Here is a 273,463-nt window from a genome sequence, read left to right as displayed (position 1 = left end):
GAGACCACCTCCTAAGAGCCAACGTCAGAGTGGACTAGTTTGCCAGGAGTCGTCAAACGGTAGGATGATCGAGATTTGAAGGATTTCCGGTGCATCTTTGCTTGAACACAGGTTGGACACTTTTGAACCGTGATCTCGTTCATAACTGAAGGAATAATGCGGTTCTTTTTTAGTACTGATTTCAGCGGTTTGAGTCCAATGTGTGAGAAACAAAGATGGTAGCCGAAGAGAGAGGTGTCAACGGGATTGGGGGAGTAGGTATAAGTGGAAGACAAGCTCACAGGCTCAGAGGGAAGATAGAAGAGGTTTCCTCTCCTGTACCCTTTTCCCGCTATTTCTCCTTTGAGTTTGAGATTGGAGAACTTGTAGAAGTCGCAGGAAGATTTGCTGAAGACAACCGTGAAGCCCACATCGCAAATGCCTGCCACTGATAGGAGAGGTTCATGGAGTGAGGGAACCACTAGCGTTTTTAGAGTGGGGCCGCCTTTGATGGGGAGCCTTGCAAGTCCTTTGTGAGTGGCTTCGACCACGGAGTGGTCGGCAAGACAAACAGGAGTATGGTCGCTTTGAAGGCTGGTGAGAGCGGTGGTATTCGGGGTCATGGAAAGGGAGCACCCGGAGTCTATGTTGGCGTCTCCGGAATCGGTCGAGTCGAAGCTGGCGGAGACAGAAGCAACAGCATTGCCTGCAGTGACCTCTAGCTCGGAGCCTGAATAGTCCGATTGATTGTCCTCTTCATGGGAATCACTACCAAGATGGATGAATTTGTGATGTCGTATATTGATCAATATAGCGTATATTGATCAATTTATATTGATCATTTGTTTTTATGTTTTTATTCCTGTTGATACCTTTGTCTGTGTTCAATGTCTCCTTAATACTCTTCTATAATCTCCCTCCTTCCCCCTGTGTTGGCTTCAAGCCACAGGAATATTTTTTTTTTTTGCCTGATAAGATTCATGAATTTCTACATACACCATTCAATTCTTCCTGAAAATGCAAGTTTTAGGATTAATCCAGGGTAGCTGAGGGGTCTCAATTTTTCTTCTTTTTTTACATCAACAATTGATGTTATCAGAAGTCTCCAAATCTACTTTTTTTCAAAAAAGGAAAAACATTTACCCCTGACCTCTCTCATGATACCATCCTGCACTCATTCTTAACTTGTTTGATTGAACTTCCTGAAGATATTGCATATCATACTTGGAGTACTACATGCATAAAAGGCCTTTTTGAAATTAGTTTACCATGGTTTAGCATATTTTTGTCAGGTTCCTTTTTTTATCTACTTTTGTTATCAACCATAGATTGATGAGGAATATTTCCTCAGAAAATTTCATTGGGAAATTTTTCTGCATATAAAACCCAGAAATATTATATTTGGGGTCACATCCCTTATGCAGCAGCTATAATCTGATCAGTTCCCAAATAGCACTACTTTGGTTGTTTCTTGGTGTTTCTGCGACTATATCTCATCCCAGCCTGGTAATTCTTCCAAAATATTGGTACCAAAATGTTTACAAGCACACAAAGTTTCATAATTTACCTTTGCTGACCACAAAACCCCCAAATGTAGCACCTACAGTCTGATCAGTTTCCAAATATCACTACTTTGGTAGCTTCTTTGTTTTTCTGCCACTATATCTCATCCCAGCGTTGGAATTCTTCTGTCATATTGTAACAAAAATATTTACAAGCCTCAAAAGTTTCATTATGTGCAGAAACACCCAGAAACTACCAAAGTAGTGATATTTTGAAACTGATCGGACTGTAGCTGCTACATTTGGGGGTTTTGTGGTCAGTAAAGGTACATAATGGAGATTTCGCCGCTCGTAAACATTTTGGTAACACCCTGGCAGAAGAATTCCCACGCTGGGATGAGATATAGTGGCAGAAACACCCCAAAACCACCAAAGTAGTGATATTAGGAAACTGATCAGACTGTACCTGCTACATGTGGGGGTTTTGTGGTCAGTAAAGGAACGTAATGGAACTGTGGGGGCTTGTAAACATTTGGGTAACCATATGGCAGAAGAATTCCCACGCTGGGATGAGATATAGTGGCAGAAACACCCAGAAACTGCCAAAGTAGTGATATTTGGAAACTGATCAGACTGTAGCTGCTACATTTGGGGGTTTTGTGGTCAGTAAAGGTACATAATGGAGATTTCGCCGCTTGTAAACATTTTGGTAACCATACGGCAGAAGAATTCCCACGCTGGGATGAGATATAGTGGCAGAAACACCCAGAAACTGCCAAAGTAGTGATATTTGGAAACTGATCAGACTGTAGCTGCTACATTTGGGGGTTTTGTGGTCAGCAAAGGTACGTAATGAAACTTTGGGGGCTTTTAAATATTTTTGTTACAATATGACAGAAGAATACCCACGCTGGGATGGGATATAGCGGCAGAAAAACCAAGAAGCTACCAAAGTAGTGATATTTGGAAACTGATCAGACTGTAGCTTCTACATTGGGGGTTTTTGTGGTGAGCAAAGGTACATAATGAAACTTTGGCCGCTTTTAAACATTTTGGTAACCATATGGCAGAAGACTTCCCACGCTGGGATGAGATATAGCAACAGAAACACCCAGAAACTACCAAAGTAGTGATATTTGGAAACTGATCAGACTTTAGCCGCTAAACTTGGGGGTTTTGTGGTCAGTAAAGGTACATAATGAAACTTTGGAGGCTTGTAAATATTTTTGTTACAATATGACAGACGAATCCCACGCTGGGATGAGATATAGTGGCAGAAAAACCAAGAAGCTACCAAAGTAGTGATATTTGGAAACTGATCAGACTGTAGGTGCTACATTTGGGGGTTTTGTGGTCAGCAAAGGTACATTATGAAACTTTGTGTGCTTGGCAACATTTTGGTACCAATATTTTGGAAAAATTCCCAGGCTGGGATGAGATATAGTTGCAGAAACACCAAGAAACGACCAAAGTAGTGTTATTTGGCAACTGATCAAATTATAGCTGCTGCGTAATGGATGTGACCCCAAATATAATATTTCTGGGTTTATATGCAGAAAAATTTCCCAATGAAATTTCCTGAGGAAATATTCCTCATCAATCTGTGGTTGATAACAAAAGTAGATAAAAAAAAGAACGTGACAAAAACATGCTAAACTGGTAAACTAATTTCAAACAGGCCTTCTATGCATGTAGTAATTCAAGTATGATATGCAATATCTTCAGGAAGTTCAACCAACCAAGTTAAGAATGAGTGCAGGATGGTATCATGAGAGAGGTCAGGGGTCAATGCTTTTCCTTTTTTGCAAAAAAATAGATTTGGAGACTTCTGATAACATCAATTGTTGATGTAAAAAAAAGAAAAAAATTTGAGACCCCTCAGCTACCCTGGATTAATCCTAAAACTTGCATTTTCAGGAAGAATTGAATGGTGTATGTAGAAATTCATGAATTTTATCAGGCAAAAAAAAAAAGATTCCTGTGGCTTGAAGCTAACACAGGGGGAAGGAGAGAGATTATAGAAGAGTATTAAGGAGACATGGAACACAGACAAAGGTATCAACAGGAATAAAAAAAAAAAAAAAATTGATCAATATAAATTGATCAATATATGCTGTATTGATCAATATACGACATCGCAAATTCATCCATCTTGGTAGTGAATGGGCAGATCGTCCCAAAGTGGCTGCCGAGGTTCGGCCTGCTTGAGCCGCTGGTTGATTTAACCGACCTTTAATTGTGTCGTCGTCCTTTTGAGACACGCAAGGCTTTTGATTGGCTTTGTGTTCAGCCAGGATCCTGCGGGTGTTGTTGCAGCGGTTGAGATCATGACCGTCTGCGTTGCAGAAATCGCAGTGAAGGGGTTTCCGATTGCGATCGCCTGGCCGTTTGTCAGATCGAGGTCTGGCTTTAGCCGATGAGGCAGAGGGAACCACCTCGGCTTGAGAGTGTCGCCGGGTGTGTTTGTTTTTCAGAGCCAAGACGATTGTCTCGGACTGCACTCCATCTTGATTCATCAGATGGGAGACGCACGCCATCCAGTCGTCCGGGATCAAACTGAGGAGCGCAGCGGCGTGTACACGGATGGAGTGAGGGGTTTATCCGGGGTGATGAGAGCGTTGAGGCGATCGTATGCCTTCGCCATAGTGTTGAGATGCGAGAGAAGGTCATCGCCTTCCATTTTTTGCGAGAAGGAGCTTGCGGAGCCAGTAGACTCTGCCACCTGTCGACGAGTCTAGGTGAGAGCGAACAAGCGCCTGCCACATGCCATACGCGTTCTTCTTGTAGGTTTGGACAGTGAGTAAGTTCGAGCCTATGATCGTTTGTGTAAGGATGGTGCAAATAGTTTTGTTGTCTGCCGCCCATGAGGCTGGCGGTTGCGCGGGCATCGGCTTTTCGATGACATAGTCCATGTTGACGGTGTCGGAGTAGGAGTTCATCACGAGGTCCCAGTCCGGGAAGTTGGAATCTGGGCCGGGTTCCGTGAGAATGGGGAGACGAGCGGCAGCTGATTTCTGAGAGAGAACTGCCGATGAGTTAGTGTTGATGTGCACAGTTGCATCGACGGAGGATGCGGGGGCTTTGCCCGAGGTTGAGGGTTGTTTATTGTTGGCCATTTCAAAGAGCAAGGCGACGAGATTCTTTTGATCCTTTATAGTAGTCCACTGGTAGAATGTCACTCAAAGAAGACCGATATTTAACGTGCCTGGTCAATTGCGGAGCTGGAGCCTAGCGCGGGCTCATAACCTGATAAGATGAACTAGGCCTGAGAGCAACGGGCACGAGGTGAGGTGAGTGAGCGTGAAGTGTGGAAGGATTATTCATTACACACAAGCAGAAGAGAAAAGAGAAACAAAGGAAAAGATGATAAGTGAGAGAAAGAAACTACTGTACCTGAGAGCAACGGGCACGAGGTGAGGTGAGTGAGCGTGAAGTGTGGAAGGATGAGGAAAGGAGCCTTCCACGCCCGCAGTCTCAGGTACACTACATACATTAGGTGAAATGTGTGTGAAATGAAAGAAACATGTGTGTAGCACAGAAAAGAAAAAAAGAGAGACTAAGCGTAGACTATCCTAACACAACAAGTTCGACTCCATTGCCTGGGAAAGCACAATGATTGGATACGCGAATGATTTCTCCGCCTACCGGATCCTACGTCATGAGGACCAAGCAATCATAGTCACCAGACAAGTCAGATTTGAAGAAAATGTTTTTCTGGTATGTCAAGCAGTGAATCGCAGCCACGACACGCTTGAAAGTCTCAAATTGTCTCTCCCAATCTTCAATGAAGACCCGATTCTACCATTTGATGAAACTTCAAACGTTGAGCACAATGACGTGCAAGAGTCCAGAGAAAAAGACGAAAATCTTGAGAACTCTCCTGTTGATTCGCATCCGGTCAGTCCTGAAACTGGAAAACGTTGGCTTTACGTCAAGGATTTTGCTCCGGCGGAGAACATTGATAGCTCGGTGAATCAAGGCAATATCATCAAAGGGAAACAAGCGCGGAAACCAGTCTGCTACGTAGCCATTTCAACAGACCCCAAGTCACATCATCACGCCATGAAGTGTCAAGACAAACAGCAATGGATTGAAGCCGAATTAAAGGAAATCAACAATATGTGAAAACATCAAGTCTGGATTGAAAGGAAAAGAAGACCTACCAACAACCCGATTGCCTCGACTTGGGCGTACCAAAAAAAGCTTGGACCCAACAACCAAGTCGTCGAGTACAAGGCCAGGATCTGTGCTCAGGGCTTTCGTCAAATGTTTGGGGTGAACTTTGAACTCAAGTATGCTCCAACAGGAAAGCCAGCCTCTCTCCGCCTAATCCTATTGTTTGCCGTAAACAACAACCTGCAAATCCATCAACTCAATGTGAGAAGCGCATTCCTCACTTGCCCACTTGAAGACACGGTCACCTTAACCCCACCTCAAGGATACAAATGCCCAACGGGAACAGTTTTTGAATTAAAGAAGGCCATCTACGGTCTTAAGCAGGCCTCCTTGGTGTGGTACAAGAGACTCAGAAATTATCTCAAGACCATTGGATTCTTGACCTTGGTTTCTGATCCATGTGTGTTTTATCGGACATCCAGCACTCCAACTTGGCTGTACTGCCATGTTGACAACATTGTCATTGTCAGCAGCAACCTGGCGGTCTTCAAAGACAAAATGGAACAAGAATTTGACATCAAGTACCTAGGGGAGGCCTCCTTCCTGCTTGGTATGAACATTGATTGGACCAAGAATCACCTTCATATTCATCAGACGCAGTACATTGAGAGAAAGTTAAACAAATTTAGTCTTGATTCAGCAATTCCAGCAACCTGTCCAATGAACCCAAAGACTCACCTCAAGGCAGCAACTCCCAGTGAAATTGAAGAACTATCAAGGCTCAATGTGAACTACCGTGCGCTAATTGGCTCGCTCAACTACTTGAGTATACTCACTCGCCGTGACATCTCATACGCCGTGAGCGTTCTCTCTCAGCACCTCAAGAAGCCAGGTATTCAGCACTTCTATTCCGCTCAGCAGGTGTTCCATTACCTACTCGGCACAAAACACGTGGGGCTTGTCTTCACGAAGTCACCCAACCTAGAAATCCAAGCCCATGTCAACTCGGATTGGGGCAACTGTCCCGACACAAGAAGATCAGCGACTGGATATGCAGTCTTAAATAGATCACAGCTCATATCTTGGAAGGCATCTCTTCAATCAACAGTATCACTTTCATCGACAGAAGCTGAGTACAAGGCACTATCAGACCTAGGCTGAGAAATAGCATGGTTAGAAAGCTTAATCAATGAAATAAATCTAGACTACACATGGCACCAACTATTCGTGGGTGTTGACAATCAAGGCGCAATAGATCTAGCAAGAAGCGAGATTTCTCAAAACGGATTCCGCACCAAGCACATGGACATAAGGCTTCACTTTGTCCGCAAGCTTGTCACATCAAAGTTGATTGTTCTCCACTACATCCAAACCATCAATAACTTTGCCAACTTCCTAACCAAGCCAACAGGAAGATGTTCAATCAGAAGGTCACTTCAAGCAATAGGAGTCATCGCAGCTCCCTCATCTGCCTTGAGCATAGCTGCTCAAGGCAACCCAGCCTGTCGGAATACAGTTTCCGCTGCGCAAGGCGCCAAGAGGCGCAGGGGAGATACAAGCTTTGATGCACTGCAACGTAAGCCGCCTGTTTCATCCCTCTAGACACAAGCGACAGTCAATTGACTGACATGTCTCACATCCGCTACTGCAGATCAGATGAGCAACAAGAACCCAAGGGCGCAATACCCGAGCTCAGAACTCAGCAACGTCAGGGCAGCCGCAGGTCTCAGAGATTCAAAACTGTGAGTATTTAAGAGAGTTGTTCGAGCCAGGAGTTGAGGCATCCAGACTAACCATCGCCTAACTCACTCGGCTCGCTCTCCACCAGAATAACCACCAGCCCTTCAAGCCTAACCACTCGCATAAGTTCACCAAACAACGAGTGAGTCTTTCTATTAGTATCATTCACCGCAATGTGCATAGATATCTAACACAGGTGTTGCCACATCAATCAGTCCTAAACAGGCAGCTCCATTGTTGGTCTAACGGATAACCGTCAAGATGAGTGTGCAGACTACAAGAGGTACTTCCTCTTCATCTTAGCTAAGAAGCAACCAGGCGACATGCTGATACCTTGCATGCTTTTGCCCCAGAACTCTTAACTCTCCTGTCTCTAGCCAATCCCTTCCAGTTCCCAAAACTTGTGCTCCTTCCCCGTATTTCCATACACCAGCTCAGTAGCAAGGTTTCTTCACCTACTCTTAGGTGAATATTGCTTAATCTTTTCATCTCACCAATGTTTCACTGGTTACTCTCAGTTTCATACCATTTCATGTATATACTTCTTAAGTGGCTAGTTTCTAACATAGAAATAAATCTTAGTTGTCTCAAATCTTACACTCAATGAAATCTACATTTAGTTTTTTTTCAACTTACAGTTTGTTTTCATACCATACACCAGCATACACCCCACTCAATGACGGGTCATCAGATGGAGTGTGCTACAATTGAGTAGAGTCCAAACTCCATCCAATGACGTGGCTCCACTCAACAACTGGTCATTGGATGAAGCCCCACTCCACTCAACAACCACTTATTGGATGGGGATCACGGGTCATCAAGTTGAGTGGTGCTCCCTCCAATAACCGTGAAGTGGCACTCCACCCAATGACTGGCAGGGTGGGGTATACACCCCACTCCATGACCGGTCATTGGAATGGATGAAGTGTGAACTCTGCACACTGTAGTGGAGTGGGGTGTGCAAACTCCACAATTGTAGTGTGGAGTGGTCAAGAGGAGGGGGAGGCGGAGCAATTCATATTCATTGTTTTTTCCAGACTACAACAGATTAAGAGTCTTTGATCTACCAACAAGCTAGCTTTTATAAATTGACTTCCGGCAACATTCAACCCGTTTTATGGTAAAAACCTGTCGAGATCAACTTGAACTATTGGGACCTCTACCTCCACCGACAAGAGCAAAGCATCTGAAACAGACAAAGTCGTACAGAACACTTTTCAAACTACCCCTGCTACCTCCATCCCTGATCAAGGAAAAAACAAATCCCTTTGACATTGAGCATCCTTCATCCCCATTCATATCGGCAATATCCTACGTCTTCTCCAAAACAGTAACTTGACACATCAACAAAGGCTTATCGTTTTTGGCTCCGGCTCCGCCCAAATATTGCATAGTCCAAAACTTTTTTGGATTACCAATAACGACTCTCATCCCTATACCTGAATATTGACCAAAGACAAACGTACCGCAAGGTCCCTCACCATCTTATTCACCCTCCAATACATCGTCAACGGAAAATCTATCAAACGTCTCTGAGTTCTTGCTGAATCCCAATTCTCCAAGTCTATCCATGTCACAATCAACATCCGAAATATCTCCAAAAGCTAAGTTCCGACAACAACCGAGTCTATACAAGCAAGACGTCAAACCCCTGGCTGCAGATGGGTCCAATTTCACCAAGTGGAAGCAAAGCCTTAATTGGGTTTTACTACTCACGCTCAACATCCCAAATCTCCTTGATGACCCGGTCAACTACACAAAAGTCAAATCTCAAGAAAATTCCAGCATCTTGTACCTCATTCAAATCACAATACACGATGAACTCCAATCAATTACCAATTGATTCACCACAGGCACTGAGGCTTTTGATGCCCTTCAAACCAATTTCCAAGGCACCATTTGGTTCCGACAAATGGAACTCATTGACAAACTACTTGAATTCTGCATCACAGGTCCAACAACCAAACCGCCTCAAGTCCAAGGCTTCTTCAACAAGCTTTTCAACACTTTTGCTGATCTCAAGAAGGTGGGAGATAACTTGCCACCGTTGGTTGAGAGCCTCATACTCTAGGCCGTTTCTCCCGTCCCACTGTCTATGTCTAGGTTGCAAATGTTCCAGAATATTTTTTTACAGCTTGGATCCAAAGAAGGTGACACTGCCTGCGATGTCCAGAAAATCATAACATCAGCATATGGCAAGAGTGTTTATTTTGACTCCAGACAACCATTGACTGTCTTGGTATTCCGATCATACCAAAATCAAGCCGGATCAAATAACCAACATTGGGGAACCCAAAGACAACCAACATGGACCACACCACCACAATCTAACAACCGTTTTGTTCCACGCGGCAGATATGCGGGACAACCACGACAACCTCCAACCAACAATCAACAAACACAACACTACCCAAACACTACCAAGATGGATGAATTTGCAATGTCATATATTGATCAATATAGCGTATATTGATCAATTTATATTGATCAATTTTTTTTTATTCCTCTTGATACCTTTTTCTGTACTCCATTTCTCCTTAATAATCTTCTATAATCTCTCTCCTTCCCCCTGTATTTGCTTCAAGCCACAGGAATTTTTTTTTTTGTCTGATAACATTCAAAAATTTCTACATACACCTTTCAATTCTTCATGAAAAAGAGACATTGCAAGTTTTAGGATTAATCCAGAGTGGCTGAGGGGTCTCAATTTTTTTTTTCTTTTTTTTTTTACTTCAACATTTGATGTTATCAGAAGTCTCCAAATCTACTTTTTTTTCAAAAAGGAAAAACATTGACCCCTGACCTCTCTCATGATACCATCCTGCACACATTATTAATTTGGTTGGTCAAACTTCCTGAAGATATTGCACATCATACTTGAAGTGCTACATGCATAGAAGGCCTTTTTGAAATTAGTTTACCATGGTTTAGCATATTTTTGTCAGGTTCTTTTTTTTATCTACTTTTGTTGTCAACCACAGATTAATGAGGAATATTTCCACATAAAATTTCTTGAGACACTTGTTCTTCATATAAAACCCAGAACTATTGTGTTTGGGGTCACATCCATTATGCAGCAGCTACAATCTGATCAGTTGCCAAATATCACTACTTTGGTAGTTTCTTGGTGTTTCTGTCACTATATCTCATCCCAGCGTGGGAATCCTTCTGCCATATGGTTACCAAAATGTTTAGAGGCCCCCAAAGATTCATTATGTTCCTTTACTGACCACAAAACCCCCAAATGTAGCAGCTACATTCTGATCAGTTCCCAAATATCACTACTTTGGTAGTTCCTTGGTGTCTCTGCCACTATATCTCATCCCAGCGTGGGAATACATCTGCCATATGGTTACCAAAATGTTTAGAAGCCCCCAAAGTCTCATTAGGTACCTTTAATGACCACAAAAGCCCCAAATGTAGAAGCTACAGTCTGATCAGTTCCCAAATGTCACTACTTTGGTAGTTTCTTGGTGTTTCTGCCGCTATATCTCATCCCAGCGTGGGAATAATTCTGCCATATGGTTACCAAAATGCTTACAGGCCCCCAAAGATTCATTATGGACCTTTAATGACCACAAAACCCCCAAATGTAGAAGCTACAGTCTGATCAGTTCCCAAATATCACTAATTTGATAGTTTCTTGGTGTTTCTGCCACTATATCATATCCCAGCCTGGGGATCCTTCTGACATATTGTTACCAAAATGTTAAAAAGCTCCCAAAGACTCATTATATTCCTTTAATGACCACAAAACCCCCAAATGTAGCAGCTACAGTCTTATCAGTTCCCAAATATCACTACTTTGGTAGTTTCTTGGTGTTTCTGTCACTATATGTCATCCCAGCATGGTAATCCTTCTGCCATATGGTTTCCAAAATGTTTAAAAGCCCCCAAAGATTCATTATGTACCCTTAATTACCACAAAACCCCCAAATGTAGCAGCTACAATCTGATCAGTTCCCAAATATCACTACTTTGGTAGCTTCTTGGTGTTTCTGCCACTATATCTCATCCAGGTGTGGGAATACTTCTGCCATATGGTTATAAAATTTTTTACAAGCCCCAAAAAGTTCATTATGTAACTTTACTGACCACAAAACACCCAAATGTAGGACCTACAGTCTGGTCAGTTCCCAAATGTCACTACTTTGGTAGTTTCTTGGTGTTTGCGCCACTGTATCTCATCCCAGGGTGGGAATTCTTCTGCCATATAGTTACCAAAATGTTAACAAGCCCCCAAATTTTCACTATGTATCTTTAATGACCGCAAAACCCCCAAATGTAATATTGCAGACTTTGGGGGCTTGTCAATATTTTGGTGACCACATGGTAGAAGGATTCCCACGCTGGGTTGAGATATAGTGGCAGAAACACCAAGAAACTACCAAAGTAGTGATATTTGCAAACTGATCAAACTGTAGCTTCTACATTTGGGGGATTCGTGGTCAGTAAAGGTGCATAATGAAGCTTTGGGGCCTTTTAAACATTTTGGTAACCATATGGCAGAACAATTCCCATGCTGGGATGAGGTATACTGGCAGAAACACCAAGAAACTACCAAAGTAGTGATATTTGGGAACTGATTAGATTGTAGCTGCTCCATAACGGATGTGACCCCAAACACAATATTTCTGGGTTTTATATGCAGAACAGTTGTCCCATGAAACTTTATGTGGATTATTCCTCATTAATCTGTGGTTGATAACAAAAGTAGATAAAAAAAAAGAACCTGACAAAAATATGCTAAACCATGGTAAACTAATTTCAAAAAGGCTTTCTATGCGTGTAGCACTTCAAGTATGATGTGCAATATCTTCAGGAAGTTCAACCAACCAAATTAACAATGTTTGCAGGATGGTATCATGAGAGAGGTCAGGGGTCAATGTTTTTCCTTTTTTGAAAAAAAGTAGATTTGGAGAATTCTGATAACATCAAATGTTGAAGTAAAAAAATAAAGAAAAAAAATTTGAGACCCCTCAGCCACTCTGGATTAATCCTAAAACTTGCAATGTCTTTTTTTCATGAAGAATTGGATAACTTCCCGTCACCATTTAGAGAGCTCTAGATGCCTCTCTAAATCCTAAATTAAGACACCTATCAAAAACTCAACCAGTGCACATGAAAGTAATGAACTGTAGGGCTAGGAAAAAATTTCCCTTTTTGTCAAAAATTAAGAATTTGGGTGTGTAAATTGAGATCTGGGAGGCTCTCAGACTTGACGGGAAGTCCTCCATTGAAAGGTGTATGTAGAAATTTATGAATGTTATCAGCCAAAAAAAAAGATTCCTGTGGCTTGAAGCAAATACAGGGGGAAGGAGATGAAAGAACTCAAAAGACTAAGAGTTTTATTTCTGTTCATCAGAACCTCAACTTTAAGACTAAATACATCTTTAATAGAGTAAAAATCAAATGAGGATTTTTACCTAAAAGCAGGCAAATAGGCTGCTTTGTGATGTAGATAGGAAAGTAGAAGAGGGAAGAACTTTGTTCTTCTTCCTGTGAATTAAGTACGGTCTGCACAATTTCATTTGTTAGCCGATTGTCTTCCAGTTGTTCAGAGACCTCTGGTCCTTACTTGGATGAAGCTATTGCTGTTCCTTATCCGGTTACTTGGCGTAAGAGAAACGATCTATGAGAGCTGTGACGTTATCTGGAACAGAGTCGAGTTATCCAGCTCTCAGTTAGACCTTCATGTTTCACGCTGTGGGACAAGACTACTAACCGATTCGCTCCAGCTCTTTGAGTGGAATCGGTTTGGTCCGTCTTATTCTGTTTCGCAGAATCTGGGGGAATGCGGCATTAGCTCTACATCTTAATCTTCTCCTCGAACATTATAGCCAGCCGCTTACCTGTGGTGCTTGCTTCGGCTATTCTGTCCGCAAGAGATCAGTGGGCAGGATTTGCCTTGAGGTTGTTTTTGCTGCTTGCTAAGGTCGGACCTGCATACATCAACTCGATGTGTCAGTTTTACGACTCCGCAGCTTTTATCTTTGGACTGCGGAAGTGGTTTGCTTAGCTCACCATAATCCGCAGCTGATTGAGATTGCGCCGCTTTCTCAATTTATGAGTGCGCTGCCGTTCACCTAGGCGTGTATTCTCACAGGAGAGAGATTATAGAAGATTATTAAGGAGAAATGGAGCACAGACAAAGTTATCAAGAGGAATAAAAAAACATTGATCAATATATGCTATATTGATCACTATACGCTATATTGATCAATATACGCTATATTGATCAATATACGCTATATTGATCAATATACGCTATATTGATCAATATATGACATCGCAAATTCATCCATCTTGGTAGTGAAATGTGGGCAATCCGGGAAATCCAACCATCAACGACGTTGCGGCAGCACTCAACAACATTTGTAAAGGAAACCACAGCCCAAGCAACCCAAACGTTTACATCGGCAAACCCTGTGCATACTGTAAGGTGCTGGGGCACTGGAGGTTGTTGTTCCCAACCCTCTGCAGTGATGCCAAACTGCCACCCCCAACACCCAACTCGGTCGCCCCGCTTCTGGTGTGGTAGACGAAAAAGTGAAAAATCAAAAGTTTTTTCTATACTACATATTTACTCACAATAAGCCTCAAGATACCATCAAATGGAACCCAGAAATGGATTCTACGGCCAATTTCACCCCTAGTCACCACTGGAAGCGTCACTGGAGCCCCTCTGGATTGAAACCTACACTTCTTTGGACACTGGACACCCATCACACGTTCAACATACCAAATCACCAACCTGTCACAAGCCTCAAGTCAAAGATCACAGCATTATGCTTATACACATCACAGGATACAAGCATAAATCTCCCCATCAGACTACAGTCATTACATATTATCAAGTACTCTTCCATTTCCATATTATGATGTCATCACGCACTGACTCTGCAGCCTCAGACACATTTATGCACCCCCTGCATCCACCTGTCAACTCATGCAGTCTACTGTCACTTTAAGCAGCCTTCATGCAGCCCTACTGTATTCTTATGACATCATTTATGTACCCCTGACACATTATGACATCATTTGTATCTACTCCAACCAGCTAAAATCCCTCACACTGTTGTCCAGATCAGCTGAAACCCTAACCCACAAGCCCCTCTGGGGCTCCACTTTTTTCTATATAAGGTGCTCTCTCCTCCCCAGTTGTCAGCTCCTCAGCTCAGTACTCACCAGTTATTTACATACCACCCTTCATACTTGCCATCACCACCACACATCACTACAACCCTTATATTTGCAAATAACTACTGAACTCAATCTCAAATCTCACATACCTGTCATCAAACAACTTCATCTGGAACTAGACCAGACCTATCATTTGATTAAAACTTGCCAAGCATACTGATGCAGGCCCATCCAAAAAAGCCTCCCCAACAATGTGCCCCTAGGGTTTTTACTTGGGTTGACACATTTTTGCTTCTTAGCTGAGCATAGGCAATCTTGACCAAGGCTACTCTTTCAATGGGCCCAGTGGGCTTTGTGAGGGCCATGTGGGCCTCATTCAGGCCCGTCCAAAAAATCTCCCCAAAAATGTACCCCCATTTTTTTTATTCAGTTTGACCCATTTCACATTTTAGCAGAGCATCGGAATTCCAAACAAATACTACTTTTTCAATGGGCCCAACGGGCCTGTCAGTGGCCCATGCGGGCCTTGTGCAGGCCCTTCCAAAAAATCATCCCAAAAATGTGCCCCATTGTTTTTTACTCAGTCTGACACATTTTTATTTTTTTGGCTGAGCACGCTCAGTTTGCATTTTTTTTCAGTACAGAGTGATTTTTTTTCAATGATTTTCCCAACCTCAAACTTTGAGTATTTTTTTTGGGAAATTTAATTATCCTTGAAGTGTCACTTTCTTCAAGGTTGAGGACAACCTGCTAAGTTGGGGGAGGGGGCTTTCAATTCCGTCTTGGATTCATTTTACTTTAGTTTATTTTTATTTTATTTATTTATTTATTTTTAGCAAAAGGGCACTTTACAACGGCTAGATCAATACTATCTACCAGAACTATGCACTTTACTCGAGCTGGATGAACTGCTTGGCGTCAGTCGGATTGATCACAAAAGCGCTGGTCGGTATCTGGGCGTTGGCGGCAAGCACGACGGGCCCGCAAATCAGCGGATTGTTCAAAGAGATCGAGCCAATCAGTACCCAGTAGTTACGGGGCGGATATCCGGATCAACCTGGACCCGACATGGTCGGATAGAAAAGGAGAAACTTACTTGTTTATCCTGATCGACGGCGGACGGATCAATTAGTATCCGACGGTTGGTGCAGACACGAAGAGCACGACAGGCTCTCAAATTCGCGGATCGATCGATGGCGTTGAGCTGGGCTTGACTCCAATGAATCCAAGAAGATTAAAGACAGAGACATGAACGGCCGGTAATGGAACACAAAAACTAGTAGCTATGATAAAGAGACATACTCAGGACGTGGCCAAGCGGTGGACGCTCTGTTCAAATAGGATATGAATTAGCACGAGGCGAGTATGGTACTGGTGGGATGAGGAGTGAGTGAGGAGAAGGGGCTGGGAAGAGGCCTCTTTTATAGCTTACCAGTCCCTCAGGGGATACACATTTACCTGAAGTACCCAACGCGAAAAGCAAGACCCATGGCTCCAACACCATAAAACAGCTGAGCTCAGATTGGGTCAAGAGGAAAGCGGTCCAAGCTTGAACAATATTGGCATTTGTGGCCGCGAAGGTTAATCTGACAGCTACACATTTACACACAACATGATCAAGACTACTGCCTACTCAGCCGGAAAAAAAATAAGAGGAACCAGCTCGCTCGACAGGCGACGACAGGTGGCGCTGGTGGGGTGTTAAGGCTGCAGATCAAGGATCGAGTTGGTCGAGGTTGGCGGGATCGGAAGGTGGTCAAAGACGTTGGCTTATACCCATACCCCCTATGGGGTACACCATATCCATACCGGGACAGGAACAAAACCCACGGACAGGACCGGCCGCTATGTACATTGCAGGCTGGAAACAAACCTTGTCGGCGAAAGAAACCCCACCAGAATCCCAAAGACCTGTCAAACTTGGTGGTGCGGGTGGTAGCGGTAATTAATCGGACAGCTGCATATCAAAAATCAACCAACATGGTCGCCCAGTTATCGAGGAATGACGCAAAGGACTCACCTCAAAAATGAACTCTGCTCACCAGCAGGGTTCAGGCTAGTTGTTGGTATGGTTGGGGCAAGAACTCAAGGGCGCCAGCGGTCAACCATCGGCGACGGTGACGTATATATTGGAAGATCGGTGAAGTTGTGTATGGGCCTTGAACCCAAAACCCATACGCACTCAAACCCCTGAAAAACCATACCCTCCGAAGAAGGTACGGCCATATCTATACACATACCCCCCCCCCCCCGTACCGGGGTAGGGGCATACACACTACTCGGACCCCGGACGAGCTTCATGTGAAGCCCCCGCGCGCCGCTAGGTTTCACAAGAGGTATCACAGGAACCCCATCCGGCCACGTATATCTTGTAGCTCTCATTTCCCCCTCCTAGCCGGCAGAGATCACCGCGACCATATCTCTCCCGGCTAGGTAAGCCGTTTCTTTCCTTTTCCCTTCCTCTTTACTTGTTTTCTGTCTCTTCCCATTTTTGTTCATGTACTTACGTAGAGATCACCGCGACCATATCTCTCCCGGCTAGATTTGTCCCCTCCTATCAGCAATACAGACCCGTGAACTGGAATCTTGCCTCGAGGTTCTCCTCTGTGTCCCCCACTCGACGGACAGTGAAGGACTCCCCTAATTGGAGTCCTTACACTTTTTTTTTCTAGTTCCACCCTTTCGTCGACTCCTTGATTTGGCAAGCGAAAAAACTTTTTTCAAACTACGACTGCTTCCCCACACTGCTTCCCCACTGCTTCCCCACTGCTCACTGCCCACTGCCCCTCACCCGACTGCCCACTGCCCAACCTCCACTGCCACCAAATACTGAACGACCGACTGAACCACTCACTGCCCCACTGAACCACTCACTGCCCCACTGAATCCCCACTGCCTCCACTGAATACTTGCTGCCTAAACGGTCCTATCCCCCGCCAACGCCTCGACGAGCTCTCGACTGTATGAGCACCCGTCAATCAAACACCGACCCACTTCTCCCGCTCCAAGACCCGGAACAACTCGCCCGGGAGATCAGACGTCGGGCCCGCATAGAAGCCGCCCTAGCCGCACCCACCGCCATCAACGTCCCCTCACCCGACAACCCCAGCACTAACACAATGCAGAACCAACCATCCAACCCGCAAGGCTCCGCCGGCGAGCAAACAGAACCGGCCGAGATGTCGAATAACGACCTCATCCAGGCCATTCTGGTCCTCCAACAGAACACCGCCAAGCAACTTCTCGCGGCCCAGGAGGCGGCGCAAGCCGCGCAAGCACAGGCCCGAGCCGAACTGAAAGCGATCCAAGCCCAGGCCCGAGCCGATGTGAAGGCCGCACTTGACGCCTGGAGTAGGAACACTGGTCCAAAACTCGAAGGCTCTCCATCCCCGCAAACTGCGCCAGGCCGAATTGACTTACAACGGTTCAAAATCTCGGATGGCCCTTCGTTCAAGGGGCCGTTCCAAGACGTTGAGGTATTCCTTCGTTGGATCCAAGGCGTACAAATCTTTTTCACCACTAAAGCGGTGACACACGCGGACGACAAGCGGATCATCATTGGTGGACTCATTGTAGAAACAAACCTTCTCTCTTTTTATGCAAACGAAGCCGCCAAGTTCGAAGGGAAGTCCTGGGAGGAATTCAGAAAACGGCTCTTCGAATTTGCACTCCCGGTCGAATGGAAGACCGCCCTTAAACGTAATATCGCCCAACTGAAGATGTCAGAATCGGAAACGTTCCTGGAATTCAGTACTCGAGCATGCACGTTACAAAGCCTGGTAAATTTCGACGCTCACACTCAAGACGACCACGCACTGGCCGAAGCGGTCACCTTTGGCCTTCCAGAGGCTCTTCAAGCGAAAATCGACGACCATCAGGTCCTCCAGTCAGCCAACTTCAAGTACGGCAAGTTCGAAAGCCGTACCAGCGGATTCTACACAAACCTGGTAAAAACATCCGTCCTACGCCTCCGTCGAACAGCACACACTGCCAATGGGACCAACCGCACGATTGACACGGTCTGGCGCCTCCACGCGTACCTGGACAGCCTTGGCCTCTGCCATTTCTGCAAGAAGCATTGTGGCAGCGCGCCGAGATCTTGCCCGAACACAATGGAAAAGAGTCGGGTGGAGATCCCAGCGTCTTTTGTCACCCCCCCGAAACCAGCAGACTACGTTCCACCGGTAGCGTGGTCGTCGAAGAACCAGCCGTCCACAAAAACCAGACAACAAACTGCAGGCCGACCAACCGGCCGACCCGCTGGCGTTGCCGGCCTCTCAAACGAAGCACCCGACCTAGACAAGCTCTCAGCGGCCTGCCTCACCCTAGTCGACGGTGAAGTACAGGCCTTGTCTCTGAACTACACCGACACGCAAGAAGTGATCACTGCCAACGCCCAAGCCGCCGCAATGGCGGGCGACCCAGACGCCATCGTTCAGTTAACCTGTTCGGCAGCTACGCGGGATGACGAATTCATCCCTGAAGACCCCCACTTTAACGAGGCTTCCCTCTTAGACTTCTGCCACAATCTGCCCGAACCAAGGGACGCCGAGTACGTACCCTCCCCCGCTCGCAATGTCCATTGATTGCACAAAGGGCGTTGCTTACGGGGACCCCCACTTGCAGTGCCGACATTGAAAGCTCAGGCCATTCTGCCCAAGAAGATCTTCTTTCCCTCTGAAAACCTCGTCAAGACTGTCACTCCTACCGCACCACCGCTGCCAGTTTATCCTCCCCGACCAAGAATCGATTCTGTCTTCTCCCCACGACCAATCCCACTGACCATCCTGAACCCGACTTCCTCTGAACCTCATCTTGTTCTTCCACATCCTCACCTTGTTCTTCCACATCACTCGCGAAACGCGGTACTTGCTCACCGACCTTCCACCAGGGGAGACTTTGACGCACTCTCCAGAGAGTGCCATACCATACCCTTTTTTTGTAACTGTGCTGGATGCCTTGAGTATTCATAGTATGAAATATGAGGATAAATTCTGGAACTGTTGTGGAACTTATTTGGAACTTTGGCCAAAATCCTCCAGAAATTACCCAAAATCCATGTGGAACTCAACATGAAATCCTCCAGAACTCCTCTGGAATTCATTTGGATATCAACTGGGATCCACCAAAACACAATTGGAGCTACTCTTGAATTACTTCTGAGCTGATCCACAACTTATAGCAATAGTGTTATAAGATTATTGCAGAAGTAAACTAGAACCTAAACTGATCAAGAATCACAAATTGGCTGCAATTGAAATATAAGTAGAATTTAAGAGAAAAATAAAATTCAGATGATACATAAAGACTACAGTCATATAATTTTATTTGGAATGATTCAGTATGTGCAACAGGCCATAAAAAAGAAGCTGTGTAAAATGCTCCAATCAAACTTCAATCCCAATTATTTGGGAGCGCAATTCACAAGTGGCCAATTCAACCAAAAATGATTTTGGTTGAAATAGATATATCGCTGAAACACTGTCAGAATCTGCTGCATGGCCCAGTGAGAAAAAAATACCACCAATTTTTGGCAGTTTCCTTTTTCAAATTTCCATACAAAACATAAATTCAGGAAAGCATCTTCAACAGACTGGATTAAAACTGAAAAACTATTTGATTGGTGTTAAAACTACCCAATGTACCCCCAAACTCAAAATTACAATGATTTAATTATGATTTCAACACAAAATGAGAGAAGGTTTTTGGCACAATGAGTTTCTCAGATTTGATTTGATTCTGAAATTTAAATAGCAATGGGAAATTTCCATGGCAGCACATTTCAAGCAAAAGGCTTGATGATTTTCATGTAAATTAGTCACTGTCATGTTCTGGCAACCAAGGATCCATTTCCAATGTGAAATATAATAAAGATTAAAATTGCAACCAACAGGAAAAGGAGCACTGTGGTATGAATTGGATGTACCAGTGCCTCAGAATTGTAATTCTTATAAATATCAGGCTTTTGCTACGTATAACTTTGTAATTTCCCATTTACCTACACAGAATTTTAGTTTGGGGGAAATAGAGGAATTTTAGGGATAATTAGATACTTCAACACACCATGAGTGAGAATAACATATCAGGTCTTTCTCCAATGAAGTGAATTTTAGTTGAATGGAACAAAATGAATAATCTTTTTCACTGCAAGAGATAAACAACTGAGTTTAATGGTTGGTGATTCTGGTAGATAAAGAGAAAAGAGCCACAAGAAGAAAACATGCCAACTAAATACAACTAGGTCTTTCTTTTTTTGGGAGGAGCATTTGCTTCTTCAATTTGATCATTCAGACCACCGATTTTTAATTTTTTTTCATAATGCCCTTGAATATAAGCAGTGATAGCTTTTGCCATTCTTTCGTTTATTTGACAAGAAAATCCAAGTCTGGTGTACATGCCAGACGGGGAACAGCCAGAGAGAGTTTGGTGACGATAATCTTGGGAGCGGAACACACAGAGGGTAACACCCAGTGTCTTATTCAAGTCCAAACACACTTGAAAATCACGAAAATTAAACTGCCCACCAATCATATCAAACCCTTCATTGGCTAAGATTTGAGGATTGTCGCCGTTTTGAGGATTGAAGATTGGGATCCAACCCACCAAGGTCCAGTCGTTGACGTCATTGCCGTTGTGTGGGAGATTGTAGAAGTCATACATAGTGAAAGTGAGGAAAGAGGCAAAGTCGGAAGATGTGTAAGGTTCGCCAAATTCTGTGTGATTCATCGAAGGATATTGGTTGATTGTTAGGGTTTTGTGATAGTTTTCGTGCACAGTGGGTGCAAAGGCTTTCAAGTGGTCTGAGAGCCATTTGCCAGCTTCGAGTAAACGGGCCTTCTGGTCATCGGGGTCAAATCTGAGCAGGCGCATTTGTTTCCGCAGCATTTCAACAGCACAAAACCTTCCAAAGTGCTCAGTGTTCTTGGAGCACTTACGCCAACCATCACCCCACAAGGTTCCACCTTTCTGTGGGCCATTTGTTTTGACTTCGGCTACATAGTCGATTTGGCTGAGAAGGTGCAAGACAAATCTTTCCCACCCTTTCTTCTCATCAGCGGCCATTGTCTCGAAAGGATACCAGGCGGCCATGCAGAATGGGGGGAGGTCCTTGGGCACAACGATGCAAACACCATGTGTGAGCGAGTAGTATTCTTCCTTGATGGTCTTCTGGCTTGTGAAAAGTTCGGAAGGGCACGGATCATGTTGACAAAATTTTTCAATAACACAATGGTAGATGTGGTGATGCTGGTTAGGAAGACAAAGCGGTGCTTCTCGTTTTTCTCGCGCTTTCTCATGGTGTTTCATTTGTTTCTGCGGTCGAATTCGGCGGTGGGGCCTATGAATAGGAGGCAAATAGGAAAAATCAGTAGTGAACCACACTTAATTTCAGTGTTGAGAGTGGTGCGATGGGGGTGCAGCCAGCAGCATGAGCGCGGCCAAAATGATGGTTTGGCCAACACTCTTCTGCTTGCACCCAAATAACTTTCCCTCAATCAGATAGCATATTGTAGGAGTAGCCGTGGAGAAAATGATGGTTTCACCAACTGCACTACTCCTACGCAATACCACTGACAAGGGAGGAAGGAAATGCACGAAGGGAAGAAAGGACATACACAAATGGATTGGTTGGATATTCCTCTTTTGCAAGCAAGGAGAATATTGGCGAGAGAGGTTGACTGGCGGAGGTAGGATTCACGGGGATGTTGAGAGTGTGGTAAAGTGAAGTATTGCTGAGCTTTCCCAGATTCGTTGCCTGACCACCCCAAACGTAGATGGATTCGTTCCAAGAAGCTAAGAGCTGGCCACAATTGATGATTTGCTCAAGGCCACCGACCGGCAAAGCATACCAAACATGAGCTGAAAAATTTGTTGGAAGTGAGTCATAAAAAAAGATCAATTGGAGAGAGAAGCAAGGAAATAAACACGAACATTTTAGGTTTAGAGCATACATGTCGTGGAGTATGGCACCATCATTGCCAGTACCACCAAGAACATACATGTAGTCTTCAATTCGGGTTGCCAAATGCAGTTTGCGAGGAGCTGGGATTAAACCAGAGCAAGAGATTGTTGAGCTGTCTGTTAGTCTGCTACCATGATGTATCACCACAGTATGGAGGGCTGTCGGATTGACCCATGAGCACTACCAACCAACCACCCAGCTGGCAGCCACAAGCTTCTGTAGCCTAGTTGGTAAAGGCAGCACTCTAGTATGTGTCTCAGCATAGCTGAGGTCGTGAGTTTGACTCTCACCAGACACATCTTCATTTTACAGTCTCTACAGGTTATGAGCCCAGAGCTACCTGAGCGCTACTCGCTTACAATAGAGACTTGATGAATTTGTGAATGCTTACTTGTAAGACCACACAAACCCCTATAAGCCTACATCTAGATCACGGGTTCAATCCCTACACTGATCATCTTTCCTGGGTCTCATTCCCACTCTCTCTTGGGGTCAATCCCCACTTCCCATCATGTAGCAAGGGGGGGTGTTGAGTTGTCTGTTAGTCTGCTACCATGATGTATCACCACAGTATGGAGGGCTGTCGGATTGACCCATGAGCACTACCAACCAACCACCCAGCTGGCAGCCACAAGCGTCTGTAGCCTAGTTGGTAAAGGCAGCACTCTAGTATGTGTCTCAGCATAGCTGAGGTCGTGAGTTCGACTCTCACCAGACACATCTTCATTTTACAGTCTCTACAGAGATAGGCTTCCACTCTTGATTTTCAAGAGAGTACTCCCAGAGATCGTTGAGTAGATCCATACTGCTTGTGCCGCCAAAGATGATCCAGGATTTCCTGTACTGTACTGCTGAGTGCCTGGTACGAGCAGGAGGTAGTTTCAGGTCCTGTGCAAACGAGTAACGATGCCAGTAAAGAGGTGATGGAGCTGGGTTGTTGTACATATAAATCAAATTGCAAAAATCAACTCTACTGGGTACCAGGCGCATGATTATAGACAGATGATGGCTTACATGTATCCCAATCCACACCTATTCGCCAAAGGTCGCCATTGATGGAGCCATCAAGGTTTTCACCAGCGAAGAGGTAAAGAAAATCCTTGAATAGTGTAGCAGTTGAGCCAGCCACAGCATGGGGAGAGGGGCCCGACGTTTCTGAGCGAGTCCAGGAATGTGTCGACAGCTTAAGTACATAGAGATTCGTGTCTTGCTTGGCGACACCCTCTGAGGAGAGCTGGCCACCCCAAAGAAAAAGCTGGCCATCGTTTGCAGCCAAAACGGCATCAGAGCGAGGTGCCGGGTTTGAGCCGCGTGTGTTGAGAACAGAGACTGTGAGGTGCAATTCGGGACATTGAGGATCAGGAGAAAAAGAGAAGAGATCTTGCTGCAAACAACCATTGAAAGAACCACCAAAGGAAAACATTGTAGGTGGAGCCATGAGAGAAAAGTGAGTGGTGGTGGCCGAGCCAACACGGGGGAATGGTGGCTTCACGGAAACCTTCTCGTTCCAAATTGTCTGTCTGGTTGCCCAGGTGTATCGCAGGGGATGATGGATCAATTGGCGATGATCCTTGCAGGCAATGTATTTTTCAATCCAACTTTGTTCCGTTGATGCTGTTGAGCCAGCATATACATAACCAAAAAAAATTGGTCAGAAAATGACTGGTATGTTGTTTGTTTACTACTTGGCAGGACTCACTACCCTCAGGCCGATCTTGAACAGCATTTTGAGCATCCTGACCCATTGATATCTATTCATAAAATTGAAAGGAGTGGCGATGAGTAATTGCTGATTCAGGTAGCAAAGAGTTGGAATTAATGAACTGACCGAGGTAGATTGGTCTGTCTGATCCAAGCGGACAATATCCACCGAGCTGGATTGATTGGTTGATTCTGGGGGAGCTATCGCTAACACAGGCAGGAACGGGGTTTAATCAGATCAGTCTGCACTTTCTGCTGAAGTTGGTCGCGCCAGAGCTCACGGTTGTTGATCCAAGACTCAACACACGATCGATTGTCCTATAAAAAGATTCATTGATCCAAATGGAGTGGACGAACAATGACCAATCAGTTATTCATCAAGAACAGATCGCTTCAACAACATAGATAGAGGTACTTGCCATTGAATCGCGCGATCGAGCGGAGAAATCAGCATTGAGCGAGATGGAGACAGCTGCGGGGCTTGTGCTGGCATTCGCTCCTATTGAGTTATCGCTGCTGCTGGCAAGTTGCGATTCGGGCATGCTGGTTTTTTTCAGGGGAGATTGGCGAGGTGATGGCGAGTGTATGTTCAGGGGCAATTGGCGAGGTGATGGCGAGTGTTTGTCCAGGGGCGATTGGCGAGGTGATGGCGAGTGGATAGAAACTGAGTGGCAAGGTGTGTGCAAGTCTTGATGAATGGAGTCTTGGAGTTGGTCTCAAGGGCAACGGGTGAGGGTTTCACAGTGAAACAGCAAGCCCGGACTTTCAAACACAAAGCAAGACAGCTGGGTCCGACCGGACATGGTGGGCAGGAACACACATCAATTCCCACATGTGCCAGTCTGAAACAAGCACACAAAAACGTTGAAAGAATCTCAGCACACAAACCATATTTTGTTCAAATGTGGACAGCTGCCTGTACTCCCTACGTGTGTGAATTTTTTTGCTTATTTTGACGCAAAATGTATCAACACATTGAAATACATACATGACAAGATTTGGCACATCCCATGATGAGCACAGCGCTCTCATCAATAACAGGCCAAATTAAACTGAAATAGCAACTAGAATTGAATACATGCAAGGCAGTGCAGCCAGTTCAGCATTCAATGAGACGAGGGAATTCTCAATAAGCCTGAGTGATGCATATAGGTCTGAGTGATATGTACGGGAGAAAAAAACTAAACAACCACTTGAACAGGAAATCCAGCTTCATTTAATGATTATCATCGACATCAGAGTGTTCTGATTGATGAAATGAGGTCTAGAAGCGGTATGTTATGAGTGGTGGAAAGTTCAATTTACTCTGGCATGAGAGAAGACGTGAATACCCAAGTGGTGAGAGATTGATTAAAGGTGAAGTTATAACAAAAATTAAGTTGGTTTAAAAGTTGAAATCAAAGCTTCAAGCTATATATACTATGGATAATTCAAAAGAGAAATACACCGGAGTAAACTTAATTAATACATATATGTAGCAAAACGTCATGTGATGGGTGTATTCATTCAGAAGCTCAGCAGAAGGGCAACGTGTTATCTCTGCATCAACTGCTTTCAATCTGATAACCTTTCTAAAAATAAACTTTGTGAGTGTGGGGGCAAGTGGATTTGGGGAGCAGAACAGCGGTACAAATATTCAATGACATCAATGGAGATGTGGGAAAAAGGATGAGTATTGTCACCACTATGTACGCGTGTACAACACAGTGACATCAAAACAGACATCTCAAGACAAAACTAGGTTGCCTTCACATGAATCTGAGATCAGCCTTGGAGGTAAAATGCCATATGAACGCCATGGGAGGACAAGTGGTTGATGATTTGAATGATAGAAATGGATCATGCTTCTGAGGAGCCATGGATGAGCGGTGTATGAGGGGGAGAGCTGTTCACGCAGTATTTGAGAAGCCATCTGTGTATGTATAACAAGTGTTACCAAGGGACGACTTGTGATTTGAGTATGATATGAGACAATGCAAAGAATTAACAACAATAAAGACATGAACTCAAGATTTGGGTAGATGGCTCCTGAGCCAGGTTTTCACACTAGCCATGAGTTATTTTTCACCCAGATGACCCATTCAAAAACAAAACGGAAAAACAAATCATGCTTTCCCTTTTGAAAAACTGCTTTTTCAAACTTAACCAACCTGATAGTAACTTTGATGTGATTGGCTTCTGGAGTCAGATTTTGTCTTGTTGTGCTCAGTTTCTCTTTTATCCTCTGGAAATGTGACATATGTTTGAAATAAGCCTTTTTAACATACCCTGAGGGTTTGTCTTTACGCCTGCTACAACACAAACGTGCTTGCAAGGAACTCTTCTCCTCACCCGCAAAAATGACTTCACAATGTTATTTTCTGGATGCAGACAGTGGATTCCACAGTCTGGAGAGCTTTTTCCGGGTCTTCAAAAAAGAAAGAGATGAAAGTGTATTCATAGCCGGGACAGTACCAATCACAAGCCATCTTTTTTGGATTGGGACAACTCATCTGACAGATTTCTTGTGGCTGTTGATCTGGGGCGAAAACATGTGTGCTATCTTTCTGGGTATTAAAATCAACAGCCAAAGTTAAAAGAGTAATGACTAATGCCAAGCAATTGCCTATTTCTCATCAGCCCCCCCCCCCAATGCGCATAATTAGTGAACCTGGGCTAGATGATTTCAACTGTGGAGGGTTCGGACCAGGAGATGAGGTGGAATTGGGTGGATACATTGAGCCTTGAGACATAACCATGGTGATAAAATTCAACGTAATTTGAAGGCCAGTTTAGTTGTTCTAATGTGGGGGAGATGATAATATTAACAATTTCTGCTGGCTGCGGATTATTTTTGGTCAGGTGCACCACATGTAAAAAGTCTCACGGGATCGGAATGCAGGACACAACTAGGATCTGCGGGAAAGACCTACATCGCACTTTACATTGAACAAATGCAACCACTAATAAAATGGGTTGATAAATATCTTGAAATATTGTAAGTGTTGTGGATGCATCAAAGATAGGTGATTTCCATCCAAATTTCTATTTGTATGCCTTCAGAGAAGCATTCAGAAAACAAATAATCTAATTTTACTTCCAAGATTTAGTTTGAACACTTGTGAAATTTTCTTTGAGATGCAACTTAATTACAAGGTTGGAATTTTGTCAACACAATTTTCAGAAGATAATGAATTATGGAGAAGTTTTTTTACTATAGATTGAATGTTTGGATCAGAGCTTGGCAGAAGCCAGGGACTGGGGTCTCCAACGGGATTGGGACCAATGCCATTGACAACAAAAACATTTGGTACTGTTGCCTTTTTTGTTGGGCCAGATACAATGCATAAATTTATACAATTTGGTTAGTCTTTATTATAGGGCATTGGTCCCATGTCTGTGGTCAGAGGAGGGGACAAGAAGCAGAAGACTACTCATGTCACTACCATGTACGCGCGTACATCGCAGTGACACTGGCATGTTGTCAGGCCTGAAAGGGACCAAGTGTGTCCAAATAAAAGAGTGAAAGGGAATAAATTCACAAGGGGATTGCTGAAAACGAATTCAAACAAACAAACAAACAGACAAACAAACAAACACCCTCAGGACCAAACCCACGGTGATTGTAAGGGGTGGTCCAACTACCAACGGTGAAGGACAAAGGCACCTGTGAATACCACTAAACTAACTACCGTATGTAATGGTGTCCCCACAATTAATCTTTAAAGTTAAAAAATTCATGAAGGCCTGAGAAGAAGTGTTGCCTTTGTTGGATCAAACCACCAAAAAAGGATCACTGCCAGACCCATCACACATGTGGGCCATAAGATGAATCAACCCTTGAGGTGGTTGGGTCTGTTTTTTCTCATACCTCCCTTGCTCTTGGTGTCCCCGAGCACTTCACTAGCTCTCATATTAATCAGCTCAATTTATCAACAGAATGATTGAAATCGCAGCAAATGTACTTCTTTCAAACAAGCGTAGTATACACAGTGATGGGCTAGAGATTCATATGCAAACCCCTATAGCCTTATTTCATCTTCCCTACCGCAACAATAGCTATCAAGAATATCACATTGTTCTCAAGTCGTTGGATGCAGCTAATCATCCCATCCTCAATGATAGTTCTAGCCAGGTATTCTTTTGCGGAAAATTAACCATATGTCCTGATTCAGACCAACCAACAATTAAAGTAGAGATGTTAGACTGGTATGTACACCAGGGGCAACTTCCCGGATTATACGAATATGAAAATGCAGAAGTATTTGGGACGGCTCGAGTGGCAAAGGTGGAGTGGCATCCAATTCGGGAGTGTGTGACTCACATTAAGGTAGTTGATGGGACCATGAAACAGGTATGAATTTCCCTCTAGAATTAATAAATAGTTTCAGAGGAGAAATTATACGCTTAAAAAATGTCTATTCAATGTCCTTTTTCAGTCCCAATCTGGCTGTATCAAACTGGCTTCACTCAGTCGTGATCAGGCACTTCAAACTTTTCAGACAATTAGCGCTGGCGATTCCATTCGGTTTGGGGGCATGGCATCGCGAGTCCCAAGTCTTGGTGGTTTACTTGCTGTAGGTGTACGTGTGGTTCAATATCATTATTTTTCAGGTGACACATATGACATTTCCTGATAGATTTTTGGAGCTTTTGTTAGGTCGAGTGTGCGGTGAAACTTGGTCGATCTGAAATATCAAAATATGGCTTAAGGGGTGCTCCAAAGAAGAGGTTCCAGCTGAAAGTGAAGGATTGGAGGCTCCCTGTTGCCTTAAGAAGAAAGAAAAACAAAAAAAATTGACACAAGCGGACCTAACTCAATTTTACACCACTTCTTTTTTGTCTCACACAATAAATGTATCAAAAATTCCAACGGGCATGTCAATGGATAGTATGACTCATGAAATCTTATCCTGATTTTCATCTCTTCATTCCTCAATTCATGTGTTCTATGCGTGCCAAAGCTGGCTCTGCAGTGTGTTTGCATATGATCCACATTTCACCGTGTTAGAAAGTATATCTGAATTTTGGTGTGAATGGGTGAGAAGCTCAATACTCCCCCCATGTACAAATCACAAGAAGATAAACACGTAAAATTTGGGAAAAAGGCAGTCAAGAGTATTGATTTGTCTAGCATAAAGAGATAAGCTCTTGTCTATGTACACGCTTTGAGAATCAACTTTTTTGAATTTGATGTGATGAATGAGGAATAAGAAACGGGGAAGTGGGCTGGATTTCACGCCAGTGATTGAGAAAATCCATAGTGATTGCTTCAGCAATCTGATCATATCGAGTTGGTGTCTTTTCAAGGTGGGATATTTTGTTTGGCAAGCGAAAGACAGGTGCAAAGATTTTGACGATATAAGCTGAGAGGTTCTTCCATATGGGTTCCTCAGGCGTGTGTGACGCAGTTGAGTGTTGTTTAATTACCGTAATTGCCTGATTGAATGACATGCAATCAATTGTGGAAGCATGGCGATGGTTTCTGGACGCTAGAAAAAGGCCCCGAACTCCAGCAAGCACAAAGAAAATCAATGGCTGGTAGTTCTGGCGGTGCTGGTATGATTGGAGTTGACGGTTTGATTCAGCTCGAATGTTTGCCAAGTCCAACGATTTGTTTTCAGAGGTAATAACAGTGCCAGATGGGTTCCGAGTGGTCGTGCAAAGGTTGCGTGAATTGGTCTTCTTCTGCGCATCTGTCAATGGTGGTTCGCTCAGTGCATGGGTTTGGAATATAACATATGCTGATAAGACATCAAGAATTGAATTTCGAAATTCGTGAAGAACATCAACGGAATGAGAACGTTGAGTAGGTTGAGAGTCTTCGCCAGGGTTGTCTTCCACAGTGTCAAAGCTCGAGGAAGAATTTTTGATGGCCTCGATATGTTGAAGTACTTGCACGCCTTGAATGAGTTGGTCTTCATCGTGTACGGCGGTGGGTGCAGGTGGGACATAAAGACTATCGGCCATGAGTTCAACAGAGGCTGCAACCAGCTTGGCCCAATCAGAGATTGAAGTTTGAGCAGGGTGTAGAAGGCGATAGAGAAAGCGGACTAGGGTTGACTCCGGATGAGGGGTTTTGGCAGCTGTTGATATATAGGATTGGGGAGGGATATCTTTGTTTCCGAAGGTAGAAAGCAGGGGAAAGTCGATAACATCAGGGCAGTACCATTGTTCGTTGGAAGATGGTGACAAGAACTCTGTTGCTACATAAAATAAATGGTTATAAAGTTAGTCGTAGAATGATTTCTAAGAGGAATTATGATATAATGATGGAGTACTTGCACAAAGAGCTTATGGTTTTGATCCACGAAGCATATGAGCAGGAGGTGCGTTGGAAGCGGAATTCAGGGTTGGATGGAACTGATGTCTGCATTGACTGTGCTCGGAATTGGACCAGGAGAGTAAGGGACGCCCAGGTTGTTTGGTACTTTTGCCAGGAAGGCTTGGCTCCATCAAACTTGCGGTGGATGCGAACCACTTCAATTCGCACATCGTCAGACTTGAGAATGGTAAGTAGCCGAGCAGGCGATTTTGAGGGGGGGTTGGTGGAAAATCGGTTCTGTGGGCCGATGCCAGTTTGATTTGGTTGACCTGAAGAGGTCGTTGGGCCAGGGTTTTGGTTAGAAGGGATTGATTTGGTTGACTTTTGAGTTTCTGAGGTGGAGCTATTTTGGTGAGGGTGGGAAGCAGCAGGTTGATCGTTTTTGGAAAGGGCTGGTTGTTGATCATTGTTCTCCGTGGCATTCGATGGGGAAATACTGGGGGGATCTTTGGCAGTTGATTTTGGTGCAGGGTTTTGGTCAATAGGAGCAAGTTCTAGGGGATTGGAAGTTGTTACAGGAGCCGGAGAAGCTCCTGGATCGATTGAGTTGACCACGTTGCCTGAATCGGTGGTGGTGCTCTGGATGGGAAGATCTGGGGAATGAGGATCTTTGGGAGGACAATGTTCAACTCGAGAATCTTTGCAGACCGGAATTTGGGATGGGTTTGGCGAGTTTGAAGGTGGTATTGGTTGCAATGGGGTGGTGAGTGTTGATGTGTTATTTTTTTTGACCAACAAATCGACTGGCTTGGAGGAGTTTGCTTTCCTGGCGCGTTTCTTGGGGGGCTTGCTGGATCCTTTCGATGTTTTTGGTGAGTTGGAACTGGATTTACCGGTTTGTATCTTAATGGCTTCGTCATCTGGAATTTCACCAGTTTCCTCCCATGCTATAAAATGATGTCAGTAAGAAATTCACCACGAAGTTGTTTCGGGAGGGGGAAATCTGGAAATAGATGACTTACTGCGCTTGGTGCTGTTGATGGAATGAGAAAGTTCGTCCACCTGTTTCTTCCAACTTCGGGGGAGCTTGAGTTTGGCAAGATGTTTAGCAGCCTCCTCGGCGGCTTGGATCGTGTAGCCAAATTCTTCTGCTGTAATTTGCTGGATTTCATTGTCAAGGATGGGTTCATCGGGATTCAGTGGGAGAGTTGCACCAGGGTCGTCTTTTCTGATTGCAAACTCTTTGAACGTGGGGGCCGGTAGAGTCTTGGATGGAAAGTTTGCTTCAATGACATTTTGACCTATGAAAAGAAGCAAGTGAATTAGATGTACATAGAGAGCGGGTGATTATCTGAAACCTAGCAATAATATACTTGGGGGGAGAGTCAAAGCACCCGGTGGAAAAGATGGGTCCAAAGAGGATGAGGTGTTGGAAGGCGCATTCGAAATAACAGGCTGATTGTTTTCCATGTTGATGTGAAATTTTAGAATGATATCAGGAGGATTTTGAACGATGAAGGATAGGATGTTGAGATTTTTGATTGATGTGGGGTGAATGGGCTGGGAAGGAGGCTCTTATGTAGTCTTCGTGCACGGTTCTAGAATACTCCCATTGTGTGAAAAACCTTTAACCTAACCTTTGTTCACCCACAATCCACCTTTGTTATAAACTACAAAGACGTATTTGTTTGGCATGGCCAAACCCTTCCCAATCTTATGTACTCATTAGCCTAAAACGGATCAGCCTGAAATATGCATGCTTATTCAAAGAGGAGGTCAGAACTGGAATATCACGTGACTTTCTGTTTACAGAGTAGTGGATTATCTCGTGATCATTAGCCAACCATGAAACTGTTGTACTCTCAAAAGATACAGCAAATCATGGAATTCCAAACGTAAGCACATACTTACAAAGAGATTTCTCAGGAAAGCATGTGGTACTGACAACAATATATGTGGGTTTAGAAGAGGAAATGGGTGATATGTGTACTGGAAGTCCATCTGAAGTGTGTATGAACTTGAGTCACCCTTTTGTACGCGCGTACATCAGGGTGACATCATGCAAATGTAACATGAAATTTCACCCGCTACATGAAGATCTACATGCAGACTGCCTCGCATATCATTTTTTTGCTATGATTGCATTAGAGGGCTATGTCACTGCTATGTACACGCGTACATGAGAGTGACAAATAAGGACAATCCTCTTTTTGGCCCTACTCCAGCAGAGTGGAACTCAAACATACAATCCGGTTGGCACACAGGAGAGTATGATTTCATATTGGCACAAAGTACCCCAACTATCTCCAATTTCGACTAAGGGAAAATGGATAGTCAAAAGCATATGGAAAATAAGCATAAAGAGAAGTCAATCTAATCCACATTCATCCCTCTCCCTCCCTTTTCACCCGAACCTTCCCCAGACGTCGTACTTGGACCAGCATTCCCAGAATCGTCTTCCAATCGTCGCTTGTTCTTGGTCTGAGTGGGACTTTGAGATGCCGCATTAGAATCGCTTGTTATAGTTGTACCATGACAGTGTGTTTCAAGGTTCTTCGTAATATCCTTGAGGCCAAATGATTTGACTGTTGAGATGGTTTCCCGCTCGAATGGACTCAACTTTTCCCACCAGGCGTCATCATAGCAATCTTGAGGCAAATCTCTGGGCACCCCCCTCGCGCCTTTGAAAGTCTTGAAAATTGTCTTAGAGCGGCCGTAGATCTTCTCGTTGGTTTCGATGGTTTTGTGGTGCTGCACCTGTGCCTTCACCATTTTGTCAAGGCAGTGGAGTACCGAAGTGAGATCGCCACTACGCCAATTCGGACACATTCTTACTGGTAACATGTTCAGCTCGCCATCTTCAATGTCGGAGCCACAGTCCTTGTTTTCAACAATGTGCGCCAGCTGGACATTCTTTTGGAAGACTTTGTCGACCATTGTGCAGCTGTTTTCCCTTATCTTGAACATCCATCCGCCAATGCAAAATTTGTAATTCATCAGACAGGGACACAAAACAAAATTTAGCAATAAAAAATGGTGACTTACCTTCTTTTTCCATCTTTGGTACTGCACCTTTTTTGCCTTTTCGTCCTTCATCTTACTATAAGTGTCGCTGCTCATGTTCTTGAATTGTTGAATCTCGAGGGACTTGGTACGGACCCATCGTTGGATTATTGCTGGCGCCTGGGCTGCCTGTTCATCGGTGACTGGCATAGATCGTCGAAGCCATTCAACAGACTTGCCTCCCAACACCTATAAGATGGTTGAGTTCCAGGTTGATACAACGCCGTGGCTAATTTCCCATTCAAAAGTGAGCCTTGAGATGCCGGCCAAAGCAAGAGCTCTCTCCACATCACCCTTAGTTTGCGAGCTGACAGGTTGACCTTTATGATTACCCTTCTGAGCGGCGGGAATGAAAGAAGGCAACTGGATGTTCTTTTGGATTTCCTTCTCTGCCAGAGATGCGAAGTAGTCTAACTCTGCAGGAGTCTTCCCTTGGAGCCTCTGGCGTAATCGATCGAGTTCCCTTTTGATTGAAGCCGTCCGTTGGTCCACCCAGTACTGGGCCTTGATTTCTTCACGCGTCGGCGCAGGCGGATAATCTTGAGGTTTGTCAGGATTTCCAAGAAAGAACTTTACAAAGCTTTGGATACCACGAGATAGTTTGTCGCAATGTTCTGCCAGAGCCTGTTTTCCCGCAATACCCCTCAACCTCTTTTCAGCTCGATGGTGGTCTTCATTTGCTTCTGCCTCCTCCCTTGCACGCCGGGCATTCTCCACCACAAACTTTGGATCCAATCGAGAAGTCTCTGGCAGTTTTGATGGCTGGTTTGGCTCCTGGGCATCACTTCCTGCTAGTAAGTGCACCCATCTATCAGCAAGCAGAAAACCAATCAAATTTAACTATACACTGACCACCAACACCGGTTTCCATTGTAGAAGCGCTTCCATTGACTCCAAACTTGGGAATTAATCCATCTACAACCGCCGAAATCCAACTATCATCCGGACCCACACCAGAAGAGGCATCATTCCTGTTGTCTTCATTCCCAGCCCCGTCTTGTTCGTTGAATTCTGAAGGCATGACACACAGAAGTTTGTCTCGAACACTTGATGAAAGCAGATCTCAGAAGAATGACAGTATATGGTTGAAAGAGTATTTTATGCAGTAGTTCAAGAGAAAAAGCGCTTTGAGCAGAGTTTGACGGTTGAAAAGGAGAAAGTAGAGTAATAAAGGATAAACTGGCTAAAGTGCATCAAATTCGGTGAAATATTCAGCAATTGAGGCTGATGGGGATTTGTATCACTATTGCAAATCAAGGGAAACAACACCAAATATGTGGAAAATGCGTTTCTGAATTTTACAACAAAGAAAAGGGGGTCTGGCAGATAATCAGTTATCCCTTTTTCTTCCTTCAATTTTCAATCAATTCACAAGGCCCTCCCACCCCTTCATACGTAAAAAAAAACAAAACAAAACAAACCCAAAATTCAGATAAGTATGTACACAAATGTTGTATCAAAATTGAATGAGACTCACAGCTGTACCCAATCCAACAGCACTGATGGTGTTTGTCGAAATTCCAAAGGTTGAGATCGGATTTGCCAGGATTGCAACATGACCAATAACCCTTCCACTGTCAATCACCTCACTAACCTCCTGATCGGATTGAACTAGACGGCAGTTGAGATCCGCGTAATCCCTGTATGGATCTTCTTGTTGTGCTACTTCCTTGAATGGTTTGACTATCAACCAAGTTTTCCCAGGTGGTTCTTCTGATCGGAATATTTGTTCCACCTCTCCAAATCGTTGATCCCTCCCTAAGTAGAACTCCACTAAGCAATTTCCTGGGTGATGGCTTTTTGTGGTGAACTTCTTCTCATTGATATTGATGTATTCAACAACCTCAACAGTCAAGGAAAGTTGAAGTTCTTCTACACTTTGACCCAGCCTTCCCCTTGAACCCTCCTTACCAGCCACAGCTCGCTTCCATTTCTTCATCAAAGTTCCATTCAACTGAGTTTGAGTTGTTTCCTTCTCGTCGTTTTTCCCTATGATAACAATGTTTTTTTTATTGTGGTATTTGAAAATCAGCTGGAACGTTGAGTTGATGTGCCACTCCTTCATCAGTGTTTTAGGTATCTCATCTGAAATAGACCCGATTTATTGTCAGCTTAAAAATTCTACAAATTGAGTACAAACACACTAATATAAAACTCACCCATGTGATGGTTTGTAGGGAGTTTCTGCAACATTCCATTGACTCTTTCCTGTGCCCAAGCGGCAGTTGATTGAGGGGGTCCAAAACGGCGAATAACATCAGAGTAATGTTGTGTTAGATGTAGATTTGGCTTGCTTGGTTTTGTTGGCCAACCTTCCTGAAGGCACCTTCGGTATTCCAAAACCAAGCCATCAAGCTCACTAAGATCCTGTAGTTTGATCTTTGGAAGAGTGAGAAAGTGTGAGATTTTTGATAGTAGGGTGGTTGATTCCAGGAGTGAAGATATTCTTTGTTTGCTTTCGGCTGTTGCACAATCTTTGTACAATTTGGTCCATAGTGGAATTAACGCAATGGGATAGTAAACTTTGTACAGTATCAACCATTCTGCTGCTTTTAAAGATCCATGGCTTGCCAATCCCAAGTTGCGTGGAACACAATCAATCCAAGAGGGGACAATTGTATGTAAGATTGTTCTCCGCACTATTTCCAGCTCCTCCGGCAAGAGTTTAGGTTCATTAACGTCCAGTATTGGTGATGGAGCAGCTCTGCGGGCTCTATGTCGAGCTCGAGTGGCAGTGTGATCACTGGCACTATCATCTTCTGAGTTGGTGGTTACCTCCTCATCCGCATCACATAAAGCCTTCTTCCGAATCCGAAGCCGATATGAATGTGATGATGACCCATCTGAAGTTGTCTCAGAGCCACTGCAGAGCACACTGTCAACGATATCTTGCTTTGCTGTGGTACTTTTTTGCTTTGTTACAGCTGCACAAGCTCGCTTGTTTGGTTTGTCGGATTTTGCATTTGGATTTTCAAGATCATCTAGTTTACGTTTCCCCTTGTTTATGGAGCTAGGGCCAGAATACGTTGCAAAAGGATGCTCGGTGTGTGACTTGTCGTTCTGCCATTCTGCATCTTTCTCTTGAATAATCTTGAGCTTGGACGCAACCGATGGCAAGGACATGAAGCGCATTGTGTGATCCTTTAAGTCGCCCAAAATCAATGCATGCATTAACTCAATAGAGCAGAACTCTATTGGCCTCCAGTATGGAAGCTCGTTGAGTACACTCCACCTTGCGCCGTGTTCCTTGACAAAATGTTTACGTTCAGTTGCATTTTGGAGTTGGAGCCATGCATTTGCTTGTTTCCGTTGTTCATCATTTGTGCGCAAGGGGAATTTTGTTTTGTCCCTTTACTCAATTTCATTCTTGCTCAACATACAAAAAGAGCAAAATCGAATTGAGGCATGACTTCCAAATCCAGCAACCTTGCGGAGAGCAGGAAGATCTGCAATGAGAGGAAAAATTGCCGCACGGATAGTTCTTCCTTGTGCATGAGAAGCTGTTGATTCAAAGAATATTCCTTTCCAAAATTCCTTCAATTCATTCACTAGCGGCCGTAAAAGATGGTTGACTTCGTCTAGACTAGGCTCGTTTGGCCCTGGAATAATTCCGAAGAGGAAGATGTTTTCCTGCTTGTAACACTGAGCTGGAGGAAGATTCAAGCAGATCAAGATGATTGCTCCAATAGAGTTATGCTTTCCAAGATTTGAAGTTCCTTCAGCATTGAACCAGTCAAGATACAGGCTAAACACAAGGTTTCCGGAATTCTGTGTGTAAACGCCCGTCCCATTGTCTAAGTTTGGAAATTCTCGCCAGACACTTCCATGCCACACGTCTTCCATTTCATTGTGTGATTCCCAACTAGTTGCTGAAAGACTTACATCTAGAAGCCCCTCGAAGGAAGGTTGGGAAAGCCGATCTTTCAACCAGGACTTGAGAGTCAGATAAGAGTATGTTCAAATCAGCTTGCGTGATTGATGCTTGTCGAGCTTCATGAGTTCTTGATCACACACAGGCACAAGTTCTTGTGACTTTGCCCACTTACAATATCCCTGATATTGGGAAAAAAAAGACTGAGTACATTTAGTCGAAGGTTCTCGATTATCCTTTTTCAGGGGGTAAAGCGCAAAGCATTTTTTACAACATATCTGTGTTGTAAGATTCGGAAGAAGTCCAAGCCGATGGAAAACCGCCTCCTGAGTCTTAGGGATCTGTTGAATCATAGATTTTGTATTGATGATCCGATCTTCAGTGCTCCACAAGTCTCCTAGAAATGAGACGTTCTGCCTTGCTGCCTCAAGGAAAGCAGCAGAACACTCCTTGCTTAGCCGGTTTTTTAAAACAAATTCAGCCATCTGCATCATGACCTGTTTACAAAAATCCTCCTCCAAGTGTGGCACCTTCCCTGTGGTGGAGGCACTTTGATTTGAGTTGGAGGTGGTCGGAACAGTCTGAACCACACATCCATCAGCCCCAAGAAATAAATTTTATGATTGTAAACCAAACTTCGCTCACTTCAATTTGGTTGTAGTTGATGGGGCCAGTTTGCAAAAGGGTGGTCGCATTCTTCTCCAGTTGCAGTTTTTCTTTCCTCTGGTGCATATGGTACGTTTTGCCTATCAAGACCCTCCCCGAAGCAACCCTACCACCCGCGTCTTCATGCTGGGCCTTATTGCACCCATAGAATTCACAATGGCAAATCAAATTGGGTGGTCAGGACATGATGTGTTGGCTTTAACTCAAATTATGTAGGCAGAGCAGATGACTTTGGACTTTTTCAGGAAGGAAGAATAAAATAGCGGTAATCAAGCTTCACACTTCACGTGAGAAAACTTGATCCAACCCAAGCCTTAAATCATCACCACCAATAGATAAAATCACACTGCTCTTCTGTTGTTGAGTAAAGATATGTGTACACAGCAAAATAACCAGCTTTGCACGTGATTGGCTGCAAGAATTCCAGACAAAGAATCTTTTGGAGAGTATATTCAAGTCATGTGCTACCCTCATGCAGGAGATAGAGTCATCATAACACATGCACTCAGGTATCATGTGATTCGGAATCGGAGGAGATAAAAAAGTCTACATTGGTGTTTGAGAAAAGCTGCACTGCATCCTCATATAATTCCTTGTACATTCTGAACTTCTCAAAAATACCACCACCTTATGCCCGCAAATTTCATATTCAGCAGCACTCCTGTCCGACCGGGGTAGATGATTCTTGAATCCGTAAAGAATTTTGTGATTATGTTCCACATAATTAGTGGTGGGTCCCACTGTCTTTCCCACCAGAATTGAGCAAGAAAATCATCACATCCCAAACCAATTTCTCGTTGTTCTGAGTTATATGTCATGCCGTATTATGGTGATGAACCACCTTCCTACCATCAATCATCTCCCGTTTGTGGTACCCTTTCTCCCATCCAAGTAAGATGGCTCCAAGACATGCAGATCTCGATTGACAATGCACTCAAGATCTGGGAGCCAGAAAATGAGGATCACGAGTCCACCACATCCAACACAAACCAACGAGAGTGTGAATTGGAGGCCTGGAAATGGCATATTGTCTGTCAGGGTAAAATGACTTCGGGGGCACATGATATGGGTATTCCCAAATGGGCAGTTCCAAATGTCAAGGCAATTTGGGATGCCAAGAGGAACCGTCTTGGAAAAGGTACGTTTGTTTTGAGTGTAATTTTTTAGCGTATTATCCAGCTGATTCCTGTGTTCCTTGACCCATGTTTTGAAAAAGGGCCACTGATGTTTATTAGTCCAGGCACAGTCCCACCAAATGTTGTTCAGTGAGATGGAATTTGTTAGGATCACTGTTGTGGCAAGATCGAGTGCTGATAGATAGTGAGTAAAGTTGCGAAGTCAAGAATTTCTCATTCAATGATTGCTGAGTTCTCTCTCCATAATGCCTCAAATTTCAGATTGGCTTCCTATTCCAAAAAAAACCTTCTCCTTATTGCCTCTGCATTCATGATATGGCCTTCTGTCACACCATTATTTTTAGTTGTTTTTCTCAGCCGAGATTTAAACAGAAAAATGATAGTATAGGGAACATGTCACACACACACCACATTTCCTGTGGTGTTTTGCATGTTCCCATAAAGTCAAAAATGAAATGTCCAGTTACTACCTCAAAGAATATTGTGGTTCTCATTTTGTCAACTTTTTGACTATTGTTAATCAGGTGGTGAGGAAAATTTGATATGTATTGAGCGTGAAGCCCAGGGAAATTAGATTTGTACTTTGGTATTGAGTTCAGAAAAGGTGTTGGTTTGTCTTTTTGAATGCCTTGCAAGACTGCATTGTATGAGTTTGGGGATGGGAGGGTGTCCCGGCAAGATAATATTGCAACATGACACTGTTATAAAGTTGTAGTTGAGTGAAGGTCACTCTTATGTTCGCGCGTACATTGCGGTGACATGTACCTGTAGACAAGCCTTCTTCTTCTGTGTGTCGTTGAAAAAATACAACTCCACACAATTTCAGTTTTGCTGACCAATTTCCCTCCCAGCCAATTTATTTGACAAAAGTCACCCGCATGTACGCGCGTACATAAAGGTGACATTCAATTTATGAAAATTCAACCCTTTCACTGTAACCAAATAACAATCAACATTTCAAAGCACCCTTTGTAGTTTACATAACATATGAACCCCTTTTACCTGAAAGCTACATAATTCTGACCATACTCATCCCCTTGTTTATTGTGAAATACCATTGCTCAATGTTACGATATATAATCTGACCCTTCTCCCTCCTGCCCCATGCTCAATTGCACATTTCTCTTCTCGACTTTCCTCACTTTGCAATGCCTCCATCCCAGACTCACTTCTGTGATGTCAAACCTCCAGCTGGTGCTGCACAAGTTAATCTTGCTTATTCCACAATCTTGCCCAACTCCAATTCACCATTTTCTCGTTGTATGTCTGCATTCATTCGAGCTCTCCTAGATATAGAATATAACCACAAGAAAAAACCTTCAGATTCTTGGATGCTCTCTCCCTCTGCCCACAATTTTCACATTGGCTCCAACCTTCCAGACTCCATTCTAATGCGTCCCATAGATCCCATTCCAATCAATCCAGCATTGCCAACATCTCAAAAGATATCACCAGCATTCCGAATACTATTCTTACAAGACCTCTCAGAATCCAATTTCACTGGTGTAACGTTTGCCTGGTCTCATCCCTGGGATTCTCACTGGAATCAGCTCTTTGCAAAATTTGTCTTGAAGCATTGGAGGAATGCCTACACTTCGGGAGCTTTCACCCACTTTTTCATGGATCCGGTTCAGGCTTCAAACACCTCCTTGCAGCTTGGTATTCTTCATAGATGGTTCATGGGAAGGCAGAAAGGAATATGATTAGGTCATTTTTCCCATGCGTTTAAATCGAAGAAGAGCAAATCAGAGAGTAGATCCAAAGTGCGAATGCAGGTATGCAAATTTCATCATTTCTTCCCTGATCCCTCTTTTGTTGAATTCCTGGATTTTAGATTTCCCAGCATCGTCAAGAAACACTCTCCACACTCCCATTCAACTCCAACATCAAAGCGCTATTTGACAACATCAAGGCTACCTCTGACACCGAAATCAATCCTCCCCAAAATCTTGTCAAAATACCCTTACGTTGGAGATCAACAGAATTTGGAACCTTCTCTCAAGAACTGGACAACATATTCATTCAGAAAAAGACATGTACCAAAGGACGTCAATTTGTACACGATTACATTTTGGAAGCTCGTAGGGAGACTTTGGCCGTATCGTCTCGAGATTCTTTCAAAGATGTCCCTCGCAATCTCCCGTTAAACTGTTATGCACCCGAATACCTGTCCACACTTTCCGAGTCGCAGAAAATTCTACTTAATCCTCATGATCCAATCAATATGTCTGAATTGCTAACAGTTGGATAGGTTTTAATACAGTAAGTAATGAGTGCTTACTTTTCAACCCATCATATTTCTCATCAGTAACTGAGCACATTCGTAATTCTCATTTCCCCCCGATGGTACACTGAGCCTATTCCACCACCAATTCTACTTTCAGTGAATGCAAACACAAAATATAAATTCATAGTCACTTACAGTGCAAGCTCCCCTTTCCTCTTCTGTACCTGGTAGATATTCATTTCCAGACTTCCTCTCAGATAGTATCGATAGACATGAACTGGATGTGCCTGTCCCAAGCGGTAAAGTCGATCAATGGCTTGGTTTTCTGCTGCGGGGTTCCAACCTGGCTCCTAAATAATGTATTATTATCAGATTTGTCCTTTATACACGTAACACAATGCCTATGACTTACCATCATGTACACATTCTGTACACAACGTAAATCAATTCCTACCCCATGAGCAGCTTGGATTGAGGCCAAAAGAACATTGCATTCTTTGTTGATTCGAAATTTTTTCAGATTTTCATGGCGCCTTTTAATAGTCTGTTCCCCAGTAAGCCAGGTTGATTGAATATCATTCTCCTCAAGTGCACGTTCAATACTTCAAGGTGAGATCAGCATCTGCAGCTTTCTACTGTAATTTTGTGAAATTAAAATTCACTTACATTCCTAGAAAACCAGTAAAGCTGGAAAAAACCACCGCCTTTGCCCTTTCAACTCCTTGAACTCCTCGCAAAAACAACTTGAGATTCTCAACTAGGTGGATGATCTTTCCCGAATCTTGCCATCGCCATTCAGGTTGGAAGTGTATCTCTGATCGTGCAAATAACGGATGATTGCAAAATTGGCGAAGCATTGTTAACTGTTTGAAAAACTCCGAAGAATCCCATCTCTCCCCCGCCGCTCGTAACCTTCCAAAAAGTTGGATAAAAGACTGGTGCAAATTTTTCAACATATCCTCCCATTCTGAGCTGATGTTCACTACAACACATTTCTCAACTTTTTCTGGTAGATTCAACAAAACGTCCTTGGTTCTTCTCAAACAAATTGCTTCCATCAGTCTATTCAAGCTTTTGATTGCCTCTCGAGATCCAACATTCATTTGAGGAACCAGACAGCTCTTCCAGACCCATTATTCGCTCCAAGGATATATTTTCAATAGTGTGATCAAGCTTTGCAAGTCAGTCAATCTGTTTTGGACAGGTGTCCCCGTTAAGCAAAGAACAAACTGGTACTGAAGGTTATGGATGCTTTGGGTTTGGTTGGTTTCTGGATTCCTTATCAAACTATCATCATGCAGAAATATGAATCAGAACCAAGTCCAATGCTCATTCACATGAATTATTTCACTTACTGTGCTTCGTCCAAGACAATCCTGAACCAAAATATGTCCAGAGATTCAATGTTAATCTGGTTGGTATGTTTCTTGTTACCGCTTGTCCCAATCATTTCGTAAGTTGTCAAGACAAGCATTGCAGACTGCAGGTCTTCTTTCGATAATTTTTTCCGATCATCTCCGTGGAATACCTTGTAATTTATTGCGTGATCTCTGAAATGAAGACTGATTTCGTTTTGCCAATTTGACAGGGTTGCTAGAGGGCAGATGACTAGAGTAGCAGCTGATCGTGTGTTGGTATTACCGTCTCAAAAGCTCTTTCCTTTGTTAATTGTCGCCAGAATGAATGCAAGTGTTGTCAACGTCTTTCCTAATCCCATATCGTCAGCTAGTATTGATCCTCGGGACCTTTGGTGATTGTGGGAATTCGTCTCGCTAGAATTAGACTCGACATCGAAGCGATCGCGAAGCCAGGCATTATCATTGTGGTACCACAAGGCTTCTGGCTCGTGATTTTCTGGGTCCTCATTCTTCAGGAGGAATTCTAGGGCGGATAGCTGATGTGTTTTCATATCTGTTTGGCACTGTTGAAGTGATGCCAAAAGCCAAGGGGGTAGTCTGGAGTTCGAGCCATCTGGAGTGGTTTGAGACGTTAATTGTGGAATTTCAAAGAAAACAGCTGGGTTGTAGTTCCAGATTGGGATGAGATCCACGTTTGCAGTTTTGAAGGCTAATTCTACTTGAGCTATGTTTTCCAAACGGCTGAAGACGCAGCCCCTGAGCTGAGGCTCTATGCAATTCTTTTTCACAAGAAAGGCACACAAATTAACAAGGGAAACATTGTTGGGGGGGATATCTCGATTTGTTACTGGAGTTGAACAGCTTGAAACTGGTCCTAACAGGGGACCTAGATGGCGACTTTGGTTTTCACTGAGATCACCAAACCTATTCTGCGGTGCACAATATACATGAACTCGATGGTGTCCACGTTGAAGGAAGGCTACCTGAGGGACATCAGAGGTCAGGCCAAAAGGACTAGAAGAAGATAAAGATATGATAAATTGGCCGAGGCAGAAAGTTGAAGACATGCTTGGAGAGCAATGGATAATTCAATTGTTTTTTGTGGTAAAGACGGGAACTGAGAAAAAAATGCAAGGAGGTTGTCTCCTTTCCATATATTGGGGCAATCCAACCCCAAGAATATTATTGACCATGATGATATCCTAAAATCTATCGTTAGCTTTGTTTGGTCCTTGTATTTGGGCTCCTCACCATCACATACTGGAACAATGTGTGGTGAAATGCTATTAGAAGACATTGATTGGATCTGCAAAAAACATGCTTCAAGGTAAAGATATCAAAACACTGAAATCATTAGCCCTGTCCCTTAGACGAATATCAAATCTCTCAGAGACCTATGCGCAATCATGTCTTTCTGAATTATTTGTAAATTGGTAAGATTATGTTGTAAAAATATGTACGTTACACACATTTTTTTGCTTGATGTGATATGCTGAGTACCAATTCATAAGATTGGGGCCAAAAGCACAATTATTTCATATGGTAGAAACTATAATTTCAGTTAAACTTGTCTAGCCATCAAGTAATTGTAGTTAGCTTTGTAATTTTGAAAATGTGTATCCAAATGTCAAAACAAACGCTTTGCCAGAAGGGATTTTAACTCTGCCTGTTGTTTTGCAAAGTAAACATGTTGAAAGGTACTTTAAGGCATTTTTTTGAGTTTATTGGATAAGATTATTTATGATTGAGTTGAACTAGAATCTAACATTATTTCAACATAAGCTCTTGCTGAATTAGCTTTCAATATAATTTGACCCTTTTTCCATTTGGCCTAAACTTCCACTTAGGAACTGAATGAGTTATGTTTATTAACTCCCACTCAACTTCTGGCACAATTCACACTCACTTACAACTCAATTCTGGTAAAAGTTCCAACCCACTTCTGAATCACTTCCCGTCCACTTCTGAATCACTTCCACATAACTCCCAACACAATTCTCATTCACTTCTGAATCATTTACTAATCACTTCCTAATGCACATGTGACTAACATCAGACCTGAATCAACATAAAATTACACTCTGGCACTCTCCGGAGAGTGCGTCAAAGTCTCCCCTGGTGTTCCCCCACGCGATCGACTACAACTTGGAGAGATCCCCCCCCTCATTTTTTTATAGGGGGGAAGACTGTGAAGCCCCCGCGCGCCGCTAGGTTTCACAAGAGGTATCACAGGAACCCCATCCGGCCATGTATATCTTGTAGCTCTCATTTCCCCCTCCTAGCCGGCAGAGATCACCGCGACCATATCTCTCCCGGCTAGGTAAGCCGTTTCTTTCCTTTTCCCTTCCTCTTTACTTGTTTTCTGTCTCTTCCCATTTTTGTTCATGTACTTACGTAGAGATCACCGCAACCATATCTCTCCCGGCTAGATTTGTCCCCTCCTATCAGCAATACAGACCCGTGAACTAGAATCTCGCCTCGAGGTTCTCCTCTGTGTCCCCCACTCGACGGACAGTGAAGGACTCCCCTAATTGGAGTCCTTACACTTCATAGACATGAACGGGCGGGTGTGATCAGTACAGCACACCCGGGCCCACAAGCTTGTCTAGCTATTGGTCAGGGACGGTCCACGGGTCCCCGATCACTACTCAATAAGCGGGACTCGCGGCTCCAAGCGCGCGCACTCTAGAGCTCCTGCGCAGACACTGCGGACGCCACGACTTCGCGACGTCAACTACTGTGGAACTGCGCGACTGCGCAGCTGCGGACTCTGCGCAGCACTTTGACTCCCAGAACAGACAAAAAGTTCTTGTCAAGAAAAATCCCAAAATTGACAAAAATCAAATTTTTGGCCAATTTTCACCCTGCGCAGCCTCTCAAGCCACGTGGCCCAGAAGACGTCAAAATGGCCAATTTTCCAAGGATCCTGCAAATCACCACGTAAATTCACCATTTCACAGGTTCAAAAGTTGACAGAAAGCACTTTTCACATCAAAATTGTCTGGGGACAGACAATAAGTTGGGGGAGGATGTGGCAGACGGAAAAGTGAAAAATCAAAGGTTTTTTCTATACTACATATTTACTCAAAATACGCCTCAAGGTACCATCAAATGGACCCCAGAAATGGATTCTACGGCCAATTTTACCCCTAGACACCACTGGAAGCATCACTGGAGCCCCTCTGGATTGGAACCCACACTTCTTTGGACACTGGACACCCATCACACGTTCAACATACCAAATCACCAACCTGTCACAAGCCTCAAGTCAAAGATCACAGCATTATGCTTATACACATCACAGGATACAAGCATACATCTCCCCATCAGACTAAAGTCATTACATATTATCGAGTACTCTTCTATTTCCATATTATGATTTCATCACGCACTGACTCTGCAGCCTCAGACACATTTATGCACCCCCTGCATCCACCTGTCAACTCATGCAGTCTACTGTCACTTTACGCAGCCTTCATGCGGCCCTACTGTATTCTTATGAAATCATTTATGTACCCCTGACACATTATGACATCATTTGTATCTACTCCAACCAGCTAAAATCCCTCACACTGTTGTCCAGATCAGCTGAAACCCTAACCCACAAGCCCCTCTGGGGCCCCACTTTTGTCTATATAAGGTGCTCTCTCCTCCCCAGTTGTCAGCTCCTCAGCTCAGTACTCACCAGTTATTTACATACCACCCTTCATACTTACCATCACCACCACACATCACTACAACCCTTATATTTGCAAATAACTACTGAACTCACTCTCAAATCTCACATACCTGTCATCAAACAACTTCATCTGGAACTAGACCAGACCTATCATTTGATTAAAACTTGCCAAGCATAGCTTGGTGGGTCTTGTTGACTGATAGTATAGAAGGGCAGAGTTTGCACCTCCATCATCCCCTTCTCCATTCAGCAAAAGGTTCTCAGGAACACTTTTGAGTCTTACACTGGTTACGCCTGTCAGGCCGCACCACCAAACAACCCACCCACCGGCATTGATCAGAATGCGGCAGTTCAATCAGCAGTGGGCGCGGATGCAAATGGTGCTGCCGGCGCAGACATTGTTTTGGATTCTGGGGCGACCCACCACGTGAGCGGCTCTTTCCCTACGTTTTCTTCTATCTGTCCTCTCCATCCGGCCATAAAACTGAATCTTGCTTTGTCTACGGGATCAATGATGGCGACTCACAGTGGGCACCTGAAGATGGCCAATGGGGCTGGTACCCTAATGATTCCAAGGGCACTCTACAGCCCGGAAATGACGGGAACGCTGCTTAGCCTTGGCCAACTCATTGAATCCGGCTTTCGACCTTTTTTCCTACCAAAAAACAAAATCATCCTTTCTTCATCCTTTGCCTCAATCACTGCTCAATACCGGAACCAATTGTGGATCGTGACTCCTGATTCATTTCATTTTTTTAGTCCTTCGGCATTGCAAGTATCAACTCAATCCTCTTCTCAAATTACTTCTCTGGCCTACAATTGGCATTGCCGATTAGGCCACGTTTCCAACACTATAGCAGAGGACTTTCTCAAATGTTTCTTCCCCTCTTTTGACATCAAATCATGGATGCCCTTCATATGCAAAACTTGCAAGCAAACAAAGAGTGAAAGATGTCAAAATTCTTTACCGGAAGTAATCCCACAAGAAAAACGACTCGACCTTCTTGTCACTGACGTCCTGGGACCTTTTGACCCTGACATTTACGGCCATTGGTTTCTCCTGACTATCCGCGATCATGCTACAACTTATTTGTTTGTTTATCCTATGAAATCTTGTACCGAGGTTCTTCACATCATTATGGCCTTGGGAAAAAAGTTGGTAAATCATTTCGACATGGCTCCGAAGTTCATAAGATCCAACAACACAAAGGAGTACACTATCAAACCACTCTCAGATTATGTTGACTCAGTGGGATGTCAGTTGATATTCACGTCACCTTACACTCCTGAACAAAACGGTGAAGCCAAAAGACTCAACCAAACATTGGGGGACATAGCCCGCACCACTCTGGCACATTCAGAGCTCCCGTCCAAATTATGGTTGTATGTGTATTGTTGCGCCTGCTACCTTGTCAACCGTCTATCTAATCAACGGATCAAGTCAACCCCTCTGGAGGAATGGTCTGGTCGACAGCCGTGCACACAAGTTTTTTATACCTTTGGATGTTGGGCCAGCGTTCACGTACCAAAGGACAGACGTTGAAAACTGGATCAACGGGGATGGACTGGATATCTTGTTGGTTATCAAGACGATGAGCAGGGTTGGTTTTTCTGGAACCCGTTGACTCAGAAAGTGATAAACTCTGAGTGTGCTTAGTTCCTTGATTTTCAGGGGAAACCCATTTTCTCTGCTCCTGATTCTCTTACTAACAACCTGGTTGTCCGTAGATTTCTGACACTGGGAAAGGAGAAAACTAAGGAGGTTTGCAATGAACAGGACTCGCACATTGACAACATCCAGCCTTTATCAGACGCTGAAATTCCGGCAACTTTGAAACAAGCGCTTCGATCACCTGATTTGGAACATTGGAGAAGAGCGTGCATCACTGAATGGAATCAATTGACCGACATTGATACATTTGACATTATGGATAAAGAAGACAAACACTCAATCGGAACAAGATTTGTTTTTGACATCAAGCGCAACACTGACAATTTGATCAACAAACTAAAGGCACGTTTTGTTGTTCGTGGTTTCAAAAAACGTGTAAGAAAGAATGTCAGATCTACCTTTGCTCCAACAACATCACTATCAACCCTTTGGATTCTGTTGACTTTAGCAATCAGAAACAAATGGATCATCAACTCATTCAATATCACGGGCGCTTTTGTACATAGTCCAATTGAAGAAACAATCTATGTCAATCCCCCGTTGGAATTATTTCCACATCTAGCTGGAAAGGTTCTCAAGTTGAAGAAGGAATTGTACGGGACTCGTAAGGCCAGCAGATGTTGGTGGAAACATTTCAAGGGCCTACTTCACGGCTGGGGATTCGAGTGTGATGAGGTAGAAGAATGCCTATACTGTTACCAAAAGGCCGACTCTGTGATCATTGTGTGGATTCATGTTGACGACGGCATAGTGTTCAGCAACAATCAAAATGATCTCAATCTCCTACGACGGAAGATGGACCAAAGTCTACGACTTGAATGGGATTTCCGACCCAACAAGCTGGTGGGTATTCAACTTGAATATGAGGACGATGCAATATTCCTGAGTCAACATTTAATCATTGATAAACTTGTTGCCAAGTACAAAAAAGAAGTCAATCCCGTCATAATTCCAACACACACACCACTGACTGGTGACAATCAGATCACTTCATGGGGAGACCCGATATCAGCAACAACTTATCAATCCCTTATTGGCTCCATAAACTACTTGGCTCTGGGGACCCGTCCCAACATCAGCTATGCCGTAAACCACTTGGCTTGTTTCAGCACGAACCCAAATGAAACACATTTGAATGCACTCTCTAATCTCATCCAGTATATTCATACGACAAAGTCAAAACGGCTGAGATTGTTGGCTACGGGAAACGACCTGGTTACATGGGTTGACGCCAATTGGGGAGGCAAATTCCAAAGGTATACTTCCGGGTTCATCATGACATTCCTGGGTGCGCCAGTGGCGTGGGGGTCAAGACGACAGAAAGTGGTGGCAACTTCGACCTGCGCAGCTGAATTCATCTCTCTCGGTCAATTGGTTGACATTCTCTTATTCCTATTACCAATTCTAAAGTCTCTTGATTCAAAGCTGAAACTATCAATCAAGTGCAACAATAGGGCGGCAGTTCTGATCTCGGACGACAACGCTTTGAAGGGAAGAATGAAAAGTCTAGAACAAAACTTCTTTTTTGTGAATGACGCCGTTTGAGATCACCAGATCAATCTGGATTGGGTGGCCACCGACACCAACATCACCGATTTCTTAACCAAATCTGTCAAAGCAACCATCCACTCGACAACAATGAAAAAATTGTTTTCTTAAGCTGTTTTCTTGAATATTTTCCTACTTGCTATTATTTTTGTTGTTTTTTTTCAATTTTTTTCCTTCACCTGTGTTCTTCATCAACATTTATTTCCTGTTTTCCTTCATTCTCTCTCTCATATTTCTTAAAATTGTTTTGTAGTTTGAGGGGGGGTGTAGTGGAGTGGGGTGTGCAAACTCCACAATTGGAGTATGGAGTGGTCAAGAGGAGGGGGAGGCGGAGCAATTCATATTCATTGGTTTTTCCAGACTACAACACACACCCCACTCAATGACTGGTCATTGAGTGGGGTTTATACCCCACCTGACCGGTCATTGGGTGGAGTGCCACGTTGGATCTGATCATTGGATGGAGTGCCACTCCACTCAATAACCCGTCATCAAGTGGAGTGTACACCTAATGGCCGGTTGGTTGGGGATCCCATAATGAACCAGCCATTGAATTTTTGCGTTGTCCAGCTACATCGCCACTTATGAGCACGGTCCTCAAATGAGGGTCCGTGCTCTAATCTCACAATGAATGTCTGCAAATCTGGGTTACAGAGTCAGTAACGTTCATGAGGTTTTTTTCTCTTCTATAATTTCTCAGGATACATATGATCCAGTACAAAAAGAAAAAAAAAAAAAAAAAAAAAAAAAAAAAAAAAACAGAATCAGTGATAGCATGTTGGGCTGATCTGGAGCAAAAAATAAGGGTCAGCCTTTAGGCACTCCAAAAATTTACTATTTGCACTCCACATTTTTGGCTTTGGGGGGACCTTACTCCAAAAAACTTGGAGTACTGGGACTTTGTACTCCCAAAACATGGAGTCTCTGGATGGGCACTCCATGTTTGTTGGCGTACAGACCCTGTTAATCCAAAATTCTCCAAAATAGGGGAGTGCAGCTAGATGCACTCCAAAAAACAAGGAGTGCATGCCCAAGCACTCCACCTTTTCAGCAAAGGAAGCTGGCTTTGCACTCCAGTAGCTGCAATATTCATTGGAGTGGATTGGAGTGCACTCCAAAACTCATCTTTTCTGGAGTGCCCGGAGTATGCACATACCCAAATAGAGCAGAGCACACAGGCCACTCAATGATCAATTATCAAGAGTCTCCATTCCGGGGTGCCACTGGTACTCCGCTCAATGGCCGGCACAGACCGTGTGACCTCGCGCCCTGTGGACTCACAGATTGTGACTCCGCGCTCCACAAGTTCACAGGAACAATCACAAGGAAGTCACGGAACCACGCCCGGCAGGACTCTTAGGCCTCGACTCCCCGCGCCCTCCTAGCTCAGTAGGGAAGTACTGACCACTTCCTCTGAGCTAGGTGAGCATTCAACCATTCTCTCCCCTCTTTCCCTTTCTCATATCAGTTGTATGTAGAGGGAAGTACTGACCACTTCCTCTGAGCTAGTCTTTTGCAATAAAGAAACAGTGGTTCTAGAAACTCCCTCCAAGAATCCCTGAGCCTGTCCCTGACACCTGAACGCCTGACCCTGAAGCCTGAGACCTGTCCTGAAGTGAGAGTCTATCTGAGACTCTTACAGACCGGTCATCAAGAGATGCCACTCCACTCAATGACCTGCATGGACCAGTCATTGAGAGGAGTGACATCTCCACTTGATGTCCGGTCTGTGCCAGTCATTGAGTGGGGATGTCACTCCACTTGATCACCGGCATATTGAGTGGGGCCGTCACTCCCCTTGATGAGCAACAATGGAAAGGTCACTGAGTCTGAGTGGAGTGACATCTCCCCTCAATGACCATTCCATGCTGGTCATCAAGTGGAGATCTCACTCCCCTTGATGTATACCGGTCATCAAGTGGAGATCTGACTCCCCTCAGACCGGTCCATGCCGGTCAGCAAGGGGAGATCTCACTCCACTCAATGACCAAGCAGACCATTCATCGAGTGGAGTGACATCTTGCTCCACTCAATGACCGGTATATGTAGAGCGTTCATTGAGTGGGGTGTGTACCCCGACCCGGCTGGATGACCAGTCATCAAGTGTGGTGTGTACCCAGCTTCATGAGTGCGGTGTGTATACTCGAGGGGTCATCAAGTGTGGTATAGACCCAGCTCGCTGGCCGGTCATTGAGTGGCCGGGTGTTGCACCGCTTGATGGCCGGCGGCAGTGATGCCAGTCGCATATCAGAAATTCTGAGTAATGCACTCCCCTTGCAGGCTCTTTCAGGGAGATGAACCATTATAAATGGAGTGCTGGCACCATGCACTCCAAGCTAGTGGAGTGAACCATCTAGGCACTCCTTAAATTTGGCGGCCTTTTGAGTGCACAGTAGCTCACTCCAATTGCTCTGGCCTACTGGGGTCCCCACTCCAACTGACCTTGGAGTGTGCTTGACTGTACTCCAAAAGTATTTGGAGTGCACACTTCATGAACTCACTTCTGGAGTGCACTTAGTAAAAAAGTGGAGTGCCTTAAGGCTGACCCAAAAATAATAACAAAAAGTTGTGGTATGCGAGATGTACAACGAAGAAAAGGAAAAAAGACCTGAAAACCCCTTTCTCTGTGCGCAAGAATGGGGAGGTGCGGTATAAATCCCTTCTGACGGAGGCTTGCTTCGCGAGTTCAGCCTACCCCCAGGGCCTGGAGTCTCAAGGGACTTTGCTAAGTTCGTTGCTACGTATTCTTTTTGCCTCGTCACAGCTTTCTGCACCTTTTTCCAATCCAATGAGCCTCATAGGCTTTTTTTTCTTTTGAAACTGCTTTCTACTATGCAGCTACAAAATTAGATTGGTTCAGCTTTTATGCACACCAAAAATTTAACACATGCACACCAATCTTGGTGTGCAATGTGTGAATATTGATTTGAGCTCCGTACCCGTGCCAAAGCGGCAAAGAGGGTTTGGTTCCAAACCTAGACCAACAAGTGAGAAGAGTCAGTGACCACCCCTCTAGACTATGCACAATGGTGAAAGGCTTTTGCTACGTGCAGCGCAGCGCTTTTTGGACCGGCTGCGCTGCGCTACTTTGCAGCTTTTTAGGGCTACAGCTTGCGCTTTTTTGGCTGGGCGTGTAGCTTCTGGTTTTTTGTAGCCGCTATTTGTAGCCATAATGTAGCGCAAAAGTGCTGCGCTTCCGCTATAAAAAGCGCGCTGCGCGATTTTGTAGTGCTTTTTTGCGCTTTTTTTTCTAGGGAGGACAATCTAGTACAAAAAAAGTGTGGTGTGCTATTTTGTAGTGCAGCGCTCAATTTTTTTGGGGGGGAAGGATGAGTAAGGTAGATAGACTAGAATTTCCAAATGAAATGAAATGTATATATTACTCAAACAATATACATTTTTAGCAGTCTCATCACTCTTTTTCTTGTTTGCAACCTGGAATTTAGGGCTTCCACAAGCCCCATCAATTAGCTTCTAACAGTTTGAGAAGTTCTCTTCCATCCTAATCTTTTTGCGCAGCCACATATGGCTGCTGATGCAGCGCTCAATTGTTCCGATTGCCAGGTTGGACCGACCTGCTGAGCAAACGTTGGCTGCTCCTGAAAATGTTCACTCGACAGAAGCCAAGCTTGCAGGACAGGCAGGATAATCCCTTGCCAAGGAAGCCATAACAAGGAAATGCTGGGAGTGTTTCTGGGGATTAGAAGGCAAAACGGGTATATCAGCAACTCATGGTGAAGAATTCAAGCTAAATCCGGGGCAAGAGCTTGGGGTACGCATACACATTGATTCTTGGCAGGTTGACTGGGTTTGATAATATAGATTGCTGGTTGTATTTGGAGGGGTGGAAGGGGCATCTTCAGGGTGTATGCAAGTCATATTTGAGGATTTGATGGTGGTGGTGATTCAACAACGGTTGGCTTGACAGTCAAAGAAGAGAAAACAAATGCTGGTCGATCACGCTGTTGTGGCTGGATGGATGTATATTCCCAGATGGGTACACTTTGACTTATGTATGCTCAACCGGTGGGGTGCCTTTGCCCGGGAGCCTCCTTTAGCGCAGTGGGGCTTCTGCGGCGCTACGCTTTTGTCGCTGAAAAGCGCCCGTAGCGCTCAGATATAGCACAAAAGAAGCGTTTTTGCGCTGCGCTGCACTATTTTGCAGCAAAAGCGCGGCTTTTTGTGCTGCGCTTGCACTTTTTCTCCTAGGGAAAAAGCTCATGTGAGCTACGCGTAGCCGTAGCGCAGCGCATAACCCGCTGCGCTAAAGCTTTTTGGGCCAGGCACGTAGCGCATACCTGCTGCGCTGCGCTAAAACAGGCGCTTTTTGTAGCGCAGCGCAGCCTTTCACCGTTGCTATGCATATGCATTTGTTCCAGGCCAAACAAAAAGCTCTAAGCTGACTTCTCCACTCCAAACAGCCTTGTCAGCAATCAATGCAGAGCCACCTCAGATCACGCACAACAAAGAACCTTCAAGGTTAGTGTTGGTTGATCACAATTTACAGTCACTGGACAGATACATTAGTACACCCAAAAGCTCATTCCAGAAGGCCAACCCACAAACTTGAATTCATGAGGATTTGAGAATGAGTGTGTAAAATGACTACCAAAGAATGAATATAACAAAATAAAAAGTATTTGGAACATCAAAAAAATCACAAAATTCCTTGGATTAAATGATGATAATTTAGAGAATAAGGCGGCTCTGCCGCTGCAAGGAAAATATCCTTGAAGCAGAAAATCCTGAATATGGACCCACAAGGCCACCCCCACCCCCCTCAGCCCTGGAAACCTGCCTCATGATCATAGCTGTTTGCATCAGACCCACCTGTGCCTCACTTGTCAAGGCCCACCAGTACAACATCAATTGCTTAATCTACCTAGGGAATCAATTTGCCCATACCCTGGTATCTTAATCCCTCAAACTTAACATCTCCATAATGTGGTGCAACACACCTTACATTTCAAAGATGCTAATCTCTTTATCAATTTCTCCAATCTCAACCCAAACACCTTTTACAAAAACCAGAACCAAAAACCCATCCAGTCCAATCTTCTGGCATAATTCAAATCCCAGAATTAGATCAATAGAAGTTCTAGAACCCTTGCCACCAGTCTCATCAAGGATGTTGACAAGGTGGCTCTATTGCTTGTAATGATGTTGAATTGAAACTACATGAGAGTTGATCTGTCTGGATCTGGATTTTCACTGATGCCACAAGACTTGCATCAGGCAAAATCAAGCTATCCAAGTATATTAAATCTTCAGGTTTGTAGCAAAAAAATTCAAGGGTTTCCCCTACAATGAGGGGGTTCAAAGTTGACTCCTGCACTGTTTCAGGAGCTAAATTCAGGAAAAAAAAGTCCCAGCCAAAAATCTCCAGAACTTTCTGCAACTTTGAATCCCCCATTGTGTGGGATTCAATTCAGGACCCACACAAGCAGGAAAAAAGGTAAGTCCAAAACTTGCCCATCTCACCAATGGCTGGCCCAGAGTCCAGACCGGCCATCAATTGCATTGGATGGCCAGTCAACACTGTCCATTTGTACATAAACCCCACTTGATGACCCGGTCGGGTCGTCAATTCACAAGTGGCTAACCAATAATCCACCACTCAATGACCTGACCCGGTCATTGAGTGATCGATGGCCCGGTCACCCAGTCTTTGGTTTAATACAGACTCCACTTGATGACCGGGTTGATCATCGAGTGGAGTGTGTACCATCCACTTGATTGCCCGGTCACCCGGTCATCGAGTGGAGCGTGTACCAACCACTCGATGGCCCAGTTACCCGGTCATCGAGTGGATACACACCCAACTCGATGGCCCGGTCACCCGGTCATCGAGTGGATGGTACACACTCCACTCGATGGCCCGGTCACCCGGTCGTCGAGCGGATACACCCCCAACTTGATGGCCCGGGCACCCGGTCATCGAGTGGAGTTGTTGACCGGATGACCGGGCCATCGAGTTGGGTGTCTATCCGCTCGACAACTGGGTGACCGGGCCATCGAGTGGAGTGTGTACCATCCACTCGATGACCGACCGGACCATTGAGCGCATACATACCCAACTCGATGACCGGGTGACCGGGCCATCGAGTGGATGGTACACACTCCACTCGATGACCGGGTGACCGGGCCATCGAGTTGGGTGTGTACCCGCTTGATGGCCCGGTCATCCGGTCATCAAGTGGAGTCTGTATCCACTCGATGACCGGACTGGGTCATCAAGTGGATACACACCCACTTGATGATTGACTTGGTCATCGAGTGGATACCCACTTCACTTGATGGCCGAGCCTATTGTTGAGTGGAGCGGGTGTCCACTTGCTGACCGGGTCCGGCCATTGAGTAACCGGGAATGTTAATTTTGTGGCCGGCCGAATGGTTGTTGGAGCCGTTCAAAGCATCATTATAATTTTCCGCGGTTTTCATCGTATAAGAGTTGAAAGAAGATGAATGCATAATGAAATAACTTTAAGGTAGCGCCAAGGAGCTATCCAATTAGACTCCTGACGCTGGCCAATCGATTGAAAAAGGTTGCAGGCGGAAAGAATGACGTGAAAGCGTTCCACGAATTAATTAAACTGGGTCGAACACCAGAGTCAATATTAAAGAAATGAAAGAATAACCGCGCCAACCAATTCTGAAAGGTGAATGCGTCCATAGTGACGTCATGAAGTGAGGAAGGAATAAATTCTATAAGGCCTAGGTCATTGGTCAACGGAAAAGTTCCCGTTATCGCCGTTTGTTATCCGTAATGTTTTCCTCCAGCGCCACTTCCACGCCCTCGTCACCGAAAGAGAACCTTGATAACTCATTAGATTATTCGTCAAACACATCCATAAATTCATCTCAACTTGACAAAGAGGCCGCTAGCAGGCCTTCCTACGAAATCCCATTCTCCATTTGCAGAGCGCACTCGTTCGTCGACAACGTTCACGCGTACAACGCCGGTATGAGAGACTCTTTTAAGCCCGAAGAAGTCGATGCCTTGCGCCACTATATCCAAAAAAGACTCCTCCCCTTCGCTCGTGAGGACCTCGACGACCCGGTTGCCGCACGAAACGTACGCCTTAAATTGTATAGCCGGTTCCACGACGCTTTTACACATGTATGTCGAGTGGATTCTGTATGTATATGAATAAGAATTTGAAAAAAAAGAAGATTGATTATAATACTGATATTTTTTCCTGTTTCTATAGATGGATACCCATTCAATCATAGATGCCATGATAGCGGAAACTGAAGAAAGGAATGCCCTGGAGTTGTTAAGGGTGAGGGACCAAGTGGAAGAGGAGGAAGATGGTTGGAGGGTAGAAGCAGAAATGGAGAGGATAAGAGCTGAGGGTAAGTTCTATTTTTTTTTTTTTTTATTCTACTAAGGTTATGCTTAAATTTTCTTTGTTTGTCTTTTGATTTTTTTTTTTTTTAGATAAGGAGAAGGGAAAAGAGGAGGAGAAGGAGGAAAGTGAAATGGAAGAAGGTGATGTAGTGATAAAAGAAGAAGAGGTGAGCTTTTTTGATTTTTATATTTAGTTATTTTATTTGAGAGTGTTAGAAACTGATTTTTATTGATTTATTTCTGATTTGTTTATAGATTTGATTTTTATTTTGTTTTTATGTTATTTGTGTAAGAGGATGAGAAAGAGAAAAGAGAAGAGAAATGAATTGATTATTCCTTATTTATTGTTTTTACCTAGAGTGGTATTCCTTGACATGAGTTGCAGCAAACCTTCTGGCCAATTCTGTGCCATCTAATTCTTCCAAGATGTAAGATCCTCCTGGATTTTTAGCCTTGATTCTGTAAGGGCCATTCCATTTATTTTCAAAGAGCTTGCCAAACTGAGAGTCCAAAGATTTGTTATACACTACTACTAATTGACCTTTCTTTAGTGGCTGCCTTGATGTTTTCTTCTTGTTCCAATAGTCCACAGAGTTCTTCCTGGAATCCATGAGCTGCTGGTGTGCTTGCTGCAAGATGGTATCCCTGTTTTCAAGCTGCTGAGTCCTAGCCAATAAAAGATCCTGAGTTGATTCTACCTTTGACCAATCCACTCCAAAGAAGGTTTCCAATTCTAGGTCAATGGGTAAGATGGGGGGCTGTCCAAGAACTAGTTCATAAGGTGAGTATCCAGTTGATCTTTTGGTGGAAATTCTGTCTGCAAATAAAACCAAAGGTAAATAATTCCTCCATTTCTTGCCTTCCTTTCCACAGAGCTTGACCAAGGTATCCTTAATTGCCTGATGTCCTCTTTCTACCATACCATTTGCTTCAGGATAATAAGGAGTGGTGACTTTGATTTTGATTCCAGATTCCAGAAGGGATTTTTGAAATTGCTGTCCAAACTCAGAGCCTCCATCCACTGTGACTGACCAAGGGGCTCCATATCTGTAGATCCAGTTTTCCAAGAACCACTGAGAGATTTTCTTTGCCTGAATCTTTTCTAGTCCAACTGCCTCTACCCATCCAGAAAGGTCATCTCTTGCAATTACCAGGTACTTCCATTTGCCAGCTTTGATGTGAACTGTATCCAAACTGACTCTTCCAAAGATGGTTGCTGCTCCTGTAGGTTTCTTGGGTTCCATTGGCAATTTTGAACTCCTCTTCTGGCAAGTTTCACAAGACTGGACCCACTTGGTAACACCTCTCTTGAGACCTGGCCACCAAAATCTGAGTTTAATCCTTCTGTAGGTTTCAGCAATACTTCTGTGGCCTAAGGATTCATGAAGGGAATTGAGGATGGATTTCTGAGCTGAAGGAGAGGTGACTACTATCTGAGAGAATGGTTTGTTGATCCTGTGCAAGACTCCATTGGAAAGGAAGAAGTTGGCTGATTTATGCAAAATTTGCTTGAATTCCAGGCTGCTGCATCCTGGAGGTTTGTTCATGGTTGAAAGGTATTCCTGGAGGTGCTTCCAAATTCCTTGCTGCAAGTTACTTACCCCCTCCCCCAACTTAGCTGATGTCCCCAGAAGCAGGCCAAAAGAAGAATGTTTAGTTCCAAATCCAGGGTGAGGTTTGATCCAGGTTTCATCTTCATCAAAGCTAGGACAATCATCTTCATCAGAATCAGGGGGTCTTCTTGAAAGTCCATCAGGTAAGGTGAAAGTTTTTCCAGGAGTGTGAACAAGGTCATAGGAGAATAACTGAATAAATCCAATCCATCTGTTCATAGGGGCATTGGGAAGTGAAGGGTTGTTGATCATTCCAATAAGGCACTGGGCATCCACTCTGAGTTGAAAATGTTGGCCCCACAGTTTGGTTTGAAGTTTCTTGAGGATCTTGGCAACACCACAGAGTTCTAATTTGGATTGTGAGTACTTTGATTCCCTGGGTGAAAAGACTACTGACTCATATAACACAGGCCTATCCAATCCATCAGAATCCTGTTGAGTAAGAACGGCACCTGCAGCAATAACACTGGAGTCCACTGAGAGTTTGATTAAGCCAGCATCAGGTCCATAGTCCAATTTCTTTAGGGTGATATCAGTTCCAACAATCCTTTTAAGGTCCTCAAAGGCATCCTGGCAATCTTCAGTCCAACCCCAAGAGGAGTCCTTCCTGGTGAGTCTTCTGAGTGGAGCAGTGAGGGTTGAGTAATTTTTAATGAACATTCTAACATATACACAGATACCTAGGAATCCTCTGACATCTGAAGGAGTGGTGGGAGTTGGCCAGGTTTCAATTTTGTTGAGCTTCTTGATGGATATCCTTCTGCCTTCCTTACAAACCACATGGCCAACCAGATCCAGAGCAGGTACACAGCAAGCAAATTTCTTCCCAGAGATGGTGAGTCCAGCTTCTTCAATCCTGAAAAGAATCCTTTCCAGAGTAATGGCATATTCATAGATAAATCTTCTAATCTGGGGGTTGTCCTTTAGAGTTTCTTCATTGTAGTCAGAGGTTGGTCCTTTTATACCTCCATCATCCACAAAGATTCCCATATGTTGAGGTAGTTCATCCTGGAGTATCCACATCATTTGGGCCTGGTAAACTGCAACTGAATTGGTGGCTCCTTGGGGTAATCTGGTAAGTTGAAATCTTCCAAGGGGTGTTTCAAAGGTGGTCAAAGGTCTGGATTCTGGAGCTAATTCTCTTTCATCATATCCTCCCATAATATCACCTAGTCCATAGCAAGCCCTTCCAGTAAATGATTCAATGAGTTCCTCTGTCTTTGGTGGTAGTCCAGCGTCCTTAATGGTGACTTTGTTGAGTTTCTGAAGGTCATGTACAATTCTGAGCTTACCATCCTGCTTCTTTACACAAAATATAGGGCTGGAATAACTGGAAAAGGATTGTTCATAGAGGCCAGTGCTGAGTCTTTCCCTTACCAATTCTATAACCTGGTCCTTGATGGGTGCAGGAATTGGAATTGGTTTCTGTTGCCAAGGTTCATGGGGAATGACTGGAATAATATAAGGCTGTACATAGGTGTGTTTAAGAAGGCCTCTTTCTGTTTCCACAAAAGCCAAAGCACCTTGTCTAATCACAATTACCCATACCAGCAGGAGATATTCTTGAGGAGAAAGCCATCCAGGAGGTCCAAAATTGATGAGGTCCAGCCTTTCTTGAGTAAGCTTAGAGGTAGGAGTGAATGGTGGAGGAAAAGGGCTTAAAGGAGTGAGGTAAGGATCTCTTGAGAGTGGTGGCCTTGATAATGGGGGATTGAGAGATAATGGCATTGGTTGGTTTACTGGTTTTATTTTTTTTAGAGTTGATTTATACTTTGCTGAATGAGTGTCTACAGTTTGTTGCTTTTGGTTGTTTTCCAGGGTTGCAGTTGTAAGGGAAGGGAACTGAAAACCTGGTCTCAATCTAAAAAATTTAACAGTCCAGAATTGGAAGGTATATTGCTGGTTTCCCACTTCTGATTACTGGGGAGTATAATTGGAACCAAAAAAGTCTGACCAGCTGAATCCATGATTGAAAGTGCTTCTCCTCTGGCTCCATTGTAGTTGATGTTAGCTGAGACATCCATCAAGAAAGGCTTTCCAATAATCATCTGAACTGGTCCTTTGGCTACCCAGAAATGAACTGTCCTGACTACTTTCCCAATGGTTACCTCCACATCTTCAGCAATTCCAGGTATATCAGTAAGGTGACCTCCAATTCCTTTGAGCTTCATAGATTTAGCAGTGAGTACTAATCCAAGTTTATGTGCAAGAGTTTCAGGAATAATGTTGACCATAGAGCCAGTATCCAAGAGTGCTTGATGTTTCTCTCCTCCAATAGTGATGGTGATGTATCCAAGGGGGCAGGAGTAGTGAGTAGTGGGTTGCTCCTGTGCTGGTTCTTCTCCATCCTCCATGTCTGTGAAGTTTGCTGATTTGACACCATCCAATGGGACCCTTCTGTTGGTTATCTTCTTCCTAATACAATCAGTAACTCCTGGTGATATAGCAAAGATTTCTCCAAAAGCCAACTCCATCTTTCCTGCAGTCAACATCCTACTAGCCACTTCCTCTTCAATTCCTGGGTACTCCTTGGCCAAAGTCTTTTCCAAATAGGTTTTCTTAACTGGTTTGTCCTTAGGTGCAGTGGTTGAATCCTTGTCCTTATCCTGGAATCTGACCTGAGGGGAGCCTTTTGAAGTAGGGGATTTGGAAGCACTAGGAGTAGGGGGCTGTGTCATGTGAAGTAAGTCCTCTGTATCCATGTCCATTAGGTCCTGTTTCTCCTTCCTGATCCTTTTGTCTGACTTGGCTGATTCCTCTTCATCCTGATCCTTAGAGTTTTTTCTGGTCCTCTTTCCAAGGTCTGCTTCATAACTATGGGTTTGATAATAGACTGGGTCCTCCTTTAGTTGGCCAAAAGAAGATGTGAGCTTAGTTTTAGAGTACTCTTCCACTGGGGTTCTGATTGGTCTGCTTGGAATCCAGGGAATAACTGATTTGTCTGGAAGTCTGTAATCTCTGCCATCCTTGATAACAGCACCACTAGACATGTCCTGGGCAAGTTGAGAGCAGCTGTTGGTTCCATGGGTTTCCTGATGACAATGATAGCATTTGAATGGCCAGGTCCTAGCAGGTTTGTCCATGTGGGGGGGTAGTCCTTTGCCAGCAGTGAGAGATGCAAGTTGTTTGGTAAGGAGTTCCACTTGTTTGTCCAGAGAAGTAGAAGCAGTAGGGGCAGCTCCCTGAGTAGCAGGTGTGGGTTTGGAGGTCCTAGGTGAGTTGTCCAAAGTGAATTTCTCTTCTGCCCTCCATTCAGTCCTTCTGTTGACCACTGATCTTGAGTAGACTCCCTGGTGAATGTAGGTAAGAAGAGTTTCAGTGTCTGGCAAGATATCACCTCCATCCTTTGAGGCTAGCATTTGATTGTCCTTCATCAAGCTCCTAGTAACCCTTTGATCCAGATCCTTGTGAAGAGTTTCCAAAAGAAGGTGTCTGAATTCCTCCAGGCTGGTACTGTACCCCATTCTTACCAAGTAGTGAGTGATGGTTTCAAACTTGTTTCTGAATGTGTTGAAGGTTTCCAAGGTGCTGATTCCTCCATCCTGAGCTGATTTGTAGACTAGTTTCCTGAGATCCTCCCTGGTATATCTGACCAATGGCTGAGAGGTTCCAAATCTGGTGAGTAACTGTTTCTTCAGGGTTTCCCAATCCAAGTTTTCATGGCCTGACATGTCTTCCACTTCATCCTTAAGGTCCAACCCTTTGATAAAAGCAATGATTTGTCCAGCCAGTTCCTTAGAGTTAGCACCATCATCTCTTCCAGCACTTTCATACCTTCTAATGAATTTCTCCACAGGCATGTTGGTTCCATCAAAGAAGAGCTCCTTGTCCATGGGTTTGATCTTTACTCCTCTGCTGACAGGATCCTGATACCTAGGCATAGCTGGTTCCTTATTTAAAAAGTGAGTGTTGGACCTGGTGGAGTGTGTTGAGTCGTCCCTTTGGCTCTGGAACCTGGGAAAGCGGGGTGGAGGTGCCTCTAAATCTTCTGAATCTTCTGAAGGCTGATTGGTATCTCTATATCCTGTGTGTCTAGGAATACCAGAAGTCTGAGGTCCAAATGGAGGTCTGTAAGAACTGGAGTTGACTTGTGGAGTAGAAGAAACCTGAGGATCTGGAGCATTGGAAGAAGCCTGTGGACCTGGACCAGTAGAAGAAGGTTGGTAACTTGGACCAGTAGGAGGAACCTGAGTCTGACCAGCATTGGAAGTGGTGGAGTCCTGAACTGCAGCATTACTGGATGGATCCACTGGAGGGTAAAGACTGGGAGCAACATTGGTGTTGGGAGATCCTTGGGCAGACATGATTGAAGCAGGTAAGTTGAATCTAAACCTGAAGAGTGTTGAAGGTTGATAATGGAGATGCTGATAGTGTTATTGTTGGTTGAAGTTGATTCTAAAAGCAGGAGGTTGATTTTTAAAGAAAGGAGTATGAGGATGTGTAGGTAAAAGTAGTATGTAGCTGATGGTAAGAGTGTTACTAGAGCTGAAGATATCTGAAGTATAGAAAGGCCACTGTTGGGACACCACTTGTGGAACTACTCAAAGGGGAGAATAGAGCTTGGAAGGGAAATGGATAGCAACACTAGTACTAATGTAAGCTATGCAAGGGTGCTGATGAGGCTGCCTTCCTGACTAATGCTGAGGGGATGAGAGTAACACTAAGAAAAAGAAGAAAAGGTGTGGCTGATTTCTGCTTGATCTTAGGAGCTAGTACTATGAGCTTAACTACTGACTACTGAGGGTAAGAGAGTTGGAGTAATGGTTGAAAGGGGGGGGAAAGCAATGGGCAATGGTTCAATGGCAATGGTTTGATGAGAATGGGCACTTCTAATTTCTGTATCTAAAATTATATATAAATTCTGCATGAGGTGCAAGTGAGGGGGGAAAGACAGTTCTTATATGAAGGAAGGATGAGCACAGACAATGAGGAGTTCTGGCTATGAGAATGAAGGTTGTACAAATGAGGAAAAGTGATGTGAACATAGTAACAGTATGTAATGATGAGCAATGCTGAAAGGGGAATGCTGGTTATGGGAATAAAAGAATGTACTAATGGGGAAGAGTGATGAGAACATAGTAACTACTTGTAATGATGAGCACTACTGAAAGAGGTAAGCACAGATCCAATGATGTAAGGTGTACAATAGGCATAGTACATAATAAGAAATGTATGTCAAGAGTTTAGTATGTGAGAATAAATATGTAAAAGGAATTTACTGTAATGATTCAAGTAGGTTACTAATGAAATGAATATTGTAACTAATGAAGAATGTAGGTTGTCTGTAAGTCTTATATCCTTTATAACTACTGAACCATTGAAGATAAGGGGGTACTATGTATGAGTGACTATAGGTAAAATTTGGCGTAGAATCTGAATATGCAATAATAATGAGGTTTTTGTGAAGGGTTATGGGGAAATGGGCAATGTAATGATGAATATATGTAAAGAAAAGCAATAAAATACTACTTATGGTTTGGAATGGAGCACCACACCGGTCGGGTCATTGGGTCATTGAGTGGTGGGGATTGGTTAAAGTGAGCTGTGGTCATTGAGTGGGGTGTACGTGGGAGTATTCTGTGGACTGCATCTGTTATTGACTCGATGACCGGTCAGTTGAGGCCATGGATCTGATGAGGTGTGTTCAAAAGAGATTTTTCTCTATTGGAGGCCATGGATTCAGGAATTTGGGGTGTTTCCTGATTCAGGAAGGCCCCTCTGCATCCCCTCCTCGTGAAGGAAATTGGGTTTGCAGGAAGGAATTCAGGTCCATTTTTTTTCCTGAATTTTGGTCCTGAAACAGTGCAGGAGTCAACTTTGAACCCCCCCCAATTAAGCAAATCACAAAAAAAAAAAAAATCAAAGGTTCCCCCATTTACAAAAAAAGCAATCACAGGGCCACATTCATCCTACAATTCCAGCAATACACAAAAAAAAAGCAGGCCATACAACAAAAATGACCAAAAAAAATTGTCCCGCACCCAGCCACCCAGCGCAGCAAGCTGACACACCGTGGCCCAACACCCATTCCTGTCTAGCAGGGTTAAAAAGCGTTGGGAAGAAGACCCCAAGCCCTAAAGCACAGGGGGGTCCCCAAATATCCCTTGCCAGACTGCGCAAATGCAACAGCGGACAAGGGTGAGACGACCCCCGGACTGGAATTACAGCCGGTGAGTTGCCTGGGGATTCAACATCCAACACTGGCCGCTTTTTATAGACCTCCCCTGCTCACCCACACCATTGACAAACACACGACTAAGCACACCTACCCCCCCCCCCCCACCCCGGCCCTGACAACAAACCAGCCCACCCAGGCAAAGACACAACCATTATTGTGGTTACTACCCACAAGCAGCGCCACCGCCTTCGCCACGCCACCTCAACGCCTTTGCCGGTGTTGGTGGTCCTCTTGAGCTCAAGAGGACCACCAACACCTTCTGACCTGCCTCTTCTAGACACCCGGCTCTGGCCCAGCAGCGCAATGATAAACAGGCCCCCGACTCTGCTGATTGCTCCCCTGCTGGCCTCGATACCCTGAGTTGCTCCACCGTCCTCCACCCTTGAGTCCGTTGTTCGACCGAATACCGCCACCGACCCTTGCAAGGGTCAGTACTGCATGGGCCTTGATCTTTCTGGCTATGAAAAGGTCCGCTGTCTCTCTCCCTCTCTCTCTCCCGTTTGTGCACAGCAGCAAGATGGTCTGACAATCTGCATTTCTCCTTCTCCAGCAGCAGGCCCAGGGGTCGACTGCAAGCCAGCCAGACAAGTTTGATCTATTCAGCTTGACGTTGTCTCCGAGCGATCCGAACCAGGAAGGCAAGTTCAAGTACAGGTTCCAGGCCTCTTGGTTCACCTTGACTTCGAGCTCCTCCGACGAGCTTGCCCCTGCAGCAGCAGCAGCACACCTTCTTTGCCCCGGAGTTTCCCTCGCTCGTCGACCGCATCACGCCCCCCGACATCCTCAGCGCGATGGTTCAAACTTTGAGATCTGGGAGAAGGGGATCAATTGGAAGCTGCAAAACGTCTTCCATATCGATAAGTTCACATCGGCAGAAAGCAACTTCACCAGCCGCCTCGTCGACAAGCAGAACTCGATTTCCTGGCTCCCTCGGTCCACCGTCCATTTGGATATCCTTGCCGTCATCGACAGCAACAATGAAGAGGACCCCTACTCAATTTTCGCGCTGCTCGAACAGAAATACAGCCCATCCGTCCGTCGACGCAAGTTATCCCTGGCCAAGCAAATGATTGCCCTCGTTGGGAACAAGGGCCCAGGCTCGGAGGCCACCTTCGCCGAATCAATCCGGGTCACAGTCAAGCTCAAGCAACTTAAAGTCACCGTTGACGAGCTGGTGGGATTGTTGCTCCAGACCTCCTTTGTTGCGCCCATTGGTGTCGATGCTGAAACGTTTGCATCCTCCGTGGAACAAAGCCTCAAAGGGAAAGAAGCTCCTTCATTCAACGACGTTTTCACGAGTATCCAAAAAGCAACAGTGAACCCAGAGCACAAGGCCTCTTCGGTCGCTGATGGATATTCTCCCATCGATCGAGATGCAGTACATGCCCGGGCATCCACCCCCGTTGCCGCCGCACCTGTCATTCCATCGCCATCTCCACCCAGGACCCTCCCAGAGACGCTCTCAACAGCAGATGAAGCCCTAGATGCGCTCGCGTTTATTCCTATGTCGGCATCCCACCGGCAGTACTTGGATGAGCTCGTTCGTCGCGTAAGTCTTCTTTTTGTACGATTGTCTACTTTAAGAACTGGTTTTTAACCCGTCCTCATGCCGATAGATAATCCAGCTCGACCACTTCGATGGCACCCCCATGGCCCACTCTGCCCGCGACCAGTGGCTCCAGGACGGTGTTGCCCCCGCCGCCGTCCAGCCGGACGTCTTGGAGACTAAGCCCTCGACGAGCGTGGCGGTGTCGAGTCCCAGCAGCACGAGCAGCTCCAGCAAGGCCTCGTCGACCCGTGTCACCGCCGCCGCCGCCCCTGCTACCCAAGACCACACTAACTCTGCTGCTGCTGCTAGTGCGACATTGGGGGAGAAAAAGGAGCGCGAGGATATCCATTCCAAGATCTCATTCAGAGGCGGCCCGTCCTGCCTGCCTAGCTCGATTGCCGAGGCCCGCAAACGCTCCAAACAGATGCCCTACTTGGCTCCCACTGACTCAGAAAACCCCGGCGGCCTTAACAACAACAGCAACAGCAACAGTGCCGCTGCTGCCGCCGGAGGCGCCGGCGTTGGTGGTGGTGGTGGCGGCGTACAAGTGGGCAATGCTATGCAGTGTCTTAATTGCCAAACTACGGTAAATATACCTTCCTCCTCCTTTTTTTTTGTGTGGATAGTTTTTTTTGATGTTCAGGACCCATGTGATTGGGACAAAAACATAATAATCAATGAATGTTGAACATGAGCTATAACATAATTAATTCAACCTTCTTCTAGGCTACTCAGGATTGCCTTGTTAGTGCTGCTACGTGGTGATGCCACTGTTCAAGTAGCATGATCACGTCTTGTTGAATAATCAAAATCAAGTTTGAAACCCAAATGTGTTTTTTGACCTCATTAAACTCAGTGCCTTGTCAAACAAGTAAGATGAGATAATAAATGTTTAATTACACAGCTAACTTGCTGGACGTCTTGCTTTAAGGCTATTGGGTGCTGAGATCAACAACTGAGGTTGGCTGGATGGCATTGCCCTCCTGAACTGTAAACTTTCAGCAATGAATGAGATGAGCATGGTCACAATCTTGATATTTCTGACTGCCTTTGGAGTGAGAAATTGAAGTTGGGTAGCATTGATGTCAGGATGGTTTTTTGTGTAATATGACTTGCCATTGTGGTTCAATCTGAGAACCCATCAAGTTAGGGCATAGTTGTGGAAATATTTCACTTGTTGAGGACCCAAGGTAAAAGTGGTAAAATGTTGCTACTTGGTGTGTTTGGGACGGCATCAAGCCACAGTGCGTGATTGTGGAGCAGGCTTAGTTTCAACGTTGGGAGTCTGTAAAAAAAAGACCTGTAATCAAATCCAAGTACTGAGTACCTAGGTAACAGGCAACACAAATAGTTTACAAATGAAGGAATCTTCTCCTTTAAGCTGCAAGAGACAGTGCAAGCATGCAGTGATGGCTGTGAGTACTGGGACAATAATTACTTATCTCAAGCACTCTCTGAGGAAAGAAGCCTTTATCAATTGAGTCTATCAATGCAAGTGGACTTTAGAAATGTAGATTTGCTCTGGTTAATGTTGAGTGTTTGTTTGCAAGTGTTTGTCAAAGCTCTTTTCTGCATAAGCTCATTTACTGTCAAAGTGTTTCTCAAATGTTTTAACTTTTAAGTAGCCCATGGGTTCTAAAACCAAGTTATGGCTAGGTGTGATAAATTAAAACTAATCATTTCATGAAGTTTTATTGCAAATTAAGTCAAATATCAGAGGGAAACATGATTCTAGAAGAATTGGGGCATGGTGAAATGTCTTAATTCAAATAGTGATAAAAATGATTTAATTGCAGCTTAAGGACAAGAGAGAGCTTGTCTGATTAAGAATGCCAATATACTACTTCAAGTTAGATGTAGCCCAATTGATCCTTAAGCAGGGGATTCTCAACTCAGGGCGCCCAGTGGCATCAAGGCACTGCAGCGGCGCAGCCGCCTTGGTCTCTAGTCTTCATGTAACATCTCAAATTCCCAAGCATTATTTCCATCTCTCTTCCTAACTGATCAAATTTTGGTCCAAAATTTCCCAGATCTAACCATAAATATTTTCCCAACCTTCAACACAGTAAACATTAAGCAAACAGAAAATTGACTAATAAGGCATGGCATGCAAATAACAATGCAAGTGAAGGAACAAAAGATAGATGAGCTGACTGGTGAGCACAGAGAACAGCCAAAACTTAACCAGCTGACCTTATATACAAATGCAAAAAAAAGACAAGAGAAAACAGAAAACAATGATTGAATAAAGAGAGATCAAGAAGAGCCAGCCCACTGACACAGGACTCACCCTGTCCCCAATGGCGGGCCATGCTGCTGCTTGAGCTGGAGATCATAGTGTCTGAAGTTTTTTTGAGAAGTGCATTGTAAAATACTTGGCTGAGCTTCCCCCACCTCTTCAGCCGCCCTCTGTGGTGTTCTGTGCCTGTTTCAATGCCAAAAAAGGATACAACAGAGGGTGGAGACAGTACAGTCATCATACAAGAGAAGGAGATAGTATCACATCAACAGTTAAGGCACATACAAACCAAGGAAGGATTTGTAGTAAGGAATAGTCTCAACCAGGAACGGAAGGAAGGAGCGCAAAGGAAGAAGGAAGGGAGGAAGGAACAGGAGGAACAGGAGGAGAGGCCCAGACCCCCAGAATCCAGAATGGTCAAGGATACTTGCATTCTATACACCTGCTTGCTCAAGGAAGATTCTATCAGGAGGCTGTGTTGTTTGGGAGGTGGAGTTAGAAGGTATCTAACACAGGCTGCACAGCATCTTTGGCTGGAGTCTTTGTATTTGTTTGTTCAGGGAAGATTCTATCAGGAGGCTGTGTTGTTTGGAGGTGGAGTTAGAAAGTATCTATCAGGAGGCTGTGTTGTTTGGAGGTGGAGTTAGAAGGTATGTATCAGGAGGCTGCGTTGTTTGGAGGTGGAGTTGGAAGGTATCTATCTGAAGGCTGTGTATTTGTTTGTTAGTTTGTATATCATAGATGTTTGGCTGTGGATTTAAAGTGTATCTAGCACAGTAAAGCTGTGTTGATTGTACTTGTGGCTGTGTAGAAAGGCTGTGTAGGTGAGAACCTCTGCAGCAGAAATCCATCACGAAGAGCTTCCTGCAGCAGAAATCCCTCATCCTCCAACATAAAAGGAGGGCCTCTCCACACTATAATTTTCTTTTTTCCATCATCAGCCTATAGAGGTTTGGTCACAGTGGTTAGCTTAGTTACATTGGTAGTTTAGTGGTAGTGGTAGTTTAGTGGTAGTGGTAGTGGTAGTGGTAGTGTTAAGTTAGAGTCAGTAGTAGTAGTAGTAGTCAGGAGCTCTAGTAGTAATTAAAGTGCCTTATCAAGAGATTGTTAAGGAAGAGATTATTACCAACTTCATCAACAACAATCATAACAAGTAGTAGTAGTAGTAGTGTAGTAGCAACCAGGAGCTCTAGTATTGATTAAAGTGCCTTATCAAGAGATTGTTTAAGGCACTGCAAGAAAAACTCTAGAAACTGCTTGCTGTTGAGATGCAGCAAGCTTGAATCAAGCCTCAGCTCAAGCTGGAGTCAAGCACCCAAATTCCATGCTGGTGCACCTTCAGTGTGTACCTTGTTTGGGCCCGGCATCTCAATGCTTAATTGCATGCTGTAGTGCTCATGCGGTAGGCTGAGACAAATGTTCAACCTTGCAAATGAGCATCCCCCTGAGCACCCTTTCATTTGCTTTTAGAAAACACTCAATGTGCCATTGAATCCAGCCAGAATAACATAAAAAGGGTATGTACACATGAAAGGGATATGTACATATGAGAGGAATATGTACGCATGAAAGGGGAATGTGAAAAGGTGTATTAACACATAGAAGGGATCCCAACCAGAGATTTCCCACTTTCTGGAAAAATTTCTGCAGCATTTCCCCCCACTGAAGGCTTCCATAGCAAGTCTGAAACTCCGGAGCCTTGCTCAATTTCCTCACATCAAGAGCCTCTATTTATACCTTTCAGAATCCGCCGCTGCTGCACAGGCTATTGTTCTCCTGACCCCTATTGTGTACTCCTCAGGCTTCCTCAGGCCATTGTTCCTGTTTATTGTTCTCTACTCACCTTATTGTTTACTTATTGTTTACCTTCACGATGCGTTGATCTGATTCGAACGCATAATTCTATCGCTATCATACATTTTGCTTGATTTATAGTTTTGTGAGTCCTTCTCTAATCGCTATTCCCTGATCCAACAATTACTTGACCTCCAAAAATCTATTCAGTTCCATTACCGGATTCCAAAGGTATTTTGTGCCGTCTTATCGCGAACAATAAGAATCCTACAAATGCCCAAAAACGACCGCCGCCCGCTTTGCCCAATAACACATCACACTACGAGTCGGATATGGTCAATTCCAAATCCACGTGAAGCTAATGCACACTTGCAGAAAGTTCCTTCCAGCTAATTCCCAAATCCAGCGGCACAACATCCTCATCGCCAACCCAAAATGTAGTATAGTTCTTCATACCCTCCGCTTGCCAAACATCTGCCGCTTCAATTGCACGCTCACTACAATTTGCATGGCCGGATTAGTCAAAACCTGCTCTCAATTCGAGCTTGGTCTAGCTTTTCATACGCTTTGAATCCCTTCCATTGCCAAACACCGCTGCTTCGATTGCACGCTCACTGCACCGCTTTGATTGCACCTTCACTGCATTTCTCATTGTACGCATTCCACCACCGCACACCCGGCTTGTATGTAATTGGCAGTTCAATATACTCTTTGTTGATGTTCAGTTTCCAATGCCAATGTCCTCTCTTCATCAGTCCGTTTTCTTTTCTTTGCCAAGGCCGCCACCTCCCGGGCGTGGAATTTTGACGACTTGACATAACCTAATCTGCGCAAGCGGTTGGGCCCACGCCAACAACATGCCAAAAGCCAACGCCCATAACCGGCATCACTTGACATTTCGACTCTTCATGGTGACAATCACATTCTCCTAATTACTAATTCCCCACCGCTCAAGCAATATGTTGTTTAACAAAACCGGCAATTGCCCGTACACAGAGGCTGTTCAATCTCCGGATACCTCCAATCTCGGAAGGTACTTAAACTATTGTGACCGCCTGTCCTCGTCCCACACCCACACCCCTCCCCCACCATTCCCGCTACTATTCAATCAAATCAACACGATGGCCCCGGCACTGTCAACTTTGAGGTGCCCAAGCCACCCTATGTTCACCCGTTCCCCATTTGACATCACCAAGACGGTGAGGGTTTCTGCTTTTTCTGTACCGCCTCCATCTGACTTCTCTCTTTAGCTCCCGCCCGCAATCAGCCCCGGTTCAACATATGGACAGCTCATGTTCGAATCAACGTTAGCATTCGTCGACAACCAGACTGGTGAGGATGTAAACATGAAAATCAAACTTCAGGGATATGGATCCACTACCTCTTCTCTTTTAGAAGACAAAATCTATTTCCTATCTGGCCGGCTGATTTCACCAAATTCAAAAACCCCCCTGGTCCTTTACTACGACCAGGAAATGACTTTTCCTATCGCTAATTCAGAAGGCTACAGTGTTTCACTTGCTAACAAAGCAGGGTGTTACGGATTTGGGGTCGTTGTTTCCAAGGTAGAAGCAAAGGATGAATCATCATCTGTGACTCAGTTCAACAATCTGTTTGTGAAGATCCGTCACACTGACTACGATGTTCAAGTAAGTCGACTCTTCTAATCGTGATCCAAGAGCCCTTTACAACGGTCTTGATAGTTGTCATGTTTACTCACACATAACGCTTTGTCATAGACTTGAACCTCTGTTAGTTTTGTTGTCCAATACAAGATTGCGGGCAACCGGAACCTCGCTAAACCTTTTGGCCTATTCCAAGTTGGTCGAGAGGTGGTCATCTCAGGCTACATTGCCAGGTACAGTGTTGAGAATCGTATGCTTGAAGTTAATGTATGTTGTAATTGGTAACCGTCATCAAAAGTGAATTTGGACTGACTCTGAAATATTAGGCATTGTCTGTGTCTGTATCAGCCGGGAAAAATCTACCAACGTAACCAACCTACAGGATGCAGGGCCTCTTAATGTCAAGACGCGCCGGCCAATCCAGTGAGCTTACTGTCTTGAAAAGCCAATCCATCTCCTGAGAAGCTAATTTGGACTGTGTCTCTCATAACAGGATTAATTTCAAGAGCAACAACAAAGGATCTGCCCAAGTTCCACTCCCAAATTCACAGCACAGTGGCCCTGATGAGGGTTTCTCAAAGTGCAAAGCCGGAAAATCCTCTGGCCGAGCCATTACCACCACTCCCCCAAAGAAACGCAAGTACAAAAAGCGTTCTGCGCTGTGGTCGACACTCTTGTATAGGAAGGAAAAATTCAAAATTTTTAGCTTACACACAAGTTTCACAGTTACATAGTTCAGTTACATATACATAGCAAGTCTACATAGTAATTTTTACATATACATGCATATTTACAGTCATTTCTTGTTGCATACTCCTAATGTATGCAGTGTTACAAACCATCTTTTACACTATATTTGAATAACCAGAGATCAGGAGTTAATTATTGGAGGGATGAAAGTCCAAGTCCAAGTAGAGGCTTTGACCCTCAAAACCTGATAAGAAGTATGTACAGGTCCTTATCTTGTTGCTATTGGGGCACTTCTTTGAACATGACAACTATTTTTCTCTAGAATATTCCAATACTTCTTGTTGCTAAGGCAAAACTTCCATTACAGTTGATAGACCATTTTGGAACATTCTATTTCTTCTTGGTTTCATGTATTGTTGCACAGCCTCTGCTGTATTGTTGCACAGCCTCTGCTGTATTCACAGTTACTAGAATATTCCATACTTGTATTGCTGTGCTACCTGCACTTTTTGCAGGGAAATTGTAATCCTCCAGGGGGCAAAAATCCCTCACTCTTGTCTATAAAAGGAGGCTCTCCTCCACTGTTTTTCTGTTTCCTCATGCAAAAGTACACAGAGTACCTAGCCAACAAATAATTGTAAACACGACAGCACATATTTACTACGCAATATATATACCAGTTACACCCTACAAATAACCAATACTTCGCCAGAAGAGTCCCAAATAATCCCTTGCAAGGCTATTAACAACTACACTGTCCACATCTTCTTCTTCCAAGCTTAGCTTGGGGGGTGTTGTCAGTCTGATTTTCAGAGAGGCAGGGGTTTCCCCACACATACTTCTCTAAATTCAGCCAAAAGGGGTGCAACCCACTTTTGGAGTCTCACAACTGGTGTCCCAACAGTGGCCCAGTTAGTTGGAAGTAGTTTTAAAAAGAATTATTAGGAGGCCTGAAGTTTTTTTTTGAGGACCACTGCAAATTCGAATCTAGCAAGTAACAGAATTCATCGGTCAATTGATAACCTTCAACATTACGGAAAACAGAAACCAAAATCAGCCATAAAATAATTGTGAAAGATTTAACAACCTCAGATAGAAATTTTTATAGTTAATCTTATTCATCCGGAATCCGAGTTTGGGTTGGTGAATAAGAATAGTAAGTAAAGTATCAAGAATTGATAAAGCCCTGGTCACAGAATACCAGAGAACTCATATTATAGGATCAATAGGATCCAACCTGTTTTTTGAAAGAGGAATAAACTAACACAGCTTTTATTTTTAGTACTGATCACAGTTTTTTGTTTAAGTTTGTAGGAAAGAGATCACTTAGCTGTCATGTCTTTCAATTTACCTGGGGATTTGGAAGCAGGAACGGAACAAGGAAACAGCGGCATGAACCTGGACAATCCACTCCTTCCACAAGTCAGACCAAACCTACCGTTACAAAATACAGCTTCAACAAGCAAGACAAGAGCCCTAGGCCAAACTGGGCAAATAACTGCAAGTGGATTAGGAGTAGCTTCAGGTTCTGGAGCACCCCCAACTGCTGGAGCACCTTCAACTTCTGCAGCCGACCAAGCTGAAAAACTCTTCAAGACAATAACACCCACAAAGCACCGGAAAGAAGCATCGCAATCCACATATCCAAGAAACCTTGATATGGGTCAAAGCACCCCAATACGTGAAGTAAGACAGAAGGTTGTGAAGATTGAAAACGATACTCTCAAATTTGAAGGTGAAAGGTTGAAAACATTTTTATTGAGATATGAACGGGCAGCAGAGGCATGTGGAGCCAGCGACTGGGACATGGTTATGCAAATCGACAGGTTTGTGATTGGCGAAGACTTGAAAGAAGAACTTGAAACATTAGAAGGATACGAAGAACGGGACTGGGATCTTTTGAAAGAGAGTATGACGGAAGTTTGGGGAGATTACTATACCCAGATAAAGTATACAGTTCAAGACTTACGTGATTTGGCTGAGGGAATTGCAAAGAAGGGTGGATTAAAAGACATCCACGATTATAGGGAATTTGTCTCAAAGTTCATGATGATTGTCAAATATCTAGTGACAAATGAGCATATCACCTCTCAACAGGATGTAGTCTACTTGTTTTTGGCAGCATTCTCCAAGGAATCACAAAGGAATATCAAACGTGAACTGATAAAAGGAGAGAAGATCAAATATGGAAAGGACGGATACTGCAAACCACCGGAAATCAAGGATCTCATCAATTATGCGGAAATGGAGATGAAGGCTGGTTCAGAAGACACCTTTGGATACGGAAGGGCTTTTGCTGAGTCAAACAAAATCATGCAGAAGCTGTTGGATGTAAAAAAAGGGAGTGATAAAGGTAAAGTATTAAGGGAGAAAATGCTAGATGAGAACCCTGTAGGTAAACTGGAAGGAAAAGTGGATGAACTTACCAAATTCATGCAAAATCTCCAGAATCAAATGGCACAAACAAACTCCAAGGAAGAAAATGCTCAAGGAAGACCAGAAACTCGGAGGAAACTATATGAGCCACGAGAAAGGATCTGCTATTACTGTCAAAAGGAAGGCCACAGCACTCTCAACTGCTTTGCATTGGAAAATGATGAAAAGGAGGGATTAGTGAGACGCATGGGAAAGGAGTATTATTTACCTAATGGAGAGAAGATACCTTTTGACCGCTCAAGACCTATTCGAACCGTTGTAGCAGGGGCCTCAGCAGATCCTAAAATGAAGAAATTATCAACTCAACTAGCTTTTGCAGAGCCACCATCAACATATCCTAACAACATTCCTTTAGAATCCGGGAAAATCAAGACAGAACCAATCAGCATCATGAAGAAGGCAAGTCCTGATGTAGTGTCATCAGTAGGAATAGTAAATTGGAATGCACCAGGGCCTCAAGCGGAAAATTTTCTGAAGCAACTTCCTCTAGAGACGTACGGTTTGCAAGCACGAAAGGGTGGATTTTCAGGAAGAAAGGAGAAAACTGAGACAAAGGAAGATCTTAAAACCGGAACATCAATGGATATTGATCAAATATATGTCAAGGAACCAGTTATACCCCCAATAAGGCGACCAGTGAAAGCAAAATCTGAATCTCAAAGCATAGAGTTGGAATTGGTAAATGAGGTTCAAAAGTCAGTCATCCCATTAACCCTTTCTCAACTTTCAAAAGCTTGTCCGCAGTTCACAGAAGAAATGATTAAGCAACTTACCAAAAAACTGCCACAAGTTCAACAAGAATCAGCTCCCACCTTTATAGCCTCCAGTCCAAGGTCCCCAGAAGAGGAACAGATTCTTTCAGCATCAATGAAAATAAATGAGCAAAAGAAAGCATTAGAAGGAACAGCTTATTATAGTTGCGCACTGGGATTTGTGAAAACATTCATGGAAGGCCAAGAAGTGAATTTCCTGGTTGACTCTGGTTCAATGGTAAATGTAATCCCTGAAGGGTTAGCCTTTCACCTGGGATTGGAAATAACCCACATTGAAATACCTCTTTCAGGAGTAGGAGGGGAGCAGTGCAACATCACAGGAGTGGTTGAGTTTTGCCCTCTAACAATTGGAAGCTTCACAGGACCAATTCATCTATTTACCGCGATAAAAGCAACATTGCCTATACTAGGACGACCATTTTTATTTGACAACCAGTGTATGCTGGAATACTTCCGCCGGGGAGAAATACTAACGTTTCAGGGCCATAATGAAAGAAGAGTTCAAGTCACATTAGCTAGGGCATATGAAGGATACGGTTGGGAAAGGACAAAACAGTGTTTGGAAGAACCACTCACCACTGGATGTCTTACAAAGTCAGCTAGCTCCCAAGTCAAAGGAGAAATCATACAAAATGGAAGAAAAGGTGTGTCTAGCTGTTTAGAAAGGTTGCGTGAACTGATGAATTTTTTTCCTATAAAAAAGAAATCATACAAGCAAAGGAACCCCAGCTTGGGATTGGAGTGTCATACCATTCAATTCTCAAGTTCAGCAAGGGTTACAGATTTTTCAGCAGAAGGCAATATGAGCTCCAACCCAGAACGGCAAATGAAGAACTTACTTGCAGATGGAATTGGATCTAGAACTCAGGCAGATATGTGCAAGCGCTGGACAAATGGAGATCTGTGGTGCTTCACCAAGTATAAGCCTGTGGGAAAGAAGGTAAAACCAGTCAATGAACCTATGCCTCAGAAAATCAATCCACCTTTGCAGAGGCCACCACTTTCAAGAGATCCTTATCAAACTCCACTTACACCATCACCCCCTGAATTTCAACCAACATTAAAAGTCACTGAAGAAAGATTGAAAGTTGTAAATTTTGGACCCCCAGGATGGCTACTAACAGAAGAACTCAAATTGTTTAAGCATGTCATTGTTCTGCGGGAAAAAGCATTTGCTTTCTGTCCGCAAGAAAGAGGGCTTCTTAAACACTCATATGGCTTACCTTATGTCATCCCAGTAGTAGAACACCAGCCATGGCAGAAAAAACCAATTCCGATTCCAGCAGCCATTAGAGAAGAATTTACGGAGCTTGTCAGGGAACGAATCAACACCGGTTTATATGAACAGTCTACATCAAGCTATTCCAGTCCAGTATTTTGTGTGGCAAAACATGATGGTAAATTAAGGATAGTTCACGATCTTCAAGAAATGAACAAAGTTACAATTCGAGATGCCGGATTGCCGCCTGCAACAGAGGAGTTTGTTGAATCTTTTTCCGGAAGGGCTTGCTATGGCTTAGGCGACATTATGGGTGGATATGACGAAAGAGAATTAGCTCACGAATCAAGACCAATGACTACTTTTGACACACCAATAGGAAGATTTCAGCTCACTCGATTACCACAAGGTGCAACTAACTCAGTGGCAGTTTATCAAGCTCAAATGCTGTGGATACTCCAAGATGAGATTCCGGAACATGTTGGAGTATTCATTGACGATGGCGGAATCAAGGGACCTAGGACAGATTACAACGGCGAATTTTTAGAACAGAACCCCGGAATACGACGGTTCATTTGGGAGTATGCAATATTATTGGAACGAGTCTTATTTCGTATTGAGGAGGCAGGACTGACAGTTTCAGGCAAGAAGTTTGCATGCTGCGTTCCTTCATTGGATATCGTTGGGCATGTGGTCTGCAAAGAAGGAAGAAAGATTTCTCAGCAAAAGAAGAACAAGGTTTTGACCTGGCCAACACCAAGTAATGTTACAGACCTGAGAGGATTTTTGGGAATAATCACTTATGTTAGAATGTTTATTAAGAATTTATCAGAAATTGCAGCACCACTTAGGAAACTCACTCGGAAGGATGAAGAATGGATATGGACTGAAGGGTGCCAGATTGCCTTTGAAGACCTCAAGCAAAAAGTAGGTGAGGATATTGTTCTGAAGAAGCTGGAATATTCAGCAGATGCCGGGCGAATAATATTAGCAGTGGATTCAAGTTTTATAGCTGCAGGTGCGGTGCTCAGTCAAGAAGAGTTGGATACTGGAATGAACAGGCCAGTCCTTTATGAATCTATAGTATTTTCACCAGTTGAATCTCGATACTCTCAGCCAAAATTAGAATTATGTGGAGTCGCAAGAGTTCTCAAGAAGCTTCAAACAATTCTGTGGGGTCAACTTTTTGAGCTTCAGGTTGATGCCAAGTCGCTAATTCAAATGATAAACTCGCCATCATTACCCAATGCCCCGATGACAAGATGGGTAGCTTTTATTCAGTTGTTTTCATTTGATTTGGTTCATAAGCCTGGAAAAACATTCACAATGCCGGATGGATTATCACGAAGACCAATTGGTGAAGATGAAGAAGAATATTATGAGGATACACCAGATTTTGATGAGGATGAACCACCAATTCAACCCTGCTTTCAGATATACTCAAGTCAAATCAGTACGGAACAGTTGAAGGAATGGGAGAGCCCAGGATATTGGATGGATATGAAGCATTACCTGCAAACATTGAAGAAACCTGATTCCATGGAGCCTGAAGAGTTTCAAAAATTAAAAAGGAAGTCAATAAATTATTTTGTCAAGAATTCAAAACTCATGAGAAGGCATACCCCAACAGCACAATTAGTTATCTCCAATCCTGAATTCCACGAAAAACTCCTTCAGATGGTTCACGAAGATCTAGGCCACCGCGGAGTGGAAGAAACATATCAGCGCTTAGTATGTAGATTTTGGTGGCCAAGTTTGAAGAAACATGTACGTAACTGGGTCAAAAGCTGTGTTGCCTGCCAAAAGCGTGATCCAACCATACCACGTGAAGTACGCAACCCAACAGGAGAAAGTTTTCTTTTTGGGAGAGTAGCATTAGATGCCTGTCATATTAAAGCAGGGAAATTCAAATATTTGATAGTGGCCCGGGACGATCTTTCAGGATGGGTAGAAGCAGCTGCTTTAGTAAACCTCACTTCAGCATCTGTAGGTAAGTTTCTTTTGGAAAATTGGGCTTACAAGTTTGGATCAATCAAAACAATAACCACAGACAATGGTGCGGAATTCAAGGACGAGTTTATTCAAGCAGTTCAGAAAATTGGAGCAACTTTACGACCGACTACACCATACTATCCGGAAGGAAACGGGATGATTGAGAGGGGTCACAAACCCATCAAAGATGCTCTTGTCAAAATGTGTGGAGAATCTGGGGGTAAATGGAAGGATTTGTTACCATTAGTTTTATTCGCAGACAGGATTTCAACAAAACGATCAACTGGGTACTCACCATATGAGATGGTATTTGGACAGAAGGCTGTTTTACCTGTTGACTTGGAAGCAGAAACATATCTTGCTATAGATTGGATGGAGGTGAAAACCACTGATGAATTGTTGGTAGCAAGAACCAGACAATTGGAACAGCGAGACGAGATGCTAGAAGAAGCTCACCAGAAGTTACTCAAATCAAGAGAAAATTCAGTTAGATATTGGGATCGGAAGCTGGCGTCAAAATTGAGGGATCCGCTGGAACCTGGAACATTAGTTCTTACCTACAATAAAAGTCTTGAAGATCAGTGGGGAAAACTCTTCTCACATCGGTGGAATGGTCCATTCAGAATCAAGAGGCAAGTTGAGAAAGGTGCTTACATTTTAGAAGAGTTGGATGGTGTTGAACTCAAAAGAAAGTACGCGGCTTCTCATATCAAAAGATATTTTGTGAGAGGCAAACCTCTTAAAGATTTAATGTCAGATGAAATGGATATTGATGATCAAGAGGGTGTCTTAGAAGAGGAAAACTAGATTTTTGTCTAGCTCCTGAGTAGGAGGGTAAACTGCTTATATTTTTTCTTGCCCTGTATATTAGTTGGTGATTTTTTTAAGGTATGATATATGTAGTGGTACTTTTTTTTTTAGTTTTTATGATAGTTTTAGACAAAAAAAAAAAAAAAAAAAAGTTGGGGGAGGAGTCCCTCAAGAGTTGAGTTTCCTGAGAATTTTGATGAGTTTGGTTTTTTCTTGTAGCATCATGTCTTTTTTTTCATCAGATGAGTCACATTGTATTATTTTTTTTCTAGGAAGAGATATCTCTTCAGTTCAGTAAAACATTTAATTATGTTTTCTGAGGGTATGGGTGGGCACTTTGGTTATATTGACTCTTTTTTTCTATGCACTGTTTTGTTATATTCACTATTTGGATTATTCACTTTTTCTGTGCTACATAGGGGATTAGGCACTATGTTTTCCAATATGATCTTGTTTTGTAGTCATTTTTTTCTATTATTGAGTTGTGAGTGGTTGTTGATGAAGTGTTGTTTCTGACTGATTTTTTCTCACACTTAGAATTGGTTGAGGACAACCAATAAGTTGGGGGAGAGGGTTGTCTCAAATAGCTGATCATTTGTTTAGATAGGGAGGTTTAAAATTTCAAAATTTTAGATACAGGTTTTTTTTAGGAATCAGTCGAGTATAGGATAAGTGTGGATTGTTTTTTTTTTTTTGCAGTCTTACTCGACGAGGTGAACGCATGGGACGCGCGAGCTTTGCGACGATAAGGTTGTAGTAACGAGGGAAGCGAGTGTACTGAAGCAGGTACAGAGCCAGGTCGAGCTGAACAGGTTGTAGATGGAACAACCGTGTACAAGAGTTTCTTCGAGAAGGAGAGCGTACGGAGCGAGGTTCGAGTAGCCTGATGGGCTCGTAGTGTGTATGGAGCGAGGGAGTGCTCCGACTGGATTGGTTTTTTTTTTTGAGGGACGACTCGGTCTCTCTTCTCAATCAGTTGGAATAGCGAGGTCGTGTTCAAAAGGAGGACAACACTCTCAAAATCTCACAGACAAAACCAAGAAGAATCACAGCCAAAATGGACAACTGGAAGATGCTGATCATTGGAGGCAAGGATACTTAACGCGATAGACTATATACAGCTATACAACAGATAAGAGAAATAGAGGTCGTAACAGTCATGTTTTTTTTTCGGATCGATCGTTAGAAGGAAGACAGTAGATGACGATAAGGACTTCGTGTATCAATCAAACAGAGTGGTCGTGAAGGGATCAGATAAAAGAGACTATGTACAACAAAGAGATCAGGAGAAGGACCGAGCACAAACAACGGCGGACTAGTGACGAGAGGCTTCGAGGAAAACATTGAAGTGCTTTTGAATACGAGTAATGATATAGATCCGAGCGGAGGCCTCTTGAGGAGAACTGGGGGCATAAAAATTGAAGTAATCAAAAACATCGAGCAGGACACAGTGTGCAATCTCCTTGAGTTGTTCGGCGTTGTACACAAACCGGGTGGGAAACTCTCTGCCACGACGAAGGAGAGCTGCGACTTGATCCGGAGACATCTCCAGGTAGCTGACACCATCAAACGGCGAAGCAGACTCCACAGATTCCGAACGAATTCTCTTGAAGGCGGGCGGAGCATCCGAGCTTCGAGTTGATGAAGGATAGACCGTGCTGGACGCCGCTTCCGAGCTGCCCTTGTAGGGACTTTCATAGAGTGGACCAGGCTGAGACTTGATGTAGGGGATCGAACAGCCTGCCGATCTTCTTCCTTCGGAGCTGGGCGCTTGAAATAGAGCCTACATGAGTAAGAAGTAAAGATAAAAAAAAATAAAATAGAAGCGAGGTAAGTATGGAGTTCAAATAGAAGGAGGAAAGAAATCAGTACATACATTTTTTTGGGGAGCAGTTTCAAAGACCGGAACAGGAATATCGGGCGCAATATCGACCGCTTTGCCTTTGGGATCGATGGGCGAGATGAATTCAGGAGATGGCATGAAGTCGGGGAGGCTTCTGAAGTAGCCCGGCGGAGCCTGTAAAAAACTGTGGATCGCATTTCTTTTCATGCGCATCCAGGGATTCTCGACCTCAGCGGCCGACGCTTCGGATGGACCTTCAAGGATTTCTGGGTTGGTTCGAAGGGTGCTACAACCCGGTACGGAGGCAAAGGTAGGAGCCCGAGGCTCACTCGGAGAGTTTGCAAGCATGTCCTGCAGGGAGAACGGATGGAATAATTGAGTTAGACAAATATTCATTGGATTCTCGGATGGCGAAGGGATACATACCTCCTCGGAAAGGTTGGATGGACGAACGGACTTCTTCAAGGATATAGGACAAGACATGACTAGCGGACACACACACTGGGTACCGACAAAAGATTGGAACACAGGGGAGGAATGTTCAAAACCTCGAGGAACAGGAGCTGATGAGGAGGGAAGAGACTCACCAAAGGGTCTTCTTTTATACCCATCAGGGATCCATCTCACATTTTTTGAGGGAGGGACGAACTGGGACGTTGAGAGAGCCTGAGACCCCCAACTTCCAGGTAGTTTGGCTGACACGTACCCACTTTGAGTGCCGAGGCTGCCGGACCAAATAGTTACCACCAAAACTCCGCCAGCAGCACGGAGCAACTTCCGTCTCTATTTGGATCTTCAGATTAAAAAAAAAGCTGTACTCAACACATCAGCCTACGACATTTGTGTTAAGAGAACAGAAAGGAAGAAAGTATATTGACCAGGCTTGCAGATCTGCTACTACCTGTATCAGAGCTCGAAGATGGCAAGAACAAAGTTTGAAACACCTGCAAGTAGGGGTAGCACTGCCCAACTCCACAGTACAGGGTCAGCCACAGAAGACACATCACTTCCAGGAATACAGGAGGTTACATGAAACTCGAGCAGCAGAGGATGATCAGCAAGTTACACTATACATTGTTACAAAAATTCTGAATTGTTGACACACATTCTCATCACAAATCACCCGGAGAGGATTCCTCAAAGTAAGAGAAGGAACACCTCAACACAACTTATGCAAACAAAAACATCCAAACACCCAGTAATTCAAGACACAGGCATGCCATTCAAGACACATGGACAAAAAGTAAGAACAATCTGGAAAATACACTAAGTGAAAACATGGATTGAGAGTCGATGTCTGTTCATCAACAGAGGTAAGTAATTCTGAAGGATGTGCTGATGCACTCTTTTCTCACAGACGTACTGGAGATATAGTTTTTCTTAGATTGAAAAATGCCACATTTGAGTGGGAAAACCACAAGCTTGTTCTTTTGTAGGATTGGGTTTGTTGCTAAACAACTTTATTGAATGTTTTGAGGACTGGATCACTGAAAAAAGATTCCACAAAGGGAATATCAGGGGTCAATCTAAAGGTCCAATATCAAGCATTAAAAATGTTTCAATGATTTTATTATCATCCAAGTTGGGGGTTGACTTACCCAGATAACCCTATTTTATATGGTGCAAAGGCACAAATTTTGCTAGACAATTGATTTTTTTTAGCCCTGATCATTGAAGATCAGAGAGCAACAAATCTTCATTCTGCAAAGAGGATAACTTGTGGAATACCTATTCAAATGACACATAATCATGACAGAAAATTTCTATTTTCAAAAGAACATCTGTTGAGAGGAAATTGAACCAGTACATTCTTTTGGATGTCTCAACCAATGTTGAGGGAGAGATACACACTTAATTCAGCATTCAAATTCAGCAATTGTCTGGGGACAGACAATAAGTTGGGGGAGGATGTGGTCGACACTCTTGTATAGGAAGGAAAAATTCAAAATTTTTAGCTTACACACAAGTTTCACAGTTACATAGTTCAGTTACATATACATAGCAAGTCTACATAGTAATTTTTACATATACATGCATATTTACAGTCATTTCTTGTTGCATACTCCTAATGTATGCAGTGTTACAAACCATCTTTTACACTATATTTGAATAACCAGAGATCAGGAGTTAATTATTGGAGGGATGAAAGTCCAAGTCCAAGTAGAGGCTTTGACCCTCAAAACCTGATAAGAAGTATGTACAGGTCCTTATCTTGTTGCTATTGGGGCACTTCTTTGAACATGACAACTATTTTTCTCTAGAATATTCCAATACTTCTTGTTGCTAAGGCAAAACTTCCATTACAGTTGATAGACCATTTTGGAACATTCTATTTCTTCTTGGTTTCATGTATTGTTGCACAGCCTCTGCTGTATTGTTGCACAGCCTCTGCTGTATTCACAGTTACTAGAATATTCCATACTTGTATTGCTGTGCTACCTGCACTTTTTGCAGGGAAATTGTAATCCTCCAGGGGGCAAAAATCCCTCACTCTTGTCTATAAAAGGAGGCTCTCCTCCACTGTTTTTCTGTTTCCTCATGCAAAAGTACACAGAGTACCTAGCCAACAAATAATTGTAAACACGACAGCACATATTTACTACGCAATATATATACCAGTTACACCCTACAAATAACCAATACTTCGCCAGAAGAGTCCCAAATAATCCCTTGCAAGGCTATTAACAACTACACTGTCCACATCTTCTTCTTCCAAGCTTAGCTTGGGGGGTGTTGTCAGTCTGATTTTCAGAGAGGCAGGGGTTTCCCCACACATACTTCTCTAAATTCAGCCAAAAGGGGTGCAACCCACTTTTGGAGTCTCACAGCGCCGGCTGTGCAAGATGAGGCTGATCAACTGGTTCCTGAAGCTTTATAATTAAGTTCTGCCGCAGTCTACAGCCTCATATTTGGGTCCAATCTGAAACCCTGTGGTATTGTTAGAGATCACTTGCTTTGTCCACAACACCGTGGCCATGTCCATATTCTTCTTTGTAGAGTTCCTTGTTTCTATTTTATAATCATAGTCCTCCGCAAACTTTCATTTTTATATTTTTACTTCAAATCAGTCAATAGAATATATTAAATATCAAGTTTCCAGTTACCCTGTACAAAACCTAAGAGCTGCTGGTTCCTAGGTCACAATTCGGAAGTGGCAACATGACTTAGTCCGCTGCTCCTTCTTTAAATTGCATTTCCGGACGCGGAACTTGCGCTCAGTGACGTCACCAACTCAATCCCAGAAGTAGAGATTTTGCCGTCCTATAGAACTTTTCTCGTGCAAGCCGGTGTGGCTGTACCGTATCCAAGGCTTTGTGTAACATATGTTGCACCCATTCCAGCATATGATTGGGGGAAGTGCGTGGGGGCATTCAGGAATACTCCCCGGCATTGTATATGACAAGTTCCATCGCGGTATCGTAGCCTATGCCGGTGTTTGTGTCTATGTTGAATGTGGGAGAGCCATGCAGTTAATACCATCTTAAGAAACTTGGCAGTGTCGGGAACTGTGGCAATGACTATTCCGGAGAAGCGATCTCACATTTCGGAACAAGTGGTATGAGAGGACCAGTTTTGATTCCGCGGCCACCGCTGGTTTATCATTGTCGGTTCCGGTGGACAATGAATTAACATGGCTCTGTTTATTGCCTTGATTGTGAGTGAGGGTAGTGCAATTGTCACGACTCACTGTGATATGTCTTGTTTGTAGCCAGGTTTGTCATGGCCAGTTCCGGTGAACAATCAGTATGCTCGGTGCTCACTTTGTGGTCTCGGTCTACATACATAAATATAGGGCTGTCATGCCTTGGCGGCCACGTTCCCCCACAGTCATTTAACTTTTACCATCTTCGTGGATTCTCAACATCCATCATGATACAGATTTATTTTTTTGGTGTCATGTTTTTGTTGCCGCTACTATTGTATTGTGCGCAAATTAACTGCATGGACTTATGTTTCTGCAAGACTATTTCTGCTGGGTTTGCGAAACGGTGGGTTGCTGTATTGGAGTATGTACTTGCATGTATGTTTGCGGATACAATGATGATTGATTATGAGCACTGGGTCCGTGCGTAATAGTGACAGTGACAGTCTGTTTGGAGATGAAGGGGTGTGGGCGTAAGCCAAGATTATATTTTGTGCGTGGGGCCTGTTTGATTTGCTTCAGTTCGCGCGGCGCAGCCGCAATTTCCCTAGTATGTAATGAATGCATGAAAGGGGTATGTAATCATGAAAGGGGTATGTATGCATGAAAGGGGTATGTGCAGTAAGGGGTATTTGCACATGAAAGGGATATGTAAACATCAAAGGGGTATGTAAACCTGAATGATGAAAGGGTTGAAAAGGATGTAAAAAACTCAAAGGGGACATGTAAACATGAAATGGTCATGAAAGCATGATGAAAGGGGTATGTACACATTGTGAAAGGGAATAGACATTCACATGAAAGGGATACATACACATGAAAGGGATGCACAAACATGAAAGGGATACATGTGCATGAAAGGGATACATGCACATGAAAGGGATACACACACATGAAAGGGATACACGCACATGAAAGGGGTATGTGCACATGAAGGGATATGTACACATTATGAAAGGGGTGAATACATAAAAAAGGGATATGTGCACATGAAAGGGGTATGTGCACATGAAGGGTATGTGCACATGAAAGGGGTATGTGCACATGAAAGGGGAATTTTCACATGAAAGGGGAATTTTCACATGAAAGGGGAATTTTCACAAGAAAGGGAAATTTGCACAGGTATCAACTCAGTATTTTGGATCCTGTACTCAGTTTTTTGTACCTTAGACTCACTCTTGCATAAATTATGCAATGTGCAGGGAAATTGAATCAACCAGTGCATGATTCTTGCATGAGGCAACGGTGGGTCGCTACTTTACGGTTATTGTTATTGTAACGTTATCGCAGTGATTTTTGGTACCTCTACGCTAACCAGACCGGTGGAAATGGGGAAATGTGGTGCGATATTGATATTGCACCGGGCGGGGGTTTTTTTTTCAAGGCCACTACGATATCTATGGGCAGAGCAGCAGGTATTTATCCACATATTGAGCAAGAAAAGGCCATTTCAGGGCTGATTTGGCCTTTCACTGCTCAATAAAGTGTTGCTCTGCTTGATGATGGCCAATTTGACCCTTAATTTCTTAATAACATGTTAACTTTCTCGATAACACATTACTTTACTAGTAACAGCTGTACAAAAAAAGGCCAGTTATGATAACCGTGACGCGGCTATCCGCGCGCTAGCGTTAACAATAACTGTAAAAATGTTGGGTGCAGCTCGCTACTTTACTCTACAGCCCCGGTTATCGTAGAGTAAAGTAGCGACCCACCGTTGCATGAGGCACAGCTTGCCTTGAGATCTTGCATCTCAACTGCAAGCAGTTTCTAGAGTTTTTCTTGCAGTGAGGAAGAGATCATTACCAACTTTCTCATCAACAACCCATCATCAACAACAATTTAATCTTACATAATTAATCCCACTGGATTACATTATCCCCCAATCATCAGAAGTTGTAACAGATCTGCAAGATTAGTGATTTGAGGTATCTAGGTCTGATAGAGATTACTATACAAAAGTAAGATCTATCTTGGAATCAGCCACATCTTTATAAATATTGATTACAAGACTCTTAGTTATTTGCATAGTACCATTAGAGGGGCAGGTCTTTCAAACCTCCCGTAAGTTGTAATAGCCTTTCAACCTATTAGCAATTTATTTCCCCCTCAGAGGATATTTTCACCAAATAAACATTTAGTGTCCCACAAGAGTCCCCTACACCGCACTCACTTTGTTCTTTTTCCTCCCTTCCAGGAGTGTTGGTTGCTGACAAATATTATGGATGATAGAGCTGTAAGTGATGATTTTGAATTTGACACCAGCGTGGTCCATCAGTGTGAGCACTTTATCCATGGTGTGCTGACCGCAGCCAAGATTGAGAAAGATGGTGAGAAGGATTGTGAAGATGAAGAGGTTGGTATTGACGTGGATGGCCTCAAAGTGTTAGAGATGGGTGAGGACCGGGTCAAAGATGTTGAGTTGTCTGTTAGTCTGCTACGATGATGTATCACCACAGTATGGAGGGCTGTCCAATTGACGCATGAGCACTACCAACCAACCACCCAGCTGGCAGCTACAAGCGTCTGTAGCCTAGTTGGTAAAGGCAGCACTCTAGTATGTTTCTCAGCATAGCTGAGGTTGTGAGTTTGATTCTCACCAGGCACATCTTCATTTTACAGTCTCTACAAAAGATGGTGTGCTAGAGGCAGGAGTTTGAGTTGAGGATTAAGTGGCTGAGGGTAGTGGTTTTCGGGACAAGGCAGTTGGTGAGGGACTCAAGCAAGCTGTGGGCATGCTTGAGAATCTGATCGCGGAGGAGGGCAGATACAAGGGAGTTGATGCTAATCTTCCTGCAACTAAGTTCTGCCACTCCCAAAGATTGGACAAGAAGCTTGTCAATTAGTGCCAGTCTCACTGTGAAAAAAAAAACTCAAGAAACTGCTGCCAGTTGACATGCAATATTACAAAGGCACCTTTGTAATATTGCATGTCAACTGATAGCAGTTTCTTGAGTTTTTTTCACAGTGTCACCTATCCAGGTTGCTCCCAATACAGCTGCTGATCTGGACTGTCATATTTTTCACCTTTAATTAGTCTCACGCTCCCAAAAAATAGTTTGAAAAGAGGAAATATATCTAGTGATGCTGAAGAATCCCAAGACATGGCATTCTTAGTCTGATCCTCAACCATGAGATTGGAAAATAGAACTTTGTTAAGTCAAATGCAAGAAGGTTTGGCTGCCTGTTTGTAAATTGGAGGTCAAATTTCATCATGATTCTGTGGACTTTTATCAAGAGCAGGGTGTTGAGCTTGGGCAGTGTGGCCAAAATAAGCTGTGGGTAAAGCACCTCAACAGTTGTAGCTCCCAAAAGTAAGTATACAGGACTTTGCCCAAGACCCACAACCTGACACACATGTTCATGAGGTTTTAGTTGTCTGCAGGCCATTGATGTTGTTTCAATTTGTCCTCTTTTAAGCAAACTCATGGGGGATGGGTGATTGCTTACCAGTTACCAGTCAGATACACCTCATATGCTTCAGTACCCTGCTTGCATATATAAGGTAGGATGAACTTGTGGTTGTAGGGGTTGATTTGGAGAGCCTCAGAATATTGGAAAGCTTATGAATTAGTATCAGTCTGGGAAGGAGAATCAGGATGGTTTTGGTGGAATTTCACATCCCTGTCACTCACTTCTTTCCTGTCTCTTCCCTGTCACTCCCTTTCTCCTGCCAGTTGCATATGCAAATCCCATCTTCTTCCCACATCTTGTTCCCCCCAACGTAATGGCTTAAATATCCGCTCAGATAGATACAAATAGAAACATCAGTTCCTGCGCTTGTTCCCTGAGACCTGAGAGTCTCTTGTAGTGAGGGGCCTTTTTCCCCTTCACAGCTAAGCAGCTTGGCCCCTTCTTGGGCTTCCTTGTTTTGTTCCCGGCCGCAAGCTTTCCTCCTCAGAGCATCCGCATTGGTGCGGGTGTAACTCGAGGAGTAACAGATCTGCTTACTCCCGGATTAGCGCTAATCCCGGCCGGCAACCGCATTGGTGCGGGATAAAAAGCTGTGTAAGTATGTGGTATGCACCTACAGCTTATGTAAGCTGTGTTTGGTGCATACTTTTGGGTGCGGAGCAGTGTCTGCATGCAGCGCTTACTCCCAGGATTAGCAAGGAGTAACTTTACTCCCGCTTACTCCAAATCGTACTCCCGGGAGGAGTTTAGTCCGATTAAATCGGACCCGATGCGGTTGCCGAGGAGGATTAGTTACGCTAATCCTCCCTTAATCCGCAACCAATGCAGATGCTCTCAGGCCTGTTTGTTGAAATTCCAGTGTTGCCGGTCTCTCTTTCCTCATCTTTCCCTTCCTTGTCACACTTTTCCTCTCCCTGTCACTCCTTCACTCCCTCCAGATGCATATACAATGTTCACCTTCTGTCCCACAATCCAGCCCCAATATTGTAAGAGCATCCGCATTGGTCGCGGATTAAGGACGGATTAGCATAACTAATCCCACTTGGCAACCACATAGGGTCCGATTAAGTCGGACTCAACTCCTCCCGGGAGTACGATTTGGAGTAAGCGGGAGTAACTTTACTCCTCACTAATACTAGGAGTAAACCAAATTGAATATTCAAAATTCACTGGATCAAGCTGAAGAGTAACTCTACAGCCATCTCGACAGCGGTCATCTTCACCACGGACACAGCCACATCAGCCTACCGTCTACGCGATGCCCGATGCAATTGCTCCGAACGGTTCAGCCCCACCCCCAGCACCTGCCTCTCCCACCACTCCCGCAGGCGTGACTACTAGTAACAAGAAACAAGGTCGCAATTTCACCCCAGAGGAAGACGAGCAGCTTGCGAAAAGCTGGGTTTGGGTTTCTGAAGACCCTATCAGATCTAATAATCAGAAGGCGAGCGATTTTTGGGCTCGTGTCCTTAAAGACTTCACCCAGTTCAGCCCGGGACCTCGCCGTGATACTACTGGTCTAACGAGCAGGTAAGCAGTCTGGCACATATTGGCCGGTTGATAAAATAAGCTAATTTTTTTTTCTGATTTATTAAACAGGTGAAAATTGTTGCAAAAAGCTGTCCTCAAGTTCTGCGCGCTCCACGATCGCATAGAGAAAAACCCCGCCTCAGGCTCTTCCCCCGAGGATTGGATTACGCATGCACGCCAGCAGTACTACGATCAAGAAAACAAGCATTTTGTTTTTGATTGGCCATGGCACCTCTTGAGGCATGTGCGCAAGTTCGTGGCCCTTGCCGAGAAACCAAAGACTGGCCGAGCTCCCCAAAGTCAATCTTCCCAATCGATCCAGCCGGGCATAAACCAATCTCCAATGGGGTCTCAACACAATGACCAAAATGGTGATTCTTCTCGACCCAATTGTCAAGATTCAGCCAATGAAAGCCCCGTGAAATCAAAGGGTTGGGATCGACCCATGGGCGTTAAAACCGCCAAACGCTTAGAGGCTGAAGAACTGTATAAACGGAAAAAAATTAAACTGCTTGAATTAGCTCACAATGACTCGGTAAAACGGTTGGCAGAAGCAAAACGTGGAAATGACATACAAGCCGAGCTAATCGAGGTTGACCGACGCAAAACCAATCTTACCTGCATGCTTCAGAATGTTGATGACTGCCCGGACGAAGTCTCCCAAGAGTATCTCTTGTCTGAGAAGGAAATGATCATGGAAGAAAGACGAAAGGCTATTGCGGCTGCCAACAAGCGACCACCAGTCCCAGCTCCTCATCAGTCTGCATCCTCTTACGAAACTCCATCGAGATGTCCCGTGGCAGATGTTCAAAACAATGAACAAGATGAGGACCGAACTAGCGATGACGACTCCTCCGATGGAGAAGGCCTTGCAAAACCAACTCAAACTCAAGACAGTAACCCCTTCCAACTTCTCCCACTTGATCCCCTCCTGAAATAACTTGATGCCCCCAATTTGACAGGGTTTTTTTCTCCACTTTTTTCCCTGTCCTGATCTGTTGGCTTTCTCTTTTTCCTATTTCATTTTTTTTGGATAGATATTTTCTATCTCATGTTTGTTAAATGAATATTTATATATCGCATTTTGAATCAGAGTGCTCTGCATTTGCGGGCTCAGGAGGTGGGCAAGCCCGGAAATGGACTCAGTTTGATGTAAGTTTTATCAAGCTTTTTGCACTTCAAATTGCAAATATCGCCCACCCAAATTGCCTGTTAAAGCTGTTGTTGCCCAAAAAGTATTCTTCATTGCCCAAAAGCACAGGCATCACAAAATAAAACAAAAAATACACAGGAAGAACAAAATCAGGAAGCTAGAATGTCGTCCCAATCAATGAAGCCTTCCTTCCGAGATGAGTCCCACAAGTTACTAATGAGATCATGGGTCAGGTTGTGATGTATCAACTCCGATCGCATTTCAATGCCGCGTATACATTGATCCTGTATTGAGTAAGGCGCAGGTCGTGGAGGAAGAATTTTTGTTGACACCGGGAGTGGAGGGTATGATTTCGGCACTGAACAAGATTCAACAATCATGTTGTGAAGAATCACACATGTTGTCATGATTGAATTTAAATCGTTCAGGTCCCAGCCCATAGCTGGGGCACTCAGAATCTGGAACTGGCCTTGAAGCGCCGCAAACGTCCTCTCAATATCTTTTCGAACCGATTCTTGCCGTTTTGTGAAAAGTTTAGTTGCTCGATCTTGCGTGACTAGAGATTTAGACTGAATTAAAGTAGCCCATGGGTAGTAGATGCCATTGACAAGGTAGTAAGGCATGTTATAGACATTGCCATTGACTTCAAATTCAACACCCCAAGATGTGCCCACTAGCACCAATTTGAAGAGGGGTGATTGGTCCAACACATTTTTGTCATTCAGAGCTCCGCACGTCCCAAAAAAAGAGTGCCAGATCCAGGTATTGGCGGTTGCAACCGCTTCTAGAACCACAGTTGGGGCCTTCTCTTTTCCTGTGAACTGACCACTAACAATTCTTCCATTCCCAATGCATGCAATCTAGGCTGCCGATACATCCAGGGAAACCTCTAGCAGCGTTCTCGGCCAGTATTCTCTTGAGATCTTCTTCGTTTGGAGCGCGTAAGTAGGTCGGTCCATATGTCTCTTGAATTGCAGTACAAAACTCTACCATATTTTGTCGGGCTGTTGTCTCTCCAAGTCTGCAGTACTCATCGGTCGCATTGAGCGGAATTCCATAAGCCAACTGTCGAATGACTGCTGTTAGTTTTTGATGAGGACTCAAGCCTAGTTTCCCGGTGCAATCCTGCAGACAGAGATTGAAGGGCAAGAACCTTCAGTATTGCCTCTGTTTTTCAGTTTAGAAAGTGAAAAACGGGCCCACCAGCTTTTGAACAAAGTAACGGTATCGTGCAGTAAGGTCTGTTAGAATACGCAAAAATAGTTCCTTCTCAATGCGGTAACGACGAGAAAAATCCCGAGGGCCGTAGCGCGAGTCCTCATTGAAATAGTCGTTCATGAGATTTTTGTGATGTTCAAGATGACCCCGGTCCTTATTGGGCTGACGAGTGATCTTCATCTTGGTTGATGCTTGGGCTTCGTCCTCGGAGTCGCTAGAGTTCAAATAATCCACATCGCCTTCGTTCAGGAGCTCTTGGGTTGTTTGGCGGGTATGAAGGATGTGTCGTCGTGTATTGAAGTCTTCATCGTTGAACAAGAGTCTTGGCGGCATTGTTGTGGAGTAAAATTGAGCCGATGCGGGTGAGCAGAGTAGCTCAAGGAGTAACCACTTATTATTGATTTTACACCGTACCAATGCGGGTGACGGGTAGGATTAGCACTAATCTGGTATTAAGCTAATCTACTCCGACCCTAGTTACTCCCGCACCGATGCGGATGCTCTAATAGCTTAAAGATCCCCAGCTTAGACAAGAAATAAACTCATCTGCTTCTGTGCGCATTTCCCTGAGGTCTCTACAGGATACAACCTCTTGTAGCGTGTGTGCTTTTCCGCCACGCAAGCTAGCAGTTTTTTCGCCCTCCCAGAGGGCTCCCTTGGCCCCTTTTTGTTGTCTCACTCAGAGCTTCTCTGAGCTTGTTGTTCCTCAGGCCACTCTGCCCTTCCTCTCAGCCTCGACCTCCGGTCATAGCTTCAACACTTTTTTTCCTTCTTGTTTCCCCAGCTTCGGCTGAAAATTCATCAGGTTTGGACAGCGGAGCACCATTAAACTTGGTGTTTAGAAGCCCAAGGGTTCCTGTTACGTTTATGTAGAAAAGCCTTGCCCGCCTCGTGCTGCAACTTGTCCCAGACTTCTAGTGGGTAATATATCGCCACTGTTTGTTGGCATACCGGTTCTCAACCTCAGAAGTGTGAAACATATTCTTGAGAGAATTTCCTTTTCAGCTGAGGGAACTGAAACTACTGGCATTGATGTTTTGGGAATTGGGAATTCGACGTTTAGAGGGGGGTGCAGTCCTTGTCGTACCCCGAATCCTGATCAAGGAGTTGATCCCTCCGACGCTTTGTTAATCAGGCCTCCCCCAGCGTGCATTCGAGCATCTTTAACCCTTGCCTCCAACCACACATTGTACTACACTATGTTAAGGCTCTGCGCGATAACGCTCTTATACTATTACTTCATACCAAGTTATGTCATGGCCACCCCCGTTCGTGATCTTGCTCCCCTCGCAACATCAGGGATAGCACCTTCTCCCCTACATGGGACGACCCCAGAGAACTCGTATTTACACCTCCAACTGCACGCCGGACAAGCACCGGATGGTAATCCTTATGCGTATCTGACCAAATACGATCCTCTCAAATATTCAAACGAAAACAAGGAACCGTACCCCGCCCCCAGCCCGATCGAGTCGGGAACGGAAAAAATGGGAAGACACTTCGAAGATAGGATGATGGCTGTACCCAAAACACAGAAAATGAAAGCACGAGCAGACATCAAAAAAACTGAAAAAGAGGAGGAGCTCATCAACTACATTCTGAATGATCTAGAACCGGGGGGAGCTTACGTGATTATAGTCAACCCGAATGGTGAAAATATCATCATCAAGATGCCGATAGCTTACTGTGATCATCAATACGATTGCGGAAGGGTCGAGGTCTATCGCATGGATGGTACTCTGTTGGAAAGAACGGGGTGCTGTCATGTAAACTGTCCGTGCATAGCAAGAGACGTCTGTTTAATTGTCGGGGATTTTTTGCTCGCCCTTCTCGAAGCTTGTCTCGACAGCAGAACCAACCGCCGGGCCCTCGCAACTGGACCTCCTCACAATATCACTCCTCACAATATGAAAGAGGTTGTTGGACAATGGCTGGCGATCCGGGGTAAACCCAGCAGAATTTCACAAAAAGAAAATGCTGAGTTGTATAAGCAGTACGTCAATGAGATGGCCCCCAACTTGCAAGCGGATGTAAAATCAAGGGCCTCGGCATCGGCACCTGCCCCCAGCCCCCAATCTTGGTCGTCGTATTAAAGCCGCTTCAACCCTTGAACTTGAAAATCCGCATCGACATACATCATCCCTTGTCTCACTCCTCCGACTCCGTTCACTTCGTTACCGCCAACCGAGCATGTGTCAGAACTCTTCAAAACTCCAGATGAAGCTTTGGCGACGCGAAGTCAGGTTAAAATGTCCGTCTGACGATTGAATCACTTTGATTGAAGGACGCGCGATCGACCCGGTCGTTTCTGGTTTTCATTTTTTTGCCGGCTCCTTGCTTTACATCTTCAATGTCGGCCTCGCCACAATACACAGCACCTATCGGATCATTTTGTGCTCGTTTGATATTCTAACCTTTCTCCAGTACATATTCCATCAGTTTTACTTATTGCTATCCTTTTCGCCTCATTGCCAATCCAACAGATCACACGGCCTTGATTCTTTTCCAACTCCCCTTTACTATTCCGCTGCGCAGTTTGAATTTAAGACCTGAGAGCTCTTCGAAATTTGCTAAGTGCCAGCTGGCAAGCTTTGCAAGTATGGGTGAACTCGCGCGAGCAAGGCGTGCTCCGCTAGAGTAGCACGTGGCGATGCGAGCATCTGTCCTCAGGCTCTCTGCGCGAGGGGCGCTTGGTGCGGCACATCAAACATGAATGCTTGAATGTCAGTACCACTACAATGGTGGCAGCTCGACCGTTTCCACCACGCAGACTGCGAAGATGCTCGAGTCTGAGGATGGAAAGTCTGGATAGATGTTGAAACAGGTTGTGCGAGAAATGCATTCCAAGTTTAGAGACTACATATGTTGTTTGCAAGATTTCAACCTTCTAAGAGCCAAGAGGGATTAGGTGGAATCATTTTCAGGGAGACGGCAGCTCTTGACCAGAAGACACTTTGGAGGGGAATGATTTGTGTCACAGAGCCAGTCCAGATCATGTACTTTGGATAACAACAAACCATATATAAAATATCAAGAAAACCCAAGAAAGATTTACTGATTTATCTTTGAAGCAGAAATAGATACATTCTCTTTTTTTTTTGAAAAACAAAAAACTCTCCTGGATGTTGTTTGGGTGTAAATGTGCGTGTGTCAATACATATCGAGTACTAATACAAAGATGAGCCAGTGAGAAGATAATAAAAAGAGTGTGAGGCGACATGACCGGAGAATATGCCGGATCATGAAAATTGAATGACCAATCAACAGGTAAAATGAAAAAGGTGTATGGAAGAGCGGGCAGAGTTAGGAAGAAGAAACACGATGGGACACGGCTTTGGTGCCGACGTTTTTCAAGCTAGACCTCCTACTTTTGCGGAGGATGAGAATTTTCCGCTTAGGGATGTCAGAGGCTGGGTTGCTACGATCTTTGTGGGGCAAGGCGCGAGAAGGATGGGAGCTGCTTTTGCGGGCGAGGGGCGGGCGGGAGCCGATGGTGGTGGTGCGTCGGAGGGCGGCGCCAGGTCTGGTCTGGGTGGAGATCGGCTTGGTAGACTGGACGGGCTGGCTGAGCTTCTTAGGCACAGTTTTGGCCGAGAGGCCGATGCGGACGACCGAGCGGGTCGAGCTCGCATTCGTCGATGTCGACGTCATCATCGCCTTTCTGCTTGTCTCCTCGCCACTCTTCACGGTTGGCCGGATGATCGTTTGGCCGTGGCCATGGGTCGACATCTTCGGGATTCGGGACCGGGTGGTCATCGTGGTCGTCGGACCTGCCGAGCCCGCGTTGAAGTTCTTACTCGGACTGCTGACTTGAGTAATTTGGCGAGTCCTGGGCGGATTTATGCGACTGCTCGGCCCGCTCATCATCTTAAGATTTCCACCGGGTGGTTTAGGCAACGTTTTGGGTTGCCAGGTGGACTTTTGATATTGATTTATTTTGGAAGAAAAGTCAGGACTCATGGTTCTAGCCGTTCCAAAAAGAACAAAAAAAGAGGCCGACCTTGGAGAAAGCGGTTGGCTGGGTCGCCGCACTAGCCTGCGCTCGAGTAGTTGCGCCCCGTGGTGGTATTTTACTAGCTCCGGGAGGATTGGATGATGCGGCTGTAGGCACAGACACTACTCTTCGACGGGCGGCCTCAGACTGGGAGTTTGAAGTCGAGGAAGTGGCGGAAAGCAATCTGTGATGACCGGCCGGAGGGAGACGATTCAGTGGAGGTTTAGAGACCATACGCGTTGGTGGCCCGATGACTCTTTTGGTTTGCGGGGCCCCTGCGGTGGGCACCTTGGCCGGACCTACACCGAGGCCGGCTGGAACTCCAAAGCCCACTCCATCTACCTTCGCTGGTGGTTTTTGGGAAGCCTTGAACGCTCCGGCCACCGTTTTGACGGCTGATTTCAATAGTCTCGTGCCAAACGAACTGAATCCACTCGGTACGGGTTTAGAATTGCCAGCTAAGATCGATCTTGTCAGATAATTCATCCCCATTTACTTTTTTTTTTGTCTTTCTTTGCACTAACCTTTCGGCCCGATGTTTGAAGTCCGACCACCAGTCCTTCGACGTGATCGAGCCAATTCTAGCTGCCTCTTGACAATCTCTTTCTTCTTTTCGGCCTGTTCGGCGTCCGTCTCTTGCTGAGACACCAGACGTTTCGGATATCCAAAGTCAGAGACCTTGGCTCTCTTTGAGGGATTGGTAACGCTCCGGCCATTCATTGTTGGCGCGTCATTCTTCCGTTTGGCTGCATAATGATTCGTGATACTGTCATACTGTTGTAAGAAGGGTTCTGGAAGCTCAGATCTTGGGATCGAAAAAGAACAAATGAGAAAATGACAATCAAGATCTGACCTTGGCGAACTGTTTTCCATGGGCGTCAGTAAATCTACCGGTAGTCGGTTTAGTTACCTGAGAGTTTTGTTGATCTTGAAAAGTGATTTTGGTGATCCGTGGTCCTGCTTCAGTCCTATTTTCGAGTTCAGCCATGACTTGGTCGATGGTCGTTGCGCTTGGGACGATGGGCTGGTCTTGCTTTTTGAAAATGTCTGAGATGGCGGCAGATGGGGTTGGGAAATTGACTTTTGGAGGAGAGGCAATTTTCCGTCTTGATGGAGAGATGAATTCTTCGGAATGAGCAAGATTTTTTCGATCTGCAGGAGAGGCTACTGCTTTAGACAAGGCTGCTTCGTGGGGAGATTGAGACGAGGTTGCTTCTTGAGGAGCGGTTGGCTCTTTAGTCGAGGTGGCTGCTTTAGTAGAGGTTACATCTTTAGCTGTGATGAGTATGTTAGTTGGTTTGTTGACGAGAGGGGATCGGGCGTGCTGGCTAATGGGTGATTGAAATTGGTGGTGTTCGACTTGCGGTGCTGATTGAGGCAATGGGGATGGCTGAGGTTTGAATAATTTGAAGGGAGTTTGGGCCCGACTCGGCAGAGCAGAGATCCTGCGAGCTGGGGTTGGGTTGGGCTGGATTTCGGAGTCGAAGAGAGTGTTGTGGGTGGTGATTGATGATAGATCTGGGTTAGGGTATGGTAGGGTGATCATTGAGGATTGGTCGGCGGACGGTTGGTCGATCAATCTGAGGGTAGAAGGGGCTAGCTGGTTGTTGGCTTGAAGTTCTGGTTCCTGTTGTTCTGGTTGCTGGTGAGCTCGTTTGAGCGATGGACTGGAGGCCGTTTGAGAGATGAAATTCGATAAGAAGTTGATCTCCGACTGGCGCTGGGCTTGCTTGAGTGAGCTTAGCGAGACAGTCTTCGGGAATGATGGGATTGGTGTGGCCGAGGAGAGGAAGTTGATGTTTGGATGGTGGTTGAGCAAAATATTCTCGGGCTGGGGTTCTGTGTATCATCATGGTAGCTGGGTCAGTAGAAGTTGCAATCTATCTATCTGGGAGATGCACTGACCCGGGTGAGATGGTTGTGGTTGGCTGCCACTGGCAGTCTGGGCTTGGGTTTGCGGGGTGGATGCTTGGGCGGGCTGCTGTCGGAGTGCTTTCAGTGGGGTCGAGAACCACATGGCGGTTGTGGTTGGGGTTTGGTGGATGAGCTGAGCCTGAAGGCGGATGGAAGAGCAAGTTGGCTGAACGACTCGCGTCGCGACACGTGGTGGAGGCTGTGACATGTCGGCGGACATCTCGCTCTATCCATGAATACAATCGCCACAGATCGCCACTGGATGACTTCCCGTCATATCTGGGACCCTTCCAGTTGATGATATAGACCCAAAAAGTTTAGATTTTTGCAGAGAAATCTAGCTTTTTGAGCTTCAGATCACTTCTGGGAGGCCCTCAGATCTCGAAGGGAAGTCTCTCTTGGCTTTTTGCCAGGAAGCGGGCCTGGTAGGATTTTCTAATATTGCGTCAAAGTTTTAGTACTAATCTGTTTCATTCAAGCCTTCACAAATTGAGCCAACACGGGATCACAATTTGAACATCCACATCACAATTTGAACATCCACATCACAATTTGAACATCCACATCACAATTTGAACATCCACATCACAATTTGAACATCCACATATTGTAAACTTCTCAGTGACCTTGTGAGCTTCTTCCCAGAGATAGTTCAAATCATTGCAATCCATCAGTATGTAGCCATGCCTACAACCATATCAATCAACAATAAGTGTACCATATAAGTGAAATATTATGCTAATCAAATTGACTCAATTGCTAAGGCTATGCGTATGCAGACCGGTGTGACGGCAAGGGCACCCATTTGCTGGCTTGTTGGCCTTCTTGATTGCCTCGGGAGTATTCAAAACAAACTTTAGGTTTAACTTGACAAAAAGGATGGCTAATCCCAGCTTGCCGTCGCGCCTGCAACATCCAATCATCTGAGCTATACACAAGGGATCCCTGCGGCCCATGTGGATCACCCTTTGAACTCACTTCCAATTCTGGCCCAACCCTAAGACCATGGTACACAAGATACATGAGAAATCCACCCACTCATAGCCAGTGATTGTATCCTCCTTGTCAATGTTGCTGGTGATGGCATGATATCTTTGAATCAAGGAGCTATTGGGATTGTTTTCTTTGCCCGCAGTATTGTGAACCTTGTTTGCCATCTTCATCACTTGAAGTGTTGCGTTTCTGGTGCCGGAGTAGATCAGTGTGGGTACCATTTCACTACTTTCAACTTCTTCTTTTCCTGGGAGCATCTCCAGGAGGTCTTTGGCTGATTTGAGTGAATACTCCATGGGGAATTGGAGTATTTGAATCTCAGGCCGGGTCAGTTCAGCTTGGGAAAATGCTATGTTGTCGTCTGGGATCTCAGTGACGGCATTTGGGCAACAGGTTGCTGAGAGGAACAGAACTGGTGTGTTCTCAGTGGCCATTATCTGACGTCCAAGATCTTTTTACACTGGGAAAAATACTGCTTGATCTTGATGGTGTTTGTGTGCAGACGACTTCTTGGCTTCCTTTTTGCCAACAAGACCCCAGCTGTAAATCATGTTAGCTTTGTCAATTACAATCAAGGCAAGGCAATCTTGGCAAGTTGGAAGGCTGAATCATGGTAAATCTTTGTAAACATATTGTTGTTCAAGAAAACCTCTGGACTGAGGTAAACAAAAGTATAGCATCCTTTTTGAACATCAGCCGCCACCTTGTGAGTGAAGTTCTGATTCTTCAGATTGTCAGTGGTGTACCCTGCGGCGGTTTTATCTAGTACCTCATCATCTCCCAAAACATCAAGTGGATTCAAAACCAGGATGACAGCCTTCTTCAATTTGGCAAATAGGTTGCATTACATCTCTGAGACCCAAGATTTCCCGCAACCCATCCTGGCCATGACAAAGGTGTGCCATCCACTACAAACATTATGTACAGTGGGCTATCAAATGTTTTTGGCTCCACATTTTTGAATGCATAAGCTCAGGCCACAGCCTTTAAGTCATGAGATTGGCTGCAGGGGTGGAAAATAAATTCCTAATTAGAATGATTATGAAATAAAAAAATGGACCTACTTTGCGCAGCAGCAAAAAACTCTTTGCGCACAGAATCAACTGTCCCCTGACATCAAGCCCGCTGTGTGTGCAAGCCAAAAAATGCTTTGCGCACAGCGACTTCCCCCGAAAGAAGGAGGGGATTTTTCTCAAAAAAATTTTGATTAATCAAAAGAGGGGGTCTTAAATGCCCTCTCCAAAAAATATTGGATTTTTTGGAGGTGTCCTTGTCATGTAAAAAAAACATAATTAATATCCAAAAAAAAGGCACCCGCTACCACGATAGCCCACCCCGGGGACTTTTCACCTGCTAAGACTTAAGCGGTTGGGTACCCAGCCCCTCAAAAAGAAAGTTCGAGGGGCAGCAGCTCCGGGCCCGGCTATCCCCCAGCCGCCGTGCCGTTGGCCGGCACAGGCCATCGAGCGGAGTTGCACACTCCCCCAATGACCGGCCGGCCAGCACACATGTGTGCATCTAGCACTATTTACCGGTCATCGAGGGGATTGTGTACTCCTCTCGATGGCCACTCTGTTCCGGTCATTGAGTGGAGTACATACTTCCCTCGATGACTGGGTCCGTTCCGGTCATCAAGGGGAGTGTTCACTCCTCTTGATGACCGGAGCAATCTGGTCATCGAGGGGAGTATGTACTCTTCTTGATGACCGGGTCCATGCCGGTCATCGAGAGGAGTACATCCTTCCCTCGATGACCGGGTCCATTCCGGTCATCGAGAGGAGTACATCCTTCCCTCAATGACCGGGTCCATTCCGGTCATCGAGAGGAATATTCACTCCTCTCGACGACCGGAGCTTGGTGACCTGGTTGCTCCGGTTGGCGAGAGGAGTGAACACTCCCCTCGATGACCGGAACGGACCCGGTCATCAAGGGAAGTATGTACTCCACTTGATGACCGGGGTAGATTGGCCATCGAGAGGAGTACACAATCCCCTTGATGACCGGTAAATAGTGCTAGATGCACACATGTGTGCTGACCGGCCGGTCATTGGGGGAGTGTGCAACTCCGCTCGATGGCCTGTGCCGGCCAACGGCACGGCGGCTGGGGGATAGCCGGGCCCAGAGCTGCTGCCCCTCGAACTTTCTTTTCGAGGGGCTGGGTACCCGACCGCTTAAGTCTTAGCAGGTGAAAAGTCCCCGGGGTGGGCTATTGGGGTAGCGGGTGCCTTTTTTTTGGATATTAATTATGTTTTTTTTACATGACAAGGACACCTCCAAAAAATCCAATATTTCTTGGAGAGGGCAGTTAAGACCCAATCAAATTTTTTTTGAGAAAAATCCCCTCTTTCTTTTGGGGGAAGTCGCTGTGCGCAAAGTATTTTTTGGCTTGCACGCACAGCGGGCTTGACGTCAGGGGACGGTCAATTCTGTGTGCAAAGAGTTTTTTGCTGCTGTGCAAAGTAGGTCCGTTTTTTTTGCATCACAAGGACATCTTCAAAAAATCCAATATTGGGGGCAAGTAAGACCCCCTCTTTTGATCCATTGAAAAAAAATCCAGAAAAATCACCTCCTTCTTTCGGGGGAAGTCACTGTGCGCAAAGTATTTTTCGGCTTGCGCGCACAGCGGGCTCGACGTCGGGGGACGGTCAATTCTGTGCGCGAAGAGTTTTCCGCTGCTGCGCGAAGTAGGTCCGTAAAAAAAAGTAAAAATAAAAAAATGAAAAATGTGGAAATTTTCTAATTTCTTGCAAATTTCTCAGAATGTTCATTACTGTTCAAACCAAGGAGGGAAAATTAGAGAGCAAAGTATGACATGCAAAAAGAATGATAAAAAATGAAAAATTTTGAACCCATTTTCAATGATTTTTTGGGTGGATGGGTTATCCACCAATTTCAAATTGAACTCAGGGACTGTAGCCCAAATCACCACTAATTTGACTGAATTTATTTGATCCAACAAAAATCATTGGCAATGGTTTCAAAAATTTTCATTTTTTATCATTCTTGTTGCATGCCATACTTTGCTCTCCAATTATCCCTCCTTGGTTTGACCAGTAATGAACATTCTGGGAAATTTGCAAGAAACTAGAGGCCAAGGTGGCTTCGCCGCTGCAAATTTTAGGTTTTACAGTCCTTTGTTTGATCCTCCTGTCTAGCAAGACTTCACAGCTCAAATTCTGGCCCATGCATCCCTAAACTCTGTCACAATGACTTCCCATTCTTCCTTGAGAAAGATATTATGGGTTTCCCTCTTTGGGGCAGGCAGACCAAATGCACCACCCTGCAATCAAGTTCAATAAAAGTCAAAACTTCTTTTCTTAGCATCTGTATGTCTTTCAACCTTTTCATATTATTCCCTGGTAGCTTCCTATTATCATCAACTTTCTGATCATCTGAGAGTGCTTGTGATCATTACATCAATGACATGAGAGCTTCTGAAGACTGATTTATGTGTTGGTAGCTTAGTCTTCCTGACTGAAATATGTACATTGCAACTTCACATGGAGTTTGACTGGTTTGCATAAAATCCATGCTTGATCCCAACTGCAATGCTCTTGAGAAAGTGGTGTTAAATTAAACAACAGACTTAGGCCCCGTTTGGAGCCAATATAATTGCGCGATATAATCTGTAATTTTGTGACATCTGATCAAGTTTTGGCGGACCTGATCAGATGTCACATAGGATGTCAGGCAAAAAACTCATATATCACCCAGATTATATCGGCTCCAAACGGGGCCTTCGTTATTCAACCACCAAAAAAGCTGCAATTTTTCTCTTTGATTGACAGGCAGCTGGTTTGTATTTATTTCCATTTCTTAGTTTGGTTGTGGCTATGCCCAGCTAGCTATTGATGTGGACATAAAAATTACATAAGACAATGAAAACAAACAATGATATAAGACATGAAAATCCACCCAGCTGGAGGTTTTTTGTTGACCTACTTTAAATGAAAAACACCCTGAACTTAAGCAATGATAGATGACCCAGGCATTCAAATATAAAATCCAAAATTGGTAGCAGATATCTGAATCTTAGACACAGGATGCAAGGGTAAGGTGTTGAAGCTATGACTGAGTGGGGAGAAGTTTGAGATCAGGAATGTGAAAAAAAAAGAAAACTGTCACAATTGACAGAGAGAAGGATGGCTTGTGAGATGTAGTCTCACCGGATGCAGTTCTGGGATGGGCGCAGCGGAAAAAGATGAGAAGAACCAATGGTTTGCTCACCAGTGCTTTGGAGGCGGAAAACTTGATTGAAGTGCCAAGAGCCTCGTATGCCAAAGTGCATTGAATTGGATCATCAGAAAGACTGCAGGCATCAAGAAGCCAGAATGATATTGTTGTTGGACCGGCAAAAGATTTGGAGGAGTTTGATCAAATGGCTTACCAATTGTAGAAGGCAATCAATGAGTTGGTGATCCCTTCATAGAAACTGCTCAAAACAGAAGCGGTCTTGCTAGGATTGCAGTCAGATCCAAGACTCATGCACATCTGATGGATTCAATCCTAAGTTGGCCATACCTTCAGTCAAATTTACACCACCACCGCCTTTGTCTGTCCAAAACCTTGAGCTTGGGTACGCCGACGCGATGACCTACATCTCAAAGAACCCAAAGGATTCAAGCTTCTTTAATCACCAATTGTATTCAACAGATTTTTAGCCAAAGAAAATCTGTGAATGAGCCAATGAATGGTTTAGCTTGGTGTTTGGGAGGGGGTAGGAAAGAGAAACGACTAACCTTTGGACTTCCCGGTCATCAGCATGGACAAGACCTCTGAGGACTGAGCTTTGGTTGACCTGCTGGATGAGCTAAAACAGATGGAGTAGAGCAACCCATTGATGGAGGCAGCTCTGGAAGGTGTTCGCTGGAGCTGGTTGGCGGGAATGGGATTGATGAGGGCAACTGGGGGCTTGAACATGCAGATGACTGCGCGCATTCCAAACTTGGCAAGGTCTGAGGGGAACAGTTGGGTTAGCATTGTAGTAGTGATGAGGTTAGTTGAGGTGTGCAAGGCCTTGGAATTAGCAGATCCACCCAAACTGGGTAAACGGTCCCAAGGTCAGCTGGTTGTTTAGAAGCGTCACTATAGCATCAACTTTGCCCAGGATATTGGCTGTCAAGGTGGCGCAGGTCTTGACAACCATTACTTAGCAGGTTATGCCTAGCAGTTGTCTTGGCGAAGGGGTGGTTGGCTGGGGAATGTGACAAGCTCAATGAGGCGTGCAAATCATATTGGTGATTAGAGGAGGGGTCTTGTTGGTAACGCCGAGCCGGTTAACGCTTGCTGCGCAGGTCAGAGGTATGGGAGGGGTGTGGCGGTGGCTTGGTTGTCAAGGCAGGATGAATGGTTGAGTGTGCTGGTGGATCTTGAGGGCTGTGTCAGGTGGTGCCAAGTTGAATATAAAAAGAGGCATTGGCTTTCTTGCTTGTGTCCCCCAGGGCGTCCTCTGCTGCTGTACTTCCAGCGTGCGGTTCGTCCTCAACCCCCTCCGCTGTTGCACTTGCGCAGTTTGAGGGGCTAAACTCGTTGGCCCCCCTTTGCATAATTCCTTCAATGCAGCGCGCTGGGGGCCATCCACCCACTATTTTAAACCCTGCTAGAGAGGGATGGATAGTGGGTCCAGTTTGTGGTGTTTGTATTTGGTCTTAAGAAGGCTTATTTTTGTGATTTGCTTTTTTTTGAGAGGGGGAACCCTTGCATTTTTTTTTGTGATTTGGTTAATTTGTAGGGGGAATGCTTGATCTTTGTTTCTGTGTTTCTCTGTCTTTAATAAACTTGGATAAGTAAGGTAATCAGGTTTGTATGTGTAATAATCTGGGGGGAAGGATCTCTCCAGGGGAAAGACCCCCCTTTTTATATTACAGGGATCAGCTCCCTCCTTCAAGTCAAGGTCCTGAGGGATTCTCAACTCCAAGGAGAGGAGTAGTCCACAGAATTCAGATGAGGGATTTACATAAATAATTATGTAATCTCTCCATTTGTATATAAATTGGTCTTAATCAGGATAAATACATAGAGAGATAAGATTATCTCTCTCTGTCTAGACAGTATGTAATAAATGTGAAATAAAGTTAATTACATACTCAAAAGAGTGTGAAGTATGTAGTTCAATACACAATAATTGTACATGGAAATAAAAGGTACATTAGTAATGTAATGTCAGGGAATTGAACTCATGACTTCATGTGCATGAGTCAATTACTAATGGAGTCTTTAGCCATTCGGTACACAGCCCGCAGCAACACCCCAGTAAAGGGGGTCCCCTTGGCTTGGGTGTTGCTGCGGGCTGCGTGCAACATCCAATTGCCCACTGTGTTATAAGACATATACTTTTCAGTTGTAGATACATGGACTTAGTGTCTCAGTGTCTGAAACTTGTTGTGTAATCCCTACATGCTGGGCTGGCCATGGGGGCAGGGGGAGTGTGAGCCTGTGTCTCTTATGTGACAACAGGACACAAATAAAATGGGGGGACTGATTGAATTTCTTGGGATAAAGAAATACAAGCAGTAGAGATAAGAGAAATATAGAGAAACAGATAAGAGAGAAATTGATCTATTGATGTTATGATTTAATATGGGCCAAGCTCTACCTGGAAAAGTAGGCTGCCAACTGTGCTAGGAGAGTGCAACAGTCTCCACTCACATCAAGGAAACGGTGGTGGGAATCAGAAGTAGGGTGACTACTCTGCTCTGGTTTATAAGGTCTTAACAAGAGATAACCTATAGATCTTTTGATGCAGAAGAGAGAAAGAGTAACAGGGAGAGAGCAGTCAAGAGCAACAGAGTTTCCTCTGAGATAAACAAGGTCAGTGGAAGAGGGTACTTACTGTCAAATATCCTGTGGTGATACTGGGATAGAGATGGTGTTTGGGTACCCCGTACCGCCTGGCGGGTGCGGTGGGTGCCTGTGGGGTACCCGCCAAGCGGTACCGGGTGCGGTACCAGGCATGTGGTTCTGGTTGGAGAAGCAATGCGGTACCCGGGTACCACCTGCCCGCACCCGCCCTAAGCCACCTATTACCAGATTGCTGCACTGCATCAACTATCCGCGCAGACAAAGTTGTCCAACAAGTAGTTGGACAAACTTTGTCTGACAAGCCCAGTAGCCCAGGCTCAACCATTGTGCAACTCATTGGACAAAGTCTGTCCAAAAACTGCTCCAACAATCTTGTCCAAGTGGTCAATTGCTGCAGTGCCAAGACACGCTGGACTTGGACCAGCTCTCCAAGAGGAATAAATCCCTTGGTGAGCTGGGCCATGACCCGCTCCCTGGGAAGCTTACCCTTGGCGAGCTAGTGTAAAAATTCAGCTCACTGAGAGGCAAGTATTCCTTTTGGCAAACTGGTCAAAATCCAGCTTGCCACAAGGAATACTTACCTCTTGGCAAGCTGGTCAAAGTCCAGCTTGCCACAAGGAATACTTACCTCTCGGCGAGCTGGTCAAAGTCCAGCTTGCCAAAAGGAATACTTACCTCTGAGTCTCGGCGAGCTGGTCAAAGTCCAGCTTGCCAAGAGGTATGTATTCCTCTTGGCACACTGGGCTTTGGGATGTTTTGGAGAGCAAGTATCACGGGTATAAGGCAGTACCGGTTGCCATCTTTTGGTCAAAAATTCACCCAGTACCCAGACCCGCGACAGGTACCTGGGTCCCAAACACCATCCTTATACTGGGAGTGAAGTGGCCTCTGGTTAGTGATCCTGGGTGTCTCTGGGGTGCGGTTCTGGTATGCTGAAGTCTGTAGATCCTCCTCAGGCAAGGGGGATCCTGACGTCAAAAATTTTCACAGTTTGCTTATGCAATTACATATGTACATGTGGTTTGGCGCGCCTGGTAGCGCTTACACGTCACAACTGCGTAGGCGCGCCACAACTCAAGAACTCAGGGAAGGAGTAGAGTTACAAAGAAATGGTAAGTTGTAACCTGGGTTAAAGTTGCGTGGGAAAACAGAACATGAAGTCAAAACAAGGTTATCTCTTAAGATGAAAAAGATATGAAGGAATTCATATGTAAAAAGGTAGAAAAGGCAGACTTTAGGTCAGCTGTGTTGACTCTAAGGCTGACAAGTCGGGCCTACCCAACCACAAGCTTTTCTGCATTTGCTGTAAAAGATTCTCTCAGGCAAGCTTCTGGTCCTTAGTCATAAGCCCCACCTGCACCTCACGCCTCTCGGTGGTGCTTGCGGGCTTTGTTATGGTGTTGTAAGCCTGTCTGGGCACTCACCAAAGTTTGGCCAAAAAAAGGCCAAGCGCACGTGGCCAACCCTAAAGCCCACTTGGCCAATCCTCAAGCCTGCCTTGCCCACTCCCAACCCCCGCTTGGCATCTTGCAAACTGGGCAGGGTTTGGCACAAAGCCCCGCTGGGCGGATTTCAAGCAAGGGTGCAAATGCTGTGCCGGCCATCAAGGAGAGAAGTTTCCCTCCTTGATGGTCGGTCTATAAACTGGTCATTGAGAAGGGAAGACTCCCTTCTTGATGATTGATACAAGTATTGCCCACCCTAAAGGGAGTATTTCCTCTCCAATGACCAGCCTACAGACCGGCCATTGAGAAGGAAAAGCTCCCTTGTCAATGTCCGATGTGCGATGTCGAGAAGGTAGAACATTTCCCCTCCTGGAGGGTACATTGTTCTTGCCTTTCGAGGCAGAGACAAGGGCCGGCGTCTGATGACTGGCATATTGCATGCCAAGTCACAGATCCCATTGGCCCAGAGCTTGATCTCGGCCAAGCGGGACTTGGCTGTGTGCCAAGCTCTGCCCCCCGCGCAACCTGCCCAATCAAGCCCGCTGGGCACATACCCAACCCCTGGAGGCACTCGGCCAAGCAGGAGTTGGGTATGTGCCCAGACGCGCATGCAACACCATACGCTCGCCCTGCAGTGCGCGACAAGTTTTTCGCGGACAAATCTGTCTGCTCAGATTTTTGATGGCTTTTACTTGAGTCGAGATATCAAGAGTTGAAGATTTTGAAAATTTTCCCCAGCCAAATGGGATTTCTGCTGCCTACTGTTTTGCAAGGTAGGGCGCAAGTCCCTCCTTCGGAGGGTTGCTTCGCGACAGCGCTCGCGCGCCTCCGATTGAGGGACTTAGCTAAGTTCGTATACACCTTCCGCAACCACTATACATACATATACGGGGAGGTACATTCTGTTGTGATGATTGGACATGTCGGGAAGTCTTTGGTCACTTGGGATAATTCCACTACTACATAAAATAGTAATTATGTGTACAACTTCATGGGTATGAAAGTCCCATACGGCGATGTGATCGATCCAGTATGTAGCTGACTGTGCAATGCTCTTTTTATGATGACCGACGCATACAACAACTCGGATCGCCACCTCTAACCATAAACCTATCATTTCAACAACTTTCAAGTTGCCAAGGGAAATATACATCAGGGAATCCAGCCTGTGATTGGTGGTATCAAGGCTTTGGGCTTTGAATCAGCGACATTTTTTCAGCTGGCAGATTGGCTAACGGTTTCGAATTTTCCCACTTGAGACATACGGGTAGTGGTTGCGCTTCGAACATTTCGTCGAAGGGTGTCGTATATTCAAACGGATGGATACGAACGACTGGGACTGCCGGCCACATGGGTATCATGCAGATTTCCTAGGCGAAGAGGTTTGTCAGTAAGAGCGAGCTACACTTATTTGGCCAATTGAGATGGCAAGTGTTCATATGTATTCAACCTACATTTGCTGAGCATTGCGGCTCACAACGCAGTCCATCAGGCCATCCCAACCAAGCCAGAAGGTGCTGCAGCTTCCTTTTCCACATCACTACGTCGACCTTGGCCTTTTCCTCTAGCAAGGAATCGTCCATGGGATTACGGTTTAAGTTGTAGTAAGAGTTTGGTAAATCCAGCTTGACAGTCTCCGTGAACATGCTGGCAACTGTTCTACACAACCTTTCCAAAGTTCCTTCAATCGCCCCCATCAAGACTCGGCTCGATTCCGTCAGATTCTCTCGCGCTCTTTCAGTGGTTGTAAAGGCCATTGTACAATTTGTAATAGCCACGTCCATCCATGAGGTATCGATCCGGCTGAAGTTAGAGAAGCTAACGTATCGCATGAGCATAGCGTAAGTCAATCTTCTGACATCCATTGCTTTCATCGTCGCGTTTCGTTCGCCATCTCTCAGCAAATGGTCTAAATCCGTTAACCGAGAACTGTAGACGTGGATGATCTTTTGAACGATTGCCTGCCAATCGGGATCATTCTGGTTCACTTCCCAGCCTTCAGAGTTTTTGCGGGCGATAACGTTTTCCAGCCGATCAAGGACATTCGCAAAATCTTCTTGACTGATGCCATGCAGTCGATGCATCGATCGCTTGTACTGTTGGTTCATGGCTATCCTTTTTTCAGAAAGACTATCCACTCTGTCATAAAAACTTATAAAGGAGTTTGCATCCAGTTTGACACGCGTTTCTCCAGGATCATGATATTGCAGCGTTGCCACTCGTGTTTGCTCCCAAGGAGCTTCGGAAGGCAAGGGAGACGATTTAACATGAAAGACCGGGTTATGTTGGGCTGGATTATCACCTTGAGTTTGGAAGGGATCGGTAGTGTTTGTTTCTCCGATCAAGCTAGGAAAGTGCATAACCATCAGCTTCCACCCTTACATTCTCACCAAAAGTATCGAAAACTTACTCTAATCCGTTTCCAAAGTCACACCATATCAATTCAAATCCAGTGTTCATGCGCACAATTCCTTCGAAGCCAAGCCTCTTTCCAACGTCACAAAGTCCTTCAGCTCGACGATATTCACCGCGCAGGACATTGAGTGGTCCGAATTCTTGCACTTCTTTGGGAACCGACCCATTGACTAGAAGACTTTGACTATCCATGTATCCAGCTGTTCCAACAGAAGCACTCTGACCGTCAAGATATATAATTTTCAACGGGCGCTGAGTAGAATACGTGTATAAAGCCGTCTCTCCCTCTCTCACCGCGTGCACCGAGTAAGCCATTTCTGGATCAAACGAAAGCCATTCCATGCCACTAGGAGGGCTTTTTCGGTTGTTGGCGCCATGATACAAGAGTGTACCGCGAGGAATCACTCCAGCTACAATCGAATGCCCACCGGGGAAGATGCTGTTTGGCCATTGTTGAAGGAGGGCCGAGAACGAGGCAAAAATTAGATTTGAAGTATCTGGTCTTGAAGTTATTGGTCCTCGCGTGGCTTGTTCTGGTGATTGGAAGAAGAGCTGCCCTCGAGGAATGTCGGACAGTAGGTTTGAACAAAAGGCGATAGAGAGCAGAAAACTGGCAAGTTTGCTCATAATTCGGCGGTTTGAAAATGTCATGTCGCTGGCGAGGAAGGGAGGAGCGAGGAAGGGAGGAGCGAGGAAGGGAGGAGGAAGGGGCAAGGGAAGAAGAGGAGGGAGGGAGGGAAGGAGGACCTCCCTGCGAGGGAGGGAATGAGGACCTCCCTCGCTCCTCTTCTTCCCTCGTTCCTTCCTCCTCCCTTTCTCGCTCCTCCCTCCATCGATCCTCCCTTCCTCGCTCCTCCCTCCATCAATCCTCCCTCCATCCCTCCTCCCTCCCTCGCTCCTGCCTATGTTGTCGGCTCCACATTTGGAATAGTGCGCGCCCGTGGGCGCGCACTTTGGCGCCAAAACGTGGCGCCTTTGGCGGGGGGCGCCCGGGCGCGCTGGGGCGCCAGTTCCGGTGTGTTTTTTAGAGAGAAGAGATGATATTGTTGTTTTCATACCACTATTCTAAGTAGGTAAATGCAACAAAAGGGAGAAAAAATAGTAGGGAATTAGAGTAAGAGACCCAGATATCTTGTGGATCCCAGTTGGATTCATCAGCTTCATCGTCAGACATCAATTGCATCAATGTTCTTCATGCTGTTACTGAATTAAGTTGAATTTTGCTCAGCGGAAATAGTCGGGCAGGCGTCTTTGATGTGGCAGAATAGGAGTTGAGGCTTTCATTGGTTGAAGACTTTTTGTCAATAAGTACACTTAGCACGCTGTTGCCTGGATTCATCGTTCCACAAATTTGACATTAAGAATCCTTCCCACCGCGGGACATGAGATTTAGAAGGCTTCATCCATTCCTGACACAATGTTCTAGTTGGTGGCATAATGATAGCTAAGAAGAAAAAAATGGAGGGAAGGAGAACTGGGATCCAGATCAGGTACTTGAGATCTCTTGACTTCAATCTCGGTGGACCGGCTGAGTAGGGCTGATTCTTGATGTGAACAGCAAACTGCACAATTTTTTTTTTGATAATCTCAATGATTCTTGCATCCCCCCCGTCAGTAAAATTACTCCACACAGAGCTTTCGGGAGTGGTTAATCAAATTTATTCAACGCGTAGCTGACCCACTGTTGTTAAAAGTGCCGCAGGCACTCTTAAAAGTGCCACAGGCACTCTTAACCCGCGCCACTGTTAAGAGTGCGTGCGGCACTGTTAAGAGTGCGTGCGGCACTGTTAAGAGTGCCTGCAGCACTGTTAAGAGCTCCCGTGGCACCGTTAAGAGTTCCTAGAGTGCCTGCGGCACTGTTAAGAGTGCCCGCAGCACTGTTAACAGTGCCGCACAAAAACTGATTGCCAACATCAACTTTTCCAACATGAAGAAGATGAGCAAGGCTGAGCTAGATGAATTGAAATTTTTGTGCAAGTTTCTTCACAAAGCCAAGATGTTTGTGTACCCAGTTGCCTCTCCTGGTTTGTTCCAAGGAGGAGATTTTATTTTTTGTGATTGTAAATTGTTGTTATCCAATTTCAAGCTTTGAGTTGAGTCAAAAAATGGCAAATTGGAATTTTACCATCAGGTTTACAGAAAACTGACAGCACACCCAGTGATGCTTATGGAGAGAACCAAGTCAGGCTCCCTGTAATTGGCTGTGTGGGATTTTGCTGTACTCTTGATAGTGCCTCTGGCACTGTTAATTGGTGCATCCGGTGTGGAACTACTCAAATGGGAGAATAGAGCTGGGAAGGGAAATGTATAACTACACTAGTACTAATGTAAGCTATGCCAAGGATGCTGATATAAGAGCTGCCTTCCTGACTAATACTACTGGGGATGAGTGTAACACTAAGAAAAAGAAGAAAGGTGTGGCTTTTCTACTATGATCTTAGACTGACTAATACTATGAGCTGACTACTTGTACCTGTAGGGTATGAGGAGGAGAGGAGGAGTAGTGGGGAAAAAGATGAAAGGTGGTGTGCAAATGTGAATGATATATGCAGGGGGATATATTTCTGGTATGTGTGAAAGTGTATAAGATGTGTGAATTGCAATGTTATCTAATGGTGTGGTGAAATGTGTACTGATGAAGGTGTATCTAATGGTGTGGTGAAAAGGTCATACAGGGTGTATGGGGTAGAAAGTGCATGTGCATGTGCATGTGCCTGTCTGGAGATACAACATCTAGAGGGGAGTATATATGTGAGGAAACACAACAAGGGGAAATCATGATGAGCACAATGTGTCAAGGTCTGAAGATGAGCAATGATGAAATGTAATGATGAAGTGAAGTAATGATGAGCACTTTGTAATGTAATGATGAAGTGAAGTAATGATGAGCACTATGTAATGTAATGATGAAGAGAAGTAATGATGAGCACTATGTAATGTGTAATATATGTAGCTATGGTGATGATGACTGGAATATGTAATGTAGATGAAATGTGAGAAGCAGGAAAATACCAATGAAACTGTATATGCTAATAACTTCTGATCCAAAGGGAATTTCAGTGTGGTATGAGTGAGTGACTAGGGGTAAAATGAAGTGTAGAATCTGAATCTGGAATAATAATGATGGATATGTGAGGGATATGTATGATATGAGAATGGTGATATGAGTGGGAACAGGGTTACCACACCGGCACATTCAATAGTGCCTAATTTTGAAAGTTTCTCCAACACCTCCAGCACAGTTTAGATGTGGCACTGTTAAGAGTGCCTGCGGCACTGTGAGGATCTCTTAAAACAGTCAGTCAAATATTCAAATACTTCAGCTGATCCTACTTTCCGCAGCTGTATTTGGGATGGGTCTATCTGGTCCACATTTAAGGGTCCTGATGACGAATTATTTCATTGACGCTTGGGAAATCTTTCCTTTGGAATTTACATTGATTGGTTCAATCCTCAAGGCAACAAGGCCGCCAGGAGGCACAAGATTATCGGAGTAAGCATCTTGTTCTGTCTCTCAATTCCTGCTAGTCATTGATACAAGCTCCAGAACCTTTTCTTTGCCGGCGTAACCCCTGGTCCTAAGGAGCCAACTGTATTGCAGATGAACAACATCTTGTATTCCCTAGTCGACAAGCTCAAGGATCTGTGGTCTCCTGGCATTACAATACCAACTCAGACACATACTGATGGACTCCTTGTTCAAGGGGCTTCAATCGCTGCTGTCTGCAACCTCCCAGCTATCCGCGAGTTGATTGGCTATGCATCACACAGTGCTGAAATGTTTTGTTCTTTTCGCTATCTAACTCAAACTATGAATCAAGACCTCAACCATACGAAATGGCCCTTGAGAACAATCGAAGGTCATAAATCCGAATCAAAAGTCTGGAAATCAGCAACACCACACGCACAACGGGAGGAACTCTTCAAGGCTTATGGAGTCCGATGGTTGATCTTGAATGAACTTAGTTACTGGGATCCACAATATTACCTATGCATCTTTTGTCAGGAATGCTTCATTGGCAATAAAATTCTGGTGTCTGAAGGAAATTGCAGAAGAGTTCAAGGACAAGAAGCCAATTGAATACGATAAGCCTGCCGCTGAAGATTACTACAACGAGAACCACTATGAACAATTACAACACAATGAAAGGTACTCTCCTCCCAATAACACCTCTGGAATCAACTTGATTTCATTGCAAGATGCTCTCATGGATATCAATGACATCCATGAAGGCAATAGCAACTCATCTCAGGATCCCTGCTTCTTTTTGCCTCAAGATCTTTCCAAGATCCGCTGGGTTATAGAAAATACTGAAATCCCATCATGGCTCAATCAACCCTCACCAATATTTGAAGATTCTTCTGCTGGCAAGGTTTGCTTGGCGGATTGGATTTCATTATTTACTATCACCAGGGGGGAATCTGTGGCACTCTCTGGAGAGTGCCATACCATGATTTCTTTACGGAACTCTTGTTGAACTCAACTATGGAGGCATGTATCATAAAAGCTTGATTTCTGTTGATTCTATCTCAAATCAATCTCTTGTCAACTCTAACTAGTGACTTGGAGTAACCTTGTGTTATTTACAAGTAAGGCGTACAAAAATGATGGCTGCATTTAGATCCATTTGAATTGCTGAGACAGAAGTTAGAAATGGTCAGAAGCAAGGGTGAAGCGCTGCGCTTCGCTACAGAAAGCGCATGGTTTAGCGAAGCGCAGCGGGCCCGCGCTACGGCCCCAGCGTAATTAGCGCAAGTGCAAGCGGCAGTCCGCTGCGCTTGTGCTAAGCTTAGCGATTCCGCGCTTCTCTCCCAGAGCCTTCAGCGCAAGCGCAGCGGATCTGCGCTGCGCTTGCGCTATTCCCCAGTGCAAACAGCGCCAAACCCGCTTGTTTGGGCGCTTGCATGCGCTTTGTAGCGCCATAGGCCGCTGCGAAGCGGCACAAGCGCTGCGCTGCGCAGGAGAGGGCTCAGCACCAAGTGGCTTGCCCACAAGTCCAACCTTGTCACCAGTGCCTTCCGCAGTACTCCCTTGCCCATCAAGATAACTCCGACCGGGCAGATGTGTTGCCCCAGCAGCCACTCTAAATTTCCCTGCGTCAACCACTTACATACATAACCTCGAGTAATATTTCACACCATCACAACTTAGACGCTGCCTCAACTATTTTCAACCCCTGTCTGTTTACGTGCGAGAATGTCTATCTCCGAAGAAGTTCCCTCGACTCCCCCCAACATTTGTGACCCTTCTCCCACGGTATCACAGTCTGCCCACAGGGAATCCAGCCGAATCCGAACCCCTGTTGTAAAGCCTGGCTATGTCCGTACCAATGGTGATTCCCGTCGCGCTCTTGTTGCCCATGTCCCACCCAACCAAACCCAAATATCAGCTCAGCGTGACAATCGTATCGAAGTTGAAAGCGACCCAGAAGTGGAAAATGCACCCGAGAGCAACAGGAGCAGTGATGAGTTAGTGCGGAAGAAATCAAAAGTCAGTTCTATTTCTCTTTCGGATCCTCAATGCTTTTCATCAATCACATGAATATCAAACTGGTGGGTTGGTTCAATTAACAATCACATCCGCAGGCAATAAATCATATCACTCAATCCTCCGCGCGCACCGGCCAAGAGGTCATCATTGACATTGCGCAGGACTCGGACGATGAAAATCTGAAAGTCAAGTCCAAGAAAAAATCAAAAGACGGGTTTGATCATCCAAGAAGCTATTTTTACTCACCGGGGACTGGTCCGAAACAGGTTAGTGTTCAGCAATAAGTTACGTGGAGAATGATGTGCTGAAACTATGATTCTCAATCTCAGTCCCCCCAATCTGCTGCTTGGGCCTGTTGATGGTGCCCAAGTGAATACTTGGCTCAGAACCGATCCAACTACAACCTCAAGAGTCACCGCGACGGTGCCAACTACAAAGGCTCGGTGCGATCTGCCTGTCCCGGACGGGCCAAGGCCATTGCTTCCGGCGCTAAACTCCCTCCAACTGCGGCTGAGTTGGCTAAAGAAGCAGCAAAGGCTAGTCCAGCAAACACGGGGACTTTATCCGAATATTTATCAAAAGGTTGCTTTGATAACGAGACTCTGAACAAGCTCATTGTGATCTGGATTGTCCGCCATTCCCTTCCTTGGTTGAGAATCGAAGACCACCTTATCCGAGTAGCCTTTGATTACGCGGTCCATAGCTCTCAAATCCGATCTCGAATCTGGGCTGCGATGCAAGCACACAAGCTATATGTTGAGCAACGCTTGCAGGTTGTCAAAGCTATCAAGGTTTGCATTTTTTTTTGTTTTTTTACTCACTACATCAACATCTATAGCTGACTTCCAGTTGTTGCTATAGGATTCAGACTCAAAAATCAGCATGGTATCGGACGTTTGGACAACCAAGGGTAGCCACAAGGCTTTTGTAGGTATTTTGTGCTGCTATATCAACAAAGACTGGGCCTTAGTGTTGCAGCATCTTGCCATCAAGTACGTTTCTTGGCACCATAACAGGATTTACCTGGCGGCTCCTTTCGCGAACTGTTTGATAAAACACGGGTTACACAAACAGATAAGTACTTTTAATTTCCTCTTACCCTCGGAGTGAATCTACCAGTTTATTGTCTTTTTGTCATTACGTTCTTGCGCAGACGACCGACTCCGGTAGCAACAACTTTACGATGGCCAGAGAAGTTGCAACAATCTTCTCCAACGTCGATTCCACCCAATGGGATGTTGAAGCTAATCACCACCGCTGTACATGCCACGTGATTGCTCTCATCCTCGGTGCCGGATTGAAGGCCCTCCGGCTTTCTAAACTAATGCTTCGACCCGCAAAAGCCAACCAAGCTTTCCCATCCCTTTCAACAGTAGTTGAGGTGGAAGAAGATACTGAGGAAGTTGTCGAAATCGTCGAACAGTCTGATGAAGATGAAATTGACCCAGATGATGCCACACCTGGTATACCTGAAGCTGACGATGCCGAAGAGGAGGAAAGTGGCTTTGGTATTGGATTTACTCTGAAGAAGGTTTGTTTCTCTCTCAACCAAGCCCCACACAAAGTCCCCACATCCTAACTTGCTGGCTTTTACACACAGATCGACTACATTTGTCGGAGAATTGCATCTTCGCCGCAAAAGCAGTCTGAGTGGAAGTCGTGGGCAGCCAAGCTGGGCTATAAGGGTCGCGGCGTGATTGGTGGCTACGGAATCCGATGGAACATTGCTTATGAGAGCCGTCAAAGGGCTTATGAGGGTAGAAAAGTAGGCTTGCAAGTAAACTGCAGTTGAATTTTTGCCTCAACTAACCAAAATCAACTCATTTACTAGGTCATCAAACAACTTCTCGAGAATGAAACAGAAAAGTACACAGGTAAATCAGCAAACAAGCATTTCTTCAAGCAGTACGAGCTGAGCAACCAGGAATGGAGCGACGTGAACAGCTTGAATATTGTTCTGAAGGTCAGCTGCTTCATTGATTATTCATGTCATATTTGTTTTATTAACTGATCGCTATTCGATACTCAATACTAATAGGACTTCTTGGAAATGACCAAGAGGATGGAAGGTGATCGGCCGCTTTTACCAATGGTTCTTTATGAATATGCGCGGCTACTCGATACTCTTGAGAAGAGGAAGGCCGCTGCCTACTTGTCCCCTCTGGCGCCAATGTTCGACCCAATGATGAAGCTAACAAAGAAGTATATGAAGCTGGCGCTTGAGTGCAACACGGTGGTGCTGGCCACCTTCCTTTACCCGGCGTGGAGGATGATGCTTTTCCAAAAACGATTCGAAGCCCATGTTGATCGCATCACCAACCTTGTCCAGGAAGCATTTGACACTCGGCACAATGAGATCCAAGCCTCCCAACCATCGCCGACACCCCCCAAAGATTCCCAATCTGACGCAAACAACAACGGAAACAACTCGGACTCAGACTCTGATGGTAAAGAATTTGATTTCTACCCTTCATCCGGCAATACTCCTGAGGTCAATACGGAAATAGAATGCTACAACAAGGGGGATTTTCCCATGGATAAGAAAGGCAAAATTTTGGATTGGTGGAAGGTATGCAATTCTATTTTTCATTCATTACGCGTTCACATACATCCAGGTCCTGATGCTTGCGAATCTTCTTAGCTACACTGCAAAGACTTTCCAGTCTTGGCATGATTAGCAAGGGATTACCTTGCTTGTTCGGCCAGCTCAGCCACAGTCGAAAGGACGTTCTCGGCTGCAGCTGATGTTTGCGCATCCGGGAGGACAGGTCTCGCCACCCGAACGATCGAGAGATGTATCAGTAGTCATATGTGGCTCCGAAATGGTGTCAAGATGGGAGACAAGTTTGAAGATTGTCAGAAAGTTATTGATGCATCTATGAAGAACCCAAAGTTCTCAAAGGCGAGAAAGTAGAATACAACCCAAGTTTCCTTTTTCTTTTCGCTTAGAATACAACCCAAGTTTCTTTTTTCTTTTCGCTTCTCATCACATCAATTTGGGATGACCCAAAGTTGTTATTCCCTCTCTTCCCACCCATCATTCTTCCCGCTGATAAGTGGAATAATAGCGGACATGAGTAATAATTAAGCGGAAATCCGCGCTTTTTCATGCGCTTTAAAGTGCAAACACGCTGCACTACCGCTGCAACTTAGCAATTCTGCGCTATGTTGGCGCTGAAAAAAGTGCGCTGAAAATCACACAGATCATGGGACCAAACTGTTAAGCGCAAGCGCAAGCGGCCAAGCGCTTCAAATTAGTGCAGTGCAGCGAGGGCAAATTGCGCTGCGCTAAACGCTGCGCTGCACTTTTTGCAGCGCAGCGCTTTCACCCTTGTCAGAAGGGAGGGAGAACTTCATTCAACATGAGAAGAAAGGAATGATATATTGTGTTGCTTGAGAAAATTTTCAATTTTGGTTTTGTAATCAACCAATAAATTCACCTGGACCACGTCTCACCTGAAAATAGCCACTCACAGAGTGTGTCATTTGATTTTTTATTTGATGTGAAAAGCCAATTCTAGTGTCTCTGTTCTTGATGAGGTAGTCAGGGAGTGTTTGATGTTCATAATACCAAGATCTAAACATGTAGAGAGCAAGACCACAGGTTTTTTTCAATTCCAGACAGATGAGGAAATTACAAACGGAAGATTGAACACTTCATGTTGAAGTGGTCATCTGCCAACATCTTTGGAATAGCCAGATTTTTGGGGTGAAGATGGGACTCCAAGCCCCCAAGATAACACTTTTACTTTTGCTGATCCAATGACCTTTCACACCTCCAATGTCATCAGACACACTTGTAAAATGTTAAGAAATCTTGCCACAAGAATCACACACAGAACGTGCCTCATGCGGGGGAAGGCCAAACAATGATGCTGGTCAAGGTATAGCTGCAGAATTTCCCGCAGGCCCTCTGCTGTGGACTTGTGAAAGGCTTTGTGACAATTTCCACCCTGATGTTCGCGCAAACACCAGGGTGGACATAAGGAATCACTGACCAAGCCCCCACACTGAAAAATTTGCTTGTGCTGATCCAATGATGTTGCACAACCCCACCCACAATGGTCATGCTCACAACATGCTAAGCAATCTTTCCACAACAATCATGCACACCCCATGCCCCATGTGGGGGAAGGCAAACAATCATGCTGGTCAAGGTATAGCTGCAGAATTCCCTGCAGGCCCTCTGATGCGGACTTGTGAAATGCTATGTGACAATGTCCACCCTGATGGTCGCGCAAACATCAGGCTGAACATCAGGCATCACCTACCAAGCCCCCATGCTGAAACTTTTTCTCTTGCTGATCCAATGACCTTGCACAACTCCCATAAAATTAGACACACTCATGACATGTCAAGCCATCATGTCATCACCATCATGCACAGACCCAGCCTCCTGCAACCAAAATTTGATATTCAGTTCAGATATGTTTTGCACTACAGGAATCCAGCATTCAGGAGATATTGGAAAACTGTTTGCTATCATCGACAAGGACCTTGAAGCAGTGAAAAACACAGCACAATTAGAGAAGAAAACCTAATCTACATGCTCATCAGCCCGGAGGGTGAGGTGGAAGCACCCATCAAGGTGCTGATTGGCCGAGCATTGCCAGCTGATGAATATCCTGAGTTATGATGGGTGGCAGGGTTGGTTGCAACTTGATTAGAACTGCAGAGTGCTTGAAGTTTCTCTGAGATTTTTTCAATACTGTATGCTATGAATTTAGAGATTTTTTTCTGCTAAAATACACTTATGGTGTTCCAATACTGTGGGCTGTAGCAATCAAGGAGCAAAATTTTAGGCACCACCAGGACCCCTTTTTTTCTTTTCATTATACAAAGAGCCCACTCTGACATTATAGTACAACCAAGCCATGTAGGTAAAAAAATCAACAACCCCTTGCAATCCATGCTTTAGGCACATCAGTAATCACATTCTCTAGATCTAAAAACAGCATCCAGACTGAATTGGAAACCTTGAGCCAAGCAACCTGACAGGCTGGTCAGTGTTTATGTACCCCTGAGGAATGATTGGTGCAGGGAGGCATGACCATCTGAGTGTGTGGGAATTCAAGCAAGCTTTTGATGGTCATCTCTTCCAGTCAAAAGTGTGGAAAATTATACCTGTGAATCTTTGGTAATTCTTGTGACTTGTCAAAAGTTCAGAGCATTCATACATGTTGTATGAAGTTGCATAACATGGTTTACAGATAAACACTAGTTCAAAATAAACAATGACTGAGCTGTTGACCAGTTCAACATATGTGAGGTTACAGTCAAACTCCTCATGGGGTTTAAAGTAAAACAGAGGTTACGGGTGACATGAACTACACAGCAGTACATACTTCAGATGAAATTACAGCCAGGAAATCTCTGGAGAGTGCCACAGATTCCTCCCTGGTGTATTTTCATGCCGTTTGTGTTGAAACTTGCACTTCTTGCGCTCTCTGAGCGCTCTCCGCACACTCACAGCTGTCCTAGAACGTGTAGATGCAGCAGTCAACTGGCTGAGTAGTATCATCACTCTTAACCTACAACCGCCGTTTGACTACTGTGTCAACTGCTCTCCCATCCATTCTCTGTCATCAATTGCTCACTCTCAAACCTTATCTTTAACCCTTTCCTTCCAATCCCAATTGACCTCTTCAATCCAACTCGACCACAAGACACTTTTGATCAACACTCAATCTGTCAATCACCCTTATTCCCTCTCTCCAAACGAGTCCGGGAAGCCTTAACTTTGGACAGCCTTTCTGGCTTCCAACTTGGTGAGAAATGCCTCTCCGCATTTCTGGATCTCACTCTTGATCAGCCTTCACCCTCTCAGTGACGCTAACAATTCTTATTTTCCTTTATAGTTCCTTTTGTCTTAAGATCATGTCTACTCCTTTTATTCCTCTTGTTGAAAACTTTTTCCTATCCATTTTGGGTTTGTTCATTTCCTGTTTTGGCTCCTATAATCTTTCCGTTGACTAACTCAGATTCACCATCACAGATAAATCTCAACAATCTTGTTGCTCTCTATCTCCTGTTGTCCACTTATCTTACATTGCTTGTTCCATCAGGGTTGGTCTTATTTCTATCTCTTCTACTTTTTATTCTTGTTCTCATCTGTTCTTCTTCCAGTTCTGGTTTTGGTTTCTAGAAATAAAGTCTTAGGTCCTTTAGTTTGCCATCGTCGAGGTGGAGCGGAGTGAACAACACAAACTAGTTGATTCTTGGTACCACCTGGCAGCTCTTACAGACATTGCAATGGATAATAACACCAAAAAGACAAATATTCAGCGCTATATTTTTCACTTAACTTCTTATAGATCTAACATAGCCAAAGCCTACCCTCATCTCAATCTCAACATATAGTGTATCATCTTCCCAAACAGCTCCAAACCTTTGGGCCTTCCAACTTTCTTGCTTCTTGGCACTTCGAACAAATCAATGGCATACTCCAGCAATGTCCAACAAATAAAAAGATAGTTTTGTCATCAGAGATTGTTCAGTCCATAGAATTACCAATGAATTAAAAATTGGAAATGTTTTCCAGCCAAACTTGACTTCACTCTTCTCAAGCACGCCGGGAGAGCTTCAAATCTAGGTTTCCTATTGGAATCTGTGCAACTCCCACCACTCCTTGCAAAGATGGCCCCACGTTTGAGTCAGAAAAAAAAATTGTGATCACTGATTGGCAAACTGAATGAAGAAAAGGAAGGCCAAACTGAGGTTGACAATACTTTCTTGGCAAAGTTCAAAAACAACTTCAAGATTCCTCCATATCTCTACAACAAATTAATTAATCTACTTCAAACTAGTGAAGGTGAAGGTATTCAAACAAAGTATATCAGCAAATTTGAACAAAGGGGAAGCTTTTCTCAACATAAAATTGCGGTTCCAACACTTGGAAAAGTGATAAAACACTTCAAGTACTGTGGACTGACTTACACCAACTCCCTTGCCAAAGGTAACAGCTCAATTGAATATAATCTACCTCCGGACACAACAAGAACTTGCTTTTGAAAAATACATCATATCTTCCAAGTTCTGCTACGGTCCCACAAGGGACAGTACAAAGTTCATATATTCTTTTGTGTTCAACGGTTTGAAAATCTTACTCCTCAAGATGAAAGAAAGAATCCCTAAAATGATTCTAAAATATTCAATACCAAGCACAATCTCATTGCTGTCAAGTCTCTCAGTTGCAGTCGTCATGGTGAATTTTTATGATATTTCTTTTTCTACAATTGCTTGATTTTTGAGTTGCTGTTGTACCAACAGCACTACTTTCCTGTGAATCAAGTAATACAACCTTCCCCAAATTGCAGTGAAACCACTACCAATAGAGTTTTCATGTCAGATTTTGCAGAATCAGATCACCAGTCTCAGAATCCAGTGCCAATTGGTCTTTGCTTGATTTTGATTTCCTGACAAAGTCAAGTGGATTGAGCACCTCCTCCAAAGTCAACGCTTTCCAGGAGAGAGGTAAATGTTTACAAGGGATATTCCGGTGCCAATGAGGGGATTGTGTTGGAATTTTGCCATTTCCTCTTACTTACACCTCTAAAAACAATGTTTCACATCATTCTAAAAGCATCGCCAGAATCATTGTTAGTACAAAATCTATCACACCATGTAGTCTTGAACCGTGAGTAGTAGATGAAATTTTGCCATACATGTATCACGCGTAGCCTCTAAGAAAGCATACTTGAAACTTGTCTCACCTTCCCTTTTAATCCTTTGTCCAACCACATGTTGGCCGCCTGTTGTTAGTCTACTTAAAACCAGCATACAAACGAGCAATTATCTTCATTGGTTCTACCTCTTCTCTTCTTTCTGTGCCACCCTGAATCACATCCGGTGAGCTTTTCACCCTCACTGTCCCCTTTCTTGAGCCACTAGGCTCATCTTTTGTGTTGACTTTGTGAGGCCTAAGATATAATTTCAACAGGTTTTTTGGGGGATGAGCAAAGGTTAGCAATCAGCGAGTTGATGATCCCGGTGCGTTTGCCGACTCAAGTGGATCCAGATGCCAAGCTATTCAAGGAGGAAGCATTGGGATTGAGGGAAGTGTTGGATGAGGCTTGATGGGACCACTCACCAGAGATTGTTTGCAGCCGGGGTGGTGGGTGTGTTCCGAGCCCAGTGGTCCTCAAGTGTGGTGAGTCAATAATTTGCTCTGGGAGAGGTGGATTGACAAGCCTCCTGTTGGTCAGATCTACCAGCTTGAGTTGCAAAAGCACATTGATCACCCCAAGCATAAGTACCACCCGCCAGCCCCGCTTTGAGCCCAGTCTCCGCCATGCCCCATCTCAACCAACAGTGGACTGTGAAAGATGATTGCTAATTCCAATGCATGCGCCAGATAATTGTGGGTTGGCAAGACTGCACACCAGGCTGAGGTGAACCAAGCATGTGACGATTGAGCTGGTTTCTGCCACCCTGGCACCTTGGTGCATATCTGGTCATGGTACCAACTGAGCAGATTCAGAGCTGTGTAAACTACGACACATTTGGGTCTTGCCATTGATCCAATTCAATGGTGATTGCTGTAAATAAATGGATAATCCCGCAAGCACCTGATTGGTAAAGTAAATGAGCCAACTAAGTAACACCAATGACACCTTTGATCACACCTGACACACACCTGATTGGTAAAGTAAATGAGCCAACTAAATAACACCAATGACACCTTTGACCACACCTGACACACACCTGCACGTGGGATGAGCGTTGCAAGGATGAATAAGATTTTGTGAAGGACACGCGCAAAGAGGGATTTAAAATCAGTCTCTTTTTCTTCACTTGTTTTATTTTGATTTGAGCGTGTATTGTCTAATTATCATGAGAACATAAAGAAGAGAAGTAATAGATGAGAATAGAGTTTTGGAAAGAGAAATCGAACCTGATTGGTAAAATAAATGAGCCGACTAAATAACACCAATGACACCTTTGACCACACCTGACACACACCTGAAAAGAACATGAGAAGAGAGTTAGAACAAAATATAGATGAATGAGCTAAAGCAAAGATATTAAAAGACATAAGATGGAACAGGGTGTGCATACCTGCACGTGGGATGAGCGCAGCAAGGATGAATAAGATTTTGTGAAGGATACACGCGAAGAGGGATTTAAAATCTATAACATGGGCATGTATGGAAAGAGAATAAAAGGGATAAAGAGAGTATATTAGTCCTGATACGATTGGATTTTGATGATTTGAGATTTTGCTTACCAGTCTCTTTTTCTTCACTTGTTTTATTTTGATTTGAGCGTGTGAAGAAAAAGAGACCGGTTCTTGCTGTTGGCGGTTGTTTTGATGTCAACAAGAGCTGCGGTTAGGTTTACGGTCTTTGCTGCGAGTGAGAATTGAATGGGAGTATCTTCACTTCTGTTACTTGTTTCAAATGTTTGTTTCTTGATTTCTGTTACGCGTTTCAGCTTTCTTGATGAGTCTTTGTGTATTCTAACAATTGGCTTGTAAGGTGAGGTCACACTAAACAGGCCTGAATTTCAATGAAACATACTGTATACCATGAAAAATAATGAGTAAAACAATGTTGTTGTAGCTTGTGATCAGGATTGAAAAGAAATACTGTGTGTGATATATACACAAGAAAGGAAAACAAGATTGGCCAATCATACATAGGTAAAAAAGCATTGTATTTTTTGTCTTTTCAAGTGTTTATTGGTGTCATCAAGAAAAAAGAAAAACAGGTAAACAAAAGTTAGAACATCTCTTTGTCTTCTTCAATCTTCATGATAGGATTTGCAGCCCCCACAAACTTACACTCATCAGAATGGGAGGATCCGTCTTCATCCTCAGCGTTCTTGGTAGATTTGGGAACAGTGTCAATGTTTGGTACTGATGAATGAGTGTGGAAGTCATCAGCGGATTTGGGAAGAATATAGTCAAAGTCGCTGATCATGTTGAGGATAGCAGGTCGAACTTCCAAAGCTTTCCTTTCAGCAAAGCTTAGAGTGTTTAAGAATTATTGCCCGTAGCAATCTTCTGGAAGGCCAATCGGTATACGTGCATTAGCGTCAATCACAGGTTGTTGAGGCCTTTTTCGTGGACGGACAGTCGCCTTGACTCCATAGGTCATTTTCTTGCGAAGCGTTGAGGTTGAAATACGCTGGGATTGTCGCTTAGCTTCGATCCAGTCGATGGACTGAGTAGCCCTCTCAGATCACCAAGCGGGTAATCGTGGCAAAGCCACCTGGGCATTGTTTTGGATCTCGAGATCGTCCTCGGAGTTAGCATCTTTATCGTCAAAAGGCTCAATGAAGCTGATGTGAACACCTTGCTCTTGAAGATAAAGCTGTCGAAGAACAGATTTCTGCAATGAGGGAATCATCAGATCTCTGGATGAAAGTAACTCTTTGTTCACATGGACTGCTTACCCGCTTGAGGCCTTGCCTTTGGGTGTTTTTGGCCTGGTCAGCATCCAAGATCGGGTCTCCTTTCTTTCCACGTACGTAGTATCGGCGCAACTTCTTGTGTGTCGCCAATAGATAGCCATCAGTATGAGCTCGTCCATGTCAAGCCGAGCCGCTTCGTTTTGAACAAGGGGGCCAAAAAAAACCAAAAGAAAGACCCCATTTCCAAACTCGGATAAAGAACTGGCACATTATTTGGTTGAACCGGTCATCGTAGTGCCTGTCCCAGTCCATTGTAAAGCGAGTGATCCCCCAGCTTCTCTATAATCAATGTAGTCTTGATCAATTTTCCAAGTGCTTGCAATTGCAACAAGTTCGCGCTGCTGAATCCGTATTCCAGCCGAATCACTAGCTGGCGTGTTTGTTGAAGTACCAAAATAGCCTTCAATTTTTCTTTGCTTCAGGACTAATGGGGGATCGGGCACCGGGGCCGTGGCGATTTCGCGGTTCATATTGAGTCAAGCTGTAGCAGGTGGCCTATGGTACCATGTGAAGAAACAATATGCTCTAGAAGAGAGACGAGTTTGAAAATGAAATAATTTTGAATTACAAGCAATTGCAGGCTAATATGATCAAGCTCTATTTCCTCCAAGTCATGGTTTGAGGTGCCGGCCTTGGTTTTCAATTTCTGAGGTGTTATTGATTTTTGGGGTTGTTGTTTCTTGCCAGGTGGAGTAGTAGCCGGGGTAGAGTTGTTGAGCGCAACATTATGAAAAAGGGATTTCAATGATTCTACTTCTAGTTTTAACTTTTGATTCTCTTCTTCCACAGCACTTAAGCAATTGGGAGCAGGGGAGTTGATTGAATCGTGGTTGGCAGGGGAGAAGGGGTTCTGTGGAGCATGCGCAGAAGAAGACAAGCCATTCTGAATGCCAGTGGCAGGAGCACTAGTCAATGCACGGTGTGGGGACTACTCCGTGGGAAAGAGATAGCTGTGGAGGGGATGAGTGCGTGAAAAGGCTGCCCTCCGGGTGAAATGCTAAAGAGTAGAGGACACCAATAGAGTAATGAAACTCAAGAAAAGGTGTGGCGCAGAAGATCAGGAAGATATCAGGGTAAGGTGATGAAATGGCAAAGTAAGTAATGCTCTCACACAGAATGGTTACTGGATGTTGAACAGGCAAGATGATATAACTGTCAAGGCAGAATGGCTACTGTAATTGACTACAAGGTAACTATGAGACTATAGAACTATTGACCAACTACTGTCTGATGAGCTGATGGGGGACAAAAGTGTGGACAAAGGGGCAGCTTATATAGACAATCTGGGGGGCGGTTGACTTGTGGTTGTGGGAAACATAAAACAGTGAAAAACTTCAATCAAGGAGAAGTGTAAGAGAAATGAAAAAAAGGGATGAGGCGCATGAAGATGAGACAAGTACTAATCCCAAAGTAGGTGCTTTAGTGTGAAACCAAGAGGCAAGAAAAGGGCTGTTGAGTTGATGACCAATGTGGATTGATGTTTGATGCATGTCTGGATTTGGTGATGATGGAGTGTTTGATGTTGAGGCGCCTGGGTCCTGTGTCTGGTGTTCCGTGTTGTTGTCCTGAGTGGTTGGTTGCCTTGATAGTTGATTCCTGGAGCCTGCGGAGAGTGAAGGTGCTTTTGATGAGGCTCACCACAACAGTTGAAGCTGGGATTCATGGCGGATATGTATAAGATGATAAATCAGTATGTGATATTTTTATTTAAATGTGCCAATGTCTTGGGGTCTGAGTCTGGGGGAGAAGTTGTCTGCAGTCTTTTGCAGGTATTTATTGCATGTAGCCAGTAGAAAGCCTTGGGTTCTTCAACTTTGTATGTCTTGGTTATTCATGTTATGTACAGCTGATGTGTAAAAGCTTGCTGTTTTCCGCGCGTGTTCATTTCCAGCCATTTTTTAATATTTTTTCCCCCGGCGCGGAAGCCCCTCCTCAGCTTACCAACAACCCCGGCCGCAAACCATCGATACCGCCAAACAATGATTTTGGTTTGGCTACCACAATGGAGAATGGTATGTATTTTTTATTATTTTTTCTTCTTATCTTTGATCTGTTCCATTTATGTACTAATCATTGTTTTTTTTTTCTTCAGACTATTGCAGTATCATCAATCAAAGCGGGTCGCTAGATAATATTGATGAGTGGTTGTTTGGCCCCAAAAGTCCGAAGGCTCCGTCCCCAGCCATTGATCCCTCAAGCACATCCAAAAGCCCTTCAGTAACAGTCGTTGGCATGGTATCAGAACAATCGCGGGAACCAACCTCAAAGGATCAAGCTGAAACTGACGAAAAGTTCAAGATTTCGCTTGATTATTGACTTTATGTTCCCAAAACAAAAGCCGTGACGTCCGGTTGAGCAAAAAAGAAACGAAAGGTCCTGGCCAATGATCCTGAGGAGAAATACACGAAATTTGTTCCTCAAAAGAAAATTTACTTTTCTTGGAAGGTATCCAACGATGATCTCACCGCTTTCAAGCGTTTTGCAATCCTTATGATTACTACTCACAATGCAAAACAGTTCAGGAACGATCCCAAGGTGGCTGCCAAGGTGTGTCATTTGAAAATTCAACAAATTCAAATGCAATTGGATTGACATGGGGGAATTTCTGATTGTTTTTTTCATTATCAGAGAAACAAAGCTTTGCAGCAAGATTGGGGTAAAAAACAATCACTGGAGCCCAAGCCGTTGGCAGGGGCAACTCACGCTGTGGTGCACCAAATGGTACAGGCGGTGATTCAGATCAAATCAGCAGTGCGCGGAGTGTGTCCAGTCCTCAATATATTCAGCTTTCATCCCCCAGTCTCAAGAACTCAGTCCTCAAGATCCTCAAGGCGTTTCAGGATCTCCTCCCCCCCTCTTTCCCTTCTTTTTGTCTGTTTTGTCTCTTCCTTCTCTTTCTTGTCTTGTCTTTTCTTTTTTTTCTTATATGCGCGCTTTTGCATAGAGATGCGTGTGGTGGGTTGGTGTGTTGTTTTGTGTTTTCTTTGGTTGTGTTCTATTCTCTTTTCCTTCTTGCTGTTGCGCGCGTAGAGGCGCGCAGGTGTATGATGACCTGTCCACAACATTTCACAGTCCCCAGAGTCTGAGTTCAGCTCGAACTCAGATGATGGGGCGGCATGGACTTTTTCTGAACCCTTTTTTTTTTGGCTTTTCAGATCATCCATCAAGAATCTTAATTTTATTGATCCCTCTCTGAGTCTGTGGGTCTTCTGAGTTCAAACTCCACACCTCCCGGCCCTTTCTTGCCGGGCTTCTTTCTTTTCTAGATCATCCAACAACAAACCACCGCCAACAAGGATCTACTCCTGTTGTCTCCCAACAAATCCCCCTCCAACTTCTGCTATCCTTGATTCCTCATCTCTTTTCCGGACCACCGCGAAGGCAGCGCACAGCGCACTCTCCCTTCCAGTAACTGCTGACGGCCCAGCACCGGTTGGAGTTCCACAACGCGCAAGACATATTGAACAATATGTTCCAGATCAAGGCGACCCACAGCCCATGTGAATCATTGAACGGATCCCACAAGCTTCCAGTAATGATCAGCCCAAACGATCCCACCTGATTCATTGCCCTCTTTCATGATTGAGTGGCCCTTTGAGCCCGAGCTATGGCAAGTAGCCTTTTACAATTTAATCTGCGGGGATTATTTTTCAATAATGATTCTGACCATTTTGTTTTAGGCTAATAACCCAGCGCAAAACCCACCAAAAGGCCCAGGCTTTGAATTCCAAACAAAGGAAGAGTACAAAAGGCTCTCAAGCCGTCCCCGCAAGCATGGAACGGATTCTAGTCCAATCAATACAAGTACTAGGACACCCCGACACACCAGCAGCCCCACAAACATATTGCCTGCAAGTAACCCCACAAAAATATTGCCTGCAAGTAACCCCAAAAACATATTGCCTGCAAGTAACGTCAACCCAAACTTGCCTGCAAATGTTTCCCCCTTGCTGGCAGCCTCCTTCCATGGATTTGGGATTGGTGGCTTTCCCCCAATGATGGGTTGGCAAACCTCATCTTGGGGGTGGGTCCCACCAAATGCTTATACATCCTACCATGCAATGCCCACTGCTGCTGGTATTCCTGCCGCCACCGCCGGTATTCCTGCCCCTTCCGGTATTCCTGCCTCCACTGGGATTCCCGCCGCAGCCACCAGTATGCCTGCCATCTTTTTTAATACCAACTTCCCGCCAAACACCCTCAACAGCACGGCCAGTCAGGCTCCCGCTCCTACTTTGTCCCCAGCCCCCTCAGATGAATCAGTCAACATCAGCAAGTACTTGCGCTTTTGCCATGTGGATCCAAGTGACGACACACTTCAAAAGGCCCTTGCAAAATATGGAATAAATCACTTTGAAGCATTTGAAAACTTCAAGGCTGAAGAGTTGGAATCTGAGGGTGTTAAGAAAAGCCACGCCCGGTCCCTTGTGGGTAGCATCAAAAATTTTGCCCATCATCTCTGATGTAAGACTCAAAAGTGGTAATGAAACCCTTTTGCTGAATCACCAGGAAAAAACAATGATCACTGGTCTGCAAGTGACATAATAAAGTACAAAGGCCCCTTTGTACTTTGCTATGTCACTTGTTGACAAGTGATAATTGTTTTTTCCTGGTGAATGGTGAAGGGTATGATGGAGTTGCAAGCTCTGCTGTTCTGTTATCAGTCAGCAAGACCCACCAAGCTCAGCTTGGCAAGTTCTATTAAGTGATAGTTATGGTCTGTTCCAGATGAAATCTGTTTGACTGGCAAAGTGTCATTTTTTTAATTAATTTGTTATAAGGGTTGAATTATTGTTATAAGGGTTGAGTTATTGTTATAAGGGTTTTAGGATTTGAGTGCGGATGAGTGTTGGGTGACTTGTGAGTTCTGGGTGAGGAACTGGGGAGCAGACCACAGGGGGTGGAGAGAGCTCCTTTTATAGACAAAAGTGGAGCCCCAAAGGGGCTTGTGGGTTAGGGTTTCAGCTAATCTAGACAACAGGGTGAGGGATTTTAGCTGGTGGGAGTAGATACAAATGATGTCATGACCCCTCAGGGGCACATGAATGGTGTCAGAATATACAACAGAGCATTCTAAAACATGCATAAGGTGACAGTAGACTGCATGAGCTTTCATACAGGGGGAATTAGTATATACACAAAGTCTGAGGCTGCAGAAACAGAGTAAATGATGTCATACTATGTATATAAAGGAGTGTATTTAGTTAATATGTAATGAGTGTAGCCTGACAGGGAGATGTATGTTTTTATCCTGTGATATGTATAAGTTTACTACTGTGAAACTTGGGTTGAGGCAGGTGACAGCTGGTTTACTGGGGCTGGCCATGTGATAGGTGTCCATGAGGTGTAACTTCCACACTAGAGGGGGGGGCATGGGTACTTCCAGTGGTGAATAGGGGTGAAATTTGCCCTAGAATCCATTTCTGGAGTGCATTAAATGGTACCTTGAGGCCTAGTATGAGTAATTATGTGGCATAGAAAAAACTTTTTATTTTTCCACTTTTCCGTCTACCACACCAAAGGCGCCGAGAACACACCCGATAAAGTGAATTTTTACTGTCTGTATCCCGTCTTTCCTGCTTCATTTCCTTTGTTCTCTTTATCTCTCGCTCTAACTCCCCCAACAATGTGAAGTATTTTTTTTTCCGCCAGAAATGAAGATTTTCAAAATTATTGGGGACTGTTGCGAGTGAGGTTCAAGTTCCAAATGGCAACTTGAGAGCACACTTTTCATAGTGTTTGGCCACCTGGATTGCCAAGATTACTTCAGATCATAGCTCCATATGCATCTACTCGCCAGCCAATCATTTGAGTCCAAAAAAAATGGTGTTTATCAATTGATTGCCACATGATTTTTTTTTATTAGAAAATCACAACTTAAATTGGAAAGCATAAAAATGAAATCAGGCTGTTTTTTTCAATGATTGTAGTAGGAGATTTTAACTTTGAGTGTATTACAGATTAATGGACAAAATAACCCGCGCCAAGAAAAAGTTTGCAAGTCAAGTTGGCTGTAAAAACAAAACTAACAAAAGCTTCAATGACCTCGTAGTCCTCCTCGCCACCCGTAAGTAGATCCTTGTTGCATTGAAAAGCAAAATTATAAACTGCAAAGCCCTTCTCAATTGGGTTTAAATTGGGTGAATAAGCAGGAAGATACTGTAAAAGACACCCGCATGCCTCAACTATTTCTTCAATGCAACCGTGGTGGTGAATCTGTGCGTTTTCCATGACAAGCACACTACGAGGGCCTGGAAAGGGATTCATTGATGGGACCTGACCAAAAAACTTGCATCAGCAAACAAGCCAAGGGGAAAAACAATATATCCTTTGCTGACCAGAATGTGTTCCAGGAAAAATTCAAACAATGCCCAATTCATTGTTTCTTCATGGACCATGTGAGCAACCAAGCCATCGGAGGCAATAGCTGGGACGATGTTGTACTGATGGGTGCTCCTCTCGCGTGGCACCCTTAGGGTTCTCTGGCCAACCGGAGCTCAGCCTCTGGTTTGCATTGCTACCTCAAGCAAGACCCCCTGTCAGACACTGAGACACTAAGTCCATGTGTCTACAATGCAGAGTATTGCCTTATAGCCTAATGGTTAAAGACTTCTTTAATGATTGACTCATGTACATAAAGTCAAGAGTTCAATTCCCTGTCATTACATGAATTATGTACCTTTTATTTCAATGTACTATTATTATGTATTTAGTACCTATTTCACACTCTTTTGAGTATGTAATTAATCTCATTTCACATTGATTATATATCTGTTTATACAGAGAGAGATAATCTTATCTCTCTGTGTATTTATCCTGATTAAGCTTAATATATTTACAAATAGGGTGATTACATACATATTTATGTAAATCCCCTTCTGAATTCCGTGTTCACTCCTCCTTGGAGTTAAGGATCCCTCAGGACCTTGACTCGAAGGAGGGAGCTGATCCTGTAATATAAAAGGGGGGATCTTTCCCCTGGAGAGATTTCCCCCCAAGATTATTACACATACAAACCCGCCAACCTTACTATAAAACAATAGTGAGTGGGTTTTTCAATAATCAACTAACCCTATCTTTTCCTTTACAGCTCCTTCGACCTCAACTTGTGTAATTTCTAGGTACAGGTGATTGTTATCACACCTGTAACCTAGAAAATAACCTCTCTTTTGTTTGAAGCTACGGCGCCTGGCTTGAGTCATCGCCGCGTCCCCTTACTTTTGTAAGGGAGCTAGCCCCTCCGCTATTCAGCGTCAAGGTGTGGTTTATTCCCACTGGCTGTAATAGCTATAGTGCGGCCCTGTTTTCGCTGGCCGCTGCCCAAGCCGCTACAGCACGTAATCCAAAACCCATCAGCCCCTCGTCACAGAAGAGACGGGAGCTGACAACTGGGGGTCTGGCCGGGAAATTCACTCCTGTGTACCACCTAACCTAAGAGTTAAACTCCAACCCTGAAAATTTACTTATCTCGTTGACTTCCTCCGCTCTTCAGAGCTCCGCATCCTTGACTCAACAAGATTCCCTCTGATATTTCAAACGTCTCTACTTCCGCTTCCATACCGCGTTGAACATAGCTCTTCATATTGCTGAAATCTCGGATCTAACCTCTGCGTTTTCCTTTAAAACCCGCAGATCGATCAAACCTTTCTCAAAAATCAGCGCCCGTACAACCGCTTGAAAACAAATCCCTCCACTTCAAATCCAGTTATAACTCGATAAAAGTGAGCTCTCTATATTTTGGTATTTATCAGGAGAGGACTGATTGCTAAAGCTGTATACGTCGTTGTGTACCTCTCAGTGTCCGCTGCCCCTTCCAAGATTACTTACTCAGGAGCAGTCCGATCCACTACTCCTCCGTCTCCTGGAGCGCTCTTGTCTGACCCTGCTCCCCGAATTGTTAAGCAACCTATCAAGAAGGTTCCAACGGCCGCCTCGGAAAGTTCGCGCACCGTGACGAAGAAACCTAGGATCGTTAAGAAACCTAAGAGTCCAGAAGTGGTACCACCCGAGTGGGACCAAGAGGTGACCAAGGAGCCAGAAGCGAACACGGAGATCCCTTCCCCGTTTTTAAAGGCTAGGACTCTCCCTGCTACTTCAGCCACCCCCGCTAAACCGGTACCAACAAAGCCCAAAATCAAAAAGACGGTCCCAACGGCCGATCCCTTCAAAAGCGCCGAGCCGGTGTCAAAGCTGATCGACCGAGACCCTTCTAGCTCTCTTAATCAGATCAAGATTAAGAAGGTCATCCCTAAAGCCGACCAGAAGCCGCAAGTTGAACCAAAACTCGCTACTACTAGCAATCAACCATCCACTAGCGGTTCTTCTGTCAAAAAATCAGTATTTGACGACGGTTCTTTCGATCAGAAAACACGAGAGAAGCTAGAAAATTATTTTGTTCCTCAAGGACGAACTGTAGTCTCGAATTACTCGACTACTTCGTCTATCATCCCTAGCTCCGAAGACTCTCGAGAGTCCTATCCCCCTGCTGACAGCAGCGACTTGGATATTATTATGGGTTAGTGCTAATCTGTTGAATTATATCTATTAACGATGAGTTCTAATAATTCGCCCCGATCGCGCACCAGGAGCAACCGCCCAGCTTTGCTCGAGGCGCAAGATTTTACCGGGGCCCCTAGAGGCCGACACGCTAAAAAACCTCAACCCCCGGATACATCCGATGCTCCAGGGCTTGAAAAGCCAGCTGGACGGACGGAATCTAGCGAAGGAGAAGGACGACGACGACATGATGATCCTCTGCCTGGAAGCAGCAATGAATCTCAATTTGACGATCGTCCATATCATCAGCCCGGATCAGTTCCGATCCCTCTATGGGGATTGGGACATTCAGGCGGAGTGGGAAGACTACCAGTCAGGCCCGAAGCACAGGAACTATTTGAGGAAAAGAGGACAGGAACCGACTCCGACTCCCGGGCCGCAACCCATGGAGTTATGGAGCCCGACTCCTCCTGCACCAACCGTGGAGCTCCCGACTCCTCCGATCCAAAAGAAGTCTCTCCCCTCGATTCCTCAACCATCCGGCCACCAACCAATGGTGACAGATCCTCCACCCTTGGCGCAACCAGTGCTGCCCAACCAGGAAGCCATAACTCCCCTGACGGACAGCACCATGCCTCCGCCGGTGTATCCTCACTCGACCGCTCCCACCCAACAACCAAATGTCCCAAGAGCAAGTCAGAACCATCGAGACCAACAGCCGAGGAACAACTAGAGGCAAAGAGGTCGAGGAGCCAACAGAGGACGTCAACAGCAGAACTGGACACCTCGGGCCCTACCCTACGAGAATCCTCCAGCGGACTCGTCACGCAGACGGGACAGACGCCGCATGTCTCATCAAATGTCGATCCACTGCGAGATGATATGGCTCAATCGGACGACTCAAGCGCAATACCAGGCGCTTGAGTCCTTGCGAAATCAGAACGGAGGGTACGACAATCATTGTCAACTCCAAGAGGACGAAATGATGTACAAGGGTTAACTTCTAGTGAGTTAATTCCTATCTTAAAGAACCTTTTCACAAGCATTGAAAAGGTTGTAGATTCTAATTGCTCGTTGTTATCAAAACAGGTTAACAGCGAGGTAACTATTAACTTGAGTAATACACTGAATAGACAGTCCGATTTGTACGAGCAAAAGTTTTGCTCTCTCATTTTTTCTTCCGATAACTCCATCGCGACTTTGCAACAACTTGTTAGAACGGTACCTCAAGTAGAATATCTGTACAAACAGTCCCCGCTACTTGTAGATACAAACAAAAATTGTAAAGATGTCTCTTCTAAGCTTGATGCCGTAATCAAACAAAGTGTTTCCACTTTTGATATTAAAAATATCCGTGACACTTTAACAGAACTTAATAAAAGAGAAGACCTCTCCAAAAAAGTGTTTGATAATCTTTTCGCACTGGTGTATGACAAGCTAGAAGACAATAAAAACAACTTAAATGAGTTTGCCAATAAATTGAAGCCTTTGAGTGAACAAGCTTCTTTGAACCTTTCTCACAATAATTCTCTTGACTTTTTTCCTCCTTCAAATCTGACTGCTCAAGCCAGCAAGCATAAAGGAAAGAATGTTGAGAAGTGTCATTCTGTTGAATTACCACCAGCTGTAGGAACTTCTACAAGCCATAAAACTTCAGAGCAAATTTGTTCTTGCCATGAAAAAATCTCTGAACTTAAGTTTGAGCATGAGCTCCTTAAAGAAGTTAATAATAAACTTGATTTCCTTGTAGAAATAGGAGAACAACCTATTAAAGACATTAATGAGAGAATTTTTTCAATGGAGAAAAAGAATGAAGAGCGCTTTTCTACTTTACTTGATAAATTGGAAGAGTTGAAAACTCTAAGCACTACTTTAGTTGCTAAGTCAAGTGCTCCATCAAGTAATGTAAATGTTAATCCAAACACCTTTGCTCCTGGCCCAACTCCACAAGCAGTGCCTAGGCAACAAGGAAAAGAGAATTTTTTCAATGTCAACCAGACCAAAACAGAAATGGATCCTGGTAGACTTAATGAATTGTTTGAAATTCCTGTGACTACTCCTCACCATCCTCAAATAACAACTAGACAGGATATTTCTCAAGAGTCCAGTAAAGTTATACTACAAGGCTTGTCTAAAATGGAAGCCTGGCCTACCTTCTCTGGAGAAGGAGAGTATAATCATGTAGACTTTATTGAATGGATTGATACAATCCAACAAGACTCTAGAATTGAAGACATTGTTATTACTTATAAATTGAAAAACATGTTCACTGGTGTAGCTCATGCATGGTTTTCCAGTGTTAGATCTATGGTAGGAGATAAACCTTGGTCCTTTTGGAAAGATGCAATAAATCAGAAGTATGGGACTCCAGCGTGGAGACGCAGACTTCTTATTATTTACCAGAAAGACAAATTTGTTCCTGGTAGTACACCAGCAGCAACTTGGGTCACAAGACAGTATAAGAGGATCATGGCTTGTGAACCTCAAACAAATCATGAAAGTCTTATGTTTAAGCTTTTGACCCAAATGGAAGGTGATGTTAGTTTTGCTGCTCAAAATGCAATGAAAGACAATCAGACTTTAACTTCTCTTATTAATGCTTTGGAAGATATTGCAGAATATACTAACATAGGCAAGAGAAAACCTGGTTATATGCAGAATGGCAAAACTTACTCTAATCCTAATGGATCAGACAAGAGTAAGGATAATTCAACTAAGTCCAATACTGAAGTCAAATGTTATTCTTGTGATAAGACAGGACATACTTCAAGGAATTGCCCTAAAAATTCCAAGAAAGTAGCTGCTATAGGTGATGAGGATGACACAGAAAAACCTGAAGCAGATTCAGAAAGTGATTCTGGAAACCAGAAGGCTGATCCAAATGTCCTCTGTGTAATTCCTAACACTTTGGATTATTTCATCACACCTATCAGTGGTAGCAATAAGATTGTTTCCATGACATGTCGTGGAAAAACATGTAGAGTCCTGTTAGACTCTGGAGCTTTCAAGTCAGTTGTAGGACAGAATTATTTATCTAAATTCTGCCCTGATTGGGAAAAATTTGTCATATCAAAATCCAAGTTTATTAAAGCCAGAGAAACACAGAAACAAAGATCAAGGGTTCCCCCTACAAATCAACCAAATTACAAAAAAAAAATGCAAGGGTTCCCTCTTTCAAAAAAACCAATTACAAAAACAAGCCTTCTAAACACAAAATCCAAACATCACAAACTGGACCCACTATCCATCCCTGTCTAGCAGGGGTTAAAATAGTGGGTGGATGGCCCCCAGCGCGCCGCATTGAAGGCATTATGCAAAGGGGGGCCACCAAGTAGAGCCCCTCAAACTGTGCAAGTGCAACAGCGGAGGGGGTTGAGGACGAACCGCACGCTGGAAGTGCAGCGGCAGAGGAAGCCTGGGGGATTATCCGAACACACAAGGGCACCCCCTTTTATATGCGTTCCACCAGCAAGCTTGCCTCAACTCCGCCCTGCATGCTTCTTGACAACAACGCCACCGCCACACCCCTGATGTATATCTGACGCGGCACTGACTACAACTCAACAGCTTCACCTTTTCCTTGATGTGAGTGCGGCGCGGCCATCCCACTCATTCAAAACTCACACCCTTCTGACCAGCAGCCAACCCCAAAAACCATCAGTAACAGCAACGACAGCAACACCCAAAAAAAGCCATGATCTCGGACCTCCGGCGACTCAACCCACTGGCCAGGCCAGATTCACAGATGCTGTCAATTGCCGGCGGCCTCCTGGCCATCTCATCGACCGTCATTCTGTCAAAGTCCTTCCTGTGGGGCCGGTTCATCGACATGTTCACCAGCCCCAAACAGCTCAGCGCCTTCTTGAGCTCCCTGCCCACCGTCGTCGGCCTGCTCACCGGCCTGTTCCTTGTTGGCTCAGGCCCTAACAGTTTCCGAATCATCCTCATGCACATCACAGGCCAGCGGATCATCAACCGGCTCCACAGCGCCGCCTTTGCCTCTATCATGCGCGCCGACATCTCTTGGCAAGACCTTTGTGCCTCCTCCTCCTCCAACATAATCACCACCACCAGCAACAATAGCATTCTCATCTCTCATGGCACCGGAGACCTGGTATCAGCCCCATCGAGAGCCTGCGTCTGCTGCCGGACAAAGTAAGTCGCTTTCTTCCCCTTTCCCCTTCAACCAATACTAACTTCTTTATTTTGGGGTCACCAGGAATGCGGGTTCATCAACTTCCTGTCGATCCATGATGCAGTGCATGCCAAGGACCACATCGTGAACCAATTGGAGGACCAGATCAACCTCAAGAACGGGCCGACGTGCATCCGGATCGGCTTTGGCAAGCCCGAATCAGCCCCGCAAACGCCCGCAACCCTTCTGACGACGCCGATCGGGAGTGCCCGAGCCGGCAGCAGCAGCGGAGGAGCAGGAGCAGGAGGAGGCTTGGTGAACGGGCTCTCGCAAGCCATGATGATGCTCTCCCTCACCAACATCCCCGGGCCCAATGGCATCGTCTCCTCCACCCAGATCAACAACCTCTGTCCCAGCCCTGCAGGCTTCACTAGCGTCGGCGGCGTCATGCTTGGCCCTAACGGCGACCCCGTCCTCCAGTCTAGCCCCACCCGCGCCCTCTGGGTCGGCAGCATCCCCTCCCAAACTACTACTAATCTGCTCATGAACATCTTCTCTCCCTACGGCGCCATCGAATCAGTCCGTGTTCTGTCGCATAAGAATTGCGGATGTGAGTGCTCCCAACCTGCCAGCTGCTGTGTTTCTATCTCGTGCTGACTTGTTTTTCCAGTCATCAACTTTGAACATCTTGATGATGCCGTCCGCGCCCGCAAAGCTCTCAGTGGACGAGGGATCCTTGGCAGTGAAGTGGGCGCAGTCAAGATTGGTTACGCCAACGTTCCGGTCAAAGCCCCTGGCACCTTCTCGCCCTCGGGCCAACTCGACGGGCTGTCACAAGACCAGCAGCTGGCCCAGCAACAGCTTGCCTACGAGACCCTTGCCCGGATCAAAGGCGCCTCGGCCGTCTCGCTCGACCAGCAGATCTTGAGTGGCAGCATCCAGGACTACTGCTCCAACCTGGCCATGAGCTTCATTCCCAATGGGATCCATGCGCTCAACGGGCTTCCCCTGGGCGGGAGCATCCCGAACACGGCTGCCGGCTTCCCCCTGGTCCCCACCGCGATGGTCGCTAACGAGTCCGGCGGCACCTCGCTCGACCGCAAAGCCGGCTCGACAACATGCACAGCCCCTCTGCCTCCGATGACGGAGATGCAACTCCTGCTGAAAGAGCTCTCTCTTGAGCCGATGACGGAAGATGAGAAGCAGCACCAGCAGTACGAGGAGAAGGACCAGCAGCTGGCGGCGGCCGAGTTCCGTCCGCCAGTGACCTACTACACCACCGTCCCGCCGCCGACCAACCAGCTGGACCCGCACCGAAGACTGGTCAGTGCGGTCTCCGACCCGGCCCGATTGAGAGAAATCCGCAAACGGTTCGACTCCAACACGCTCAGCCAGGAAGAGATGGGCCTGGGCCAGATCGCGAGCGAGCTGCTCGAGCAGATCATCTACCTCTCCTCGGACTACATCGGCCCAGAAGCTCTTCGAGAATGCTCGCACCCAATCAAGATGCTCATGCTCGAACGCTATGCGCCCCATCTGGCGATCATCGGCTGCCACAAGAACGGGACCAGGGCGGCGCAGAAGATGATCAAATGTGCGAGCAGCGCCGAGGAGATGCGGCTGATCTCCCAGAACCTGCGTCCCTTCGGCCCCCCGCTCCTGCTCGACTCTCTTGGCAACTACGTGATGCAATGCTGTCTGCGCTTCGGCGCGCCCTACATACAACGACTTTGTGTTTAATGCGATCGTCCATCGGTGTTGGGAGGTCGCCCAGACCCGCTTCGGCGCCCGCTCCGTCCGCACCTCCAAGCACGCCTTGCCGCTCGAAATCAAACGAGTCGCGATCGTGGTGATCCTAAACTCGATCCCGCTGGCCACGAACCCGAACGGGACCTTACTGCTGACCTGGCTGCTCGACTCGTGGGGGCTCCCAGGGAGATATCGGCTGCTAGCCCCGCGCCTGCATCTCGCCCACCTGTGCACCCACAAACTCGCCCCCGTCACCGTGCTCAGGATCATCAACCAGAACTTCGACCCCGCCGCCTCCACCATCCTGCTTGACGCCATCTTCTCCGGCCCCAGGAAACAAGTGCTCGAGGAGATCCTCGCAGACCAAGCCCATGGCGTGGCCCTCATCTCCAAAACTCCCGCCGGACCCGCTGCCGCCCTCGAGGGCTCCCGGAGGCCCGCGATGGCCGAGAAGGTCAAAGACATGCTCGTCACCTTGCGCGTCCAGCACATCCCTGGTACGCTTCCCTCTCCCAGCCCCCCTCTTTTTTTGTTGTTCTGGCTGACCCGTGGGTTCTGGGACAGCGTACAAGAAGCTGGCCGAGGAGGTCGGCCTGCCCCCGATGACCAGCGCGGGGCCCAGTAGCAGTAGCAACGTGATGACGAGTGCGGGCGCAGGGGGAAGCACGCCGGTGCGCAGCGGGTCGGGCGTCGGCATGGGCAGCAAGGGCCGGACTCCTACGGCGGCGGGAGGCGACGGCGCTGGCACCCTGTGGTCCTCTTCCTCCGGCACGCCCTCGCCCAGCCCCGCGAAGACTATCAGAACCGCCGCTCGGACCCCCGTCGCTGCTGTCGGCCCCAAATCGCCCCTCCTCTCGCCCGCCAAACCCGCGGATCACTTCCTTGTCGCCACTCCGTCTCCTGCTCCCGCGGCATCGCGCTCCCCCGGCCGCAAGTCTTCTTGACCTTCTCTCTCCCACTGCTTCCTCCCTTCTCCACTCGGTCCTCCGCTGTCATCGTTCATTACAAAAACTGCGCCTGGGATTTGTGATCCCGGTGGTGAATAAACTGGTCAACACATGTTCAATCATCATTAAATTTGTTTTTTACTGCCGTCTAACTGAAAATGATCTATTGTCCTCAACAATTAATTAATTTAGAATTTTGTTATACCAATCCTCAAACACTTGCATTCACTGATTTGTTGAAAATCAATAAAAAAATCAACCCGCCTTTCGTAGAATGAATGGATCAAGTGGACAATTGAGCTATGTCCCCCATCCTTTGCAAAATCAATTCATTGATCCGTAGGTGGTGCTTGCATTGTGACCTGATTGAGATGAAGATGAGTGTGGGCTGTGCTCAATGTTTGTACAACTTTGAGTTTGAAGAAGCAAGTGGTGATAAGGAAAGGCTTGACATAATTTTTAATGACAGCAAACCATATAACTTTTTACATAAATACACAAACAACATGGGGAAAACTTCTTCATTGATTGTGGAGATTGCAGAATTGATTCTGGGTTTCCCAGTGGTTTTGGCAATTATATACTGTTGCAGCAACACAACTATTTTTCTTGAGACCCCGCAGCGGCGCAGCCGCCTTGGCCTCTAGTCTTATGACAAATTTCACAGTTGCTCAGATAAGCTTAACACTCTGGGAATAGTTAAAGTCCATCTTAAGTTTGGCAACTATGTTTTTCCCACTGATTTCATAGTCATTGAAAACGGAGTTGTCAACTACTTCATAATAGGAAATGACTACTTAAGCCACTTTAAGATTTCCATTATGAATGACTCAGGCAGTTATTTCAAAATTGGTACAGATAATTTTAAACATCAATTTGTGAAAGACAAAAACAGTGTAGTAGCTATGACTCAATCACCACAAGAAACTTTCACCCAAAAAGTAATTGAGAGTTCTAAAATAAATGTGAACCTCTCTGAAATTCAGAGAAAACAATTATTTCAATTACTTTTTGACAATAAATCAGCCTTTGCCACAATAGAAGAGCCATTTGGCGCAATCAAGGGGCATGAAGTTAAGATTACTTTAAGTATTGATAGACCTTATCCTCCAGTACTTTGTAAAGCACCATATCCTGCTAGTCCTAGAAGCAGAGAAGCTTTGGAAGAACATATACAGGCTCTACTTAAACTTAAAGTAATTAGAAAAGTTGGAGCAAATGAATTAGTTGATATAACTACACCAGTTATTATAGCCTGGCATAACAACAAGTCAAGACTAGTAGGAGACTTTAGGGCACTTAACACCTATACTAATCCTGACAGGTATCCTATGCCTAAAATTATGGAATCCTTGAGTAAACTTCACAACTCTAAATACATCACTTGCATGGATGTACTTAAAGGATTTCACCAAAATGTTATTCACCCAGACAGCAGACAATTTTTGAGAATATTCTGCCATTGAGGAGTATTTGAATATTTGTGCATGCCTTTTGGTATTAAGAATGCACCATCACATTTTCAGAGAATGATGGATAGTGAGTTTGCCAATGAATTAAATCAGCTTTGGCTCATTATCTACATAGATGATATTATTGTCTTCTCAGATAATTGGGATGATCATTTGTGCAGATTGAAAATAGTCCTAAATAAAGTCACAAAAATGAATATGAAAATTTCACTCTCGAAGTGTCAATTTGGTTTTTCTGAGTTAAAAGCTTTAGGACACATTGTTAGTGGACTTTCTTTAGGAATTGACAAGCACAGAGTGGCTGCAGTTCTTTTAAAACCTATACCACAGAACTTAAAAGAAATGCAAATGTTTTTAGGTTTTGCAGGATATTACAGGTTACACATTAAGAACTTTGGCGCTATGGCTTCCAGCCTTTATAAACTGTGCAGCCCTAGTGTAGTTTTCGAAATGACGGCAGAACGCGTAGCCGCTTATGAAGCAATTAAATTTGCTTTAACAAATGCTCCTTTGCTCTTCCATCCAGATCCTAAGTTACGCTTCATATTGTACGTCGACGCGTGCATGGAAGGAATAGGAGCAGCATTGCATCAAATCCAAATAATTGATGATAAACCTATTGAGGGAGCTATTTGCTTTATATCCAGACAACTCAAAGACTCAGAGAAAAAATATGGAGCTTCTCAACTAGAGTGTCTTTGTCTAGTCTGGGCCCTTGATAAGCTTTACTATTATTTGGATGGTTGTGAATTTGATGTTATCACAGATTGTATTGCACTAAGATCTTTGGTCAATATGAAAACACCAAATAGACACATGCTGAGATGGCAAATTTCCATCCAAGAATGGCGTGGGTCTATGACTATAATTCACAGAGATGGTATTGTCCATAAAAATGCTGATGGACTCTCTAGATGGGCTCTTCCAAATAATTCAGATAATCCAGCTTATGATGCAGAAGATGAAGAAACAGCTGTTCCAGTTACATCTATCCTGCCTTTTCCCATGAGAATGTCTGAGTGTCTTGCTAATTGGGCTCTACCCAATGATGAAAATAATCCTGCTTTTGAAGAAGAGATTATTGATGACACTCAACCAATAATGGCAGTCTCTGTATCAGGTTTGGCAAGCTCCTTCTGGGATTTAATTGAGAAAAGCTATGAGTCCAACAAAAACACAGTTATTCTTCTGCAGTTGGTTAGATCCAAACATTCAGATCAAGGTCTTGTGGAGAAACTTGAGGGACTTTGGAAGAAGCATTTTTTAGAAGAAAGATTTGTACTCTTAGATGGTTTATTGTACCACAGAAGAGAACACAATTCTTCAGTAGTACTCATATCAGATGATCACAAGAGTATTATTTTGAATGAATGTCATGACAGCATTACTGCTGGGCACTTTTCCAAGGAAAGAACCATCAACAGAGTACAAGATTTAGCTTGGTGGCCTGAATGGCGAAACCAAGTATCTCAGTACTGTGACTCCTGTGACAGATGCCAGAAAGCAAATAGGTCTACAGGTAAGAAACTTGGTCTTTTACAAACTGTTGAAGAACCTAAAGGAAGGTGGGAAGTCATTAACATGGACTTTGTTACAGCACTTCCCCCTGCAGGATCCAAAAGCTATAATGCTGTATTGGTAGTTTGTGACAGATTCTCCAAAAGAGCCAGATTCTTACCATGTTATAAGGACAGTAGTGCTATGGACATAGCTTTGGTTTTCTGGAACAACATTGTTAGTGATGTTGGTTGCCCTAGAGTAATTATTAGTGACAGAGATCCAAAATTTACGTCAGATTTCTGGCAAAATTTATTTGAAATCCTTGGAACCAAATTGGCATTTTCAACTGCTTACCACCCTCAAACAGATGGTTTGGCTGAAAGAATGATCCAAACTTTAGAGGATATGATCAGGAGATATTGTGCCTATGGAGTAGACTTCAAGACCAGTGATGGATACACACATGACTGGGTATCCCTTTTGCCTGCTCTAGAATTTGCTTATAATTCAAGCAAACATTCCACAACAGGAATCTCTCCTTTTGAACTCGAAAGAGGTTGGATCCCAAATATGCCTAAGGATTTCTTGCTCTCTAAAACCATTGCTTTACACCCTAGCTCTGAATGTTTCCAAAAAATGATGTTTCAAGCAGGAGAACAAGCAGCTACATGTGTTAAAGAAGCAACTGAGTACAACAAAGAGCGCTGGGATAAAACCCATAGAGACCATAACCTGGAAATAGGAGACAGGGTTCTTATCTCAACTGTAAACTTTAACAACCTGGGGGGACCAAGGAAGTTGAAAGATGCTTTTATTGGCCCTTTTGTTATTAAAAGCTTTCATGGAAGAAATGCTGTAGAAGTTATCTTGTCTGAAGAATTTAATCAGAGACACCCTACTTTTCCAATTAGCTTATGTAAAAAGTACATTGACCCTGATGAGAACTCTGTAAGAACTTCTACAGTACCAATTGTTCCACCAATCGAAGTGGACCAAGGTTCAAAATTGCCCCTCAAAATTTTAAAAGAGAAGACTGTAAGGAAGCAAGGAAAGGATTGCAAGTTGTTTTTAGTAAGGTTCAAAAATAGCCAGCCAGATGAAGATCTATGGCTAGAACCTGAAAATATTAACAACAGCCAAGTCTTGCTTAGGCAGTTCAGAGCTTCCAAAAGATCTAAAAATTCCTCTTAAAGAGTAATTTTTTGGTGGGGGCGAATGTCAGACACTGAGACACTAAGTCCATGTGTCTACAATGCAGAGTATGTGTTTTATAGCCTAATGGTTAAAGACTTCTTTAATGATTGACTCATGTACATAAAGTCAAGAGTTCAATTCCCTGTCATTACATGAATTATGTACCTTTTATTTCAATGTACTATTATTATGTATTTAGTACCTATTTCACACTCTTTTGAGTATGTAATTAATCTTATTTCACATTGATTACATATCTGTTTATACAGAGAGAGATAATCTTATCTCTCTGTGTATTTATCCTGATTAAGCTTAATATATTTACAAATAGGGTGATTACATACATATTTATGTAAATCCCCTTCTGAATTCCGTGTTCACTCCTCCTTGGAGTTAAGGATCCCTCAGGACCTTGACTCGAAGGAGGGAGCTGATCCTGTAATATAAAAGGGGGGATCTTTCCCCTGGAGAGATTTCCCCCCAAGATTATTACACATACAAACCCGCCAACCTTACTATAAAACAATAGTGAGTGGGTTTTTCAATAATCAACTAACCCTATCTTTTCCTTTACAGCTCCTTCGACCTCAACTCGTGTAATTTCTAGGTACAGGTGATTGTTATCACACCTGTAACCTAGAAAATAACCTCTCTTTTGTTTGAAGCTACGGCGCCTGGCTTGAGTCATCGCCGCGTCCCCTTACTTTTGTAAGGGAGCTAGCCCCTCCGCTATTCAGCGTCAAGGTGTGGTTTATTCCCACTGGCTGTAATAGCTATAGTGCGGCCCTGTTTTCGCTGGCCGCTGCCCAAGCCGCTACAGCACGTAATCCAAAACCCATCAGCCCCTCGTCACAGAAGAGACGGGAGCTGACACCCCCGATTCATCTAAGAAAGAAAGACCTCAAATTAGAAAAGGTGCCGATTAGTACAGCAGATTGAAATTATGTGCCGTAAATACCAGATACGAGGTTGGCACACAACTGATCCGCGAGATATAAAAAGGCCTGGCTTTGGGGTCCTGGCGCGAGTTTACAGTTCTAATGGTCTTTTTTGACATCTTTAGTTGCTTGTGAAGGGTTTTAGAAATAGTTTTTAGGCAGACCAATATCCCATGCTCCTTGACTAAAGCCTGCTGGGGGGGAAAAAATATTTGGGGGTGAAAAAAAAAAATGGTTCAAAAAAAAAAAAATGAACACACGTGGAAAACAGCAAGCTTTTACATATCAGCTGTATGTATGCATGCTTCTTGGACTTTTTAAGTCTATTTGTATTTCATGATGTTTGGCCACCGGTTGCGCCTCCTCGGAGGGGACTTCTGTTAAGAGCATCTCCACCGCGGGTGCTAAACTGTGTTGCCAAATCTTTGAGTTTGGCGACTGGGGCGCAGTTTTAGCAACCTGCAGCAAGGCAGCTTTGCACCGCTAGTTGCCATGATTGGCAGCTTGCGGTTGTGAAATGTGTGGTTTTGTGTTGCTGTTGGGGGATAAGGTGGGAGTATCACATGAGAGATGCGTGATACTCACAAGGGTGGCGCGAGGTTGGGGTGCTATCCTGTTTCCAAATTTGTGAACAGGATAGCTCCCGAGAGGCGAGTTGGCAGATTTGATGTGTGTTTGGCACCTGCGGTGGCGTTGCTAAAGCGGGTTTGGGGTGCTATATCTGGTTTAGCAACCCGTTTTAGCACCTGCGGTGGAGATGCTCTAAGCTATGTAGTATAAAAAAATTTATTGGGGGTACTACGGTCCCCTAGTTGGAGGGGAGGCGGGGAGAAGCCAAACTTGATCAGTCCTCCCTTCTGAGTTGGCAGGCTGGCGCCCCTCACGCAAAGCATGAGCCTCCAAAGGAGGGAATTGGGAGTAAGCGGGGAAATTTGGCGTGAGCGCTGAAGACCGCCTCAACCCATTTGGCTGGTGTCATACTTTGACACCACACTAAAATTACGTCCTGCGGGCCAATCAGGCCGCTCTGGTGCCAGATTAAAGCCCTGCATCTGGCCTTCAAACCTACATAGGCCACATATTTTTATTATGAACGGTCTTGAAGTTACAAAGCTTGTAAAATCAAGCTTCCAAGATTCTGGGAATGATTGTACACTTATGCATCTATGGTAAGCGCATGGAAGCAGTATTTTCTGCTTGTAATTACATGAAAATGCATATGTTTGAACAAGTTCACTTCTCAATTCATGATCAATGCATAATATTTATATTGGTATGCTTGATGTACAGGAGTTGGAAAAAAACCTTGATTTGTTGGAGCAAGCTGAGCAGTGAATTTGCAAAGGTTTCCAGCGGCCAGCTGGGGGGATAAAAAGCTGATTAGTGAATGGCTGCCTGCGCAAGAAGCTAGCCTACAAGGCCGCACCACTCATGTCCCTATTGAGCAAAAAATGGGTGTGAGATATATGGATCAAAGGAAAAATGGGGGTTGGTTGGGCCCCAGGCTCGTCAGCTCTCACGCCAAAATCGGTGGCTTGGGGGCAAGCCTCTCTGTGAGACAGAGACCCTGCGGGGCTCTCCTCCAGAGAGGCTTGGTTAAGCTCGGGGAGAAGCTGAGCGCAGCAGCGGCAGATGAACTTGCCATCACCCCATGTCACATCCCCTCCCCAGCCCCTGGTCCCCTGCTGACTGCTCAGTGACACCCCTGCCTTGCATCGAGCCTAGCCCCACCGGCTGCGCTGCAGTGAGTGGCCCTGCAGTGGCCCACAGTTGAGGGCCGGGCCGGGCCTCCTATAGCAATCCGGGGAGGGTAGCTGATATCCAATGCTATCCGGCGGATGTATTCTGGAGAAACATCCAGAATAGAGCATCCCATATGCCATCCGCCGGACGCTTCCTGCAGCGGAAGAGCTGGACATCCGCGGGCATGTCCAGAAGGATGTCCAATGGACATCTGCGACCACCCATGGTGTACACACTCCCAAGTTGAGTCTTTGAACTTCACATTCCTTCAAAACAGCAGAAAAAAGGGAAAACCCTGGCCACAAGGAGAGCGTTCTGGACAGTTCACAACAGACATCTTGGATGATCATGAAAACCATGGCCATATATGTGTTTTAGAAAAACAAATCACATGAGGATGCCCAGAATTTTTATAAAAAACTAAATCAGTAATATTAACAAAAAAAGGGTCGTCAAGTTACCGTCAAGGCCTGGGATTCATGGATGACAAGGACCAGTCAATGTTTTTTGTACTTCTTTTTCCTGATCCTTGATTATCATTAGATGAGACGCGCCTCTAAATAATTCAGGTCGTGTCGATTCACAGATGAAATTCGAGATCCACAGAAACTTCTTCAAGACTTCATCGGCTGACCGCTTCCTTGTTGCAGTTGCACTTACAATCTTCTTTTCCTCATACCACAGATTGCGCCATACCACAAGGATCCTGGCCCAGATCTCGACATTCAGTGGTTTCATCAGTAATCTGTAAGCGAACGGGATTAAGATATGATGAACTCGGTGTAATTTTGCCAACTGAAAGCGACTGGGAGTGTTCGCGAGTGCTCTGTCGAAGTGAATAGCCATGAAATGTGCAGCAAGCTTAGCTTCGTCGCTAATCCTCGGTGGCTTCCACTCAAGAGTTTGCGTTCACAGGTCTTTCCAAAACTTCTAGATTTCGTCGCAGAGGAGGTGGGTCAAAACATGCCCACAGTTCTCAAGATCAATTGACTCACTACGACTGTCTTTTCAGAATCACTGAGAAGCGGCCTTTTGGCCATCAAATCCGTAGGCCCAGCTTTTTGTAGATCATTTCGAGACACTGGGCCTGCAGTCTCTTCGTGGTTTGGTGAATTCAGCCCGTCCTTGTCAAGTCGAGTTGTCAAGTTCGGAAGGCTGGGGCTTGGAAAATCTGGGGCTGGCTGTTCTCTATCTTCGGCGGAAAGATCTTGATGATATCCATCATCATTCGAGTCACTTAGTCTTGGAAGGCTTAGAGGGTGGTCTTCCTCAGAAAGAATCTCCCGAACTCGTTTCCGGCTGTTTGCTCCTTCCCCAGGGGCGATGTGGTGTGCGCCAGTGTTGATTGGTCCTGGACTCTTTGGAACATGATCTTCCGCAGCAATGGTGTTCCAATCTCGTTCGCGGTTGGCTCTTGTTCCCCCAGGAGCGAGGGGAAACGGTGACCGAAGCTCTTCGTGGGCTGACTGCCAAACTATATTGTTAGCGGAAGGATCTAATTGACGGTATTCGTCTGCACGGTGTCCGCCGAGGGTGATGAATGGTCCTAGACTAGCCGGAGCATAGCATTCATCTCGTTTCCGGTTGCCTTTCACGTCCCCAGCAGAGAGAGGAAACAGTATCAGAGGCTCGACGATCGAAGATTGATCCCGTTCACGGTTCTCTGTTCCCGATGCCGGTATGAGTTCAAGGCTACTGCCGGATCGGTCGATGACTGGATGCTGTTAGAATATTGAATATCGTCACCCGCGTCTTGATTATGAATACGCAGCTGAAAATCCAATTCTCACTTCAACCCGATTATACTGAAGATAACCCTAACCTAACCGAAAATCCCCATCCAAACAAAACAACCGCCCGAACCCCGTACTAGTCTTTTCTTCACGCGCTTATATCTATTGAAACGTGAAGAAAAGACTAGTAAGTAACTCTTTCAATCCTCATCAACAAAAAGCGAGCAAATCAATCGATCTACAAACTGAACCATATCATTTTCCCTTTTCCGTATTTTTTTCCTTCTTTCCTTCTTATCCGTATTTTTCTACATAGATCATTGTCTTGTGCGCGTCCTTCCAAATCAACTCAAAATCAAAATTATCAAACACGAAAACACTGCGCTATCGCAGGTATGAAATCATAAAATTCTTTTTGTTATCTGATCATAAAACTGTCATTGTTTATTCAACTTATCATGTTCTTCCTATTTTTATCTTCTTCTATCAGGTGTGTTTGTGCTGTCGTTGTCGTCGTCGTTGAGCTTGTCACTCAGAGTTTCCGGATTCTATTTTCTCGTCATAAGGTTCGATTATATTTCTTTACATCATAATATCTATTTTTTTATTCATCTCTATCAAATGAAATTAACGCGCTTATATCTATTGAAACGTGAAGAAAAGACTAATCATTGTCTTGTGCGCGTCCTTCCAAATCAACTCAAAATCAAAATTATCAAACACAAAAACACTGCGCTATCGCAGGTGTGTTTGTGCTGTCGTTGTCGTCGTCGTTGAGCTTGTCACTCAGAGTTTCCGGATTCTATTTTCTCGTCATCAGGTGTGTTTGTGCTGTCGTTGTCGTCGTCGTTGAGCTTGTCACTCAGAGTTTCCGGATTCTATTTTCTCGTCATAAGGTGTCTCCCTTCGCATTATCCAATTATTACATGGTAGCGAGAGTCCACAATGGCCGACAGATCAAAAGCCGAACAAGTGCGAATGGAAAACCTTCAAAAACAAGCTGCAAAGAATGCGACAAACAGAGGAGGACTCGTCCTTGGGACCAATCAGGCCCACGCTTTCGTGATGTCATCAACCCTTAATAAAATCAAAGGCATCAAAGACTTGAACGATAACAACTACAATTCATGGTCGAAGCAAATTGTTGGAGCACTAAACATCATCTTTTTCGACGCATACTTGAAAGACAAATATTTTGAAGACTACACTGTAGGACCAGAAATCAACGAGATCAACCGTAAATGCCTACTCGAATTTCTATTTTCAAGAATGGACGAAAGTAATGCGAACCGATTCAGATCATCTCTTCTCGACGTCCACATCCCAATGGTTCAAGAAATGATCGATCCAACCCCAGAAGAATTAGAAGAAGACCCCGAAGCACAACCTACACCTGGAAAAATGATCCCTGAAATGGCTCCTACACCGGCACACCTATGGACGCTAGTCAAGGATTTTCATCAAGCTGATAACAAAGCCAATCTCTATTTGATTCAAGCAAAAATTGAGAGCTACAAACAAGACTATAAAACCTCCATATCAACTCACATTGACAACTTCATAGCTCTAAAGAACGAGTTCCTAAACCGAGGCGGACAACACGACGATTCCTACCTCGGGAGACGATTACTTCACTCATTGCATGAAACTCACATGCCCGAAGTCAGAAATATCCTTCAAACAGTCAAACCAATCACCAATCGCGGAGTTATCGCCGCACTAAAGCAATACGAAGACGAGAACAGCAAATTTGAATACACTTCGGGAGGAAAACTTAGTAACAACTTCAACAAGCTCAAAATAGCTGGAAACACCTACAAACGAGAACAGCAAGACCCGAACCGACCAAAATGCACCCCCACTAATTGCGTTGGTCCACATCCAGCCTCAAAATGCTTCAAGAAGCCTGAGAATTCTAAAGCGGAGAAAGAATGGTTTGAGTCTCGTGGACTTCCACCACCCAAATCTCGTGCTAACGTTGCTCACACCCCGGAAACCGAAAATACAACATCAATGGGTTCAACGGAAATCGCAAATCACACGTCAACTCACAACGGACCCAAAAAGAAAGAGTATGTGTTTGCCGCATATGGAAGTGAAGCAAATCTAGTTCATCCTAAGTTTGAGGCGATATGGGATTCGGGAGCATCCAATCACATGTTCAACGACTACGCCTTCTTTCACAACATCAAAAATAACGCTGAAACTCGGGATTCAATCATGACGGCGGGATCTGAAGAACTTAAAGTCGAGGCTACTGGCGACGTTGTAATCAAAGGCGTTACAATTGAGAAGTTCACTCTCCGCAATTTGCTCTACATTCCTTCAATCCGAAACAATTTGATAGCTGCTGGGGCTTTAAAGCAAAAAGGCGCCATCGAAGTCTCTGACCCTAGCGATAATCAAAAATTCATTATTGCATTCAATGATGAAACCTTCTTGCGAGGACAATACGTCAACAATCTCATGATCGTAACAATTGAACCGGTACGCAAGTTTTCACCTCAAAATCAAAGTGATATTGATACTGACAATGTAGCGACGAATACAGATCATAACCGGTTAGGTCACCTAAATCCTGTGTATCTAAAGAAGACGCTCGAAAATGCTAAGACAAAGGATGAGCCGTGTGAAACTTGTAAATTAAGCAAATCAACAAGATTACCTTTCTCCGGCACCAAACCACTATCACAAAATCTTCTAGATAACATACACATTGATTTAAGCGGGATAATCCGAGCGCCTTGCATTTTCAATCACTCTTATTTTATGTTAATAGTTGATGAATGTTCTTGAATGGTTTTCATATATTTCCTGAAATCTAAAACCAAAGAAGAAGTCTTTGAGGCAATCAATTCTTTTATCCTTTGAGCGGAACGACATTGTGAGAGAAAAGTGAAAATGATTACCACGGACGGAGGGAGCGAGTTCATTAATTCTCTTCTTATACCTTTTTGTGAATCAAATGGAATCGTCAAGAACACAACCGCTCCATACACACCAGAACAAAACGGCCTGGTAGAACGATTCATGAGAACCATCTCAACCAAAGCTCGATCTATGATGCTTCAAAGCGGGGTCCCAACCAGATACTGGAGTCTGGCATGCGACGCCGCGGTATACATTCAGAATAGGGTATTCAATCGCTCAAGAAATGGTTTTCCTGAATGCGCATACAAGATCTGGTACAACCACAAACCAAACCTCAAGTATATCTGCACATTCGGTTGTTTGGCCTACATCCATAATCGAAAAGAAACAAGGGAAAATAAATTCAGCCCAACATCCCGAAAGGGGTTTCTTGTGGGGTTTGACGAATTCAACCAAAATTACTTGATATTCAATTACGAAAATCATTGAGTAATCAACACCCATGACGTTACCTTTGATGAGAATACATTCCCCGAAAGAGGCGATGAAGATCCGGATCAATTTCTCATTGAGAAGGAAGACAAAGATCATCCCGTGGCAATCCAACAGGAAGATGAAGTCCAAAACATGTTGAATTCGGATGACTCAGAGGACGATACAGTTTTCCAACAAATCAAAGACTCCGAAAATTCCAGCCAAGACATCCCTTGTATCAAAGTTATTCCCCCAAAGCCACCAATCACTCATCCGGATCACCCTCAATACGTTCGGAGATCTACGCGGATTAGCCAATTGCCACGACGCGCTTACCTAGCGTCGGAAAGGACCCCAGATCAACTCGCCCAACTTGCCAATACCGAAAACCCCAAATTTGAACCAAAGCAATTCAAAGAAATCCAACACTCAAAATTCAAAGACCGATGGTTTGAAGCATGTAACAAGGAGATAGAAGGAATGAAATCAAAACGAGTATACAGCTTAACCCCGCGACCGCCAAATCAAAAAGTAATCAAAGGAAGATGGGTATTCAAAGTCAAACTTTCTCCTGATGGAAGTATTTCGAAATACAAAGCTTGATTTGTGGCAAAGGGTTATACTCAGGAAGAGGGCGTAGACTATGATCAAACCTTTTCGCCCACCGGAAAGCCCTCTTCACTCAGATTAGTTGTCGCACTCGCCGCAAGAAAAAACTGGCCGATTGAACAAATGGACGCTGTCGCCGCATTCCTCAACAGCAATTTGGATGAGGAGATCTACCTTGAACAACCCGAAGGTTTTGAGCAAGGAGGGAAAGAGAAGGTCTGGCGCTTACATAAATCGATTTACGGATTGAAGCAATCAGCCAGACTGTGGCACCTCGAAGTGGAAAAATATCTGAAGGAAATTGGATTCAAGAAGACTGAAGCCGACTCATGTGTATTCTACCGTATGCGAAACAAGAAAGAAAGCATACTATACCTACATGTTGATGATATGATCATTACTGGGGACGAAATCACCTCAGTCAAAAATGAAATTAAACAACGTTGGGCAATGGAAGACCTTGGAATCGCCAAATTTGCCGTCGGAATCGAAATCGAACGCGACCTCCTCGGTAACTACTCACTTCATCAAGCGGGTATGATACAAAATGTACTAGACAAATTTGACATGGCCAACTGCAGACCAGCTAGTACACCCTTTGGATACAACACGAAGCTAGTCAAGTCATCTCTTGAGGATTCACTGGCGTTCACCAAGCAAAATCAACGTTATCGTAAAGCCGTGGGCTCCCTAATGTACATAGCAATCTGTACTCGGCCTGATATTAGTTTCGCCGTCGGAGTTCTTTCGAGATTCTTGGAGAGGCCTAATCAAAAACACTGGGATGCTTTTCTTCATGTCCTACGATATCTGAAATCATCAATTAATCTGAAGATCAACTACAAATCAAATCGCGGGAAAGACCTATCTGCCAATCCAAGTTGGACTTTTCCGGAAATTGCCAGCGACGCTGATTGGGCCGGTGACAAGTCCACTCTAAGATCGACCACGGGTTACGTATTCAAATTCATGGACGGAGCCATAAGCTGGCGAAGCCGTTTGCAGCCTACCGTTGCACTCTCATCTACCAAAGCGGAATACCGCGCCATAACAGAAGCTGGTCAAGAAGCCCTATGGATATCAAAACTCATGAAAGAACTAAATATCCCTATCCAAATTCCGCTTGAAATGATCTGTGATAATCTGAGTGCAATACACCTTGCGCAAAATCCGGTCCACCACGGACGCGTCAAACACGTTGCTATTGAACATCATTGGATCAGAGAACACGTGCAAGCGGGCACTTTCAAAATGAAGAACGTCTACGCCTCAAGCATGATAGCCGACATCCTGACGAAAAACCTCGGCAAATCACCATTCATCAAATTCCGCAGTATGATTGGATTATTGGATTGCGTTCGAATTGAGGGGGACTGTTAGAATATTGAATATCGTCACCCGCGTCTTGATTATGAATACGCAGCTGAAAATCCAATTCTCACTTCAACCCGATTATACTGAAGATAACCCTAACCTAACCAAAAATCCCCATCCAAACAAAACAACCGCCCGAACCCCGTACTAGTCTTTTCTTCACGCGCTTATATCTATTGAAACGTGAAGAAAAGACTAGTAAGTAACTCTTTCAATCCTCATCAACAAAAAGCGAGCAAATCAATCGATCTACAAACTGAACCATATCATTTTCCCTTTTCCGTATTTTTTTCCTTCTTTCCTTCTTATCCGTATTTTTCTACATAGATCATTGTCTTGTGCGCGTCCTTCCAAATCAACTCAAAATCAAAATTATCAAACACAAAAACACTGCGCTATCGCAGGTATGAAATCATAAAATTCTTTTTGTTATCTGATCATAAAACTGTCATTGTTTATTCAACTTATCATGTTCTTCCTATTTTTATCTTCTTCTATCAGGTGTGTTTGTGCTGTCGTTGTCGTCGTCGTTGAGCTTGTCACTCAGAGTTTCCGGATTCTATTTTCTCGTCATAAGGTTCGATTATATTTCTTTACATCATAATATCTATTTTTTTATTCATCTCTATCAAATGAAATTAACGCGCTTATATCTATTGAAACGTGAAGAAAAGACTAATCATTGTCTTGTGCGCGTCCTTCCAAATCAACTCAAAATCAAAATTATCAAACACAAAAACACTGCGCTATCGCAGGTGTGTTTGTGCTGTCGTTGTCGTCGTCGTTGAGCTTGTCACTCAGAGTTTCCGGATTCTATTTTCTCGTCATAAGGTGTGTTTGTGCTGCCGTTGTCGTCGTCGTTGAGCTTGTCACTCAGAGTTTCCGGATTCTATTTTCTCGTCATAAGGTGTCTCCCTTCGCATTATCCAATTATTACAGATGCTTGCTACACGAGACTTGGTCAAAAGCCAAGAGGGACAGCAGGAAGAAAGTGCAATGCTGATGTTGCATTCTTGACGGTTTTATTGAGCAATTTTTAATGGAGCTGGGTATAGTTTTATCGAGCAATTTTTAATGGAGCTGGGTATAAACGGCCGGCTCCCTTTGTAGTGTAGTCACTGCGTTTTTGTGCTGAAACAAAAAAGCTTGCGTTTGGGGGGTCTGAAAATCCGAACTTACACCCGGGGAGTACCTCCACGGGGACATCACTCGGAATCCACGAGGATTCCACGATGAGCCCGTGCAGCGGTGTGGTGCTCCATTCCAAACCATAAGTAGTATTTTATTGCTTTTCTTTACATACATTCATCATTACATTTCCCATTTCCCCCCATAACCCTTCACAAATACTTCATTATTATTGCATATTCAGATTCTACGCCAAATTTTACCTATAGTCACTCATACATAGTACCCCCTTATCTTCAATGGTTCAGTAGTTATAAAGGATATAAGACTTACAGACAACCTACATTCTTCATTAGTTACAATACTCATTTCATTAGTAACCTACTTGAATCATTACAGTAAATTCCTTTTACATATTTATTCTCACATACTAAACCCTTTACATACATTTCTCATTATGTACTATACCTATTTTACACATTACATCATTGGATCTGTGCTTACCTCTTTCAGTAGTGCTCATCATCACAAGTTGTTACTATGTTTTCATCACTCTTCCCCATTAGTACATTCTTTTATTCCCATAACCAGCATTCCCCTTTCAGCATTGCTCATCATTACATACTGTTACTATTTTCACATCACTCTTCCCCATTTGTACATTCCTTTATTCCCATAGCCAGAATGCCTCCACTGTCTGTGCTCATCCCTCCTTACTATAAGAACTGTCTTCCCCCCCTCACTTGTACCTCATGGAGAATTTATAGATAATTTTAGATACAGAAATTACAAGTGCCCATTCTCATCAACCCCTTGCCATTAAACCTTGCCATTGCATTCCCCACTCTCATCACTCCTCCAACTCTCTTACCCTCAGTAGTCAGTAGTCAGCTCATAGTACTAGCTCCTAAGATCAAGTAGAAATCAGCCACACCTTTTCTTCCTTTTCTTAGTGTTACTCTCATCCCCTCAGCATTAGTCAGGAAGGCAGCCTCATCAGCACCCTTGCATAGCTTACATTAGTACTAGTGTTGCTATACATTTCCCTTCCAAGCTCTATTCTCCCCCTTGAGTAGTTCCACAGCGGGCGGACCAGCGGCTCCTGGTCCACACGCCCACGTGCTCACCACCAGTTTGATCCGGGGGGGTATCCACGGGATCACCTCGACGAATCCAAAGCCTTGGGCTTTCCGTGGGCACGGCGAGGACTCCTCGTGATACAAACAAGATGGCGGTGTGGAACTACTCAAAGGGGAGAATAGAGCTTGGAAGGGAAATGGATAGCAACACTAGTACTAATGTAAGCTATGCAAGGGTGCTGATGAGGCTGCCTTCCTGACTAATGCTGAGGGGATGAGAGTAACACTAAGAAAAAGAAAGAAAAGGTGTGGCTGATTTCTACTTGATCTTAGGAGCTAGTACTATGAGCTGACTACTGACTACTGAGGGTGAGAGGGTTGGAGCAATGGTTGAAGGGGAAAGCAATTGGTAATGATTCAATGGCAATGGGTTGATGAGAATGGGCACTATAATTTCTGTATCTGAAATTCTCTATAAATTCTGCATATAGTTCTCTGCATAGGGTACAAGTGAGGGGGGAAGGACAGTTCTTATATGAAGAAAGGATGAGCACAGACAGTGGAGGCATTCTGACTATGGGAATAAAGGAATGTACAAATGGGGAAGAGTGATGAGAACATAGTAACAGTATGTAATGATGAGCAATGCTGAAAGGGGAATGTTGGTTATGGGAATAAAAGAATGTACTAATGGGGAAGAATGATGAGAACATAGTAACAACTTGTAATGATGAGCACTACTGAAAAGGGTAGGCACAGATCCAATGATGTAATGTGTACAATAGGCATAGTACATGATGAGCAATGTATGTAAAGGATTTAGTATGTGAGAATAACTATGTAAAAGGAATGTACTGTAATGATTCAAGTAGGTTACTAATGAAATGATTATTGTAACTAATGAAGACTGTAGGGTTTCTGTAAGTCTTATATCCTCTATAACTATTGAACCATTGAATATAAGGGGGTACTATGTATAAGTGACTATAGGTGAAATTTGGCGTAGAATCTGAATATGCAATAATAATGAGGTTTTTGTGAAGGGGTGATGGGGTAATAGGCAATGTAATGATGAATATATGTAAAGGAAAGCAATAAAATACTACTTATGGTTTGGAATGGAGCACCACATGCTCCCCCAACTTATTGTCTGTCCCCAGGCAATGCACCAAAGAGAAGGGTGATCCAGAAAGAGTTGAAGAATGTTGAGTCCAAGAGTCCAAAGTCCAAAGTCCAGTGTTCTTCCTCCAAAAGGTGAAGTCCAAAATCCTGAGTAGCAGTCCAAATCCAAAGTCCAGTGTCCAAAGCCAATAGAATCCAAGTATAATCCAAGTCCAGTATATCTGAGTCCAAGGTATCCAAGTCCAATCCAAAGTCCAATAGTCCTATGTATCCAAAGTATCCATAGTCCAGTATCCAATCCAAAGAGTCCAGTATCCAAAAGAAGGTCCAATTATCAATGAGGGGTGAATGTTTAAGAAGATCTAACTCTGCTGAAGGCAATATCCTTGAGACAGACACATATTAGACTAGATTCCATTCTGAAGAATACACTAATTTTCCTGCCTAACTGAGGCAAATGGAAGAATGCAATGATTGATGATGATTGATTGATGGGGTTGATAATTGTAATTTCTGAAGGTTGTGAATGATTTGAAGTTGAATGACTGAATTTCTGAGTATCTGAATATATATTGTAGAGTTCTGTGAAGAGAAGTTGAAGTCCAGAGAAGTTGATAAGTTGTCCAAAGAATATTCTTGCTCAAATTGAGTGGTTTCTGAGCTGCCATGTGTTGGAAGAAATTGATTATAATGGTGAATGAATGACTGTTTGAATTGATGGTTCAATAATTCTTAGAATACATGGTGAAGATGATGAGGAAATTCCAGTATTGAGGTGGTTGGATGTCCAGTAATTGCTATGGGATGGTAAGGAATGATGATGGATGATTGGATGATTGATAATTGTCAATGAGGAATGAATGAATGATTTCTTCTTTTCTTTCTGATGATGGAGGGGAAAAAATCCCTCATATCCTCCCAGGAGGAATCATTGATAATGGTCTTTTATTTCAACATTTCTACGAAAAAAAAGCCTTGAATTTTGTCCAGATGAGGAATGGAACCTGGGTCCATGCGCGTGTGCTGTCGCAAGAGGGGTCCTGATGTCTGAGCAGGGGCTCCGTGCGGGAGGCGCGCATGCAGACTGACGAAAAGAAAAGTAGGAAATGGTCGACCTGTATCTTCGGAACGGCTCGATGAAATTTCTTGAAACCGAGTTCATTCGAAAGATACGATTCTCTAGATTAAAATGGTATATACTAATTATTTTTAAGGGTTGAGTATCGATTGTGTAGGGCCGGTTAAAGATCCAAGCGAGATCCGCGGGTGCGCGTAGTAGTAACACCGCGTCAATATAAGGCAAACTGTTTTCGGATATAACTCAGCTTTCAGTCGATGGAATTGTCTAATTCCGGATTCGTTTGAAAGAACGGAAAGAGAAGATGAATTAAGGATTACGGTATATTTAGAATTAATTCGACCGATAGGTCGCCGTGAACACTGAATGAAAGTTGTGAATGAGCCCGTGGAAACACTAGGGTGACTTTGAGCGCGTATAATTCCGAAACCGCTCGATAGAATCGGCTGAAACCGAGTTCAAACGAAAGGTGAGATCGGGAAGATGAAAACTGGAAAGATTAATGTTAATTTTGAGGTCGGCCGAATCGTTATTGGAATGGTTCAAAGTTTCATTATGATTTCCGCGGTTTCCGCCGCAAGGGAGTTGAAATTAAAGGAATACATAATGAAATAAGCCAAAGGTACCGCCGAGAAACTGTCCAAATGGACTCCTGAAGCTGGCCATTCGACTGAAAAAGATTTTAGGAATAATGAATGACGTGTAGGCGATCCAAAAGTGATCCAAGGATTAATTAAACTGGGTCGAACACCAGAGTCAATAATAAAGAAATGAAAGAAAAACCGCGCCAAATGCTTCTGAAATGTGAAGGCGTCCATAGTGACGTCATAGAATGAAGAGGAGAACGTAAATATAAGGCCCTGGTCATCGGCCAACGGAAAGTTCCGTTATCCATCATTATCCGTAATGTTATTCTTCAACGCCTCCTCCCCGCCATCGTCGTCTCAAGAAAACCTTAGTACTCCTGTGAATCACCCGTCAGATACCTCCGTCTCGTCATTGCATCTAGACGAAGAGGCCGCCATTAGACCGTCTTATGAACTACCGTTCTCTATTCGAAGAGCGCACTCGTTCGTCGACAACGTCCACGCGTACAACGCTGGCATGCGGGATAGCTTCAAGCCCAAAGAGGTCGATGCCTTGCGCCGTTACATCCAACAAGGACTCCTTTCCTTTGCTCGCGAGGACCTGGACGGCCCGGTTGCCGCACGAAACGCACGCCTTAGGTTGTATAGCCGGTTCCACGACGCTTTTGCACATGTATGTTGACTTGATTCTGTATGTATATGAAGAGAATTTTTAGAGAGAGAGATTTGATTACAATACTAATATTTTTTATTCCTGTTTTATTTTGATTTTTAGATGGATACTCATTCCATCATAGAGGCCATGGTTGAGGAAACTGAGGAGAGGAATGCCCTGGAGCTATTAAGGATGAGGGACCAAGTGGAAGAGGAAGAAGATGGTTGGAGGGTAGAAGCAGAAATGGAGAGGATAAGAGCTGAAGGTAAGTTCTAATATATTCTATTTTTATTCTTTATTGAGGATTTTTACTAATGTTATGCTTTAATTTTATTTTTATGTCTTTTGATTTTATTTTTTTATTTTTAGATAAGGAGAAGGGAAAAGAGAAGGAGAAGGAGAAGGAGGAAAGTGAAATGGAAGAGGGTGATGTAATGATAAAAGAAGAAGAGGTGAGCTTTTGATTCTATATTTAGTTATTTTATTTGAGATTGTTTGCAGCTGATTTATATTGATTTGTTTCTGATTTGTTTCTGATTTGTTTATAGATTTGATTTGATTTTGTTTTTATGTTATTGTGTAAGAAGATGAGAAAGAGAAAAAGAGAAGAGAAATGCATTGATTATTCCTTGTTTATTGTTTTCACCTGGAGTGGTATTCCTTGACATGAACTGCAGCAAACCTTCTGGCTAATTCTGTGCCATCTAATTCTTCCAAGATGTAAGATCCTCCTGGTTTTTGAGCCTTGATTCTGTAAGGGCCATTCCATTTGTTTTCAAAGAGTTTGCCAAACTGAGAGTCCAAAGATTTATTATACACTACTACTAATTGACCTTTCTTTAGTGGCTGTCTTGATGTTTTCTTCTTGTTCCAATAGTCCACAGAGTTCTTCCTGGAATCCATAAGCTGATGGTGTGCTTGCTGCAAGATGGTATCCCTGTTTTCAAGCTGCTGAGTCCTAGCCAATAAAAGATCCTGAGTTGATTCTACCTTTGACCAATCCACTCCAAAGAAGGTTTCCAATTCTAGGTCAATGGGTAAGATGGGAGGCTGTCCAAGAACTAGTTCATAAGGTGAGTAACCAGTTGATCTTTTGGTGGAAATTCTGTCTGCAAATAAAACTAAAGGTAAATAATTCCTCCACTTCTTGCCTTCTTTTCCACAGAGCTTGACCAAGGTATCCTTAATTGCCTGATGTCCTCTTTCTACCATACCATTTCCTTCAGGATAATAAGGGGTGGTGACTTTGATTTTGATTCCAGATTCCAGAAGGGATTTTTGAAATTGTTGTCCAAATTCAGAGCCTTCATCCACAGTGACTGACCAAGGGGCTCCATATCTGTAGATCCAGTTGTCCAAGAACCACTGAGAGATTTTCTTTGCTTGAATCTTTTCTAGTCCAACTGCTTCTACCCATCCAGAAAGGTCATCTCTTGCAATTACCAGGTATTTCCATTTGCCAGCTTTGATGTGAACTGTATCCAAACTGACTCTTCCAAAGATGGTTGCTGCTCCTGGTAACACCTCTCTTGAGACCTGGCCACCAAAATCTAAGTTTAATTCTTCTGTAGGTTTCAGAAATACCTCTGTGGCCTAAAGATTCATGAAGGGAATTGAGGATGGAATTCTGAGCTGAAGGGGAGGTGACTACTATCTGGGAAAATGGTTTGTTGATCCTGTGCAAGACTCCATTGGAAAGGAAAAAGTTGGCTGATTTGTGCAAAATTTGCTTGAATTCCAGGCTGCTGCATCCTGGAGGTTTGTTCATGGTTGAAAGGTATTCCTGGAGGTGCTTCCAAATTCCTTGCTGCAGGTTACTTACCCCCTCCCCCAACTGAGCTGATGTCCCCAGAAGCAGGCAAAAAGAAGAGTGTTTAGTTCCAAATCCAGGGTGAGGCTTGATCCAGGTTTCATCTTCATCAAAGCTAGGACAATCATCTTCATCAGAATCAGGGGGTCTTCTTGAAAGTCCATCAGGTAAGGTGAAAGTTTTTCCAGGAGTGTGAACAAGGTCATAGGAGAATAACTGAATAAATCCAATCCATCTGTTCATAGGGGCATTGGGAAGTGAAGGGTTGTTGATCATTCCAATAAGGCACTGGGCATCCACTCTGAGTTGAAAATGTTGACCCCACAGTTTGGTTTGAAGTTTCTTGAGGATCTTGGCAACACCACAGAGTTCTAATTTGGATTGTGAGTACTTTGATTCCCTGGGTGAAAAGACTACTGACTCATATAACACAGGCCTATCCAATCCATCAGAATCCTGTTGAGTAAGAACGGCACCTGCAGCAAAAACACTGGAGTCCACTGAGAGTTTGATTAAGCCAGCATCAGGTCCATAGTCCAATTTCTTTAGGGTGATATCAGTTCCAACAATCCTTTTAAGGTCCTCAAAGGCATCCTGGCAATCTTCAGTCCAATCCCAAGAGGAGTCCTTCCTGGTGAGTCTTCTGAGTGGAGCAGTGAGGGTTGAGTAATTTTTAATGAACATTCTAACATATACACAGATACCTAGGAATCCTCTGACATCTGAAGGAGTGGTGGGAGTTGGCCAGGTTTCAATTTTGTTGAGCTTCTTGATGGATATCCTTCTGCCTTCCTTACAAACCACATGGCCAACCAGATCCAGAGCAGGTACACAGCAAGCAAATTTCTTCCCAGAGATGGTGAGTCCAGCTTCTTCAATCCTGAAAAGAATCCTTTCCAGAGTAATGGCATATTCATAGATAAATCTTCTGATCTGGGGGTTGTCCTTTAGAGTTTCTTCATTGTAGTCAGAGGTTGGTCCCTTTATACCTCCATCATCCACAAAGATTCCCATATTTTGAGGTAATTCATCCTGGAGTATCCACATCATTTGGGCCTGGTAAACTGCAACTGAATTGGTGGCTCCTTGGGGTAATCTGGTAAGTTGAAATCTTCCAAGGGGTGTTTCAAAGGTGGTCAAAGGTCTGGATTCTGGAGCTAATTCTCTTTCATCATATCCTCCCATAATATCACCTAGTCCATAGCAAGCCCTTCCAGTGAATGATTCAATGAGTTCCTCTGTCTTTGGTGGTAGTCCAGCGTCCTTAATGATGACTTTGTTGAGTTTCTGAAGGTCATGTACAATTCTGAGCTTACCATCCTGCTTCTTTACACAAAATATAGGGCTGGAATAACTGGAAAAGGATTGTTCATAGAGGCCAGTGCTGAGTCTTTCTCTTACCAATTCTATAACCTGGTCTTTGATGGGTGCAGGGATTGGAATTGGTTTCTGTTGCCAAGGTTCATGGGGAATGACTGGAATGATATAAGGCTGTCCATAGGTGTGTTTAAGAAGGCCTCTTTCTGTTTCTACAAAAGCCAAAGCACCTTGTCTAATCACAATTACCCATACCAGCAGGAGATATTCTTGAGGAGAAAGCCATCCAGGAGGTCCAAAATTGATGAGGTCCAGCCTTTCTTGAGTAATCTTGGAGGTAGGAGTGAATGGTGGAGGAAAAGGGCTTAAAGGAGTGAGGTAAGGATCTCTTGAGAGTGGTGGCCTTGATAATGGGGGATTGAGAGATAATGGCATTGGTTGGTTTACTGGTTTTATTTTTTTTAGAGTTGATTTATACTTTGCTGAATGAGTGACTACAGTTTGTTGCTTTTGGTTGTTTTCCAGGGTTGCAGTTGTAAGGGAAGGGAACTGAAAACCTGGTCTCAATCTAAAAAATTTACCAGTCCAGAATTGGAAGGTATGCTGGTTTCCCACTTCTGATTACTGGGGAGTATGATTGGAACCAAAAAAGTCTGACCAGCTGAATCCATGATTGAAAGTGCTTCTCCTCTGGCTCCATTGTAGTTGATGTTAGCTGAGACATCCATCAAGAAAGGCTTTCCAATAATCATCTGAACTGGTCCTTTGGCTACCCAGAAATGAACTGTCCTGACTACTTTCCCAATGGTTACCTCCACATCTTCAGCAATTCCAGGTATGTCAGTAAGGTGACCTCCAATTCCTTTGAGCTTCATAGATTTAGCAGTGAGTACTAATCCAAGTTTATGTGCAAGAGTTTCAGGAATAATGTTGACCATAGAGCCAGTATCCAAGAGTGCTTGATGTTTCTCTCCTCCAATAGTGATGGTGATGTATCCAAGGGGGCAGGAGTAGTGAGTAGTGGGTTGCTCCTGTGCTGGTTCTTCTCCATCCTCCATGTCTGTGAAGTTTGCTGATTTGACACCATCCAATGGGACCCTTCTGTTGGTTATCTTCTTCCTGATACAGTCAGTAACTCCTGGTGATATAGCAAAGATTTCTCCAAAGGCCAACTCCATCTTTCCTGCAGTCAACATCCTACTAGCCACTTCCTCCTCAATTCCTGGGTACTCCTTGGCCAAAGTCTTTTCCAAATAGGTCTTCTTAACTGGTTTGTCCTTAGGTGCAGTGGTTGAATCCTTGTCCTTATCCTGGAATCTGACTTGAGGGGAGCCTTTTGAAGTAGGGGATTTGGAAGCACTAGGAGTAGGGGGCTGTGTCATGTGAAGTAATTCCTCTGTATCCATGTCCATTAGGTCCTGTTTCTCCTTCCTGATCCTTTTGTCTGACTTGGCTGGTTCCTCCTCATCCTGATCCTTAGAGTTGTTTCTGGTCCTCTTTCCAAGGTCTGCTTCATAACTGTGGGTTTGATAATAGGCTGGGTCCTCCTCTAGTTGGCCAAAAGAAGATGTGAGCTTAGTTTTAGAGTACTCTTCCACTGGGGTTCTGATTGGTCTGCTTGGAATCCAGGGAATAACTGATTTGTCTGGAAGTCTGTAATCTCTGCCATCCTTGATAACAGCACCACTAGACATGTCCTGGGCAAGTTGAGAGCAGCTGTTGGTTCCATGGGTTTCCTGATGAAAATAATAGCATTTGAATGGCCAGGTCCTAGCAGGTTTGTCCATGTGGGGAGGTAGTCCTTTGCCAGCAGTGAGGGATGCAAGTTGTTTGGTAAGGAGTTCCACTTGTTTGTCCAGAGAAATAGAAGCAGTAGGAGCAGTTCCCTGAGTAGCAGGTGTGGGTTTGAAGGTCCTAGGTGAGTTGTCCAAAGTGAATTTCTCTTCTGCCCTCCATTCAGTCCTTCTGTTGACCACTGATCTTGAGTAAACTTCCTGGTGAATGTAGGTAAGAAGAGTTTCAGTGTCTGGCAAGATATCACCTCCATCCTTTGAGGCTAGCATTTGATTGTCCCTCATCAAGCTCCTAGTAACTCTTTGATCCAGATCCTTGTGAAGAGTTTCCAAAAGAAGGTGTCTGAATTCCTCCAGGCTGGTACTGTACCCCATTCTTACCAAGTAGTGAGTGATGGTTTCAAACTTGTTTCTGAATGTGTTGAAGGTTTCCAAGGTGCTGATTCCTCCATCCTGGGCAGATTTGTAGGCTAGTTTCCTGAGATCCTCCCTGGTATATCTGACCAATGGCTGAGAAGTTCCAAACCTGGTGAGTAGCTGTTTCTTCAGGGTTTCCCAATCCAAGTTTTCATGGCCTGACATGTCTTCCACTTCATCCTTAAGGTCCAACCCTTTGATAAAAGCAATGATTTGTCCAGCCAGTTCCTTAGAGTTAGCACCATCATCTCTTCCAGCACTTTCATACCTTCTAATGAACTTCTCCACAGGCATGTTGGTTCCATCAAAGAAGAGCTCTTTGTCCATGGGTTTGATCTTTACTCCTCTGCTGACAGGATCCTCATACCTAGGCATAGCTGGTTCCCTATTTAAAAAGTGAGTGTTGGACCTGGTAGAGTGTGTTGAGTCATCCCTTTGGCGCTGGAACCTGGGAAAGCGGGGTGGTGGTGCATTTAAATCTTCTGAATCTTCTGAAAGCTGATTGGTATCTCTATATCCTGTGTATCTAGGGATACTGGAAGTCTGAGGTCCAGGTGGAGGTCTGTAAGAACTGGAGTTGACTTGTGGAGTAGAAGAACCCTGGGGATCTGGAGCATTGGAAGAAGGTTGATAACCTGGACCATTGGGAGGAACCTGAGTCTGACCAGTGTTGGAAGTGGTGGAGTCCTGAACTGCAGCATTACTGGATGGATCCACTGGAGGGTAAAGACTGGGAGCAACATTGGTGTAGGGAGATCCTTGGGCAGACATGATTGAAGCAGATAAGTTGACTCTAAATCTGAAGGGTGTTGAAGGTTGATAGTGGAGATGCTGATAGTGTTATTGTTGTTTGTGTTGTGACATAGTCACAGTACTCGACTGCAACACATGTCACAGTCCGTGTAGATAGTCTATATAGTCTCTTTTCCTCTCTTCTAGATGAAAAGTATTGATGACTCGGAGCTCTCTACACAACAGGTTATGAGCCTCTCGCTAGAGTAGCTCGCATCTTCAAAGAAATAACATATAACTATAATCTTATCTATCAAATACACGTAGCTGGCGTAAGGACGAGCTTTCCCCGTAGTTCAAACAACGAACAAGCACCGTAGTCGAATCAGACGAGTCATCGTAGTCCGACAGCGAGCAAGTTTCCTTTTGCCCTTCTAGACACATCTCCGAACCAGTTTCTTTTCTTCTCTTTCTTCACTTATCTATCCACCTCTTAACACCGCAAATCTACGAAATCGCAAAACAAATCAATAAAAAAAAAAAAATAATAATAAAAAAAAAAAAATACACATCATATCAAACTTTTTCTCTTTCTTCTCTACCTCCCTGATTATCCGACCGAATTCGACCTCGGGAGAGTCAGTTGACAGTAATTCCTACTCTTGTGCGGTTACCCTTGCAGGGATATTCTTAGTTTGTTGTTCTTTAAGCGAGCTTGTGGTGAATATCCTGCAGATATTTGCGTTGGGCTGATCACCCATAGCTACGACGCCGCTGCGAGAATAATAAACTGGGTTTAAACTTAGCAAGAAAACCCAGCAAGAGAGGTCTCGATCTGCTTAACCTTGGAACGCCTACGCCGACTGTGGACAACTCCTCTTTTTTTTTTCTCTTCTATCTCTCCATTACCCCTCTCCTCCGAATGGCCGACAATAAACCACCCTCCGGCCGTTTCATTCCCAGGTCATCCAATCTCTCAGGTCCAATACCTGGTCTGCGGACGATCGACCGTAACACGCCGAAGAATCCAACAATGAGGTCGGTGCTGGGCCCACAACTGGCATCAAACGATTACTTCAGACGCCGTCTCAACCGAATTCCCTCAGAGACCAGTCGTCAAGAAGGCCCCTCAACCTACTTTGGACTGGACAAAGGAAAAAACCGGGCCCAATCGGATTTGGACGAGGCGCCTGCGGAGACAACCTTCCAACCGCGAATCACCGGCCGCACCATTGGTTCGTCGGCGGCTAACTGGAGGCGCACTGAACCGGCCCCACACCTGGACGACTCAAAAACCAACCGGATGAACGTCCCGACATCACCCGGCCACCAACCAGCAGTTTCCAGCAGCGATATCGCAAATCTTGTGAACGAGATGCGCCTTCAACGTGAGGCCGAGCAAGCACGCCGCGAGGAGGATCGCGCTCGTAGGACAGCAGAAGAAGCTAGATCACACGCCCGCTGGGAACTTGATGAGGACTCCAAAATCTCGGCAATAGTCACAGCTGCAATCAAGGACTTCGCCAGTGAAGATTTCCTCAAACCCGACGGTTCCAATGTGCGTCGATGGGAGCAGGCCCTCCGGGCGGCAGCCTCGAAGAGATTTCGTAATCCTGACTTCTACACTCCGGAGGAGAACGCACCTGTGAACGCATACCACGAAGAGATCGCCCGCGGGATCATCTACTCATCTGTTCACAATGATCTCGCGTACAACCTTTTGGATCTCGACAGTTCGGCCAAGATTTTTGCGCATCTTGCATCCCGTTTCCGCGTTATCAACCGTGCGCGGCAATTACAGGCGTGGGAAACTCTCAAGTCTATTTCACTCTCCAACTTCAACAGCTCCGCCGAAGTCCTCGCCGAGTTCGACAACTGTGCAAGAACCTTTGTAGAGCAAGGCGTCGACCTTACCTGGGACACCATCCGCTCCTTTATACTCCAAGGGAACCTCAATGATCACCTTCGCCCTGTCGTCGATCGGAAAATCGATTTGTTTATGGAAACGCATGAAGATTCGTCCCCAGGGGTTGAAGATGTACTGCGCTACTGGGACGCCGCACGGGCCGAGCACAACCTAGCACAAACGACTGGCCGCGAGGATACTTCGGCTTTGAACGTCAGTCTAGCTAGCCGCACTAACACTAGCGTTTCAGGATCTAGCGAAGTCCCCGTTTCAGGATCTATCGACGAGGCCGAAGTAACTGCTATGGCTATCAACAAGCCAGCGCGCTGCTACATCTGCAAACAAATCGGCCACATGTCCTCCCATTGCCCCATCAGCAGGAAGAACAACCCTGGCAATCATCCTACCACCCGCCGGCCTGTTCCGAACGCAAACTTCCCGCCCTATTCAATAACCTACAACTTCGACCGGTTGCCATACATCAGGCCATCCCAACCCGAATCCAGACCGCTCACCATGCCCTCTAATCTTCCTCGTCCGGCGGCCTTCAACCAAAATAAGTCCTCCAGCCCCGCTCAGACCAACAAACAGGTTGAGGCAAGACAGATCAACCCCGATCTTTTTGCCGAAGAGGATGAAGAAGTTGAACATGTTTTCGAAAATGAAAACTTATCAGCCGAACCGTCCGGCCACCGTTTTGATCTCCGTGAAATGACTCTCGACCGGACTAGCCAAGAAGTCATTTGGGACTCCGGTGCCTCCGACAATGTCACAGGCGATAGGTATGCACTGTTTGATTTCGCCCCCCTTGCTCAACCTATCGCCGTGAAAGTAGCGACTGACTCGGCTTGTGATTTCATCACAGGCACGGGTACTTTGAAATTTGTCGGGATGAGGAAAACAATCATCGTTGTTAAGAACGTTTATTTCTGTGAGCGGGCTAGGTCAACTTTACTGTCTGTTGCTGCGTTCAAGAAATCTGACGCTTGTTTCAAGGTCAACGGAAACTTCGATTCAATTGACCTCATCTCTAGAGACGGAAGCCTCCTTATGAGGAGCAATTTTGATCCCGCTACCAACACCTGGCCATTACAGCGACCTCTCCGAGCTCTTGTTTCCCCTACGATACCTTCTCCCCAATCGTGTATTTCCATTGATGTTCCTGAAATAAATACACATGCTATTTTTAAATCGCCCAACTTGGTTGAACACAACCAATTCACTTGGAGAGCCGAAGATCTGACCCCTGATGAGAAGACCCTCCTTTTCTGGCATAGGCTCTTCGGACATGCAAGCCTGAGAAAAATCTGTCGCATGGTAAAACTTCAGCTAGGATATGGACTCCCTGCAACAATGCCAAGCGGATCAATCAAGTGCCCCGTTTGCTCTATTTGCAAAGCAACAAGGACATCAGCTTTGGGTCCGACCAATCGCTGCCTCGCGAAATTGTCAGTAGTGTGTGTTGACCTGATGGGACCTTTTGACACACCCACTATGTCTGGAGGTAAATATGCGCTCACTATCCGGGACATTTTTACGTCGTACAGCGAAGTCAAGGTCCTCAAGACTAAAGCAGAAGCGGCTGAAATGTTAATGCAAACAATCACGCGGTGGGAGACACAAACAGGCTCAAAATTGAAGGTTCTAAGATCCGACAACGGCGGCGAATTTGACTCAAAAGTCCTGGGTAAGTTCCTCAGTGAGAAAGGAATTGTAGCCGAGCGTTCCTTGCCTTACCATCATTTTCAAAACGGAGCGGCTGAACGGTATAACAGGACTGTTTCCGATATGGGTCGTAGCATACTTTATGACAGCGAATTAGGCCGTGAATTCTGGGGATACGCGTTCATGTGGTCTGCTTGGACGCTAAAACGGATCCCAAATCGTGTAACCAAAGAGAAGACACCCTACGAATGCTTTTACGGCGAAAAACCTCAACTGGACAGAACCAGGGTTTTTGGCTCTCAGGCATATGTGCTTGTAGCACCAGAAAAACGGAAAAAACTCAATGATAGGGCGGTCGAGGGCTTGGTTGTTGGACACCTCCCAGACTCTAAAGGTTGGACCTTCTGGATCCCGAAGACGAAGAAGATGATATCCTCGGCGTGGGCGGACTTTGGGCGCAATGCACTTCCATCAGGCCCGGCTGAGAACACTAAAGATGACAAAGAGCCTGCAAAAGCCACTAAACAGCTGACTCCAAGGACTGAATCGAAACACCTTCGCATGAATGACTTCACCGATGAACTAAAAGTCAAGAAACAGGAAGAGTCTGTTGATGAATGCCAAGCAAACTGCGCTGATAGTTCGGAATCCGTACCCAGGACATTCAAAGAAGCAATGCGATCTAAAGACGCCACGCACTGGAAAGCTGCCGTAGATACAGAGCTAGAAAATCTCCGGCGGAAGTCAGTATGGATTGTGCGCAAGTTACCGTCAAACAGGAGAAGACTGGGTGCCCGGTGGGTTTTTGCGCGGAAAACCAACGCCGACGGCTCCACAAAATTCAAGGCGCGGTACGTCGCCAAGGGCTTCAATCAGAAAGAGGGCACCGATTTCGCTCACACATTTGCACCCACGGCTACATTCACCTTGATGCGCGTCCTGCTGACCATAGCAGCCAAGAACAATTGGCCAATATATAATTTTGACTTCGTGGCGGCTTACCTCAATGCTCCGATAGATGAGGAAGTTTGGGTCCAGGCACCAGAAGGACTAGATGTGAACGCAGGCGAGGCTTGTCTCCTGCGACGAGCGCTCTACGGGACCAAGCAAGCAGCGAGATGTTGGTGGAAACATCTCAGTGGGACATTGAAGGATCTCGGTTACTCTTCCAGCTATTACGACTCTAGTGTTTACACACTCAGCAACAAAAAGAATCGCTCTATCATATGGGTTCATGTCGACGACGGAATTGTGACTGGCTCATCTGATACAGCGCTACGGAAACTAGAACAGCAACTGAAGGGCAGCCTTGAAATAAAATGGGAGGAAGGACTGACTAGCATGGTAGGCGTAAAAATCAAAAGGACAGCTGATGGTTTTGAGCTAACTCAACCAAACTTGATCTCAAAAATTCTGAAAGAGCGGTGGGATGGGACTACTTTAAACTCAACTCCACTCCCTGAAGGTTTCTCCACCAACTCTGAGGAAGATCAAGAAGGCATCAACAGCTCAGACTACTTATCTGCCGTGGGCGGCTTAAGCTACGTTACGGTTGGGACGCGACCGGACATCGCCTACAGTGTGAACTATCTTGCGCGCTTCTCCGCAAAGCCATCTACTCTACATTGGAAGGGACTGAAGCACCTAATAGGTTACCTGGCGAACTCTAGAGACACGCCGCTTTTGATCAATCCCAAGAATGCTGGCAACTTTCCCGTGGAGTGTTTTGTGGACGCCAACTGGGGGGGACCAAACTCAAGATCAACCTACGGTGTGCTCATCCGCCTGTACGGCGCGCCCATCATGTGGGTATCACGTCGCCTGGTAACTGTTGCAAGCTCCACGTGTCAGGCGGAATATATGGCGCTTGGGCATGCCACGAGACACGCGTTGTGGATCCGGAACCTCCTATCTGACATTATTGGCGCTGACTTCGTGGTAAGAATATTCTGCGACAATCAAGCGGCGGTTAAAATAGGCTGCGAAGACGCGTCCAACAAGAGGACCCATCACATTGAACGCGACTTCTATGTGACGAATCAAGCTCTTTACGAGAAGAAGACCGACCTGCAATGGATCCCGGGATGCGATCAACTTGCAGATGTTCTCACAAAGTCTTTAGGTCGACTGGCACATGGAAAGTGTGGGAAGGCGGTACAGGGTTTCTAGTTTTTTTTTTTTTTTTTTTTTCTTTCTTTCTTTCTTCTCCCTCTTTATTATGTTTTTTGTTTCTTTTGTTTCTTTTCTCTCATGTTTATCAGTGTCTTGTCGAGGGGGGGGATGTTGTGACATAGTCACAGTACTCGACTGCGACACATGTCACAGTCCGTGTAGATAGTCTATATAGTCTCTTTTCCTCTCTTCTAGATGAAAAGTATTGATGACTCGGAGCTCTCTACACAACAGTTTGAAGTTGATTCTAAAAGCAGGAGGTTGATTTATAAAGAAAGGAGTATGAGGATGTGTAGGTAAAAGTAGTATGTAGCTGATGGTAAGAGTGTTACTAGAGCTGAAGATATCCGAAGTATAGAAAGGCCACTGTTGGGACACCACTTGTGGAACTACTCAAGGGGGAGAATAGAGCTTGGAAGGGAAATGGATAGCAACACTAGTACTAATGTAAGCTATGCAAGGGTGCTGATGAGGCTGCCTTCCTGACTAATGCTGAGGGGATGAGAGTAACACTAAGAAAAAGAAAGAAAAGGTGTGGCTGATTTCTACTTGATCTTAGGAGCTAGTACTATGAGCTGAATACTGACTACTGAGGGTGAGAGGGTTGGAGCAATGGTTGAAGGGGAAAGCAATTGGTAATGATTCAATGGCAATGGGTTGATGAGAATGGGCACTATAATTTCTGTATCTGAAATTCTCTATAAATTCTGCATATAGTTCTCTGCATAGGGTACAAGTGAGGGGGGAAGGACAGTTCTTATATGAAGAAAGGATGAGCACAGACAGTGGAGGCATTCTGACTATGGGAATAAAGGAATGTACAAATGGGGAAGAGTGATGAGAACATAGTAACAGTATGTAATGATGAGCAATGCTGAAAGGGGAATGTTGGTTATGGGAATAAAAGAATGTACTAATGGGGAAGAATGATGAGAACATAGTAACAACTTGTAATGATGAGCACTACTGAAAAGGGTAGGCACAGATCCAATGATGTAATGTGTACAATAGGCATAGTACATGATGAGCAATGTATGTAAAGGATTTAGTATGTGAGAATAACTATGTAAAAGGAATGTACTGTAATGATTCAAGTAGGTTACTAATGAAATGATTATTGTAACTAATGAAGACTGTAGGGTTTCTGTAAGTCTTATATCCTCTATAACTATTGAACCATTGAATATAAGGGGGTACTATGTATAAGTGACTATAGGTGAAATTTGGCGTAGAATCTGAATATGCAATAATAATGAGGTTTTTGTGAAGGGGTGATGGGGTAATAGGCAATGTAATGATGAATATATGTAAAGGAAAGCAATAAAATACTACTTATGGTTTGGAATGGAGCACCACAGCGGGCCTCACGCCGGCATCACCATCCAATGAGATGTGGGCTCCCCGCGGGCCCTTGGTGTCCTCCACGACACAATGTGGTTAATTGTGGTATCCACTGCTGCCAGTGGTGGTACAGGCTCCGGGTCGGTCGGCCAGTCCGGATCAGATAAGATCCGTCGGACATGATATGCAGATACTGGAACCGCCAGGGTATCCAGAGCTGCATTGCATACAAGATGTGTGAAGGAGGGAAAAAGACAAGAATAATAAGGTGGAATGGGAAACAAAACGGGACATGGAAAAAAATCTCTTAAAAAATTGTGTGGGATTTATTTTTAAATATAAATCGGGGTCATACTAGAATATGGCTCCTGTTACCTCATCTTCTTGATTCGTGGGTTCAGGGGCTTGTCTTTGCCTGGCCATAAAATCTTCAATATTGGTTTCAGTGGGGAGGGTTACCGTGATGCAGGCGACATTGGTGGCGGTATTCACACCATCAAACAAGTGCCGATCGTAATCGCTCAAAAGACGGGAAAAACTAAAAAAGTGTGATAGTCAGACTATCACATTGGTGGAAAGATTGGATAACAATGGAAATATGACTCACGCAATTTTGTAGTCATGTGACTTGGTTTGCAAGATTTCCAAGTGTTGGTCAATCACCTCCCAAGGTGATCAAGACTGGTTCGTGGTTCGATTGATCTGGCGCTGAATGTACATGTGCAGGCAAAGGTACGCCATGCGCACTCTAATCATTGGGGTCAGGGACTCCACAATTGTACTCCGCGCCATAAGTTTGTGCGTGGGCGACATTGTGCGTAAGATCTGAAGCCACATGTTTGGCATCAGTCACAGTTACGGAGCAAGACATTGATCGATGAACTTACCTTAATGATCAGATCATTGAGTCTTGGGATTGGCTCCTGATTTGCGCGACGGCCTGGCCTTGCTCCTGCCATGATCTACATTTTAAAAAATAAGTAACATAGGTAAATGATGGGTGAATGGGAGAATTGCAAGTAAAAATTTGTGAGAAAACTTACCAATTTTGCAAGACTGCTCTTTTTGTACTTGAGCAATTCACGTATGAGGTTCCTGACCAAAGTAACTGCATCGTTTTCTGGGGTGAGGTATCCGGGTGGCATGTACATTGCCTTCCATTCAGCTTCCATTGCATCAATGCTCGCCTGTGGTGCGGCACCAGTCAGCCATCCGTGGCCTGGATTGATCAGAAAAGCGAATGAGATGAAAGACCCCTACCTTGACTAAAACCACCGGAGACCTGGGGATGAGAGTGCGGTTGCGCACGGTTTGGGTTCAACCACAGGCCTGGAGATTGGCCATGAGAAGTGCTTCTCGTATCTTGCGGCAAATGAAGGTCTGAAGAAAATATTTCAGCGCAACAACACACAAGGACCAACCATGATTGATTGGAAAAGACGACTTACTTGCACATCCGGGTGGAAAGCAAATTGTCTGGTGACTTGTGGCACTGGACCGACCTCCATTGGCCCAATTGAGCCACTTAGTTCCAGTCGGTACCGGATCCATTCGAGGTACATAAGAGTTGCGGTCCAATGATCCTGCCCCATGAGCTGTGAGATCAAAAACATTAGTTCATCAGCTGATAACAAATGAAGTGGCTGTAACCCACAGATGCCGTTCTTTGCACATTCTCAATCTGAATGTCGGGGAGTCGGAGGTATTGGCCAAGCTGCTGGATATTACTAGCGTCATTGCGCTCGCGTGCGGATGTGACCGGGGGCGCAGGGGCCAAGGCCGAGTGAGTTGCTGGGGGTGGATTTTCAGACTCATCTGTATCAGTATGACTTTCATCATTATCCTCATCGCTACTGCCTTGGGGATCCACATCTGGAACAACAGGCAGGCCCTCGGCCACGCGGGCTGCTCCTTCCAAGTTGAGATGTATCAATGTGTTGGGTCTACCAGCCAAAGGCTGTATAGGTCCTATTCCTGTGCCGGAGTCAATCATACAAATACTTTTTTCAGTGATCCTTTCATGTAAAACGTTATCAAATGGGGTACTGCAGCTTACCAGCATTTTCCGCCGCGGTTTTTCTAGCGTTGGTTTTGGCTGGATTGGGTCTGATGGACGGGTATGGGGCTGCTGCCTCTCGATTGAGAACGGCGGATGGGTCCTGTACTAGCGCCTGTTTCATATTACAATATTTCAGTATCATGCTGCATGTTTTGACCGCTTGACTGTGATAAAGCTTACCTGATTTGGTGGGGCGGGGGGCAAATCTTGGAATAAAACGTGCGGGGCTGGCAGACATATTTGATTCAGGAAGGTTTGGGATTTTGTCGGAATTCAACGTGTTTCAAAAGAAATGTGAAGCAGATGGAGCTTGATAAGACAGTGATTGACTCAATCCATCGTCTTTTATGCTGGAGCATGTTGGGATAGAGAGGTGGGTTTGTCTGATTGATCGGGTGAGGAAGGGAAGATCGATCAGCCTGGTGAGCACAGCCAAGTGAAAATTTTTTCAATGTCACACAATATGTATACATACAATCCGTGGATTTGACAGATCCCACTGGAGGATTGCTCTTCATTGGTCTGACAGATCTACGTGAATCACAGGGGATCCACGTCCCCATTCATCCCAGGAGTCCAATGAACCCAAGTTCCCTGCTTGATTGCTTTCATCCACATTCCAATTAAGCCAAGTCCCCGCTTTGTCCGCATGAAAAATAAAAACACTGAATAAACACATAAATTCACCAGGAAAAAGAATAGTCACTTGATGACAAGTGACATCATGCCAGCTCCAGCGGGCTACCCACCATCTACCCATCATCTACCCACCATCTACCCACCATCTAACCAGTTTAAGAATTTCCACAGGAGATCCTCAGTTTTTGCTGGGCACCACTGATCCTCATTTCTGGTCAGCTGATACATAGCTTTAGCTCCTAGCTTATGCTCAGCTTTGGTTCCCAGCTCATGCTCAGCTTTGTTGCCCAGATCAGAACCAGTCCTGGCCCAGCTTATTTTCAGCTTTATTCCAGTCATGGCTCAGCTTAGACTCAGATGAGGACTATCATTGGCCCAGCCAATGCTCAGCTTTGGACCAGTATTGGCTCAGCTGATTTTCAGCTTTGGATAAATCTTGGCCCAGCCAATGCTCATATTCTGAGTCTGACCACTCCTGTAACAGCTTATGCTCATCTGTGGACCAGCCTTGGCTCAGCTCATGCTCAGCTGTGGGCCAACCTTGGCTAAGACAATGCTCAGCTGTGGACCAGCCTTGGCTCAGCTGATGCTCAGCTGTGGACCAGCCTTGGCTCAGCTGATGCTCAGCTGTGCACCAGCCTTGGCTCAGCTGATGCTCAGCTGGGGAACAGCCTTGGCTCAGGTGATATTAATCTTTTGAATAGTCTCAAAAAATCTGATACTCAGCTTTGGAACAGCCTTGGCTCAGCCAATTGTAAGGGTTCTGTGAACCCTCACTGAAGACGACGAAGAAAGGGCGCAGATGACGAGACGAGAGCCGTTTGATTTCTAGTTCCAAACGGTGTAACTAGTATTTCAAAGTCTAGTCGAGAGAGATCAGATCTCTCTGGCTAGATACACAGACAAAACAGATTGAAAACAAAGAGAAGAAGGAAAGGTGCTCACCTAGTCAAGAGAGATCAGATCTCTACTCGACTAGGGGAGAGCGGGGTCGAGTCTATGTATGAGTCTTGCAGGGGGTTTAGGGTTAGGTGATCCCGTAACCCCTCGTGTGAAGACCCAATGTCGCGGGGGTCTTCACAATCTCCCCCCCTATAAAAAGGAGGGAGCGGTCGGTTGAGGTCGAGTGCGAGTGGGGCGGTCAAGGATAATGAACAGGGGGGCGCCGGAGGGGATGTGTCGAGTGAAGTGTGTATTTATGGGAAGTTGAGGCCGCTGATTGTTGAGGAGCTGGTTTTTTGTGGGTGCCTACGCCTCCGTCAGCGTTGCCGGCGTTAGGTCGTTTGGAGGCTTGTGGAACAGGGGTCGGCTGAGTCGGGGTTGCGGAGTTAAAACAGACTAGGTATGTAGGAATAGAGGAGTGTAAGGGAATGAATATTGAGGATCCCGAGTGGGATTGCTGGTACTGGGTTGGCGATGGTGGTCGTCGATAGGGGGGTCGTGGTTTACACACTACAGGGGCAGGGGCGCGTAAGCGTCTCCCTGCATGAAAGAAATGGATGGCGCGGGGGGGGGAGAGTGTGTGGCGGGCTGAGACGTACTTGTCGTCTACCTCTGCTGCGGAGGGGTTGTCTAAGAACTCAAGAAGTCCCTCATGATATCCCGATTGCGAGGCGTCGGCCATTTGCACGTCGGCCAGTGAAAGAGTCTCGGCGGTTACCGGGGTATCTTCGGTGTCCAAGGGTTCCGAATCTTCCCTGTCGTGTTTGATGAAGCTTAGCGGATCGTCCCCATAGTTAAGTGCTTCGGCTTCCATGTGTCCTTCAATCATGGCGACGGCGGATATGCCAGCTTCATCAAGAGCTGGGGCCTCTACACTCGCTGCGGCCACTCCCGCTGGTCGTCCCGTTGCTTTGCCAGCGGATGAAATCGATGGTCCTTGGGCGTTCTTCCAGGCTCGGGGGGCGACGTAGTTCGCCGGTTTCGGTGGGACCACAAAGGAGGGTGGAATGAAGATGCGTCGTTCTTGGGGCCCCGGGCATGCGCCGGCTAAGTTCCCACAGTGTTTCTTGCAGAAATGGCATTTGCCAACCGAGTCGAGGTACGAGAAAAGTCTCCAGAGATAGGCTTTGGGGTCCAGTTGGTTCGATGTGTTGGAGACCAATGTGGTCGGTCCTCGGCCGGTGGAAGGTCTAGGGCGTGGAAGCGTGGCATAAAACCCATTTGTGCGGCTTTCGAATTCGGTATAACTGAAATTCTGGGCCGCAAGGAGTTGAAAGTCCTTGACCTTAGATTTAAGAGTGTTTGGCAATCCAAACATAACGAATTCGGCGAGGTCAAAATCGGAGATGGAGTCTTTTTCAAAGTTGACTAAACTTTGCAGAGTGCGGGCGCGTCCGCTGAATTCCATGAAGGATTCGGAGTTCGACATCTCGAGGTGTTGAATGGTTTGGCGGAGCTCTGTGCGCCAGTCCTTGGGCAGGCAGAACTTGAATAAACAGCTCCTGAATTCGTCCCAGGTCTTGCCCTCATACGAAGCCGATACATTGGCGTAGTAGGATAGAAGATTAGTCTCGGAGATCAGTGCGCCCAGGATCAAGCGTTTATCGTCCGAATGGGAGACGTTGCGGGTGGAGAAGAAATTTTTTACTCCTTGCATCCAGGTTAGGAATGGCTCGACCGCTTGGAAAGGACCTTTGAATTGGGGGCCGTCTGAGGTTTGAAAACGAGTGAGGTCGATGCGCCCGTCTGCCCGTTGTGGAACTCCGTCCGGTGCAGGCCGGCGGCAGTTGTTGGAGGGATGAGAGAATTTGATGGGGAAGTGCCCTCCGGGAATTTAGTCGGATAAGCTGTCGAGGATCAGTAGTAGCGGTTGGGGTTGGTATTTTACGACGGCTGAGAAGGCGCGTCGGCGGTTAAGTTTATGAGAATGAAGGCAGGCTTGAGAATGATAAGTACTTCGGTAGTTGAAGAGAGCACGAGTGAGATAGTAGGAAAATTTGGGGAAGAGATCGGCAGAATCGAGAAGAAGACTGAGTTCAAACTCAATTTCGCCGGAGATCAGGAAGGTTCGGGATCTTATATGTAATCAAAAGATCGGCGCCTCGTGGCGGAACCGGAAAATCAGAAGAACGTTGAAGTGTCCTATGGATCAATAAGCTCAGAAATGGCGTGTTGCTAACGCCCTGGATCAGGATCGGAATAACAGCTCAGTGATAGATTTCCTAATGGGATCAGAAGGGTTCTATGCCCCCCCTTTGTCTAAGTTCGACTTGAACTTAGACTTCCAGGAGGGCGCCGCGCACTGCGGGCCCATCATCATGCCCCGCGCGCCCAAACAACAGACAACCAGAACCAACAGCAACAAAAACAAAAAAAAAAAAAAAAGAAGCAAAAGAAAAGCAACACTACAGAATTAAAGCCAACCCTCCACTCTGTAACCCTCCAACGCGCGCATAAAGAAAGAAAAATTAATAAAGAGAAGGAGAAAATAAAAGAAAAGCACTCAAAAATAGAACAAAGGAAAGAAAACAACACATAAATGATAAAAAAAACCTGATACGCCACGATGCCACGCGCCATGAGTGATTTGACTGCCTTGATGATCAAATCTTGAGGTCCTTCCATGCGCCAAATGAACACTGTTCCCGCGTGTACCAAGCTGGATACCACATCTCCACCACGCTTGCAGTCTGTCCCTAGACTGCTCGCGCCCCGGCTTTGAGAACTGAATCGAGGGCGAGGAGGGAAGGAAGGGAAAGAAACCTAGAGAAAAGGGACAAAGGGCCAAAACAAAAGAAGGAGGACCGCCGCAGTGCTCACAAACGTGGCATAAAGTAGAGTTTCGACAAAACTTAAGAGCATCACACCCGGAGGTGCACTATTGGGTGGAACTTACTTTTGTTCCCCAATACCTCCGCGATCATAGTACCTTTTCACCTGATCCGCTGAATACCGACGCTTGAGTTCAGTGCCGTCCAGCTCGGCCAAAACGTAGGACCCGCCCTGCACCTGCTTGACGACTCGAAAAGGACCGTTCCATCTATGAGCAAAAAGCTGGCCCCACTGTATCTCGAGTGACCGATTGTAAGCCAGCACCAGCTCTCCGGGCTTGAGGGGTTCCCGATGTTGACCTGCGCGCTTCTCCTCCCAGTAACGGACAGCTTCGCCTCTAGAATCCATCATCTTCTTGTACGCCTTTTCTCGAGTCTCTTCACTACGCTCCAATTGAAGGGACCGGGCTGCGATGAGGTCGGCAGTGCTCTTCACTGAGCTCCAGTCCACGCCCAGAAAGGACTCGATTTCCAGATCCAACGGCAGGACCGCCCTCTGACCGAAAACAAGTTCGTAGGGCGAGTATCCTGTCGTCCGTTTAGTCGAAATACGGTCGGCGAAAAGAACTAGCGGCAAGAACTTCCGACAATTCTTACCGCTCTCCCCAGCGAGTTTAACTAACGCTGCCTTGAGAGGCCCATGACCCCTCTCGACCATACCCTGACCTTCGGGATAGTAAGGTGTTGAGACGCGATGCTGACCCGGTAAGGCGCGCAACATCTCAGCTAACGCGCCTCCGAACTCTGAACCTCCATCGGTGGAGTAAGATTGCGCCAAACCGTAGCGCATCGTCCAATGCTCCTGTAGAAAGGCGGCCACCGCCTCGGAAGTTAAATTGTTGAGAATCTTCGCTTCCACCCACCCAGAAAAGTCGTCCCGGGCGACAATCAAGTACTTGGCACCGCTGGCCTTCAGGTGAACTGCATCCATCGCGACGCGCCCAAAAATCGTAGTCTCGCCCGTTGGATAGTGAATTTCCTGAGGGCGACGAAGATCTTTCTTCTGACAAGCTTCACAGCTTTGGCACCACTTAGCCACAGCTTGTTTCAAAGATGGCCACCAAAAGCGTTTGGCCACGCGTCGATACGTCTCCGTGGTCCCTCGGTGTCCCAAGCCTTCGTACAACTGACTGAGGATAGCGCTCTGCTTTGCCGGGATGGTGACAACGATCTTGGGAAGCGGACTTCCCCTCTTCATCAGACGTCCAGACTGAAGAAAGAATTCCGATGATTTGCGCTTCAAAGCCCTAAATTCCTTACCGCTCAGTCCCGCGGGCCTAGTTAGAGTTCCTAGGAAACCTTCAAGCATTCGCCAGAAACCCTCCTGGTAGCCCGTGTACTCCCGTGAAGTCGATGACGTTGCCCCGGCGTACCAAGGTCGAATGAGGGCTTCCTCCTCGTCGAATTCAGAGTCTGGAACGGACTCGCCCTCCTCCAACGGCCGCCGAGACAACCCATCGGGCATGGTAAATGATTTTCCAGGCCGATGAACAATGTCGAAAGAGAACAATTGTATAAAGGACACCCAGCGTGTCATCGGGGCGTTCGGCAAACCGGGAGCGTTAATCATCTGTATGAGGGATTGAGCATTGACCCGGAGCTCGAAATGTTGCCCCCAAAGAACAGTCTGCAGCTTCTTGAGAACGCGCGCCACCCCGCAAAGTTCGAGTTTGGGCTGCGAGTACCGTGACTCAACGTCGGAAAATAGGAGAGACTCATACAGGGCCGGACGATCCAAGCCATTCGCATCTTCTTGGGTGAGTACCGCGCCTGCAGCGTGAAAACTGGAATCGACGGCAAGCTTAAGTTTACCGGCATTGGGTCCGTAATTTATCTTGACGAGTACGATATCCCTGCCCACTATTGTCTTGAGCTTTTGGAAGGCGGCTTCACATTCAGACGACCAGGCCCACTCCGCATCCTTGCGAGTTAGTCGGCGCAGGGGTAGGCAGATCTCAGACAAAGCAGGAATAAAGATTCTGACGTAAACCACCACCCCTAGAAAACCACGAATCTCGGTTGCGTTGACAGGAGTCGGCCAAGACAAAATCTTGTTCACCTTGGTCTTTGCCATTCGGCGCCCTTCTTTACACACCACATGCCCGACAATCTCCAAAGCCGGCACGCAGGCGGCCAACTTAGACGCCGATACTGTTAGACCAGACTCCTCGATCCTAAATAGAATGCGCTCCAAGGTTTCCGCGTATTCCCAAATGAAGCGCCGGATTCCCAAATTCCATGGGAGAGTCTCATTGTCGTAATCAGAAATGGGACCTTTAATGCCCCCGTCGTCAATGAAAATTCCCGCGTGCTTGGGGATCTCTTCCTGGAGAATCCAGACCATCTGTGCTTGGTACACAGCCACCGAATTGGTGGCACCCTGAGGAAGCCGCGTAAGTTGAAACCGACCTAAAGGTGTATCGAAGGTAGTAAGAGGTCGAGAGATGGGGTCCAAGGCGCGCTCGTCGTAGCCGCCCATAATGTCGCCCAGCCCATAACAAGCGCGGCCAGCAAACGAATCAACAAATTCTTCAGTAGCGGGAGGTACTCCCGCATCCTTGATTGTCACCCTGTTGAGTGGTTGAAGATCATGGACGACTCTTAGTTTACCGTTACTTTTTAGGACACAAAACACCGGGCTTGAATAGCTTGACGTGGACTGCTCGTAGAGCCCGGTCCTAACTCGCTCCCAAATCAACCAGATGAACTCGTCGAGCTTAGCCGCAGGAATAGGAATCCTCTTCTTTTGCCATGGCTCATGCTCGACCACCGGGATGATGTAGGGTAGGCCGTAAGAATCCTTTAGCAGACCGCGCTCCGCCTCAGTAAACGCTATAGAGAGATTACGCTCCGACAACACATTCTTGATCAAGTTCAGTTCATCCGGACGCAACCACCCATCTGGGCCGAAGTTGACAACAGCAAGCCGATCTTCCGTAACCCGTCCTTTAGGAACAAAAGGGCCAGCCAAAGTTCGCGAAAGACCCCGGTAGGGATCCCGAGAGAGAGGAGGCCGCCAAAGAGGGGGGTTAAGGCCTTGAGGCATAGGACAGTTGACCGGCTTGATCTTCCTGTCGACTGACTTGTACTTAGCGGCAAATGCCAAATACCCTCCCTCCGACCACATTTCCGAAAGCGAGGCCTGCTCCGCAAACCGTAGGCCGTGCTCCATCAAATTCCATGTGTGGTGCTCTTGCCGATCCTCGAACGCAGCCTTGTCTGAAAAGGAGGAGCCAAACGAAGGTCTTTCGCTCACGATAGTGGCACGAGGTAGGGTACAACACATTTGCGTAGCATCACGCTCCGGAGGTGCACTATGGTCGGAACTTACTTGCATACCAAAGTTCCTCCACGGCGCGCCAAACGTCACCACGCCCTCCTCACAGTTCACCGTCCACGAAAATAGTTTATCCTCATTTCGGAGCAGATCCTCAAACTTCGCGCCAAACCCTAGTAAACGAGAAGCAACCGGGTCCAACGAAAGGCTCACATGTGTGGCAACGTAATGTTTTTGACGACGCGCAGCGATACCCTTGGAGGTGCATAATCGGGAGGAACTTACTTTTGTTTCTCCCTCCCTCCGCCGCGTATCATGTAGCTCCAAACCACTCTCCACCGCCAAATCGCCGCAACAAGGAGGCCCACGCGCAACCGAGAAATCGCCAGAAAAGGAAGCCGCATGGGGAACAGAAGGAAGAGAGTCCAGATAGAGAGGAATAGAAATATTTTTGCCGGTTTTCAGATTTTGCGGATGTTTTTCGAAATTATTGTTTTGATGATAGACAGAATGAGACTGAAGATAAGGCCGTTGAATCTCTTGTAGATGAGTTGACCCAGCGGCTCGAGGGCGAGATTCTACATTAACTCGTCCGCTTGTCGGATCAACTTGGCTCATAAAAAATGATGATTTACCGCAGAGTCGCAGCGAGCCTTTCCCATGTGAGTGAGAACTGCCTTGCGTCCTTTTCCCGGAAAATCCCGCTCCCAACGACCCTGATCCGTTGCACAAAGAGATATTTCAATCTGTCGACCCTCGGAGTCCGGAATGAGAATCTTCTCGCCGCCCCGACCGGAGAAAGTGAGAGTAACATCAAAATCCATAAGGAACGGGCGGCCCAAGATGAGAGGACCTTCATTTCGGGTGATCCAAAAGTGAAAAGAGCCGACGATCGTGCGACCGATCCTAACCTGAACGTCCTCCGCAACACCCATCAGCTCGCAAGACTGATTCCCAATGCCATACACTGCTGAGCTAAAATTGACGCGAGGACTGATATTGAACTTGTTCGCCAGCGCGTCCGAGATCAAGTTGAGCTGGGAGCCAGAATCAACTAGTGGAGAGGCTGCGGCCTCCTCGTCGCCGATCGTACAAGGGAGAAAACCCAAAGGACACGAGTACAACCTCGAATCCGCTCCTGGTCCTTCGGGGTCTGGTCCTTCCGCCAAAAGTGTGCCCGAAGCCACCTTAAGATCCTCCGCGCCTACTTCCACTCTACGCTTGGAGACCCATTTCTTCATTCCCTCCGCCATCGCCGGAGAAATCGCCAACAATTCCTTGACTGTGACCCCGGGAACCGGGAGATCCGACACCTTCTTAAGCATGACGTCAACTGCGTTAGGCTGATCCTTTGTGATCTCCCTCTCAAAGCGCACCCGCGGCGTAGCGGCCTTGGGTTTGGAAACCGGCGGCGAAACTTCGGCTTCAGCTGGATCTCGTTCCTCGGTAGCGCGCTCAGGAATTCTCTCAAAGAGTTCGGGCTCATCATCCATGTCCTCGCCTTCAGAATCAGCTGGAGTCGACACGGGTTTCCGGGCTGGCTTTCGACTGGCAGAAGGTGGCACCATCGGAGCTTTATACGGCTTAGGAGGTTCGTGTTTCTTCCTCGCCGGATCAGCCTCGTACGCTCCTGTGAATGACCGAGACGACACGGCAGGGGGGTACCAGGGATCTAGCGCCCCACAACCTGCTCGAAACTCCTCCGCTGACGCTGTCGACGTTTTGGGCTGAAAGGAGGCGACCACGTGTCTTATCGGTCGTGAGGAATCAAAAGGAATAAGGGCGCCATTCGGCAGGAAAAAATTGTTGCCTTTCTGTTCGACTAGATTGGCCTCCTTATCCTTGACTAGCTCCATACATCGACCAGTCCCGTGACCCTCCCTATGACAATAATAGCACACCATAGGCCCTCGAGCTTCTCTTCCTGCCGGCGGCGTCGAAGAAGAGCCCTTAGCCACGAATTTCTTCTCCAACCGCTGCTCGAAGGATTGTAGCATCTTGGAAATCTCGTCCACAGTCGCAGGGGCCTTAACGGACGGAGCGGACGGGTCTTTCGGACGTCTTTCGTCCTCCATCTTGCGCATGATATCGTTCGACTGCTTGAAGTCTCCGACAGGCACCGGGGATGAAGAACGAGGATTCTCAAAAGTTAAGGCCGTCTGACCCTTCATAACCTTCGCTACCGCCTCCTTCAACACGTCGAAAGCCGGCAACTTGAATCTATTGTCCAAAGTCGTGATCATTGTATTTTCTTTGATGAGATGATCTCTAACCCGCTCCTGAACACCAGCCGAAAAAGAGCGATAGTATAAGGTCCGCACTTCTTCGACGGAATCAATATGAGCCTTCCGGATCAGGTAGGACTGGATAGGCTCCCAGACGCGACGAAACTCCTGATAGTCCAAAACAGAGGACACTCCTCCTTTCGAGCTCCAAGTCTGCACCAAAGCCTCCAGGTCCGGTAACGTGAATCGAGCCGTATCCACCTGGCCCCAGTACGCCACCATCGCTGACTTCAATTTGACCCAGTTGGGGGGGTCATACCCGTCCAGTGTCTCCAAAACATCCTTCACCTCCGTCTTGCGCACGAAGAAGCGAATCTGCTCGGCCATGTCGTGCTCCGACGCTCCGTCCAACCGAGCCGAAAGCTGGTAGTCAGCCAGGAAACGCTCGACATTGCTTCCGTCGAAGCTCAACGTTTTGTCCTGCGGCTTGATTTTGATGGGCCGCGCCGCCGAACCCGCTATGCCTGGTTCTGCCATCACGTGGGAGCTCGAAGGAGTGATCTGTAAGGTATAGAGGCGAAACTTGCTAGAGGCTCACAGATGTGGCAACGTAATGCTTTGACGAATAGGTAGTAGAACCCTAGGAGGTGCACAAACTGGGAGGACTTACTTCTAGTCTCCTGTGCCTCCGCCGCTGAAACCTAAAAAAAGAAGAAAACCACAAAAAAAAAGAAAAGAAGACCGCCAAGCGTCTCGAAAACCGTGAAAAATCGGCGAGACTGTAAATCTTGAGGTCGCTGGTTCGATCCCGGCTCGGGGGACCAAATGTGGAACTCCGTCCGGTGCAGGCCGGCGGCAGTTGTTGGAGGGATGAGAGAATTTGATGGGGAAGTGCCCTCCGGGAATTTAGTCGGATAAGCTGTCGAGGATCAGTAGTAGCGGTTGGGGTTGGTATTTTACGACGGCTGAGAAGGCGCGTCGGCGGTTAAGTTTATGAGAATGAAGGCAGGCTTGAGAATGATAAGTACTTCGGGTAGTTGAAGAGAGCACGAGTGAGATAGTAGGAAAATTTGGGGAAGAGATCGGCAGAATCGAGAAGAAGACTGAGTTCAAACTCAATTTCGCCGGAGATCAGGAAGGTTCGGGATCTTATATGTAATCAAAAGATCGGCGCCTCGTGGCGGAACCGGAAAATCAGAAGAACGTTGAAGTGTCCTATGGATCAATAAGCTCAGAAATGGCGTGTTGCTAACGCCCTGGATCAGGATCGGAATAACAGCTCAGTGATAGATTTCCTAATGGGATCAGAAGGGTTCTATGCCCCCCCTTTGTCTAAGTTCGACTTGAACTTAGACTTCCAGGAGGGCGCCGCGCACTGCGGGCCCATCATCATGCCCCGCGCGCCCAAACAACAGACAACCAGAACCAACAGCAACAAAAACAAAAAAAAAAAAAAAAGAAGCAAAAGAAAAGCAACACTACAGAATTAAAGCCAACCCTCCACTCTGTAACCCTCCAACGCGCGCATAAAGAAAGAAAAATTAATAAAGAGAAGGAGAAAATAAAAGAAAAGCACTCAAAAATAGAACAAAGGAAAGAAAACAACACATAAATGATAAAAAAACCTGATACGCCACGATGCCACGCGCCATGAGTGATTTGACTGCCTTGATGATCAAATCTTGAGGTCCTTCCATGCGCCAAATGAACACTGTTCCCGCGTGTACCAAGCTGGATACCACACTGTGTGGCAGAGATTTGGGATTGTTCCGGTCTATTGACGCTGTTCTTGGCAATTTCTTCCAGGAGTGAGAGTTTCTCAGCGTCAATGCGGCATTGCTCGTCGAACCTGCTGTTGTCGAGTCGACGTTGTTCATTGATGGAAGCAATCCGTTTGGCATCGATGCGGCGTTGCTCCATGAACCTCTCGTTGTCCAGTCTTCGCTGCTCCTCGACAGCGGCAAGCCGTTCGGTATCAAGACGGCGTTGCTCCTCTGCTCGGGCCTGCGCTTGCTCGGCCTGGAATTGGGCTGCTTGAAACTGTACAGCGGTATTCTTCTGAATGGTCAAAAGGGCCTTAAAGGCTTCAGTGATGCTCATCTCGCCTTCTAACCCCTGGTCCGTTGAGTCTGGGGGGTTGGGTGGGGGTTGTGAGTTTGAGCCTCCTGGCGGCTGGTGTTGCATGGTGGCGTTAGTCTGCGGTGATGAGCAGGGGAGAGGGACCGAAATAGGGTTCGTCGTAGTTAACGCAGCGTCAAGGCGAGCTCGGCGGCGAGCTGCTCGCAGGATTTCCTCGGGGTCCGTAATGGGCAGGAGGGGTTCGCTGTTTGTGTTTCGGGTTGTCATGGGCCTGTCCGGCCGTTGCGATAGAAGAGGGAACAATCTGAGGGAAGATTGATGAGTTGGGAGCCGAGCGCCCACGATACGATGGTCGCAGTTGACCGGGTGCGAGAACGAGAGGTCACGATTGACCGGGTGTGGGAACGAAAGGTCACGATTCGAGAACGAGAGGTCACGATTGACCGGCGAGTAACGATACTGAAGGGGGATCCGAATGATCCTGGTTGTTTGGAACGAGAAAAAAAAAGTGTAAGGGTTCTGTGAACCCTCACTGAAGACAACAAAGAACGGGCGCAGATGACGAGACGAGAGCCGTTTGAGTTCTAGTTCCAAACGGTGTAACTAGTATTTCAAAGTCTAGTCAAGAGAGATCAGATCTCTCTGGCTAGATACACAGACAAAACAGATCAAAAACAAAGAGAAGAAGGAAAGGTGCTCACCTAGTCAAGAGAGATCAGATCTCTACTCGACTAGGGGAGAGCGGGGTCGAGTCTATGTATGAGTCTCGCAGGGGGTTTAGGGTTAGGTGATCCCGTAACCCCTTGTGTGAAGACCCAATGTCGCGGGGGTCTTCACACCAATGCTCAGCTTTGTACCAGCATTGGCTCAGCCAATGCTCAGCTTTTGAAAATTTTTGGCCCAGCTGGTGTTAATCTTTGGAACAGTATTGTCCCAGCTGATCCTAAGCTCTGCAAAAGACTTTTCCAAGATGATGCTCAGCTTTGGACCATTGTTGGCTAAGCTGATGCTCAGATTTGGAATATTCTTGGTCCAGCTGACACTTGGATTTGTTTCAGGCTTGGAATATCCAATGCTCAGCTGTGGCCCAGGCTCAGCCAATGCTCAGCTTTGGCCCAGGCTCAGTCAATGCCTACTGCTCAGCTTATGATGAGCATCAGCTGTTCCTGGGAAAAAATTAGGATCAGCTGACTGTGCCACATTGAGTGCTCTGGTGCAGTCCTGCAAGCTCTACAAGTGCTGGTGGAGCAGACTTGGAGCAGCGCTGGAGTAGCTCTGGAGCAGAAACCAAAGCTGCATCATGTCACTTGCCATCAAGTGACTAGTTTTTTTTCCTGGTGAAATATTATAAAGAACTAAAACACATCCTTTAAAACACCAATCACTCTTTAAACAATATAATTATAGACCAATATATAAACTGTTAAATTTATCAAGTAAATTGAACCCAAGGTTATTAAAAGAACCTAATCATGAGCAAGACCGAAAACCATGGCGTGGATGTAGTGATTGACGGGAATTTTCACATTGAAGGCACCGTCAAGCATAATCTTTTAGAGCTTCCTTCCTCCTATTTTGCTGCAATTCAATCTCATTCCTGTTACCTCTCAAGTCCAGTCTCACCAGACTGGCATGTGCGCCTGGGCCATCCTAATCCAAGGTATCAGAAGATCCTTGTGCCCGAGTCCACTACCGCAGAATGTGATGTCTGCAAGATGTGTAAGCTTAAGGCGCTGCCATTTGACAGCAAATTAAAGGAGGTCACTAGTGTCTTGGAGGTTCTACACCTTGATTTGGTTGGACCCTTTTCAACACGTTCTATCTCTGGGTACCGTTACTTCATGACTCTGGTTGATCAGTATAGCGGATTCAAATCAGTCAAATTTTTGCGATCCAAGGACGAAGCTTTCGATAAATTCCTGGAATTTTGATCCCTCGCAGAATCTCAAACCGGAGCCAAACTCAAAGCAATCTTGTCCAACGGTGGGGGAGAGTTTGTGAATGACTCTTTTCAAACGCTCTGTAAGAATGAAGGTCTAGCACATCACATATCGCCGGCATACAACCCACAGAACAATGGGATGGCGGAAAGGACCAATCAAACCATCCTAGTCAAAGCTAGGTGCCTTCTTGTTCAGTCACGTTTACCCAGAACCTTCTGGGCAGAAGCGGTCAACACCGCTGCGCAACTTTCCAATCTAACCCCTTCAGCTACTCGCAACTTCGTGATCCCGTACACCGTTTGGACAGGACGATCCGCGAAACTGGAAGTTCTTCGACCGTTTGGATGTTCCACATACTCCTTGATTCCAAAAGAGAGGCGGACCTTCAAGCTCCTGCCAACAGCGGAACGAGGAATCATGTTAGGCTACGAGAATGACTTCTCATCTTACCGTGTTTATCAACTGGCCTCTGGAAAAATCTTTTGGGTGCGGAATGTCAAATTTGACGAAACAGTGTTTCCGGGACTGAAGGACCAAGTACCTGAATCTGAGGATGATCTTTTCAACCTTTCAGAAGACTCCGCTGACCATGAAAAGGTGTTACCAGCGGGATCAAACTCTCATTCAAGTGTTTCTCCTCCAAGACAGTCAGAACCCGAAGTGTCTCCTGACGAAGATAACGGTAATCACCTGGGTTCCAGTAACATAGATCATGTTGAGAAGGCTCCAAGAGATATCAGCAGCGCGATCTCCACGGACAATATCTTATCAGTCGATAGGCGAGGCAACTCCATTCTAGTATATCTCACTGAGAATACTGAAGACAACACACCAATGTCATATGTGCAAGCCATCAATTCTCCCAATTCATCTCTGTGGAAGAGGGCGATAGAGAAGGAAATCACAAACATGAACAACCACAAGGCATGGATAGTTTTCAAAAAGGAGGGCGATCAAAAGAGAATCAACTGTACCTGGGTCTTCAAGGTTAAGAAAGATCATCTGAATGTTCCGTTGGAATACAAAGCGCGTCTATGTGCGAAGGGTTTTCAACAGATAGAGGGACAGGATTACTTTGACACGTATGCGCCAACTGGGAAGATGGTTTCACTCCGAATGCTCATCATTTTTGCGCTGAAGCACAATTTATCTTTTCACCAAATAGATATCAAGAGTGCTTTTCTCAACGCACCGCTCAAGGAGGACTTGTATCTTAACCCTCCTCCTGGTGTTGTAGTTCCTACTGACCATGTCTTAAAACTAAAGAAGGCAATGTACGGTCTGAAGCAAGCCCCAAATGCTTGGCATCGTACACTAACCTCTTGGTTGTTTCAAATTGGATTCCGACAGTGCGACGTTGAACCGTGTGTTTTTTGGCGAAAAGGCACTTTCCTGTATCTACACGTTGACGATCTCGCCATCTTCAGCAAAAATCCGGAGGATTTCAAACAAGAGGTTAGGTCAAAATTTCAAATTAAGGATCTGGGTGAATCCAGTCTTCTTCTAGGGATGAACATCGCTCAAGAATCAGGCTCAGTCACACTCTCGCAGCGGCATTACATCGACTCTCAATTGGAACGCTTTGGACTTCCTAATCTATTTCTGGCGTCTACTCCAATGAAGCCCGGTAGCCACCTGGTTCAGGCATCTAACGCCGAGAGAATTGCTCATCTCGAATCTGGAAACAACTATCGCTCTCTAGTTGGGGCTCTTAACTATCTAAGTGTTACCACACGCCCCGATATCACGTTCGCCGTCAGCTCACTTTCACAATATCTCAACAATCCAGGAACGCTTCACTGGGAAGCCGGAGTTCAAGTTTTCCGTTACTTAAAAGGGACTAGAGATATTGGTCTGAAATTAATCAAGCCTACGAGCAATCAAAATGAACTAGTCGGCTACGCCGACGCCGACTGGGCATCGTGTCCGGAATCTAGACGCTCAGTATCCGGTAATCTAGTACTGTTGAACGGTAACATCATTTCGTGGAAATCAAAGAAACAGCCAACCCTCTCCTTATCCTCTACAGAAGCGGAATACAAGTCCCTAGGCGATATCACCAAGGAAATCATGTGGATTAAAACACTCCTCAAGAAAATCTTCAACATTAAAATTCCGGGGCCAACACAAATCTTCGATGACAACCAGGGAGCTATTGCACTGGCAAAGGATCTCAGCAATCATTCCAACTACAAAACAAAACACATGGAACTGCGACATCACTTCATTCGCAGGGAAATCAAAATCCAAGCAATCACCATCCAATATGTACCCTCAAGCATGATGTTGGCCAACTTTCTCACAAAAGCTGTCGGTAAATCCTCTATCAAGAGAGCACTGCGAGGCCTTCAGCTTCTGTGCTCATTGCCTGTCCGGCAATGAGCATGTGGGAGTGTCAGAATTTTGACTGTAACCAGAAGAGAGAGAGCGGGCCTGTTGCCTCCGCAGCTCAGAGCACACTGCGGAGTCTTGTTACCTTGGATGAACTTGGCCATCCCTGAACTCTCCTCATCTCGTCCGGAACCACCAGCGTCCAATACACACCAGCGCACAATAGCGACTCCATACACAAGTCCCAATTGTCGTTGTCACGAGGTCACCTGCGTCTTGGATCAAGAGTGGTGGTAACTCCTTTCTTTCCTCTCTTTCCTTTGTTCTTCTTGACTGTTACTTGTTTCATCCTTACTGACTCTTTATTCTTCAGTCTCTTGTCCTTGTTTGTTTGTTTGTTTTGTTTTCTGGCTTGTCTCCTGTGTTATCTTGTGCTCAACCACGCGGTCCTTTAGGTACTTCTCTATTTCAGTTCTTCTCCATTTCTTTCCTGTTTTCTTCCTCTCTACCTTACTGAAATACCACCTTTAGTTTCGCCTCATATTTTCTTAAACCTGAAGTACAATTGACTGGGTTTTATCATTTTCTGTGAGTTGGATACCAAGGCCAAGAAGCTGATTCATTCCAACAAATAGTGGAACATTCCAAAAGCCAAGTGGAAGAACCTTTACACATCACAAAAATTATTTTGGCACCTTCTGATTTGGCAATTTAATTGGGTTCATTCTGTGTCTGTGACTGTCATAAATGGCAGAAATACCAGGTCTGCCTTGATTCCCATTTGGGCAGGGAGCGGGGGGGTTGATGCTGATTTGTAATTTCTATCATACAGGATTCACACGATTTGTAGATGCTCTTGGAAACTCAAGGTACCAATGCGTCTACTGTCATGGCCGGACAATGGATCACGTAACAGAGCACTTGAGATCAGCTGCTCACTTGAATGCAGTCAATCGCCATTCAGCACAATTTCCACAACCAGTTGTACAACATGGGCCTTCATATATGGAATGGGATCACACTCAAGATACCTTTGACACTGATATGCAAGAACCACTGTTGAACAAGTCTTTTGTTATCCATGAGGATGATGATGTGGGTTTTGCCTCAGATTCTTCTGGTGTTCATGCACCTCCCTCAGACCACTCAGATGAATTTTTTGCCTGGGATATATTTGGAGATCCAATGGAGTCACTTAATTTGGAATCACAAAATAATCCTCCTTCAGTTAACAATACACAAGATGATTGGACCCCTTTCTGGAAACAAGAGGTAATATTATGACTATAATTTACCATTGTGGATATTGATGCTCATGCGTGTATTGACTCATGGTGAATTCTCGGGAGTTCATGGCTTGTCTTGTTCTGGGATTCTTGCACCATCTTCTTTCACGTGTGGCGTACATCCACCTCAGGGCTGTACTTAAAACAAAAAAATTGGTCTTGCCATATTGGGATGCTGCTTGGAGGACAAGAGAAAGACTGAGAACATCTCTGAATTTTATCAATAATGAATTCCAGGAAGAATAAACTGTCACTAGACTACAGGTGACATCAGCCTAAGTCCACTGAGCTACCCACCAGCTGCACAGTTGGCCGCATAGACAGCCCCTGTAGGAAACAAAGGGGCCATTGTAGCCTAGTTGTGGTAGCACCAGAGCTGGAACAAAGTGACAGTCATTGTTGCTTGATGTCACCTGATGTCTGGTGACAATTGATTTTTCCTGGCGGAATCTATCAGTGTATTAGATAACAAGATATTCAACATTAGTGTGAAAGGCATCTTGGCTAATGTTTGTGATTATCAATTTATTATGATTGTTGGATTTTGATCTGACACCTTGTTTGAATACTTTTAGGAATTGCTCAACAAATATGTAACCAACCATATGGAGTACTATCCTCATGATCCATGTGGGGACCCAATTGACAGTCTTTGCCAGAGCTTCAAGTGGAGGGAAGATCTACCCCGGGAGGTGCAGGTGCAGATGGTGTACATCAAAAAAAGGCATTACTACATATATGAACCCACAAGGTTGATATCTGGTGAAGTGGTGATCCCAACATTTTTTTACAAATCTAAAGGGAAGCTTTATGCCAAATGCTGTAATCCTGAATTCAGGCCCAATGAATCAGGCAAAGGATTTGACCTCATTATGCCCGCGGAAATCAGTTTTGCTAACATTGCCAACCAACGGGCAGTTGATATAATGGAATTTCAAGAGATGTACTCAGAAATTCTCATGGAAAATCAGATTTATATGCATGAAGAATGTGGTGGAATCATATATGGCAAGTATATTGATCCCTATCTCAGACATTAAGTTCAAAGCTGACCCAATTGATTCCAATAGAAGAAGATATTAACCGTAATATAATCAACCAAATTGAGCTACCAAACCCTTGGAGGAAAAAAGCTGAGGGCTGCATCATCCGACATGTTCCAATCACTCTCTATGCAGATGACACATCTGGTAATTCTTCAAAACAATGGAACAAGCATATATCATACTATTTCACTTTATCTGGGCTTCATCCACACTGGTCAAATCAGGAATACAATTGCCATTTTGTGTCAACCTCCAATGTGGCAAGTTGCTTAGAGTTGGCAGATCCCATCATAGAGGAAATTAAGTAAGTTGGCATTGGTTTTTAAATGATATTCAGTTTACCACCTCTAACCTGATGGGTTTGTGCATGATTTCATTTAGTGATATGAGCATCAATGGTCATTTTGCTTATGATAGCGTACTCAATCAGAAAGTTCTCATAATGTCACTAGTCTTAGTGGCCCTGGGGGACTCACCCATGCATGCTAAGATGACCAGCACACGAATGCCGGCAAATGCCAACAGCCCATGCCGCATGTGTCAACTCTCTGTTGCTAAGAAGGCAGATAAATCATTGGTCAGTTACGTTAAGGATTTTTTTGGATTAAACACAGGAGGAAATGTGGTAAGTGCCACTTTTATTGAACGTGTTTCATCAGTAAATCTGACCAAACAAGTAATGATATTCAAGCCCCACCCACCAAGACAGTGGGAAGACACAATATCAAAAATGCACAGATTTTGGACAGAATCCAAAACTGAGGCCAAGACAGAGTATGATAACAAAACTAAGGAAAATGGGCTTAAAGACAACATAAATTTGGAATTTGTTGAGCGGTATCATCAGCGGAGCAAGGCAGGACTGAGGGAGTCAATAGAGGCCACTGAAAAAACAGAATCACATCGGCTGTTCAATCGATTCTACACTCTGAGAGGTCAGCCCTCCCAATTAAATGATTTTATTCCAGAGTGTATAATTATTTTACACTGATATCCAAACCCTTTCTGAAAAGGTTTTGATGGGTGCAAGGATACCCCAGTAGAAATATTACATGTCTTGCAGCTTGGAGTCATCTGATACCTCCTGCGTGACTTCATGGATGGCCTCACTGAGGGGGAAAAAAGGAGAGTGGAGGCCAATTGGCAATCATTCAACAGAGATTCACTCAATATCCCATCATTAAGAGCAATATTCATGGTTAATCACTACAAGAGTTTCATTGGAAAACACATGAAGATAGTCATCCAAGCGGCCCCATTTGTGTTCTTCCCATTCATGAACAGACATCAACGGGATCTATATAGAGGGAGATATTAGCACTCTTCACGTAAGCTAAACATCAGCAAGATTGAAATAAAGTTTATCCCATTGTGCCAGCCAATTTGGCTGGGAAAGTATGCTGATGTATATCTCTCACATGGTCATAGATTTCTTACGTGAACAGTGCTATTGGTAAAGAGTCAAGATTTCAAATTCCCCCGGGGGTCAAATCCCCCTACAACTCGTAACTATATACATGACTTGTTGTGTAAACCCCTACATTCCCCCCCACAACAAACAACCTGACCCAGAGTGGAAAAGAAACAGTAGAAAAAGAAAATGAGAGAACACCAGGAAAATAAAATAGTCAGTTGATGACAAGTGACATTACACCAGCTCCAGCCAGCTACCCACCATCTATCCAATATCTATCCACTATCTACCCCAATCTCCCAACCATCTCCTCAACTTCCAAAATTTACCAAGGAGGTCCTGTTCAGTTTTTGATGAGCCCAACTGATCCTCAGTTCTTTCCAGCTGATACTCAGCTTTGGTACCCAGCTCATACTCAGCTTTTCTGCCCAGCTCATACTCAGCTTTTTCACGCAGCTCACTCTCAGAATTGGAAAAAAGCCGTTTGACCATTCCTTGCCCAGGTGATGCTCAGCTTTGTACTAGTCCTGGCGCAGCTGATGCTCAGCTTTGTACCAGTCTTTGCTTAGCGGTCTCCTAGTCCTGTCCCAGCTGATGCTCAGCTTTGGCCCAGTCCTGGGCCAGCTGGCCAGCTGATGCTCAGCTTGCTGAGCACCAGCTGAGCCAGGCCAGGGAAAACGATGGGAATCAGCTTGGACAGGACCAGAGCTGAAAATCAGCTAGGCTAGGGCCAAAGCTGAGCATCAGCTGAGCCATGGACAAGGCTGAGCATCAGCTGTGCCAGGGCCAAAGATGATCATCAGGTGCCCAGTTCCAAAGCTGAGTATCAGCTGGGCCAGGGGAGAAACTGAGCATCAGCTGAGCCAGGGTAAAAGCTGAGCATCAGCTGGGCCAGGGCCAAAGCTGAGTATCATCTGGTTTTTTCACATTGAGTGTTTTGATCCTGACACCTATCATGTGAGCCCTAGATGTGCTGGTGGAGAGGAGCAGCATTGGAGCAGTGTTGGAGCTGAAACCAAAGCTGTGTCATGTCACTTGCCATCAAGTGACTACTTTTTTTTCCTGGTGGAAGACAGGAATCCAATAGAGAGAAATAAAACAAAGACACGAGACCAAATTTATATGGGACTAGAGAGATTAAACAAATAAAAGACACAGAACCAGAAAAAAAACAGAAATAACAAACAACAACAATATAAAAGATCACAAAGCAAAGAAAAAAATTAATCATTAAAAATCAATAATTAAGTCAGCATCTCATTTTTCCGCGCAGCATTTCCCCATGTAAGGGTTGCAGAATAATAATGAGGTGCCGTTGTAACTACTGATTTTTGATAAAGGATGCTTCTGGGAGGATGACAATAACGGCAAAGCCAATCAATACCTCCCAAGCTCCGTGGTCCAACAACCCGGGTGTGGTCCTGCCCCATATTTATATCTAACACATCTTTTGTTCCCACCTCCCGTCACCAAACTGCAATTCTTAACCAACAACAATACTATCCAATTCCAAACCCGGCCTGTTTTTCCGACAGCACATGGGTGCATTTCCACTTGCAAACTTGCAATTGCTCAAGACAAAGTAAATTGCACATCGGAAGCATAGTCAAATACCCAATTCCTGATAGCACTTAGGTGCATTTCCACATGACATTGCCCAAGACAAAGTAAATTCCACATTGGGATATACAAACACTCAAGATGTAAATTCCACATCAGGAATATAGTCCGTCCTTAACATGCCCCAGACATAACTAACAATGCATATGCCCTATTTTAATTGCCAATAATGGACGTCGCTTGCTCCATTCCCTTCAGCGGGTAACCGTATTGGAGTTCCTGTTCAACTTGGACATCCTATCAGAAGGAAGGTATGTCCTTTTGCGCATATTTGCCGTATACCGGGCCCCAATCTGATGTAGTGATACCATGACATCTTCTATTCCATAAACAACCGCAACATAATCCCGGTACGCCATATTACCTGTAACTTCCGTTTCCGGCTCAGCTATCCGGTCTGCTGGCTCTCAGTTTACATTTGCGTAGTCACTGCACACCCGGACTTGAAGACAGTCAATCATCTCCGATTCGCGACACTGGTTCTGGCTCCGCGCACCTTAAATCCTTTGCTATTTAAGTACACCGTTGCCAAGCCACAACACCCGTTTGTCAATTCCTCTTCATCTCTCTGCTCCCCATTCAAAAAAAATTGTCTCACTCCCCTGTCTTGGCGCCAGTTGCATTGTCCTTACGTCGCCAAAGCCATCCCTTCTTTGCCGTGCCCCATTCAACATCTCCAAAGCCGTGAGTTTCATGCAGTTAATTATTGTCTAATGTTACATTCATTTTATTAACTTATTTCAATGCTCTCACCTCCAAAAACTATACATTCAGCTTCTGCCCTCCATCACTCCTGGTTCTACTTATGAGTTTGAATCCACATTAGCATTCATCGACTCTAATACCAATGACAATGTTAACATGAAAATAAACCTCCAACTCCAAGGCTATGGCTCAGTTGCCACCTCCCTCATTCAAGATAAAATATATTTCCTTTCAGGAAGATTAATAGCGCTCAAAGCAAAAATTCCTCCTGTGTTTTACTTTGAACAGGACTTGACGTTCCCGATTGCCGACTCCAAAGGTTTCCCCGGTATCATTAGCCAAAAAGGCTGGATGCTACGGATTTTCTCTCAAGTAGAGGAGAAAGATGACTCTTCAGCTACATCACAATTCAATAACCTGCTGGTTAAGATTCATCACACGGACTACAATGTCCAAGTATGTCGCATTATTGCGTACATATTTCTCCCGTGTGCTCATTTTTTCACCTTTGGCCTCATCCTCTGGCCCACGTAGACCCAGAATTCTGTCAGATTTACTGTACAATATAAAGTCGCTGGAAACCGCAACCTCGGAAAAAAATTTGGTCTGTTCCAAGTTGGGCGTGAAGTCCTCATTTCTGGTTATATCGCCGGGTACAGTGTCGAAGAACGCATGTTACAAGTCAATGTATGTACTGTCCGTTCGTCAACCTAACACATCTCCTCCTGACTCTCGGCCTGCAGGCGTTATCTATGTCCATTTCCACCGGGACTGTCGCCTCTTCTGGTATTAACACCGCCAACACTGCGACATTGCCACGCAAGAGTCGTTGGCCCGTGCAGTAAGTCTCCACACTTAACTTGGACTTACCGCGCAACTGTGGACACTTTGTTTCAAAAGAAACCCTTGATAACTTCACACAGGATTTATTTCGAGAGCGACACAGAGCCTGACCCGCCTCTCAAGTCACCACCCCCCAAAGCAATCCTCAAAAATCAACAAGATAAATCCTCAGAAGATTGGGTACCACGGAACTCACCGCTTCCTGCCAACTCCAATCTCCTGGAGACACCCCGCAAGAAGCGCAAATATACAAAACGCGCCCAACATGCAACCCAAGACAAAGAATCCAATGTGTTAGAAGACATGGTTGTAGAGCATTAGAATTTGGCCATGATGCAGTTGTAGGGTGTAGACCTGCACCGAGTACCACATTGCCATTTTCTCATTGTGTTTCACAGCTTCCTTTATTTTTTTTCCGCCTCAGTACCTAAAGTAAATCATTCGGAGCACCCGGCCATTTCACATAACCATGTTCCTGTTAGTGTGGCAAATACCATAATAAGTCCAGAGTGCATTGACGTTCAGGGGGCTTAAATTAAGCCCTCAGTTCCGCTGCTTCACTGTGCGCCCGATCCACCAGCCAGCCGCCTCTAGATCATTTAAACAGCCGACCCCTGGGGTTGCGGTCCCGCGGCGCAGCCGCCATTTCCCTAGTAACATGAAGAAATACAGTGGATGATGGAGAGCCAATGAACAACCACGCCTCCGCCTTTGGTTGCTCTGTCTTGTTGCCACAAGAGCCTGTGAAGTCGCAGAAAGAAAGGCGTCCCAAATGCTCACTGGAGTGGCAGGGTGAACTGCGACTCCAGTGCAACCCACCCGGTGCATAGTCAAGGGAAAGTCACTCACTTGACCACCTTTGTTCCCCAAAAATTGCACCATTGAATTTCTCCACCAAATTACCCCCCAGTGCCTTTGTGACGCAGTCGGCCAGTTGATCAGAACCCGCCACCCACTGAAGACTGATGGCACCCTTCCGTAGATGCTCGTTAGTGACGTGGAATTCTCGATCAATGTTTTTTGTTCTCTTCATGCTCGCGGTGTTCGAAGCGATCTTCACAGCGGCTTTGTTGTCGCAGAAAAGTCCCGGTGTCAACTTTCCCACCAATGGCGCCACAATCCCAGCCATCCAGATGGCCTCGTCGCATGCCATTGACAACGCGATATATTCAGCTTGACAGGTTGACTTCGCCACAACCGCTTGCCTCTTCGCGTTCCATGCAAGTGGCACTGACCAGAGAGTTGTGATAAACCCGTGGTGCAAACGCGCTCCTTCGCCCATCCAACTTGCATCGAAATATGTTTTCAATGGCTTCTCCATCTCTTCAGGTTCCACACAAAGTTCAAAATGTTCCGTTGTCCTGACATACACCACGAGCCTCTTCAGAGCCACCCAGTGACTCTCATCCGTCCCCAGAGAAAAATGGGCCAAGTAATGAGTCACATAGGATATATCCGGCCTGGTCCCTTGCGCGATGTACAATAGGATACCAATGTAAGACAAGTACCGCACATCAGGGCTTGTCGAGGAATTGGACTGTAGATTACTATCTTGCAAAGGAACCGCAGATGTGAATGCCGACCCGTCCATTTCTAACAGCTTCCAAATGAGAGAAGGTTGCTGAAGCCAATAGCCCTTCTCAGTTTGCCGAATTTGAATCCCAACTAGTGAAGACAATGTTTCATCCCACTTCAACGTGAGCGCTTCCAACAATCCAGCTTTTAGGCGCACCATCAATTCATTTGAACTCGCCACCAGCAGACCATCGTCCACATGGATCCACAGAAACGCCGTGCTCACTCCTTCCTTGTAGGTGTAGGTGCTCAAGTCCTGCGGATTGGCCTCGAAACCGATCTTCTCCAGTGACGCCTTCAAATGCAACCACCAGCAGCGCCCCGCCTGCTTCGTTCCGTACAGAGCTTTCTTCAGTTTCCACACCTTACCCGGCGGCACAGGGTATCCGGGCAGCGGCACGACCCAGACGTCCTCATCAATATCACTGTGAAGAAAAGCCGTCTTCACATCAAACGATGCAACCGGCCACTTGTGTCAGGATTTGGGACCTGGCCCGAATGGCCCGGGTACAGCCCCTGTACTTCCCAACTTGGAGACTGGCAACCCAAATCTCTCATCATCAGCATCACTCAGCCATTCACCCATTTGTAAGTACAACAAACCCGTGCATTCCTGAAACCAAAGCAACCAAACCGGTTGATATGCCAAAGCTAACCAGTCCCTTGCCATACCGTGTAAGACTCCTAAATAGGGGTCTTCACTGATTGTCGTTGAGGGGCGCAAGGGACGAGGCAAAGATCCAGAGAACGTTCTAGTACCATCGTGGGGGGACTATATTGCAGGTAACTAGACCGGAGAGAGGGAAACTCTCTCTGTAAGTACAACTAGAAAGGGGGATAAGAAAGGGAAATAGGTGGAATGGCTTACCTAGACCGGAGAGAGGGAAACTCTCTACCGGACTAGGAAGGTGTGGAAGGGAACAGACTAAATACTCTGTAGCTTATGTAATACTGTGACAGGGCTTGTGAACTGTTCTTGTGAGACCAGGGGGAGCGGGGCTCACATTCTCCCCTCCTATAAAAGAAAAGGAAAAGGTGAGAGCAGAGAGGGATCAAAAAGAAAAAGCAAAGGAGCGGGAAGGGGCAGGGAGAAGATGGAAGGCAGGAGGGAAAAGGAAACCTTGCATAGATTATTTGCGTTCCAGAAGAGGGCCATTTGTCCAAAACTCTATGTATCTCCATAAAATCATTCCATTTTCTTCAATTCCACCCCGCTTGTCCATTATCCACATCAATCAACCAGGAGACCCTTTATCCATTCCTTAGGAGATCTTCTGGTGAATTCGGTTGTACAATGGCGGGTGGAGGCAGTCAATATGAAAGATTCTGAGAGATAAGGTTGAGTTTCTGGAGGCGTGACTGGAGGAGAAATCACGTGTGGCAGAGGATCCAGACGGCGGGGCGGGGCGCGGCAGGTCAGGCAGGAGGGTACGGGCAGGGAGGGACAGACAGAGCAGGCCAGGGAAGTCAGGTTGGTGAAGCCAGATGATGGCAGGGCAGATTTTGGTTGAGGTAGGTCAGGTTCAGATTCAGATTGGTCGGGTTCAGATAGATCAGATTCAGATTCAGATAGGTCAGACGTCAGATTTGGGTTCAGGGTAAGGGTCAGGTCAGGAGTAGGCGGAGGCAGGGAAGGGAAGGAGCAAGGAAGAGGGAGGGTCGGTGGATGTCTTGTTACTGGAAAAAACAATCCGGGGAATGTCAGGGAGTCAGGGGAATGTCAGGGAGTTGTCGGAGAGGCAAGGAGGTCGTCGGGGCTGAAGAGGGCGCTGGCGTTGCCGGCGGCGATGGGCCAGGTAGTCGTCGGCTGGGCAGAGAGCTTGTCGGTTGGGAAGAAGGCTCGTCGGAAGCTATCGCGAGGGAGGTTACGAGGAGGTGGTACATAGATGGTGACCAAAGACCAATGAAGGTCCGGCCAGGCTGAGTACAGGGAGGGTGAGACAAGAGATCAATGGGGCAATGAGCTTGAGGTCGAGTGGTCTGCGTGGTCAGTCGTCCGAGTTCCAGGGCTTAAGAGGGTGTTGGATTTCGGGAAAGGTCACCCTTCCTCAGTGGGACCCCATTGACCCCACCAAGGAAGGTGGAGCTTGGTAGTCAAGTGAGCGCGGCGGGGAGTCTAGGGGGTCGTCGGAGATTTGAGGGATTCGTTGGAGAGTCGGGGGAGTAGCGGAGAGTCGCGGATGTAGGAGGAGGTTGAGGATCAAGCCACGGCAGCAGGGCATGGCAGTCATCTGCAGTCCAGGGACGTTGTCGGCAGGACAATGAAGTCGTCGTAAGGCCAAGGATGTTGTCGGGGATGAAAGGATGTCGCCACTCGTGTGGTCAGAAAGCTTGGACGTCCGAGTACATCCAGGAAGAGATTGAAAGGGCAGGGTAGGAGTTTTGCTGGGCAGTTAGGAAGCGAGGGCGGGCCGAGCCGGGCAGAATGGCCTGAGGAGACCCAGGGTGCTTGACACTGTCTGAGAGGGGCAACCAGCTGGTTGAGATGATCCCCGCTTTGAATCTTCAGAGGGAGCAGGGCTTAGGCAGTTGTTGGTAGTCAAGGAAGCCGTCCGCGGGTCAAAAAACGTTGACGGGGCATGTAAGCGATCGGAAGGCTAGGGGAGCGTTTTGAGGCAAGACAAGCTTGGGTACTTCCGGGGGCTTGGACGGGACGGGTAGGGGGTACGGCGAGCGCTTTGAAGGAGCAGATCGGCCCGGTCAGGACAACGAGATGGCGGATGGATCGCGGCAGTGAGTCGTTGAAGGAGGCGATGGGGAGGCGGCGGCAAGGCAGGCTTGGTCGTTGTTGAGCAGTAAGCTGACACTGCCGGCCATCATCCAGTCGAACGGTAGTCCGTTCCTTCTAGGAGTCAAAGAGCGCGGGCGCTGAGACACTCGAGGCCATGAAAAGAAGAGGGAGGTGGGGGCCGTTCGATCAAAGAAAACAGTCGACAGGGAGTTCAGAACAGGAGAGGGGCCGTTCAGGTCGGCTCCTCAAGACAGAAGGGCGCCGCGGCGAGCGAGCGCAACCAAAGAAGGTCGTGGAGAAGATCAGAAGGAAGGGAAAAAAAAATTCCAGAGGTCGAGGCTGGGAGCCAATGAAGGCGAGCCAATGATTGATGGAACTAGAAAAAAAAAAAGTCTAAGACTCCTAAATAGGGGTCTTCACTGATTGTCGTCGAGGGGCGCAAGGGACAAGGCAAAGATCCAGAGAACGTTCTAGTACCATCGTGGGGGGACTATATTGCAGGTAACTAGACCGGAGAGAGGGAAACTCTCTCTGTAAGTACAACTAGAAAGGGGGATAAGAAAGGGAAATAGGTGGAATGGCTTACCTAGACCGGAGAGAGGGAAACTCTCTACCGGACTAGGAAGGTGTGGAAGGGAACAGACTAAATACTCTGTAGCTTATGTAATACTGTGACAGGGCTTGTGAACTGTTCTTGTGAGACCAGGGGGAGCGGGGCTCACATACCGCTCCATTCAGGCAAAGAAAACATGGACCGAGAAACCAACCAGAACGGTCAGGTCAACACAAACCTGCTCTCCAATCCGGACCAATCCAGCCAGCAACCGAGCGCCCTAAACGCCTCGTAGGGCAAACCCTGGACCCTGTGACCTAACCAGGCCAAAACTTGTGCGTACTCTCTGAAGCCACATCAGCAAACATCTCAAGTATAAAAGGCCTAACTTTCTGTGCTCTGTTTATTTTTTCCCCAGCTACTGTCCAGTTCCCTTTGACCAAACACCAGCTCAAACCAGTTCACCCCCCCTTTTCACCACAACTCAGATCCGCTCTTCACACACTCAACACCAATACTCCGCACCAATCCTTTTTCATTGTTATCATCGGCAGCTTGCGACAAACTCGTACCGCACTCTTGTTATTCTCAGATCTCCTTTTTCTTTTATCTTGTTCTCTCACTTTTCCGTGCTACTCCAGAACATATCCTCACTTGTCTACCACTGCCCTTAAGGTACAAGATTATCATTTGTTTTGTTTCCTCACTTCTTTTCTCATGAAGAACACCATGAGCTGACTAAAGATGAAATTTAAACCTTAAGTCTTGTTATTCTCAGGCCGCAATTATAAACATATTTCTGAGATATTTTTGAAAAACAACTGAAAACATTTTGAAAATATATATTAAAAGAAATTTCATTTTTTTTTTTTTCAAAATCATTTAATATTAATTTCAAACCAATGGGTGCAGGTATAAACTCCCCATGCATCGCGGCCATGAAGCGGGTCAGAGGCCCTAGCCAGTGTTCCATGCACGCGTGCCATGCCCGTTATTGGAAAGGACATGGCTGAATTGTTGCGCCGGTCATACTGTTCAGGCTCAAATACAGCCATACATCTGCTAACTCTTGGGGCTTCGGAGCCTCGGCAGTGCCAGACTCTTCCTGCTGAGAACAGATGACCTTCTGGCTCGATCGCCAACGCCACGCCACAATGATACCCCTACCGCTTATGAACCCAACAAATCAACTGATGGCCATCTGGTTATTGAATCAGCGACCGCACGAGGAGATTTATACACGAGCAGCCCGGCAGGCGAAGCGACCCCCCCGATGGGAGCCTTGGAACGATCCTCTCATGCCTCACACACGATTCGTCGAATACTTCCGCATGCCGTTGGCAGATTTCCAATGGCTGGCCAACAGCTTACGAGATTCATTGCAGCTCGATTGCATGCGGCGAGGAGATCCTCTATCTGTGGAGGCTCAGGTGGCTGTTGGGCTTTATTGGCTTGGCCACGGCGCCAGTTATGTGACAATTGGCCATGTTTTTAGCATTGGCAAGGAAACCGCCGATAAAGCTTCTTCGCGGTTTGTGATTGCCGTGCTTGAGAACTTCCGTTTGACTACTGTCTGGTGTGTTCAACTCTACTACTCCTCTCCATTGGGTTTTTCCTGACTGGCTGACAGCTTGAATTGCAGCTTTCCTGATCTGAACAACAATGCACAATGGGATGAGATCAAGGCTTCATTTGAAGAGAGGCATGGCATCCCCGACATAGTTGGCGCAATTGACGGGACCCACATCCCTTTGGCAATGCCCGCGGAGGATTGTTGGAAGGGTTACATCAACAGGAAGAGTTGGTTGTCCATTGTCTTCCAATGTGTCGTAGACGGAGATGGCAACTTCCGTAATGTACATCTATTACATAGTTTCCTTCCACTTCGTCCGTTCCGATTGGCTCACTTTATGATCCCGTGGAATCAGGTGAGCGGTGGGGCCCAAGGATCGATGCACGATAGCCGGCTTTTTTGGCGTTCACAACTGGGACACAGTCTATCACCAGCTTCGCCGGCCACGCCAATGATACCGGACGGCTCTTATCTCATAGAGGACGCCGGCTATCCTTCCAACGTAAGGATACTGGTACCGTGTCCTTCTCTCGCGCGCGCAGACAATGTCAAATTCAATTTCATCCACTCTTCAACAAGGATGGTCGTGGAACGTGCCTTTGGGCAGCTGAAGAATCGATTCCGGATCCTCTTAACCGCGCAGAAGGCCAGGCCCCTCCGAGCAAGGAACAACACCTTTGCGTGTATGGTCCTTCACAACCTCCTTCAAAAGAGGGGATCCCTCTATCTTCAAATTTGGGACCAAAGGAGCAGTAATGAAGGGTTTTTTAACAAGGTCCCGGCGGCCAATGCCCACGCAGGGGACCGACCTGGGAATAACCCAATTCCTCAAGTTGAACACATGAACTCAATCCGGGATAGGCTCCGGAGTCATTTAGTGTAGCTAGCTTGTTTAATTTGACCTAGCTTATAAATCAGGAGATAGTATTAAGTAATATTGCTATTCTTGATGTGGCTGCTGAGCCGCTGCGTCCAATGCCTCCGCGGCTTCCCAAGCCTCGGCTTCGGCTAATGCATCTCCTGTTTGCCATGCCCCCGCGGCGTCCATGGCAAGGCGGATACGGCACATCGCAAGACGTGATGCCCTCTGCACGTCATCTGGGCTGTTGTAATCGTCCAATGAGACCGTGGAATGGCAGGATGACATGGGCTCACTGATGCCCCATGCTGTTTCAGAGGAGTATACCGCGGTGGACTCTTCATTCCCCTCCAACGAGACCAGGACGGGGCTGCTGACAGGTTGGTTATTCTAGCCATGTTTACCATGGTCAGTTATAGCATCCTTGGTGCCCAGCGCCAGAATATTGTTGCTAACCTGTTCAAATATGGTCCCATTATCATCCCCCTGTTGGCGACGGGGACCTTCGCCAACATCTACTGATGTGGCTAGCTCGGTTGTGACCAGGACTTGCATGTGAAGTGCTATCGTCTCCTGCTCATTGGAATCTGGGATGCTAGGGTCGTTGGCCGGGTCAAATGGCTGGGAGCTAGAGGCCTGGGAAGGACCAGTGGTGTCCTTTGTGTCGCCCATGCCTGTGGATGATCCCTTTGCGGCGTCCTTGTGAGTTTAGCGGCTGGGTGTCAATCCTAGTAGAATCGGATGAAACTCGGGATGACACGTGGCCCACAGTTCGGGTGGATCCGGACTCCCCAAGCTAGAAGGCCTCATCCGGGATCTCCCTCATCCACCTATTCCCACCCCTCCGGTCAATAGTCTGCAATTTTTCACCCACACAACACATCAACTGGAACAAGCCATAAAATGACAAAAGTTTGAGGAACCTCGTGGAGCTCTGACGGGGTCAATGGTGGGCCTCCTTCAATGACCATACTCCTTGATTGGATGTCCACGGGAGACAATTATCGGCGCTGGCACGGATTAGAATTGCAGGCTGCCAAACGCGCGGTGTCCAAGGAGATCCTCAGCGAGATGGCCGTCTACGGGATTAACAATTGCAAGGCAACAGGTCAGCCCTCCGAGTTATCTGTTCATTTGCATCTTCCTCCGCTGACGCACTAACCCCCAATGTAGAGATATGCCTTTGGATATTCTTCCTCGAGAAATCCTACAAGGAAGCCGCCGCTTTCCGCTGGGCTTCAGCAGGCTCCCTTTGGGGCATTGATCCGTTAGGAAGGCGAGTCTCCGTTGACGGTAATTGATTGCGACTGATCTTGGCAGATATCATATATACTTGTGCACCTTGTTTCCTGACTATGCCTCTCACCGTTGAGGGACTCCTGTCCGTGCTAAGCGGCGGCAGTCGGGTGAGGGGATGGATGCTGTTTAGGCTGCCCTCGTGGTGAGTGGTCCGTCGAGATGGGCGCTGAAATGGGTGGGGATCTGGGATAGCTTTTGTGGTTGGAGTGGTTTTGAGAGGTTCGCCGGGGTTTTGGATCCTCGGCGGCGGTTGTTTTGTTTGAGGAAAAAGGGATGAGGGTGATCTTAAAGAGGAAGAAAGAAAGGATCTGGGATTCTGGATGAAAGGTGATCGGCGGACGGAGCCCGAAAGTTTGAACTCTGAAGATATGATCTCTGAATCTTGATGGTCCGTATTCTGGGGATCAGAATGCCATGCCTCTCCCATCATCCAAGTTCGGCAAACTTGGACTCCGGGAGAGCCACATGTCACGTGTATTTCATCATCTCCTCCGCGCGCTACGCGCGCACACACACACAACAAACAGGAGAAACAGGAAACAGAGAACACAAGTCAAAGAACAAAGAAATGAAAGTGAGAGGAGACAGAAGAAAAAGAACCAGAGGAAAGGAGAAGGAAAAGAGGAAGGAGGAAGCAGAAAGACTCAGGCCAAAACAGACAGAACAAAAAGAATAGAAGGAAGAGAACCAGAAGAAACCAGGGAATAAACCCACAGCAGATGAAAAAAGAGAGGGGGGAAGGAGTATGGAAGAGAAGGGTGAAAGATGAGGAAAAATGGGGGAGTTGAGGGTCTTGAGAATCTTGATGTTTCTTGAGACTTGAGGAATGAAACTGAAACTGGACTCTTGATGACAATCCTGGCGGCGGCGATGATCCTGAATAGCTGGCCACGAGAGGGGCCACCACATCCACCCACCACTTGGAGTCTGTCCCCAGACTCCTTTGACGGATTTGCGGCCAAGAGAGAGAGGGAAAACCTAAAGAAAGCGGAAAGAGGAGGGGTCCCCGCGGGCGGCTCACGACAGTGGCTGGAGTAGAGCTTACGACGAAGGTGGCAGTAGAGCCCGAGGTGCATACTAAGGAGGGGGACTTACTTTTGGTCAGTAATGCCCCCACGCGGAAAGTACCGCTTGACCTGATCCGCCGCAAAACGGCGTTTGAGCTCCGTCCCATCAAGCTCCGCGAGGACGTAAGAACCCCCTTGAACCTGCTTGACAATTCGGTAGGGGCCGTTCCACTTGTGGGCAAAAAGCTGCCCCCATTGCACTTCTAGAGATCGGTTGTAGGCGAGGACGAGGTCGCCAGACTGGAGCGGATGCCGAAATTTCCCGAAGTTCTTCTCTTGCCAGTATCGAACGGACTCTTCACGCGAATTCACCATCCTCTCGTACGCGAGACGCCGAGAATCTTCGCTCCTCTCAAGCTGCTTGGACCGTGCTACCAAGAGATCCGTCGTGTCGCGGACTTCTTCCCAGTCGACGCCGAGGTAGGATTCAATGTCCAAATCGATTGGCAGGGCCGCACGCTGCCCGAAGACAAGCTCATACGGGGAATAACCCGTCGTGCGCTTAGTTGAAATACGATTGGCAAACAAGACCAAAGGCAGGAACTTCCGGCAGTTCTTGCCCGACTCGCCCGCCAGCTTGACTAACGCCGCTTTCAGAGGGCCGTGTCCCCGCTCAACCATACCCTTGTTGCGGAGGAGCTCCTGAAACGTCTTGATCCCAATTGAACGAGGATCTTGAAACAAAGCCGTAATCAAAACCTTCTCGAGATAAAACACGGATAGCTTATTCCTTTTATGGAGATGACCTTCTGGCGTGAAGAGCAACTCCGCGCCGTCGAACGATAGCGGATCTTCAAGCTGAACCAAGCGCTCCGCGAGCTGGCGGGGCTGGCTGATCAGAACCATGTTGGTTGGTTGTTTCAGAACGATAGCCTTCTGAGTTGAGGTCAGCGGGCTAAGATTCGCGCTAGAAAGTTGAGGAACCCAAAGAGTTGAGCGCTTCCCCTTGAGTTGCAGCTTCCGAACCCACTCATCGTCCTCTTTCGGATGAAAGGAGGGCGGCTTGATCTTGCTGAAACGATTGAGAGTAATCGGCCGTATCGACACCTCACTAGGAAAAGAGAAAAGCGACCAAGTACGGCTCACGAGAGTGGCAGGATGTAGAGTTTTGACAACACGGTAGGTATCTACCCGGAGGCGCATACTAAGGAGAGAACTTACTTCTATACTCCTTGCCTCCACTAAAACTAAGCCTCCTCGACCGCGCTCCGGCTGAAGTAAAGGTAGTTTACCCTCATTTCGGAGGCGATCTTCGGATGTTGGGATTGAATCGGAGCCTACTCCAGTTCGACTCCATGCAAGTCCAGGATCCACTTTGCCATGCGAGACAAGAGAACCGCTTGAGTTGATCTGAAAGGATGGACCGCGATGACAGGCAAGGAGATCACGGAAGCCAATCAGGTTAAGAGGAGCCCGGACCCATTTGTCGAGCGATCTAGAATCCAAGACATCCCAGGATTCGGGACCAGGGTTTGCGCAGAGACCAACACTCAGATTCCTGACACAATCACGCGAGGTCGTCGGCTCTTTGATTGTTTGTTGGGAAAACTCGGAATCAGTGTTCAACTCTGACCCGGGGATCGTACGCGCGGACTCCCTGGAGAGACCAAGACCTGGGGGAAAGGATGCACCGAGACCCTCGGGAGACTGGCGACTATCATCTTGTCTTTGGAAGGGGTTGGATCTAAAAGATTCAAATGTGGATAAGGATGTGACTGGATCGGACACAGAGATGGGATCCTTGAAAGAACCTTGAGAAGGGTTGGATTGATTGCCTCGGGGAAAGGGATTGGATGCAATGACTGAGGGCGGCTTCGGATCTAAAATAGCCTTCTTGACATCTTTTTCTTGCGGGTCGGCAAACGTACGAGTGGGCTCCTTGGAGAGACTGAGGCCTGGAGGATAGAATACAGGAAGGATTTTGAAGGGCTTGAGATCATCAGGTTGTTTTCGGGCAGGATGGCATTGAACATTTTCGACAAGAGACGGAGACGCAATTGGACTAGACAAGGAAAAGTCTTTCTGATCTGAATCGGAGGCTGCTTCCGGTGAACTGAGCGATGAAGGTTGAGCGATCAGGGAAAATACTTCATAACACGAGCTCTTAACTTCTTCAAGAGTGTTGATATAAAAGGACTTCCCAACTAGCGCGGAAAAAAGGGAATCCCAAGATCGGCAGAAGACTGGACAATCCTCAGCGAACGATCTGCCCTCCTCTTCTGACCACGATTGAGCTAGGAATTCTAGATCCTGAAGTGTGAACTCTACAATGCCGACGCGGCGATTGGGAAGACTAGGCTTTGAATCTGGGGCTTGAGGAACCTGGGGATCTGAGAGTTCCCTCTCACAGTGCTTCCTTGATGATCGCGGCACCTTAGGAAATTCGTCCACAGGCGGTGAGGATTTGCGTGAATCCAAGAATTCCGTGGCATGTTGGTCGGCTTCCAGATTCAGCATGACCTGATTGACAGCTTCGCTGAGCTTCTCAAAACTCGGGAGCTGAAATCGTTGATTGCGCGTGGTTATCCTTATCTTCTTCCTGATCAGCTCGGCCCGGATTTGCTCTTGAATACCAACGGAGAAGGCGAGATAAAAGTCAGTTTTGATCTCTTCAACGGTACCGATCTGATTGTTCCTAAGCAGGGATGACTGAATCGGATCCCAGGACTGCCGAAAGATCTGGTAGTCGTTAACTGAAGAAATTCCTCCTTTTGCGGACCACGTCCGCACTAGAGCTTCAAGATCTTGACGCAAGAACCGAGATACATCAGCTCGACCCCAGTAAGCAAGCATTGATGCTTTGAGCTTCGCCCAGTCGTGATCCTCAAATCCATCAAGGGTCTCGACCACATCTAGAACATCGTACGTTGAAATGAAGCACTCGAGCTGATAGGCCATGTCAAATTCTGATGCGCCGTCCTCTTTAGCTGCTGTTTGGTATGCTTCGAGGAACCCCTCGACATTTGTCCCGTCAAATTCAAGGTCCCGATCCTCATCGTCGATTTTGACCATCCTCGCTGGCCGGACAACGTCCGACGTAGATGAACTCAAAACTGCAAATGATACAGAGAGACGTACAAGGGCGGCTCACAGCAGTGGCGATGATGTTTTGACAAAAGACGGGTAGAACTTCAGAGGTGCCACTGATTTGGTGGGGACTTACTTCTACAACCCAAGTGCCCCGCCGCTGAACCCTAAAAGAAAGAAAGAATCGAATCCAAGAGAGCGATTGAGAGATAGGGGTCGTCTTGATCCTTTGAAACAAGGAGTAGATCAATGAGATTGAGAGGGAATTGCTCTGAGGCACCGTCGGCGCCTCAAAGGAATCCGCTCAAGGAGAGAGGCCCGCACGATCGATCAAGGTTGTTTGTGGTCGTGGATGTGCGGGATAGTCAAGAGAAAAGAACCAGACTCCGTTCAGCTGGAATCCTCGTGGATTTGGATGGATAAGAAAATTCAGAGAAAGGATTGAAAGGAAAGAATACTGATAACCGCCAAACGGCCTCAAAACCACAGTACGAGACTGTAAATCTTGAGGTCGCTGGTTCGATCCCGGCTCGGGGGACCAAATGAGGGACTCCTGTCCGTGCTAAGCGGCGGCAGTCGGGTGAGGGGATGGATGCTGTTTAGGCTGCCCTCGTGGTGAGTGGTCCGTCGAGATGGGCGCTGAAATGGGTGGGGATCTGGGATAGCTTTTGTGGTTGGAGTGGTTTTGAGAGGTTCGCCGGGGTTTTGGATCCTCGGCGGCGGTTGTTTTGTTTGAGGAAAAAGGGATGAGGGTGATCTTAAAGAGGAAGAAAGAAAGGATCTGGGATTCTGGATGAAAGGTGATCGGCGGACGGAGCCCGAAAGTTTGAACTCTGAAGATATGATCTCTGAATCTTGATGGTCCGTATTCTGGGGATCAGAATGCCATGCCTCTCCCATCATCCAAGTTCGGCGAACTTGGACTCCGGGAGAGCCACATGTCACGTGTATTTCATCATCTCCTCCGCGCGCTACGCGCGCACACACACACAACAAACAGGAGAAACAGGAAACAGAGAACACAAGTCAAAGAACAAAGAAATGAAAGTGAGAGGAGACAGAAGAAAAAGAACCAGAGGAAAGGAGAAGGAAAAGAGGAAGGAGGAAGCAGAAAGACTCAGGCCAAAACAGACAGAACAAAAAGAATAGAAGGAAGAGAACCAGAAGAAACCAGGGAATAAACCCACAGCAGATGAAAAAAGAGAGGGGGGAAGGAGTATGGAAGAGAAGGGTGAAAGATGAGGAAAAATGGGGGAGTTGAGGGTCTTGAGAATCTTGATGTTTCTTGAGACTTGAGGAATGAAACTGAAACTGGACTCTTGATGACAATCCTGGCGGCGGCGATGATCCTGAATAGCTGGCCACGAGAGGGGCCACCACACCGTCTACACAGCTCACACCCGGCGCTGTAAGACTCAAAAGTGGTTGTGAAACCCTTTTGCTGAATGGAGAAGGGGATGAAGGAGGTGCAAGCTCTGCCCTTCTATACTACCAGCTACAAGACCCACCAAGGTAAGCTTGGCAAGTTTTAATAAGTGATAGGAGTGGTTAGCTCAAGATAAGTTTCTCGTGACACAGTATAAAAAAGGTTGTTATTCAGTATGTAAGAGTTGTTATATGTAAGTAAGAGGGTTGAGTGGGTACGTAAGTGTTTTTGGGTGATGGGTGAGTATAAAACTTGATGAGTAATAAACTGAGGAACTACAAATGGGGGGGAAGAGAGCTCCTTATATAGACAAATGTGAGGGATTTTAGCTCCAGGGCAGCCCCTGAGTGAGGTATTTTAGCTGGCCTGGGCTGTACAACATGAGGGAGTTAAGAGGGAGTGGCTGTGTACAATTTATGCAAGGGGTGCATACATGAGGAGGGGCTGTGCCAGATGATGTCATAATTCATGCAAGGGGCGCATAAGCTGTGCAGGGAATGATCATGTGATGTAATAAGACCAAACAAAGTGGAGTTAGAAGGAACTAGAATGCGGGGAACCATTCATTCGAAGGGGCACAGCCTGCAGGGGCAGTGCTGCATGATATAATGTACATAACAAACAAACCCAAACCAATATATGTAGTGGAGATAGAATGGTGCGGGGAATGTGGATTGAGGCACCTGACAGGTGGTTGACTGGGTGCTACAGGTTGTCCAAAGGGTCTAACTTCCAGTGTAGTGGGGCTCCAGTGATGCTTCCAGTGGGGAATAGGGGTTACTTTAGCCGTGGTGTCCATTTAAGGTGTCCAATGGATGGTATCTTGAGGCCTTCTATATGTACATGAGAAAAACTTTTGATTTTTCACATTTTCGAGTACCACATCCTCCCCCAACTTATTGTCTGTCCCCAGACAATTCCGCCGTGAAGAAGGCGTATCTTGAAGATTTAAGCTTGGAGGTTGATATGTATATATGTGGTTTGTCCAGAATCCTTGAAAAGTTGGCCGCCAGATGTCTTCTTGATCCCGCGGGCTGAGAAGCTCTGTATAATAAAAATTGGCCAAAATTGACTTTTGTCACTTTTTGGTATTTTTACTTGAAAAGAAAAAAAAAGTCCTGTCATGTTGGTGAGTCAGAGGGCTGCGCGCAGTCCGCAGCTGCGCAGCTGAGCGGTCGTTGTGCAGTCGTAGGGGCCGCAGCAGTCGCGCTGGGCTTTGTGTAGTGCGCGGGCTTTGATCCGCGCGGCCTTGGTGTTGAGTAGCAATTGGGGGCCCGTTACCCGTCCGGCTCGTCCGAGTTCAGAGCTCAGGCCTCTTGGTTTGCGCCGCAGCTTCGTGTTTGGTTCCGATCCGACCGGAGGTGGGGTTACCTCGGCGGCGAGGTAACTCAGTCACCTCTATTCAACCACCCGCCGCCATCAATATTTCGACTCAACTGCTGACTTCGCCAACCGCATACCGCCGCCTCCGTCTGTCAGACTCGGCCGTCGTGCTCGGTCCAGCATCTGAAGCCGAGTTGTTTATATATGGAAACGGCCTCCGGTTTCTTCTGCCGCTGTCGATCTGAATAGCCGGTGCCGATAGCACCACCAAGGTACGTCATATTCGTTCCTCGTTTGTCATGACTCAGCCGGATATGTGCACCCAACTGAGCCATCTGAATAGACCCTTCTGGCTGACATGGCCAGGCCGGGTTGTTTGGATCATGCCCGATATCATTGGCGATGCGTTTGGTCCATTTACCTCGGCGATACCTCGGCGAGTCGTAGTCGAAGGAGCTGGTTGATAGGCAAGGCCTCCTATTTTCTTCCAAGCCAGGCTGGTGAGTTCCTTGCCATCGCGGGGTATAGACCGGAGTGCCTGCCCTCCTGGAGAATATAAAAAGAGGCTCATTCGCTTTCGTTTTTAGAGCATCTCATCACCTTTATCCCCTCGTCCTCTTCATTACTTCCTATAGCAAAGATGATTTCCCCTTCTAGACGAGCTTCGTATCCTTATAGCTTACGCCCTCGGACAACTTCCGCGGCAAATCGAGTGAGTTTGACGTTTGAAGAGCTCCTTGATCGAGCTAAATTGAAAAGTTTTTATTTGTTCTTCATCTAGGGTACTTCCCCACCCCAAAGTTCTACCATGATCACAAGAAACCTGCCAAATCATCATCCGTTAGTGCAGTCATCACTGGTAAGTGACTGCCTTCAGGATGACCCATCGCTGGTGGGTGTATGCTGATAGTTTGTTTAGCCTGGGTCTGATGATGTGCTCGAGCCTCATTCGCCCTCCTCGCCCGATCGAATGGAATGGGCCAGGGAGCGTATGGATTTCTATTCTTGCCCAATAGATTCCTCAATGCGTCGTTCCGAGTCCCCGGCGGCTCGTCGTCCGTTTGTCGTGGGTGATTCCGCGATTAACACCCTGGAGACCGTAAGCAGCTGACTTGTGTTTGTTGTTGATTATCCTGTATGGGCTGACTAAATGTTTACAGCTTTTGGATCCAACCAACATAAATCAGCCCCCCCAGAATGGTGGCTCCTTTATAGCAGGTGCTCCCGCGATACCAGCAGAGTTGGTTGGTTCGCCCCCGCGCTTCCGGGTTCCCACACCATTCCCTGCGGAATCTTCTGAAGTGGCCGAGCCAGGCCTGGCTTCGCCTGTATATCGTCCTCGCAGTCCTGGATGGCGTCCCTTGGGTAACTCGCCGGTTTATCAGGCCGCATCCACGGATGTTCTCCGATCTCCGGTAAGCTACTGTTTTGTTTTCCCTGATACCACGGCTTCAAGACTGACAAGTTCGCTTGCCAGGACTTATCCTCGAACCGAGTCGTTTTCGATGATAGCTGGGCTGACCCCGCATCTTGGATGCAAAACCCCGTCGTCCATCGTCAACATGCTCCTCTCGTCGATCTTCAGCAACCCATCGAGGTTGATCCTTCGGTATCGAACAACATTCGCGCTAGTCCTGAAGTCGTTCCTATCGATACGAGGTTGAATACCAAAAATAACAATGTTGCTAGTGAAGATCACCATAGTAACCCGGATTTCCCACGAATTCCGTCCCCGATCCATCGTGGGGACTACAGTATTACTGAGTTGCCTTTCTTACAACCGCATCAGATTGGAGCTCTCTTAACCTGCGATGTAGGTCAAGCCCCGCCGCACACTGCTGTCGAACCCGCTGCCTTGTTTCATATGTATACTAGCTTCGTCGAGGGCTTTATTACCTACTCAAATCGAAGCCCATCCACTAGCGAATTCGACCATCTTGAACGCGTCGCCCTTTTTCAACACTGGGGCCGTCGATACCTTGAAGGCGACTACAGTCTTCGACAAAATCACTACTAAAAGGATGTTAGTATTATTATCATATTATTTGTTTTCTTGTGCTTGTACTAAGTTGTTTGAGTTTCCAGTGCCTATGTCGAGTTCTTCCCTGGGGTAAAATCACCATAAAAGAAAAAAATCGATAGATAATAGTAAAGCTAAAAAAAATCATATAAGGATAAAAAAATGTTTTGTCTCTTTTTATTTTTTATTTTTTTTTTTACTTTTTTATTTTTTTTTTTGTAAAGTATCTATTTTTATTTTATTTATTTTATCTTTTATGTTATGTTAGTCTGAAATGAATCCTTCAACACCCCTCCCCCAACTTAAAAGGTTGTCCTCAACCTCTTGAGAGAAAAGTAAGTGTTTGTAAGAGAAAAAAAAGGTAAGCTTTTTTTTTTTTTTTTTTCTTTTGTTTTCTTTTTGAGAGAGAATTTTTATGAAGAACAGAGATGCAGAAAATAGATGAGTGTGAGTCTTGAAAGATTGACCTGGGTAAGCAAAAGTGACCAGAGAAAGCTGGGGAGAGGTTTGTTTTTTTTATTTATTTCATTTTATTTTTAAATGAGTGAATATTTTTAAGGAAAGTGGATCCTCCCCCAACTTTTTTATGAAAAAGAATAATTAATGTTTGTGTTGTTTGAACAGTTTAGTCTCCTGCCCAGGAGATAGAACAAAGTTGGAATTGTTGGCCAGCTCATTGTCAGAGTCTTCAGGTGGGTTATCTTCCAAGTTGTCCTCTTCCTCTGATGAATCTGGTTGATCTGGATCTTCGTCTTGTCGAATTTCTTCAAGTTCCCGTCCACGAGGATAAAACCGTTTGATATGGGAAGCTGCGTAAGCCCTTTTAAGTTCTACACCATCCAATTCCTCCAAGACATAAGATCCTTTTGGTAATTGTTTGGTAATTCTAAATGGCCCATTCCATCGGTTTGCAAAAAGTTTTCCCCATTGGTCTTCCAAACTCTTATTATAGATCAGAACCAATTCGCCAGGTTTCAGAGGTTTTCGAAGTCGTGCTGCCATCTTTCTATCCCAGTACCGGACAGAAGATTCCCTTACTTTCATCAGTTTTTCGTGAGCTATCACTAGAATTTCTTCCCGTCGTTCTAACTGCTTTGTTCGAGCTTCTAAGAGTTCTTCCGTAGTTTTGATTTCCGTCCAATCAATTCCTAGATAGGTGTCCATCTCCAGATCAACTGGTAAAACTGCTTTTTGTCCAAAAACAAGCTCAAATGGCGAGTATCCTGTGGTCCGCTTTGTTGATATCCTGTCGGAAAAGAGCACTAAAGCCAGATATTCTCTCCATTTTCCTCCAGATTCGCCGCACATCTTGATCAAGGTGTCTTTAATTGGTCGGTGTCCTCTTTCGATCATTCCGTTGGCCTCAGGATAGTAAGGTGTAGGTGGTTTAAAATGTGCACCAATCTTTTCTACAGCTTTGATAAACTCATTCTTGAATTCAGGTCCATTGTCCGCAGTAACCGTCTTGATTGCCCCGTATCAATAAACCCATTCTTCCAAGAGAAACTTTGCGATTGTTGCAGATGTTAGCTTGACCAAAGGTGCTGCCTCCACCCATCCTGATAAGTCATCTCGAGCTACAAGTAGATATTTATATCTTCCAGCCTTGATGTGACAGACGTCCAGCGCTACTCGTCCGAATAAAGTGTTTTCTCCAGTTGGATTTCGAATTTCCCTAGGTACTAGTGGGTCTCTCTTTTGACAGGGTTCACAGCTTTGTACCCATAAACGGACCTTTTTCTTCAGACTTGGCCACCAAAATCGGCAGACTAGGCGTTGGTATGTTTCTTCACGTCCTCGATGACCAAGCTCCTCGTGAAACTTCCGTAAGAGTCTACTTTGATAAGATATGTTTGAGATTACTAGTTGCGCCATTGGAGAGTGTCTACGCATCAGTCGTCCATCTTGAATAAAGTAGTTGACTGATTTCCGCCTGAGTTTCTGAAATTCTTGAGGATCCAAGCTTTCAGGTTTACGTAACGTTTGCAAATAGTCCTTGAGATCTTTCCAAAATCCAGGCGCCTCCCATTCCAAAAGATGCGTAGAAGCTGAAATCATTTTGAACCGAGAGCAGGCTTTGATTACTGGTTCCTCTTCGTCGAAATCTTCCGCGTCCTCGTAGAATTTGTCTTCTTCATCACTTATTGGTCGTCTTGACAAGGCATCCGGCATAGTGAATGTTTTACCAGGTTGGTGAACCATGTCAAATGAGAAAAGCTGAATGAATGCTACCCATCTGGTCATAGGTGCATTTGGAAGGGATGGTGAGTTGATCATTTGGATTAAAGATTGTGCATCCACTTTCAACTCAAAGTGTTGACCCCACAGTAGTGTTTGTGGTTTCTTGAGGATCCTGGCTACGCCACAGAGTTCTAGCTTTGGCTGAGAATATTTTGACTCCACCGGTGAGAAGACAACTGATTCATAAAGGACTGGTCGAATGAGTCCTGTTTCTAGTTCTTGTTGAGAAAGTACTCCTCCTGCCGCAATGAAGCTGGAATCCACAGCTAAGATAATAAGTCCGGCATCTTCAGAATAGTCAAGGCTTTTCAAGGTGATATCTTCTCCAATGATTTCTTTGAGCCGGTTGAAAGCTTGATCACAGTCCTCGTCCCAGACCCATTCGATATCCTTTCGTGTGAGCTTCCTGAGAGGTGCAGCAATTTCTGACAGATTTTTGATAAAAATTCTGACATAGGTTACTATTCCCAGGAAGCCTCGAAGTTCTGTGACATTATTCGGAGTAGGCCAGGTTGAGATTTTGTTTTTCTTCTGGGATGACACACGCCTTCCTTCTCTGCAGACCACGTGTCCAACAATGTCCAAAGCAGGTACACAACACGCAAACTTCTTTCCTGAGATGGTAAGTCCTGCTTCTTCAATCCAAAATAAAACTCTTTCAAGAGTTTGAGCGTATTCCCAAATAAACCGCCGAATTCCCGGATTTTCTTCTAGTGTCTCATCATTGTATGTTGAAACAGGTCCTTTTATACCGCCATCGTCAATAAATACGCCTACGTGTTCCGGTATCTCGTCCTGGAGGATCCACATCATTTGAGCTTGGTAAACCGCCACAGAATTTGTTGCTCCTTGGGGAAGCCTGGTAAGTTGGAATCTTCCTAGTGGTGTATCAAAGGTGGTTAAGGGTCTTGACTCTGGGGCCAATTCTCTTTCGTCGTAGCCGCCCATGATATCGCCTAGTCCGTAACAGGCGCGCCCTGCAAAGGATTCCACAAATTCTTCTGTTGCAGGAGGTAGCCCAGCATCCTTGATGGTGACCTTGTTCATTTCTTGTAAGTCATGAACAATTCTTAGTTTTCCATCATGCTTGAGGACACAGAAAACTGGGCTGGAGTAGCTGGATGTTGATTGTTCGTAAAGTTTGTTTTGTATACGTTCCCGTACTTGCTCCACGTATTTGTCCTTAATTGCCGCAGGTATTGGAATTGGTTTTTTCTGCCAAGGTTGGTGATCCACTACTGGTATAATATACGGTAGACCATAGGAATGTTTCAAGAGTCCTCTCTCCTCCGGGGTGAATGCTATTGCTTTTTCCCGAATTACAATTAAGTGCTTGAAGAGCTTCAATTCTTCTTCCCAAAGCCATCCTTCTGGTCCAAAGTTGACTACCTTCAGGCGTTCTTCTGTAATCCTGGCGGTGGTTTTGAATTCAGGAGGATTTGGTGTGAGTGGTGTCTTGTACGGATCTCGTGAGAGTGGTGGTCGTTGAAGAGGTGGATTTAGCATTTGAGGAATGGGTTGGTTGATGGGCCGGATTTTCTTTGCCGCAGGCTTGTACTTGGTCATGCACCATAGGCTTCCGTCTTTCCAGCTCTGACATAATTTGGTTTGAACCGTTAATCCTAGGCCTTTCGCAAATAGACGTCCCATCTCTTGGTAGCTAATTGGTTTTGTTGGTCGAGATAATTGTACAGTATTGATAGATGAAATCAGTCCGGAGATCTTGGAAGTTTGAAATTTTTTATTGTGTTTTATCGTTTTCGTATTGGTAAGTCCAGTCGTGCTTGTTTTACAGATTTTTAATAGTAGAAGGAAAATAATCAATATGTTCTTTTTTTAATAGCATAAATTTAAAGAAATATTTTTTAATTTGTTTTGGTAGTTTTTTGAATAAATCAAGAAAAAATGTTTTGAGCCAGTCTAGAAAACCCGGCGTTCAAGATATAACCCTCTCGACTAGCTTCAGTGAGTTATTCCCTAGGTGAACACCGGTGATCATAAAAAATGCTGAATAGATTTCTTCGTAAACATTCGATGTTCTTCATTATCCGCCTGGTTAGGAGTTGATCCAGTAAATGGCCTTATTATATTGGCACTAAGGTCCTTCCTATTATCCCAGCCTCGTCCGTGACCAATCCTAGCTAGAGGTACAGATATTCTCCTGTTTTTAGTTCCTTGGAAAGAGAGTGTTTCACCGGTTTCGTGGTACTCCAAAGTGCAGTTGTAGTTGAAAAGAAAAGGTCGTCCTAGAATACAGTCCTGTGCCTTTGGCGAAACGAAAAGATGGGCTGGTCCGGAAAATCGTCCAATTCCAACTGGACAGTTTTCAGCTACACCAGTTATATCACACCTAGCTCCGCCCACTCCTTTCATAGGTATGTTGACTGATACTATTTCTAGGTCCAAGTCATCTGCTACAGTTTGAGGCATGACATTAACCATGGATCCGGAATCAACCATAAAGTCAACCTTAGCTCCCCCATTTTCGGCTGTTACGTATCCTAAGGCGCAGCTATAGTAGCAAGGGTCTGATGGATCTTCTTCTTGTGGAGGGTTGGCCATTGCCGCAGCAACCTTGGTAGTTTCCATAGCCATGTAAGTTGTTGTATTCTTCCCTTGGAGACGTCCTTGTAGCTTAGCAATGATTTGCTCCGTATAAGATGGCGAAATAGCTGTGAGTTGAGCAAATGTTGTTGGGATTTTAACGTGATCTAAATCCTGTAGCAAGGCGTTCTCTGGTGAATCCTTCTTGGTAACAGGTGGGGTTTGGGCTCGGCTCCAAACTTTCTCTGGCGCTCTTCTGGGAGTTTCCTTTTGAGTAAGGTCGGCTATTTCGTCTTCTTGATCCACATCCATATCGTCTTTTTCAGGTTCCTGGATCCTAACATTACGACGTCCTTTCTGGGCTTCAGATCGAGTAATTGCGTGAGTTTTTAGGTAGTTCTCGGCTCCAAGTTGAGGTGGTTGCCAGTCAATGGTCTGTGCTGAAGTTTGCACAACTGGACCATTCCCTGTTGAGGCATTTCCAGTTTGTCGTGATTCTGCCAGATTCCTTATTGCGTCTTGCATTTGAGGGTCCGCCGAAGCTGTCGCCACTACCGATCGTATAGGTCTAGAAGATACCCAAGGTATTTGTTGTCCGTTTGGCAAGAAGTAATCCTTGCCCCTGCGAATCACTAATCCTTGGCGTTCATCCTTAGCTAGATCGGGGCATTTAAAGGTTGTATGCCCATCCCGTAGACAATAGTAGCAAATCTTGCTTTCGTATAATGGAGTTGCTGGTCGAGTATTTCCGCGGGCGAATTCAGGTTTGTTGGAAGATCCAGGTTGATTGTAGGAGACAGGTAGAACACTTCTCAATTGTTGTTTAAGAGCAGCAAGTTCTTGCATTACTTCATCCATTTTGTTATCAACCACCTTAGCAGTAGGAGCTTCCGCAATCATTCGGTCTCGTCGTTGACTATCTCCTTTCTTTGCGTCTAGAGATTTCTTCATTACTTGGTTTGATTCGGAAAAGCTTGAGAAGTTAACGTATCCTTCATCGATTCGGATTTCAGTTTCTGCCGCTGCCACAAGATCATCCCATTTGGGTGCCTTGTTGCTTCCGTCCTTGGCTTTTGGGAGTTGCCCTTTGTTGACTAGGGTTCGTTTAATGCTTCTTTGACTTTCGTTCGAAAAGGCACTCAAGAATAACAGGGCCGCGTCCTCCTCCTTGCTAATATGATCATTCTTGACAAGGTACTTGAGGATTGAGGTGAATTTCCCAAGGTAAGATTTGTAGTCTCGGTAGTTTGTAATCCCGCTCTTGGCTTGTTGTTTAGCTAATTTGATTAGGTCGTCCGTGGTGTACATAATGGTGTTATCTAAGTCCCCCCACGTTTTGACCATTTCTTTTCGTAATTTTTTCCAGTCGCAGTCGTCGTATCCGTCCATCTCCTCGAGTTCGCTCTTGAGTTCCTCCGTCCGCACAAATCGTCCAATCTGAAGCGCCTTATCGTAATCCGTCGCTTGGAAAGCGTTGGCCGTTCTTTTGAAACGTTTTAAGAACTTCATGAATTGGTTGCCATCATAGAAGAGACCAGGTTCCTTAATAATGACCGGTTTGACTTGTTGGACCGCTGGTGGTTGGTAGTACTGCGGATAAAAAGCTTGTGGATGCTGAATAGGTGGTTGCTGAAACGGTGGAGGTGGGACCGGTTGTTGTCGTTGTTGAAATTGAGGTTGATACATAGGTTCTCGAATATTTTCCGTGTTGTGGATTCCGTACCCGGATATAGGTTGACGTGGAGTATTGTTACGTTGCGGTAAGTTAGTGTTTTGAGGAGTTTCGTCTGAATCTGACAATTCATCTTCATATTGGTCTCTGAGTTGAAGGTCGATTCCCTTTCCTTTGTCTTTTCTGGGTGGTGCAGGTGGATTCGTCGTATCCGTATTCCAATTCAAGGCTGAAGTTCCGGCCACAGGTCTGTTCCTCAAAGGGGTCGATGGAGGAGCGAATCCATTTTCCAAATCTGGTGCGCTGAACGGTAAACTCATGTTGTCTTGTTGATTCCTAGTTTCGTAATATCACGATCTGTTGATAACTGTTTTTACTGTGCTCTGAAAAAGTAACAATAATATCTGGTCTCTGGTCTCTTTACCAGGGCAAATTGGGGGTTATTTCTTATATTTTGATATCAAAAATTACTTAACAATCTGGGAAGTACTGTTCAACAGTCTACCAATTTATCCAAATTCCTAGGGTCGTTCTGCCCATCTTTTGGTTTAATAAATCAGGCTGCTCCTTCTAGTAGTTCCAAAGTTCTCTTCAACAGACCCCTAACTTATCCAGATTCCTAAGGTCTTTCTGCCCGTCTCCTGGTTTAATAAGTTATGCTGCTTCTTCAAGATCCTCGTCTCAGAGTGGTCGTAACGTTTCTTTTCAGAGGTACGTAATTCGTTTTGTAAGATGGTGTCTAATATTTGACTAGTTGTCCAACAGAATAACTGAATATGCCGTCGAGTTCGTAGATTTTGTGGATGAATTTGATCCTTTCGCCGCTAGAAGTCGTTTTCCTTTGACGTTATTTCGAGTCGTTGAAATCGGTAATACGGTGTCGATCGAAAAAGGTTATCCTATCACGTTGGGGACTCCCTTGTAAGACTCAAAAGTGGTTGTGAAACCCTTTTGCTGAATGGAGAAGGGGATGAAGGAGGTGCAAGCTCTGCCCTTCTATACTACCAGCTACAAGACCCACCAAGGTAAGCTTGGCAAGTTTTAATAAGTGATAGGAGTGGTTAGCTCAAGATAAGTTTCTCGTGACACAGTATAAAAAAGGTTGTTATTCAGTATGTAAGAGTTGTTATATGTAAGTAAGAGGGTTGAGTGGGTACGTAAGTGTTTTTGGGTGATGGGTGAGTATAAAACTTGATGAGTAATAAACTGAGGAACTACAAATGGGGGGGAAGAGAGCTCCTTATATAGACAAATGTGAGGGATTTTAGCTCCAGGGCAGCCCCTGAGTGAGGTATTTTAGCTGGCCTGGGCTGTACAACATGAGGGAGTTAAGAGGGAGTGGCTGTGTACAATTTATGCAAGGGGTGCATACATGAGGAGGGGCTGTGCCAGATGATGTCATAATTCATGCAAGGGGCGCATAAGCTGTGCAGGGAATGATCATGTGATGTAATAAGACCAAACAAAGTGGAGTTAGAAGGAACTAGAATGCGGGGAACCATTCATTCGAAGGGGCACAGCCTGCAGGGGCAGTGCTGCATGATATAATGTACATAACAAACAAACCCAAACCAATATATGTAGTGGAGATAGAATGGTGCGGGGAATGTGGATTGAGGCGCCTGACAGGTGGTTGACTGGGTGCTACAGGTTGTCCAAAGGGTCTAACTTCCAGTGTAATGGGGCTCCAGTGATGCTTCCAGTGGGGAATAGGGGTTACTTTAGCCGTGGTGTCCATTTAAGGTGTCCAATGGATGGTATCTTGAGGCCTTCTATATGTACATGAGAAAAACTTTTGATTTTTCACATTTTCGAGTACCACAGCGCATTTGCAAGCACTGGTCCCGACTTGACCCAATCTTGGCACCATACGAGGCCATCTTAATTGAGGATTGAGTCACATGATCGATACCATATATTTTTACCACATATTCTGAATAGAGACATAGTCCAAGCCAGTTAAAAGGAAATCACATATGTTATTTGAGCCAACGTAATATGAATAGAGACTTGGTCCAAACATAGTAATGAAGCCAAGAAGCCAATCACTTTGGTGAACAACATAATGAGAGAAAGCATGCGCTTCAGAGCGGGACACTAAGAAACAATATAAGGAGAGAAAGGATGCGCTTCAGAGGGGGACACTAAGAGGGCTTCAGAGCAGAACAGTAAGATCTAGTTATTTTTGTTGAGATTGCCAAGCATTGTCAACATCGCAGTCTCAAAGAGCTGGCGGGATTTCTCCTGTGCAGCCCAATCGGCTGCCATACGCTCCTAAGCGGCCTCATACCTGCGTGCATCCTCACGCGCACGACAATTGTCTTCTTGGGCCTGAGCTTGTTGTTTGGCGAGCTCGCGTTCCAACATCAGATGGCCCTCAGCGATCGCCCGTGCGGCCTGTGCATCCTGGAGAGCCGCCGCCCGTGTGGCTTCCTTCTGATCCTCGCGCTTCTTGGCGTGTGCACGTTCATCGGCCCGCAACTCGTCCTGTCGGCGGCGATCCTTGTCCTGTTGTCGTCAATCCTCCATCATCCATAGACTCGTGGTCTCCTGTGACTTCTGCATCATCATGAGCACCCCGGCTGAAGTAGTATCATCTGGCTTGACTACCTCGGTGCGCCCGCGGCGTTGTGCGGATAATTCAACCGATCTTGGGGACTGCGGAGCCGGCGGCATTGGGAAGCTTGTTGGGGTGCGGGTCGGCGGCTGAGTCAAAGGGATTGGCGGGATCATCCCCGCAGGGTGATTCAATGCCGGAGACACAGTTGGATTTGGGGCGTCACGATCTGCGTCGGAAGGCGGGTTGAGGGCCAATTCCGCCTTGGTCAACCCTGCCTCGCCTGGGCGGTCCCGGGCGGCGTCCACGGCATCGGAGTGGTTGTTTGGTTCCTCCCCAGCCCCCTCAGGGCCTATGTCAGCGACCAACCCCGCCATGTTGCTGTTGATCTCTTCATGGCCGTAAGCGACTGTGGCCGCGTTGTCCCCATGCATTGCGGAGATGTAGCGCCAATACTGGAAAGAATGGTTTGATTGGCCACGCATACCATACAATTCTTGAGCACCCCAAAGACTTACCGATTCAGGAAAGCTCTTGAGATTAAGGACTACATAGAGTCCTCCACTGCCCGAATGGGAGAGAAGGTCGTACACTTCCTAAAAGTGCGACCCGGCCAAGAGACCATCAGCATCCATCTACACGGATAACAGAGCTGCCAACTTACTTTCCAAACTCCCATAACAACACGGTAATGCCGGACCAGGCTGTCCTTAACCCGGTCGGCTATCAAGGGATAAGCGTCGCGGGCCGGAGTGGATTGATTGTAGTAGGTGACCCAGTTCATGTAGCCGGGACGGACACGCTCGAGCTCGTCAAACTCGGTTTTGACCTTGTTGTACCACTGCAATAGTTCCAAAGTTGCCTCCTCCGTCCACAGAACCCGAGGCGTGGGCGGAGGCGTATCTGCCGCTATGACGGCCGCGCGAGCTCCCTTGTGTAGGTTCTTGAGGCGCACCGCTTCCAGCCGCTCAGCCGTGATCCTGGCCCGATCGGCCTGCTTTTGAGCCTTGAGGGCCTCAGCCGTGTCGATTTCCACCCGGGTGCGGTTCTGCCGGCGAGTTGGCCGGTGAGTCGACGTTGATACCACCCGGGCTTTGGCTCTAGATCCCCTTTCACGGGTTCCGGTTCCGTGCCCACGTACAAAAGAATTGGTGGGGCTGATACCAGGTCGCAAACCCGAGGACGCCTGCGCAGATTGCCTAACCGGGTTGTCAATTGAGGCCGCCAAAGATCCCGGCGTCTGGTGCAATACGACCGGGGAATGGGGATTGAGTGGCGTGTGCTGACCACGGTTTGGCAAATTCTGATCGCCGTCCTGAGGAGAGTTTGGATTCTCGAGAGGGGCGCCTCCTGATAATAGGGCAGGATCAAGGCCATAAGCGGCAGACCCTTCAATCTCATGATGATGCTGATTGGACATGGTAGTTGGGGGTGCACAGTGGTTGTTGGATGGTGGAGCAGAGCGTAGATGGCCTGGTGGATGGTGGATGGGGGAGCAGCGTGGAGATAGCTTCGGTGGGCAGTTCCTTTTCATCTACATAGTGCCAACCTCCGCCGTCGCAATACATGATATTCCCAATGACCTGCCTGCCCACGGTACAGATGTACAGTTGACCTGTACTCATAAATGACTTTTGGGAATTTAAAAGTTCAAACGCCCCTTGTGCAGGTCTTGAGATATTTTGTAGTATTTTTGAAACAAAATACATTTGAGAAAATGTTGGATTGAACTTTGGGGCAAGTTCAAATACTTTTCAAAAATATCTCAAATACGTGTTTATAATTGCGGCCTAACAACTTGTTCCTCGCAGCGACTGTTAGCACCGTTGTGGTAGACGGAAAAGTGAAAAATCAAAAGTTTTTTCTATACTACATATTTACTCACAATACGCCTCAAGATACTACCAAATGGACCTCAGAAATGGATTCTGCGGCCAATTTTACCTTTATTCACCACTGGAAGCGTCACTGGAACCCCGCTGGATTGGAAGTTACACCCTTTTGGACCCTCATGGACACGGCCAGCCCCAGTCATCAACCTGTCACAACCCTCAAGTCACCTTTCCCAGGTATACACATACTCAGACCCAGACAAACACATAATCTTTTCTATCCCTCTTATCTCCACTGCTTATGCAGGGGACCAACCCCATTTCCTCTGTATTTGACATGTCCCCGCCTCATTTATGCACCCCTTGCAGCTGCATGCAGTCTTCTGATCCCATTTCTGCACTCCTTGCATTAGTCTGACACCACTCATGCACCCCTTGCATGAGATACCTCTGTATTTGACATGTCCCCGCTTTGTTTATGCACTCTTTGCATAGTATGACATCATCTTTCATTTCTCACCCCACTTTCTGCCTGTATTTAGCATCTTCTGACACCACTTGTACACAGCCCACCAGCTAAAATCCCTCATCCAGGGTCCCCCTTGTAGCTAAAATCCCTCACATTTATCTATATAAGGAGCTCTCTCCCCCCCCAGTTGTTTTTCCCTCAGTTCAGTACCCACCAGTTATACAGATATCACCCATTAGCCATTAACATCACCCTTACACTTTTATAACATACCATATCATCCCTCTTATCTGCAATAACCACTGAGCTCACTCTCATATTCTCATACTCTCATATCACTGGTTGCATATCACGCACCTGTCACGAGTTACCCGGTTCCTGGTTCAACTCCCGACTAAGACATATACCCTTCTCAGTCCAGACACTCTTCTCAACTTCTTATATCACCCTCTCAAGGACCTGTGTTCAACCCCCACCGGAAACATCAAGTCAACTTTCACCCTTTCCATCATCATAAATCCTCTCAACTCTCACATACCTGTCATCGAACAACTTCATCTGGAACTAGACCAGACCTATCACTTGATTAAAACTTGCCAAGCTTAGCTTGGTGGGTCTTGTTATCTGATAGTATAGAAGGGCAGAGTTTTGCACCTCCATCATCCCCTTCTCCATTCAGCAAAAGGGTTTCACAACCACTTTTGAGTCTTACACTGTCCTCATCGATGCAAACGTTGGGGTGGGTGCAAACGTTTTGTCGTAATTCACTTTCTTTATCTGCCGATGCCCCCCAACAATTATCCGCGCCTTCTGCCGTCGTATGTCCCCCTGCATTGTCCGCTTGGTGCCCAACAACCACCTCGACCTCAGCAGTCTCTTCTTATCCGCCGGTGGATCATCCTCTATTGCCACTCCTCACTCCTCCAGCGATCCACGTTCCTCGTCCATAACTCCCAGCCATTCCTCCGCCTCAGGAGAGCCAATTGCCTCCTGGTAGGTCGGTGAGTCGCCTCCATATGGATCCCTTGATTCGAGCGCCGCCACCACCGCGTCCTGTAGGTCCAACTCGTCGCCCAACCCAAAATCTCCAAGCTTCAAACATTCTATGGCCAATAGAACAGCGCCAATGTCACCCTCAGCCTTGCCGGTCTCCAACAATACAACAGGTTTGGCTTCCTCAAACTGCACCGACGCCGCTGTGATGACCTTCTTTGTCTTCTTGTCCCAGAGCAGCCACCCCTTCGAATCCGCCGCCACGCCAACATGCCGCATCCTTGATGAATAAGGAACCATCTGCTTCTGGTGTGTATGATCAACCACGTACGCTAGACACCCAAACACTTTCAACATTCCCAGCAATGGCCTTGTCCCAAGTACCCTCTCAATAGGTGTTACATCCTTTCTGCGGTGCACTAATCTGTTGAAGATATACGCCGCCTACCGGAACGCGTAAGACCACAAGTACTTCGGGAGCCGCTTCGTATGCAAAAGTGATCTCGCCATCTTGGTTAACGTCCGGTTGACCCGCTTGATTGCGCCATTCTGATGATGTTCATGAGGCACCGACTTCTTGTGCATGATCCCTTCAGAGGTAAGAAAATCACACAACACCCCACTCCTTACAAATTCCAGTGCATTATTGGTGCGTAGACGTTTGACCTTCCAGCTTGACAAGTTTTTGAACTTTTGGATCCAGTTTATGACCTCCTGAGTGGCATCTCCTTTTGCCTTGACAGGTATTGCCGATACCATCCCAGAGTGTAAATCCTGCACCGAGAGCACATACTTGAACTTATCTAGGAACACATCGTACGGTCCAATCAAATCCGCTGCAATGATGTCCCCCGGCTCCAAACAGATATCCCGTGATGGCAAATCCACCGGCGAATGCGTTGCCTTCATCATTGCGCATGTGTTGCAGCTTCTATTCGGAGAAGACTCGAAATCCGGCACATCCAATACCGCCACCTTTCTCACAGACCCTTTCAACATTCGCAACAAAAGGTGACCTATTCGCTCATGAACCACACAACTCACAACCGCTATTGCATCCACGACAGGCGCAGGGACAGAGAATCACAGGAAACAGCGATCATTCATTTCAATGGAAGGAAATAAAACACCGCCTTGCACTAAGGTATACCGCTCGCCATCCCATCTCACCTCGCCGTCCCGACGCTTGAATTTCCCCAACGAGATGATAGTTCCGCTGATGCTAGGACGATACAGGACATTTGTGACCTTCAGTGTCCCATACGGCGTCGGCAGTTCAATGTTTCCAACTTGTTCCACGGGAAACCGATCTGTAGATGCAACAATAAGAGACATAGAAACCGGCCGCAAAGATGTGAAAAAACGAACATTGTTGCTAACGCTGTCCGTCGCTCCAGAGTCCAATAGGGCCGCATCGCCACTGCCCGACTCTCTTTCTATTGACGCCACGGCCGCACCAGATCTTCCTTGCAACGCTGGGTGACATGTTGCTGACTTCTTCAGCTTGGTGTTTGGGTTCAACAATCGCGGGTCCCCGACCGGCGGCTTGAGCACTTTCTTCAAAGGGCAGTCGTTAATCCAATGGCCCCATTCGTAGCAGTACTGACACGGATTCTTCTCCGTCAGGACCCTCTTTGCCCACGCACTGCTCTTTCCAGCCATCGACTTGGACTGATCGTTTGATCCCTTCGCACCCGACCCAGAAACCGTTGCACCACCCGCCGACCAATACGCAAATAGTGACGACTGCTGCGGCATAGCGCAGGTTTTCATTCTTCCCGCGATTTCCAGAATTGTTTTTGAGGAAATCATACCCTTCGGATTGACCGCGATCCGCGCATCTAAAGCATTTTCAATGCCCTGAAAGTGTGGGTGACATCTCTGATGTGTCAATAGAGCCAACACTAGATCCTTGCTGATACCCCCCACCCTCTTCTTGATTTCGTCCAGGCACGTCTGCATTTCCGCGTACGCGTTGTTCAGATCCAACGATATGTCGCTTGGATCACTCGCCTTGGCCCACCTGGACATAATGTAAGTCCAAGAAACGTTCATGAACCTAGCTTGCAGCGTTGTGTACGCCACCCTGCCAGTCTTGCCCCGAACCGTTGACACAAGCAAAGAGTGCACACTATTCCCGACGAGTACCCCGGTAATTGCCGCTCGGTCTGAGTCTTCATCATGGCCAGTCACTGTAAAATAATCCGCTGACTCAAACACTCGCATGACGGTAGCCCTTAGCAACAGATCCCAGTCAGGAAAATTGACCCCATCTTCAGCAAGCTGCGTTTCAATCGCCTTTCCAAGCTTCTGGTACCTCGAGAGTGCATCCGCCAGCGCAACCGCCCGCTCCGTTCCAGATTTCACCTCCTTCTTTGGTTCTACCGGCCTGCTGATGTTCTGCAGCAACACGGCCAGCTGATTGACGGAAATGAATTGCGGTGCCGCAGGCCCTGGCTCTGGGCCCTTTCCTTTATTGCTTGATTGTCCTTCAGGCATGTCCGTTTTGTCCCGGCTTGCAGACACTGAGTTTGGCAAGGGAGTGTGAATTGCCGCGTAAGGAGGGAAATTGAGCAGTTTCCGGTGAGGTGATGAGTTCGACGGAGGCAACGGCGCAATCAACCGATTGTGTTCCTTTGCCGTCTGAGATCCGGACCTAATTGTAACCGGCTCATCAAACCTCTTGCCCGACCTTGTTCCACGTGGCAAGTCCGGTATCTGAAAACAAGACACGGTGCCGGATGCTCACGAGTGTGGCGTGTAGTTCACCACAACAACCCACGGAGGTGCACACGTAGACCGACTTACTTTTGCAGTATTTGCTGCCTAATGCAACACAAAAAAAAATCCTTAGACGTCCCGAGTCAAAATCAAGACCGCCTAGCCAAGTTTGAAGTAATGAAATTTCCCGAGTCGGAATCAAGATTCTGACTGAACTTGTTTGTAGTCCGAGTCAAAATCGGCTAATGAGACAAAGTTCTTGAGGGGTTGAAGGAACAAATTCCTATTCGCGCAGGCTCATAACCTATAGAGCAAGATATTGGTAAAGAGTCAAGATTTCAAATTCCCCCGGGGGTCAAATCCCCCTACAACTCGTAACTATATACATGAATTGTTGTGTAAACCCCTACAATCTATGGATATCTCTGTGTTACCTGTGTAACTTTGTTTACCAAACAAGAATTGAGAACCTGGAAAGGTATATTGAAGACCTCAAACATCACATTGATCTATTCCTTTTTCATGTGCTGAGCATGAATGCACAATGGGTCAATAAACCCAAATTTCACATGCTCATACATCTCCCTGAATCAGTCAGGAGGTTTGGCCCTCCATGCTTGTTTGCATCAGAAAAGTTTGAAGCATACAATGGTATAATGAGGAATGCATCAATTCATTCAAACCGGCAAGCCCCAGGGAGGGACATAGCCATAACTTTCTCAAATTATCAAGCAATGAGACTCATATTATCAGGAGTGATTCTATTTGATCATAAATTGAGAAATTTTTTCCGACCATAAAAATTTTTGCAGATGTATTCAAATTTAACAAGGAGGTCCAAAGACTCATGGGTATAGACCTGTCAGAACCTGTAAGATATCCAATAATGTTCAATGGGAATTTCCCAACAGAAGAAGGATTGGACCCTCCACTTTTCCTTGTTCAACAATATCCCACAACCAAGTGGTTATTGGTTTCAAGCATTAAAACAGATGAACATGATATAGTTGGGAAAGGAATATTTGTATTGGTGAGTTCTTAAAGGTGATAAGGAAGGATTCAGAGACATACTTATCAAAACAATGCCACATTTAGATATCTAGGCACAAAACACACCCTATTGTTGGATCTGTGCTATTAATTTGGCGACCGGCGCATTGCTCAAGTACATTTTTTATAGAATTCTGTGAAACCCCCGCCTCGCGGGTTTCACAAGACCTTTCACAAGACTCAATTTGGTCTACATAGCTTGTCCTTTCTCCCTCTCCTAGCTCAGCAGACACCTGGCCCCAACTGACTTGTCTCCCTGAGCTAGGTATGTTCATTTTCTCTATCTTTCTTCTTTTCCTCTCCTCAGTTGTACACAGAGACACCCGGCCCCAACTGACTTGTCTCCCTGAGCTAGATGCAATAAAGACCCCAAAGTTGGCATCAGAACCCCTTGAGACTCTTGTCTCCTCTGAGTGCCAGCGCCTAGCCCAGTGAAGAGCTTTGGCTCTTACAAATTCAAAGCATATCAGTCTATAGGAATCAACATGTTTTATCAAATGCGGGAATACAGTTACACCAATAATGTGTGTTATGCCAAAGCTGAGGTGATCAATATTCCTCACAGCTGACCAATCTTATTTTTCAAAAAATAGGATGTAGTATGTTGTCTAAACTTCCAACACAATTGCCATGATTCCCAGTGTCAGGTTGCTCTTGAAAATTCATCCAGAGTAGGCAGAGAAGAGGGTCACACCTCCCGCTATTCTGTTAAACACAATCACCAAATCAAGGATGGATATATACTTAATGCCTGCTCATTAAGATCAATCATTCATCACAGGACAGAATCCCGGTTGAATTTCCCGTCAATCAAACCAAACATTGGGAAGAAGCCACCAAAAAAGGCATGGAAACATGGCTGAAAAAAAAAAGTGGAAAACCAGCCACAAATATTCCCCAGCCCAAATTGAATCCTATTCCAGCCTATAATCACCCTCATAAAAACACAGCATATGTAGGATCACATCTTAAACACAAACCAATGCATCAATATGCTCCTGATTCACAGAACCATATGAATTTACCATTTACACCTGTACAAGCTCCATCTGATGTGCAGTATAGCACATGGAGAAACACTTCTCCCACTGGGTCAATAAAACAAGACCCTAGGACAGCTCTGGCCCCCAGGAAAGGGAGTTTATCATATGCGCCCAGTCAGTGCATGGCTCACAGCCCATGTACCCCTCATACCCCATTGGTCCCCATGCAATATACCTCACAAAACCCACCTTCTTTGTACCAAGAACCAGGCAAAAATGATGTGAAAAGAAAAATGAGCTTTTCAAGTTCACCCAGTTTCTCAATGCAGCCACCAGGATATCAATTTTAACAAACACCACTACCAAATAACAGAAGAAACAGCATCTCTCACTCAATTGCCACATCCAATGCAACATCAATGAATCATCATTCAATTTCCCATTCAATGAATCCATTGTACACCAGTCCAGGGATATCTCAGAATAAAATAATACCCAGCGTTTCACAAACACCAATAGCAACGACCCCATCTAGCAAATCTATTGACCCCAGACTTTGTGGTTCCTCATCATCAACCCCCAAGACTTCCTCAAGTCAAAGGGCCCCATTAGATACCAATATTTATGGACCCCTGCCTCATCCACCAAGGAGAATTGATTACATATGGGAACTACCATTGCAAATTCAACCATGGGTGGAACATGTTTTTGATGTTAGGGGAGATGGACACTGTGATTTTAGGGCTGTGGCATTCTGTCTGTCCATAGGAGAAGGGGAATATATGAATGTCCGGTCCCAGGTATGGGGAGAATTGGACAACAGGAAAGAATTCTACACCAGGGCAAACCCTTTCTATACCGTTGAAGAACTGCAGATGATTTTAGATGTGCCAAGCCCTGAACCATGTGAATCTGAATATTGGATGACCATGCCTGCAATGGGAAGGCCAATTGAAAATGCCTTTCAGCAACCAGTAATTTTTTATTCAAAACATGAAAATCAATCTTTTTTTCCTGACTTTGTTGGAACAAGTCAAAACCGCCCAATCATATTTGCATTCATGGAATCAGCCAAACATTTTGTTCCTCTAACATTTCGAGACATGAACAACTTCCCAGCTCCAAAACCAATTGGATTTGTATCTGAGAAATTTTCAGATGCACATCATGCCTGGCGGGATAAGTATGAAAACTGCTTCAGAATGTATGATAGTGCAATACTTCAACTTCCTGAGTTGGAAAAAACATTTGGCTCTGCCAAAAAGAAATTGTATGCAAAAAAATGATTGAGAAATATGGAAGAAATCTTTATATGTAGATCAAATGACTGAAATCCTTGAGTTGTATGATAGTGTAGAAATGGAAGAAGTTATCTCACCACTGAATTCAATGCCCAATGCCTTTAATTGTAACTGATGTAGAAAAAATATCTACTTCCACTAAAAGGTGAATATTGGCCACCTTAGACTGCTTAGTCAGTTTTATCAGTACTTGAGAGTAAAATTAAGCACAGGGTCACAGATAGAAACAGCAAATTGCAGTGATCAGAATCATTACACTCTGATTGATTGGAGTAAGTGGGAAAAGTCAAATCATAAAGGGAACAAAATATGAAACTAATTTTGATTTGGCAGGGCAATATATAAGAAACAACTAGACATGATTTTGACAAACTGCAGTGGCCTTCATCACACCTCTTAATATCAACTGGGCTGGACCCCACTTGAGGCCTAGGGATTGCAACTCCTCACAACTGGTGCCCTCAAAAGCAGTCCAGTGTAAGATATCATGCACAGAGATGACATCTTGGACAGGTTTATAATCAGCAGGAATATGACAAATGGAGAGAAAGACAGGCATTGATGAAGGTGAAGCCAAGAGATTAGCTAGGAGTTGATTGCTGCTGCAAACACCCTGTGGTTGTCTTTTTGGAGGAGGGAGATCCTCCGGAGCAAGCAGTGTTTTTGTTTCACATTACTTTGATGAGGTTCGGGGTTTGGAGAAGCCTGCGCGGAATGAACACACAATCAGTACAGGTGTGGGGTATTGGTGCGCTAAGGTGTTGGAGTCATACATACCCTCATATTTCCAACTTGGTAGGCATCTGGGAAGGTGGGATCAGTGAACCCATCCAAATAATCCTGTAATCAAGCATCCGCCAATCATCCAGGGCCTCAGAAAATGTGTGTATCAGACAGGATATGTACACTTACGAGTAGGGTTAATAAAGCGGTGGGCTTGAATACACACACGTCGTCCGGCATGTCAAGGAATACAGTAACTGAGGCGTCAAGATGAGAGTCCTCCGCGGCAGAGATGAAGAGGTCAAATTTGCCTCTGGGTTCGTTGAACAAGTATTGGATGTCTTCGAATTCCGGTGGTTCAAGGATATGCCAAGACCAGTACACCGCTGAGTTCTGCTCTGCTTGGCCCAACATGATGTCGATGGGGTAGACATGCGTAGACTTGGTCTGGAAATGCTCCATGACAAATGTCTTGAATAATGAAATTGACTTGCAGTCATTCAAGCACAAATCCATCGGTGGGACGGAACCGTTGGAGGTGATTCGCTTCTGTTTGACCTGTCCTTGGCCGCTCTTCTGAATGTTTGCGTAGAGCAAGTATTCGAACTGAACGTTTGTGATGCGGTTGAGTCCTTCCAAAACGGTCTCCCTGTTGATATCATTGGCATCTGCAGCCACAGAAGGGGCTGGGACTTGCGCGAATTCAGCAGTCGCGTTCATGTGGTCGGCCAAAGCGTCGGTTGGGTTGGCAGAGGGGCTGGGGGAAGTCATCACGGAAAAGACTGTAAGGTGGTGGAGAGACTTAAACTCATCTCTCACCGGAGACACTGGGCTCAGTGGGCTGTTGAAACCACTTAGAACCTCATTGAATGGGTGGTTTCCATGGCAGACAAAACTCTGCTCTCATGGACTCCACCGGGAGTCCATGACCTAGCGTGGAATTCACTGCCATATTCCCATTGGAAGGACAAGGAATTCACACCTCTGTCCTTTTCCAACGGTGTGCCCACAATTACCGGGGGCACAGTGATTTCCACATCGGTTTCACGATTTAGGTGCAACCCGTTGGATCCACACAGCTGCGCGGTAGGAAGTACCCCCGCCGTGTAGTCAGTCCCTGAGAGCATCCGCATTTGGCACTAAGTTAGCCCGGATTAGGGCACTTAGTGCATCCGCATCGGCTCGGATCAACTTGACCCCTAACTTAACTAAGTCCCTCTCTTTGTGGAGGGGGGATGCTGTCCTGCAGGGACCCTCCAAAGGAGGGACTTACACACTAAGTGGACCCCGCGGCCTGAGAGAATCAGGAACTTAGCCTTTTTCAATCATGTGTAGCTTCCTCAAATCACATTATGTGATTGAGTTGTAGGGGAACGAAAGATGCAGAACATTAAGGAGAATCTTTCCACCTATTATCCTTTTTTTAGGGATATGTAATGACATTCAAATGGCCTTTTTTGCAAGTTCATCCAGTTGGCTTTATCCCATATCACACATATTTGCACTGTACAGAATCTGGAATCCATGATGTTACAACTCTGATTACAGCTCAACAAGAGGTGTTGAGGATGGGAAAAAATAGTAGAAAGATAGGGACAGCTTGGGCCATCCCAGAAATGTAAACAATTTCAAAAATGGTGCAGAGGCTCATGAGGGAGAGTGATTCTAAAAACGTCCCCACCAAAAGTCATAATTCTCTCAGGCCACGGGGTCCACATAGCGCGTAAGTCCCTCCTTTGGAGGTCGCTTCGCTCCCCCAAGGAGGGAATTAGCTAAGTTAGACTTGACCCAGAGCTCCGTTTGGAGCTAGTGGGGTCTACATGTAGGCCCCACTAATCCTTGGATTAAACTCAAAATGCATATTCAACATGCTCATAAGCATGAGCTCTATGTGTTTAGGTTCCAAACACATAACATACTGGCACCTAAACACATAACCTCCAACAACCTCGGACCCGCTCATCCCCACCCATGCGGTCAGCCAATTGGATTAGCTTGTTCCAAGCATAATCCGAGCTAGTTAGTCCATACTAACTTAGCCACCAATGCTGATGCTCTGAGGGGCGGGCAGGGAAGGAGGGACTTGGGACTAAGAGCATCTCCACCGTGGGCCCTATATTGGGGGACTATACCAAATTTAGTCACCCGGGCCCAGTTTAGTCCCTCCACCGGAGGAAGTAAAGGAGGTCCTAAACTTGGAAAAATCCTTCTGGGCCCTATACCAGTCCCAGCTTTGAGACTGTATAGCTCCCCAGATAGTCCCCCTCATCCACATATCACACAGAAAACCTTCTTGTGATACTGCACTACCTTGTGTACACAACCCCCAATATCTCCACCCCACACCTTGACCCAAATCAGCAAATCCAGGTTCATCTCTCCATTTGGCTGAAATGCCAACAAGAAAAAACCACCCCAGCAACATCAACACGGGCAATGAAGATGACAATGATGAACTCCACGGTGGGTTTTTTTTCTTTTCTGCTTATTCAAAATTTTTCGTCATAACTAAACAAGTACTGGGCTTTTTTTGCTACCTACTCAGATGATATTGATCCGCAACTCTCCCCCAACAAGAGCCAAGCCACGCAGCCAGAGGAAAAGAAAAAAGGTCCTATTTATACCGAACCCAAAGACTATGAGCTATGTCGCGCCTGGGTTCAGGTATCCAAAGATCCCGCTGTTGGAACCAATCAAGAAGGAAGCACTTTCTGGGAACAAATTTTGACCGTGTATCACAAAGCTATGCCTCATCCAATCCAACCAGCCAACTGCTTGAAAAAGCAATGGAGCAACAATGTGCAGCCCGAAATAAACAAATTCTGTGGTTGTGTTAATCAGGTTGAACAGTTCAACCAGAGTGGTGCATCTGTTGAGGACCAGTTAAACTGAGCTCTCCGACTTTACACCAAGGACCAGCATACTCACTTCAAACATTTGCATTGCTAAAATCTCCCTGTTAAAAGCTTTAAGTGGACCAATTACTGTTGTGATAAAGAAAAGAAAGCCAAAGTTTCTAAGAAAAATAGAGCCGCAAGTCCTACTAGCAATCCCCCACCATCAAATGCACCCAAATCAACTGCAGCAAAAACTCCCGCACCATCCAATGCTGTTTCCAAGTTTGATGGTACTGGTACCGATCCTTCAATACTTGAGCAACCAATTGGAAAAAAAAGGCAAAGTTACTCAACCAAATAGAAACCAAAGACCAAGAATGGAAAGTCAACGTTGCTGATGCTCAAAATAAGATTGCATCCAAATCCAAACGATTCAACAACATCATGAACAACAATTCACTTTCCCTCAAGCGCATTGCACAAAATGGAGAACACATGGCACAAAATGCAGAGACTGCTTCCAAGCTGTCCATCATGAATAAGAATCTTGCCGGGCTTGACGACAAGCAACAGGAGTACTACAGGTTGAAGAGAAGGGAGATTCTCCAATCTCTGTGTGAGAAAGAAAAATCCACATGAATTTCTCTACCTGTACTTGGTCTCAATCACTGTTGTGTTTTCTCTCTATTGCGCATGATCACTTTTTTTCTTTTGCTCTTGATCACTTGTTTTTCTTGTCTCTAAAACTATTGCTCTCAATCACTAGTTTTTGGCCTCAATAAACCTCTATTGACCTTGAAAACTCTCTATTAGCCTTGATAACTTGTCTTTCCTATCTTGATTGCTCTCAATCTCTCACTCAATCAATCACTCATTGTTTTATTGCAATTTTTTTAGGATTAAAGCAAGAAAACTAGCTAAGGAGAAACAAACTAGTTAGCTGAGATGAACTAGCTAACAAGAAATGAAGATATAAATTCAAGATAATATTGATAAGGAACTTATTGACAGAGTGAAGGTTCTTCTTCAAGTCGACCTTTGATCTCCCATTGATGTTTAGCTAGATTGCTGCTGAGCTGAAAATGTGTGCTAGAGTCTCTCATTGAATGATAGTTTTTTATGAAATTGGAAAAGGAAATCAATGAGCCATCTCCTGAGATGTCGACCTCCGTGATGATTGCACCAGTAGGGTTCTTGTAAAAGGTATATTTCAAGTAAGTCCCTTGTTCATCCTCCACAATCATGTTGTGGAGGATGACACATGCCTTCATGATGTTTGCAAGGTTGTGATGCTTCCATCCTTGGGCTGGGCAAGCAACAACGGCAAATCAACTTTGAAGTGCCCCAAATGCGCGTTCCACATCTTACCCCCAGAGCCCCATAATAGCTGCAGAAACCAGTAAACACAAGCAAAACCTTTTCTGCAGCCCAAACTGCTCACACGGCGGGAAAACTGATGGCATCTCACGGATGAAAGCGGGTACCAACACGTGGAGCAGCAAGATGGAAAAAAACAGCAAAAAACTGTTGATTGTTGTTATTGGAACAAATCTTGATAAACACCAATGGTGAGTATTGAGTTTTGTCTCAATAACTGACAAGTCGTGGCTAACACCGCCGACATAGCTTCCGCAGGTCACTCCCAGGAAAGCCAGAACCCACAGCCAACCTTCTCCAACCAGATAGGCATGGAAGTCGTTGAGCTGCACAGTTCTCAAGCTAGTCATTGAAATAAAATAGCAAAATGCTAATAGCTCAAACTGTCCCAACAGATAACAACAGCAGAGCAGCGCTATTGCAACGAATGAGCCAGGCATAAACAAGAAATCTAACTCGGCCTGGTAAGTTTGACTTGCCAAGAAATGAGAATGATGCGCACAGAGCTGACTGCAGGACACCCAAATACAGATCAGCTCCAGCAGCAATAAAGCCCCATGACGATTAAACTCCATTTCCTTTATTCCTAGTCAGTGGCCACTCCACATGCTTCTAGGTCAAAAAATCTACCCATGCTTTCCTAATCACCATAGATATCAGTTGGAGTAAGAAAATGAGCTATGTTCTGATGAAATAATAAATTCTAGTTATTCCAATTCTCTCAATACCTTAGGGACTGCAGAGGCAGCCTAGGGCAAGGAGGAGAACACGATGAAGAAGATGGGATTCTCTGTTGTTTCTTACTCCAAAGGAAAACTCTCTTCAAGCTAACTGTAAGCGGCGCAAAGAGGGGAGGAGGAGAAAAGGAATAGCACATTCCTTCAAGTTAACCCATACTCTGATGGCTTGGGGAGAGCAAGGAAGCTCCCGGGTCATCCTAGACAAAAATAAAGGATTGTTGTTGAAAACGTCACAAACTAAAAAAAAAACCACGGAAAGAAAATTCAAGTTTTGGACACAGGATCTACGCCTAGTGGCGGATTGGACTGTCATGCCGACTTGCACCGCTTGGGAGTAAGTCACTCCTAGGAGGGTACAGGAATGACTTGGATACGTTTGAGGTAGTAATGGTATCAGGAGGCTGTTATGAGAAACACTTGCGGTCAGTCATCATTGGCTTCTCAAGCATATGAAGCCATGAATCATGGTTATCATTTCGGGTCACATACCATCTATAGATAACTATTGCGTGACACAAACTGATGTAAAAATCACTTGCATGTGGCTCAATTATTTTTCCTGTCCAATTTACCGCTTGGGAGATATGTCTCTCGGAGGAGGGTCCAGAAGTGGCTTGGATAGGTTTGAGGTAGTAGTGGGATCTGGAGGCTATTATGAGAAACGTTTGCGGCCGGTGTTTAGATAACATGACTTATTCCCTTCTCAAGCATCGCCAGAGAAACGCGACAAACAATTGTACTAACCCCGAAAGGATGGAAGAATCGATCAGGCACCACATCCCCAAAGCATGATATTACAGCCAAAGGTCGGCCGGAGTCAGCTCATGACCTCGTATCCAAAGTGCTTCCAGCTTGCCGATATCGATTTCCTTCGAATTGATTAAATACCTTAACACTGCAAAACCATTCATGCATCGGGACCATCGACAGACTTCGGGTTTCAGGTTTATGCCGCGGCAAGCGGCCACGTGGAGGAACATGGACATTCTTTGGCTCAGGCGCATCGTGGCATTGGTTGCATTTCAGCCCGGGTCCCTCACGTTGGTAGGCTTGGTGAAATGGGGGCACCCTGTGGAAGGATATTTCTATAAGTTGAGGCTCTAATTGTGTGGATCCAGTTCTATCTCGCATTGTTCTTCACCTGGACCTGATATCATGGCGTTCATACTACTCTCAGCATATGTGGCTTTACTCCTGGTGTTCAATCGTTCTCGCGAAGTCCAGGCTCCTATCATAGCTGATGGAGCAGATCTAGGTTCTCTATCCACTGATGCCCGCATGGGCCACATGAACCCTACAGAGTCACCGGGGCGATCACGCGATTTTAGTGCGAATATCAAAGTACACGATGTTAGCCGTGAAAAAATTGAACGAATTCACAAAGCTGGGTTCAAGCAACTAACCTCCCTGACTACTCCCGACAATTTTGACGGTTTCGTCCTTCCCGTCATGCGAGGGTAGGAGTTTTTCATTCACCCCTTTCAGCAGGCCTTGTACTTATATTGCGGTCCGTTTTTACGCTGCAGAAATGGTGCTTTATATCAAAAGGACTTCCTCACACAAGTGAGTGATTGTAATTCGAATGCCACTGACCACGGGGGGCCGTCACTTCAAGTTACACTATTTGGCAAAAAAAAACTGTTGGCGCAGTGCCTTCAAATTTGGTCCACTGACGCTGTAGCGTTTGTGGGGTATCAAAGCCGACCCGTCACCCCACTTTCAGTGGGAAATTGGCTAAAAAGTGTTGTACATGGCGCAACGCAGCAACCTTTGCTGCAGTACTCCCCAATGACTTCGCGCTGGCGGAAAACAGCTAGCAACCCATAGCTTTTCAGCTTCCTGGTAGCTGTTTTCTGCTGCGCAACACTACACTAGGCTAACCGCTAATACTGATTGTAGCGTAGCTACCCCACCACTGCCATTCAATTCAAACACAGTGTCTGAATTCCAATAATTAAAACCTCTCATCCTCTTTCTTGCAATTTTCAGAAACTGTGGAACGCGATGCGAAGTCAGATTGAGAATTCAGGGACGTTTGAAGCATACTACGCCGGACGTCTAGGGTGGGATGGGGAGTATCCAGCAGAGGAAGAACCCAAGATAATCGATGAGAAGTATGTAAACGATGAAACCTGGGTTCAATTTATGGAAGCGGGTGTGTCAGAATCAATCCAAATTGTCCTTTGGATCCCACATTAAAATCTCTCTGTCTCAATAGAGTACCCCATCAATCTTCCTCTGCATACCAAACACGAACACTGCTATGTTCGAGGGCCGTTGACCACCCCGTTGTGCTTCGAGCCAAGGGACGGTGAAGAAGAACCAGAAGAGAATACCATCTGGAAGAAAGATCTGCAACATTACATCGATTTCATCAATGGTCATGATTCTTTTGGAACCAACGTTAAGCTCACAGAGAGCGAAAAGTCCCAAATCGCAGATGATCTCATGGAAATAGAAGTGGATGACTCTTTTGAATTGCAAAAGCGCCTAATGATTGACGTGAAAGAGAAGCAGGCGGCAGAACAACATAGACAGGCAATAGAAGCGTTTCACGATAAACTAAAGGCTGGCGACAGGGCTGAGGCTGAGAAGAAATTGGAGATTGCTAATGCGATCGAGCGACCACACCTCGAGCGTGCGAAACGGGCTATGCTATGGGCTGTAAGGAACATCACCCGGCTGGTTGAAGCCAAGTACCCGGGCCAAAAATTTGTCTGGTTTGATGTCAATCCATGGATTAGGTAAACCAAAGCGAGCCGAGAGACTGTCGTTTTTTTCCCATGTGCGGTGCTCATTGTTGTTTCAACCTCCGTTTTACTCTGCTTTGGTTTCGGAAAGAACTCATCATTTGAGGGTAATCCAGTAAGTCGAATAAATTTTGGAAACAGGGTTTCTTAAAAAAAATGCTAGGATAGCTAACCAGTCGATCAATTTCTTCTCTCATCTGCATAGCATATTGGTCACGACGAATTCGGAGGTCATTGAAGGTGCTCTCCAAGGGATTGATGAGATTAAAGCGGGTGAACATGCGGGAACCTCAGCGGTTCATTAATCTGTCCACAAAGTCGACGGCGGTATCAACTTGAGGCACACACACGAATGACGCATTCTAGAGATCTTCAAAAAGGAGAAATCATTATAAATGTATATATTGTAAATATTTCCCTGGCCTTTGAGCCTTGCAAAAGAGGTACTTTGGAAAATTAACCAAAAAACCTACCCAGTTGAATTTGTGAAACTCCATAAAATATTATGTGTCCTATGGGAGTTTAACCCATGTCTCTTATATCCATGTCAAGTGTACTAACCACTGTACTAACACTGCGGGCATCTCGCTGTCGCTGCGGGCCGCAGCGACATCATGACGCTGCATATCAGAATGCAGCGTCAGCTGCAGCGACATCTGGCCGGCTGATCGATTTGCCTTTGGACAGCCAGCCACCAATACATAACAACCTCTCGATGACAGGTCCTTGTGCCGGCCATCAAGAGGATTATAACACACTCCTCTCACTCCTCTCGGTGACCAGCTCATGGACCGGTCATCGGGAGGAGTCCACACTCCTCTTGATGCCAGCACACACCGGCGTCAAGAGGAGTACAGACACCTCTCGATGGCCGGCACAACGACCGGTCACCAAGAGGAGTACGCACTCCTCTTGATGGCTGGCCCAAGGCCCGGTCATTGGGAGGAGTACATACACACTTCCCTTGATGAACGGCACAGACCGGGCATCGAGGTGCATGTACTCCTCTCGACGCCGGCCTGTGTTGGCATTGAGAGGAGTATGGATTCCTCCTCCCGATGACCGGTCCTTGTGCTGGTCATTGAGAGGAGTGTGGACTCCTCCTCCCAATGACCAGTCGTTATGCTGGTCATTGAGAGGAGTGTGGACAACTCTCAATGGCCGGCACAAGGACTCCTCCTGATGGCCGGTCCTTGGGCCAGCCATTGAGAGGAGTGCGTACTCCTCTCGGTGACCGGTCGTTGTGCCGGCCATCGAGAGGTGCGTTGTGTGTACATACCCCGGTGGCCGGCTGTCCATCAGACAGCCAAGTGTCGCTGCATTACTTGTCGCGCTGGGTTTGAATCCCCACTGAATTGTCAGATGTCGCTGCGGTCCGCAGCGACATCGAGATGCCCGCAGTGTAAGGACGCTTGGATATGAACAGCTGCAGGTGGGTGAATCAACATCCACTGGTGTCACATGAAGATCCCTAATTGAGGGTAAGACCTGTAAATGACAGGTCATGAATGAGTGACACCAGCAGGTATGATAAAGCTAAGAGTAGCAGAACCACAACCTGACAGAATTTTACAAGGTATTTCGACTTACACTAGCCTTGTAAACCCAAGCCTTGCAAAAACGTCTGTGCAAAACCACGTCAGGGGTGTGAATAGTTGAGTTTCACAAGGCAATGTTTACACTGTATATGCCTTGCAAAAATATAACCTTGTAAAGATACCCCCCAGAGCCCAAACCTTCAAAATTGCAAGATTTCAGCTTTTACAAGGCATACACGTGTCAAAGAAACTTTGTAAAATTCCACAAAACAACAATGAGAGTAGAATTTTACAAGGCTTAAAACTAGAAATGTAGATCATCAGGCAAGTTTATTTCCCGCCTTTGCGACCCTTTGGCTACGACGTCCAGGCCCGCGAGTAGGCGCAGAAGCAGGCCAGGGCGTTCCGCCTGAGGCGTCTTGCGGCTCTGACATTGGCAAAGCCAATTTTTCCAATTTCGCTGGCGGTTAAGGCGGTTTCAGCTTAATCTTTAGCTTTTGAATCTTTGGGGCCGCCTGTTTCTTCAGTTTCCAGGGAGGATCCATTTGCTGACTTCGCCTGGTTCTTTTTTGGCAGAGTCCTCCGCTGAGTTCGCCGGATTCATATAAGGTTTGAAGGGGGAATCATCCGCAGGCCTCTTTGGCGCCAGTAACTGGCTTGGTAAGATTACCCTGGCAAACCTCTATTGAACCAGCTCATGTAAATATGGGCCACAATGCACTTTTGGTATGGGGAAAAACTGGTTTTTGTGCTGGAAAACCCATTTTTAATACCATTTACCTGAGTGTGTTCACAAATGTAATCTTCACCCCCTCCATGAAATGTTTGATTTTTAGCCATTTGCAAGTTTTACAAATTTTTTTGGACTGCTTAGTGCATTTTTCTCTAACCTGAATAGAGATGGCAATCGGTACCCGGGTACCCGCCGCGTGTCCGGGTACCACCTGCCTTTTTGGCCCAAAACAGATACCCGTACCCGTACTTGTCACCCGTGGCGGCGGTACCCGAACTTAGTCAGTCCTCCCTTCTGAGTTGGCAGGCTGGCGCCCCTCGCGCAAGCCTCCAAAGGAGGGACTTGGGAGTAAGCGGGGAAATTTGGTGTGAGCGCTGAGGACTGCCTCAACCCATTTGGCTGGTGTCAAACTTTGACACCACACTAAAATTGCGTCCTGCGGGCCAATCAGGCCGCCCTGGTGCCAGATTGAAGCCCTGCATCTGGCATTCAAACCTACATAGGCCACATATTTTTATCTTAAACGGTCTTGGAGTTACAAAGCTTGTAAAATCAAGCTTCCAAGATTCTGGGAATGATTGTACACTTCTGCATCTTTGGTAAGTGCATGGAAGCAGTATTTTCTGCTTGTAATTACATGAAAATGCATATGTTTGAACAAGTCCACTTCTCAATTCATGATCAACGCATAATATTTATATTGGTATGCTTGATGTACAGGAGTTGGAAAAAAACCTTGATTTGTTAAAGCAAGCTCAGCAGTGAATTTGCAAGGGTGTCCAGCGGCCAGCTGGGGGGATAAAAAGCTGATTAGTGGATGGCTGCCTGTGCAAGAAGCTAGCCTACAAGGCCGCACCACTCATGTCCCTATTGAGCAAAAAATGGGTGTGAGATATATGGATCAAAGGAAAAATGGGGCTTGGTTGGGCCCCAGGCTCGTCAGCTCTCACGCCAAAATCGGTGGCTTGGGGGCAAGCCTCTCTGTGAGACAGAGACCCTGCGGGGCTCTCCTCCAGAGAGGCTTGGTTAAGCTTGGCGGTACCTGGGTCTTTCTGGCAGGTACCAGAGGTACCCGCCAAGTTGTTTTTTTAGATGTGCCTGGTCACCAAGAGGGATCCCTCTTGGGCCTCGGCGAGCTGGTATCAGTATACCTGCCACCAAGAGAGTATTTCTCTTGGTGAGCAAGTATACATATACCAGCTCGCCAAGAGGAATCTCTCTTGGCGAGCTGGTGTGTGTATACCAGTGCTTGCCAAGAGGAATCCCTCTCGGCAAGCTGGTGTGTGTATACCAGCTCGCCAAGAGGAATCTCTCTCGGCGAGCTGGTGTGTGTATACCAGTGCTTGCCAAGAGGAATCCCTCTTGGCAAGCTGGTGTGTGTATACCAGCTCTCTGACCTCTTGGCGAGCTTGTGTGTGTATATGGTATACCTGCTCGCCAAGAGGAATCCCTCTTGGCGGGCTGGTGAGCATATACCTGCTCACCAAGAGGAATCCCTCTCAGAAATCTGGTGGGTGCATACCTGCTCGCCGTTTAATATATAAAGAGGTAAATAATATTGAGAGTAGATTGTCTGCTCAGTTGCAGCGTACCAAAATGCCAATGTTAAAGGCCCTTAGTTTGCAACCTCTTGCATATTATGTGTGTCATCACCTCAAACTCATTTCCATGCAATGTGTACTTAGCTCAATGGTTAGAGCATCACTCATGAATGCTGAGTATGTGAGTTTGACACTCACAGTACACGAGGTTGTGGGTTCAATACCCACTTCACTCGGACCATACTTTTCACAAGTTCAATAGATAAATGTCTTCAATAATAATATGAAATTCAACAATGCTGATAGTGTTGAGTTCAAGATGAGATGAGGGTCATGATGTGATACAGGGTTGATGAAGAAAGTTTGAGTGGATGGATTCAGGAGACCAAGCCAAGTTGCTTTGGGAACAAAGGGATCCAATTTAGCATGTCAGGAATTGTGTCCACATAGATGATATCAATTTTCAAGTGAACTGAGCTAAGCTGGGGAAAATCAGTTGAGACCGGAGGCTTCTACGGAGCCAAAGATGCTTTGGCAACGGCGAGAATGCTTCCAAAGTTCAGCACAAGACCAGACCTGGCCTACGCGGTTGATCTCCTGGCCCGTTTTTGCGCAGCGCCATTGACATCACACTGGAAAGCACTTGATTGGTTAATTGGCTATCTCAGAAGGACGACGGAAGAATCTTTGGTGTACTCAGTGGGATCTGGGGAACTGGACATTTGGACGGACGCGAACTGGGGCAGGGAACACAAGCGGTAAACAACGGGATATCTGGTGACCCATGACGGAAACAGCATTGCATGGGGGTAGAAGAGGCAGACAGTGGTGGCAATGTTGACTTGTGCGGCGGAATACCTGGCATTGTTGGAGGGTGCTCAGCAACTAGCACACCTTCTCAATATTTTTGAAGAAATTGGATTTCAGCCAAAAATTGTGATGCAATATTGCAACAACAAAGCGGTGTGAAACTTCTACGCAAGGCGTGATCTGAGCTTGGAAAATAATAATAGCAAAACTGAGTAAGCTTAAACTATAAGGTGCTTGAAGGGCTGCCTTCCTTGAATAAGCTCTGGGAGAATGTACACTAGAATTTATAGTGTGGCTAAATTAGAAGAAATATTCTCAAGTATTTCAACTACAGACCCTAAGAACCAGGATTCTGTGCGTGGGATGAGAAGTGTTATATTTTTGATGTAAGTGACTTTTGGAATGACCAAGTTATATTTGAATGTTATCAATTTATCAATTCATGATTTCAACTTATATCATAATTAATACTATTATGATCTTACTATTTAGATGGGTGATGGAAGCGGAAGTAATTTCTTAATATTACTATTTATGCCGGCATGGGGAAGAAAGGGAACATTGAGGGGCAGAAGAGGCCTCCTTATATAGTAAATAAACTAGTCTGAGAGTGGATTTTACAAGTGTGAAATAGTATGCTACTTTGGGATGCTGTACAGTTGTAGTGTGAAATAATAACCTATATTGGGAAGCTGTACATGATATTTGTGAAATAGTATACTACTTTGGATTATGATCACTTGGCTTGTTCCTCTCTGGGGTGAAAACATTGTCTAAGAGTAGATTTTCTAAAATGTGATAATGGAATCTTTCAGAAGTGTCCCTTCCAGTCCTAGAGTAAATTTGTACTATGTAATTTATGTGATTTGTATGTGAAACTAGGATTCTACTATGTATTTGATTATGTGATTAAGTAGACTGTTACTGGTTTTCTGGGTGATAAATTAACTGACACGTCTTTATGATCTGTAGGTTGCATTATATTTTGTGCTAGAAGGGTTTTGTTTGTACTTTATAATATACTATTATATTAATTTTTCCCTATTTTTGATGTGTTTGTAAGTGGATTAGTCTTACCACAGCGGCCATCATGATTGCGACGGACAACACCTCAAAAAAGAAGACCAAATATTTCCGACGCGCCTTTTATTTTGTCAATGATTTGATCAGGGAAAACAACATCAAGACTTCATGGACCAACCAATTGGCGGATGTGCTGACAAAAAGATTAGGGCCAACAAAAATGACGGGAGCTTTGATTCAATTAGGCATGGGTGGGTAGTTTTTGCAATCTTGGGGGGGGGGGGGGGGAGGTGTTAGAGGATAGCCGGATCATGGAGTTAGAACCAAGATTACAAAACCACAATCATGTACTTAGCGGCAAACCTAGTCTGTGATGTCACGGGGGTTTCACCCGGTTAGGGCTTGTAGATACTATTTAGTCTGGACAATCCCGCGCCCCGGCTCCAATCTTTTTCCTCACCAAGATTGGAGACCGGGATCCACCAGCGCCGACAGCTGACAGTGAAGGGACTGTATCGTCCAGGTTAGTAGCATTTCCATTTGTTTATCTTGCAATCTATACCAAGATTGGAGACCAGGATCCACCAGCAACGGGACTGTATCTTCCAGATCCCATTTGCCTATATCTATAGGGCATCTTACACAATCCAACAACAACAAGTCCAATTCTCCGGCAACAAACCAATCCAACAACGACAAGTCCAATACGACAATGACAAGTCCAATCCTACTACAACAAGTCCAATAAGACAACAATGAGTCCACATTTGGACGGCTAACAAGGGGTTCAAGAGGTCGAGAGATCACAATGAAGATGATTTGATTGGACACCCCGTAGGAATCCAAGGCAGATGATCAAGATGGGTGATATGATATACCGTCATTGTTGGATGTGGTGGGCTGCTTGTTGCTAGTCTGATGTGATTGCCTTTGTAATTCACACGACCGAGGTTGAAAGAAGATATTGGTGGGTTTTCCGGAGACAATATAACAGTTGGATGTTCCAACAATGCCAGTAAGAAATTTGGTCGACTATGTAAGAGACCGTAATGAGAAATGGTGGATGTTCTGATAATGAGATTGGTACAGTAATCTAAATGCTAATGACACCATGAATGAGTAGAAGAGTAAACCAAATAGTATGTTAACCAACAAAGGAACATGAAATATGTGGGAGGGTCAACAAAGGACCATTACAATATGAAGATGAATGTATGAGGTTGACAAAGGACCATGAACTATCTAAGAAGGATGATACCCGGCCAAAAAAGGGCCTTCAGCTTAAATGAAGAAGAACAATATCCGGCCAACAAAGGACCATTATCTAAAAGATAGCTTCTGTCGGAGAAGCAAGACTGTAAATATTTCAATGGATGAATGAAAGAGGGAAAGACTCAATGAGTTTTCTTTTCTGGATCAACAAACTCAGACTATAAATAGTGAAAACAATATGCTACAAAACAGGTAAAAACAATATAAAGCTATTCTAATTTAGACTGGTGAAAAAACTGAGAGCTAGAATACATGAATACTAACAGAATCCCTCTCAGCGAGCAGGTGTTTGTATACCTGCTTGACAAGAGGAATCCCTCTTGGCGAGCTGGTGTGTGTATACCAGTGCTCGCCAAGAGGACTCCCTCTTGGCAAGCTGGTATGTGTAGATACACCAGCTCTCCAAGAGGAATCTCTCTTGGCCAGCTTGTGGCACTGCAGCCGGGGATATCACACAGTAATTGCAGGAGACAATTCCAGAAGGGGGTCGGGGAAATATACAGCGGAAAAGAGGCAGCAGTATTGGCGGGTATCAAGCGGCGCTACCTAGGTACCCGCCTAAAAATTGCACAAAAACAGACACCCGTACCCGTACTTGGCACCTGCGGCGGCGGTACCCGCCACCCTGATGAGTACCCGCCGGCAGGTGCCGGGTACTGCTGCGCGGGAACCCGTTTGCCATCTCCAAACCTGAAGCAATTTTGCTACCAGCTCTGAGCAACTACATGAGTATGTCAGTTCAAAAAAAAATCCAAAATTGCTACCAAATTTTATTCATGAGCATCATTTTGGAAAAAAAGGTTGTATGGCTACTGTTTAAACAATCTAGCTCAGCAGATGCTTGGCAGGGTCCCACGTTCATTCATTTGCTGATAGCTTGAGAGCAACTCTACTATAGGGTTGTTATGCTTGTGGTATTCTCTGAGAGAAACTTAAGCTCAGATCTGTTAACTCAACCAATACTTAGAAATTCAGCAGTTTGATCTGTATGTAACTATTATCACTTATGAAAGTCAGCCTGTCAAGGGTGACAGAATACTCCCTTGGTACACTGCAGCGGCAAAGCCGCTTTAAACTCTTGAGAGAGTTATTGTTGCAGATCCAGTTTGATCAGGGCTTCTGGAGGTGTGAGAAGGTGTCAAGTTGCAAATACTGTGAAGCTAAGTAGGGGGGGTGGGGAATGAGTTAATGCTAGATTTGTGGGAATTGTATTATTTCCCTGCAGCGGCAAAGCCGCCTTGGACTCCAGTTCTTAATTATAAAAATGTGCCCCAAATTTTACTTTGGAAGAAGACACCCAACTTGCGAAAAGCTGGGCCGTTGTCTCTGAAGATTCTATCCGATCAAATCAACAAACCAAGGACAAATTCTTCGTGCAGATTGCCAATGATTACAATACCTACACTTCAGGACCCCAGAGAGATGCTCAACAGTCACAAACCAGGCTTTTTTTTTCTGGCCTTCCAGTTTCCATGATTTCATTTGTGCTGATGTTTTTTGTTGATTTGTTGAGATGGAAGCTAATTCAAGCTGCCATCCTCCGATTTGCAGCCATATATGATCAGATATCAGAAAATCTGGCGTCCGGATCCACACCAAGTGATTTGCTAACCAATGCAAAGAAGATGTTCCTCCGCACTGAAAAGAAGATCTTTGTATATGAAAGTGCCTGGAACCTGCTCAAGGTGTTGCAAAAGTGGAAGACCATGCTTGACGGGAAAGCAAGAAACGGTGCGCGATCCTTGGCAACCTCATCCTTACATCCGGCCTCCTTGATCTCCAATGACGTCGGGTCTCAATTGACTTTGACTGTTGATTCTAGAGTGGTATTGCAAGAGGCAAGTGAAAGTACTACCTCCTTCTCATTATAAACGGCCTGATGGGATCCAGAAAGAAAAACGCCAGGTCAAGGATAACGATTTCTGTCACCAAAATCTCAATTTGCTTGAGAAAGCAACCAAGGACGCCGACCAAAGGATCACCGCGGCAAACCAACTGAACAAAATTCAAGAGCGGTTTGCTGCCGTCAAAGAGCAGAACTCTGAGCTCAGGGTGATGTTACAGGACATCATGTCTGCTGATGATGGACTTTGGGAATATCTATGTGCACGCAGGAAGGAAATATTGGGCAAAATCAGAAACCCTCTGCCCTTGGCCTTGACCTCTGCGAGTCAGTCAACAGAACCTCAAATGCAATTGGGCCGTACTGAAGACAACAATACCTTGGTCACTCCATCAAAAGGACAACAAGTTTCTACTCCAATCAGTTCTCAGCAAGAAACCTCTCCAAACTCCTTTCTCAAGGGTAGCATTGATCCACTTTTTCCTTTGGCCAGAAGCAACCTGCACATCAACCCCAATCTGATTGGATTTTTTTTTGATGGTATCATTGTGTTGTTTTGTCTCACTCTGACCTCTCATCTCGCAATGCTAAGGCTCTCAATTTTTTATTTTATTTCAGTCACTAGTATTTTATGGGGATGTTTATTTTTACAATTTACCTTTTGCAATGTGGGTACATTGCAAAAATGGGAAGTTGTAAAACTGCATAATCAGCCCAGAACATACAAATTTGCAATTTCAGAGAACATTTAGGGCAATGCAAAGCAAGAATATGTAAAAATCAAATTGTAAATCTGCTCACAATATCCATTAAATTGCTCATTTACAACACATGTTTTACCAAATTGACCCATTGCAAAAATGGGCAATGTAAAAAGGTCCCATTGCCCCCAAACAAATAATTTTGCAATGAGATTCATTTACAAAGCAAAGCTCATTGCAAATCAGGGGTTGTAAAATTAGATTTCACTCCAATGAGGTGTGTATTTTTGCAATGCCTTGTCAAAAAAAAGGCCCAAAGGCCTGAAAAAAAAAACAAGGGGACACACTACGTCGGAGGAACAAGCAGAGGAACCAGCAGGCAGGTAATTTTCAAGAGATATATGAAAGAAACAAGCAAGAGGCAAATGTTGGGCCGGGGGGATTCAATGAGAAAAAATAGCAACCACAAGAAATCAAACCCGACGGGTTCGCGCAGACCTGCGCATCCCCATGCGCTTGGCCAAATCTTTCCGAGGGGCAACCGCCGTCTTGGCGGCAACGGAATTTCGGATGGCCTGGTGCTTAGCGGCGGCCAGAGTGGCGGCAGCGGCCCTCTTAGTGGCCGCTGCTTTCTGAATCGCAATGGCCTTCTGACTTGCTGCGACTTCCTGGGGGGTGGCGGAATTCTGAGGGGAGCCAACATTAAGAGAGGAAACTGGATTATTTGGGGGCCTTCCCACCTCTATTTGTAGAGCTCGGCCACCATTTGGATTCAGTCTCTGATACCTCTCATTCTCCGCGTTCCAATGAGAAGTAAAGTTGGCCGCCAAGCGGGCGGCAATGCGCTCCCAGTCTGCATTAGTGAGAGGGGTCGAATTGATTTTGGCCGCATAGTGTTTCTTCTTCCTGGGACGACCACATTTTTTGGTTGGCTTGGCGGATGCTTGTTGTATCACCGTTACCTCAGCACTGGCTTCTGACAATTGACTGGAATCTAGAGCTGCGGGATTTTCTGGAGGAATATCGGGAGTGGGAACCTTTTGAGGAGCCCTTGCATGGCGTCCCCGCCTGGCAGACGGCTTGGTGAGTGACTTTACAACGGTTGGTTTGGCATGGAGTGATTTTGGTGAGGTATCGCTCGAGGGAGTGAGCTGTGTCTTGTTCATCCAAAGTCTAATCTTGATCGGTTGGAGGATAGGGGCTCTCAATGCCGGACCACGAGCTTTGTATTCGGATCCATCATTGCTCGGATCATCCTTGGAGTGGTTGCCACTATAATCGCTATCACTGGAACCGCCCGAGCTGGAATCATCGGAGATATTGTCTCCAATGTCACCGTGATATGTATGTCTCCGGTTACTTGCCAATTTTGAATCGGTTTCTGGTTTCAATTTTTCCAGATTCACATTGCCGTTGTAAGACAAATTCAAAAGACTTTTCATGTGAGCAAAAGGCATTGCCGAGGTGATTTTGGGGTTATCGCGGCGGATTCAATTAATACTTTGTTCCACAAAGGTTGCTTCATCTTGGGTCCAGCTTCGCAAATAGATTAACCAACTTGTGCGCAAATGCGGTCCGCTGATACTGCCGGGAAGCGGGTTGACCATCTGGGCAAATCCGGCATTGATTTGATCATTGTGGAGCCATACACCAGTCACTCCTCGAACGTTCCGCAAGACTTTATCCCAGTAGTGTTTGGCTCCCCAGAATCCACGCGAGATCAATGTGTAAACCTCACCAGAGACGGTCAGCTTGAATGGCCAGTTCATCTGGCCCATGAAAGCTTGCTGTTCTTCTTCATCTGAGATGGTCGATATGTCAACGTGAAAATATAGATGAGGGGGAGCTTTTGCATCAGGGAAGGATATGTGGGAGACCTCATCAAGGAAACTACCTGTACTAGTCGGTTCTTCATGATCAGTGGGCTGAGATCAACGGGTTTTCTTGGGCTGGCTAGTGTTACAACTCCGGCATTGCAGAGCAGAGGTTCCAGCAAGGCCCACAGACGACCACTGCACAATCAGTTTATCTGGTTCCGTCGGGCTGATACCGTTGTTAGCAAACATGGACGGGGTGACGGCGAGGACAAACAAGCGGCAATCGCCCCGGGGGTGAACAATTTTCTTGTTGTGGATCTTGCGGGGGCAGGTGAAATTTCGGGTCTCTTGGACTGAGAACAGGGTTTCCAGAACCTTCGACGAGTTTGTTTTTTGATCAAGGACGATTTCCATGAAGAAATCACAAGATGCATACTCCCCAGGGACAAATGAATGCGGATGAAGCTTGCGAGCTTCATCAAAGAGCTTGTGAGATCCACGAGTGAGGGTGGACTTGAGATTCTTATTCTCAATTAGCTCCTTAGTCGTTTGAGCCGTAAAATGAGAGACAAGTATGTGGAATAGGTCAGTTTGTTTGCCCCCGGTGTGGAACTACTCTTGGGATGAATAGAGCTGGAGAGGGAATGGTGCTTTAATGGACTGCCTCTCTGGGAACAAGAAAAAGATATAAGAGTGTGGACTCTTATGGAAAGGTGTGGCTATAGAGGATTCTTGAGGTATGTCTTGAGGGTTACTTTTCTACTAATCTAATATTTTGTACACAGATAACAAGCTTGTCCAATCTGATTTATTGGCATAAGCAAGGCTAATGATAGGTGACCAGTGATCTGAATTACTTTTACAGGATCTGATGGGGAACAAATTAAGAGTAAAACAACCCAGTTTATATACACAAGAAAGAGGAGCCATGAGGAAACAAGGATAACCTGGAGGGAAGCATAGAACATTCTACTTCTATAGGATGAAACAGCCCTGTGGTCAGAGTAGTGGGTCAAGGAGTTGCATGATGGTGTAATAGTGGGTGGGGATGATGCCATCTTCTGGGGGCTATGGTGCAATCTTCCTAGTTGGAGGAGGGGATATGTGAGACATAACAGGGGTAGAATATTCTATGATCTAAGATAGGAGGAGTTAGGTGTTTCAGGAAGTGTTTCAGGAAGAATTCATCTAGGGATTGAAGATAGGAGGAGTTAGGTGTTTCAGGAAGCGTTTCAGGAAGCGTTTCAGGAAGCGTTTCAGGAAGTGTTTCAGGGAGAAATAATCTAGGTGGGGTTTGGGGCTATGTCTAGTATAATGTGTATCATGTTGGGTTTGGAGGGTGAAGGGTTTCAAGGTTGCTTATACATCTTTGAGCACATGGTTCTAAGGAAACACTAGAAGAAGGGGGTAACATGTGATCTGGGTAGATGTTTGAGACTAGGGAGAGGGTTTATCCAAGAGAGGGGGAGTGTGGGAAGAGGGAATACTATTATCCAGGGTATGACCATTGAGTGGGGATGTTGAGGACCTTGGGCTTTGCTGACAAGGGGGCCAGAGGTATGGGATTTAGTCTTGAGGTGTGACAGCCTTGTGATTGATGTTTGCTGGTTTTCTGGGTAGATCAGGATTGGCTTACCACATCCACCCCCAAATTAGATGAGATCACACCGTAAAACACCAAGGCAGTATAATCGGACAACTCGCCACTCGTCCGACTTTGCACCGTTACTGGATCTTTTGGTGAAACCAACCGCTCCAAAGTTTCTGATGTCGGCGCCAACGGTGAGAACGTATGTTGTGGATCCGTTAGGGTAAAGTGGGTAGCCCTGCCTATCTAAAATGCACCCATGATTGATGTAAGTGCTGAATCCGTTATCCATGGCAGTTGGGTACTGCCAGTTTTGGTTGGATTCCGATTGGGCTTGATTTGCAATGTCAGGGTTGACAGCGGTTTTTGTCTTCAACTCGTCAGGATTCGTGGTGGATATTGAGTCCGTGGCGGATTTTGTGGTGGATATCGTGGGTATTGTGGGGGTGGAGGCAATTGTGGGAGGACGTGCTCAAGGGTTGAGGTGAGAGGTGGGATTTGCGGTGGTAATTTTCTTGCGCATCCTGCAGTATGTATTATTAGATATTGAAGCTTATTTGCAAATGGTATAAGGTAACCGATTGAGTTGGTAAATCCTGTATTGTCTAATAAGTTTGCTGGATAAGCTCGTGAGAATATGGATATAGATTCAGTGGAGAAACGAGCATTGATTGGGCACTTTACAGCAGCAAACGACATAGAAATGGCCGACTGGTGGGACGGAGTTTTCTTGTAGCCCTAAGTAGTGCAGTGTGTCATTTCTAGCCCTACCTAGGTCTGCCCCAACGCTTGCGGAGGGCAATGAGCGGCTTGGTCTAGGTGTTTTGAGTGGCAAGGGAGGGACATTGTAAGTTAAGTGGGTGTAAATGTAATTGTTTGGTGGGGTATGTACATATTTACATGCATTGTAACTTACATTGTAACCTGGCAGGTTGTAAATTTACAGGTTACAGGTCACAGGGTTGAAAATTCCAATTGGTGATTTACATAGTGTTAGTTTACAATGAGTGGTTTAACCCAAGAAATTGTAAAAATAACTCAATAACACATTATATACCATTTTACAATTCCCCTCCTTTGCAATGGAGGGGCATCGTAAAACACCAATTGTAAAAATAACCCACCCCGTATTTTATTATGAGAACAACAAAGGAAAAACAATTTAAATATGAATCTGAGTTGCTTTAAGTGTCTTCTTGGGAATCAGAGTCCCTGAACTCATTGCTGTCAAACTCGTATTTGCTCAGTTCTTCAGATCTACCACTCAGACTCCAAGCAAGAGCAATAAGGTCCCTGACGAGGTTGTCATGGATTGTCGGACTTAATTCCAATTGTGCGGATCAGTTGTTGACAGAGAGGTAACGGTGTAGCTTGAGGGGGAATAAGTTGGTGTAGGGACTCTTGTGGGACATTAAATGTTTTATTTGGTGAAAATATCCTCTGAGGGGGAAATAAATTGCTAATAGGTTGAAAGGCTATTACAACTTACGGGTGGTTTGAAAGACCTGCCCCTCTAATGGTACTATGCAAATAAATAAGAGTCTTGTAATGTGGCTGATTCCAAGATAGATCTTACTTTTGTATAGTAATCTCTATCAGACCTAGATACCTCAAATCACTAATCTTGCAGATCTGTTACAACTTCTGATGATGGGGGATAATATAATCCAGTGGGATTAATTATGTAAGATAAAAATTTTGATGATGATGGGTTGTTGATGAGAAGGTTGGTAATGATCTCTTCCTTAAACAATCTCTTGATAAGATGCTTTAATCAATACTAGAGCTCCTGGTTGCTACTACACTACTACTACTACTTGTTATAATTGTTGTTGATGAAGTTGGTAATAATCTCTTCCTTAACAATCTCTTGATAAGGCACTTTAATTACTACTAGAGCTCCTGACTACTACTACTACTACTGACTCTAAATTAACACTACCACTACCACTACCACTACCACTCAAGTACCACTACCACTACCACTACCACTAAAGTACCACTACCACTACCACTACCACTAAAGTACCACTACCACTACCACTACCACTAAAGTACCACTACCACTACCACTACCACTAAAGTACCACTACCACTAGAGTACCAATTTAACTAATCTAACCGCTGTGACCAAACCTCTGTAGGCTGATGGGGAAAAGATCTGATGAGGGGGGGAAAGAGGCCTCCTTATATATTGAAGGGTGAGGGAATTTAGCTCCAGGGGAACTCCTTGTGAGGGCTATTTTCTGCAGGGGATATCAGTTGCACAGCAATATATGCATGTGTTGCACTGCCTGCCAAACAATGAGGTAATGGATTCTGCAGGAGGGGATATCAGTTGCACAGCAATATATGCATATGTTGCACTGTCTGCCAAACAATGATGTAATTGATTCTGCAGGAAACTCCTTGAACACCTTATCTGCCTGCATATGCTGCACTGCATGATATCATGTGTTGCTAGGTGACCCAAACAACCTTCCGTAACCTACCATATGCCTGCATGTCCAGCTGTTTCCTTCTTCCATCCAGAATATTGGGGGTCAAAGCCTCTCCTCCCACATTGCTCCTTCCTTCCTTTTTCTTCCTCACCTAATTAATAATTCCATCCATATCCCATCATACTGAATCCTAGACCCTTATAAAGTAATATACCACACTTATAAGGATAATATAACCTTATAACACTGCCTTACTCGATACACCACATCATCCTCCCTTCCATTCCTGGTTGAGACATGTGCTCCCAATACCCTCCACCTCTTCTATTTATAAATCCCTCCACCTCCCTGCTGTCCTACCTATTCATGTTCCTCCATTCCATACCTGATCACGCCGTCCATCCTACATAATCCTAGTCTGCCGTTCCATCCGTGATAACACCATCCATCATCCATCCGTCTGTAATGACTCTATCCCTCCCATGTACACATACACTGCTTGTGTTATATATAACTTCCTCCTCTTATAATGAATGATAGCTGTATCTATGCTTTCCCAATACCTCTGCAATGTTCTTTTGGCATTTTCACGCCAATGGAGCACCACATTGGACAGAGGCATCAGGCTTGTATGGCCTTAGCGGTATGGAGCTCTGTCCGGTGCTAAGCAGGCGGCAGCACTGCAAGGGGAAAAGATGTCATGTGACTGCCCTCTTGGATGGTCTGGAAAAGAGTTGTAGGGATTTGAGGTGATAGGGTTGGGGGAAGTGGTTTTGAGGTTTTTGTCAAGGTGTGAATTCTCAACGGCGGTTGTTGGTTTGGATGTGTGAGGATTCTGGAAGGGGACTGGGGATCAGATGAAGGACTTGGATTCGGGATTCTTGATGATTGATCAAAAAGGTGATGCCCTTATTCTTGTACTAGAATGGCATGCCTCTCCCATCATCCAAGTTCGGCGAACTTGGATGATGGGAGGCGACCTGTCACATAAATTTCATCATCTCCTTGCGCGCCACATGCACGCACAACACAACAGACAACAGGGAGAAAAGAAAAGAAAACAAAAACACAAGAAAAAAAGGAGAAACCAGAGAGATGAGGCAGACACATAGACAAAACAATCAACCACAGGTGGAAAGAGAAGAAAGGGAGAAGAAGAATCAAAACCACATGGAGACCACAGACAAAACAAGAGACTAACCCACAGCTCATGATGTGTTAGGGCCAAGAATTTTAAGGGAGTGGACCAGAGGTGGAAATGAAACTGGGGGAGAAGATGAGAAGGATTGGGAGGAATAAACTGAGAGCAACGGTGAAACTGATACAATACGTGTATTTGTATCTGTATTGGCGATACATAGTTTTGGAAAAGTGTGTATTGTATCTGATATCAGATACATCACAAATACATGTATTTCAATACAATACAGCATGTATTTCCCCTGATACATGCTGTATTGTATTGTATTGGGCACCCAAATACACAGTTTTGGAAAACCATGTATTGTATCTGATAACCAATACATCCAAAATACATCTATTTTGATACAATACACACACAATACTGATACTTGTAAAGTATCAGTTTCACCATTGCTGAGAGCTTGAGAGGCTGAGAATCTTGAGGTCTTGAGGTGTGGATTCTTGAATCTTAAAGCTTGAGGTTCTTGATGAAATCTTGAGGGTCTTGAAGATGAAACTTTGAGGATCTTGAGGAATGAGTGAGGATCTTGGGTATTGAGGTGTGAAGTCTTGAATCTTGAAAATCTTGAAGGGTGAGATTGAATCTGAGACTTTCTGATCTTGCTGGCCACAGCGGCAAGAATGCTTCTGACTAGTCTTGAAATGAACCTAGCTCAACAGACAACAGTGATGAGTACGTGCGTGGAAGGATGAGGATTCATTGCAACAACAAAGAAAGGAAAAGAAAGAAAAGAAAAGAACTCACCTAGCTCAACGGACAAAAGTGATGAGTACGTGCGTGGAAGGATGAGGAAAAGGAGCTTCCACACACGCACGCCCATTGAGCTAGATGCCTACATACACATTTCACAGAATGAAGAAAGATGAAAGACAAGTGATAGGTTGGAAGCACACTGAAACATAAAGGAAAAAACACAAAACCTTAACACCCCCCCTTGCTGACAACCTAGAGAAGAAAAAGGTGTTGAGTCTGAGATCAGCGCACACGAGGTTGAGCGAGTGGAGATGAGTGTGGAAGGATGATGCATTACACACGAGTCAGCAGTGGAGGAGATGAAAACAGAAGACAGAAAGAAGGCAGGAGAGAAAGAGAGAAACAGAGAACTATACCTGAGATCAGCGCACACGAGGTTGAGCGAGTGGAGATGAGTGTGGAAGGATGAGGAGAGGAGAACTTCCACGTGCACTGTCTCAGGTATAATAACAACATGTGAAATGGGTGTGAAATGTGAGAAATGTGAAATACATGTATGTAGCAGAGAGAAAGAAACTAAGATAGGAAACACCGTTTGACTAACTTAACAAAAGGAAAACATTTTAAAAGTGAGATAAAGAGAGAAAATTTAGAGAGAAGGAAGGGAAAAAAGCCGGAAAGGAAAAAAGAAAGGGAGTCAAAAATTAGACAATGCCAAATTGTGATTGCTGAGATTTGAGAGAAATCCTAAAGAGTGGTTTTGTCAACATGTCCTTAGTTGACACGTGCATGACCACCGGTCTTTTTGCCTTGACACAGTCGCGCACAAAGTGGAAGCGGGCATGGATGTGCTTTGTCCGGGAATGATGCTCGGGGTTTTTTGCCAGGGCCTCAGCGCCCGCGTTATCGACATGGAGTGGAAGAGCTGATTTGGGCCGAAGGCGTAGCTCCGACAGAATGTATTGGATCCAAAGTCCTTCTTTGCATGAATCCAACATTTCTTTTTACTCTGCGTTGGTACTGGACAAGGAGACTGTTGCTTATTTTCTAGATTTCCAGGAGATTGTGCTGTCCCCTATGCAAAATGTGTACGCCAAGTTTGAGCGCCTGTCGTGGCGGTCCTCCGCCCAGTCCGAGTTGCTGTAACCTGAGCAGTTTAAAGACCCACCCAGACGGAGACAAAGATCCTTTGTTTTGATCAGATAGTTCAGAATTCTAAACATGGCTTTCCAGTGGGAGTCAGAGGGATCTCTGAGAAATTGGGATGGACGATTGACCGCAAAAGAGATGTTGGGTCTAGTGCACTGCGCCACCCAAAGCAGGGAGCCGATGAGCTGATTGTATGGCCCCGATGAGGGTGGTTCATCTGCCGTGCGGAGAACTATATTCTTGAAAAACAAGTCAGTTGGAGTCAAGACAGGTATGTGTTTGTCCCAGAGAAACCATTGATGAAGCTCGTCAATGTAGTGAGATTGTGAGACATAGACGTGACTGTTGGAGAGATCACGCGTGATCTTCATGGATAGGAAAAGATGTAGGTCTTCATCCGCTCTGATTTTGTATTTCTTGCCGAGGTTGGTGATAAGGGGGTCCACAAATGATAAATCACTAACAATGGCGAGATCATCAACGTGGATGGTAACTGCACCAACTAGAGCATTGTTATTCAGCTTGAAGTACATGGTGGGGTCGTATTTTGGTTTTTTGAGGCTGCGATGTAGCTCAATGTTCCACTCCCTTGGTGACTGCTTCAGACTGTAAATTGATCTGTTCACTTCGCAGACCCAATCAGGGTGTTCCAAGTCCTCAAATTCCAGGGGTTGTTCCATGTAGATTGGTTTGGCCAGTTTGCCGTTGAGGAACGCTGTTTTGAAATCAACTTGTTGTCCCTTTCAACCCTTGATAGCCATTAAAGAAAGAATTAGCCGCAGGGTTTCTAAACACAAAGTAGGAGCAAAAACTTCTTTGTAATCCACGCCTTGCACTTGTGTGTACGCCATTGCAACCAGGCGCGCTTTAAGTTTTTGAATAGTTTTATCCGCCGTTTTTTTCACTTTGAATACCCATTTGGATTTGATGATCTTGCGCTTTGTCGGACGGGGAACAAGGCGCCAGGTGGACATACCTAGTAAGGAAGAAAATTCATTGTCCGCCGCCTTCAACCATTTGCTTTTGTTTGGCGATTTCATGAGTTGTTTCCAGGTCTTGAGGGTTTCAACATCCTCCGCTGGACCAGTTGATTTGGCCCAGTCCCCGTAGCAGTCCGGTGGACGGCTGGTCCTAGACAACTTTTGCGGCGGAAGTTTTGCTTGTACCTTGATCTTCTTTTTTGATTTGGAGGGCTGGAGCACGGGTTGCGAGGCGGGAGGCGAGACATCTTCAGGTGGTGACGGTTGGTGAGGGGGTGGGGAGGGAGAATTGGGAGGAAGGGGTCCGGACTCAATTTGCGGCGCATGCATTGATGCTGTTAAGCGTCTGTCAAAACGCGGTTCAAGCTGAATGTTCAGGAGAGGTAGATCTGGTGTGGGCGTCCTCACTGGGGACAGAGGGTTTGGATCCGGCGCAGTTTGAGGCACGTCTGGAGGGGAATCTGGTGGCACGGACTGAGGTTTGGGACGGTGATAGTCGGATGTCCATGGTAGTTCAACAAACACTGGATTGGCTGGCTTTGAGAGGGGGGAGGCATAAGGAAAAACAGTGTCCTCATAAATGATATCGCGATTTTTGACCATTGAATGATTTTCCAGATCCCAGACCCGAAACCCGTTTCCGTCACAAAGATACAAGAGAAAAACGGCGGCTCTACCCTTATTGTCAAGTTTCTTCCTGTTGGCCTCTGGTACCTTGTACCACGCCAGGCAGCCGAAAGGATGGAGATGCTTGGGGGAGACAAGAGGCTTGTCCAGGATTTTTTTTGGTGCCAGAAAACCGGATGGAGTGCGGCAGGGGAAGGAGTTGAAGGAGTGAAACACATGACAAAAAGCGTCTGCCCAGAAGATCTTGGGGAGATGTGCATTGAGTAAAGAGCACCTCACCAAGTTGCCTATTTTTCTGTTTGTTCTTTCCGCCACTCCATTTAGCTTGGGTGAGTGGGGAGGGCCAGGATCGTGTGTAATTCCCGCTTGACTAGAGATAGTCATCCGGTACCCGCGGTGGGTACCTAGTACCGCTTGGCGGGTACCCCTCGCACCCGCGCAGCGGTGCCGGGTGCGGTACTAGGTACCGGGTTTTGGCCGGAAAGCGGTGCGGTACCCAGGTACCGCCTACAAGTACCTCCCACCCCCCGGGGGATTGAGGGCCTTGACTCGGTAGATCCAGCTCGGCGAAGGTCTCCCAGCAAGCTGGGAGGATTCCTCTCGGCATATCCAGCTCGCCAAGGGGACTACTCCTGGGGAGCTGGATACACATATTGCATCCAGCTTGCGGCCACCGAGGAACCTCCTGATGAGCTGGAGGAGTCCCCTCGCCAAGCTGGATACATATGTATCCAGCTTGCCAAGAGGAATCTTCCAAGGGAGCTGGATGTGTCCAGCTCGCCGTGAGACCTCCTTAGCCGAGCTGGATATTGTGTATCCATCTTGGCGAGAGATGAGTCATCTTGGTGAGCTGGATACATTTATGTATCCAGCTCAGTGAGGGATGTCCACCTGGAGAGCTGGACGCATATCCAGCTCGCTGGGTGGACTTGCCTCTTTGACCGGAGCCATTCCTCCGGTCGAAGAGGTGTACATGCCTCCAATCAGATGGATCAGTTCCTCCTTGACCGGAGGGATTCCTCCAATTGAAGAGGAGAGCCAGTGCTTGCCGGGAGGAGTCCCTCCCGGCGAACAGTGGCTTTTTTGCCCTCCAGCTTGTTGCAAAGGACGGCAAAAAACTGGATGGAGCAAGCAGGACAGCAGGACGCTGCCACACCAAAAAATATCACAGGCGGTACCCGCGGTACCCGCCAGCGGTACCCGTGGTACCTCGGGATTGTCATCAGACGCCGGGTTCTTGACCTGATCCATGTAGGGCATCATCAAGATGGAGCAGCCCAAGTCAAGTTTTGCGTCTCTCTTGGCGCTGTAAGACTCAAAAGCGGTTGTGAAACCCTTTTGCTGGATGGAGAAGGGGATGATGGACGTGCAAACTCTGCCCTTCTATACTATCAGATAACAAGACCCACCAAGCTAAGCTTGGCAAGTTTTAATCAAGTGATAGGTCTGGTCTAGTTCCAGATGAAGTTGTTTGATGACAGGTATGTGAGAGTTCAGAGGGTTTATGATGAGGGAAAGGGTGAAAGTTGACTTGATGTTTCCGGTGGGGGTTGAACACAGGTCCTCAAGAGGGTGATATAAGAAGTTGAGAAGAGTGTCTGGACTGAGGAGGGTATATGTCTCAGTCAGGAGTTGAACGAAGAACCGGGTAACTCGTGACAGGTGCGTGATATGCAACCAGGAGATATGAGAGTGAGCTCAGTGGTTATTGCAGATGAGAGGGATGATATGGTAATGTTATAAAGTGTAAGGGTGATGATAAAGGCTAATGGGTGATATCTGTATAACTGGGGAATACTGAGCTGAGGGAAAAACAACTGGGGGGGAGAGCTCCTTATATAGACAAATGTGAGGGATTTTAGCTACAAGGGGGACCCTAAATGAGGGATTTTAGCCGGTGGGCTGCATACAAGTGGTGTCAGAAGATACTAAATACAGGCAGAAAGTGGGGTTAGAAATGAAAGATGATGTCATACTAATGCAAGGAGTGCATAAACAAAGTGGGGAAATGTCAAATACAGGGGTTCCTCATGCAAGAGGTGCATGAGTGATGTCAGACTAATGCAAGGAGTGCAGAAATGGGGTCAGAAGACTGCATGCAGCTGCAAGCAACGGTGCAACAATTACAATACATGTAATTGTATTTCACTGTATCGTATTGGAAAAATATCAAAATAAATGTATCTGTATTGTAATTTTTTCCAAAAACTGTACCTATGTATCATTGGAATTGTTTGGCAAAACCAATACAAAATGTATTTATCATAATTGAATGTATCTGCATGAAAATACAATACAATGTATAGCCTATACAATACATGTATCGTAATTGTTGCTGCAAGGGGTGCATAAATGAAGCGGGGACATGTCAAATACAGAAGAAATGGGGTTGGTCCCCTGCATATGCAGTGGAGATAAGAGGGATAGAAAAGAGTATGTGTTTGGCTGGGGCTGAGTATGCGTATATACCTGGGAAAGGTGACTTGAGGGTTGCAACAGGTTGATGACTGGGGCTGGCTGTGTCCATGAGGGTCCAAGAGGGTGTAACTTCCAATCCAGCAGGGTTCCAGTGGTGAATAGGGGTAAAATTGGCCGTAGAATCCATTTCTGAGGTCTATTTGGTGGTATCTTGAGGACTAGGGTGTGTAAATATATGTATGAGAAAAAACTGTTGATTTTTCACTTTTCTGTCTACCACAACACACACCCGTTGAGCTAGATGCCTACATACACATGTCACAGAATGAAGAAAGATGAAAGACAAGTGATAATTTTGAAGCACACTGAAACAGAAAGGAAAAAAACAAAACCTCAACAACTAGCAGTCAACCAAATGGGCCACCACAGCAGATACCAATATTCAACCATCATGTTGTGCAGAATTATGCACGTGTTCATGATGTTGGCAATGTCGCCCGGATACCACTGGAGAGCTGGCCTTGTGAGGATTTTCCATCTAGCCTTTAAGATTCTGAATGCTTGTTCAACGTCCTTCCAAGCAGATTCCTGACTTTTGGTATAGTATTTTGTTGCTTGATCTTGTGCCTCCAACCCTTTTTACTCAATCACAGTCGCCCAGCTGGGATAAAGCCCATTGGCAACAAATGGTAGTTACTTTATCAGTTACTATCAGTTACTTTTCTTGTTTGGTATTTAATTTAAAATTAGGAGCAAAAAAATACATTCTGTCAGCTAGATCAAAAAGTCAGAGCTCTCCTCTAAAAATTGGTGAAATAATTTTTGATTTTGGTCAAAAGGCTGATTGCATATCTCTGATTCCATGTATGATTTTTATTCAATTTATTTACTTTACTAGTAAATAAAAATTGGACATGGAATCAGGGATATCTAGTCAGTCTTTTGACAAAAATGGAAAATTGTTTCACCAATTTTTAGAGTAACGCTCTGACTATTTTACCTAGCTGACATAATTTATCTTTGGTTTCTAATTTGAAATTGAAGACAAAAGAAGAGCATTAAATGAAAAAGTAACTACCCTTTGTTGCCATTGGCTAGATAGTAGGCATTCTTTTATACATGGCCTTGAACCTCAAACCCAATATTCCAGGATGTGCCAGCCAGCCAAGCTTGGAAAAGCCAAGAGCAATCAAGTACATTAATATCATTCAGTGCGCCCGGGGTTCCAAAGAAAGAATGCCAGATCCACGTGTCTTTGGTTGCGACCACCTCCAAAACAAGCGTGGGGGTCTTCTCTTTTCCTTGAAACTGCCCAGCATTGCAGTTAGACAGTTCTTCCAACCCCAATACATGAAATCAAGGCTCCCGAGGCATCCTGGAAAGCCTTGTGCAGCATTTTGACTCAAAATTCTTTTGAGATCCTCTTGAGTTGGGCTTTGCAGATAGGTTGGACCGTAAAGTTTGATGATTGCACCACAGAAGAAGGAGATGTTTTCCCAAGGCCAAAATATTCTCTGGTTGCATCAAAGGGAATCTTGTAACCTAACCGTTGGAGGGCAGCAGTCAATTTCTGTTCCGGGCTGAGTCCAAGCTTCCCAATACATTCTGGTTTCTGGACAAAGTATGGGTAGTTTGAGGTCAGGTCAAGAAGAATGTGCCTGAATACTTCCTTGTACAGCCAAAAACATCAAGAAAACTCCTTTTTTATATACCTAGCATTTTGATGATGATTTTATTGAGTTCCATCCAGCAAACGCAGGATTGTTAATAATACCTGGCATTTTCATTAATGTAATCAGCCATTAGCTGGTCGTGGAAATTGTATTGGTCATGGTCAATGTTTTGTCTTTGTATTTTAGTACCTTCTAGTTCTGAATCTTCTTCATCGGAGTCAGAATCAAGTTCATCAATGAGGGTTTGCACTCTTTCTTCTTCTTCAAGCAGATCTTGAATCATTTGGCAACCAAGGCGGAGATGGTGTTGTATTATTGATATTTCTTTGTTTTAGTCCATGGAGGTAGGGAGCCAATGTATTTTATTGATGAGGATGCAAGTGTTAGACTAGACTAAGCCCTTTTAATCCCAGAGATCATCTGAACCAATGCAGTTGAGCATGTGGATTAGCAGTAGTCCGGACTAAAGTTGGGGGTTTAACCTAGCCTATCCTAGCACCCAATGCGGATGCTCTCAGAGCCGCTTTATTTCAGCATAGCGGCGCTAACAGCGGGCTAATGCTATTCAAAAAAGGCCGGCGCTTTTTGCCGCTACGCTAAAATTTAGGGCTAAAATAGCGTAGTTTAGCGTAGCAGCCCAACGTGGCTCTACCTGCCCAGTGAACTGGATTTGCATCACTCAAAGACAAGGCTACAGAGCACAACCGCCACTCGGCCTCTCTCTTACATCTGGTGCAAGAAATCACTCCTCTCCCCTTAACCACACCCGCTACCCAATACTCTGGCCAACCTTCATTGGCCCCCGCCCTCCAGCAACAATCACTCGACCTGAAAGTACTTCATCTGCTCCCTTGGACGGGTGTACTCAGTTGCCTTCTCAAGCCGCTTTGTCGGATTGCAGCAGCCATTATGAAGAGCTCCCACCATATTGGTCACAACCTCCTCCACGCAATGTTGTAACAGCTGCGCTGCTTTTAGCGCAGCGGTTTTTTGTGCCGCTGGGCTAACCGCTTTCTGTTTTCCCTGGGAAAAAAAGATGATTTTAGCGCGCTAAAAGAATCGGTCACGTAGAGCTGAACCGCTGCGCTTCAGCGGTAGCGCAGCGGTTTGGAAAAGATGAAATAAAATGGTTTAAATCATGTTAATTAACAGATTCAGCTCAAGGGAAATCCCGAAGTTGGACCACTGTTTGAGAGGATCACAACTACTACCAAGGGTAATTAGTTCAATCCAAATCAAAGACAGATGGGAAGATAGTTGCTAATGCACCATTAAATGTTCTTTAGGCAAATCCAAAGACAGAAGAACCAAAAACACTGATTCTGCTCAAAGAGCCGGAGAAAAACTTGGTAAGTGTTTGTGTTAGAAGCAGTGAATGGGAAACAAAAGACTATAAATGAAATGACAAATATCTACAGATAACGTTCCAACCCTTCTTGGTCGTTTTGCGGAAGCTAATTAAGCTTTGGAACCTGCCTGGTCTCTGGCTGGATCAAAGTAAGGAATAAAAGATTCCCATAGAAAAGGAAAGGAAAGGAAAAGAGGACTGATACTGCGCTTACTGAAGCAGATCAGATCAAATCAGCCTTTGAACCGTTGAGGTTCCAACTTCTATTTCTCATTTCTCTCATTAGTAAAGAATGGTCTAGTGTCTGCTCTTAGGTAAACCTCAAGTTTCCTATTGCTCCTATCAAAAATTTTATATAGAGTAATGGCGAGTCTGACAGGAATAAATCTCTTAGTTCTTTGAATTCTTTCAGATTTACAGTCTCAAACACTGTGGTAACCCTGTTCCTGTTCATATCATCACTTTCATATCACATAAACCCTTCCAAAATACTTCATTATTACTTCATATTCAGCTTTTACACCCCATTTTACCCCTAGTCACCCACTCATTTCACCTAGGATTTCCAAATGGATCAGCAGTTATTGGCATTCATAGTTTTGGCAGGTATTTTCTTCATACAGATCCTTAGCATTAGTACATACATCATTAATTAGTACAATAGCTACATAGGACTGCAGATTATACATAGTTTCATTACACATTTTTCCCTTCATATGATATCAGCAGTACATTCCTTCATAGTTCCTGTAGCTATTACCAAATGCTCATCTTCATTATGTACACTTCTTGGGCCTCATATCTGTCACTTCTGCTCATCATTATTTCATCTTCTACATAGTTACCTTTCATGTACACTCCTTGGTCATTGCACCTTCATCGTTACTGCTCATCTTCAGATACTATGCTCATCATGTATTACCCCCCCTGTAGTACTTCTCACATATATAAACACGCCTCTAGATGTTGTATCCCCATCATGCACTTTCACCCACTGCACTTTGTATGCACCTTCCCCCCACATACACTCTGTAGCTACCCTTTTACACACCCCACTTAGATACACTTTCACCCCATTGAAATATATCTCCCAGCATATATCTCTTTACCTTTTACCTCAGAACCTTGACTCATCTCCCAGTGTCTCAAGAGCTTCTGCTTTTCCCCTCATCTCACTTCTCCTCTCTACTCAGTAGGATTGATACACCTCAAACCCATTAGTGTTAAAGCCATCTAAGTCAAAGATATCATCAGCCACACCTTTTCTTTTTCTTAGTGTAACCCTCTCTCCATCAGCATTAGTCAAGAGGGCAGCCTCACCAGCACCTGTAGCCTCTTCTACATTATTAGTAGTGTATTTTACTATTTCCCCTCACAGCTCTTTCCTGATCTTTTATGAGTTCCACACCGGTAAAAGACAAGTATACATACTTTTGGTGGTTTACTATCAGCCAAACCTGCTACGAGCTACCTAGTCACTATTAGCGAGCATGGTCCTCCAGGCAGCTGCGTGTCAAACACGCTATGTATTAACCAGAGAGTCTGTGCTCTCATTTTTTGATTAATTTCTGCAGATCTGGGTTATAGACTTGGGAACAACGATGGGCCTATACTATACTCTACAATAACTGGGCCTTTCTGTTATAGTATAGGTCTGGTTGTACCACCCTATACTAATAACTGTACTAGTATTGGCCCTTGGTACAAGTGGCCCGTATAGTATTCTGTTTTTTTTTGGGTCAGCCTAAATGCACTCCAAACTTTTACTTCATGCACTCCACATTTTTGGCTTTGGGGGGCCAGCACTCCAAAAAAGTTGGAGTGCCTTGATTTTGTACTCCCAAAACATGGAGTCCCCAGATGGGCACTCCATGTTTCTTGGAGTACACAACTGGGTACTCCAAAATTGACCAAAATAGGGGAGTGCAGCTAGATGCACTCCAAAAAAAATGGAGTGCAAGCCCAAGCACTCCCGAGCTTAACTAGGCCTCCGGGCGGGAGCGGTAGCAAGCAGCGGAGCTGTCCACGCCAGTGGAGGCCTATACCTTAAGTCGGGATTCCCGCGTGATGAGTTTTTTGATTTCGCGGGAAAACCCTCTTTTTTGACTTCCTCCTCCTGTACCCGCTTCTTTGATCATATCCACCTGATTTCCTTAGCAGACAATGAAGGCCTGCTTCTTGTCTTTCTTTTGGTGTTATGTATCCTGTTGTACTGGTCCTCACTGATTTTATAAAGATTTTTGAAAACTGTCTGTTTTCAGCTCCCGAGGACTTGTTTTGGTGTGCGCGGGGTACTCAAACCACTCGTTTGAGCAAAAAAAAGTTCAAAGTGTGATTTTATGAAAATCATTATAAAATCACAAGTTTATGTACTTGTTCTGAGTTTGGGTTGGATGAACAGGAAGATGCTGCTCTTCCATAAAACCTGCTCAGAGATCCTCAAAGTTTTGAGGACATTGTGTAATTCAAGGCTGGAGTTTTCTCCCACCAAAAGGTGGGAAACTCATCACGCGGGTTTGCCGACCTAAGGCGCAAGTCCCCCCTGCGGGGGGGTTCGCTTCGCGAACCAACCAGCCAGCCAACTGGCTGGCGCACCCCGCAGCAGGGGACTTGTGTTAAGTTCGAAGCACTCCACCTTTTCAGTGAAGGATTTTGGCTTTGCACTCCAGCTAGCAAATACCAAATGGAGTGCATTGGGGTGCACTCCAAGTCTCCTTTTTTTTGGAGTGCCCACAGCAATCACACCTCTCGATGACCGGTCTGGACCGGTCATTGAGGAGACTCACACGACCGGTCATCCAGAGGACTCATACCTCTCGATGACCGGCGCGGACCGGTCATCAGTCACACCTCTCAATGACCGGTGTGTACCAGTCATCGAGGGGAGGTGCTACTCTCGATGACCGGTCTTTACTGGTCATCGAGGGGACTCCCACCTCTCGATGACCGGCGCGGACCGGTCATCAGTCACACCTCCCAATGACCGGCACAGACCGGTCATCGAGAGGACTCACACCTCTCGATGACCGGTCACCGCCGGTCATCGAGAGGACTCACACCTCTCGATGATTGGTCAGACCGGTCATTGAGGGGACTCACACCTCTCAATGACCGGTCATCACCGGTCATCGAGGTGAGTCACATTTCTTGATGACCGGTCAGACCAGTCATCCAGGGTAATAACACCTCTGGATGACCGGTGTGTACCAGTCATCGAGGGGAGGTGCTACTCTCAATGACTGGTTGGTCTGACCGGTCATCGAGAGGAGATGTTACTCCCCTCAATGACCGGCACAGACCGGTCATCGAGAGATGTGACTCACCTCGATGACCGGTCTGACCGGTCATCGAGTGGTGTGAGCCCTCTCGATGACCGACCGGTCATTGGGAGCATCGAGAGGTGTGAGTCCCTTCAATGACCGGTCTGTGCCGGTCACCGAGGGGAGCAGCACCTCCTCTTGATGACCGGTCAGACCGACCGGTCATTGAGAGTAGCACCTTCCCTTGATGACTGGTACACACCGGTCATCCAGAGGTGTTATTCACCTCGATGACCGGTCTGACCGGTCATCGAGGGATGTGACTCACCTCGATGACCGGTCATCACCGGTCATCGAGAGGTGTTATTACCCTTGATGACCGGTCATCACCGGTTATCGAGAGGTGTTATTACCCTTGATGACCGGTCTGACCGGTGTGGAGCTTCGTCCGGTGCTAGGCCGGCGACAGCGCTGGGAAGGGAAAGTGGTGATGAGCCTGCCTTCCTGTGAGGTCCTAGGATGAATGAGATCTGAGAAAACCAGAGAAAGGGGGTTGAACAACACTGTCAGTGAGACTTGTTGGCGGGTTTGGGGGTTGAGGATCTGGAAAGGGATGCTGATGAGGATCTTGAAGGTTGATAAGGATCTAATGAGGTGATAAGGATAAGGATCTGAGAATCTTGATGGTGTATTTCGTGGATCAGAAGACTGCCATGCCTCCCCCTCATCTGAGTCCAAACTTCGAACTCAGACTCCAGGAAGTGAACATGTCACAGACATGTTCATCACATCCCTAACTACAAACAAGCTCTGCACAACACAAACAAAACAAAACACACACAAAGAAAAGATCAACCACATACATAGAAAAATGAGGAGAGTAACATAAGAGGATGGGTGCAATGGATCAAAAAGAACAGAGAGAAAAATCAACAATAATCATCAATATCAATCATAATATCTTGAATCTTGAGCTTGAAATTTGAGATGGATAATCTTGAGGGCTTGATCTTGATAACTGGTCACTTGAATCTTGAGTCTTCATCTGGATCTTGAACCATGGACCGTCTGTACCATTTTGCTCACCACACCGGTCATTGAGAGATGTGACTCACCTCGATGACCAGTGATGACCGGTCATTG

General features: G+C 45.5%; 9 protein-coding genes across 9 annotated transcripts; 5 read left to right on the top strand and 4 right to left on the bottom strand.

The window, feature by feature from the left end:
• Window positions 1-71,288: 71,288 nt before the first annotated feature.
• Window positions 71,289-91,244, top strand: PtA15_14A43 (uncharacterized protein; the record flags this gene model as incomplete). Its single annotated transcript, XM_053163156.1, has 6 exons — window positions 71,289-71,528; window positions 71,580-71,978; window positions 72,105-72,204; window positions 72,281-72,377; window positions 72,448-72,605; window positions 91,108-91,244. 6 exons carry the CDS (start codon window positions 71,289-71,291, stop codon window positions 91,242-91,244), a joined length of 1,131 nt encoding a protein of 376 aa, XP_053026718.1.
• Window positions 91,245-93,874: 2,630 nt separating this feature from the next.
• Window positions 93,875-94,768, top strand: PtA15_14A42 (uncharacterized protein; the record flags this gene model as incomplete). Its single annotated transcript, XM_053163145.1, has 1 exon — window positions 93,875-94,768. One exon carries the CDS (start codon window positions 93,875-93,877, stop codon window positions 94,766-94,768), a length of 894 nt encoding a protein of 297 aa, XP_053026717.1.
• A 1,210-nt stretch (window positions 94,769-95,978) lies between these two features.
• Window positions 95,979-98,686, bottom strand: PtA15_14A41 (uncharacterized protein; the record flags this gene model as incomplete). Its single annotated transcript, XM_053163134.1, has 5 exons — window positions 95,979-96,593; window positions 96,676-96,791; window positions 97,194-97,443; window positions 97,523-98,508; window positions 98,575-98,686. 5 exons carry the CDS (start codon window positions 98,684-98,686, stop codon window positions 95,979-95,981), a joined length of 2,079 nt encoding a protein of 692 aa, XP_053026716.1.
• A 5,509-nt stretch (window positions 98,687-104,195) lies between these two features.
• PtA15_14A40 (uncharacterized protein) lies at window positions 104,196-104,556 on the bottom strand (the record flags this gene model as incomplete). Its single annotated transcript, XM_053163123.1, has 2 exons — window positions 104,196-104,203; window positions 104,316-104,556. The coding sequence occupies 2 exons, from the start codon at window positions 104,554-104,556 to the stop codon at window positions 104,196-104,198; spliced, it is 249 nt and encodes an 82-aa protein (XP_053026715.1).
• A 4,447-nt stretch (window positions 104,557-109,003) lies between these two features.
• PtA15_14A39 (uncharacterized protein) lies at window positions 109,004-110,864 on the bottom strand (the record flags this gene model as incomplete). The annotated part of the gene is made up of 3 exons (XM_053163111.1): window positions 109,004-109,192; window positions 109,277-110,168; window positions 110,233-110,864. The coding sequence occupies 3 exons, from the start codon at window positions 110,862-110,864 to the stop codon at window positions 109,004-109,006; spliced, it is 1,713 nt and encodes a 570-aa protein (XP_053026714.1).
• A 4,570-nt stretch (window positions 110,865-115,434) lies between these two features.
• On the top strand, window positions 115,435-199,739 carry PtA15_14A38 (uncharacterized protein; the record flags this gene model as incomplete). Its single annotated transcript, XM_053163100.1, has 10 exons — window positions 115,435-115,728; window positions 115,824-115,994; window positions 198,069-198,121; window positions 198,259-198,414; window positions 198,488-198,554; window positions 198,645-198,894; window positions 198,952-199,031; window positions 199,110-199,262; window positions 199,319-199,416; window positions 199,499-199,739. The coding sequence occupies 10 exons, from the start codon at window positions 115,435-115,437 to the stop codon at window positions 199,737-199,739; spliced, it is 1,563 nt and encodes a 520-aa protein (XP_053026713.1).
• A 42,327-nt stretch (window positions 199,740-242,066) lies between these two features.
• PtA15_14A37 (uncharacterized protein) lies at window positions 242,067-243,659 on the top strand (the record flags this gene model as incomplete). Its single annotated transcript, XM_053163089.1, has 4 exons — window positions 242,067-242,368; window positions 242,438-242,474; window positions 242,901-243,066; window positions 243,130-243,659. 4 exons carry the CDS (start codon window positions 242,067-242,069, stop codon window positions 243,657-243,659), a joined length of 1,035 nt encoding a protein of 344 aa, XP_053026712.1.
• Window positions 243,660-252,203: 8,544 nt separating this feature from the next.
• PtA15_14A36 (uncharacterized protein) lies at window positions 252,204-252,887 on the top strand (the record flags this gene model as incomplete). Its single annotated transcript, XM_053163078.1, has 3 exons — window positions 252,204-252,309; window positions 252,401-252,748; window positions 252,883-252,887. The coding sequence occupies 3 exons, from the start codon at window positions 252,204-252,206 to the stop codon at window positions 252,885-252,887; spliced, it is 459 nt and encodes a 152-aa protein (XP_053026711.1).
• A 14,864-nt stretch (window positions 252,888-267,751) lies between these two features.
• Window positions 267,752-267,995, bottom strand: PtA15_14A35 (uncharacterized protein; the record flags this gene model as incomplete). The annotated part of the gene is made up of 2 exons (XM_053163067.1): window positions 267,752-267,813; window positions 267,902-267,995. 2 exons carry the CDS (start codon window positions 267,993-267,995, stop codon window positions 267,752-267,754), a joined length of 156 nt encoding a protein of 51 aa, XP_053026710.1.
• Window positions 267,996-273,463: the final 5,468 nt, after the last annotated feature.

Source organism: Puccinia triticina, chromosome 14A, assembly GCF_026914185.1.
Source record: "Puccinia triticina chromosome 14A, complete sequence".
Taxonomy (NCBI): domain Eukaryota; kingdom Fungi; phylum Basidiomycota; class Pucciniomycetes; order Pucciniales; family Pucciniaceae; genus Puccinia; species Puccinia triticina.
Note: the sequence above shows the minus strand (reverse complement) of the source record. Positions and strands in the feature narration are given on the sequence as shown.